The sequence below is a fragment of the Budorcas taxicolor genome, chromosome 1, assembly GCF_023091745.1.
Source record: "Budorcas taxicolor isolate Tak-1 chromosome 1, Takin1.1, whole genome shotgun sequence".
NCBI classification, from domain to species: domain Eukaryota; kingdom Metazoa; phylum Chordata; class Mammalia; order Artiodactyla; family Bovidae; genus Budorcas; species Budorcas taxicolor.
Genome location: NC_068910.1, coordinates 216,441,786 through 216,713,070, shown reverse-complemented (window position 1 = coordinate 216,713,070; position 271,285 = coordinate 216,441,786). Strand labels below are relative to the sequence as shown.

The window sequence follows — 271,285 nt, the reverse complement described above, 5'->3', positions numbered from 1 at the left end:
AGACGTACTCCTCCTTTGGCCTCATTCCACCAATAAACAAGGCAAAACAAACAAAATTTCAATAAAATATCCAACCAATAAAATTCGATGCCTACCACCAATTTAAATAATAAAGAACGTGGTTAATGCTTACAGTGTCTGCATAAAGGCCTTGGATAAGTTACTAAAGAATCCTGGAATCCACTCACTGCCATTGGATTGAAGGCAGTTGCTCCAAGTGCCTGCAAATCTTGGAGGGAGAATCTCAGTACTTCTGCTGAATCATCAGACCCAAGTTCACCATGGAATGTTACACGCTGTACTCAAGGTGTAAAGGTGAAACAAGTTTCAACAGTCTCATCGACTTCTCCCCCAGCTAAAGGGCAGAGTCTAGTCAGTTGAGAATTTATCCTTTTGCACAATGTTAATCTGAATTCAGGGGATTTGTTCCAAATCATAGCTCGGTTTTCACACCATATACTGAGTGATTCTGTCAGTGATTCTTTTGGGACACCAGTGAACCCAAGTGCCCATGAACTGACTAACCACCACCTACACATTCTGTGCTATTAATGTCAAACTAGCCTTGAACCCATAAATCCAAATTAAGCATCAATATTTGATAACAGGCAAGCACACATTTAATTATTAACTCGTGCGTCCAGCATGAGTATGGAGCTGGTGCTTCTCAAGTCAGGTTGCAAATCAAATTTAGATAGCAGCTTTTAAAAAAACACAGGTGCCTAATTTGTCCTAAGATGCTGATTCAGAAGATGTAGGGTAGGCCCAAGCAACTGTATATTTAAAAAACTTTCCAGGAACTTCCCTGGTGGTCCAGTGATTAAGACTACTTTCTGGTTGGTGAACTAAGATGCCACATGCTTGACTGTGTGCTATGTCACTTCAGTTGTGTCCGACTCTTTGTGACCCCGTGGACTATAGCCTGCCAGACTCCTCTGTCCATGGGATTCTCCAGTCATGAATACTGGAGTGAGTTGCCATGCCCTCCTCCAGGGGATCTTCCTGACCCAGGGAAGATCCGAACCCAGATCTCTTACATTCCCTTATTGGCAGTCAGGTTCTTTACCACTAGCCCCACCTGGGAAGCCCAAGATTCCACATGCTGCTGGGCAACTAAGCCCTCAAGCCACAATTACTGAGCCCTCCTGCTGTAACTAGAGAGAAGCCCACACGCCCAACAAGGAGACTTCATGGTGCAACTAAGACCCGACGCAGCCAAAAATAAATGTTGTTTTTTTTTTTAATAAAATTAAAAATAAAAGGCTGTCCACGCAATCCTGATGCTTGGGGGTAGAAACTGTCACATAGGTACTGACAGAAACAATCCCACATGATAGAGAGATGAAGGGTCTATGCCTCTCTAACAGGGCCAGGGGACACTGTGCCAAGGATTATTCAAAGACACACAAAGAACATTATGTGTTCAAAGTTGGCATCTTTCCGAATGCCAACTTTCATAGGTATTTTAAAACGCCATTTGTATTTTGGTGGCTACAAGTGTCAAAATTTACTTAAGATCTGTACATTTAAGTGTATGTTTACCTCAGTTTAAAAGATCACTTTTATATTAAAATATGGGCAGATTCTGGAATACAATGCAAGATCTGCTTTTATTTTTTAGATGAACTCTAAAACTTTGAAGAAATCTCCCTCTTAGATGGGCTACATTAGGCTGGGTCCCCATACCCAAAGAGGCAGCCATTCTCATTCCTTTGCTTAGAGTGGGAGTTAGGACTTGAAATGCGAGGGGAAACCTTTCTGGAAGGGCTCAATGAGTTTAGGAATTCTTTCATTTCCAAAGTTTCTCATTCATTTCACTACCCAGGACCCACTCTCCTTGCTTCTGGCTTCTTTGCCTGTTTTAAGTCGCTCAGTTGTGCCTGACTCTTTGCGACTCCACGGACTGTAGCCCACCAGGCTCCTCGGTCCACGGGGATTCTCCAGGTAAGAACACTGGAGTGTATTGTGCTGCCCTCCTCCAGGGGATCTTCCCCACCCAGGGATCAAACCCCTCTCTTGTCTCCTGCATGGGCAGGTGGTTCTTTACCACTAGTGCCACCTGGGAAGCTGCTCTGGTTTCGTTCCTTCCCACATATTATACTAGTTTTCTGCTTTAAAACACTTCAAATCCTCAAAAACTTCACTCTTCCTCATGATGTGAGAAGTTCTGTTTGCTACTAAGCAGGTAGTCTAATGCTCCTGAGGCCCTGGCATCATGAACCACACACTGTAAAGACATTTTCACTCAAAAATGCATTTTAAAAGGTTCTCTTCCTGTGATAAACCATGATAGAAAAGAGTATGAGAAAGTGTGTACATAGAGGCAGAACTGAATCACTTCGTTGTACAGCAGAAATTAACACTGTAAATCAATAAATACTTCAACACATTTTTTTTTTTTTACAGAAAGGTTCTCAGCTGCAGCAGCTGGTTATGATGAGAGGCTAACTCAAGACTCACAACTCTCCCCACCATTTCCTGACTTCACTGTAAAGGCAGGGTGAAGGGTTATTAGCAACGATTACAGAAAATAACCGTCAGAAGTAACTAGGCTCAAGGGGCCCTTCTTATCTCCTGTGGCCAAAGAGCGGAAGGGTGAAGGGCGCACAAGCCTTCCTCTGGGCAAGTTACTCCAGCTGTCACTGGGAGATTCGGTGTCCTCATCTAAGGTAAAGAGTACACATCCGCTTACGGATTTAATTAGTTGGCATTTATCTTCACGGATTGCAAAGTTACGAACGTATCCATCAAATAAGCGTGTACGTCAAAGCCTAGAATACAAGGCGACGCGGGGACATAACCACACAACGCAAGAAAAAAGAGCCTCCTCGACCAACTTCCGGCGCCATCCCACCCCTCGCGTCCCAGCAAAACCCGCGCTCAGCCCCCGGAGCCACGCCCCTTTCTGCCGCGGCCCCGCCCAGGCCCCCCTTCCGCCCAGCTCTGCGCAGGCGCCACCCGCCCTGCCGCTTTACGTAAAGGCTGTGGGGCGGGGCCGCGAGCGCGTGCCACGCCCCCTTCTGCCGCGGCCCCGCCCCTGCCCCCCCCTCCGCTCAGACTCTGCGCAGGCGCCACCCGCCCTTCCCCGTTTCGAAAAGGCTCTAGGTGGTGGGCTGAGGCCCCAGACCCCACTGCCCACCCACCTCTCACGCGCTCGGCGGAGGCCTCCGCCTCCTCCTGACGCTCCCCGGGTTCTGAGGGGCGGGCTGGGGAGAAGGGCCGGCCGTGACCGGAGAGAGTGTTTACCCGGCGCCTCAGCGCCAGTGGGCTGGCTGCAGCCCCGCCCCTCCCCCTCTTTAAAGGTGCCGATCGCTCCCCTCCTCCCTCAGAGGAGCGGCCTCACGGTTGGTGTCCTCAGGGGCTGGCTTGACAGGGTGCTTCCGCGCTAGCCTGCTGTCCGCTGCGGTGGGAGATGTCGGAAAGTAACCTGGCGGCGCGCAGTGACGGGCTCGAGGGGCAGGTGTCCGGGGCGCGAGTCATCGCCCAGGCCCTGAAAACCCAGGTGTGAGGCCTGCCCGCTGCAGAGAGCCCTACGGAAGCCGACGGGGCCGCCGCGTTGTCTTGGAAACGGGACAGCGGCGGGATGGGGAGGTGGGCAGAAGGGAGGTTTGCAGGAGGTTTTCTTTCTACCGCCTCGGAAGGGCGGGCTGGGGTCCCGGCCTCATTCCTCTGCTTTTGGCCACCCCCCAGGACGTGAATTACATGTTCGGCATCGTAGGCATCCCGGTGACCGAAATCGCCCTTGCTGCGCAGGAGGTGGGCATCAGATACATCGGGATGAGGAATGAGCAGGCAGTAAGTATGGAGTCAGAGCCCCGCGCGTTCTCGGGAATGAGTAACAGTGATGACAGATAGTTCACTGCAGACTGTAGCTGCTTACCGCTCACTCCTGTAATACCTTACGCTTATCAATCACAACGCTCCTAGGAGGCAAGACCGATTGTTAATCGTCACTGCAGATGAGAACAGTGAGGCTCCAGTTAAAAATAAATAAATGTAAAGTAAAATTATTAAAAGAGAGACCCACCCCCCCATCCCCCCCTCCCCACTACACAAACAGAGAAGTGAAGAAACTTGCTCAAGCAGACAGCTGGTATGGGCGGAACCAGGATTTGAACCCAGGTGTTCTCGCTCTGGAGTCCTTGCTCTTACAACTACCAAGTGTGGAACTCTGCCAAGTCTACAGAGTGTCAGAATCGGAAGGGACAGTTACCTGGTCTGAATCGTGGCCCCCTGTGCTTCATTCCTATAACTAGCTATTGTTATGTGTCTGTTTCTGTGTATTATTTGCCTCGTCTGACTTCCCTATCAGGCTGTACATATTTCTTCTTCGCACATCTGTATCCCCAGTTTATCCGTGGGGCCTGCCTATGATAGTACCTGCAACATGAATGGGGAAAGGTCACGTCTCAGGTTGTGTAGTAGGTGGCTCTGCAAGGTGACAGGCATCACAAATGATAAAGCCGCGACTGAACTCCAGAGATGTCCCAAGACCCAAGCCAGTGCTCATTCAACCTCATCACATTGCCACCCTTCTTAGAGGCTTATTTGGAAGCCCAAGAAAGGAAGTTAGGATGGTTTGTCAACCCGTCTCATTTCTTCCTAAAGGGCGTTTAGCATTTTCCCAGGTTATCTTGTGTTTAGCACCTTCCCCCTCTTTCTGTAATGAGCTGAAGTGCAGTTTAAAAATAAAAACATGCTGCTGCTGCTGCTGCTGCTAAGTCACTTCAGTCGTGTCCAACTCTGTGCGACCCCATAGATGGCAGCCCACTAGGCTCCTCTGTCCCTGGGATTCTCCAGGCAAGAGTACTGGAGTGGGTTGCCATTGCCTTCTCCAAGACTAACCATATGAAAGGCCATAAAGGAAATTTCAATCCATCTCCAAGCAAGGATTGAAAATATATAGTATGTGTGACGGGACCATGTGGAAATAAACTGGAATTTAACAACAGGAAGATGGAAAATCCCCAGACATTTGAAAATTCAATGCATTGTAAATATTTGAAAAGATTAATTAAAATCAATAAACTTCACAACAGATTGATTAAGAATAAAAGAGAAAAAAAAACAAATTACCAGTATCAGGGATGAAGAGGGAGATGTCACCATGAACCCTAACTAACCAGTGGAATGAAGAAGAAATCCCAATGGAAAATAGAAAACATTTTGAATTGAATGATGATGAGAAAATGAGATCTCAAACATGTGAACTACAGCTAAGCAGTTCTTAGAGAAAATAGTTTTAAATGAATCTCTTAGTAAAGAAGATAAAAAATCAGTGCTCTGAACATGCATTTTAAGAAGCTAGAAAAAGGATACCAAAGTAAATCCAGACTGAAAGTAGTAAAATGATAAACACGAGAGTGGAAATCAGTGGAGGAGAGAACAAAGGAACAGTAGAGAAAAAGCCGCAGATCCAAAAATTGTGTCTTTGAAAAGAACAATAAATTTGGTAAATCTCCAGCAAGACTGATAAAGAATAAAACATAAAAAGCACAAATTATCAATGTTAGGAATAAAAAAGAGGGCATTCTATTGATCCTGCAGATGTTTAAGCAATTATAAGATGATATTTATCTTTCACTTTTCACTTTCATGCATTGGAGAAGGAAATGGCAACCCCCTCCAGGATTCTTGCCTGGAGAATCCCAGGGACGGTAGAGCCTGGTGGGCTGCCGTCTCTGGGGTCGCACAGAGTCGGACACAACTGAAGCGACTTAGCAGCAGTAGCAGCAAGATGGCATTATGAATAAACTAGATATGGACAAATTCCTTGAAAAACTAAATATCAGATTTAGATTCTTAACTGATTATCTGAAATGTACAGATAGAAGATTACTTGTTAAAAGGAAAAATATTCCATTTTCCCCTTATTGAGAGTAAATTATTACATACATACTTTATACATATATAATACTTATTACTTAATATGATTTAATACTATAAAAGTTCCAAAATGCTCAAGTCCCAGTGTTTTTTGTTTGTAGGCTTGCTATGCTGCCTCTGCAGTTGGATATCTGACAGGCAGGTAAGCCCAAGTCTGTGTTTCATTTTAGCTTCTTTATTAAACTTGAGTTGTAATTAACATATAGTATTAAATGAGTTTTAGGTGTCCAACATAGTGATTTGATATTTTTATACATTATGAAATGGTAACCACAGTAAAACCAGCTCCCATCTGTTACCATACAAAGTTGTTACATACAGTGTTATTGACTGTGTTCCCTATGCTGTACATTTCATCCCAATGACTTACTTATTATATAGCTGGCAGTTTGTACCTCTAATCCCCTTCACCAATTTTATCCATTTCTCTACCCACCTGCCCTGTAGCAGCCACCAGTTTTTCCTCTGTGTCTATGAGTCTGTTTTGTTTGTTCATTGCTTTGTTTTTGAGAGTCCACATATAACTAAATTATATGGTCTTCGATTTTCTCTGACTTATTTCACTAAGCATAATATCCTCCAAGTTTATCCATGTTGCCACAAAGATTTCATTCATAAGATTTCATTCTTTTTTATTGCTAATATTTCATTTTGTGTGTGTGTGTATATACACACACACATCTTTATTCATTCATCCATGGATGGAAGTGATGTTGCTTCTGTATAATGGCTATTGTAAATAGTGCTGCATGAACCTAGGTACATGTATCTCTTGGAATTAGTGTTTGTGTTTTCTTTTGATAAATACCCAGGATGGAATTGCTGGATTGTTTGATAGTTATATTTTTAGTTTTTTGAGGAGCCTCCACGTTGTTTTTCATAGTGGCTGCACCAATTTAAAGGCTGTCTTAAATAGAGGTTCCTAAGAAGTTACTTTATAAGTTGAAACTGGTAAGCTGAATTGTATGGAGATACCATTTTCTTCAGTGCTTTAAGCTTAGAAAGTCATCTAGGGTGAAGCATTCAAGTTCAACTTAAAAAATTTGAGCAGAACACTGCATTTCAGAATTACTTTCTGTCAAAGACCAATTTATGTTATATATATACTAGTTAAGAAATTTTTTAAAACCACTTTTTTTTACATACAAAAGTACACTGAGTAGTCAAAAATTTGCTTCTCTATGCAATCACTTTGATTTAGCCCAAATATCAGTTCAGTTCAGTTCAGTCACTCAGTCGTGTCCGACTCTTTGCGACACCATGAATCGCAGCATGCCAGGCCTCCCTATCAATCACCAACTCCCGGACTTCACTCAGATTCACATCCATCAAGTCAGTGATGCCATCCAGCCATCTCATCCTCTGTCATCCCCTTCTCCTCCTGCCCCCAATCCCTCCCAGCATCAGAGTCTTTTCCAGTGAGTCAACTCTTCGCATGAGGTGGCCAAAGTACTGGAGTTTCAGCTTTAGCATCGTTCCTTCCAGAGAACACCCAGGGTTGATCTCCTTCAGAATGGACTGGTTGGATCTCCTTGCAGTCCAAGGGACTCTCAAGAGTCTTCTCCAACACCACACTTCAAAAGCATCGATTCTTTGGCGCTCAGCGTTCTTCACAGTCCAACTCTCACATCCATACATGACTACTGGAAAAGCCATAGCCTTGACTAGGCGGACCTTAGTCGGCAAAGTAATGGCTCTGCTTTTGAATATACTATCTAGGTTGGTCATAACTTTTCTTCCAAGGAGTAAGCGTCTTTTAATTTCTTGGCTGCAGTCACCATCTGCAGTGATTTTGGAGCCCAAAAAAATAAAGTCTGACACTGTTTCCACTGTCTCCCCATCTATTTCCCATGAAGTGATGGGACCGGATGCCATGATCTTCATTTTCTGAATGTTGAGCTTTAAGCCAACTTTTTCACTCTCCTCTTTCACTTTCATCAAGAGGCTTTTTAGTTCCTCTTCACTTTCTGCCATAAGGGTGGTGTCATCTGCATATCTGAGGTTATTGATATTTCTCCTAGCAATCTTGATTCCAGCTTGTGCTTCTTCCAGTCCAGTGTTTCTCATGATATACTCTGCACAGAAGTTAAATAAGCAGGGTGACAATATACAGCCTTGACATACTCCTTTTCCTATTTGGAACCAGTCTGTTGTTCCATGTCCAGTTCTAACTGTTGCTTCCTGACCTGCATACAGATTTCTCAAGAGGCAGGTTAGGTGGTCTGGTATTCCCATCTCTTTCAGAATTTTCCACAGTGTATTGTGATCCACACAGTCAAAGGCTTTGGCATAGTCAATAAAGCAGAAGTAGATGTTTTTCTGGAACTCTCTTGCTTTTTCCATGATCCAGCAGATGTTGGCAATTTGATCTCTGGTTCCTCTGCCTTTTCGAAAACCAGCTTGAACATCAGGAAGTTCACGGTTCATGTATTGCTGAAGCCTGGCTTGGAGAATTAAAAGTTGGCTTAAAGCTCAACATTCAGAAAACGAAGATCATGGCATCTGGTCCCATCACTTCATGGCAAATAGATGGGGAAACAGTAGAAACGGTGTCAGACTTTATTTTTTTTTGGGCTCCAAAATCACTGCAGATGGTGACTGCAGCCATGAAATTAAAAGACGCTTACTCCTTGGAAGAAAAGTTATGACCAACCTAGACAGCATATTCAAAAGCAGAGACATTACTTTGCCAACTAAGGTCCGTCTAGTCACGCCTATGGTTTATCCTGTGGTCATGTATGGATGTGAAAGTTGGACTGTGAGGAAGGCTGAGTGCCGAAGAATTGATGTGTTTGAAGTGTGGTGTTGGAGAAGACTCTTGAGAGTCCCTTGGACTGCAAGAAGATCAAACCAGTCCATTCTGAAGGAGATCAGCCCTGGGTGTTCTTTGGAAGGAATGATGCTAAAGCTGAAGCTCCAGTACTTTGGCCACCTCATGTGAAGAGTTGACTCATTGGAAAAGACTCTGATGCTGGGAGGGATTGGGGGCAGGAGGAGAAGGGGACGACCCAGGATGAGATGGCTGGATGGCATCACGGACTCGATGGACGTGAGTCTGAGTGAGCTCTGGGAGATGGTGATGGACAGGGAGGCCTGGCATGCTGCGATTCATGGTGTTGCAAAGAGTTGGACACGACTAAGCGACTGAACTGAACTGAACTTACTAGCATGTGAGATGAGTCCAGTTGTGCAGTAGTTTGAGCATTCCTTGGCATTGCCTTTCTTTGGAATTGGAATGAAAACTCACCTTTTCCAGTCCTGTGGCCACTGCTGAGTTTTCCAAATATGCTGGCATGTTGAGTGCAGCACTTTCACAGCATCATCTTTCAGGATTTGAAATAGCTCAACTGGAATGCCATCACCTCCACTAGCTTTGTTCATAGTGATGCTTTCTAAGGCCCACTTGACTTCACGTTCCAGGATGTCTGGCTCTAGGTGAGTGATCACACCATCGTGGTTATCCGGGTCGTGAAGATCTTTTTTGTACAGTTCTTCTGTGTATTCTTGGCATCTCTTCTTCTTATCTTCTGCTTCTGTTAGGTCCATACCATTTCTGTCCTTTATCAAGCCCATCTTTGCATGAAATGTTCCCTTGGTATCTCTAATTTTCTTGAAGAGATCTCTAGTCTTTCCCATTCTGTTGTTTTCCTCTATTTCTTTGCATTGATCGCTGAAGAAGGCTTTCTTGTCTCTTCTTGCTATTCTTTGGAACTCTGCATTCAGATGCTTATATGTTTCCTTGTCTCCTTTCCTTTTCACTTCTCTTCTTCTCACAGCTATTTGTAAGGCCTCCCCAGACAGCCATTTTGCTTTTTTGCATTTCTTTTCCGTGGGGATGGTCTTCATCCCTGTCTCCTGTACAATGTCACAAACCTCATTCCATAGTTCATCAGGCACTCTATCTATCAGATCTAGGCCCTTCAATCTATTTCTCACTTCTACTGTATAATCATAAGGGATTTGATTTAGGTCATACCTGAATGGTCTAGCAGTTTTCCCTACTTTCTTCAGTTTCAGTCTGAATTTGGCAATAAGGATTTCATGATCTGAGCCACAGTCAGCTCCCGGTCTTGTTTTTGTTGACTGTATAGAGCTTCTCCATCTTGGGTGCAAAGAATATAATCAGTCTGATTTTGGTGTTGACCATCTGGTGATGTCCATGTGTAGAGTCTTCTCTTGTGTTGTTGGAAGAGGGTGTTTGCTATGACCAGTGCATTTTCTTGGCAAAACTTGATTAGTCTTTGCCCTGCTTCATTCCGCATTCCAAGGCCAAATTTGCCTGTTACTCCAGGTGTTTCTTGACTTCCTACTTTTGCATTCCAGTCCCCTATAATGATAAGGACATCTTTTTTGGGTGTTAGTTCTAAAAGGTCTTGTAGGTCTTCATAGAACCGTTCAACTTCAGTTTCTTCAGTGTTACTGGTTGGGGCATAAGCTTGGATTACTGTGATATTGAATGGTTTGCGTTGGAGACAAACAGAGATCACTCTGTCATTTTTGAGATTGCATCCAAGTACTGCATTTCAGACTCTTTTGTTGACCATGATGGCTACTCCATTTCTTCTGAGGGATTCCTGCCCACAGTAGTAGATATAATGGTCATCTGAGTTAAATTCACCCATTCCAGTCTGTTTTAGTTCGCTGATTCCTAGAATGTCGACGTTCACTGTTGCCATCTCCTGTTTGACCACTTCCAATTTGCCTTGATTCATGGACCTGACATTCCAGGTTCCCGTGCGATATTGCTGTTTACAGCATCGGACCTTGCTTCCATCACCAGTCACATCCACAGCTGGGTATTGTTTTTGCTTTGGCTCCATCCCTTCATTCTTTCTGGAGTTATTTCTCCACTGATCTCCAATAGGATATTGGGCACCTACTGACCTGGGGAGCTCCTCTTTCAGTATCCTATCATTCTGCCTTTTCATACTGTTCATGGGGTTCTCAAGGCAAGAATACTGAAGTGGCTTGCCATTCCCTTCTCCAGTGGACCACATTCTGTCCAAATATATTAGGAGCAAAATATGAAAAGTTTAGTGAAATACAGTATGAGGATGGTAAATACCTTATATCTTGCAGGAAGGCTGATATAATTTTTTTAAAAAAACTGATTCAAAAAGTGAAGACCTTTGAAGCCCGGGAAGATTACATTGCACCCTAAAGCGGCATGAATCCAGTAGTGCACCTGACCTGCTTTTAACGTGGCCACTTCTGTTTTGCTTTCAGGCCAGGAGTGTGCCTTGTTGTTTCCGGCCCCGGCCTCATCCACGGTTTGGGCGGTATGGCAAATGCAAACATGAACTGTTGGTAATTAGCTTATGATTACTGAGAACATGTTCTTGAAAATATCAACACACGATTTTATCCAGTGGAGAACTGGTGCTCTGTGGTGGGAAGACGGGGGGTCATATGCTTGAGGAAATGACTTAGTGAAAAACTAAGAAGAGTGTTAGGAAGAAAATTAAAAGAACATCGATAATTCTTTTACCTAAAGAAAAACACTTAATATTTTGGGATGAATATGTGTATATTTGATATCTATATATGTACGTGAATGTGTATATAAGTCTCTTTAAGTGAAGAATTATTTATTAAAGATCCCAGCTCAGTATGCAAGAATGTATTTAATTTCACCTTGTCTTGCATAACCAGCAAGACAGTTGAAATCATATTTATTGAGTTGGTTTTATAAACAGATTAGTTGCTCTTGCCCTTAATCCTGGTTCTTAATCTCTGACTCTTTACCAGTACAGTCACGTTAAAGGGGGCTGTGTCTTTTTCCTTTTTGATAGTTTAATTTATATTGATTTGCTTTTGGCCGTGTTGGGTCTTTGTTTCTGAGTGGGCTTCTCTCTAGTGGTGGCGAGCAGGGGCTACTCTAGTTGCTGTGGGTGGGTTCTCATTGCGCTGGCTTCCCTTGTTGGGGAGTACAGGCTCTAGAGCACGTGGATTCAGTAGGTGCAGCACATCTGCTCAGTAGTTGGGGCTCCCGGGCTCTAGCGCACAGGCTCGGTGGTTGTGACACACAGGCTTAGCTGCTCCACGGCATGCAGGATCTCCCTAGATCAGGGGTCACACCTGCGTCTCCTGCATTGGCAGGAGGATTCTTTACCACTGAGCCGCCAGGGAAGCCCAAGGGGACTATATTCTGTTCAGTTCATACATGTTTAAATTTCCCATGGGAAGGGCATTATTTTCTTTCTTGCCATGTGTTTCTTTCAGGTCCTTCTGTGCTTTCTTCCTACACTTTCTTATCAACTTCAATGTCTCATAATTTTTAAGTAACTTTAGCTTTGCTATCTTTTATTTCTCCCCGAGAATTTTATTGCTGAGGAATTTTTCTCATCATTCTGCCATTTCCAAATAGACTTAGTTAGGAAAGTATGGGAAAAAAATGTTTCCTTCTCTTAATCTCAAGAATAATAGGAACAGCATAACAATTCATTACATTATCACCACCCAGAGGTTTTAGCATCAGTATCCAGAAGAGGCAGAGGAGAGAGGGGTATGGAGAAAAAATATTTACTATAAATTTCAGGTTTTTCTGAAGTTGAGGAAGTGTTTTCTCAGACCAAGACGTTTCCTAAATCTTTTTAAATGGACAGTTTTTTAAGAGAAAATGTAATTCTTTCCTTTTTTTAACATTCACTGAGTGTTTTCTATTCTCTGGGCACTTGTTGTAATTCTCTTTTAAAAAATTAATATTTCAGGCCCTTGATTGTGATTGGTGGTTCCTCTGAAAGAAGTCAGGAAACAATGGGAGCCTTCCAGGAGTTTCCTCAGGTACCTGTCTCTAAGATCTTCCCTCTGTCAGTCAGTTCAGTTCAGCCGCTCAGTGGTGTCTGACTCTTTGTGACCCCATGAATCGCAACACGCCAGGCCACCCTGTCCATCACTAACTCTTGGATTGTCCATCACCAACTCCCGGAGTTCACTCAGACTCACATCCATCGAGTCCGTGATGCCATCCAGCCATCTCATCCTCTGTCGTCCCCTTCTCCTCATGCCCCCAATCCCTCCCAGCATCAGAGTCTTTTCCAATGAGTCAACCCTTTGCATGAGGTGGCCGAAGGACTGGAGCTTCAGCTTTAGCATCATTCCTTCCAAAGAACACCCAGGGCTGATCTCCTTCAGAATGGATTGGTTGGATCTCCTTGCAGTCCAGGGGACTCTCAAGAGTCTTCTCCAACACCGCAGTTCAAAAGCATCAATTCTTCGGCACTCAGCCTTCTTCATAGTCCAACTCTCACATCCATACATGGCCACAGGAAAAACCATAGCCTTGACTAGATGGACCTTAGTCGGCAAAGTAATGTCTCTGCTTTTGAATATGCTATCAAGGTTGGTCATAACTTTTTTTCCAAGGAGTAAGCGTCTTTTAATTTCATGGCTGCAGTCACCATCTGCAGTGATTTTGGAGCCCAAAAAAATAAAGTCTGACACTGTTTCCACTGTTTCCCCATCTATTTCCCATGAAGTGATGGGACTGGATGCCATGATCTTCGTTTTCTGAATGTTGAGCTTTAAGCCAGCTTTTTCACTTAGTATAATTATACTCCATTAAGATTTATGGAGAAGAAATTAAAACTCCTATCTGCAAAATAAAAACATAAAATAAAACTACCTGAGATAACTTAAAGGTGATTTTCCTCAACTACAGGAAACTCTCCATGTGAGTGTTAAGAAAGCTTAGGCTCTACTTAGCAATCTTCCAAGAAAGATAACCTTTTTGACAGAAATTTAAACTCTGAAAATAAGTTCTTTAAAGAATCAAGAAAATGCAGAAATAAAAATGATTTGGGACTGTCAGACTTTGAGGAAGAGAAAAGTTGAAAGGAGAAATCCTGCTCACACCTGCAGGACTAAAACTACCAACAGTTCTATAGATTTATACCAAAAAGTACTAAGAGAGACAGTTTCTATACAGTGCTTCGAAGTACACTAAACAGTGAAAAATTAGCAACACTGAATCTATGACAAACAGCATAGCACAAAACATACAAATGGAAACTGGCAGAAATGTAAAAATAGATTATCATTATTATAATGAGATAGAACAGATAAAGTTGTGTATCCCTGGATGTAGAATTTCTGGGTCCAAGGATATTCTTACTTACATTTTTAGGAGATATTGTCAACTTCTCTCCCCATTTACTTTCTCACCACAGTTTATGACTGTTATTACCTAACTTTTTCATTTTTGCCAATCTGAGAAATGAAAATGGTGTCTTGTTTTGATTTTCTTCCTGAATTGTACCAAGGCAGATGTTTGGTTGTACTTTGCAGAGGCTTTTAAGAAACAATCCAGATAATGCATTTTTCTCCATCTTGCCTCTAAACATAATAGAATGTAGTGTCTTAACACGGAGAAGGCAATGGCACCCCACTCCAGTACTCTTGCCTGGAAACTCCCATTGACGGAGGAGCCTGGTAGGCTGCAGTCCATGGGGTCGCGAAGAGTCGGACCCGACTGAGCGACTTCCCTTTCACTTTCATGCGCTGGAGAAGGAAATGGCAACCCACTCCAGTATTCTTGCCTGGAGAATCCCAGGGACAGGGGAGCCTGGTAGGCTACCGTCTATGGGGTCGCACAGAGTCGGACACGACTGAAGTGACTTAGCAGCAGCAGCAGTGACTTAACATTTCGTCTTCTTTCAGAAGAGTAATATGATACATGCACTTATTTTAAGTGACTTTTTTTTCACGTATAGGTTGAAGCTTGTAGACTATATAGCAAGTTCTCTGCCCGGCCAAGTAGCATAGAAGCTATTCCCTCTATTATCGAAAAGGTAAAGTATTTAATTACAAGCTCTCCAGGTCCACTGGTTTTTCTCAGTTGCTTACACGTTGTGTTACTTTTATTCTCAATAGAGAGAGTAAAAATTTGGAATGTATCAGGCAGTTAACAATGATATTGATAAATAGCTACATACATTTTAATATTCACTGTCCTTAATTTAATTAAAGAACCAGATAAAAGAAATTTTTTGGAAGAATTTTTTCCTATACTTTAGTTTTTAATTTTTTTAAATTATGGAAAAGTAAAAAGAAAGATAAAATGAAACCCTGAGTGCCCTTTCTCTTATACTTCTGTAAGATTATTTTTGAAAATTAGTACTAATGCATGTAAGACCATTTCTTAGTTGATTAAGCAGTGTATTAATAAATTGTGTGATTTTACATTTAAGCTGTTTCAAAAGCCATGTGTTAACAGAAACCATTTGACACAGGTTACAGCATCATAGCTTCTGAAATCTTCGGCAAATCATTAAGATTAGAAAGCAGGTGAAAGTACATGTTACAAAACCTTGGCAGGCAGAACCTAGTGGGTGATTTCTAGGACTGAAGCGTAGTGAAAAATGAATTTTAAAGCCCTAAGTGAGTACTTTCTTATCTCTCCCCTTTGAACCAAAAAATGGACTCAATACAGTGCATTTCAATTTTAATTAAAATTGCTTATTTCTAAGGATGTTGCATCAACTAAGGATGTCGAGAAAAATTAAAATAGTCTTCATTTCACAATTTTAAATTATCTTTGAGTAGGATGTGATAATGAGGATTGAGATTTTTAAAGTGTTCTTCCATTTGTGATGAACTTAGGCAGTGAGAAGCAGTATTTATGGTCGTCCAGGTGCTTGCTATGTCGACATACCTGCAGATTTCGTGAACCTCCAGGTGAATGTGAATTCTATAAAGTGAGTAATAGTTAATTGGAGTTCTTTCTCAATTATGTTACCATAAGCTTACCTTTTTCGGAGAAGGCACTGGCACCCCACTCCAGTACTGTTGCCTGGAAAATCCCATGGACGGAGGAGCCTGGTAGGCTGCAGTCCGTGGGGTCGCTAAGAGTCAGACACGACTGAGTGACTTCCCTTTCACTTTCCAGTTTCATTCATTGGAGAAGGAAATGGCAACCCACTCCAGTACTCTTGCCTGGAGAATCCCAGGGACGGAGGAGCCTGATGGGCTGCCGTCTATGGGGTCGCAGAGTCGGACACGACTGAAGCGACTTAGCAGCAGCAGCAGCAGCAAGCTTACCTTTTTAAAAGAATTCACCTAGCAGCTTATAAATTACAATTTTCACTTGTCTTAACTTTTGCAGATTTGGTGATTAAAATGAATCCTGCCCAAAGGGCTTAATTCTCTTAATTAAAATTGTATTATTTAAGAATTACCTTGGAGTTTAAATACTAAGTCAGTTATTTGGAGCTTCCCAAACTCCTCATTTGAAATTATTCTTCCAGTAGCCATAAAAATTTAATCCTCATGTAGTATGGTTATTTAGAGTCTTATGGTTGGTGTAAATCAAGGGTTGAAGTGACTGTTGAAAAATTACTATAACTCAGCATGAAAAATTTTAATCTGTCTCTGTGATTTAAAAATAGTTCAGCCGCAGATGTTACTCTGATTTGCCAAGTCCCCTTATTCCATAAATAAACACTGAGTGAACAGTAAGTACAACAAACTGGTAAATAAGTCTCCCCTGGTAAGGTTGGCTGCTTGGGTTAATGCATCACCCTGAGTACCATTTAGCACATTTCTGCTGTCAAGGACTGGGTGGCCCTCCAGTGACTGCTGAGAGACAGCGGGCATTTCTGTTCACTCAGGATACCAAGTCTGGCTTCCATTTGGGAGAGTCAGACAGAAAGGGTGTTGATTTCTTGTAATTCCTGAACATGAAGAGCAAAATAAGATTATTGGGTTTGCAATTTTTGTAAAGACTTGAATGTCCTTTTTGGGTATTATATGCCCAAGTTTTGTACAGTATGATGTTTATTGATTAGGGTAAATGAAATAAAACACTGAGGATTTGGTGTCTAGAAATAACTATGACCATTTTAATATTTATTTTACTAATGCATATCGTGGTACTAAAATGTGGACTTAGTGAGTGGTTACCTTACCTATAGTGAGGTAGGTGAAGCATGGACTTTGGAAACAGAACAACTCACTTCAGCCTAGTTGCCATATGCCATCCAGGGACCCTGGGCAAGTTACTTACTTTCTGAGAAGTTGTTTTTTTCCCCCCACAGTAGTGAAATGGATGTAATGATAATACCTAATCTTATTATTTTGAAAATTAAATGAAAATACATGGCATATAGTATTAAATATTAAATTAGTATTTTTTTTTAATTATTTCAACCACAATAACTACCACTTCATTGTGAAGTCATTAGCTCTGTTTTCCTGTTAATGAATTGCTTATTTGGCTATTAGATGATCTTAGGGAATAAATTTTGACTTATCAGAATTTATAGATATAATGGTTATATAGGAAAAAGTGTTTATCTTTTAGTTTTTAAATCTTGCTGCTATAATCTACTTTAAAATGGCTTAGGAAGAAATGTATATGGGTGTTTATGTGTAAACATGTGAAACAAATGTAAAATATTAGTAGTGGCCTCTACAGGGTGGGTATATGCAGTTTATCACACTATTTTTTTCTACCTTTTTTTGTATTTTATATTTTCACAATAAAAAAAGTTTAAAAATTGGCATCCTTTAATTAACAGAGCTCTTTATTTCCAGGTATGTGGAGTGCTGTATGCCACCTCCTATCAGTATGGCAGAAACCTCTGCTGTATGCATGGCAGCATCTGTAATCAGGAATGCCAAGCAGCCCCTTGTCATCATTGGGAAAGGTAGCATTGAATGGAACTCTAAATCTTGCTAGGCTTTCCAAAGAATGCCGATTCTGTTTAGAACTTGTCTTCATTGTTTGCTTCCCTGACGTCTTCCTCGGACAATAATCTGCCTGCAATGCAGGTTTGATCCCTGGGTTGGGAAGGTTCCCTGGAGAAGGAAATGGCAACCCACTCCAGTATTCTTGCCTGGAGAATCTCATGACAGAGGAGCCTGGTGGGTTACAGTCCATGGGGTCACAAGAGTCAGACACAACTCAGTGACAACAGCTGGTAGACAGACCTGATCATCAGTAAGTGTGGTGTGTGTAGAGAACTGAAGTGGGTTCTCGGGAGATAGCAACAAGGTTCTTGTGTGGTGATGTGGAAAAACAATTCAGAAGAGATGATGCTGTAGCTGCCCAGTGGAAAAAGACATGGGTCACTGGTCACGGAGTGAACATGGAGAACCCAGGCAGTCCAGGAAGAGGGAACCAAATGGACCAAGATATTGAGGCAAGAAGGAGAATGCAAGGAAGTGTTCTGGATTTTAAAAAAAGGAAATATTTTTCCTCCTGCACGGGTGAGAAAAGATTGTAAGGTATTTTTATAGGGGTGAGGGTTACATTGAATCTGAATGTACTACACTATTTGCTTGGATTCAGCAGAGAATTATAAACACTGGATGTAGAGTAATATTTACTAACTCTGAGAAAGAGCATAAAGTTAAATAGCTAAAATGACAGCCTTGGTAACATGAGAAACGAAATCATTTCTGTATCCAAACAGTGAGTTGTTTCCGGTGCCATTGAGGGTGTAAGAGATGGTTATTACCACAGGCGCATAATTGTAAATAAACAAATGATGTGACCGCCTCGGGTCTAGTCCTGTCGCAGTCACTGGATTATGGAACCTACGAAGTGATCTACAGAGCTTTAGAAACTTAGGCTCCTTGTTAGAATTTCCATACATAGACTAGACAATGTGCAGTCCTGGTTGGCTGGTGGTGGGGAGCAAAGTCTTTGCTTTCCCACCTGCACCTCCCAGTCTGTGTGTGTTCAGGTAATTGGTAGTAGCAGTAATTCAGTAGGAACATAGCACAGAACCGACAATTAAGAACAAGAGTGGAAGGTGCAACTTTTATTTGTGGGTAGACATACTTCAGAATAATTGATACTATTACTTGGCCAGGGGGAGGGAGGAATTAGAACTATTGCCTTCTTAAACATTTTAAAATACCAAAGATAAAAATCCATAAGTCACCATTTGTTTTGAGTTTAAGCCCTGAGCGGGAGAATCTTTGAGAAGTTCTAAAAGCAGTCTCACATGAACTCTTGTAAGTGTCTGGAGCTTAGCTGCCTTGTCCAGCACATTTGCATTTGTTGCAGGTGCTGCTTATGCGCATGCAGAGGAGAGCATCGGGAAGTTGGTGGAGCAGTGTAAATTGCCGTTCCTGCCCACCCCCATGGGGAAAGGTGTCATCCGTGACAACCATCCAAACTGTGTAGCTGCTGCCAGGTCCAGGTATGGGACAACTCCAGATTTCAAATACAATAGCTTGGTGCCGGGGTCCAGCCCCCGCAGGATCCAGCGGAACCCGAAGGAGAAACAGCGTCAGCAAAGAAAATGATTTAGAGAGAGATAAGGAAAGAATGGTGTAGATAAGAGAATAGAGGAAAGAAAAAGGCTCATATTCCTTGGTTTACACAGAAAGCTAATAAAGTCTTAGAAGCCCAGGCAGGAAAGTGAACGCAGAGAGCCTCTGTGTTCCAAGGGATCAGCCTGAAAAAGAGAGGGAGGGAGAGGGAGAGAGAAAAAAAGAAAAACACAGGGTGACCAAGCTTCTTCGGTGAGCGAGGCCCATTACTTTATTTTCAAAAAGGACTTTTATACCTTAACTTGTGCATAGAGGGAAATGAAAGATGCAAAGTCATACAGAGTCAGCCCAAAGATTACATCTGTTTTGTCTATATTGAAACCCGGATTTTTTCTGCATACCTTTCCCATAAGCAATGTTGTGTACATTATCTTTTGGCCTTGGAGGCCTGTGAACATTTTATGACCCTCTTGATAAAGGCTGCTCAACCAGAAAACTTATTTTCCCTTGAAATGTTTTTTCTTTATATTTGTAATCTATGTCAGCCTCAGAAAATGCTAAACAGAGTTACATTTCTCACAGAGCAAAGGTGCAGTGAGTTACAACAAAGAAAGAACCAGTTAGCTCAAAGGTCCGATGTGGTTGATTTCAAGGCTACACTTGTTTTTCTTACATTCCAACTGTGTTAACTAATGCACTCCCAGGTGCACAGTGGATAAGAGATATGGGAACTTAGCAACAAGCATTGCCGCAATAATGAAATCCTACACCAGCACTACTCTAATAACTTTGAACTCTTTGAAAGGCTCTATGTTTCAGGCTTCCCGTGCCTCTCACAGCTGGGAGGCCGTGAACAACGATCATGTGCGTAGCTGCCTCTGGATAAACCTGCCAAGCAAGCTAGAATGCTAACAGAGGGGGTTTGAATTGAAATATTCCTCTGATGTCCAGGAGACTTATTAGCTAGAGCCCTAAGTTGATTTTCTCCAGAGAAAGGTGGTCGGGATAGCCCTCTGTTAATGTCAGAGGAGTTGGTGAAAGTCATGAAATAATAAAACAGACAGATTCTGGTTTTAGGGTAGATGCTTGAGAAGGGGGGGCCCCTCGAGGCCTGATCTCACCTTTGCCCATCAGGCCTCTTCCTCATGGCCTTTGCCGTGGGCGGGATTCCCCACGCTGGCTGCTGGCAGCTTGGCACATTTCAGGCTCATTTAAATTAGTTTGTGACTTGAATGAATCTAGTAGAAGTTCTGAAAGAATCATGTATTTTTAAGCGTACCCGTTTCTTTTTACTTTTCAGCACTTTTAACGCTGTTCTCTATCTTCTGACCCTCATGATTTCAGATGAGAAATCTGTAGTCATTTGAATCTCTGATCCCCTATATGTGACATTATCTTGTTTTTCTGTGGCTACATTCAGAATCTTTTTTTTTTTATCTTTGGTTCTCAGCAGTTTGATTATGATGTATTTGGACACTTTTTTTTTTTTAAATTTATCTTGTTTGAGATTTTCTAATCTTCTTAAATCTATACATTGATGTCTTCACCAAATTTGCAAAGTTTTGACCATTATTTCTTCAAATATGTTTTTCTGCACCAGTGTTTTTTCCTGGAGTAACACAAATATCGTTGATATTGTCCCAGAGGTCCCTGAATAAGTGCTTCATTCTTTTTAATCCTTTTATCTTTTTTATATTTCCTCTTTCTCTGCTGAGAACTTTAAAAAGTTATTTATTTATTTATTTATTCATTCATTCACTGGTTTGTTTTTGGCTGTTCTGGGTCTTTGTTGCTGCACATAGGCTTTTCTCTAGTTGCAAACCAGCCGGGGCTATGTGGAGCCCAGGCAGTGTGGCTTGCAGGCTCCAGGAGGTGAGGTGTTTGGGCTGAGCAGTTGTGGGCGTGGCTTAGTTCCATGGCCTGTGGGATCTTCCCAGACCAGGGATTGAACCCGTGTCTCCTGCATTGGCACATGGGTTCTTAACCACGGGACCTCCAGGAAAGTCCTCTTTGCAGAGAACATTTATCTTCCCACTTATTTGAAAAGTATTTTTGTTTACCTTATAAAATATAGTCATAATAGCTGATTCAAAATACATTTACTAATGGGTCATCAGTACAATTGGTATCTATTCCTTATATTTTCTTCTGAAATTGGTTATCTTCTGTGTGTGCGTGTTGAGTAATTTTTGATTGTATCCTAGAATTTTGAATACTATGTTGTGAGATTCTAGATCGTATAGAAATCCTCTGTAGAAGGCTGATATTGTTTGTTTGTTTAACAGGCAGTTTGCTCGGTTGGGTTCAGACTGCAGGTCCTGTCTCACTCACTGTGGGCATAGTCCCAGGGTCGGGTAATCTCCAGGCCTCTGCTGTTCTCCTTTGAGGCTGCCCATTCGTGCCCAGCCCAGGGGTGAGCTGCAGCCCCCATTCTGGATGTGAACGTGCTGGTTCCTATCCAGAACAAGGGATTTCCTTTCTCTCTTAGGACACAGCCCAAACCCTACTCCCATTTCCTAGAATCCCTGTTCCTTCCCCTTGCTGATACCTTATAGTACCATACAACAGGTGCTGCCTTTGAGGCAATGTAGCAGGAAAAAAAAAAGATGTAAAAAAAAGGGACATGCCCCCATACTTTCCACACCACAGGGGCCTCTTTTCCCAGTTCCTCTTGCCTGAAAAACGAAGTTTCTCTTGGGAATTTAGCTGCTTAGGACTGTGGTCCAGTGGTTAATAAGACTGGGTACTTCCAAGCAGGAGGCATGGGTTCGATCCCTGATGAGGGAAGGTTGCGCATGCTGTGCAGTGTGGCTGAAGAAAAAAAGCAAGAAGACTGACCACAGTGCTACTGTGCTGCCCGCAGAGCACAGCTGGGAGAGAGACACAGAGAAAAAGGAAATTACAGAGCTTTTCCTCCATGCTTTCAGGCATTGTGGGTCCCTTTTCCTGATTTTCTGGCCAAAACACACTTTCTGATAAACCACTTTTTTTTCTTTTAATTTCTTTATTTTGAAATATTATACAAATGAAAGAGTAATTTAGTGAATACGGTGTAACCACCACTCCACTTCATCTAATATTAAGTATGTTGTTGCTTAAGGTTGTTCTGAGAAACAAAATATGACAAAATATGACAGATTTGTTTGTAGTCCCTGCGTGTCTTACCTGATCCCATACATTTCTTCCTCCCTCTGCACAGTCCACCGTTGTGCTACACTTGGTAATTTTCATGTTGTCATGCACACACTCAGGTAGCTTTGAGGATTTTTAAAATGTAATGTTTGCTGTTCAGCCTTTAATTTTACTCATTTAATGCTATTTTAATAGGCTCATAACTGTCCTTTTTTTCATAATAGTATACATTGTGTGGGCTTCCCTGGTCGCTCAGACGGTAAAGAATCTGCCTGTAATGCAGGAGACCTGGGTTTGATCCCTGGGTTGGGAAGATCCGCTAGAGAAGGGAATGGCAATCCATTTCAGTATTCTTGACTGGAAAATTCCATGCACAGAGAGCCTGGTGGGCTACAGTCCATGAAGTCACAAAGAGTACAACATGACTGAGTGACTAACACTCAGTCAAATTAATTATTACACTGTTTTCTTAAAATATGCGTTAACTTGGGTTGAACTGAAGTTTATCTTCATTCTTGTTGAATTTTAAGAAGGTAATATTGATGATATTAATAATGTAAAAAAGATTGTAAGGGGCTATAAATAATTGTATCAACAATTTTAAGGGTTTTGGAGTATCTATAAGCAAATCTATCTCTCCATTTCCAGTTTTTATGTGTTTGTTAAATTGGACCACAGGACTAAAACAGTATATATAAGGATAGCTTTTTTGACCGTATAGTTAAAATGATAGCTGAATTTCTGTGAAAAATAGCATAAACCACTACAGAAGACAAAAGCAAAAGATTCTCTTTGGGCAAAAGATAAGAAAAAAGGGAAACAAACAGTCAAGAAGTAGAAAGAACAAAACCTATGGCAATTATGATAATAAAAATTATCCTGCAAAAAAACGGAGACTTTCAATTGGATCAATAATAATGATGGTTATATGTATCATTAGAGCCACATTTAAAAATGATACAATGTAAAAACAAGCAAAGATGGATGAGGTAAACAAAAGGGAAGCAAGAGTTGATAGCTATGTTATTAGAGTGGATATCAAAGTAAAAATAAAAAACAAGTTATATTGACAAAAATATTAAGATATTAATATGTAAAACTATTACAAATACACTTGGTGTAATATTTTTTGAAAGCAGTTTGGGAAAGTGAATCAATCATCATAAAAATACCTGCTTCTAGGAATCAATGTGAAGTGGTCAAATAAAGATATGCAACCCAGACTATTAATAACAAAGAAAATATTCAGCAGTTGAGAAGAGATGAAATAAATTTGTGTCCAACAAAATGTGTAGCTTTTAAAATTTGTGTTTAAGAATAACAATAACAAGGGAAAGCATACGGTAAGCAAAAGTGCATGGGACAGTATTTAGTATATAAGCTCAACTATATAAAAATATACATGCATAGGAAAAAAGTGAAAGTAAAAGTCGCTCAGTCGAGTCCTACTTTTTGTGACCCCAAAGACTGTACAGTCCACGGGATTCTCCAGGCCAGAACACTGGAGTGGGGAGCCTTTCCCTTCTCCAGGGGATCTTCCCAACCCAGGGGTGGAACCCAGGTCTCCCGCATTGCAGGCAGATTAATGAAAGTATGCCAGGATATTCATACTAGTTTATAAGTTGATAGTAATATTGGGTAATTTTGGCTTTTTCCTTATACTTTCCTGTTTTTTCTTGATTATCTACAGTAGACTTGTAAAATTTTTCTAATGATGAAAAAGTAATAAATGCTATATAGTATGGTAGTATTTTCTGCTTATGTCAACTTTTATATTACCATTTAAATAGGATGACTTCATAAATTATTTAAGTTTGAAAGATCAAATTTACCATTTAAACCCATTCTGAGGAGCAGGGCAAACTCTAAATTATTTCGACTTTTCCAGATACTTTAGAAATTAATTTTAGAATAATTCAAATAAGAATGTAAATATACTTTTTGTTATATCAGATTTTTCTTTTTAATAGGGCTTTGCAATTTGCTGATGTAATTGTATTACTTGGTGCCAGATTAAATTGGATTTTGCATTTTGGACTGCCTCCAAGGTATCAGCCAGATGTGAAGTTTATCCAGGTACTCAAAGAGGAGAGATTTAAAGTCAAAGCTATGTGTCCTTTATTGTTCTCTCAGCGTTACCAGCTCTGCTTTCTTCTTGACTTTCATAAAGAACTGTTTCTCTTTTTACTTAGGTAGAATTTTATAAATTGTCTAGCATAATTGCAGGTACCAAAGTGAGCTGCCTTTTCAAGCCTGTGGAATATAATGTTTCACTTTGTTTCTAACCAGAAAACCTTTGAAAATCAAGTTTTAAATAGTTTGAAAAGCACAATTTACCTCTTCTTCAGAGTTAAAGGTAGACAAAAGAGTTTCAAGTAGGAGGTAAATTAGAACAAAACATTCAGCACTATTAGGAATTGAGTTGTTTCTTTAGATTCCCAAACTTTCAAACACCCTTTGGTTAGAAACCTCTAAACAGTGGTGCAACTATGTCATTAAACAATGTTTGGAATAAGCTTTTGTATCTTTGACTTCCCTGGTGGCTCAGACGGTAGAGCCTCTGTCTACAATGTGGGAGACCTGGGTTCAAGCCCTGGGTCGGGAAGATCCCCTGGAGAAGGAAATGGCAATCCACTCCAGTACTATTGCCTGGAAAATCCCATGGACAGAGGAGCCTAGTCGGCTACAGTCTATGGGGTCGCAAAGAGTCGAACACGACTGAGTGACTTCACTTTCACTTTCTTTGTATCTTTATGACCTTTATAAACTGGTTTCCCTACTGGTAGAAAAACCAGTACTGGTGTGTGTACAAACCTGTTTGCCCTACATAGATTGTATAAAGACCTTGCTACAGTGCTGTCTTCTCCCTGTTTACCTTTTACTTCCTAAGTCAACTTCTAGCAGGAACCATTGAAAACTAAAGCCACAGACAAGCAAAACTCGGCTTGTACTGGAAGATGCTGCCACCTCTTGATTACAGAATAGAGTCCATCCTGAGTTACTTCTCAGGAAGCTGTCTTCACTGACCCATGGCCATCCAGAAATGGAGCAGAATTCTGAGTAAATAGGGCATAGTTGTGCTTTTCCTGGATTGTTGTTCAGCCACTCAGTCGTGTCTGACTCTTTGTGACTCCACTGGACTGCAGCACGCCAGGCTTCCCTGTCCTTCACTATCTCCTGGAATCTGCTCAAACTCGTGTGCATTGAGTTGGTAACGCCATCCAACCATCTCATCCTCTGTCACCCCTTCTCCTCCTGCGCTCAGCCTTTCCCAACCTTTTCCAATGAGTGGCTCTCAAAATGTGGTTCCCGGACCAGCAATTTCAGCACCACTGGGAAGTCTGTTAGGAATGCACATTTTGGGGCGCCACCCTAAACCTCTTGAGAAAAGAAACTCTGAGGTGGATTCTTGCAGTCTCTGGTTTAACAAGCCTACCAGGTGGTTCTGATACATATTCAAATTTGAGAACTCCTGCTCTGAATAGGAATTCTAGTGTAATTAAGTATTCAAAACTATTATTAAGTATTCAAAACTATAATTGATCAACTCAAATGTGTTCCTGTGAGTATAGTGGAATAATACTGAAGTTCTACAGAGTAGATTTTAAGATGAGGGAAGTTAGTGAGGTTTCTGTACTAGCCATGATACTCATATAGTTCATGGATTTTTACTTTTATTAAGGAACTTCTTGAAAATCAAATCTTAATCATATGCTTATGTGTCACATGCACAGTCCATTTATTCAGTCTTGATTCTTTAATTATTTTTAAGAACATGGCTTTTTCTTTAGCCTTGTCTCTTTTTTAGGTTGATATCTGTGCAGAAGAATTGGGGAATAATGTAAGGCCTGCTGTGACCTTGCTTGGAGACATAAATGCTGTCACTAAACAGGTGAGAGCTTTCGCCCAGGTTCTAGTTTATGTGGCTTGGTCTTAACTGAAGTCAGTTCTTGAAAATGTTTCACTTGGTAACAGGTCTTTTAATATCTTAAATAAAATTTATGATAGAAAGCTATTCTTAAATATAACTATAGAACTTGGTAAATCCAACTCCTTATATATAGATCATTTGTATGTGAGTAAGTTAAGCATTTTTTAAATGAGTGACAATTTAAAGGCATTTATTTGGCAAACTGATCCAGCTATCTGAAAGATTATTATACAGCTTCCAGAGGAACTGAACTTAGAGCCAAGAAATGGCTTTACCTACTGGAAAAAATTCTAGCTTAGTGTTTCTTTTGGCAATAAAGATATTTTTACTCTTCAAGCTGTTACTAGTGACTTATCCAGATTCTTATTATTTGTATATAATTTATACATTTCACTGTGACAGGAGATAAAATATAGCATATTTATCACTTGGCTTTGGATATAAATTAGTGTCATAGTCATCATTACACAAAATTAGGGTGTGATCCCCAACCACATATTAAAACACTGGAGAATTTGATCTGTATCATGGGAATCCCTAGGTATTAGGGCTCTGAACCTTCTTGCCCAGGTTCTTTGACTTTCCTTCTAGTGTCAAACATAGAGGAGGACTTATGAACGCCCCTGCCTGTGATGTGTGCTTGGGGTATCACTTCTGTTTTGTTATGGGATCCCAGCTTCTGGCAGAGATTGTCACTGAACTAAGCAGAGGCTTTCTGTGGTACCTGTCTATCTTCTATCAGTCGTTTACTGCCAAGAGGAAAAACAGAATGTGAGTGATGTGAAGGGTAGGCTAGTGTAGCTATGTTGTCTTCTTTAGAAGAGATTTTTATGCTAATATGATTTAAGCTTATTTTTGAAAAGGAAAGAAAACGTTTCTTTTTTTTTAGCTTTTAGAACAATTTGATAAAACACCATGGCAGTATCCTCCTGAGAGCGAGTGGTGGAAAGTTCTGAGAGAAAAAATGAAGAGCAATGAAGCTTTATCCAAGGTAATACGGGACCCACTGAAATTCAAGAACGCCGCAGGTCCAAGGTTGTTAGTTCTGTCATAGCATGCATACATACGCATCCCTAAAATCACCGTGCATAAGATACACACACACACACATTCATGTATGTATTATGATAAATACAGCACCTGAGTTTCTTGTGAAACTGCGCACTGGAAGGGTTACCGGTTGTGAGCTACCGCGAAGCGGTGGAAAGTGGGGATCTGACCCCGGACAGAGCTGTGAGAGTCAGTGTGGGTGGCTGTGGCTCCTTATCCTCAGTTTGACCTTGGTACCAAATCACAGGAAATCTTTTGGAACCTTAAATCCTGGGGCATGTTGGGGCATGTTTTTCTGCCTTTAAGGTGTAAGTTCTTTAAGGCATTCATTTAAATAAGTGTTTCATCAAAATTAAAAATTTGATCTAATGTATAGCCACCTTTTTCTTATTTTTAATTTCAATTTTATTAAGGTATAAAATTATAAAGTAAAGTATATCATGGTACTTTGGTATACATACACACTGTGAAAGAATTCTCCCTATCTAGTTAATTAACACATCCATCCCCTCACTTTTATGTTACCTTGCAGTATGTTATGCTGCTGTGTTCTGTTCTGTTATGTCATTGAGACCATTTGTAGCCTTCTTTTTCAATTGAAATTTTTGTATCACTGCTGGAAATTCTTTCGCAACTTCCTCATCTGTGCTCAAGGCTTTACCTGGTAGCTGAACGCTTTGGAAATTGTAGTAATGTATGAAATTACCAAATCATCCACTGTTAGCCCAAAAATGCACCACTTCTGCAGGATTCTTCAGTTTCTCTTTAAAGGCTTTACTTATGGATAGTGTTTTCCCTTTGACTGTGGGCAAAGTTGTTTCTGATTTTTTTCCCCCACTGTTCTGTGTATCCCTCTGCACCTTGGTTCAGCTGGGTGCAGTTCTCTATGTTTGTGTAGTGTTTCTAACTGATAGAATCATGCATAAGCAAGTATGAAATTCCAGCTATACTCATTGTTCCCTAATATATCAATTGTCTTGGAATAAATTTGCATTTTCCAAACAGAGTTGATTGTATATGATTCTTTCTTTCTTTGGAATTTTAATCAGTGTCTGTTTCTTCTATCAAGAGCCAGTCATACATCTTTTTCCCAAATGATATTGTGATTAATTCCTTCTTTTCTGTAGGAATCACCTTGGTTTAAGATGGAAGGATCTTCCCTGTCTTCTCTGGTGCAGGAGTATAGGAGGATCCCTCATCCGTCTTGGGTATAATCTCCAGCAGATGAAAGTGGTCCAGGTGAAGAAGCAGCACTGGGACCAGATGGGGCTCTGCTGCTGATACTCTTAAATGCGTTTGGCCAGACAAGGCCCTTGACCTTGCTGCCTCCTCCATTCAGAGACCCCCCAGAGTAGTGGGTGAAGCACAGCCCCTTCTTAGTGCTGCGTGTAGGGAAGGACTAGGCTTTCAGATTTTCCAAAACCCCAGCTTCATTTCTTAGTTTTAGTATAAGCCATATTTTATATGAAAATCTTCTAGAATAAAATTTTCACTTTTTTTCTAAGGCAGTGTTTTCCTGAAAGTGCTCAAATAAGACTGTTTAGTTTTGCTTAAGCTGGTGTTTTTAGCTGTCTTTACTACGGGACATCTTGGTCTTTAATATGCTACTGTGCATTGTGGATCTTCAGGACGAGAGGTATTTCCTGGCTTATTTGATTGTGTCCCAAATTGGAACTGGGACCTGTTTTGTGTGGCCTATTCTCTAGGACTGTATACAAGTCAGATAGCTTCTCAGAGTGGTCATCTGATGGCCATTTGGGAATTTCATAGCTTACATTAGGTTGGTGAAAAAGTAATTGCAATTTTGGACTGTTAAATTTTAAATTATTATCAGTTCAGTTCAGTTCAGTCGCTCAGTTGTGTCCGACTCTTTGCGACCCCATGAATCGCAGCACACCAGGCCTCCCTGTCCATCACCAACTCCCGGACTTCACTCAGACTCACGTCCATCGAGTCAGTGATGCCATCCAGCCATCTCATCCTCGGTCGTCCCCTTTTCCTCCTGCCCCCAATCCCTCCCAGCATCAGAGTCTTTTCCAATGAGTCAACTCTTTGCATGAGGTGGCCAAAGTACTGGAGTTTCAGCTTTAGCATCATTCCTTCCAAAGAAATCCCAGGGTTGATCTCCTTCAGAATGGACTGGTTGAATCTCCTTGCAGTCCAAGGGACTCTCAGGAGTCTTCTCCAACACCACAGTTCAAAAGCATCGATTCTTTGGCGCTCAGCCTTCTTCACAGTCCAACTCTCACATCCATACATGACCACAGGAAAAACCATATCCTTGACTAGACGGACCTTAGTCGGCAAAGTAACGTCTCTGCTTTTGAATATGCTATCTACGTTGGTCATAACTTTTCTTCCAAGGAGTAAGCGTCTTAATTTCATGGCTGCAATCACTATCTACAGTGATTCTGGAGCCCAAAAAAATAAAGTCTGACACTGTTTCTACTGTTTCCCCGTCTATTTCCCATGGAGTGCTGGGACCAGATGCCATGATCTTCGTTTTCTGAATGTTGAACTTTAAGCCAACTTTTTCACTCTCCTCTTTCACTTTCATCAAGAGGCTTTTTAGTTCCTCTTCACTTTCTGCCATAAAGGTGGTGTCATCTGCGTATCTGAGGTTATTGATATTTCTCCCGCCAATCTTGATTCTAGCTTGTGCTTCATCCAGTCCAGCGTTTCTCATGATGTACTCTGCATATAAGTTAAATAAGCAGGGTGACAATATACAGCCTTGACGTACTCCTTTTCCTATTTGGAGCCAGTCTGTTGTTTCATGTCCAGTTCTAACTGTTGCTTCCTGACCTGCATACAGATTTCTCAGGAGGCAGGTTAGGTGGTCTGGTATTCCCATCTCTTTCAGAATTTTCCAGTTTATTGTGATCCACACAGTCAAAGGCTTTGGCATAGTCAATAAAGCAGAAATAACTAGGCTCAAACACATCTTTATTAATCAAAATAAGACCTGTTACAATTAACACATTTTTGCCAACAAGAAATAAGTTTGTTGATGCCTGTAGCATAAAAATCCATGCTTTGGGATTCAGTGAACTCTTGGAAAGCATTTTCTACCTCCTGTTGGTTATGGAAGCATTTTCCCTGTGAAAAGTTGTCAAGATGCTTGAAGATGTGGTAGTCGGTTGGCAAGAAGTCAGATGAACATGGCGGGTGAAGCAAAACTTCATCGTCCAATTTGTTCAACTTTGGACATGTGGGTTGTGTGGCATGTGGTCGGGCGTTGTCGTGGAGAAGAATTAGGCCCATTCTGTTCATCAGTACCAGTTGCAGATGTTGCGATTTTCAGTGCATCTCATCGATTTGCTGAGCACTCCTCAGATGTGATGGCTTCACTGGGATTCAGAAAGCTGTAGTGGATCGGATGGGCAGCAGACCACCAGACAGTGACCATGGCCGTTTTTGTTGGAAGTTTGGCTTTGGGAAGAGTTTTGGAGCTTCTTCTCGGTCTAGCCACTGAGCTGGTCATCGCCAGTTGTCATGTAAAATCTACTTTTTGTCTTACGTCACAGTCCAATCAAAAAATGGTTCGTTGTTGCATAGAATAAGAAAGGACAACACTTCAAAATGACAATTTTTTTGATTTCTGGTCACCTCATGAGGTACTCACTCACTAAAGTTTTTCGCCTTTCCATTTTGCTTCAAATGCCAAACAACTGTAGAATGGTCAACACTGAGGTTTTGGACAACTTCTCAGGTAAGGGATCAGCTTACAGTCAGCTTCAATGATTGCTCTTCGTGGGTCATTGTCAACTTCTGATGGCTGGCTACTGTACTTCCCATCTTCAAGGCTTTTGTCTCCTTTGCAAAACTTCCTGTACCACCACTGCAGTGTACATTTGTTAGCAGCTCCTGGGCTTAACGCGTTGACGTTGTGAGTTTTCTCTGCTGCTTTATGACCCATTTTGAACTCAAATAAGAAAATTGCTCGGATTTGCTTTTTGTCTTAACATCATTTGCCTAGTCTAAAATAAATATAAAATAAACAGAAAATAATGTCATAAGCAAAAAAACACAAAGTGAGAAATGCAGGTGAAAATGATGTATAACATAACCACATTTATTTAAGAATGTATTCCAATATTGAACAACAAAGTTCAACAGTGCAAAACCGCAGTTATTTTTGCACCAACCTAAATAGTTGTTGCAAATCAGTTCAAAAGTAGCTTATTGATTATTTTTATTCTCATTGTATCCTAATCTAATTTGATTATATTTCCTTCTAATATTTTAGGAATTAGCTTCCAAAAAATCTCTGCCTATGAACTATTACACAGTATTCTACCATGTTCAAGAACAGCTACCCAGAGACTGTTTTGTGGTGAGTGAAGGAGCAAATACTATGGATATTGGACGCACTGTGATTCAAAACTACCTTCCTCGCCACAGGTAAGGCTTCCAAAAAAGGAATTATAATGAAATAATGTGTTCAATTAGAAACAACAAAAAGCAAACTAATAAAAACATTTGAAAATTCTATGTGGCCATAAGGACATACTTCATAAATGTATTTTTAGGAAAGGTTTTGGAGCACTTCTGTGCTTGGTATGAGACTGATGAGCTGCCTGTTACCCTAAAGAGGCAACTTAAAAAACACTTGCTCCTTAAAAGTAAAGCTATGACAAACCTATAGCATATTAAAAAGCAGAGACATCACTTTGTCAGCAAAGGTGTGTGTAGTCAAAGCTGTGGTTTTCCCAGCAGTTATGTATGGATGTGAGAGTTGGACCATAAAGAAGGCGGAGTGCCAAAAGATTGATGCTTTCAAATTGTGGTGCTGGAGAAGACTCTGAGAGTCCCTTGGACTACAAGGAGATAAAACCAGTCAATCTTAGGGGAATTCAACCCTGCATATTCATTGGAAGGACTGATGCTGAAGCTCTAATACTTTGGCCACCTGATGGAAGAACCAACACACTGGAAAAGACACTGCTGCTGGGAAAGATTGAAGGCAAAAGGAAAAGGGACTGGCAGAGGATAAGATGGTTAGATAGCATCACTGACTCGATGGACATGAATTTGAGCAAACTCTGGAAAATAGTAGAAAATAGAGGAGCCTGGCATTCTGCAGTCCATAGGGTCAAACACGACTTAGCAACTGAACAGCAATGCTTGGTGTGTCCTGAGGTCATGTGATAATTTGTGTACTCAGTGTTCTGAGGATATATTCACAGTCTTCCAAGCAATCATAGGTGATTTTTCCCATTCATTCTGCTTATCCGTAACAAATTAGTTTCTCACAGTCTTAAAACTTAATAATAAGGAGAATGTTTTTATTGTTCTTTATTGTTCCATGAGCCATGTGGATATGACTAGATCTGTGCCAACCCACCGTCTGTGATATGCCCAGAGAGTTTCATTTTAGCTCTGTTCCCCAACAGACTTGATGCTGGTACTTTTGGAACAATGGGAGTCGGTTTGGGATTTGCCATTGCAGCTGCTATAGTGGCTAAAGATAGAAACCCAGGGAAGCGTGTCATCTGTGTGGAAGGAGACAGTGCATTTGGATTTTCTGGCATGGAAGTAGAAACCATCTGCAGGTAAAAAAGCATCCTGAATCAGGGCATTTCTTTCTCTGAAATATGAAAAATTATACCCAAGACCCACTTGCCTAATGCAAAACAGGGGAGTAGATTTTAGGTCACTGAAAAAAAGTTCTGGTCTGAGAAACTCTTGATTTCTTTGGGGAGATAGCAGAGCTTGGTGGTTAAGAGCGCAGCCTCTGGGTCAGATGGCCTGGATTATTTAAATGCTGGCTGTTCCACCAAGACCCGAAATAAGTCTCTTAACCAAACTTCAGTCTCCTCCAAAGCAGGGATAGGAGTCACACTAGTTCCTGCCTTAAAGGACAGTTGTGAGGAACAGTTGAAGCAACCTAGGTGAGCGACTTCACTTTCGCTTTTCACTCTCACGCATTGGAGAAGGAAATGGCAACCCACTCCAGTGTCCTTGCCTGGAGAATCCCAAGGACGGGGGAGCCTGGTGGGCTGCCATCTATGGGGTCGCACAGGGTCGGACATGACTGAAGCGACTTAGCAGCAGCAGCAGGTGCTTCAGTGGGGGATTAAATATGGAAGGTGTCGTTCTAGTTAGCGTCCAGATCTGTGAAAACCAAGGTTCAGAAAAACTCAGTGATTTGCCCAAGGTACACAGCTGCACAGTGGTAGGATCAGTCTGCCAGCCACTAACCTTTCACTGTTTCTACCACTCCATGATATTTCTGTTAATAATTTGATAATCTTTATTAGGGTTTCCCTGATAGCTCAGAGGGTAAAGAGTCTGCCTGCAGTGCAGGAGACTGGGGTTTCACCCCCGAGTCGGAAAGATCCCCTGGAGAAGGGCATGGCAGCCCACTCCAGTCTTCTTGCCTGGAGAATCCCATGGACAGAGGAGCCTGGCATGCTACAGTCCATGGAGTCACAAAGAGTCAGACACAACTGAGCGACTTTCACTTTCACTAGGATATCAAATGCTCAATTTTTAGTCTTACCCTAATACTACAAAAGAGCCTGTGGAAAACTATCCATTTTCAAGTTAAAATTTTAATCCAATGAAAAGAAATTGCTTTCGAATGGAAAATGATTTCCTTTATATTTTGCTCTCAATTTTAGATACAACTTGCCAATTGTACTTTTGGTGGTGAATAATAATGGAATTTATCAAGGTTTTGATACAGATAGTTGGAAGGAAATGTTAAAATTTGGAGATGCTACTACAGTGTAAGTAACCCGGAATAACATATATTTACTTTTCTCGTCTAGTTTAATCTCTGTTTAAAAAGTGTGCTGTACCGGAGTGTGCCTGTGTGGTGTAAGTATTGCTTCTTTCCACGGCCGGCTGCTCTACAGGGCAGAAGCTCTGTCTGCATGGTTCCTTTTCACACAACCATCCTTGATTGGCACTTCAATGAGCACTTTATGATCAGGGAGCCACTGAAGTCTCAGGTGAATGAGTTTGATGTCTAAGCCTTATTAACAAAAAAGCTTATTGCAAAATGCTTCTAGTCCTACTATTCCTACTGCACAATATAGGAATATAGATGTTTAGATATTATTTATGATACGGAGGTCTTCCTTCCTTTTACCATGCTAAATTTTGGTCATCTGATGCCAGAGTCACACTGAGACAGTGCTGTGGCTGGCCGTGGGATGTGAGAGATGGAATCGGGCAGCAGGGCATGGTATGTTTCTTAAGCCTTGCTGACTTTGTTGTTTTGTTGTGACTTGCTGCTTTGTAGTAATCACTCCTTTTTTCTGCGTTTTTATGAGGAGAGGGATTCGTAATAGTTGATGGTATAGCTTACACTGTCCAGCAAGGTAGCTACTAGCCACATTTGGCTGTTTAAGTTTAAATTAAAAATTCAGTTCCTCTTTTTAACCAGTTACGTTTAAAGTGCTCAGAGCAGCAGGTCACTAGTAGCCACTGTATTGGGCGGAACAGATACAAAAATTTCCATCATCATGGAAAGTTCATTAGACATTGTCACATAGACAATAAAAAATGTATGGAAAGTTTAATGTAGAGGCATCTCAGTTTACATATGCCTTTCAATTTAGCTGAAATTTTCCCACAAGTTATTTCAGACAATCTTTTCTGTTGACTATGAATGACCTTCTTTTTTTAGGGCCCCTCCAATGTCTCTTCTGCCCCACTCACATTATGAGCACGTCATGACTGCATTTGGAGGCAAAGGGTATTTTGTACAAACACCAGAAGAACTCCAGAAATCCCTGAGGCAGAGCCTGGCAGACACAACTAATCCTTCCCTTATCAACATCATGATTGAGCCGCAAGCCACACGGAAAGCCCAGGTAAAGGCAATTGCTAAGCAGAAAGCAGAAATGCATCTCCAGCCCACCCGCAAAAGTATCTACCAAATAGGACACCCTCTTATGTGCAGAGTTCTGTGTAAACCATTTCTGAGTTGGTCACTGTCATCTGCTTGTTCAATGAGTATTTTGTTAAGATAGGTATTAGATGTGCTATGTCAGGTGCTAAGAATAGCTTAGTGAGCAAAACTAGGCTCAGTTCTCACCTCGTGGAGTTTATTGTCCAGTCAGAAAGTACAGTCCGTCGCCTCTCAACTAGAATGTATCACGGTAGGGTGAGGCAATTCCTCTGAAGGAAAGAAACTCAGTTCTGAATAAGCATAAAGGAATCCAAGAAGTTGTGGAGGAAAGGGAACCTTCCTACACTGTTGATGGGAGTGTAAAGTGGTGCAGCCACTGTGGAAAACTATGGAAGTTCCTCAAAAAAGTAAAAATAGAGTTGCCGTATGATCCGGCAATCCTGCTCCTGGACGTCTATCTGATGAAAACCATAATTTGAAAAGATACATGCACCCCAGTGTTCACTGCAGCGTTATTTGGAATAATGAAGACATGGAAGCAGCCTAAATGTCCGTCAGGAGATGAGCAGATAAAAATGCAGCACCTGCATGCAATGGAACATTGCTCAGCTGTAAGAGGGACAAAGCTATGCCATTTGCAGCAACACGGGTGGACCTGGAGATTATCGTATTGAGTGACGTGAGTCAGAAAGACAAATACTGTCTGGTATCATTTGTAGGTGGAATCTAAAATTTGACACAAATGAACTTGCCTGTGAAACAGAAGCTGACTGATACAGAGAGCAGATTTGGGGTTGCCGCGGGGGAGGGCGAGAGGGAAGGGATGGATTGGGAGTTTAGGATCAGCAGGTGCAAACTATGATCTATAAAATGGGTAGGCAACAGAGTCCTACTGTATAACACAGGGAACTATGTTCAAAAGTCTATTATAAGCCTTAATGGAAAAGAACATGAAAAAGGATATCTGTATACATGTATAATGGAATCACTTTGCTATTTAGCAGAAATTAACACAACATTGTAAATCAACTAAGTATACTTCAATAAAATAAATTTGGAAACAAACAAAAAAACCCACAAAGGAATTCAGTTTATACTGGAGTCACCAGGAAGTCTTCTCAGAAGTGATGCTTAAACTGAGAGCTGAAGGATAAGTAGGGAAGTAGGACATGCTCAGCAAAGAAGCAAGAAGAACGCCGTGCACAGGCTGTTTAGCAGGACAGAGCATGGCAAGTCCAGAAAACTGAGAGAAGGCCAAAGTGGCTGGAAGGCAGAGAGTGGATATAGTCTCAATAGGATATGAGATTATATAATAGGGTAATTTGGGCAATTATATTCAAAGGTACTTTGGCCTCTAAAGCAGAACTGCAGTATAGACTATAGCAGTACAATAAATGATAAATTTTATAGTCTCTTCCTCTTCCATTCCAGATGAAGTTGCTTTTCATACTTAACTTTGTACTTTGATCCTGGTCCAGCTACTTTTGCTTTCTCTTATATACCTGGCCTTCAAGCTTACACCTTGCATATCAGCTGTTGTTTTCAATGTTTTGTATATTTTTTCAAGGAGTTTTTGTCTTGGTTCTTTATACATCTGCTGTTAGATTTTTTTCTGTTTTGAACAAGGCAGTGGACAAATGGGCAAAACGGACACCTGATAGTAAATGAAATGTAAATTAACTTACTTAGAATCTATGAAATATATAGAATTGTACTAAAATTCTGTTTTTATAAAACAGATAACAAGGACTTTGGTAAAAGGAATAAAGGGGAACTACAAAACAGCCAGAAAAGAACAAAATGGCAATAAGTACATACTTATCAGTAATTACTTTAAATATTAATCTATTAAGTTCTTGAATCAAAATAAATAGAGTGGCTGAATGGATAAAAGATACATCTATATCTTATGCCTATAAGAGACTCACTTCAGTTATAAGAACACACACAGACTGAAAATAAAGAGATGGAAAAAAATAATTCATGCAAATAGAAACCAAATGAAAGCTAGAGTGGGTGTACTTATATCAGATAAAATAGACTTCAAAACAAAAGACTGTAATAAGAGAAAAAGAGGCGCTTTATTTAATGATAAAAGAGTCAATCCAACAAAAAGACGTAACATTTATAAGTATGCATGCAAGATAGGAAAATACACACATACACATGGATAGAAAGCAAATATTTACAGACCTAAAGAGAAGGAGACATCAATATAATAATATTCAGGAACTTTAACATCCACTTACATCAGTGATAGCTTATCCAGACACAAAATCAGTTAGGAAACATCAACCTTAGATGACGCATTTGAACAGATGGACTTAACTTACTGACTGAAAACATTTCAATATACACTTACATGACAAATCATTGGCCACAGGCGTTGCTGCTGCTGCTGCTGAGTCGCTTCAGTCGTGTCTGACTCTGTGCGACCACATAGACGGCAGCCCACCAGCCTCCCCCGTCCCTGGGATTCTCCAGGCAAGAACACTGAGTGGGTTGCCATTTCCTTCTCCAATGCAGGAAAGTGAAAAGTGAAAGTGAAGTCGCTCAGTCGTGTCTGACCCTCAGCGACCCCATGGACTGCAGCCTTCCAGGCTCCTCCGTCCATGGGATTTTCCAGGCCACAGGCATTAGTTTCTGCAAAAACTCCCCAGTCAATAATATATGTATTCAGAACATTCCTTTCAAAAACAGCAGTATACACATTTCTTTTCAAGTGCACATGAAACATTCTCCAGGATAGGTCATATGTTAGGACACAAAACAAATCTTCATAAATTTAAGAATAAAATCATACAAAGCATCTTTTTCAGCCACCATAGTGTGAAACTTGAAATCAATTACCAAAGAAAAGTAGAAAACGTGGAGCTGAAACAACATGTTACTGAGCAGGAAAGAGGTCGAAGAAGAAATTTAAAAAAAATTTTTTTATAATGTCTGAGACAAATGAAAATGGAAATAAAATGTATCAAAATTTATGGGATGCAGCAAAAGCAGGTCTCAGAAGTTCATAGCAATAAAAGCCTACCTCAAAAAACAAGAAAATTTTCAAACAACCTGACTTTATACTTGAAGGAACTAGGGGAGGAAAAAAGCCCAAAGTTGTTAGAAGGAAGGAAATAACAAAGATCAGAGAACATATAAATGAAATAGAGTCTAAAAACACAGTAGAAAAGATTGATGTAACTTAATGCTGGCTCTTTGAAGAGTTAAAATTGACACAACTTTAGCTAGAATTAGCAAGAATAAAGGGAGAGGACTCAAAATCAGAAATGAAAGATGAGCCATTACAACTGATACTGTGGAAATATAAAAATTCATAGAGACTGCTATGAACAAATATATACCAATAAATTTGACAACCTAAAATATATGGATAAATTCCTAGAAACATGTAAAGTACCAAGACTGGATCATGAAGAAATAAAAAATTTGAACAAACTGATTAGTAGTTAGAAGATTGAATTAGTAATCAAAACCTCTGAAACAAAAGTCCAGGACAAGGTGGCTTCATTGGTGAATTCTACCAGACATTCAAAGCAGAATTAATATCAGTTCTTCTCAAATTCTTTCAGAAAATAAAGGAGAAAGGAACACTTGTGAAGTCATTTTTATAAGGCCAAATTTACCTCGATAACCAAGACCAGGCAAGGATACCACAAGAAAAGAAAATTTTCCTTGATGAACATAGATATAAAAACCTTAATAAAATCTTAGCAAACCAAATTCAATAATACATTAAAAGGTTATATTGTATGATGAACTAGGGTTTATTCCAGGTATTTAAAAACAGTTGGTATCTACAAATCAGTCATTGTGGTACACTACATTAACAAAATGAAGGATAAAAATAATATGATCATCTTCATAGATGCTGTTGTAGTTTAGTCGCTCAGTCCTGTTCACCTCTTGCAACCCCATGGACTTCCCTGTCCTTCACCATCTCCTGGAGCTTGATCACACTCATGTCCATTAAGTCAGTGATGCCATCCATCCACTTCATCTTCTGTCACCCTCTTCTCCTCCTACCTTCAGTCTTTTCCAGCTTCATGATCTTTTCTAATAAGTCAGCTCTTTGCATCAGGTGGCCACAATATTGGAGCTTCAGCATCAGTCCTTCCAATGAATATTCAGGATTGATTTCCTTTAGGATTGACTGGTTTGATCTTGCAGTCCAAGGGACTTTCAAGAGTCTTCTGTAGCACCACAGTTCAAAAGCATCAATTCTCTGGTGCTCAGCTTTCTTTATGGTCCAATTCTCACATCCATACATGACTAGTGGAAAAACTGTAGCTTTGATGTAGATGAGCCTTTGTCAGCAAAGTAATGTCTCTGCTTTTTAATATGCTGGCTAGGTTTATCATAGCATTTCTTTCAAGGAGCAAGCCTCATTCAATTTCATGGCTGTAGTCACCATCTGCAGTGATTTTGGAGCCCAAGAAAATAAGGTCTGTCACTGTTTCTATTGTTTCCCCATCTATTTGCCATAAACTGCTGGGAAAGATTGAGGGCAGGAGGAGAAGGGGACGACAGAGGATGAGATGGTTGGATGACATCACCGACTCAATGGACATGGGTTTGGGTGGACTCCAGGAGTTTGTGATGGACAGGGAAGCCTGGCGTGCTGCGGTTCATGGGGTTCCAAAGAGTCAGACACGACTGAGAGACTGAATTGAACTGATGGGACTGGATGCCATGATCTTAGTTTTTTGAACGTTGAGTTTTAAGCCAGCTTTTTCTCTCTCCCCTTCACCTTCATCAAGAGGCTCTTTAATTCCTCTTCGCTTTCTACCATAAGGGTGGTGTCATCTACATATCTGAGGTTATTGATATTTCTCCTGGCAATCTTGATTCCAGCTTGCGCTTCATCCAGCCTGGTATTTCACATGATGTTCTCTGCATATAAGTTGAATAAGCAGGGTGACAGAATACAGCCTTGATATACTCCTTTCCCAATTTGGAACCAGTATTCCGTTGTTCCATGTCCAATTCTAACTGTTATTCATTGACCTGAATACAGATTTCTCAGGAGGTAGGTAAGCTGGTCTGGTATCTCATCTCCTTAAGGATGTTTAACAGTTTGTTGTGATCCACACAGTCAAAGCCTTTAGCATAGTCAATAAGACAGAAGTAGATGATTTTCTGAAATTCGCTTGCTTTTTCTATGATCCAGCAGATGTTGGCAATTCGATCTAGTTCCTCTGCCTTTTGTAAATCCAGCTTGAACATCTGGAAGTTCTCGATTCACATACTGTTGAAGCCTGGTTTGGAGAATTTTGAGCATGATTTTGCTAGCATATGAAATGAATGCAACTGTGTGATAGTTTGAACATTTCTTGGCATTTCCCTTCTTTGGTACTAGAATGAAAACTGACCTTTTCTACTCCTGTGGCTGCTGCTGAATTTTCCAAATTTGCTGGACTTTTGAGTGCAGCACTTTCACAGCATCATCTTTTAGGATTTGAAATAGCTCAACTGGAATTCCATCACCTCCACTAGCTTTGTTTGTAGTGATGTTTCCTAAGGCCTACTTGACTTCATACTCCAAGATGTCTGGCTCTAGGTGAGTGATCACACCTTCGTGGTTATCTGGATCATGAAAATCTTTTTTGTATAGTTCTGTGTAGTCTTGCCACCTCTTCTTAATATTTTCTGCTTCTGTTAAGTCCATACCGTTTCTGTCTTTTATTGTGCCTGTCTTTGCATGAAATGTTTCATCGGTATCTCTAATTTTCTTGAAGAGATCTCTAGTCTTTCTCATTCTGTTGTTTTCCTCTATTTCTTTGCACTGATCACTTAGGAAGCTTTTCTTATCTCTCCTTGCTATTCTTTGGAACTCTGCATTCAGATGATTTTATCTTTCCTTTTCTCCTTTGCCTTTCACTTTCCTTCTTTTCTCAGCTATTTGTAAGGCATCCTCAGACAACTATTTTGCCTTCTTGCATTTCTTTTTCTTGAGGATGATTTTGATCACCACCTCTTGTACAGTGTTATGAACCTCCATCCATAGTTCTTCAGGCACTCTATCAGATCTGATTCCTTGAATCTATTTGTCACTTCCACTGTATAATCATAATGGGTTTGATTTAGGTCATACCTGAATCGCCTAGTGGTTTTCCCTACTTCAATTTAAGTCTGAATTTTGCAATAAGGAATTCATGATCTGAGTCACAGCTCCTGGTCTTGTTTTTGCTGACTGTATAGAGCTTCTCCATCTTTGGCTGCAAAGAATGTAATCATCCTAATTTTGGTATTGACCATCTGGTGATGTCCATGTGTAGAGTCTTCTCTTGTGTTGTTGGAAGAGGGTGTTTGCTATGACCAGTGCATTCTCTTGGCAAAACTCTGTTAGCCTTTTCCCTGCTTCATTTCGTACTTGAGGCCAAACTTGCCTGTTACACCAGGTATCTCTTGACTTCCTACTTTTGCCTTCCAGTACCCTATAATGAAAAGGACATCTTTTGGGGGTGTTAGTTCTAGAAGGTCTTCTAGGGTCTTCATATCTCGGTTCAGACTTCAGCTTCTTTAGCATTAGTGGTTGGGGCATAGACTTGGATTATTATGATATTGCAGGTTTGCCTTGAAAACGAACAGAGATCATTCTGTCATTTTTGAGATTGCACGCAAGTACTGCATTTCAGACTCTTTTGTTGCCTATGAGGACTACTCCATTTCTTCTAAGGAATTCTTGCCCGCAGTAGTAGATATATTGATTATCTGAGTTAAGTTCACCCATTCCAGTCCATGTTAGCTCAGTGATTCCTCAAATGGTTTGTAAATACACACAGAATTGTGTGTGTATTTTTATGGCCTATTATTTAGCCATAAAAAGGATGGAGTCTTAGCACTGCAACAACGTGGGTCGGCCTTGAATGCGTTGTGCTGAGTGACTCAAGTCAGAGAGAGATGTGTCACATGGCTTCACATATGGAGCCCCAAACAAACAAAAACCCCAGCTCATCAGTGCAGAAAACCGGTGTTGGTCACCAGCGTTGGTGGGTGGGGAGTGGGCAAAATGGCCTATGGGGGTCAAAAGGTACAAATTTCCAGTTATAAGTCTTCAGAGATGTAATGAACAGCATGGTAACTGTGGTTAATAATGCTGTGTTGCATATTTGAAAGTTGCTAACCTAACAGTTATTAAAAGTTCTCTCATTACAGTAACATTTTTGTGACTATATATAGTGATGGGTGTTAGCTAGATTTGTTGTGATCATTTTTTGATGTGTACAAATATCCAGTCATTATGTTGTATACCTGAAATGAGTATAATGTGTGTGTGTGTGTGTGTTGCTCCGTTGTGTCACACTCTGCAATCCCATGGACGTAGCCTTCCAGGCTCCTCTGTCTATGGAATTCTCCAGACACAAATACTGGAGTGGGTTGCCATTTTCTCTTCCAGGGGATCTTCCTGATCCAGGGATCGAACCCACATCTCTTATGTCTCCTGCATTGGCAGGCAGGTTGTTTATTGCTGATGCCACCTGGGAGGCCCCTGAAATGAATGTAATGTTATAAGTCAATTATAGGGCCTTCCCAGTGGCTCAGCAGTAAAGAATCTGACTGCAGTTCAGGGGCCATGGGAGGTGCAGATTCAGTCCCTGCATCAGGAAGATCCCCTGGAGGAATGTATGGCATCCCACTCCAGTGTTTCTATCCAGAGAATTCCATGGACTGAGGAACCCGGTGGGCCACAGTCCATAGGGTCACAGAGAGTAGAGCATGACTGAAGCAACTTAGCATGCACGCGTGTCAATTATACTTCAATTAAAATTTAAAAACAGGGAGAGAAAGGCTTTGGCATAGCCTGTCATTGGCTGTTCTCATAGCAGAGAGAAGAGATACTTAAGAAGAAGCATGGTAATGGGGATGGTGAGCACAGAAAGACGATGAGGTAGGTGGGGTTAGCACAGTTTACACGGAGCAAGCAGCCAGACTGTTTTAAGGTAGGGTTTTCAACTTTAAGAATCTGCTCGGCACCTTTGTGGGTTTATTGATTGCCTTAGAAAGAAACTCTTTGTTCAAATAATTCCTACTAGCTAGAGACATTACTTTGCCAACAAAGGTCCATCTAGTCAAGGCTATGGTTTTTCCCGTGGTCATATATGGATGTGAGAGTTGGACTGTGAAGAAAGCTGAGCGCCGAAGAATTGATGCTTTTGAACTGTGGTGTTGGAGAAGACTCTTGAGGGTCCCTTGGACTGCAAGGAGATCCAACCAGTCCATTCTAAAGGAGATCAGTCCTGGGTGTTCTTTGGAAGGAATGATGCTGAAGCTGAAACTCCAGTACTTTGGCCACCTCATGCGAAGAGTTGACTCATTGGAAAAGACTCTGATGCTGGGAGGGATTGGGGGCAGGAAGAGAAGGGGACGACAGAGGATGAAGATGGCTGGATGGCATCACCAACTCATTGGACGTGAGTCTGAGTGAACTCCGGGAGTTGGTGATGGACAGGGAGGCCTGGCGTTCTGCGATTCATGGGGTCGCAAAGAGTCGGACACGACTGAGCAACTGAACTGAACTGAACCAAGACACCCAATAGATAGGTTTTAAAATCCCGTGTCCTTTTGTCTAGCTGAGCACCTACTTTCCAGTAGCTGGGGTGTTAGTGTTGCAGCCAAGAGCGCCTCCTCCTGGCATCAGAGCATCAGAGCACTAAGGGCTAAAGCCCTGGTAAGCGTGGTCAGAGCAGACAGACAAAGCGGGCTGGTGTTAGTCACAGGAGGGCCCTGACTGAGCGTCCTTTCTCTGCCACTGTGTTCACCTTTCTAAATGGTCTGCTCTAGTGGTCTCTTCTGGGTTCTCTATGAACTTGGAGGGTATTGCTGGAGAAATATAGCCTCCTACTTCCTCTTTTATAATTCCATGAGGATTATCCTTGTATTTTTTTCCATCTACTACTTCAACATATTTATCTTCATTCCAGTAGAATTCCACCTATATTACAGTTTCTAAGCTGTTTACTTTTCATTGATTAATTATGTGTCCATTGCCATTTGTCGTTTTTTAAAAGTAAAGTACAGTTTATTTGCAGTACCATGTTAGTTTTAGGTATACAACATAGTGATTTTTATAGACTGCACTCCATTTAAACTTATATAAAATATTGGCTATATTCCCTATGCTGTGCAATATATCCTTGTAGCTTAATTACTTTATACAGAGCAATTTGTGTCTCTGAATCTCATACCCCATCTCGTCCCTCCGCCTGTCCTTCTCCCCACTGGTGACCACTAGTTTTTTTCTATATGTTTAAGTCTGAAAAGATAACATGCACCCCAGTGTTCAGAGCAACATTATTTACAAAGCTAAGATATGGAAGTAACCTAGTGTTCCTCAACCAATGAATGGCTGAAGCAGATTGTGGTATGGGCTTCGCCAGTGATTCAGTGGTAAAGAACCTGCCTGCCAATGCAGGAGACATGGGTTCAGTCCCTGATCTGGGAAGATTGGACATGCCACGGAGCAACAGCCCAGGAGCCACAACCACTGAGTCTGTGCTCTAGAGCCTGGGAGCTGCAACTGCTGAGCCTGCAGGCTGTGACTAATGAAGCCCGTGCGCTGCAGAGCCTGTGCTCCACAGCGAGAGGAGCCACCGTAACGAGAAGCCCGCCCTCTGCAACCAGAGAGGAGCCCTCATTTGCTGCATCTAGAGAAAGGCTTGTGCAGCAGTGAAGACCCAGCACTGCCAGAAATAAATAAGTAAATAAATCTTTTTAAAGATGTGATATACATGAGCAATAGAATACTATTCAGCCATAAAAAAGGAGATCCCATGATCTGCAAGAAGGTGGATGGACCTAGAGGATGTCATTCTCGTGACATAAGTCAGATAGAGAAAGGAAAACACTGTATTGTCACTTGCTAATGTGGAATCTAAAATAAGACGAATGAACGTAACAGAAGAGAAGCAGACTCAGATACAGAGAACAGACTGGCGGCCACCGCTCATCACTGGTTAGCGGTGTAGCGGGCTGCTTGCTGTGCGGGGAGGACCTAACCTCTGCCGTTGCCAGTGTCCGGGCTCTGTGGGTAGGATAGTTTCTGTCCTGGAAAAGGCTTCCGTGCACTGCTCTTTCTACCGAAGTTCTGCTCAGATTGCTTAGACATGGAGCTTGGCCCTCTTTCCTCCTCCATCTCCTCTCCTTCTTTGAAAAACTTAATTTTTATTGGCATATAGTTGGTTTCCCTGGTGGCTCAGACGGTAAAGCGTCTGCCTGCAATGCGGGAGACCCAGGTTCGATTCCTGGGTCGGGAAGATCCCCTGGAGAAGGAAATGGCAGTCCACTCCAGCACTGTTGCCTGGAGAATCCCATGGACAGAGGAGCCTGATAGGCTATGGTCCATGGGGTCGCAAAGAGTCGGACACGACTAAGCGACTTCACTTCACTTCATGGTTGGTTTTCAGTGTTGTGTTGGTTTCTGCTGTTCAGCAAAACTAATCAATTATACATATGTCCATTCCTTTTTAGAGTCTCTTCCCATGTAGGTCACTGCATAATATGACTAGAGTCCCCTATGCGATACAATAGGTTCTCATTAGTTACCTGTTTTATATATAGTGGTATTTATATGTCAGTCCCTATCTCCCAGTTTCTCCCCTCCCCCTCCCCTCCTTTTTCCCCTTGGTAACCGTAAGTTGGCAAGAATACACAGAAGAACTATACAAAAAAAGGCCTTAATGACCTGGATAACCATGGTAGTGTGATCACTCTCCTAGAGCCAGACATCCTGGAGTGTGAAGTCAAGTGGGCCTTAGGAAGCATTACCATGAACAGAGCTAGTGGAGGTGATGGAATTCTGCCTGAGCTATTTCAGATCTTAAAAGGTGATGCTGTTAAAGTGCTGCACTCAGTATGCTAGCAAATTTGGAAAACTCAGCAGTGGCCACAGGACTGGAAAAGGTCAGTTTTCATTCTAAACCCAAAGAAGGGTAATGCTAAAGAATGTTCAAACTATAGCACAGTTGCACTCATTTCACAAGCTAGCGAGGTAATGCTCAAAATCCTTCCAGCTATGCTTAAACAGTATGTGAACTGGAAACGTCCACGTGTACTAGCTGGATTTGGAAAACGCAGATAATCAAATTGCCAACATCCATTGGGTGATAGAAAAAGCAAGGGAATTCCAAAAAAAAATCTACCCCTGCTTCATTGACTATGCTAAAGCCTTTGACTATGGATCACAACAAACTGTGGAAAATTCTTAAAGAGATGAGAATACCAGACCACCTAACCTACCTCCTGAGAAACATGTATGCAAGTCAAGAAGCAACAGTTAGAACCAGACATGGAATAAAAAACTGGTTCAAAATTGGGAAGGGAGTGTGTCAAGGCTTGTCACCCTGTTTATTTAACTTATATGCAGAGTACATCATGCGAAATGCTGGGCTGGATGAAGCACAAGCTGGAGTCAAGATTGCTAGGAGAAATATCAATAACCTCAGATATGCAGATAACACCACCTTCATGACAGAAAGGGAACAGGAGCTAAAGAACCTCTTGATTAAGTTGAAAGAGGAGAGTGAAAAAGCTGGCTTAAAACTCAGGATTCAAAAAACTAAGATCATGGCATCCAGTCCCATCACTTTATGGCAAATAGATGGGAAACAATGGAAACAGTGACAGACTATTTTCTTGGTCTCCAAAATCACTGTGGATGGTGACTGCAGCTTTTAAATTAAAAGATGCTTGCTCCTTGGAACAATAGCTATGACAAAGCATATTAAAAATCAGAGACATTACTTTGTTGACAAAGGTCCATCTAGTCAAAGCTATGGTTTTTCCAGTAATCATGTGCAGATGTGAGAGTTGAACCTTAAAGAAAGCTGAGCGCCAAAGAATTGATGCTTTCAAACTGTGGTGTTGGAGAAGACTCTTGAGAGTCCCTTAGACTGCAAGGAGATCCAACCAGTCCATCATAAAGGAAATCAGTCTTGAGTGTTCATTGGAAGGACTGATGCTGAAGCTCAAGCTCCAATACTTTGGCCACCTGATGCAAAGAGCTGATTCACTGGAAAAGACCCTGACGCTGGGAAAGGTTGAAGGTGGGAGGAGAAGGGGACGACAGGATGAGATGGTTGGATAGCGTCACCGACTCAATGGATGTGAGTGTGAGCAAGCTCCGGGAGATGGTGATGGACAGGGAAGCCTGGCGTGCTGCAGTCCATGGGGTCACAAAGTTGGACATAACTGAGCCACTGAACAACGACAAACCATAAGTTTGTTTTCCACATAGTTCTGTTCTGTAGTATTTCTGCTTCTTTCATACTCTATAGGTTTTTGTGTGTGTTCCCTGATTACTATTAATGGGGCAAGATTCAGAAAGTGATACTAGGTTGTTTTGTAGGAAGAGACAGAAGATTCACTAACAGATTTTTAGCTCCTTTTTAGGAAAAGCTGTAGATCAAAGACAAGCTTCATTTACCCCCACTGTGGCTAGTGTCGTTAAAATGGGACTTTCAGATTTTAGAGCAAGCGAAATAGGATATAGTTTGACGTAGTTATTTCTTTCGACTGAATATTTGTTTCTTTTCTTTTTCTAGGATTTTCACTGGCTGACCCAGTCTAATCTGTAAATAAAGATGCCAATGAGTGACTTGAAGAGTTTTCGCTTTCCTATAAGATTGAATTTTATTTTTCACAACAAAAGCACTATAATGTTAAAATTGTCATGCAAAAATTAAATAAAATACTTCTAAGTGACATTTTTTAGTGTAGGAATTGATTAAAAATATAAAAAGTTACCAGAATCCTACCACAGAAATAACCATTTACAGATGGAAGAAGGGGTTAGTTACATTGTATTGGGACTACCTAACTGTTGAACTACACGTCAGTATTCTTTTAAATAAATCCCTTCTTAACGTTACATATCTTTTAGAAACCTCTTCAGGCAAAAAAATCTTCAAGAACTGTGTACTGAGAGGCATGTTCAGTGAGTTGGAGTACCTGGACTATTTCTGCCTCGTGGTTTATCCACTGAGCACTTCGTACATTAGTCTGCCCAGTGTTTGATGGGGCTTGTTCTACACTAGAAGTTGTGTGTGTGTTTTCTTTTTCTGGAAAGAACTTACCAAGCTAGAGGAGAAGTCATGTCACACCAAACTAATAATTTCAGGGGATATTTGGATTATCAGCCTCAGTTTATGTGTACCACACTGAGAGCAACAATCAGCAGCCTTAATATATAAGAAAACTGTTAATGTACTAGTCAAAAAAATGGGCAAAGGGCATGAAAGTATAATTAATAGAAAAAAGCAAATGATCAATCAGAGTATGAGAATGAATACAAATGAGTATGTAAGTTAAACTTAAAAACCTCTTTTTATACCCCAGCTCCTTGGCAAAGCACTTTTTAAGTTATAGTTTTCAGCATTTGGTGAGGGTGAAATGAAGAGCAGAGTGCTGTGCTGAAATTGGTACAAATCTCACTGAGGGTTTCTAGCAGTGTTCATATTCACAATCATGAAATGTTCATACCCCATAACTTTTGACCCAGTGGGCATATTTCAAGAATGTGTTTTAAAGAAATAATAAAATATTTGGTCAAATATTTATTTGTAAGCCCATTCAGCATGATTTTATTTAGGAACAACCCCAGTGTTTAATGATAAGACATCGGTTATATAAGTTATGGTTTTTCAACATCATAAAATAAAAATTGTGTTGAAGAGAATGTTTATTAATGGAGAAATAAATGGCAACCCACTCCAGTATTCTTGCTTGGAAAATCCCATGGACAGAGGAGCCTGGTGGGGCCCATGGGGTCCCAAAGAGTCAGATGCAACTGAGCACAATCACAGCTACAAAAATGGATGGTTCAGGTCAGGATACACATCTTTACTCATTCACAGATAATCTACATAGAGAAAAAAGGTGGGCATGAAGTAAACCAAAATTTTGATATATCTTGGTGATGGTATTTAAGTAATTTTTATTTTTTATGTTTTTTCCTACTTGTTTAAGATTTTAAAATGAAAATAATTATATAATTGTATTCTCAGAAACATATTGTTTTAAAAAAATGCTAGAAATGGAAAGTATTTATTTTCAGAGTTGTGCTTGTTTATTATCTGCAGTCTTATATATGAATTGGGATGTAGGACTTTATATCTAAGTTCAGCTAGGTTGACTGCGTCATACACATCAGACTTGTATCTATCCATTGACTTGTTAGGGGCCTAAGTGACCTCCGCAAAGCGGTGGCCTCCAGCTTTGAGGTATGAGCCGAGGAGACGCTCGCAGGGAGATGTGGTTTCACCTGACAAGCCCCCGAGATCAGGCCCCCACCTTCCCCGGCAGGTCCCCTTATGGAGTTCTGCGATGCACACTGCAGAGCCTGGGCTGCAGGGGAGCAGTGGGGAGTGGGTGGCCCTATCATCTCACCAGGTGTCCCGTGCTCCCCGTGGACGCTGGCCTCTGGAGGCCACGTGCAATACAAGCTTTCCCTAAAAGGTGCAGGGCTTGAAGAATATTTGTGAGCCGAACTGTATAAATCAGGATACTCGATGTCATTTAGGGGTGCGTTTTCTAGTCATACTATCTCAAGAGAGAAAAAAGTTAGCAGGTTAATAGGCTGATCAGCGGAGGTCAGTCTGAACATATAAAGACCAGATTAGTCCAGGAGCACTGTTCACTGACTGCTTGTTGTATAAATGGGATCTTTCCTTAGAAGGATGAGGTACTCAACAAGCCCCTCTAAAATGAATCTGTTGGTCGATAGTCAAAGTTTACTTGGTAAAACGTTTTTGTATCCCCTAGTTTAATAAGGAACATTCTTCGGTGACCTTAGCATGTTGAATACTCCAGTGCCTCATAAAAACTGAACTTGGAAAGATTATGGTTGTTTCCTCAGAATTCGGGCTCAGAAATGAGTATCAGGTTAGTTCCTCTACTAATTTTGTTGTTTTAGCCACTAAGTCATGTCTGACTCTTTTGCTATTGATAGTATTCTTTCCCAAACCTTTCATATTTCATGGGGTTGTTTAGGGGTTCAAAGAATCATCCAGAAGCCCAGCGCCGGCATATCGAAGACACTCAATAAATGCCATTGTGTTTTAGGAAGATGCAACTTTAGAAAACAGGTGAACACTGGCTGGATTGTGTCCTATTTAGCAGTGTGGTTTCACTTTGCAAATAAGTGGTCTTATTTCCCAAACAGATGAGTCATTTTCTGGAAAACGGGCTGTGTGTTTTTACTTCCTTAAACAGCCACCTACTCATCGGATGATAGCTGACTGAGAATTCATCATGTTTGGAAACAGCTCAATGGATATTTTCTGTGGTTATCTCATGTGTGCACCTTGGGAGTAGCTCAGCTTGTTCTGTGACTGGCGTGTATGTCCCGTACAGAAAAAGGTATCAAATCTATTACAAAGAAATAACAGAATTTTGAACATCAAAGGAAAATAAAAATAATATTGCTTCCAGAAATATGTTTGTTCTTTTATTACTTCTAGTTTAATTATAAGTACCATGTAATATTGTATTAGTTTCAAATGCATAATAGAGTGATTCAGTATTTTTATACGGTATGAAATGGTCACCATGGTAACACTAATCACTATCTTTCACCTTGCAAAGCTGTTACAGTATTATGTTGCCTATGCGTATGTTATACACTCATGAGTTATTTATCTTACAGCTGGAAGCTCTTCCCTCTTAAACTTTGTCCCCTCTTTCATCTGTCCTTCACCCCACTTTCTTCTGGCAACTACCAGTTGGCTCTCTGTACCTAGGCATCTGTTGTGTTTTGTTTGTTTTTCGATTCCCTGTGTAAGTGAAATCATGTACTTGTCTTTCTCTGTTTGACTGACTTCACTTAGCAAACTACCCTCCAGGTCAATCCTTGGTGCCGCAAATGGCAAGACCTCGTTCTTTAAATGGCTGAGTAGTAGTATATTAATACCGCATCCTCTCTATCCCGTCATCTATGAACGGACACTGAGGTTGTTTCCATATCTTGGCTATTGTGAATAATGCTACAATGACCATGGGGCGCGTGTGTCTGTTGAACTAATGTTTTTATTTTCTTTGGACAAATACGCAGGAGTGGAATTGCTGGATTGTACTGTAGTTCCATGTTAAGTTTTCTGCGGAACCTCCATATTGGTTTCCATAGTGGCTGCGCCAATTTCCTTTACTGTTTTCAAGACATTTCTCTAGGCAACGGGGAAGTAGTACACTGCCATGAAGAAGTGGTACGTGGCTAATGTAAACGTAGATTTAAGAGTGACTGTGATGAAGTTCCATATCAATGTATGAAGAAAGTTGGAAACCAGTTAAATTCCAGGTGGGGATTACGACTGGGAAACCCTAATAAAACAGAGTGCGCTGACTGCTGTGGACAGTGAAAGGTATACAGGTGCAGTGTGAGTCATCTGGTGCTTCCTGGTTGCATTTGTTGGCTGCTAATCTGAATAACGGGGGCAACCCAGGTGGCTCAGTGAAGAATCTGCGTGCTAGTGCAGGAGATGCAAGAGATGCAGGTTTGATCCCTGGGTGGTGGGAAAGATCCCTTGTAGTAGGAGATGGCAACGCACTCCCGTACTCTTGACTGAAAAAATTCCGTGGACAGAGGCGCCTCGCAGGCTACCGTCCATGGAGTCTCCAAGAGTCAAACACGACCCAGTGACTAAGCACACACATACACTCTCGCAGTCTGCATAATGAAGTCATGTGGGTAAAGGAAATTGAAAATCCTATGCTATCCTCCCAAAGATAAGCTGCAGATTAAGAAACACCTTGGATTCAGACCTGACAGGCAGGGATGCCTATGCCTCTGGTTTTCATCGGATTATTTCGGATCATCCCTCTTCTCCAAGCCCTTTCCTTCTGGAAGAGGGGCTGGCTAGCTGGTCAGTGAACCCATGGTGGACCAGTTGTGTGGTTACCCCTGCAGTTAGGGAGCAGAGAAAAAAGGCCCAGCTAAAAACACTTGGATTTCCAGGTTTAAAATTTGAAGGGAACACTTTAAATTTTGACTCAGGCCTGGAAATACCCAGAGATGGCATCATCCACCGTCTCCTTCCCAGGTGTCACTGGAGCCGGCTCTGTGGTTACTCTATAGCTAGCCGGTTTGTCCTGAGCCTCACTCTCCAGTCCCAGCATATTCCCAGGAGCTGGCTCCTTGAGGCTCAGGGAGATTTGAGGAGGTCAGACCCAATGTCACCTCGGCCTGAGCCCTGCCATGTCATTTCCACTCCAGCATGCGTGCTGACCCCCATTTGCCGCGTGGTGTCAGCCATATCATCACCTCTTCCATGAAGCCGTCCATTTTCCCAGCCCTCCTACAGCACCTCTTTCGCTACTCACATTATGCATGGTGAAATGAATCCCCATCCCCTTCCCGCCTTGGCTGAGTCCCTGTGCACCCAGACGCTGCCCACCCTCCTCTTCCAGGGCCTGCATCCGCTTGCTCTCTTTGGCAAGCTCTTCTGAGGGCTCCCCATGAAGACTCTACCCCCACAAGTCATGTAATGATATATACATCACAGACTTCACGGATATTTTCTTGCAAGGGTGGAGACCCAGGAGGGATTTATGTCACAAAAGCTGCAGTAGACAACCCTGAGGGTGCAGTGTGGAGAGGGTGAGCCATCGGGGATCCAAGGCCAGCCCTGGGACCTGGGTTAGACACGCCCCACCATCCTTAGAAAGGAGAGAGAAGCAAGCCTTCCTCAGTGATCAGTGTAAACAAATAGAGGAAGACAACAAAATGGGAAAGACTAGAGATCTCTTCAAGAAAATTAGAGATAACCAAGGGAACGTTTCATGCAAAGATGGGCTCGATAAAGGACAGAAATGGTATGGACCTAACAGAAGCAGAAGATACTAGGAAGAGGTGGCAAGAATACAGAGAAGAACTGTACCAAAAAGATCTTCATGACCAAGATAACCATGATGGTGTGATCACTCACCTAGAGCCAGACATCCTGGAATGTGAAGTCAAGTGGGCCTTAGGAAGCATCACCACGAACAAAGCTAGTGGAGGTGATGGCATTCCAGTTGAGCTATTTCAAATCCTGAAAAATGATGCTGTGAAAGTGCTGCACTCAATATGCCAGCAAATTTGGAAAATTCAGCAGCGGCCACAGGACTGGAAAAGTCAGTTTTCATTCCAATCCCAAAGAAGGGCAATGCCAAAGAATGCTCAAACTACCACACAATTGCACTCATCTCACATGCTAGTAAAGGAATGCTCAAAATTCTCCAAGCCAGGCTTCAACGATACGTGAACCATGAACTTCCAGATGTTCAAGCTGGTTTTAGAAAAGGCAGAGGAACCAGAGATCAACATCCGTTGGATCATCGAAAAAGCAAGAGAGTTCCAGAAAAACATCTATTTCTGCTTAATTGACTATGCCAAACCTTTTGACTGTGTGGATCACATGAACTATGGAAAATTCTGAAAGAGATAAGAATACCAAACCACCTGACCTGCATCTTGACAAACCTGTAGGCAGGTCAGGAAGCAACAGTTAGAACTGGACATGGAACAACAGACTGGTTCCAAATAGGAAAAGGAGTATGTCAAGTCTGTATATTGTCACCCTGGTTATTTAACTGGTATGCAGAATACATCATGAGAAACGCTGGGCTGGAAGAAGCACAAGCTGGAATCAAGATTGCTAGGAGAAATCAATAACCTCAGATATGCAGATGACACCACCCTTATGGCAGAAAGTGAAGAAGAACTAAAGAGCCTCTTGATGAAAGTGAAAGAGGAGAGTGAAAAAGTTGGCATAAAGTTCAACATTCAGAAAACGAAGATCATGGCATCTGGTCCCATCACTTCATGGGAAATAGATGGAGAAACAGTGGAAACAGTGACAGACTTTATTTTTTGGGCTCCAAAATCACTGCAGATCGTGACTGCAGCCATGAAATTAAAAGATGCTTACTCCTTGGAAGGAAAGTTATGACCAACCTAGACAACATGCAGCACTTTCACAGCATCATCTTTCAGGATTTGAAACAGCTCCACTGGAATGCCATCACCTCCACTAGCTTTGTTCGTAGTGATGCTTTCTAAGGCCCACTTGACTTCACTTCCCAAGATGTCTGGCTCTAGATTAGTGATCACATCATCATGATTATCTGGGTCGTGAAGATCTTTTTTGTACAGTTCTTCTGTGTATTCTTGCCACCTCTTCTTAATATCTTCTGCTTCTGTTAGGTCCATACCATTTCTGTCCTTTATTGAGCCCATCTTTGCATGAAATGTTCCCTTGGTATCTCTAATTTTCTTGAAGAGATCTCTAGTCTTTCCCATTCTGTTGTTTTCCTCTCTTTCTTTGCATTGATTGCTGAGGAAGGCTTTCTTATCTCTCCTTGCTATTCTTTGGAACTCTGCATTCAGATGCTTATATCTTTCCTTTTCTCCTTTGCTTTTCACCTCTTCTTTTCACAGCTATTTGTAAGGCCTCCCCAGACAGCCATTTTGCTTTTTTGCATTTCTTTTCCATGGGGATGGTCTTCATCCCTGTCTCCTGCACAATGTCACGAACCTCCATCCATATTTCATCAGGCACTCTATCTATCAGATCTAGGTCCTTCAATCTATTTCTCACTTCCACTGTATAATCATAAGGGATTTGATTTAGGTCATACCTGAATGGTCTAGCGGTTTTCCCTACTTTCTTCAATTTCAGTCTGAATTTGGCAATAAGGAGTTCATGATCTGAGCCACAGTCAGCTCCTGGTCTTGTTTTTGTTGACTTTATACAGCTTCTCCATCTTTGGGTGCAAAGAATATAATCAGTCTGATTTTGGTGTTGACCATCTGGTGATGTCCATGTGTAGAGTCTTCTCTTGTGTTGTTGGAAGAAGGTGTTTGCTATGACCAGTGCATTTTCTTGGGAAAACTCGATTAGTCTTTGCCCTGCTTTCATTCCACATTCCAAGGCCAAATTTGCCTGTTACTCCAGGTGTTTCTTGATTTCCTACTTTAGCATTCCAGTCCCCTATAATGAAAAGGACATCTTTTTTGGGTATTAGTTCTAAAAGGTCTTGTAGGTCTTCATGAAACTGTTCAACTTCAGCTTCTTCAGCGTTACTGGTTGGGGCATAGTCCATTCTGAAGGAGATCAGCCCTGGGATTTCTTTGGAAGGAATGATGCTAAAGCTGAAACTCCAGTACTTTGGCCACCTCATGCGAAGAGTTGACTCATCGGAAAAGACTCTGATGCTGGGAAGGATTGGGGGCAGGAGGAGAAGGGGATGCTTGAGGATGAAGTGGCTGGATGGCATCACGGACTCGATGGACGTGAGTCTGAATGAACTCCGGGAGATGGTGATGGACAGGGAGGCCTGGCATGCTGCAATTCATGGGGTCGTAAGGAGTTGGACACGACTGAGCGACTGAACTGAACTGAACTGAGACAACATATTAAAAAGCAGAGATATTACTTTGACGACAAATGTCTGTCTAGTCAAAGCTATGGTTTTTCCAGTGGTCATGTATGGATGTGAGAGTTGGACTGTAAAGAAAGCTGAGTGCAGAAGAATTGATGCTTTGAACTGTGGTGTTGGAAAAGATTCTTGAGAGTCCGTTGGACTGCGAGGAGATCCAACCAATCCATCCTGAAGGAAAACAGTCCTGAATATTCATTGGAAGAACTGATGCTGAAGCTGAAGCTCCAATATTTTGGCCACCATTTTAAATGAGCTGACTCATTTGAAAAGACCCTGATGCTGGGAAAGATTGAGGGCAGGAGGAGAAAGGGATGACAGAGGATGAGATGGTTGGATGGCATCACCGACTCAATGGACATGAGTTTGGGTAGACTCCAAGAGTTGGTGATGGACAGGGAAGCCTGGGGTGCTGCGGTTCATGGGGTCGCAAAGAGTTGGACACGACTGAGGGACTGAACTGAACCATCCTTAGAGCCATGTAGGGGTGGGGATGGGCCACAAGAACCCCAACAGAACTGGGTCAAATTCCTACCTTGGCAAAATGGAGGTCCAAAGTCAAGTTGAATTCCTGGAAATACATGCCTCTTTCACATGTGAGTCCTGTGGGCTGGCCTATCACCGCACTCCTGACTCCACACCATGCCTGCCCCCTGCCCACTGCTCCAGCTATGTGCCCTCTCCCCACTACCCTGCCTACGTCATTCTTCAGAGTTTACAGGCTTTTCTCCATTTAATTATTCTGTGTTAAGTCTAGTAGCACAAAAAGCTAGTATTTCCATTGGAGTCTATTTTAAAATTCAGTGCATTAGTAGAACGGCCGATGACAGCAAGACCAAAAGGTAAAGGTGGTTTCTGCTCACAGTTCTGGAGAGGCTGCCGGGAGGTGGGGCGGGAGGTCTCTGAGAAAGACGGGACACATGGTGGAGGCCTTTCCTGTCCTTTCCTTGGGAAGAAAAGGTGAGGCAGAGTAAGCAGGTTTAGGCGTAGCCAGTTTGAACAATATCCATGGGCTCCAGGGTGCCCCGGGCATCTGGACCCCACGGTGATTAGGGCTGGGGAGAGAAGCCTGGAATGTGAGCGCCCAAAGCAGAGTGTGCCAGAGGGAGGTGCGGATGACGGGCTCAGGATGGATTTGCATGTGAAAAGAGTTGTTTGCTCACCAGGAACTCTTTACCCTGGGAGGGGCAGTCCCTGGGGCCAGCGAGATGCCAATGTCGAAGCATCAGAACTACAGAAAGTAAGCTGATGCAGTTAATACAGAGTGGCAGTAAATGGATACTTATTAAATATTCTTTTAAATATTAAATCTGAAGTGAACATTTGGATTAGTGAATCTTAAAATGTTATGTCTGTTCAAGAATAAGGCACCTTTGAATCTATTAAAGTATTTTTTCTGTCCCTCGGTGGAGGTTAAAATTCTCATAGTATTGGCACTACGCAACCTTTGTTAAGCTGGTTCCTAGACATCCTCGTAGTTCAGTCGGTGAAGAGCCTGCTTGCAATGCAGGAGACCCGGGTTCGATTCCTGCGTCAGGAAGATCCCCTGGAGGGGGAAGTGGCCACCCGCTCCAGTATTCTTGCCTGGGGAATCCCATGGACGAAGGAGCCTGGCGGGCTATAGTCTATGGGATCGCAAGAGTCAGACACAACTGAGCGACTAAGCACGCAGACGTTAATCTGTTTTGTCACTATTGTAAATAGTTCTTATCTTCCACTCTGTTTATACTTGGCTGCTGTTTGCATGGTGTATTATTTCCACAGCTTTGTGAATTCCCTCAAGCCTCTTCTTCCTTTCTGTCGTCTGGTGGCACTGGCAAGTACTTCCAGAACAACGCTAAATGGCCCTGGTGACTGTCGGCAGGGACCACTTTCCTCCCAGGTGCTTAGAATCAGGATGTCCTTTCTTCCTTTCTTCCTTCAGGAGGAGCAAAAGATGGCAAGAAATCTCCCCACCAGGAGTTACTGAGGCTGGAGGCCTTGAATATCTTCCCCAAGGGGTATAACAAGATGGAAAAAGAATCCCAGTTTTTTATGCCTGTGGTCGCCGGTGAGAAAAACGGACTTCTTGGCAATCGACTTAGACTCGTGGGAGTGCTGGTCAGTTACTCGCCACCTCGACTTCCCTCCTTCACGGCACGAAGACCGGGGATGCAGGCAACGTACTGCCTCGGTCATCTGAGCCTTCAAAATCTCAGGCCAAGGGCCCCAGGTGAATCAGCAGGAGGCGACCTCCTTTGCTGCCTCCTTCCTCCCGTGTGTGCACGGTCGGGGCCCCAGCGGGGAGAGACTTTGGTTTTTTCTCCCGGTGCTCTGAGAAGCAGATTACGAGATGGCATTAAGCATGCGAGAATCTGATTACGGGAAACGTCTGTGTGAGAGAAAACAGGAGGGGCCAGGAAGGCTGGGAGGGCTGTCAGACGCGATGCAGACCAGACCCCAGGGAAGGGGAGAGGCGGTGAGGCTGGGTAGGAGCGCCCTGGCCGCCGCGCGGTGCCAGGAAGCGTTGGGCGCAGACCTGGGAGGGGAGCAGCACAGATGCTGCGGACAGGTTTCGGAGAGCCTCACAGGGACTCTCCGTCGGTGCCGCCGCCACTGGCCGCCTCTGGTGGTCTCTCTACCGCAGACTGTTTGAGCTGAGTAATAAGGGGGCCAAAGTTCGTTCAGCAAGACCTAAAAATCTAAGGATCTGACCCAGGTCTCTCAGCAGCTCATTTTTCAGCTTTGGACCAAGACTGTCCTCTTGGGTGGAGCGTGAGTTTGCATCCTCTTCTGCGTTGGCGGTGATATCCCTCTGAGCCTCAGTTTCCACATCTCTGTAATGGGGGCAGGCAATGGACCGCCTAACTCAGAGCTGCCTGGAGCACGTGTGTTTACAGATAGGCTTCGCAGGAAGCCATGCTCAAGGGTGCTCTGATCTCCAGTACCCCTCTCCCTCACACCCTTGGGCCCCCAGACCCACGTGGAGCCCTACCCCCACTGCGGTAAGAAACATCCCCGTGTCCATTCAGTGACCCACGTGCCTCTGACAGCTTGTCTGTCCCCCTTGGGAAGCTGGGCCTCAGCCAGTGTTTGACTCGCCTGCTTCCTTCCACACCTCAGCACAGGCCTGGGCTGTCGGTGCAAAACCAGGAAAAGGCGCATTCATTTGAGCCAAACCAGATTAGCCAGGCCAGTCGGCGGCTGGGAAGTCACGTGCTGCTTTCCCAAACCAAACAGAAATTATTTTTAGATTATTCATTATCCCTGCCCCAGCTCCATCCTGTTAGAGTGCATCAGGGAAAATCGACTGCAGCCAATTAAGGCACATGTTGCAGCCGTTTGTTTGCACCGACCTCCGTGTACTCATCTGTGGAAAGTGGTTTGAACGGACCCCTCGTTCTCAACCTTGGTAGCATCCTGCCATCACCTGGGGAGCTTGTATTTTTTCTCCACTTTTTTTAAATTGAAGTATTTTACATCTTTGTGTTTCTTCCCTGTTGTTCAGTCACTCATTTGTGTCCAACTCTTTGTGACTCCATAGACGGCAGCACGCCAGGCCTCCCTGTCCTTCCCTAACTCCTGGAGCTCACTCACACTCATGCCTGTTGAAACAGTGATGCCATCCAACCATCTCATCCTCTGTTGCCCCCTTCTCCTCCTGCCTTATCTTTCCCAGGGTCAGAGTCTTTTCCAGTGAGTCTTGCTATTTTCATCGAGTGGCCAAAGTATTAGAGTTTCAGCCTCAGCATCAGTCCCTCCAATGAGTATTCAGGATTGATTTGCTTTAAGATTGACTGGTTTGATCTTCTTGCTGTTCAAGAGACTCTCAACAATCTTCTCCAACACCACAGTTCAAAAGCATCAATTCTTTGGCGCTCAGCTTTCTTCATAGTCCAACTCTCACATCCACACATGAACACTGGAAAACCCATAGCTTTGACTAGACAGACCTTTGTCGGCTAAGTAATGCCTCTGCTTTTTAATATGCTGTCTAGGTTGGTCATAACTTTTCTTGCAAGGAGCAAGCGTCTTTTAATTTCATGGCTGCGGTCACCATCTGCAGTGATTTTGGAGCCCAAAAAAATAGTCTGTCACTGTTTCCACTGTTTCCCCATCTATTTGCCATGAAATGATGGGACCAAATGCCATGATCTTAGTTTTTTGAATGTTGAGTTTTAAGCCAACTTTTTCACTTTCATCAAGAGGCTCTTTAGTTTCTCTTCGCTTTCTGCCATAAGTGTGGTGTCATCTGCTTGGCTGAGGTTATTGATATTTCTCCCATAAATCTTGAGTCCAGCTTGTGCTTCCTCCAGCCCAGCATTTCTCATGATGTACTCTGCATATAAGTTAAATAAGCAGGGTGACAATACACAGCCTTGACGTACTCTTTCCCCAGTTTGGAACCAGCCCGTTGTTCCATATCCAGTTCTAACTGTTGCTTCCTGACCTGCATACAGATTTCTCAGGAGGCAGGTAAGGTGGTCTGGTATTCCCATCTCTTTAAGAATGTTCCACAGTTTGTTGTGATCCACATAGTCAAAGCTTTAGCACAGTCAGTGAAGCAGAAGTAGATGTTTTTCTGGAACTCTCTTGCTTTTTTGATGACCCACTGGATGTTGGCAGTTTGATCTCTGGTTCCTCTGCTTTTTCTAAATCCAGCTTGAACATCTGGAAGTTCTTGGTTCACATACTATTGAAGCCTAGCTTGGAGAATTTTGAGCATGACCTTGCTAGCATGTGAGATGAGTTCAATTGTGTGGTAGTTTAAACATTCTTTGGCATTGCCCTTCTTTGGTATTGGAATGAAAACTGGCCTTTTCCAGTCCTGTGGCCACTGCTGAGTTTTCCAAATTTGCTGGCACATTGATTGAAGCACTTTGACAGCATCATCTTCTAAGATTTGAAATAGCTCAGATGGAATTCCATCACCTCCACTAGCTTTGTTTGTAGTGAAGCTTCCTAAGGTCCACTACACTTCATATTCTAGGATGTCTGGCTCTAGGTGAGTGATCACACCATAATGGTTATCCAGGTCATTAAGATCATTTTTTGTATATTTCCTCTGTGTGTTCTTGCGACCTCTTCTTAATATCTTCTGCTTCTGTTCGGTCCATACCATTTCTGTCCTTTATTATGCCTGTCTTTGCATGCTTTCTGATGTTCAGCAAAGTGATTTTTTCAATTTTTTATTATGGTTTATTACAGGATATTGAATATAATTCCCTGTGCTATGCAGTCAGACCTTGTTGTTTATTTCATATATGGTAGCTTGTATCTGCTAATCCCAAATCCCTAATTTATCTCACCCCCACTCCCTTTCCCCTTTGGTATCTGTATGTTTGTTTTCTATGTCTTTGAGTCTGTTTCTGTTTCATAAATAAGTTTATTTGTGTCATATTTTAGATTCCATATAAAAGTGATATATTCGTCTTTCTCTTTCTGACTTACTTCACTTAGTTGCACCCATGTTGCCACACATGGTGTGATCTCATTCCTTTTTATGGCTGAGTGGTATTCTATAGTATGGTTTTACATCTGCTTTATCCCTTCATTTGTCGACGGACATTTAGGTTGCTTCCATGTCTTGGCTGTTGTAAACAGTGTAAATGACTGAGTGGATCACAACAAACTGTGGAAAATTCCTCAAGTGATGGGAATATCAGACGACCTTATGTGCCTCCTGAGAAACCTGTGTGCAGAACAAGAGGCAACAGCTAGTACCAACCATGGAACAACAGACTGGTTCAAAATTGGGAAAGGAGTTCGTCAAGACTGTATATTGTCACCCTGCTTGTTTAACTTGTATGCCGAGTATATCATGCAAAATGCTGGGCTGGATGACTCATAAGCTGGAATCAAGATTGCTGGGAGAAATATCAATAACCTCAGATATACAGATGATACCACCCTCATGGCAGAAATCAAGGAGGAATAAAGAGCCTCTTGATGAAGGTTAAAAAGGAGAGTGTAAAAGCTGGCTTAAAACTCAGCATTCAAAAAACTAAGATCATGGCATCCATTCCCATCAGTTCATGGCAAATAGATGGGGAGACAGTGACAGACTTTATTTTCTTGGTCTCCCAAATCACTGTGGACGGTGACTGCATCATGAAATTAAAAGATGCTTGCTCCTTGGAAGAAAAGCTATGACAAACCTAGACAGCATATTAAAATCAGAAACATCACTTTGCCAACAAAGGTCCATGTAGTCAGAGCTATGGTCTTTCCAGCCATCCTGTATGGATGTGAGAGTTGGACCATAAGGAAGGCTGATCACTGAAGAATTGATGTTTTGAACTGTCATGTTGAAGAAGACTTTTGAGAGTTCCTTGGACAGCAGGGAGATCAAACCAGTCAATCCTAAAGGAATCAACCATGAATATTCATTGGAAGGACTGATGCTGCAGCTGAAGCTCCAATACTTTGACCACCTGATGCGAAGAACTGACTCATTAGAAAAGACCCTGAAAAAAAGAGAAAAGACCCTGATCCTGGGAAAGATTGAGGGCAGGAGAAGAAGGAGGAGACAGAAGATGAGTTGGTTGGGTGACGTCACTGTCTCAATGGACATGAGTCTGAGCAAACTCAGGGAGATAGTGAAGGACAGGGAATCCTGGAAAGCTGCAGTTCATGGGGTCGCAGAGAGTCAGACATGACTGTGACTGAACACCAACAGCAATGAGTATGGGGTGTATGTATCTTTCAGAATTAGAGTTTTCTCCAGATATATACCCAGGAGTGGGATTGCTGGATCATAGGGTGGCTCTGTGTTTAGTTTTTTGAGAAACCCATACTGTTCTCCACAGTGGCTGCAACAGTTTACATTCCCACCAATACTGTAGGAGGGTTCTCTTTCTTCCACACCCTCTTCAGCGTTTATTTGTTTATTTTTCTTTTTTGCAGACTTTGTAATAATGGCTGTTCTGACCAGTGTGAGGTGATACATCTTTGTTTTGTGTTGTATTTCTATGGTTATTAGCAGTGTTGAGCTTCTCTTGTGCCTGTTGGCCATCTGTATATCTTCTTTGAAGAAATGTCTGTTTAGGTCTTCTGTTTATTTTTGATTAGGTTGTTTGCTTTTCTGATATTAGCTGTGTGAACTGTTCATATATTATGGAAATTCAGCCCTTGTCAACTGCACCATTTGTAAATAGTCCCTTCCAGTCTGTAGGTTGTCTTTTCATTTTGTGTTTTCTTTTATGTGCAAAATCTTATAAAGTTTGATTATATTCCACTTGTTTTGGTTTTTGTTTGTCTGCTTTTATTTCTATTGCCTTGAGGGCCTGACCTAGGGAAACATTGGTATGGTTTACATCAGAGAATGTTTTGCCTACATTCTCATCTAGGAATCTAGGTGTAATGTCTTATATTTAAGTCTTTAAGCCATTCATTTTTATATGTGGTGTGAAGGTGTATTCTAACCTCAGTGATTTACGTGACACTGTCCAGCTCTCCTAACACCACTTACTGAAGACACTGTCTTTTCTGCGTTGCATGTTTTTGCCTCCTTTGTCAAGGATTAACTGGCTGCAGGTGTGTGGGTTATTTCTGGGCTCTTGACGCTGTACCATTGACCTATGTGTCTGTTTTTTGTGCTAAGACCACACTGTTTTGATTACTGTAGCTTTGTAGTATTCACTGAAGTCTGGGAGCATTCTATCTCCAACTTTGTTCTTTTTCCTCAGGATTGCTTTGGCAATTCTGGGTTATATTTCCATATAAATTTTAGGATTATTTGTTCTGGTTCTGTGTAAGATATCATGGGAATCTGTAGATTGCCTTGGGTAGTATGGCCATTTTAACAGTATTAATTCTTCCAACCCAAGAGCATGGGATATCTTTCCATTTCTTTGAATAATCCTCAATTTCCTTGATCAATGTTTTAAAGTTCCTAGCACATAAGTTTTCCACCTTCTTGGTCAGGTTTATTCCTGTTTGTCTTGTTGATACAATTTTAAGAGAGATTGCTTTTTTGTTTTTTTCACTTTACCTGAGGAGCTTTCGAAAATCCTGGTCCTTAGTTCACAGCCCAGCCCAATTGCATTAGAATCTCTAGGGTGGGACCCAGGCATCAATCAGTGTCTTTTAAAGCTCCCCTGGTGATGCCAGTCTGCAGATCAGTTTGAGAACAAGTAAAAGACAATTTCAAAGCTTTTTTCCCCTCTCTAATTCCAGGGACAGTGATACTGAAGAGGGTATAGCTTACTTCTAATTTAATTCATAAAATAAGGGTTGTATGAGTGAATATTCCAGCAACTCTGTAATTTTATATTCTTCTAAACTCCCTGCTCTCAATCATCCTCTTTGGCATCTGGTCACTCAGAGTTTAGACTCATAATTAATATCTTTTTTCTGCATAACTCTTTATTTACATCATGGTGGTGGTTTAGTTGCTAAGTCATGTCAGACTCTTGTGACCCTAGGGACTGTACTCCAAGGCCAAATTTGCCCGTTATTCCAGGTGTTTCTTGACTTCCTACTTTTGCATTCCAGTCTCCTATAATGAAAAAGACACCTTTTTTGGGTGTTAGTTCTATAAGGTCTTGCAGGTCTTCATAGAACCGTTCAACTTCAGCTTCTTTGGCTGGTTGGGGCATAGACATGGATTACCGTGATATTGAATGGTTTGCCTTGGAGATGAACAGAGATCATTCTGTCGTTTTTCAGATTGCATCCAAGTACTGCATTTCGGACTCTTTTGTTGACCATTATGGCCACTCCATTTCTTCTGAGGGATTCCTGCCCACAGTAGCAGATATAATGGTCATCTGAGTTAAATTCACCCATTCCAGTCCATTTTAGTTCATTGATTGCTAGAATGTTGACATTCACTCTTGCCATCTCTTGTTTGACCACTTCCAATTTGCTTTGATTCATGGACCTGACATTCCAGGTTCCTATGCAATATTGCTCCTTACAGCATCAGACCTTGCTTCTATCACCAGTCACATCCACAACTGAGTATCGTTTTTGCTTTGGCTCCATCCCTTCATTCTTTCTGGAGTTATTTCTCCACTGATCTCCAGTAGCATATTGGGCACCTACCGACCTGGAGAGTTCATCTTTCAGAGTCCTATCTTTTTTGCCTTTTCATACTGTTCATGGGGTTCTCAAGGCAAGAATGCTAAAGTGGTTTGCCATTCCCTTCTCCAAGTGGACCACATTCTGTCAGACCTCTCCACCATGACCATTCCATCTTGGGTGGCCCCTCATGGCATGGCTTAGTTTCACTGAGTTAGACAAGGCTGTGGTCCATGTGATCAGATTGGCTAGTTGTCTGTGATTGTGGTTTCAGTCTGTCTGCCCTCTGATGCCCTCTCTCAGCGCCTACCATCTTACTCAGGTTTCTCTTACCTTGGATGTGGGATATCTCCTCACGGCCATCACTCCTGACATTTACAAAAAAGATCTTCATGACCCAGATAATCATGATGGTGTGATCACTCACCTAGAGCCAGACATCCTGGAATGTGAGGTCAAGTAGGCCTTAGGAAGCATCATTACAAACAAAGCTAGTGGAGGTGATGGAATTCCAGTTGAGCTATTTCAGATCCTAAGAGATGATGCTGTGAAAGTGCTGCATTCAATGTGTCACCAAATTTGGAAAACTCAGCAGTGGCCACAGGACTGGAAAAAGGCAGTTTTCATTCCAACCCCAAAGAAAGGCAATGTCAAAGAATGCTCAGACTACTACCCAATTGAACTCATCTCACATGCTAGCAAGGTCATGCTCAAAATTCTCCAAGCCAGGCTTCAGCAATACATGAACCATGAACTTCCAGATGTTCAAGCTGGTTTTAGAAAAGGCAGAGAAACCAGAGATCAAATTGCCAATATCTGCTGGATCATGGAAAAAGCAAGAGAGTTCCAGAAAAACATCTATTTCTGCTTTATTGACTATGCCAAAGCCTTTAACTGTGTGGATCACAATAAACTGTGGATAATCACAATAAACTTTGGATAATTCTTTAAGAGATGGGAATATCAGACCACCTGACCTGCCTCTTGAGAAACCTGTATGCAGGTCAGGAAATAACAGTTAGAACTGGACATGGAACAACAGACTGGTTTCAAATAGGAAAAGGAGTCCGTCAAGGCTGTATATTGTCACCCTGCTTATTTAACTTCTATGCAGAGTACATCATGAGAAACACTGGACTGGAAGAAACACAAGCTGGAATCAAGATTGCTGGGAGAAATATCAATAACCTCAGATATGCAAATGATACCACCCTTATGGCAGAAAGTGAACAAGAACTAAAGAGCCTCTTGATGAAAGTGAAAGAGGAGAGTGAAGAAGTTGGCTTAAGGTTCAACATTCAGAAAACTAAGATCATGGCATCTGGTCCCATCACTTCATGGGAAATAGATGGGGAAACAATGGAAACTGTCAGACTTTTTTTGGGTTCAAAAATCACTGCATATGGTGACTGCAGCCAAGAAATTAAAAGACGCTTACTCCTTGGAAGAAAAGTTATGACCAACTAGACAGCATATTAAAAAGCAGAGATATTACTTTGCCAACAAAAGTCTGTCTAGTCAAGGCTATGGTTTTTCCAGTAGTCATGTATGGATGTGAGAGCTGGACTATAAAGAAAGCTGAGCGCTGAAGAATTGATGCTTTTGAACTGTGGTGTTGGAGAAGACTCTTGAGAGTCCCTTGGACAACAAGGAAATCCAACCAGTCCATCCTAAAGGAAACCAGTCCTGGGTGTTCATTGGAAGGAGTGATGTTGAGGCTGAAACTCCAATACTTTGGCCACCTGATGTGAAGAACTGACTCATTGGAAAAGACCCTGATGCTAGGAAAGATTGAGGGCAGGAGGAGAAGGGGACAACAGAGGATGAGATGGTTGGATGGCATCATCGACCCAATGGACATGGGTTTGGGTGGACTCTGGGAGTTGGTGATGGACAGGGAGGCCTGGTGTGCTACAGTTCATGGTGTCACAGAGAGTTGGACACGACTGAGTGACTGAACTGAACTGAACTGAAGAATGTCAACATATGCTCAGCTTTTCTTCAGGCTGGAGTACAAGACATGGATCAAACAATATGCAAAATGGACAGAAGGAAATAGTCCATCCAGGGACTCACTCAAGTGAAAATGCCTAAAAACAGTCTTTTTTTTTTTTTATTCCTGAGTAGCGTTGTTTTCTAAAATCATAGACTATCAGAAAGTTTCATCAGTAAGAGTGACACGCTGTGATTTTTCCCAGAGGAGCTAAATCACTTGGATGCAGAGAAACAGCCTTGGTTTGCTGCTGGGCAAATCTCAGATGCAACTCCTCAGGTACCAAGTTTCTGGACATGACATTTTCCGTCTGCTATAACCCTGTAGTGTCTGAGGAAACACAACCTCGGGGTCCATTTCAGTCATGAACAGTTGTGGAATCTACACAGAGCCCGCTTTGCTCTGAGCCTACCAAACCTTTGATTCAGTACTATAACCACTGGGGTGGGCGGGGCATTTGGGGGAGGATGGATGCATGTATGTGTGTGGCTGAGTCCCTTGCTATTCCCCTGAAAGCATCACAACATTGTTACATATTTACCTGGCTAAACCCCAATACCAAATAAAAAGTTTAAAAAAAAATTCTCTAATCACTGAATTGTATACTCTAACGTGGTGCATTTTACGGTATATGAATTTATGGCTTGTGAAATATGACATCTAGTTTTAAAAAATGATAGACAGGCACTTGGCATGGAAAGCTGTTGGCTCTTCACGTCACTTTGGGTTTTCCCAGGTGGCACTAGTGGTAAAGAACCCTCCCGCCAGTGCAGGAGACATAAGAGACACGTGTCTGATAACTGGATCAGGAAGACCCCCTGGAGGAGGCCATGGCAACCCCCTTCAGTATTCTTGCCGGGAGAATCCCATGGATGCAGGAGCCTGGCGGGCTATACCCCATAGGACTGCAGAGTCGAGCATGACTGAAGCGACTTAGCTCACAAACGATGTCACTTTGGCTTCCCTGGTAGCTCAGCGGCAAAGAATCCACCTGGGGATCAGGAAGATCCTCTGGAGAAGGAAATGACATCCCACTCCAGTGTTCTTGCCTGGGAAATCCCTTGGGCAGAGCAGCCTGGGGTCGCAAAGAGTTGGACACAACTTGGCATCTAAACAACAACAGCGTCACTGTACACTGAGTTGCTTTGATGACCTCAATTGAATAAACTTGTTTTCCAATTAAAAGCAAACAGAAAACTCAGCTTCGTTTGTATTCTGCCAGCCCCAGTCCTTCCCCCGAAACTTTTGCTAATTCTGCTCTACCCTTGTTTGGCGATTCCCCCACAAGGTTCCTCTGGGGTGCGGTCCTTCTCTGCAACGTCCCTGACAGTCGTAAGCTGGCTGGAGAGAACCCTGGTGCCGAGGCGTCCTGCACGTGGTCTCTCTCCACCAGGGGTGTCTGACCCTCAAGGGCCCCTCCAGACTACTCTCTCCAGCAGGGGACCTGGTCCCCTCACCCGGGGGGCTGACTCCCACAGAGACTGAAGCCTCTAGTCTTTCTGAAGACTTGGCCGTGGGGCAGTTACCATGGTATTTCTCTGGCCCTCTGTGGTGTGAATTGCAGGCCAAGCCAGATTCAGCCTGGGAGCGGATGGCAGAGGCGGGGGACTGTCAGGAGCCGTGGCTCTTGGGGGCATCTCTGGAGGCCAGCCACCGCTGCTGTCCTCTCTCCTCACAGCATTCCCCTCCTTAGGCCTTCTCTGCCTTAGGTGCCAACCTCAGGCCCTGTAACCTGCAGACAGCATCCCCTCTGCTAACAGCCACAGCCATTCTGGTGAGCCATCATCTGCCCAGTCCCTTTGGCTTTCCCCTGGGGACATGGGGAGTATCTGGCTGCGTTGCCCACACTGTGCTGAGATGCCCAGGCCTCTCTCAGGAGCCATTCTGGATATGGCTTCTCCCTGGGGTTTACACTCTGGGGGAGCGGGGGTTCAGGCCTCTTGTGCTGGGGACTCCCCAAACCTGGTAAACTTTCCCATCCTCTGAGGTAATGCATGTCACTGATGGGAGGAATGAGGGGCTTTGGGAAAACAAGAAAATGATGTGGAAGAGAAGATAGTTAAAATCTAAATATTTAGTACAACTTTTCTAGGCAATCTCCAGTAGTGGTGGATGTTCTGTTTTTAAGTTCAAGTTCAGTCGCTCAGTCGTGTCCGACACTTTGTGACCCCATGGACTGCAGCACGCCAGGCCTCCCTGTAAATCACCAACTCTTGGAGTTTACTCAGACTCATGTCCATCGAGTCAGTGATGCCATCCGATATCTCATCCTTTGCCGTCCCCTTTTCCTCCTGCCTTCAATCTTTCCCAGCATCAGGGTCTTTTTCAGTGAGTCAGCTCTTCCCATCAGGTGGCCAAAGTATTGGAATTTCAGCTTCAGCATCAGTCCTTCCAGTGAATATTCAGGACTGATCTCCTTTAGGATGGACTGGTTGGATCTCCTTGCAGTCCAAGGGACTCTCAAGAGTCTTCTCCAACACCACAGTTCAAAAGCATCAATTCTTTGGCACTCAGCTTTCCTTATGGTCCAACTCTCACATTCATATGGATGTTCTGTTTTAGACATGTATTAATTTTTTTTTAAATTTATTTTATTTTTTGGCTGGATCTTGAAGCTTACAGGATGGTAGTTCCCCGACAAGGAACTGGGCCCTGCAGTGGAAGCATGGAGTCCTAACCACTGGACCACCAGAGAAGTACCAGGCAGCTGTTAGTGTTGGTGATCAGTGTTGTTTTGATCTGAATTTGAGGTGATGATAATCAAGTTTACATAACTCAAGAACTTTCATACATATAATTTATTTCATCTTCACAGAAATCTTTTGAAAGGTATGTTTATCATTATTCCTATATTACAGATTATCTGTAATTCCCATATTACAGATGAGGAAGCAGGCCCAGGGAAATCAAGGGACTTTTCCAAGGTCACATATTGAATGGTTTTATCTTGAAGGGACCATTTTAAAAGAAAAAAAAAAAAAAGAGTTGAAAGAGAACAAATGGGCCTGTGATTTTAAATGAGGACTTTAAAAAAAATTATCCTGCAAAATACTGGGCTTTTGGGTTGGGGGGCGGGAACCTCAGGATTCCTAAAGAATGGCAATGGCAAAGTGTGGAGAACAACCATGATTAAGTGAAAAAGAAACAGGTCACACAGTTCCTATTTATTTCGACGTTTATCAAATCCCCACTGCTCACTTTGCTGACCCTGTGTGTGGAAGACGTGAGCCTCTGGATTCCTCTTCTGAGAAAAGACACACAACATGCCCCGTGCCCTGGACCAGCTAATGGGGCTGCCAGACTTTGGGCTGAGATTTGACTCGTGAGACTGAGAGCGAAGGGGCTGCAGGGGAGCAGGAGGGAGGGGGCTGTAAGGATGTAAAGGTTCCAGGCTCTGAGCAACAGCCACGTGAGCCTAGAGCCAGCTCCTCAGCAATAAGCGCTCCTGGCAGTGTGTCTGAGTGTCAGCACCTGAGGCTGCTCCTCAAGCTCCTGTCTGAAGGCGCACGCCAGAGCATGAGATGGTGTCCGTAAGACCTCAGACATGGGAGAGCTCGGGCTCTCCAGAGACCTTGGCTTCGGGCTCGTAACTTGGAAAATTGCTTCCCAATAGGTCTCTAAATGGTCTTCCCTGGTCGCATGGTAGAGAATCCACCTGCAATGCAGGAGACCCGGGTTCAATCCCTGGATCAGGAAGATCCCCGAGAGAAGGTAATGATGACCCATCCAGTATTCTTGCCTTGAGAATCCCATGGGCAGAGGAGCCTGGCGGGCTACAGTCCTCAGGGTCAGAAAGAGTGGAAAGGCTGAGCGACTATGACTTTTACTTTTCAGGTCTTTAAATATATAGTGACGCTGCCTGTCATTAATTTTTAAATGCCAGACTCCATTTTAAACAAAAAAAAGACTGGAGAGAGAGAGGTCACTGACAGAAAAATAGCATATATTGGTATTGCTTTCTTTTCTTTTTCTCTAAATGTGTATATAATTGCATACCAGGAAAAACAAGTTTTAGCTATTTGAATATAAACCATTTCAGCTTTCTTTGACAGTGTGACTCAGCTTGGGTAAATGGAGTTGAGAATGATCCATAGAAAAATAAAACAGAATGGCTATTTATGGAGCAGCTACTGATGGAAATGGAAATGCTTTTAGCACATGCTCTTTCCAGGAATCTCCCAGACTGACTGAAATAGGGCAGGAATAAAAGTGGAAAATTACTTTAGAAGGTCATTTGAATATTGGATGATACCACTTAACAGTTGCACTGAGTTTGTATAGTTCCTATTTCAAGAATTGGTTTTTTTTAAGCTACTTAAGTAGCATTTTTTCTTTTTTTAGAGTATTGAAGTTGTTACAATATTGCTTCTGTTTTCTGTTTTTTTGGTCCTGAGGCATGAGGGATCTAGCTCCCAGACCAGGAATTGAACCCACACTCCCTGCCTTGGAAGGCAAAGTCTTAACCACTGGAGCGCCAGGGAAGCCCCCACGTTCTGGGCATCTAAGGGAGAAAACTTGGCCCATTTCTGTCCTGTTGAGGTGTGTCTCATTTCCAAAGCACAGGATGTCAGGAGAGGGAAGACAGTGTTGGGTGTGAATTGCTTCTGGGCTATGGTGTCACACACTTGGAGAAAGAGTGCCGAGCTCAAGAGGAGGACCGGCTGTGTGCGCCCTGCAGATTCAGGATGGAGAGCTGGTGAGGATGCATGAGGAACCAAGACTCCTTCGGAGGAGGAAAGAGCAGGTTGGAAAGCACAGGCTGGACTCAGGAAGAGTGGACAGAATCTGTGAGAAGGGCCTCACATTCTCAGGCGCGCCTGCCTTCAAGGAGGGGAGCTTAACCCTCCTTCCTCGGAGTGTCGCCTGGACTCAGTGACTTGGCCCCAGTGACAGTGTGGCACTTCCAGGACTGGGTAACAGAAGGCTTGTGGCCTTTTCCTTCTTGGAACACTCGTTCTCGGGGCAGCCTGCTGATGCGTCATGAAGACATGAATCCCTGTGCAGAAGTCTGTGCGGCCAGCAGGCAAGGTCTCCAAAGAGCCTCCTCGTCCAGCCAGACCTTCAGATGACTGCCAAGACCAGACCCCCGCAACCCGCCTCCCCAGTGTGAGGACCCTGGCTCCCGCCCTCTACCCCTCCCATCACCCACACTCGCCGTCAGGCCCTCAGGACACGAGGATCTTCAATCACAGGGCTCTCTGTGTGCCTCCCCCTCTTTAGCCCACAGCCCACCCCACGGGGGCAGATGGAGGAGCAGGGGGAGTAGACTGATGGGTGAACAGGACAGGGGGGCTCAGGCTGGCACCACGGCACCGAAAAAGCCTGTGCCTGGAGCTGCAAGAGCCGTGGCAAGCAGGAGGGCCCCGCGTGAGGGTAGTCCCCATGGAAGGTTAGGGCTGACTGAACGCAGACCTGGATAGGAGTGCTTCCTGCAGGGGGAGTCGCCTGAACTCCCCACAGAAGGGCTGAACTCACTATGAGCACATGACACCCCAAGGCTGGGGAACCCCGTGCCGCAAAGGCACAGGCTGCAGTGCGTTGTGGCACCTTTAACATGCCTCCCCCCTCGCCTTATTCAGGCACAGCTGGCAAATAAAAATGGTGCATATGTAAGATCTACGATATGATGTTTTGATATATGTATACACGGTGAAGTGATAACCACAAATTACCTGACATATCCACCTCTTCATATAGTTACCATATGAGGGGAGTGAGAAAACTTAATATCTACTCTCCTGCTGCTGCTGCTGAGTCGCTTCAGTTGTGTCTCACTCTGTGCAACCCCGTAGATGGCAGCCCACCAGGCTCCTCTGTGCCTGGGATTCTCCAGGCGAGAACGCTGGAGCGGGTTGCCACGTCCTCCTCCATCTACTCTCCTAGCAAATTTCAAATGGTGTAAATATGGTATTATTCATATTAGTCATCATGCTGGACATTTGGTCTTCAGAACTTAGTCATCCTGTGTAACGCTAGCTAGCTTTGTTCCCTTTGACCAGTTCAGTTCAGTCGCTCAGTTGTGTCCGACTCTGCGATCCCATAAACCGCAGCACGCCAGGCCTCCCTGTCCATCATCAACTCCTGGAGTCCACCCAAACCCAGGTCCATTGAGTCGGTGATGCCATCCAGCCATCTCATCCTCTGTCGTGCCCCCCTCCTCCTGCCCTCAATCTTTCCTAGCATCAGGATCTTTTCAAATGAGTCAGCTCTTCACATCTGGTGGACAAAATATTGGAGTTTCAGCTTCAGCATCAGTCCTTCCAACGAATAGGTCAGTCTTTCCCTTTGACCAACGCCTCCCTATTTCCCTCACCCCCTCAGCCCCTGGCAACCACCATTCTACTCCTTCTTTCTGTGCATGTGACTTTTCTAGATCCCTTATGTAAGTGAGGTCCTGTAGTATTTGTCTTTCTGCACCTGGCTCACTTTATTTCATATAGTATAATGTCCTCCAGGTTCTTGTATAGATGTGATTTGAATATTTTTTCTTTTCCATAATGGCTGTACCAATTTATATTCCCACCAAGAGTGCACAACGTTCCTCTTTTCTGGACAATGCTCCTCTTATTATTTTGATAACAGCCATTCTGACAGGTGTGGTGTGGTATCTTGTTGCAGCTTGATTTTATTTCTCTGATGATTATGATGTTGAACGTCTTTTTCGTCATACTTGTTGACCATTTGGGTGTCTTTGGAAGAATGTCTTTTCAGGTTCTTACTCTTTTTATTTTTATTTTTAAAGCTTTTAAAAATTTTGGCTGCCCTGGCTCTTTGTTGTGGCGTGTGGGTTTCCCTTGTTGCAGGGCAAGGCTTTCTTGCCGTGGTCCAAGGACTTCTCTGGTTGTGCCATGCGGGCTCCAGAGTTGCACAGGTTGTGGCATGCAGGCTCTCCCCCAAGTTGCAGTGTGTGGGCTTCTGTCCCACGACATGTGAGATCTTAGTTCCCCAACCAGAGATTGAACCTATGTCACCTGCGTTGGAAAGTAGATTCTTAACCACTGGACCACTAGGGAAGTCCCTCTTGCCCTTTTAAAAATCAGGTCATTTGTATTCTTGCTTTGCCAAGGTCCAGCCTCAGCAGAGTCCAGGGATATCCTCAGGATGGACGACGTCGGCAAATGAAGAAAGATAGATAAACAGATAAAGAAAGAGACACGGGGTGACCAAGCTTCTTCGGTGAGCAAGGCTCATTTACTTTATTTTTTTCGGGGCTTTTATACCCTGAGTTATACATACAGCAAGGTGAAAAATTCAGAGTCAACTCAACATTCCATCAGTATTAACTTTTATCGATATCAGGTTCCTTCCTGCAAAAGCCGTATTTTCTGTACATCATCTTCTATTCCAGAGGCCTGTTGATATTCCATGACCTCCTTTTGATAAAGGTTGGTCAGCCAGAACACCAGAACAATGATTTTTCCTTAAAGTGTTTCTTCTTAAATTCTTAGCCTGCGTCACCCTTAAAGTACAGAGTCACATTTTTATGGAGCAAAGATTCAGCGGGTTACAGCAAAGAAAGAACTTATTAACTCAAAGTCTAATGTTGCTAATGCTAAGGCTATTACTTGTTTTTTTACATCTTGACTATATGCACTCCCAGGAACACAATGGATAAGGGATGTGAGAACTTGGCAGCAAGCACTGCATAGGCTCAACAATGTTGCAAGAGTCTGGATAAACCTGCCAAGTAAGGGAGAATGTTAACAGAGGGTTTGAAACACTCCTTTCATGCCCAGGAGATTTATCAACTAGAGGCCTTAGTTAACTCTTTTGGTCAAAGACAGCCCCTTGCTAATGTCAGAAGAGCTGGTGAAAGACATAAAATAATAAGACAGACAGATTCTGGTTCAGGGGTAGATGCTCAAGCAGGTCCAGGGGGTCCGTCGAGTCCTGAGGCCTTGCTTATCAGGACTCTTCCGCATGACCTTGTCATGGGTTGGATGGCCCAGAGATTCCCTCGAGTCCTGCATGACCTTGTCATGGGTGGGATCTCCCGTGCTGGCTCCCAACATCGCTTGAATGGTTTGTATTCCTTGTATCTTTTGGATATTAATCCCCTATGAGATGTATGGCTGGCAGATATTTCCCACATTCTGTAGACTGTTTCTCCACTGTTTCTTGTTTCCTTTGCTGTACCGAAGCTTCTTAGCCTAATTAAATATCGTTTGACTATTTTTGTTTCTATTGCCTGTGCTTTTTCCAGCCATATCTAAAAAAAGCATTGCACATAACAATGTCAAGAAGATTTCCCCTTATGTTTCTCCCAGTATTTTTCTGGTTTCAGATTCTATGTTTTAGACTTTAATGCATAAATTGAGTTGTGTATATAGTGTGCAGTAAGGATCCAATTTTATTTTTCTGCATGCGGTTATCCAGTTTTCCCAAAAACATTTATTGATGAGACAATCCTTTTCCCATTGTTGTTATTGGCACTTTTGTGGAAGATCAATTGACCATAAAAATGTGCATTTATTTCTGGGTTCTCTATTCTATTTTATTGGTGTACATGTCTGTTTTTATGCCAGTATCTTACTATTTTGATTAATATAACTTTGTGGTATATTTTGAAATCAAGAAATGAAATACCTCCAGCTTTGTTCTTTTTGCTCAAGATAGCTTTGGCTATTGATGTCTTTTGTGGTTTCATATAAATTTTAGGATTGTTTTTTCTCCTCTTAAAACTGCCATTGGAATCTTGATAGGGATTGCATTGAATCTTTAGATGGTCTTAGGTAGTATGGAAATTTTAATAATATTAATTCTTCTAATTAATGAACAGAGAATCTCTTTCCATTTTTATGTCTTCTTCAGTTTCTTTCATCAATGTTTTATAATTTTTAGTGTACAAATCTCTCATTTCCTTGGTTAAATTTATTCCTAAGCATTTTATTTTATTTCATGTTATTGAAAATTTAATTATTTTCTTAATTTCTTTTTTACATAGTTCACTGTTAGCATGTAAAAGGCAACTGATTTTTCTGTGTTGATATTATATCTTGCAACTTTACTGAATGTACTTATTAACTCTAATAGCTTGTTTGTGGAATCTTTAAGGTGTTCTCTTTGCAATATCATATCATCTGCAGAGACAATTTTATTTCTTCTTTTCCAGTTCAGATGTCTTTTCTTTTTCTTGCCTAATTGCTCTGGCTAGGACTTCTAGTACTATATTGAAAGTAAATGATAAGAGTGGGAACTCTTGTCTTGTTCCTGATAGCAGAGTGAAATTTTTAGCTTTTCACCATTTAGTATGATGTTAGCTGTGGGCTTGTCATATATGGTCTTTTTTTAAAAACATGCTTTTCAAAAACATGTGCTTTATGAAATGTTTGGAATTGTCTGTGGAAAATTGGTAAAATCAAGTGACATATAAGATTGTATTCAAAGGGGAAAACTCAACTAATGCTTTGAATTGACCCTTGTGTAGCAGGAAAAATTAAAAGATCTGAATTTGGGGTGATTTGGGGGGTATTAAGGACTATAAGACAACAGAGATACAAGAGACAATAAGTACTAATAGCCAGTTTATCGCAAGTTTCAGGCTCTTAAACGAGCTCTAACACGTTGCTTTTCCACAGATCTCAGGCACCAGTTCAAACAGGAATCAGCGTTTGCTGTCAGTCTCGACTATAAAGCAACTCTCGTTTCAGGCTTCGGGACACCCAGCTCAATCTTCCATACGCTTGACAGCGATCGACTGTCTGCGTCCTGCACCACACACTGGTCAGAGGAGCATCTCTCATGCAACTGCTCTGTAGCAGTCTTCTTTCTTCCTGGCTTAGGGCAGGGCTAAAAGAAGCCACGAGCAGTCATTTCCTCCTACCCCATCAGGTCCATAAGTAACGTGTTTTGTGTATATAAGAGTCTAGACATTCCCACATATAGGCTGAGAGGGAAACCAGCATTCCCTGAGCACCCACTGTGTGCCAGGCCCTCACCACATGGTAATTCCTTTCATTATCATAAAACCCAAGAGCCCAGTTTGCAAATGAGGAAGCAAAAGCTCAGACAGGCTTAGCAACTTGCCTAAGACCACACAGCCAGGAAACAGAAGTAAATCCAGTTCTGAATTGCATCCACTCCCAAATTTGTATTCGGAAGCTCTAACCCCGGTACTTCAAATTGTGACAGTATTTGAAGTTCAGTTCAGTTCAGTTCAGTTCAGTCACTCAGTCATGTCCAACTCTTTGCGACCCCATGAATCGCAGCACGCCAGGCCTCCCTGTCCATCACCAACTCCCGGAGTTCACTCAGACTCACGTCCATCGAGTCCGTGATGCCATCCAGCCATCTCATCCTCAGTCGTCCCCTTCTCCTCCTGCCCCCAATCCCTCCCAGCATCAGAGTCTTTTCCAATGAGTCAACTCTTCGCATGAGGTGGCCACAGTACTGGAGTTTCAGCTTTAGCATCGTTCCTTCCAAAGAAATCCCAGGGTTGATCTCCTTCAGAATGGACTGGTTGGATCTCCTTGCAGTCCAAGGGACTCTCAAGAGTCTTCTCCAACACCACAGTTCAAAAGCATCAATTCTTCGGCACTCAGCCTTCTTCACAGTCCAACTCTCACATCCATACATGACCACTGGAAAAACCATAGCCTTGACTAGAAGGACCTTAGTCGGCAAAATAATGGCTCTGCTTTTGAATATGCTCTCTAGGTTGGTCATAACTTTTCTTCCAAGGAGTAAGCGTCTTTTAATTTCATGGCTGCAGTCACCATCTGCAGTGATTTTGGAGCCCCCCAAAATAAAGTCTGACACTGTTTCCACTGTTTCCCCATCTATTTCCCATGAAGTGATGGGACCAGATGCCATGATCTTCATTTCCTGAATGTTGAGCTTTAAGCCAACTTTTTCACTCTCCTCTTTCACTTTCATCAAGAGGCTTTTTAGTTCCTCTTCACTTTCTGCCATAAGGGTGGTGTCATTTGCATATCTGAGGTTATTGATATTTCTCCCGGAAATCTTGATTCCGGCTTGTGTTTCTTCCAGCCCAGCGTTTCTCATGATCTACTCTGCATATAAGTTAAATAAGCAGGGTGACAATATACAGCCTTGACATACTCCTTTTCCTATTTGGAACCAGTCTGTTGTTCCATGTCCCGTTCTAACTGTTGCTTCCTGACTTGCATACAGATAAGAGTGGCTCTCATACAATCTTTTTTTTTTGTATAGTTCTTCTCTGTATTCTTGCTACCTCTTCTTAATATCTTCTGCTTCTGTTAGGTCCATACCATTTCTGTCCTTTATTGTGCCCATCTTTGCATGAAATGTTCCCATGGTATCTCTAATTTTCTTGAAGAGATCTCTAGTCTTTCCCATTCTATTGTTTTCCTCTATTTCTTTGCATTGATCACCGAGGAAGGCTTTCTTATCATCTCTCCTTGCAATTCTTTGGGACTCTGCATTCAGATGGGTATATCTTTCCTTTTCTCTTTTGCCTTTAGCTTCTCTTCTTTTCACAGCATTTGTAGGGCCTCCTCAGACAGCCATTGTGCTTTTTTGCATTTCTTTTTCTTGCGGATGGTCTTGATCCCTGCCTCCTGTACAATGTCACAAACTTCCTTCCACAGTTCTTCAGGCACTCTGTCTATCAGATCTAATCCTTTGAATCTATTTGTCACTTCCACTGTATAATTGTAAAGGATTTGATTTAGGTCATACCTGAATGCCGTAGTGGTTTTCCCTACTTTCTTCAATTTAAGTCAGAATTTGGCAATTAGAAATTAATAATCTGAGCCACAGCTTGCTCCCGGTCTTGTTTTTGCTGACTGTATAGAGCTTCTCCATCTTTGGCTGCAAAGAATATAATCAATCTGATTTCGGTGTCTACCATCTGGTGATGTCCATGTGTAGAGTCTTCTCTTGTGTTGTCGGAAGAGGGTGTTTGCTATGACCAGTGCACTCTCTTGGCAAAACTCTGTTAGCCTTTGCCCTGCTTCATTCTGTACTGCAAGTCAAATTTGCCTGTTACTCCAGGTATCTCTTGACTTCCTACTTTTGCATTCCAGTCCCCCATAATGAAAGGACATCTTTTTGGGTGTTAGTTCTAAAAGGTCTTGTAGGTCTTCATAGAACCGTTTAACTTCAGCTTCTTCAGCATTACTGGTTGGGGCATAGACATGGATTACTGTGATACTGAATGGTTTGCCTTGGAAACAGAGATCATTCTGTCCATTTTGAGACTGCACCCAAGTACTGCATTTTGGACTCTTGTTGACTAAGAGGGCTACTCCATTTCTTCTAAGGGATTCTTGCCCACAGTAGTAGATATAATGGTCCTCTGAGTTAAATTCACCCATTCTAGTACATTTTCGGAGAAGGCAATGGCACCCCACTCCAGTACTCTTGCTTGGAAAATCCCATGGACGGGGGAGCCTGGTGGGCTGCAGTCCATGGGGTTATGAAGAGTCGGACATGACTGAGCAACTTCACTTTCACTTTTCACTTTCATGCATTGGAGAAGGAAATGGCAACCCACTCCAGTGTTCTTGCCTGGAGAATCCCAGGGACGGCGGAGCCTGGTGGGCTGCCGTCTATGGGGTCACACAAGAGTCGGACACGACTGAAGCAACTTAGCAGCAGCAGCAGCAGCAGTCCATTTTAGTTTGCTGATTCCTAAACTGTCAGTGTTCACTCTTGCCATCTCCTGTTTGACCACTTCTAATTTACTTTGATTCATGGACCTAACATTCCATGTTCCTATGCAATATTGCTCTTTACAGCATTGGACTTTACTTCCATCACCAGTCACCACCACAACTGGGTGTTGTTTTCACTTTCGTTCAGCCTCTTCATTCTTTCTGGAGTTATTTCTCTACTGATCTCCAGTAGAATTTTGGGCACCTACCTACCTGGGGAGTTCATCTTTCAGTGTCCTATCTTTTTGCCTTTTCATACTGTTCATGGGGTTCTCAAGGCAAGAATAGTGAAGTGGTTTGCCATTCCCTTCTCCAGTAGACCACATTCTGTCAGACCTCTCCACCATGACCCGCCTGTCTTGGGTGGCCCCACAGGGCATGGCTTAGTTTCACTGAGTTAGACAAGGCTGTGGTTCATGTGATCAGATTGGTTAGTTTTCTGTGACTGTGGTTTTCATTCTGTCTGCCCTCTGATGGAGAAGGATAAGAGGCTTATGTAAGCTTCCATAAGCTTCATGGGATGGTTAATACCAAAATCGGATTGATTATATTCTTTGCAGCCAAAGATGGAGAAGCTCTATACAGTCAACAAAAACAAGACTGAGAGACTGACTGAGGGGGAAACAAAAAAGAGCTTCATGACCCAGATAATCACGATGGTGTGATTATTCATCTAAAGCCAGACATCCTGGAATGTGAAGTCAAGGGGACCTTAGGAAGCATCACTACAAACAAAGCTAGTGGAGGTGATGGCATTCCAGTTCAGCTATTTCAAATCCTAAAAGATGATGCTGTGAAAGTGCTGCACTCAATATGTCAGCATATTTGGAAAACTCAGCAGTGGTCACAGAACTGGAAGAGGTCAGTTTTCATTCCAATCCCAAAGAAAGATAATGACAAAGAATGCTCAAACTACCACACAATTGCACTTACTCACACACTAGTAAAGTAATGCTCAAAATTCTAAAAGCCAGGCTTCAACAGTATGTGAACCATGAACTTCCAGATGCTCAAGCTGGATTTAGAAAAGGCAGAGGAACCAGAGATCAAATTACCAACATCCATTGCATCATCAAAAAAGCAAGAAAGTTCCAGAAAAACATCTACTTCTGCTTTATTGACTATGCCAAAGCCTTTGACTGTGTATATCGCAGCAAACTGAAAAATTCTTCAAGAGATGGGAATCCCAGACCACCTGACCTGCGTCCTGAGAAATCTGTATGCAAGTCAGGAAGCAACAGTTAGAACTGGACATGGAACCACAGACTGGTTCCAAATAGGAAAAGGAGTACATCAAGGCTGTATATTGTCACCCTGCTTATTTAACTTATATGCAGAGTACATCATGAGAAACACCAGGCTGGATGAAGGACAAGCTGAAATCAAGATTCCTGGGAGAAATATCAATAACCTCGATATGCAGATGACACCACCCTTATGGTAGAAAGCAAAGAAAAACTAAGGAGCCTCTTGATGAAAGTGAAAGAGGAGAGTGAAAAAGTTGGCTTAAAACTCCATTCAGAAAACTAAGATCATGTCATCTGGTCCCATCACTTCATAGCAAATAGATGGGGAAACGGTGGAAACAGTGACAGACTTTATTTTGGGGGGATCCAAAATCACTGCAGATGGTGACTGCAGCCATGAAATTAAAGAACACTTGCTCCTTGGAAGAAAAATTATGATTAACCTAGACAGCATATTCAAAGGCAGAGACATTACTTTGCCAACAGAGGTCCATCTAGTCAAGGCTATGGTTTTTCCTGTGGTGACGTATGGATGTGGGAGTTGGACTGTGAAGAAGGCTGAGCGCTGAAGAATTGATGCTTTTGAACTGTGGTGTTGGAGAAGACTCTTGAGAGTCCCTTGGACTGCAAGGAGATCAAACCGCTCAATACTAAAGGAAATCAGCCCTGATTATTCATTGGAAGGACTGCTGCTGAAGCGGAAACTCCAATACTTTGGCCACCTGATGCGAACAGCTGACTCATTGGGAAAGACTGAGGGCAGGAGGAGAAGGGGTCGACAAAGGATGAGATGGTTGGATGGCATCACCTACTCAATGGACATGGATTTGAGTAAGCTCCGGCAGTTGGTGATGGACAGGGAGGCCTGGCGTGCTGCAGTCCATGGAGTTGAGAAGAGTCAGACATGACTGAGTGACTGAACTGACCTGACTGAATGCAATCTGACTGGTCTCCTTATAAGAAGAGGAAATTTGAACAGAGACCTCAGGGATGTCCATGTCACTCAGTCATGTCTGACTCTTTGTGACCCCGTGGACTGTAGCCTACCAAGCTCCTCTGTCCATGGGATTCTTCAGGCAAGAGTACTGGAGTGGGTTGCCATTTCTTTCTCCAGGGGATCTTCCCGACCCAGGGATCGAACCCGGGTTTCCCTGCATTGGAGGCAGACGTTTTAACCTCTGAGCCACCAGGGAAGCCCAAGGCCATGTTAGGACACAGCTAGAATGCAGCAATCCGCAAGCCAAGGAAAGAGGCCTCAGAGGGAACTAAACCTGCAGACACCTTGATTTTGGATTTTTTGCCTCCAGAACTGTGAGGAAATACATTTGTTGTTTAAGCTACCTAATCTGTGGTCTCTTGGTTATGGCTGCCCTAGCAAATGAATATATTGGGCTAATGCACTTTCCAGACACTTTGTGGAGAATCACAGACTGTAATTGAGGATACACGAGCATCTTCTCCTCTGAAGACTATTTTTCAGGAGTTGTTGACGTGGCATTAAGGCACAGAGGCCAGAGCGGGGCAGAACTGGTTGTTTTGTTTCAGGCCAGGTGCATGCCTGATGTGGGAGGTGTCTGGACATGGTGGAGAGAGCCTGGGGGAAGTAGGGGAAAGGACACACACCGACCCCCCACCTTACACAGGGAACCTGGAACCTCACATTTATAGGCCAGACTGTGTGAAAGGTACCTTACGTGTGTCGGTTCATTTACAGCTAAGGTCTCTGAGGCCTCTGCAGCTGCAAACATATGTTCTCTTGACAAGAGGCAAGTCTGCTCTGAGACGTTGCAAGGGGAATCTTGACCCAGGTTGAATTACTCTTAGGGATTTGGGTATATTGCAGTGTAATTTATCTATCTCACATAAACCATGGAAATCCGTTCATGAATTCATGTAACACTTGCGAAGGTCTAGTATCATATTTGACCCTTGGGAGGATGAAGAGATGAGCCAGTCAAGAGCCTTGTACTCCAGGAATTAATAACCTACTCAGAGAATAAGTCATGTACCTATACTGCAGGATCGAAAGCACAGACTAGAGCTCCGTTTACCTTAGCACACATAAACATACGCAAGCATTTTCTTTTTGAATAGTTTAAACGGCCTCCTACCACATGGCAAGGCCTTGTCTAACGCATTTAGAAGTAGGACATTGAATCCCTAGTGTGGAAGAGGAGACTCCTCCCCACACTTATACCCTGGGCTGCCCTGTCTAAGGCCATATGCCCATGCTCTCTCAAAACAATCAGTTATCAGTCTCATGGGTCAGAACCCAGGACCTTCACAGGGCCATGTAGCTCATGGATGGGCTTACTCTGCCTCAAAGGTCAGCTCTGTGGCCTCCTGAGAATCACAGGGGCGGCTCACCCAGGTCTGATCTCCAATCCCCTGTTCTCTGGAGGGGAGGTAAGCAGAAGCCGGGAGAAGGCCTGGTGATCTCAGTTCCTTGAGGAAGAAGCAGCAACCTTCTGTGGCTTCCAGGTCTGACCCGTATTCCCCAGCTCAGCCTTCACCAGAATCTGTCTTGCCTTTTTTTTTTTTTACCACAATTAATAGAGTGCTTCTGGTTCCCACGTGGGTGCTGAGACTTGCATGCAAGCCCCGGTCAGGTGTTCAGGGTGCGGAGAGGTGAGTCCAGAAGGCAGCTGTGCCTAGTGCAGGGAGTCTTCACGGAGGAGGGCACACCGCAACGCGGAGACCCGGGGGGACCTGGGCCTGAAGGGAGGGGAGGCTCTGCCAGGAGGAGAGAGCCGGGGTTCTGGGATCGGCGGAGACAGGAGGCAAAGGCAAGGCCACGGTCCCCTGCTGGTGGCTCGCAGTGGGAGTGCAGTGCCCTGCGCATGGCTGGGATCTTCCCCCGGGGCCTGTCTTTTGCACTGAGAAGACACCTTCTGTGTCCCAGGCCCCCGGGCCCTGCCTTCCTCTAGCACCTTGGCCTGTTCTCTCTCCTCTGAGGCCCCTCTGGCCATGAGGCCCTGCTGCTGGCCCCCAGTGGGCCATGTCCATGCCCATCCCGTGCTCAGGAGGGCCCCCTCCCCATTCCCTGTGGTGTCTGCACTGGGGCTGGAGGTGTGTGGAGAACACAGGCTCCAGGATATTTGCGTTCTGGTTCTGTGGCCCTGGTATGGTCGTCTCAGCTGCCTTACCTGGCCTTTGTTCCGGCATCTGTAACACAGAGAGAGTGACCATTCCCTCCCGCGGGTGAGACTGTCAAGAAATCACATGTGGGCAAGTGCAGGAGGTGTTGGATGACTGGGTTTTTATCCTCTGAAGTCAGAAAGACCTCAGAGTATCCCCAAAATCCCTCCCTGGGAACGACAGTTAAAGCAATCCCACTGCTGGGCATACACACTGAGGAAACCAGAATTGAAAGAGACACACGTGCCCCAATGTTCATTGCAGCACTGTTTATAATAGTCAGGACATGGAAGCAACCTAGATGTCCATCAGCAGATGAATGGATAAGAAAGCTGTGGTACATATACACAATGGAGTATTAGCCATTAAAAAGAATACATTTGAATCAGTTCTAATGAGGTGGATGAAACTGGAGCCGATTATACAGAGTGAAGTAAGCCAGAAAGAAAAACACCAATACAGCATACTAACACATATATATGGAATTTAGAAAGATGGTAACAATAACCCTGTACACAAGACAGCAAAAGAGACACAGATGTACAGAACAGACTTTTGGACTCTGTGGGAGAGGGAGAGGGTGGCATGATTTGGGAGAATGGCATTGAAACATGTAGAATGTTGTTAGGGACCAAACAACGGGCTCTAGGACCTGAGTCATGTTTACCAAAAAGAGACAGGACATGGGCTCATCCTGCCTGGCCAATCATGTAACACCAGCTACTCCTATAACTGAGACAAAGAACTGCCTGTATATAAGCCACCACACTCCTTTGTTCAGGGCTCTTGTCGGATTCCCTTGTGCGGGATGAGACTTGGGCCCTAGCGCGCTAGGAATAAACAAACTCCCTTCTTGCCTTTGCATTACTGTGGTGGACTTGCTCTCTCGGTCGGTTCAGAGATACGGGCTCGGTGCATAACAATATCATGTAAGAAACGAATCGCCAGTCTAGGTTCGATGCAGGATACAGGATGCTTGGGGCTTGTGCACTGGGATGACCCAGAGAGATGGTATGGGGAGGGAGGTGGGGGGCGGGTGGTTCAGGATGGGGAACACGTGTACACCCGTGGTGGATTCATGTTGATGTATGGCAAAACCAATACAGTATTGTATAGTAAAATAAAGTAAAAAAAAAAAAAGTCACCTCGTACCTTCCTCATTGGCTCCGGCCCGCCTCCTGCCAAATTCCAGGAGCCTGCGTGGCAGGGGCCTCTGACCCTGGCTCCACAGTCCTAGCCCCTCCAAGCCTTGCCCAGGACTTCCGCAGGGTCTGAGGAGAGACTTTCCCGTGCTGCCCAGTCTCCACTTTGTCAGAGACCTGCCCAGCCCGTGGGACGTCTGCCCTTCACCAGTTCTTTCTGTCGTGCAGTGACTCAATCATGTCCAACTCTGCGCGACCCCATAGACGGCAGCCCATTGGGCTCCCCCGTCCCTGGGATTCTCCAGGCAAGAACACTGGAGTGGGGTGCCATGTCCTTCTCCAATGCATGCATGCACGCTAAGTCGCTTCAGTCGTGTCCGACTCTGTGCGACCGCGTGGACAGCAGCCCACCAGGCTCCTCTGTCCACGGGGCTCTCCAGGCAAGAAGACTGGAGGGGCTGCCATGTCCTTCTCCTTTCTGCTGTGCAGTGGCTCAGCCGTGTCTGAGTCTTTGTGAGCCCGTGGACGGCAGCTCGCCGGGTCTGCTGACTTTATAAAGACCGCGAGGAAGAGGCCCCTGGGCGGGGCTGCCGCGCTCTGGCTGGCGGTGTCTGCACGCACGGTGCCCTGCTCTTCACAGGTGGCAGCCGTGCTTTCCAATCTCTGTCACCCTTTGGGGTCCAGAACTCACCCCAGGTACCGTGCACCCAGCTGGCTTAGTCCCATGTCGTTCCTTTGTGCTTTGTTGCTTGAGGAGACGTGTGTCCAGGTGTGAGCACCTCCGCAAATGGTCCCGGGGCCCAGGCCTGTCTCAGGGCCAGGGTTTCCTGAGAAAGACCCAGCGGTCCAGAGGGGCGAGGGGCGGGCTGGGCGAAGCGTGGCCAGAGCGCGCGGTGAGGAGGCGGCGGCCGGCGTCCATCGGCGCAGCCTGCTCCAGCTTAGAGACACGCCCAGCCTGGCCGTGATTTACCCCCTCTCTCATCTCCACCTTCCGGACCCTCCTCGGGGGCCCCCAGCACCCCCCACATCCATTTCCGAGTCCGTTTCTTACCGTTTCTAAGCCAGGGTGCGCTTATCTCTCCTGTCTTCAAACCCTCCACCGGCTTCCATCTGAAAGCCAGACTCTGATGACCTGACCCCCGTGCCTTCCGCCAAGCTTTCTCCCTCACCCACCCCTGCTGACTCTACTCCAGCCACAGGGGCCTCCTTTCTGCTCCTGAAACAAACACCATGTCCCCTCAGGTCTCTTTGCCAAGCTGCCACCTCTTCGGGGAGGCCCGCCCTGATTAGTTCTCTCTCTCCAATCTGTATTAGTCTGAATGTCTGGTTCATGCCTGGACTGTGCTTCTTGTCTGTCCTGACTTCACTAGAAAGCGATTTTCCAAGGGTGAAGAATTTTATAGATTCAGTTCACACTAAACCCCCAACTCTTAGATTTTCACATGGGACACAGCAGGAACTAGCTGAATGAATCTCTTTCTTGCCTTCCTTTTTTTTTTCCATTTCCATCTTCTCCAATTTAGCCTTGTCCATCCATTTCCTAAGGATACAAGTGTGTTTGCAAAACTCTGTATGTAAGGAAACCAGTTATCCCATAATCCACGGTAATCACAGGGAGCATTTTTTCTTTGCTCTCTCTAGTCCTTAAAAAAGAAAAATCACCTGTTCTCTTAACCCAGCTTCCGTAGGTATGTATTTGGGCCTTGTGGATATAGCCCTTTCGCTGTGGCTGTTTTTAAAGCAGTTTAATATTTTAAGGAGAGGATTAAATATCGCCCATCCTGAGTTTGTACAGTCTGTTCCCAGACAGCCGGCAGGATGGGGAACCTCCTGGTTGCAGGGACCACGGGTCTTGTTGAATACAGCATGGGGCTGCTGTGCCCATGTGTCTTCTCCCCTGAGGTTGAGAGTGAAGTTGCTCATTCATGTCCGACTTTTTGCAACCCCATGGACTGTAGCCCACCAGGATCCTCTGACCATGGGATTTCCCAGGCAAGAATACTGGAGTGGGTTGCCATTTCCTTCTCCAGGGGGTCTTCCCAGCCCAGGGATTGAGCCCAGGTCTCCCGCTTTGCAGGCAGACGCTTTTGCCTCTGAGCCACTGGAAGCCTGGTTCAAGGACGTCCCTCAGCAGCTGCGGCTATTCGCATTGGCCTGGATCCCCCTTCCCGTGGCTGGGGAGACGTGAGGCAATGACACAGAGCTGGGGCCCCGCCCCCACCCCCCTGCGGAGTCCTGGGCAGCCCTGGCCCAGCAGAGCGTTAGGAGGCATCCTGCTCCAGGTGGCCAGCGACCTCTGCCTCCAGCTGCACAGAGACTAGATCCAAGCTTCCAGACGGAGGCCTTGGCTTTACCCTGGGCCAGCTTGAACTGTGAGGCAGCGTCCTCCTCACCCCATGCAGTCTCCTGGCATCCAAGGTGGGATGGTGGGGGTGATGGGGCGGGGCGGTGGAGAGAGGTAGGCGGAGGCGATAGGGTGAGGGGGGGACATTCTCCCAACAAATACAGAATGAACTTGCTGCAAGTACAAACGGTAAATGGGGAGCATAGTTCGGCCTGGCTAGAAAAGAAGAAAGCGAAGGTCAGCTATGTTCTAGGGTTCCCCCTCTGGGAAACCTGGGGTACTCACACCACCCCACCTGTAAGAGTGGGGTTGAGTGTGCTGAGATACTTTGGTGGCTTAGCAATTGTTTTGTGCTCTTTATTTCTACCATTCTTGAAATAACTAAGGTTAGGAAGCTGGCTCAGAGAAGGCAATGGCACCCCACTCCAGTACTCTTGCCTAGAAAATCCCATGGACGGAGGAGCCTGGTGGGCTGCAGTCCACAGGGTCACTGAGTCGGACTCGACTGAGTGACTTCACTTTGACTTTTCACTTTCATGCATTGGAGAAGGAAATGGCACCCCACTCCAGCGTTCTTGCCTGGAGAATCCCAGGGACGGCGGAGCCTCATGGGCTGCCATCTACGGAGTCGCACAGAGTCGGACACGACTGAAGCGACTTAGCAGCAGCAGGAAGCTGGCTCTGCCCAGGAGTCAGGATGTTTTCCTGGCCTGTGGCCATCAGTTCAGAACCATGCACCCTCGGTTGTCACAGATTACCGGGGGGTCTCCTCCGGCATCTCCACCCGCTCCTGACTTCTTGTCTTGAAGTTGTGACTTTCCTGTTTCCCCACCAAGGATGAGGCGTCCCCTCTTCACAGCTGAACGGCTCTTGGACTCACAGCATGTCTGAGTCTGGCGTCAGGTAGAGATGAGGCTGGCTGATACTCCCTTGGCGAGCAGGCTGGCTTGAGGCCCCGGAGCACAGACTGGCTTCTGGCTCTCGAGGCGGCTCGAGGGGTCAGGTCCAGTCTCATCAGAGATGGCTCTGCCTGCCGGAACGTGGCCTGAACCTCTGCTGCTGTCCCTGGAGCCTCACATAACCCTCAATTTTCTCATCTGTAATATGGGAATTATTATAAACCCAGTCCTGCTGCCTCCCTTGTGCACTGCAAATGGGGAAAAAAAACACAACTGGTAAACATATTAGAAAGTAAAGCCCTACATAGTAATTATTTATTTAGCACATCAATGACGTGTTTATTGTATAAAACGTAAGAGAAGAAGGGGGTTGGGGCCTCCCAAGTGGTTCAGTAGCTAAGACGCCACTCTCTCAGTGCAGTGGGTCTGGGTTCAGTCCCTGGTTCGGGAATAAGATCCCTCATGCAGCAGCTAAGACCTGATGCAGCGAAATAAATCAATACTTTCAAAAAAGGAGCACGGGTTTGGGGGAGAGATGGATTCCCGTGCATGTATGGCTGAGTCTCTTCACTGCTCATCTCAGACTGCCACCACATTATTCGTCATCTATACTCCAAAACAAAACAGAAAGTTTAACGTTGGGGGCGGAGGGAAAAAGAAAAGGGGGGGATTAAATAATAGGAATTAAATTAAAAGAGATTTTATGCCAAATGCTTTTTAGGAGAACTTCCTAGGGGCTTTGGTATGCTACCAAGAGGGACCTACAAGAGGCCGCATGTCTCAACTTATGTAAACCCCTCTGCTTTTTAAAAAGTGGAGTTAGAATGGGTGCACCTCCCGCCCAGTGTTGGAAAAGCTGCGTTGAGTGAGACTATTGTCGCTGCTGTGACAGCACCCCAGGTGACCCAGGGCAAATCTCCCTGACAGTGAGGACAGCCCCCTCCTCCCCTGCAGGAGGGCCAGCAGGCTGGGGGCCTGCGCCCCTTAGACTGACAACCAGGAGCTTTCCAGCCCAGTGCACCACTGCCCCGATGGCTCCAGCAGAGCTGCGAGACGGCCTCTCTCTGGCCTCCCAGCTGCCCCATCTTGTGTGCCTCCTGCTGACGCAGCTGCCAGCGGCCATGGGGAAATAGACAGGGCTCAGTGTCCCTGAATCAGCCTCCATTCTGGGCCAGAAAGACCAGGCTCACAGCTCTCTTCTCTGCCAGGACCAAACAATAACAGTCTGTCTGCCCTGCTCCGCAGGTTAGCGGGGACTTGTTGGACCTCGGACCTGCAGGAAAGACCTCTTCCCTTTCTTGCTTCTGCTGTACTCCTAAGGCGGCTGAGAATTTGATTTCAGAAAAAAAGTTAAAAGTCCTCTTATTTTTAAATTACAGATGAAAGAATGCTCACTGTAAAAAAATATCCACTATTACAAATATCATTTGTGTAAGGTTTAAAAGGTATAACAGGTATAAGAAGATTAAGGTGTTATTTATATACAATTGTGGTGTTGGAGAAGACTCTTGAGAGTCCCTTGGACAACAAGGAGATCCAACCAGTCCATCCTAAAGGAGATCAGAGAATATTCATTGGAGGGACTGATGTTGAAGCTGAAACTCCAACACGTTGGCCACCTGATGTGCAGAACTGACTCATTGGAAAAGACCCTGATGCTGGGAAAAATTGAGGGCGGGAGGAGAAGGGGACAACAGAGGATGAGATGGTTGGATGGTATCACCGACTCGATGGACATGAGTTTGGGTAAACTCCGGGAGTTGATGTTGGGCAGGGAGGCCTGGTGTGCTTCGATTCATGGGGTTGCAAGGAGTCAGAGATGACTGAGCTACTGAACTGAACTGACTGAACTGAACTGAATCCCTAATGATGTATTTTCATGTATTTGTTTGCCATTCAGGTATCTTCTTTGGTAAGTATCCATTCATACTCACACCTTTTGCCCATTTATTTTGGTTGGGTTGTTTCATTATTATTGAGTTGTAAAAGTTACTTGTGTATTTTGAATATAAGTCCCTTGTATGTGTCTTGCAAGTATTTTTGTCTAGCTTTTGGCTTATCTTTTCAATTTAACATTGTCTTTCGATAAGCAGAAGTTTTACTGTTTTGATGAGTCCAGTGAAGATTTTTTTTCTTTGATTGTTTGTGCTTTTTCTGTCCTTAAGAAATATTTTTTTTTTTCATAGAAGCACAGATGGTTACTAGGGGTGAGGAGGTGAATGGAAAAATGTTGATCACAGGGTACAAAGTTTTAGTTATGTAGGATAAATAAATTCTAGAGGTCTAATGGTCAGCATAGTGACTGTAGTTAATAATACTGTTTTGTGTACTTCAAATTTTCTAAGAGAGTACTTCTTTTTTTTGGCCACACTGCATGACTTCAGGATCCTAGTTCCCCAGCCAAGGATCACTGAACCTGTGTCTCTGCAGTGAAGGGTGGGATCTCATCACTGGACCTCCAGGCAAGTCCCTAAGAGAGTGTTTCTTAGGTGTTCTCATTAGGAAAAAAAAGAGCAAACAAACATGTGAGGTAATGAATATGTTAATCAGCTTGACTAATTATTTCACAATATATATGTACATCCCCAAATCATGTTGTTAAACCTTAAATATACAGAATTTTATTAAATATTTTTTTAATTTAAAAAGAGAAGTTTTTGCCTAACCCAAGGTCACTAAGATTTTTTTTATTTTCTTCTAAAAGTTTAATGATTTTTATCTCTTACATTTAGGTCTATAGTTTACTTTGAGCTAACTTTTTTGTAGGGGCCAATGTAAGGGTTGGGCTTCCCAGGTGGCTCAGTGGGTAAAGAATCTGCCTGCAACGCAGGAGACCCGGGTTCAATCCCTGGGTCAGGAAGATTCCCCTGGAGGAACCCACTCCAGTATTCTTGCCTGGAGAATCCTGTGGACAGAGGAACCTTGGCAGACACAGTCCCTGGGGTCGCAAAGAGTTGGACACGACTGAAGCGACTCAGCATGCACGCACATAATGAAAGGGTTAGGGTTAATTTTTGTTTGTTTTGTATATTGAATACCAATTTTCCAGTATCATTTGCTGCAGAGACAATGCCAAAGAATGTTCCAACTACTGCACAATTGCCCTCATTTTACATGCTAGAAAGGTAAAGATCAAAATCCTTCAAACTAGGCGTCAGCAGTTTGTTAACTGAGAACTTCCAAATGTACAATCTGGATTTAGAAAAAGCAGAAGAACCAGAGATCAAATTGGCGACATTCGTTGGATCATAGAGAAAGCAAGAGGATTTCAGACAAACATTTACTTGTGCTTCATTGACAGCCTTTGACTGTGTGGATCACAACACACTGTGATAAATCTTCAAGAGATGGGAATACCAGACCATCTTACCAGTCTCCTGAGAAACCTGTATGCAGGCCAAGAAGCAACAGTTAGAACTGGACATGAAGCAATGGACTAGTACAAAACTGGGAAAGGAGTATGTCAAGGCTATATATTATCACTCTAATTATTTAACTTCTATGCAGCGTGCATCATGCAAAATGCTGGACTGGGTGACTCACAAACTGGAATCAAGGTTGCCAGGAGAAATATCAACTACCTCAGAAATGCAGATGATACCACTCCAACGGCAGAAAGTGAAGAGGAACGTAAAAAGCCTCTTGATGAGGGTGAAAGGGCAGAGTGAAAAAACTAGCTTAAAACTCAGCATTCAAAAAACAAAGATCATGGCATCTGGTCCCATCACGTCATGGCAAATAGAAGGGGGAAAAGTGGAAGCAGTGATAGATTTTCTTTTCTTGGGCTCCTAAACCACTGTGGAGGGTGACTGCAGTCATGAAATTAAAAGACACTTGTTCCTTGGAAGAAAAGCTATGACCAACCTAGATACATATTAAAAAGCAGAGACATCACATTTCTGACTAAGGTCCATCTAGTCAAAGCTATGGCTTTTCCAGTAGTCATGTATGGATGCGAGAGCTTGACCATGAAGGCTGAGTGCTGAATAAGTGATGCTTTCAAATTGTGGTGCTGGAGAAGACACTGAGAGTCCCTTGGACAACAGGGAGATCCAGCCAGTCCATTCTGAAGGAGATCAGCCCTGACTACTCATTGGAAGGACTGATGCTGAAGCTGAAGCCCCAGTACTTGGGCAACCTGATGCGAAGAGCTGACTCATTGGAAAAGCCCCTGATGCTGGGAAAGATTGAGGGCAAGAGGAGAAGGGGACGACAGAGGATGAGATGGTGGGATAGGATCACTGACTCAATGGACATGAGTTTGAGCAGATTCCAGGTGAAGGATAGGGAAGCATGGCCACCTGGGGTCTCTACACTCCTTGGGGTCACTAAGAGTCGGCAGAGTACCTAAACAACAGCAAACCTTATTCCTTGTAATGTCTGTATAATGCTTCACTGAATGGAGGGAAAGTCTGTTTCACATCTGATGCTGTGATGGATATCCTTGCATCTGAACCACCAGGCAGCAGCATGAGTATTTCTGGGGAATCTCTGAGTGAAATGGCATGTGTCTGTTCAGCGCTAAGCGATGGGTGCGCTCACATTCCTCCTCAGTGTGCACCTCTGCCTCCAGGGTCTGGGAAGGAAGGCTCTAACTTTGATTGGCTTTATTGGTGTCAGCCTTTCACAAATCTCAGATCATTTCCTTCTAGAGAAATGTAATAGCCTGTGTTATTAGATTCTGAAAGATTCAGAGCCCTTCCAGAAGAGTTTCAAGAGAGATGATAATTTCTTCCTCGGTCAGTTAAGGTAACCTCATATGAAACAGGCTCATAAAATACCTGGTCCAGGGGAAGTGGAAATTTACAAAACATGGTTTAATAAATATTGGGGGCCTCTAAATGCCTCTGTGCTTGGGTCTGCCCAGAGGGTGGAGGTCTCAGTTGCAGTGACTTCCCCCGTGTGGCCTGAGTGCACGCTCAGCCTCCTGCGTGCAGGCTGTGGTCCACACACCCCTCACTGGCCCCAGGTCTCCCTGGACCAGGCCCTGGCCCACAGCTGCATGTGTGTAGGCAAGGGCTGCTGGGAGGCTCCAGCCACTCAGCATGGCTAGAGTGTAAGGTTACATCCCGTTTCCTACTTCCTTTTCATCTTACAGTGGTGTGACTGGACCACATTAACTGACACGGGAACTGTTTCTGGGAGATGAGGGGGTTGCACAGAGCTCTGAAACAGTCCCCTATCTTTAGGGACAGTTGTGTGTGTGTGTGTGTGTGTGTGTGTGTGTGTGCGCGCACGCACTCACTCAGTCGTGTCCAACTCTCTGAGATCCCACAGACGGTAGCCCTCCAGGCATCACTGTCTGTGGGATTTTCCAGGCAAGAAAATGGGGCAGGTTGCCGTTTCCTACTCCAGGTGACCTTCCCAACCGAGGGATCAAACCCCCCTCTCCTGTGCCCCCTGCATTGGCCGGCAGATTCTTCACCTCTGCGCCACCAGGGAAGCCCTCAGGGAAATTCACACAGATTAAACAACAATGCATGGAAGCAGTTCAGACACTATACAGGCCGTTGTCACAGGGAGGATGTAGCAACAGAATCTGTGGCAACTACATGGGCAGTGGCGAGATCTGGGTGCTGAGAGGAGCAGTCCCTCTGGCTTCTCAGAGGAGGAATCAGCACTGGATGGTGAAGGTCCAGGTTCTGGCACCAAGTGACTGAAAAATTACCTTCCCCTCATGTAGCCCACACCTTCTGCAAGGCACCCAAAGCCCACTGCTGGGGCTGGAGGCTTCCAGAGTTATGCAAACGAGCATGAGAATTTCCTGGCTGGACTTGGCCAAAAATCATGATCCTTCTGTTAAACATTTTGGGAACAGCGACATGGGGTACCCCTTTCTTTAAGCTGTCCGGTTGTTAATTTTGAATGTAACTCGAGTATATTCTTCTTACTTTTCTCCTAAATTGTCTACTAGTTAGCTATTGCTGCCGTAACAAATCATCTGAAAACCTAGCGGCTTCGGGACCCTGCAGGCAAATCAGCAGGCAACTTGCTTGCCCTTGACCCTGTCGTCTGGGCTGGGTCCACTGTGTAGTTCTGTAGCTGGTTTCACCCAGTCCCTTCGGTGACTGCCATCATCTGGGGACCTGAATGAGGCTAGATGATCCAAAGTGACCTCGCCTTCCTGTCGAGGGCCTTGAGTGAGATGGCCAGAAGGCCAGACCCAGCAGCTTCCCTCTCCTTGTGGCCTAGCCAGTAGTCCAGACTTTTGAATGTGGCAGCTGTTTTCCAAGAAGAGGCAAAAGCCAAAGCTGCCAGGCCTGTTAAGGCCAGGCCCAGAAATGGCAATGTCACCTCAGCCACGTCCTGAGGGTCAGAGCTTGCCGCAAGGCCGGCCCAGACTCGACAGGAGGGGAACCAGGCCCCCACCTCCTGTGGGGGAGTGGGGCATGCCCCACAGGGATGGGGGGCTGCAGGTGGCCAGCTCAGCCGCCGGTCCACCGCGCCGCCTCAGGCTTCATATCTGTTGTCTCTATACGTAACCTTCAATCCGTGTATGACTCAGCCCGTGCTACCTCACGTAACCTTTCCAACAGGCCATTAAGGAGAAAACTGAGGCTCAGAGGGATCAGGCAGTTTGTCCCCGGTCACAGCAGAGCTCCAGCCCCTGGACCCGGAGCTGCGGGCATCGCCTCTCCCCGTCCTGCTCTTCCTGAGCTCAGCTCCCGCATCCCAGAGTCAGGAGTTTTATTTTTTCTTTTTCTATTGGAGTAAAGTCACTTTACAGTGTGGTGCTAGTTTCCGCTGTGCCTCAGTGTGAATCAGCTCTGTGCAAAGCTCGTCCCATCCCCACTGAGCCTCCCCCTCTGCATGCCCTCGAGGTCATCACAGCACCAGGCCGAGCCCCCTGTTGCACAGCGGCTTCCCATGTGGCAGCGTGTACATGTCAGCGCCCCCTCTCCATTTGTCCTGCCCCCTCCTTCCCCTTCCGTGTCCATGTGTGTGCTCCCTACGTCAGCGCCTCTGTTCCTGCCCTGCAGATAGGGTCATCCGTACCGTTTTTCTAGATCCCACATATATGCATTCATATACGGTATCTGCTCTTCTCTTTCTGACTTGCTTCACTCTGTATGACAAGCTCTAGGTCCCTCCACATCTGTACAAACGACCCAATTTTGTTCCTCTTTATGACTGAGTGATATTCCATTGTATATCTGTACCACAGCTTCTTTATACATGCATCTGTCAGTGGGCATTTAGTTTGCTTCCATGTCCTGGCTATTGTAAACAGTGCTGCAGAGAACACTGGGGTGCACGTGTCTTTTTGTATTATGGTTTTCTCAGGGTATGAATTAGTTCCCATGAGGGACTGGGAGTATGTTATGTAGATTAAAGCAAAATGAGCATCTCTGTAGATTATTGTTTAATTATTTATATAGAGAGACATAAGACCTCTTTAACAGTCTATAACAGTCTATAAGCTCATAAGAGGATTCACTGAAGGATGTGACATTTTATTTGAAGAAGTTTGTCTAGCCAAAAGTCAAGTCAGTCATGTTATTTCCCTAATGCAGTATGATCAATAATCATTTGCTTTATAATCCACTGATTTCATTTTTCACCCATTGCTTTGCATAGATAAAAGGTTACAAATTCTTTTTTTAAAAAAAAGGTTAGAAATAGTAGAGAGAAAATGAGAACTTTTTAATGGAGAAAGAAAGCTGTTTTGGAAAATATAAATTCACCACTACCACCGCCCCCCCCCCCCAACTTTTTATTGGATGATTAAAGAAAAAAATCCAGGGTCAACATAACATTTGTCCCCCAGTGAGTCAAAGTGTCACAGGCTGACAGCAGAAGGCTTGGTCTCCATGGAATTCAGTTTGAATCCTGAGAGTCTTGAGTTGGCTCTGGGATCTGCAGAGCACCTTGCTTGGGAGGGGCAGGTGCTAACGGATGATCAATCAAGAAGTCTGTCTGCCCTTGAGGACCACTTCTAGGGGAGATTTGAGATTTCACTGCCCCCACCTTTTTTTTAAGTCACTTCTTCAGTGGCATCTCTCCATAGTCCGCAGAAAAGAAAATTCAGATATCTTAATTTTAACATGGGCATTTGATCCCGGGTTAAGATAAATATAACCCTGTGTAGTACGGAGGAGGTTTAGTGGGAAATGGTTGGCATTCTTTCTTGGTAAAGGCATGGGGAAAGGAGAGAGGGGAGGGAGACGGTGGGGAGAGAGAGAGAGAGGCAGAGAGAGAGGCCAACCACGAGAGGAAGACAAAGCAGAGATAAGCCAGGCTGCCTGCAGCCCTGCCTTGAGAACTTGACACTTTCCAGACCGCAGCCAGCATGCTTGTCCTGCATCCAGTGACTCTGGGAATTTATCTTCAGCTTTTCTTCTGCTTCACCGTGTCTCAGCCCACTTTCCTCACCGGCGTGCTCCCGATTTCAGCAGGTAAAGCGGGACCACGACTGCCCTGTCTCCCCTCTGTCCCGTCTCCCTCCGTCGTCCCTGGGTTGTCCCTGGCGGAGGCCTGGCCGCAGCGCCTCGGGCTGGAGGGGGGCTGGCTGGGAGTGGCCTGGGGTCGCGGCTGGCTGTCCTTGTGGGACGCCCCTTCTGTGCCTGTCCCCAGCAGCTGCTCAGAGCCCGGGACCCCTGGACAGACTGCTTCACTTCCCGCAGGATGGCGTTTGGGTCAGGAATTGTGGGGAGCATGCAAGTGAGGGAAGTGAGTTCAGACGTAGCCATCAATGCACCCCTGACCCTGTCCCTGGGGCAGGGGGCACTCGGCCCACAGGGGCCCGCTGCCCTGCAGGCTGGCCTGCCGTGAGGGGCATCCCGCTGATTCTCTTGGGGGTCTCGGGGCCCCTGCAGCCTTGGGACCAGGTCTCCTGTCTCTCCAGCGCTGTCTCCTTTCCTGTCGAACTGTCTCCCTGAAGGGGGCTTCTCGGGGAGAGGGGGACGGGGCCGCAGAGTGGACACCTGAAGTGCTGGGTGGTCAAGGGGGCTCTCTGAGCCCCCAGCCTGGCAACCTCTCCAGAGGGCTCCAGGCTAGTGCCCTTGTCCTGCCCAACCCTGGACAGGGGAAGTATTGGGTTACTGGCTGGCCTGTGTCAACCTTTCTGAGGAAACTCAGATGTTTCCTGAGGGCTTGGGGGGGCGGGGGGCGCCGTGCAGACAGACCCCAGGCTTGGCAGCCTGGACCCTCACTGACTCCCTCAGCTCACCTCAGTCACCCTTGACCCTTCGCAGAGAAAGCTGTTTCTGTCAAGCCCTCCAACACGAGTCTCAGACATGCCCGAGCTGGGGCAGGAATCGCCCTGTCCCTCGCTTTGCTGGATGCAGGCCTCCCGGAGGCAGGACATGGCTCCCTCCCAGTGCCCAGCCCCGTCCATTCATAACAACGCTCCGCTGACATACTGAGCTGCCAACGTTTGTGGGCCCCTAGGGAAGAGCTCAGAGAAGGGTGTGGGGTGAATTATAAACACGCAGGGGAGCTAAAGGAGGGGACGGGAGCTGGTGGAGAATGTTGGGGGACAGGAAACGGCAGATGGCCAGGCTGCCACAGGTGTGTGCCTTCAGCCTCTCCCCCCATTCAAGTGGAAAGCGCCAGGCGTCTAGGAGTGAGAAGGTCTTTACTCCCCAGTCCAGGAGCGAGGTGCGATGGCCCTTCGGTCTGTTTGGTGGTTCTCAACCTAGCTTGACTCCTTTGAGAATCGGCTGAAGTCTCGGGATTCGAGGAAACTCAGTTCCAGCCCTGATCTGGGATGTGTGTGGGGGGCTCTCTGGCTTCTGGGAGGTGGTTGGCATTAGACTGTGAGTACCAGGTGGGCAGGCACTATGCAGTCTTGGCCACTATTCCCAGTTCCCCAGGAAAATAGCGGGGAGGTGTCCAATACATATTTGGTGACTGGAGGAGTCAGTGAGGGAGTGAAAACTCTTCTCATCTGCAGGCTGGAGTCTGCCTTCCTTTCGCACGACTTAATTTCGAGGCAGCCAAAGTGGCTAACAAGTTCTGAAAGCTGGAGAGAAGAGAACCTTGGGTTTTTTCTGAACTCCTGGCCCTCAAGAGAGGCTCAGCACGGCTTAGATGTCTCTTAGGTGAGACCTGGTATAGACTGTTCAGTTCAGGGTAACGGTGGAAGAGAAAGGAACGGAGGCTTGAATGAAGGGACCATATTCAGAGGTGTGGGTGGGCGTAAGGCAGCCCAGAAGGGAGGCTGAGAAATTAGCAGCCCTAGGAGCCTTTCTCACCCTGTGCTTGAGGGAGAAGCGGGAACTGGATCCCAGGAGAGTTGGGACTGACCCAAAGCAGATAGCATGCCCAGACCACTCCAACCCACTTCTCCAACCCAACCACCTACTGGCAATGCCTCCCCTGGGCCAAACCCAACTGGAAGCCAGGGCAAGGGAGCTCCCGATGCAGTTGTGGAGGTCAGCCCCTGGTTGAGTGAAGAACTGGGAACCAAGAAGGGTTAGCCCACCTGTCCAGAGACCCTACGTTGTGAGCTGCTAAATCCAGATCTTCTAGTGGTCTTTGGACATTTAGTAAAATAATGGGGGTTGCTCTAGGGGAAGTCACTGAGGTGTCAGCTCAAAGGAGCAAAAAAAACATCTTCTTCCTCCCATGGAGTCCCTCTGCCTTGTCCCTGTTGTCAGGTCACCAGATAGCACAGTTCAGAAATGGGAACTTGTTCCTTAAACACAGGAGAACTTTAACTTTTTGAAAACAATTTTCCAGCAATCTGATGTGAAACAGTCTGTATCCAGAAGCTCACTCTTCTGAAGAAGCCCGGCCCTGTGCACACAGTGAGAAGTGCCACCAGGAAGCCCTTTCACTCCACCCGCCATAGCTCAGAGGGTGCCTGCTGTGTGCCAGGCCCTGTGCTCAGTGCCACGCGGGGCACGAGACAAGCTGGACCGGGGAGAGGTGGGCCGAGATGGAGGAAGCCTGGTCCTTTCCTTCACGCTCTTCAGGAAAGACTGGCCTCCAGCACCCCCAGACACAGCCCGGTGCTCTGAAGCAGATAGTCAGGGCCTGGCAGCCCCATTGCCGGGTCCCCAAGAGGCCCAGGAAGGGAGCAAACGGCATCCAAGAGGCTGCAACCAATGATAGCAGTTCCAGTATTGCAGCACCCACGGTGGATACCCGGAAACGAGCTCAGGCCCCCACTGCAAGCCTGGGAGCGCTTAGAAGGGCGTCATCCCCGCAGGCTGGGAGAGCAGGCTTCTTGGGGGTGGTGAGTTAGCTGAGCACCATAGACTAGGGTCTAACAGGGGCTGCTACTTTAAACAGACACAGTGACAACACAAACAACAGAGACAGCTGACACAACTGATCACTAGAGAAAGGGTAAAGAACCAAGGGATCAGAAAGGATAGCAGGTTGGAATTATTTCTAGAGCCTCTGTTCTGCATGTTGTCTGCAAAGGCACCATCGACTTGCAGCTCGTTTACTGGTTGCCACTGTGATGAACGTGAATGACCCAGTGAAGATTGTGAAAATTGTGTTCACTTTTATTTTGCTTAAGAAGGCAGAGACATGTCAGGTATATTAATTTCCATTGAACATAGCCCTAAAATAGAAAGTGTCAGAAGCCCTAACTTTTGGTGTATTATTTCAATCCTTGCTGGGTGATAAACCACCATAACACTCAGTGGCTGAGCAACAGTTGTTTATTGTTGAAGCTCATGTGTTTGTGGGTCAGCTAAGGGTCAGCTGATCTGGCTTGGGTCTGGTGGGCCCAGCTGGAATCACGGTGGTCTGTGCACTCACTCAGCTCAAGGGTCCATCCACAGACGTGGCGCCATCATTTTAGAGTTTCTAGAATGTGGTGGCACAGACTCAAGGATGGTGATATTTATAGGACAGGCCTGTCGCACACTTCAATCTCTGAAACTTTCGCAGCCCCTGGGATGGGTGTGGTCTCATTTCTGCTTTTCAGCAGGAGCAATGAAGGCTCAGAGAGGTTAAGTGACCACCCAAGATGGCACAGCTGGTGTTGGGAGAGCTGGAGACTGGAACCTACCCACTGACTCTAATCCCAGGGCTCTTACCAACATAGACCAAATCTGCTATGGCCAGGGATAAACAGCGATACTAGCTTTTAAAGTCCTATCTATACCCCAGCCTCCAAAAATCCAGTTCCAGGTCTGTGTTCTCCATACTTTCCCATCTTCTCCTCAGGATGTCAGTGCATTTAGCAAAAGATTGACATGATGAATTCATACTAAAGTGTGAATGACTTGCCAGGGAACGGGTTTATCTTTCTTCAGAGGTATCTCTGTCATTTGTGTGTGTGTATACTAAGTCACTACAGTCACGTCCATCTCTTTTTGACCTATGGACTGTAGCCCACCTGGCTTCTCTGTCCATGGGATTCTCCAGGCAAGAACACTGGAGTGGGTTGCCATGCCCTCCTCCAGGGGATTTCCCTGACTCAGGGATCAAACTCGTGTCTCTTATATCTTCTGCATTGGCAGGAGGGTTCTTTATCACTAGCATCCTCTGGGAAGCCCATTTGTTCTATAAGAGGAGTTAAAGCTCTAAGCCAAAGTGTGCTTTGGTCAGGTGGGCATCAACCAGGGCATGTGGGGGACGAGGCTTTCTGGAGTCAGAGCACCAGCATTTCACAGACATTCTCTCCAGGGTGTGAACCAGGCGGCTCTGCCCAGAGACACGCGTGGCTTCCCTTCTGCATCACAGGATTTCCCAGGCAGGCAGGAGCTCACCAGGTGATGCTTGGGTCCAGGGTTCAGGACAAGATGGAGAGAAGGCCCACATCCAATACTGAAAAGTGAGGCCACGGGGACACTCGTGAGGTATGTCTGGCTGCCTCAGTCTTCTCCTGTGGGTGCTGGGACAGGACCAGGGCAGGCGTTCGTAGCCTATAGGACTGGTGTCCAGCCCTGCACTCCCCTGCCTGGAAGCCAGCCAGGCCACCGCTCGGGACCGATTGTGTTCTTGGCAGTAGATTATGGGCCATTTATTTGTGTCTGAAGCTGGTCGACTGTTGTTTAATGTTCTGTAATGTACTTCCCAGCCATCTCCTCCGATTTAGCTCCCCATATTTCCTCTGGATAATATAATCAGAGAGGGCTCTTAAATTAGAGGGCCTTCCAGGGGTCCCAGCTTGCCCACTTCGCCCCACCCTAAGCCTCCTAATGAAGCAGTAGATGCCTCTCAGCTCAGAGAGAAGTGGGAGTGAAAGATGACGACTTCCTCTCCAGGTTAGCTGGGTCAAGCCTGACACTGTCATTCACCCTACCCAAGCCTGCTTTCCACAGACCCACGCACATGCATGCACGAAGTCACTTCAGTCCCGTCCAGCTCTTTGTGACCCCATGGACTGTAGCCCACCAGGCTCCTCTGTCCGTGGGATTCTCCAGGCAGGAATATCTGAGTGGGTTGCCATTCCCTTCTCCAGGAGAATCTTCCCGACCCAGGGATGGAACCCAGGTCTCCTGCATCTCCTGCACTGGCAGGCGGGTCCTTTACCAATAGCACCACCTGGGAAGTCCCCTCAGACCCACAACCATACAAAAGCAGCTCCAGGAGGAACAGAAATCCCTGTGACGTCCATGCGTCACGATGTGGGCAGGTGACCGGTCTTCCTGAAATGCGGTTCACATGGTAACTGCTGCTTGCTCTCGTTGCTCTCATAACTGGTACCAAGCGCCCCAGACCCTTCTTTTGCCCGACTTTCTCACAGCTGCAGTGGATTTGCTCCTCACAGTTGTCCCTCCTGAGGGGGTCTTGAGTTTGAATCCTGTGTGATTGTTGGATGTTCACATAATAATTGTGGTGAGCCCCGTTTTCCTCATCTGTAAAGTGGGTACAATAATCTCACAGGATTGCTACAAGACAAAAATTTAAATGTATTCATTCAATAAATACTAAATAAGCCCCAACTCGTACCTGGAGCTGGGATGCAGCAGTGAGCAGAAAAATACTTTCTGCCCGTGGAGTTCCTGCTGTCATCCTGAGAAGACTAGTCTCCTGGGCCCAAGGGGGTGAATGAAAGACCGCTGCAGCAAACCAGCTGCCCAAGGACCACATCCAGTCTTCATGTGGCGCTGTACCCAGCCTTTGTGTTGCAGTACCAATAAAAAAAAAAAGAGATAAAAAAATTTTTAGTTGCCTTGTTCGCTAACATTTAAAAATCAAGTTATTTAACAATTTTTTAAAATTATTTCTTTTTTAAAAGTAATTTTACTCTTGGCTGTGCTGGGTCTTCATTGCTGCATGCGGGCTTTCCTCTGGTTGTGGAGAGAAGGGGCTTCTCTCCAGTTTGGTGCGAGGGTTTTTCATCGCGGTGGCTTCTCTGGTTGCTGAGCACAGGCTCTAGGGCGCGAGAGCTTCAGCGGTTGCAGCACGCGGGCTCCATAGTGGTGGCACACAGGCTTAGCTGCTCCATGGCGTGTGGCATCTTCCCGGATCAGGGATCGAACCCATGTCTCCTGCACTGACAGGCAGGAGATTCTTTACCGCTGAAGCCACCTGTTCAGTTCAGTCACTCAGTCGTGTCCGACTCTTGGACTGCAGCACCCCAGGCTTCCCTGTCCATCACCGACTCCGGAGGCCCCTAAAACTGTATTTCTGATGTTTCTTAAAAACCAAAACACCTCTTGGAAACCAGGGCATCCTGGCCATCCTGACCCACATCCTGATACCAAAACAACTGTCAGCTCTTGAGTCCCCACCACATGCTCCCATCTCACAACTGGGCTGACTTCCTCCTCACCGACCCCTGTCTGGCCCCATCCCGCTGTTTTGAACTTTGCTTGTTCCTTCTTTATCCGTCTTGGAATTTTCCCAGAAGTCCCAACTCTGCAAAGCTCAGTCTGAAACTTAACGTCCGAGATCAGTGGTTCTCAGACTGCAGCACTGGTTCTCCTCAGAGAGACATGAGACTCCCCTGGGATGTATTACAGGTACCCAGTGTCCTGGCCAAACAGATCAATTGCATCAGACTCTCTGGGGTATGAGATGTATAAGATCGGGCATGGAGAGTGAGTGGTGAGTGATCCCCAGGTGATGCTAATGTCTGGCCATGGTTAACCATTACAGCCAGCGCCAGAGTCACTGGGAAGGTTTGTTAAGCCAGGCTGCTGGGCCCACCCCGGACTTTTTGCAGTGGGGCCTGGGGGTTTGCAGATGCCAGGTGCTGCTAATCCTGCTGGCCCCTGGGCCGTGCTTTGAGGACCACTGCCCGTTTGCCTCTGAGTTCCTGCATTCGTTTCCTATGGCCACTCCCAGGTCACACGGCCTCCCTCCTCTGTGCCGCTCTTCCTCGACCTCTCTCTTATCAGGACACTTGTGATTACATCTATGGCCCGCTCAGGTTATCTCCCTCTCCTACATTTCCTAGTTTAACCCCACCTGCAAAGTTCCTTTTGTCATATAAGGTAAACTTCACAGGTTCTGGGAATTAGAGTCTGGACCTCTTTGGGGGCCAGTAATCGTTTTTTCTCCCACAATTTCCTTTTCCACTGGGTAAAGGGTCTTCTGAGGACTTTCTTTAAGGACATCAGGATCAGAGGCATGTGGATACTATCGTCATTTGGATCCCTCTCAAGGGATCCAAAGTGTCTGCCTGCAGTGCAGACCTGGGTTCAATCCCTGGGTCGGGAAGATACCCTGGAGAAGGAAATGGCAACCCACGCCAGTACTCTTGCCTGGAAAATTTCATGGACGGAGAAGCCTGGCAGGCTACAGTCCATGGGGTCGCAAAGAGTCAGACATGACTTGAGCGACTTCACTTTCCCTTCTAGAGCTGACCCTGAGACAAGGATCTGGATGCAAGGGGTATGTTTTGGGGGAGGGGGTGATCCCAGCAGGGCACTGGGAATCCAGGCAGGGAAGGGAAGGCAGTCGATGCTGGGGGAGGTCATGAGCAGACTCCGGCTGGGGGCAGCCAGGGCTCAGACCTCCTGGGACCTCAGGGAGACAGGGGACTGGATGCTCACCCACCAGCTCCTGGGGACGTGCTTCGCAGGTGACATCCACGGCTGGAGAAGCCCTCCGGCATAGGTCCAGGGGCTTGTGGCAGGAGCTGGAAGCCCTCAGGCCTGGTGATTGCCGAGGGCTATGGCAGTGGACTCGTTAACACAGCAGCCATGGTCCTGCTGGCCCTCGTGCAGCTGCCTGCCCGCCACCCCTCTGGACAGCAGCAGTTATGGCTCAGCACCCACTGCTGCGATACCAGCGCTGGGGTCCAGCCAAGGGAGCCCCACAACACCAATAAAGCTACCTTGCATAGAGCACTACTTATCTGCTAGACTCTTTACATACCTGACTTCTGATGACAAGTTCACAAGACATTAGTAACCTGTATTACCAAAAGGGGAACTACCACTCAGAGAGGTGCAGACGCTTCCCTGAGGTTGCACAGGGCCAGGGCCAGATTTCCAAATCAGGACTGTCTGGGCACAATGTTGCAGAGGCAGAAGGGCCCATCGATTAGGAGTGGGGCATCTGGTGTCATGCTGCTTAGGTTCAAATCTTGTGCCTCCCTTAGCTTCATGGTGTTGGGCAGACCAATCACCCTCTATGTGCCTCAGTGTCCCTAACTGTAAAATGGGGCTCAGAGTAGGATTTCACTCACAAAGCAGCTGTGAAGACTAAGTGGGCTAATTACGAACAGAAAGAGCTTTAAGAAGCGCCTGGTGTGTGATGTGTCAGTCTTTCTCTCATTATTTCCAGAATCTCACAGTGTCTACACTCGCCAGGAGATGACTGTGTCAAAAGACACAAGTCCGAAATACAATGGAGACGATAACTTTCTGCTTAAACTATCCAGTAGGTTAAAGCCCAGCAAGAGGCTCATTAGCCGTTTTGCATTTGTGAACCAGTCCCTAAAGCAGGGACCCAGTGACCAGGGAAGGAGGCTCTTCTCGTGATGACCAGCTTTAAAAATACACCTGGCCCTATTCCATCTCCCCGCTGGGTGTGTTAGGCTCCATTCAAGCCCGCACTTAGGTCTCCAGGGCAACTAGCACACGCACAAGTGGGAGGCGTGTGCTGGGAGGTGAGACAGCTGAAGGTTGTGGGGTCGGGGGGGCTGGTGGCTGCTGGGGGGTTTGCACCAGGAACCAGATCTGAAAACAGAGAGGAAAGAAAAGAAGGGACTGTGAATGGGACTGGGACAGGCTCTTCCCCTTCTGGGCCTCCCCAGGCATCCTGCTGCCGCTCGCCTGGCCTTCTTGGTGTCTTTCTGAGGAGCCTGGAAAAAGCCCTGGAGCTTTCCTGCTGCAGCTGGTAGTTCTGTCTGGGGCTACATGCTCCAGGAAGGACGTTCGGGGTCTCAGATCTGGCATGGGGGTCTCGGCCAACCGAGAGGGTAGGGGATGTGGCGATGATGGCCGTCCTACCTGGAGAGGCCTACCTGCCAGACTGGGGCTTTCTTACCTCACTGTGACTCTGGGCTGAACTCGTCTCCTCTGTGAGGGGCCTGTGGGCGCGTCCTTACTGTTGACAGTTGAAACCAGGCTGCCTTCTGTACCCAAACAGAACTGGCTGGTTTTCCGAGATCCTCTGTGTTGGGGTGGAATATACAGGGCGACCCCACCACCAAAAGGCCTCCAGATTCTCTGTGGTCGTCCGGGAACCAGGTTCTCGGCGGTCGAGTTTAATACGCCGGATGTGTGTGTGTGTCGTGGGGGCGGTTCCGGGGGAAGACAACACTCCTGAGAGCTGAGCGGGGCCTGAGGGAAGGCCGTGGGCCTGGGTGGCGCTCCCCCACGCCTCCCTCCGCCTGTGACAGGAGCTCCGGAGGCCGTAGGGAAGACGTAGGTCCTGGAGGCGCTTTCCTCAGAGCATCTGAGTAACGGGTTTCCCTTCCTTTTTTTAATTATGGGAGTTGACTGCCTAGCCCTCACCTCCTCTGTCGCACAGGTCACCTGCCCGACCAGCTTGGGGCCTGAACAGCTCAGCTTCTCTTGTCCAGGCCCAGCTAGAAGGTGGCGGCTGGGGGAGAGTTAGCCATCAGCCCGTTTACACTCAGGTTCCCCTGAGAGGTGCTGCAGCGTCATGCCAAGGGCCCTGAGGTCGAACTGGGGGAACCCAGGTTCTCTCTCTGACCTGCCGCCGCCTCTGGGACATGTGTCCTGTGGGACCAGCCATCTGCTCTGCGTGAGACTCAGTGTCCTCAACTGCAAAACAAAAGAATGGACCCGATTCCAGGGCTCCTTCTTGCCGTAGACTTACTCTGACTCGGTGGCTCACAAGTCACTTGCTGATTTACAGAATTAGCTCCTCCACCAAGAAGGGGTTTCAGCCCACATTTCTCTTCAGAGCTTTGGCACCTGAGAGCTCACTCTTGGCAGGAAAAGCCTTGGGGTCCATGTACAGACAGCTCTGGTCTTGAGTGACAGCTTCATGACCCCAGTAGCTAAATGATCTTGGCCTAGTGGTCTTGGTTTTGGGAACATCTCAGTTTCCACCTCTGTAAAATGGGATTAATAAGAGTAACTGCCTCTGGTCCCTGGACTTGAAGCTGCTCTGAGACCCTTTTTGTGATTGGCAGAGACAATTCTCCTTATTTGCCAGAGAAGAAATGCCTCTCTCTGAAGCAGCATTTCCCAACCTCAGCGCTGTGATATTTTGAAATAAATATGTGGTGTGGGAGGTTGTCCTTGAAGGGTGCTTAACAGTGTGGCAGCTGAAAAGCATCCCTGAACATTCATATCCATCTGGAGCCTCAGAAAGTGACTGTTTGAAACACAGATCTTTGCAGATGCAATTAGTTACAGATCTTGAGATGAAGTCATCTGGGATTTAGGGTTGACCTTGAATCAAACAACTGGTGTCCTTGTACAAAGAGGAGAAGCCACACCAGACCCAGGGAAGAAGGCCATGTGACGAGGAAGAGACTGGAATGGTAAAGCTAAGGGCAGGGAATGCCAAGGATTGCTGGGAGCCATGAAACGCTAGGAAAGCGTCTTCCCTAGAACCTTCAGAAGGTGTATGGCCTTGGCAACACCTTGATTTTGGACTTCTAGCTTTCAAAATTTAGAGACAACAAATTTCTGTTGTCTTAAGCCATTTTTTTGTGGCCATTTGTCTTGGCAGCCTTGGGAAACTAATCAAGCACTGTCTCTGGCTTCTGCCCTCTAGAAGTCAAGAGTACCTTTCTCAGTTATAACAAAACTGGCTCCAGATGTTGCAGAAGGTCGCCTGGGAGAGGGGCCAAATAGCTCCCCCCACCCTTTGCCCTTCATTGAGAAGCACAGCTCTACTGCGAAAAAAGGATGAGAGGAACTGAGCAGAATGGGAGGAACCTGTGTTTCCATTTCAACCCACTCAGAACAGCTCTGTGACCTTGGGAAAGCTGCTAAACATCTCTGAGCCTCGGTGTTCGCATGAGGAAAGCAGGGGTTTAAAAGGTACTTGGGGGACTTCCCTGGTGGTCCAGGGGCCAGTTTTCATTTTGTTCATTTTTCAAAGCATGCTCTTCCTGCTTTATCATTGTGATCTCTGCTTTATTTGATTTCCCTTCTCTTGGGAATTCCCTGGAGATTCGGTGGGTAGGGCTCCACATTTCTACTGCAGGGGGCACGGGTTTGATCCCTGGTCAGAGAACCAACATCCCACATGCTGTGCGTGCTGCAACAACAGAAAAGGAACTTGGATCTCTTGGAGCCATCGCAATGAAGCAATGACCGAGTATGCTGAGTGTGCATAGCACGGTATCCAGCCCGTAGCACACACACAATAAACAGTAACTGAAAAGTGGGGGTGGGGAAGAGTACCTGCCTCATCAGATGGCAGTGTAGTAGGTACAGAGCTTTGCACAGCACCTGGAACACAGTTATGTGTGTGTGTATGTATGTATGTGAAAGTCGCTCAGTCATGTCCGACTCTGCAGCCCCATCAGCGGTAGTCTGCCAGGCTCCTCCATCCATGGGATTTTCCAGGCAAGAATGCGGAAGTGGATTGTCATTTCCTTCTCCAGGGGGAACATAGTTAAGCTCTCAGTTACTGTTTGCAACCATTATTCCAGATGGCAGCGAGAGTTGGAATCCAGGCCACTAGCCTCCTCCTGAGTTGCTTCATTTCTGCCCTATTCCCACCTGCTCTTATTTGGTGGCAAGATGGATTTGCTCCTGGCACTGGAGTCCAGTCTCAGCCTTCAGTCTCCATCAGACCCTGGGTGGAGCAGGGACCGTCACAAAAGTGTGGGCTATTGGAACCGGAGGTCTGGGCTCAGACACTCAACTCCCTAGGACCTTGGCTGTCAGAGCCTCAGTTTCCCTCACCTGGAAATAGGGGGCACAGCAGAGGATAATTCACAGGGTTGCAATGAGCATCAAAGGAAGAAACATGGGAGGGCATGACCTCAGCGGGCCCACAGCGAGGGTAGGCCTTAGCTTCCGAGTCCTGAGCTGATGGGCAGAGTCCACCTAGAGGCAACCCCCTGAGCTGTGAGTAAGAAAGCTCTCAGTTCCCTAGACTGGGTGAGCACTCTAGGGGCCCCCAGGAAACTGCAGGCTCGAGGGGACCCCCCACTTTGGGAAGTTGTGTGACCCCCATGTAGTCCCTAGCTGGTAGACAAGTCACTTCCCATATTCAGTTCATCTAAGTCGGGAGAACTGGGCCCTCTGTCCACACAGCATCTGGAATGATGGTCTTGCCCCCTTCCAAATGGACAGCGATGCCAAGTCACCAACCAGGCCTGCCAGCGTGGGACCTCTGGGGAAATCAGAGACAAGTTATTAAACATGAAAATTTCAAATGGAATGCCAGTAAATGTGGGCTGACTTGCCAAAGATGCTCGGTTTGGGGGCCACATACCCATCTGCTGCCACTTACTGTTTTTTTCCTATATGAGACAAGAAAATCCATTTGAATGGATTCGGATCATTGTCATCATTATTATAGCATCTGTCTCTAAATTAAGTTATGACTGTTACTCGAGATATACAGATTTTGATACACTTCCCATCAATCAAATGACCAATTTTTATTGTACCTCCTGCTATTTGTGGGCTTCCCTAATAGCCTAGTTGGTAGAGCTGCCTGCAATAAAGGAGACCCCGGTTCGATTCCTGGGTCAGGAAGATCTGCTTGAGACGGGATAGGCTACTCACTCCAGTATTCTTAGGCTTCCCTTGTGGCTCAGTTGGTAAAGAATCTGCCTGCTATGTGGGAGACCTGGGTTCAATCCCTGGTTTGGGAAGATCCACTGGAGAAGGGCTAGGCTACCCACTGCAGTATTCTGGCCTGGTGAATTCCCTGGACTGTATAGTCCATGGGCTTGCAAAGAGTCAGACACGACTGCAGTGCATCACGTATAATTAACAGTATACTTAACTGTTATACTGAACAAGAAGATTCACAAGACAGACTAACACGAGAAGCCCATAGTCTGTCTGTGACATTAAAGTAACCCAAGTGAAATAACCAATGAGAAGTGAAGCGGGTCACCGTGCTAGGATCCAGGGTGCACACAGGAGGCTGGCATTTGAGTGAACAGAGCAGTGAAGGGAAGCACGCAGCTGATCTGGGTCCCAGTCCTGGGCCAGCCGTGCGTGTTCCCACGTGGTGTGACAGCTGACGTCTGTGGGCTACCTTCAGTAAGGAAGGGTTTTGTTTCCTGCATTAGGTCACAGATAAAATGTCTCCAGGAAAGCAAGCAAACAAGCTTACATCTTACACCAGAATAAATCACAAATGAATTAAGATTGATAACATAAGATATGAAATCATAAAATTATTAGGCAAAAACTTGGGAGATTTGGGGGAAGACCTATACTGAGGACCCAGAAGCCATAAAATAGGCTTCTGCAATCAATTATACTACATTTTAAAAAGAGTTATGTATGAGAAAAACAATTCAAAAAGCAGTGTCAAAAGACCAAAACAAACTGGAGGAAATATTCGCAAGTCATACCATAAAGTGCTGCTGCTGCTGCTGCTAAGTTGCTTCAGTTGTGTCTGACTCTGTGCCACCCCATAGACAGCAGCGCACCAGGCTCCCCCGTGCCTGGGATTTTCCAGGCAAGAGTATTGCAGTGGGGTGCCATTGCCTTCTCCAATCATAAAGTGCTATTTTTTTATATATTCAAAAAATTTATAACAGAAGGCCACCAAACTAATGGAAAAATGGAATAAACACATATGGCTCTAAAACATGTGAACATATCCCCAGCCCCACTCAGTTTAAGAGATATGCTAATTATAATCACACCAAAGTGTCATTTTTCACTGGTCAGATGGATGACGTTCAAAGGTCTGACATCACGTGTGTTGGTGAGCGTGTGTGGAAACAGATATCCTCATTCTCTGCTTGTGGGATGGAATGTGGCTTGACGAGGACTCTGTGGCGGTGAATTAGGCATTGTGTGTAAGAACCACAAATGCACACGCTCTTTGACTCAGCAATTCTATTCTAGAAATTCATCAAATGGACATGCATACCAGTGATACAAAGATGCATGCAGAAGGTTTATTTTATTTATTTTGGCTGCGCTGGGTCTTCGTTGTTGCACGAGGGCTTTCTCTTACGTAAAGCAGAGGCTACTCTAGGTTCAGAGCACGGGCTTCTCATTGCAACGGCTTCTCTTGCTGCGGAGGACAGGCCCGAGGCACACCGGCTTCAGTAGCTGCAGCTCTAGAGCTTGGGGTCAGTCATTGTGACACAACGGCTTAGCTGCTCCAGGGCCTGTGGAATCTTCCCTGACCAGGGATCAAACCGATGTCGCTTGCATTGGCAGGCAGTCTCATCCATTGTACCACCAGGGAAATCCAGAAGGTTATTTCATTGTATCATTGTTTGTATTTGTATGCGCAAATGTTTGCAAATTACCCAAATGCACGCTAGTATGGGGCAGGGTGAACAAACTATGGTTCCTCCAAATGAAGGACTATTCCAAAGCCATAGAAAGGAATGTGGATGCATTTTGTATGGCCCAGTAGTATGGAATATACTATTAGAAATACTGTGAAGAAACTGAGAAAGTCGAAAAAAGAAAAGAAACTGAGATAGTATCAGAAATATAGCATTATATTACAAGTAACCCTTTGAGTAAGAGAGGGAAACACTACACCTATTTCCTCACTGTGCATAAAATATTCATGGAAAAGTACACAGGAGACTAATTGCAAGTAAGCAATTGGAACTGAGACAGGGTAGGAGAGTTTTCAAGTACAGCCGTTTATACTTTCTGAATTTTGAATCACATGAATGTATTACCTATTCTAAACGATTCAAGAAAATCCCACATACGCATACAAAAGCGAACCTCTCACCTGGAGCACAGGATAGGATTTTTCTGTCTTTAAAACTCTGCTAGAGGGACTTCTTGGCAGTGCAGCGGTCAAGAATCCACCATCCAAGGCAGGGTTTGATCCCTGGTCAGGGAACTAGATCCTACATGCCTTAAGGCCAATAAAAGAAAAAGAAAACATGAAACAGAAACAATATGTAACAAACTCAATAAAGACTTTCAAAAATAGTGCGCATTAAAAGGAAAAAACTTTAATTAAAAAATATCTGTTAAAAACAAATTAAAGAAGGGAATTGAGATCTCAGGAATTTCCAGGATGATAGAAGCACGTAACTATAGTGCTGCTTATAAGATTCTTTCTGCCAGCTTGTTCAGTTGAGAAGCTCTAACGTTCAACTGAGTTCAAGCAGGTCAAGCCGAGGTCCCCCACGTTCTGGAATCCAGGGATTTCAGTGACTCACGAGACCAAAGGGTAGAAACGTTCCCTGTGCCAGTGGGTAAACGGCAGGCAGCCAGGGGCTCCCACCCACCTGCTGTGGACCCTCAGGTAACAATTCCTGGAAGCGGTGGAAGGGGGAGGGGGGTTCTAGGGAAAGGGCTGTGTGAGCCACATGATTTTGAATCATAAATGTCCATAGAGCTAAAATGTCTCCGTGGACGAATGAAGGCATGGAAGCGTAGCCGGTGGAAACATAGGGTCTTTCCACTGAGCCCCAGTTGCTGGTGCAAATTGGAAACAACCCAGCCTTCAGGCCCGATGTGACTGGAAGGTTTCGCCTGTGACCTGTGGCCAGATCTGCTGAATCACTCTAGAAACGTGGCCTCCCTGTCAAGCCAACGCGGGAGATTGGATAGGACTTGCTGATCTATCCCGGCCTCTCTAATCGAATTCAGAGCCAAGGCACAGCCCGCCTTGGGGAGGCTTCTGGATGTTCCCTTGCCTCCTGAGAGCGTTGCCTCCTCCTTCCTCTCTGTTTACCACGTGCCATTTGGCCAAATTAGAACTGGAACTCAGAAAAAGCAGATGCCTCCCTTTAGGTAAGATCCAGAGAAGTCCCCTTGTGGGGGATGGGAAGAGAGATAGGGGTGTCTCCTCAAACCTCTGCACAACCACAGACGTGGCTTCTGATGTAAGACTTATGACAGAACAGTGACCACCATGAGGTGACTTTCCTTCGTCCTTGGAAGCTGGGCAGCCTTATGCGGGTGGGGCGCAGAAGAGGATGGTCATCTCATGTCCTTCCTGAGGACCAGTTACTTGCTCAAGTTCTCCTGGTGAATGACTCGGGGCTCCTAGCCAGCTCCACGTGCAGCTCCTGAGCGCCCAGATGTTTGCCATCGAGGGCATTGGATGGCCCGCTCTGCTCCTAGCCCTGTAGAGGTGTCCTTGGTTCTCTGTTGTCTCCTTGTCTTTTAAAAATTTTATTGTAGAAAATCCCCAACATTCAAAAAAAAAAAAAAAGTGGAAAGAACTATCCAGAGAACACCAGGATGCCTGCTCCCATGGGCTGACTTGTATCTCGCCCATCCCTAAGATGAATCTGTTGGAGTCCCAACCCCCCTTACCTCAGCATGTGACTGTATTTGGAGTGATTAAGGTTACTTTTCAATTCTCTGAGTGACTCAGAAGAGTGATTAAGGTTGCTGCTGCTGCTGCTGCTGCTAAGTCGCTTGAGTCTGTGCGACCCCATAGACAGCAGCCCACCAGGCTCCGCCGTCCCTGGGATTCTCCAGGCAAGAACACTGGCGTGGGTTGCCATTTCCTTCTCTAATGCATGAAAGTGAAAAGTGAAAGGGAAGCCGCTCAGTCGTGTCCAACTCTCAGCGACCCCGTGGACTGCAGCCCACCAGGCTCCTCCATCCATGGGATTTTCCAGGCAAGAGTACTGGAGTGGGGTGCCATTGCCTTCTCCGGTGATTAAGGTTGAGCGAGGCCATATGCATGCTCTGGTCCACTCTGACTGGTGTCCTTTTAGGAAGAGGAGATCTGGGCACACACAGAGACACCAGGGATGTTTGAAAAGGGGGAGAAGGCCCCAGGAGGACACAGGGCAAGGTAGCTGTCTACAAGCCAAAGAGAGAAACCTCAGGAGAAACCAAACCTGACACCTTCGTCTTGGCTGTCTAGATTCCCACAGTGTGAAAAGTGATTACCTGTTATTTCAGCCACTCAGGTGCTCTGCTAAGGCCGTCCTAGCAAACAAATAATGCCCACTACGTCGATTCTGTGACTGTTATCATTTACTTGCCCTCTATTTATCCATCTTATTGTTTTTTTGGTGAATTTCAAAATGAGCTGCAGATCCCTTGCCCACTTTGAAGAGTAAACTCTTCCACAGAGAAGGTAGATGCGTGCGTGACTGTGCCCTCTCTGCGGTTGGGATAGTCAGGGAGGCAGCTGACTAGTAAATTGCCTGCTCGTGTGCACTTACCAACCAGAAAACCAGAACCTGAAGATGAGTGATCGTGAGGTTTGGTTAGAGAGACCGGGGACTGGGTGTGCGTGCCCCCAAGCCCGCCTGGCTAGGACACACTGCACTTCTCTGAGGCTCCCTGCTGGTTCTCCCCTGCACGTGGGGGTGTGGAGCGGGGTCGGCACTTGATGCTGGTCTCCAGACGTCCAGAAGTCTCCAGGGTCAGGCACCTGGATTCAACCGACGTCTTCAAGATCAGGCTGTGTGTGTCTTCAGGTGCCTCCTCAGGTCTTGCGGCTCGTCTGGAGACGAGTCTGGTGATGCGGGCAGACACAGCGCTCCTCCTTTGTAAATCGGAGATGATTGTCCCCTGGGGACTCAGTGTCATAAAGTGTGGGACGTGCTGACTCTGGTGTTGTCACTGTTCCGTGAGGAGAGCTTTTGCTGAAGGAGGCCCAGCCGGCCTCAGCCGAGATGCTCCCTCTTCCCATCTCAGGGAAGCCCTCTTTCCTCAGAGTCCTTCTTAACACAGCGTCCCAGGAAATTGGTACCAGCCGTTGGAGCTAGCAGAGGAGATGAAAGCCCTCTGCCCTCCAGAGGCCAGGCTGTGGGCATGTCTGTCCCTCCATCCTAGTGGCACAGCAAAGGCTTGGCACACAGTAGTGTGTTAGTCACTCAGTCGTGTCCAACTCTTTGCGACCTCCAGGATCCTCTGTCCATGGGATTCTCCAGGCAAGAATACTGGAGTGGGCTGCCATCCCCTTCTCCAGGGGATCTTTCCGACCCAGCGATCAAACCCAGGTCTCCCATATTGCAGGTGGATTCTTTATCAGCTGAGCCCCCAGGGAATCCCAAGAATACTGTGGTGGGTTGCCATTCCCTTCCCCAGGGGATCTTTGCACCCCAAGGATCAAACCCAGGTCTCCTGTATTGCAGGCAGAGTCTTTATCAGCTGAGCCCCCAGGGAAGCCCAAGAGAAGAGAGAGTGGGTTCAATTCCGAATTAAACAGGAATTGTTTAATGTGATGATTTGTAGTCGAAGAGCAGGTTGGGAGGTTGGTATGTGGAAAATTACCAAGAGATCCCAAGGGTAGGGGATCCATCTAAAGCCACTTAAGAACATTCTTGCCAAAGGCAGGCCACGTGATGAGATATCAAGGGTATGGGGGTGGAGATGAGGAATTTGATCAGATGTTAAGGGTGAGAAAATGTCAAGGGTGGGGAGTCTCTCAAAACTGACTTAGACAATTCTTGCAAAAACAGGACTCAGCAGGCTGACAAGGAAGCCCAGGGTGGGGGGCCCGGTTCAGAGCCTGACCAAAGTTTGGTCAAGGTGAGCATGTCAGGCGGTGAGAAGGGAGAACCCAGGCCCTCCGGCCTCTTTTGGGCGCCTGGGTCCTTGGGAAGGGTGCCAAGTTAGCCAGGCTGCACAGTCTCTCTGGGCAGCAAGGGTGGGAGTCATGCAGGGGTGGGGGGTGGGGAGACGCATGGCAGACCCCGCTCTGGTGGGCTCAGCAGGAAGCAGGCCTGTGCGTGCCACAGTGGGGACAGGCGCACTGGGCTGGTGCCCGAGGCGGCAGTATTCCAGAAGGGTCTTCTGGCCCGGCTGATAAATCCCAGAGCTGAAATTAAGACAAACGACTGTGAAGATGGCACCTGCTGACACCAGCTGCAGGAAGGCCCTGGAAACTTTTATTATGAATTAGATTTTGCAGGCAACTCTGCTGAGTGGGCTGGTGCTTGGGCCGGTGAAAGGCTGAGGCAAAGGCTGGCTGCCTTGAGGGCAAGAACTGCTTTCCAGGGGAGAGGAGAGGAACGTGGCCCTCCGCCCTGGCCCTGGGCCCTCATGGAGGGCCGTTTGTGTCTTGGGATTTGCCTCCCCTGGGAGAAGCTGGGGCTGGAACAGGCTTAGACCACCTCTGGTCCAATGCTCCTGAAACCATTAAACAGACTGTGACTCGAACCCATGGGCCAGGACTCAAACCCGGCCAGAACCCACACTGTCTTCCAGCTGAGATTGCATACCTGGTTTCAGCATGTAATGGAGCTCAGGTTCTTTCTCATCGAAGAAAGAATTCAATGAGAGACAAAGTGATAGGTAAGAAGTAGATCTATTTAGAGAGAAACACACTCCACAGCGTGGGCCAACCCAGAGAAAAAGAGTGGCTCAAAATATGACAGTTTTCATGAGCTGGGTAATTCATAGGCTACTGAGTGGGAGGATTATTCCACCTATTTCAGGGGAAGGGTGAGGATTTCCAGGAACTGGGCCACCACCCACTCGTTGGTCTTTGGTGGTTGGCCTCAGAAATGTCTTGGTGCCTCTAGGTGAGTCACTTAGCTTTCAGATACGTTACAGTGAGTGTGTACTGAGGGTCAAGGTCTACTGGAAGTCAAATCTTCTGCCATCTTGGACCCATGTGGATCTAATCAAATGGAATGTCGTGTCCTCGGGCTATGCCATTCTTTTAAAGGTGTGCTCTGCCCCCTTCCCTCCTGTTTCACTCCATTTTACACTTTTTTGGGCTCCAAAATCACTGCAGATGGTGACTGCAGCCATGAAATTAAAAGACGCTTACTCCTTGGAAGAAAAGTTATGACCAACCTAGATAGTATATTCAAAAGCAGAAACATTACTTTGCCGACTAAGGTTCATCTAGTCAAGGCTTTGGTTTTTCCTGTGGTCATGTATGGATGTGAGAGTTGGACTGTGAAGAAGGCTGAGTGCCGAAGAATTGATGCTTTTGAACTGTGGTGTTGGAGAAGACTCTTGAGAGTTCCTTGGACTGCAAGGAGATCCAACCAGTCCATTCTGAAGGAGATCAGCCCTGGGATTTCTTTGGAGGGAATGATGCTAAAGCTGAAGCTCCAGTACTTTGGCTACCTCATGCGAAGAGCTGACTCATTGGAAAAGACTCTGATGCAGGGAGGGATTAGGGGCAGGAGGAGAAGGGGACGACCGAGGATGAGATGGCTGGATGGCATCACGGACTCGATGGACGTGAGTCTGAGTGAACTCCGGGAGATGGTGATGGACAGGGAGGCCTGGCGTGCTGTGCTTCATGGGGTCGCAAAGAGTCAGACATGACTGAGCGACTGAACTGAACTGAACTTACACGTGGGAAGACCAACCCTGAGCACAGAAGGGAGTTGTCCAAAGCCACGCCCCACGTTACTGTCACACCAGGGCTGGAGACCAGGACCCTCCTCCCAGGATGGCACACCTGACTGAGGGGCAGCCAGGTAATGAGCACACCTCCAGGCCATTTGATTCAAGGAAATTCAACTGTTAGTGCCTGGAGAGACAGAGAGAGTGAGACAAAGTCTGAGAGATAGGAGACAGAGGGTGTGGGGCTGAGGCAGCAAAGAGACAGAAAGAGACCCTGGGGAGCCTGAGACATTAGGTCCAGAGCAGAGATGTGGACACCAGCAGGGCTGGACAGGACCTCGGTGATCCTCGGGGCAGTCACCTTTGTTTTGACAATAATAAAACAGTATAGCTGAGCGGTTTCCTTGTATAAAATTCTGGACAAGTTTGACGTGGAATGGTAAAAACTAAATGCTTCGGATACTTAAATTGGCAAAACTTCTGTCTCTGAGGGTGTTTGAAATGAGGTTTGAAAAACTGAAGAGCTGCAGTAACATAACCCAGCTCCAGGAAATCTGGATAAAGGGGGCGTAGATGACCTTTCTGCCACAGCCCTCTGTACAGAATATCCTGATGTTTCTGCCAACAGAGAGAAATGCACCAGAGACGAAGAGAGCCCTCTCCTCCCTAGCTCTTCCCATCATGGTACCAGCAGATCTTCTCCAATTTCAAAGCTCAGCTCAAATGCCACCTCTTCCAGGAAGCTTTCCTTGATTTCTCTCTTGCATCCCTTGACCCAGCTGGCATGCATCACTTCCTCCTAGGATGGAAGGAGCCCCATGTCAACTGCTTTTAATTTTCCACCTCATATTTTCATAGTTAACTATGAAAATATCGACGAAAGAGTCCCTATTCCACAGGAACTCCATAAGCCTTGCTCTTATCCTCACAACAAATGAACTAGGTTCACTTCCTACCCTCTCAACAGAGAAGTAAGCTAAGGCTCTGAGAGAGTGAATAAAAACTTCCTGAAGTTCAGACAGAGGCAAAAGCAGGGCCCCAGCCCAGGTTTGCCTGGCTCCAGGGCTTGACTCTTTCCACAAAGGCTCATGACATGTACTGAAGGCACGGACTGTGTCCCGTCAGTGTGTCTGGCAGGCATTTGGCACTCATCCTCTGTGTGTTCCTGAATGAATGAAACAGTCGATGAATGAATGGACAAACACAAGAAGTATCCTTTCTTTTGATGGGTGTAGCTCAGTGGTCGGCAAACTACAGCCTCGGAGCCAAGGCCAGCTTGCCTCCTACTTTTGTGAATAACGTTCCAGGGCAGCGTGGCCACATGCCCGCTGCCTGTGATGTCTGTGCTGTTTTCACGCATGATGGCGGGGGTGCAGTGCAGCAGAGGCTGCCCATGGAGCCTAAAACACTTCCTCTCCGGCCCTTTCCAGACAAACTGTGCCGACTCCTGCTATAGCTCATGGAGAAGGCAACGGCACCCCACTCCAGTCCTCTTGCCTGGAAAATCCCGTGGACGGAGGAGCCTGGTGGGCTGCAATCCATGGGGTCACTAAGAGTCAGACACGACTTCACTTTCACTTTTCCCTTTCATGCATTAGAGAAGGAAGTGGCAACCCAATCCAGTGTTCTTGCCTGGAGAATCCCAGGGATGGGGGAGCCTGGTGGGCTGCCGTCTATGGGGTCGCACAGAGTCAGACACGACTGAAGCGACTTAGCAGCAGCAGCAGCAGCAGCAGCAGCAGCTGTAGCTCATGGTCTTCACTAAGTTGATTTAAACCGTGCTTACTGCTTCTGTGATCTAGAATATCGTGTGTGCGTGTGTGTGTGCACATGTTTGTGCACTGGGTGCCTATCAAGTGTCAGATTTCCACACGTATCTGGTATATATCACTTAATCATCTTACAGGAAAGCTTCACCAAGAAACAGTTTGCTCTGTCGGCTCTTCGAAAAAATATACATATTTTAAAATTACGATTAGCTCTGTTGGCAGCACTTTGGCACAGACATGGTGGAGCAACAAAGACCAAAGAGCTTCCCTGGAGTGGAGGCGGGCAGACTGCCCCACCCCGTCCCCTCATGGAGGGGGTGGCAGTGAGCCCAGCCCTGTCAGGCTTGCCAGAATCAAGAGCAGCCTGTTCGACGGCTGACCCTCTGCCTCCTGTCTGCTGCAGGGGCGTCAGTATCCCGGGCTCCCAACTCCACTTCCTCCCCTGGTGCTCTCAGGATGCTCTTTCTCTCCCAAGCCACCACCCCACCCCCCAACTGCCCAGTGCATGCTCCTGAGAGGCGAGAACCCTGCCTCCCTCTTCCTGTTCCCGGGAGCTCAGGACTGGCCTCCAGACCCCTGGCCTCCGGGGCAGAGGCAGGGATTGGCCAGCTCCCCCCCACCAGATGCCCAGCAGGGCAGGTGCTGGCAGAGCTGGGGGCGTGACGACTCTCAGCCGGCCTCCAGAGGGTGCCCGCTGCCAGTGCGCCTGGGCCCTGCCCGCGATGACCGGCCCACCCCTCAGCCTCGCTCATCTGCTCACTGTTTCAGGACTGCTCTGTTACTCGGCTTGCTGTTTGGGTGAGTTGTGTGTGTGTGTGTGTGTGTGTGTTGCGTGTTGCTTTGGAAAAAAAAAAAAAAGAGACTCTTGGAAAGCCAAGTAGTTCTGGGGAACTTCCAGCAGCCTTTAAATCTCCAAGTCCTCCACTGGTGTCGGAATTGCTGTGTAAAGGAGTTTGATGTTGGAGTTCATGCGATCTTGGCTCCCACGATTGTGTGTGCCCCTCCAGTGACCCTGGGTGGCAGGCTGGCAGCTGCCCCCTTGGCTCTGAAGCAGCATGGTACCCTGTGGTCCGGGGCCACCCGGGCATGGGTGGCAGAGAGGTTCTCCAGCCCTCTCCAGGCCAGGTCCTGTGGCTCGCTGCCATCCCATGACTTTAACGTGGTCTTTCAGAGAAGTGCAAATGTCTTCAAAACCTAGGGTCAGAATTGGTGTCTCAAGGCGCATGTGATGTGAGTGGGGTTGAAGCCAAGCTGCGGGGTGCAGTCTGGTCTGGAATCCGTGCATCAGGGGAAAGCAGGCAGCTGGCAGGCAGGCAGGCTGGGAGAACGGGGCTGCCACTGAGCCTTCCGACTCAAGGGCAGAAGCCCTAGGGGTGCTGTGAATGTGTGCCTTCCGCTCTCCATGCCTCGGCTCCTGTGAGTGCACGTTCCACCAGGCAGATGAGCCGCAGAGGGGCAGGAGGAGCAGGCTGAGCACCAGCAGCTGCAGGTAGCATGTGGCTGCACCTACAATTTCCCCAACCTGCAAAGGGAGAAAGTTTGGTCACTTCTTTCCCGTGCCACTTGATGCAAAACAAGGAGGCGGAAACAGAGGAAGCCATCTCTAGTGCCCTGCGGATGGGCTGGTCTAGTGAGTGAGACCCAGATGGCCCAGATGGTGGTGATGCTGGGGTTCACCATGGGTGAGAAAGCACTCTGGAGGGGGTTTGGGCCAAATCCCATGTGGTGCAGTTGGGGAAACTGAGTCTCAGGTGGCAGTGGGGAGTCGCACCAGGCCCCATGGCCCCTTGTGCCTGGATTCACACTGTGATCCAAGTCCCTGAGTTTCCAAGCGTAGGTCTGAGTGGATTACTTTCCAAGACTCAAGGAAGTATTTTGTTCAAAGGGCAAAGATGGCATCAACAACAGCAAAGGGAAACACCCCTCAAAGTTTGCAAAAGCCTGTGTCACACCCAGGACTGTCCCCACCCAGGATTTGGCACAGCTGAGCCACACACAGTGGAACTCCGGTGTCTACGCGTCAAGGTGGGCACTCCCGAGATTCCCTGGAGGTTGGCATTCCTGGAGCTAAGCCTGGTTGAGCACACAGGTTTCTGCAAGCCCCATGCACACACACACACACACACACACACACACAGGGCTAAGCCTTGTGGAGCACCAAGGTTTCTGTAGGCCCCATGCACACACACACAGACACAGACACACACATACACACAGGGCTAAGCCTTGTGGAGCACCAAGGTTTCTGCAGGCCCCATGCGCGCGCACACACACACACACATGCACACACACACACACGCGCGCGCGATGTTTTCCATTACAACAGAGCCTCTGGGGCTTTCCAGGCTGGACCTGAGCTCAGACACGATTCCATGGAGGCAGCCTTGTCCAAAGAGACCCGCAGGCCACTCACATGACCCCAAAATAGACGTGTGAAGTCCTGTCTTAGTGACTGGGAGGGGAGGGTGGCGGGGGGGAGTGGGAAGCTGTTCCCAAACACGTCCACCTGATGGAAATATTCTGAGCTGGAATGAGCTGGAAATAAACTAGATGGTGCTAAAAACAAACTTCTCCAGGGAGCTGGGGGTGGGGTGCGGGGGGCAGGCAGAAATAGATGGTCCTCACCTGCTGAAAATGAAGGGGGTCTAGGGGTAGGGCCGGGGGCAGCCCCTGCAGAAGTGTTAACAGGAGGAGCAGCAGCCACAGTGTGTTTGCTAGGGGAGTGCCCGCGTCCAGGGGGAGGCCTGGGGTGGGGCTCTGACGGAGCCAGGGTCTTCCACTGGGGTGGGGGCCACGCAGGGTGCGGGCTGCAGAGGCCCCGGGGCCTGGACGATCTGGAGACAGGAGTGATGAGCAATGCTCCTTCGTGAGCTGCCTGCAGGTGCCCCTGGCTGGGAGAGGCCACGCGGACAACCAGAGCTCAGCCCTGGCCGTCCACCGAGGCCGGGCGAGGGCAAAGGAGAGGCTGCGGCTGTCAGTCCAGAGCCACGGCAGACTGGGCTTCCCCATAGGCGGCCCCCCAGCATCATGTAGCAAAGCCCCACTCCTAGAATAAATCCTTCCTCGCCCCCTCTTGCGAGATGCCTGTGGGACTCTCAGGAGTCTTCTCCAACACCACAGTTCAAAAGTGTCAGTTCTTCAGTGCTCAGCTGTCTTTTAGTCCAACTCTCACATCCATACATGACTACTGTAAAAACCAGAGCTTTGACTACACAGATCTTTGCTGGAAAAGTAATCTTTCTGCTTTTAAATATGCTCTGTAGGTTTGTCATAGCTTTTCTTCCAAGGAGCAAGCGTCTTGAATTTCATGGCTGCAGTCACCATAGTGATTTTGGAGCCCAAGAAAATAAAGTCTGTCACTGTTTCTGTTTTTTACCCATCTATTTGCCATGAAGTGATGGGACTGGATGCCATTATCTTAACTTTTTGAATGTCGAGTCTTAAGCCAGCTTTTCACTCTCCTTTCACTTTCATCAAGAGGCTCTATATCCTCTTCACTTTCTGCCATAAGCGTGGTGTCATCTGCATATCTGAGGTTATTGATATTTCTCCCGGCAATCTTGATTCCAGCTTGTGCTTCTTCCAGCCCAGAGTTTCTCATGATGTACTCTGCATAGAAGGTAAATAAGCAGGGTGACAATATACAGCCTTGACATACTCCTTTCCCAGTTTTGATCTAGTCCATTTTTCCATGTCTGGTTCTAACTGTCGTTTCTTGACCTACATACAGGTTTCTCAGGAGGTAGGTAAGGTGGTCTGATATTCCTATCTTTTGAAGAATTTTCCACAGTTTATTGTGAGCCACATAGTCAAAGGCTTTGGAATAGTCAATAAAGCAGAAATAGATGTTTTTCTGGAATTCACTTGCTTTTTCTATGATCTAGTGGATATTGGCAATTTGATCTCTGGTTCCTCTGCTTTTTCTAAATCCATCTTGTACATCTGGAGGTTCCGGGTTCACGTGCTATTGAAGCCTCGCTTGAAGGATTTTGAGCATTGCCTTGTTAGCATGTGAAATGAGTGTGATTGTGTGGTAGTTCAAGCATTCTTTGGCATTACCCTTCTTTGATATCAGAATGAAAACTGGCCATTTTCAGTCCTGTGGCCACTGCTGAGTTTTCCAAATTTGCTGGCATATTGAGTGCAGCACTTTCACAGCATCATCTTTCAGAATTTGAAACAACTCAACTGGAATTCCATCACCTCCACTAGCTTTGTTCATAGTGATACTTCCTAAGGCCCTCTTGACTTCACACTCCAGGATGTCTGACTCTAGGTGAGTGACCACACCATCGTGGTTATCTGGGTCATTAAGACATTTCTGTACAGTTTTTCTAATTCTAGACTCCTAATTTATCCTTCTCCCTTTCTTGTTTGGTAACCATAAATTTGTTTTCTCTGAGTCTGTTTTGTATTAATAAATAAGTTCATTTGTTTCATTTTTTAGATTCCACATATAATATTATAAGTAATATTGGGCTTCCCTTGTGGCTAAGCTGGTAAAGAACCTGCCTGCAATGTGGGAGACCTGGGTTTGATGTCTGTGTTGGGAATATCCCTGGAGAAGAGAAAGGCTACCCCCTCCAGTATTCTGGCCTGGAGAATTCCATGGACTGTATAGTCCATGGGGTCGCAAAGAGTCTGACACAAGCAAGTGACTCTCACTTTCACTTCATAAATAGTATTATATGATATTTGTCTTTCTCTGACTTAATTCACTTAATATGACATTCTCTAGGGCCATTTGTGCTGCTGCAAATGGCGTCATTTCATTCTCTTTTAGGGCTAATATTCCATTGTATAAATACACCACAGGACCTCCATTTGCACCCACAGTCAGTCCAGATTAGCAGAAAGGACTCTGGGACCAGAGTTCAAATCCTGTCTTTATCCACTCCTCAGTCGATGGACGTTTAGGTCACTTCCATGTCTTGGCCATTGTAAACACTATGCCACTAAACACATTGGCCACTACGAACACTGCTGCTGCTGCTGCTGCTGTGTCGCTTCAGTCGTGTCCGACTCTGTGCAACTCCACAGACGGAAGCCCACCAAGGCTCTGCCATCCCTGGGACTCTCCAGGCAAGAACACTGGAGTAGGTTGCCATTTCCTTCTCCAATGCGTGAAAGTGACACTGGGGTACATGTATCTCTTTGAATCAGAGTTTTCTCTGGATATATGCCCAAGAGTAGGATTGCCAGGTCACATAGTAGTTCTATTTTCACTTCTTTAAGGAGCCTCCGTACTGTTCTCCATGACTGCACTCATTTACCCCACTAACAGGGTAGTAGTGTTCCCTTTTCCCCACACCCCCTCCGGCATTTATTACTTGTATACGTTTTTATGGTGGTCATTCTGACTGGTGTGAAGTGATACCTCACTGCAGTTTTGATTTGCATTCTCTAGCAACTAGTGATGTTCAGCATCTTTTCCCGTGCCTATTGGCCATCTGGATGTCTTCTTTGGAGAAATGTCTGTTTAGGTCTTCCGTCCATTTTTTGATTGGGTTGTTTGTTTTTTGTTATTGAGTTGTATGAGCTGCTTGTATATTTTGGAGATTAATCCCTGTTGGTCGCATCATTTGCAAATATTTTCTCCCATTCTGCAGGTTGTCTTTGTTTTGTGTATGGTGTCCTTCGCTGCGCCAAAGCTTATTAGTTTGGTTAAGTCTCATTTGTTCATTTTTGCTTTTATTTCTATTGCCTTGGGAGACTGACCAAAGAAATCACTGGCACAATTTATTTCAGGGAACGTTTCATGGGGCCTTGTTAGGAATTTTCATTTTCAGTTGTCACAACAGCTGAGCTGAGGGGTTTCCTGCAGTGGGACAGCATCATGCGTGTCCCACGCCCCACATGACTGTGAAATGTCAAATGGAAGATGCATACCTTTCATAATTATCTCATCCTAGGAGCTAATGCTCTTTCACATCAATATTTGTTGAACTGCTATAGTATGAAACTGAGTTTTCTCAGATAAGTGCTGAGTAGCGACTGCGCTTTGTTTGGTTGGGATTTTACGCAGTATTTTTCCTCATTTGAGAAAAATCACATCTCACAGTGGGCACCTCACTTGAAGCATTTGCGGTGCAGATACCGCACCTTATGTTAGTAGACTTTGCGCTCAGTGTGGTTTCACACGCAGGCACGAGCATCTAACTAGGTCATCGAGTTTTCTGACATGCTAGTGCTCAACAAAATATGCATATCAAAACATGCATTGTTATATCACAAACCACTTTTCTGAGAGCTCTCTTTTATGTTACATTCAGAGCGTTACATTGATTTTTAAATGGCACAGGTATGTTGCCTTATTTTTGAATTTTATTTTTGGATAACAAAGGGGTCTTTAAAGATACTTCTTACCAATGGGCCCTTGCGTCTGAGGGGACTGAGGACCACTGGTCCAGACAGCGGGCTGCTCCTCCGCCGGGTTCAAGGGTGTAGGTGTGAGCAGTGATTCCCGGGGTGCTGGAGCTGAGACAGGCAGCCCACACTGCGTGCCTTCTGGGAAGCTCCCGCTGCCGGCCTGAGGTCGGGTCAGGCCTCAGATCACAGGGTGGACAGGAAAGACAAGCACTCTCCCTGGGAGACAAGTCTGAAAACTGGTTTCAGGGCAGAGAGGGGTGTGACAAGCAACCCACCCATGTTCTGTGAGGTCAGAGATTCGGAGAAGGGGTGGACGAAGAGATACCGTCACGAGACCAGGACGGGGCGCTGGAAAATCAACAGCTCTGGGCAATGTTCGAGTAGGGCGTGTGTTTGGGTGAACACACGTCTTTTCCATGGGTGAACACACAGGCATAAGAGTTGCCGAGCCATCGGACGTGGCTGCATTCGGCTTTAGGAGACGATGCGGCGAGTTTTCCAGTTGAGGGCATTTTCTCTCCCACCAGCCAATGAGAGAATTCTGGTTGTCCCACACCCTTGCCGACAAATGTTACGTTCTGGCCTTCTCAGTTTAGCCGGTCTGGCAGGCATGTAGCCGTGTTGACCCAGTGTTCAGGGGTAGCAGGATGGATAAGAGGGTTGTGGTCGTGTCCCACAGGGGGACTCTGTTCAGCAGCGTGACGATGACAAGCAGCGATCAGGATACCCGTCACAGACGCGATGTCGAGCCAAAGCAGCACACAAGAGCTGACGTTCATTTGAGGCTCAAATACAGCCACAAGGACTCCCCCAGGCTGGGAGCCAGGGCGGTGGGCAGGGAGCAGGGTAGAGACTGCACAGGAGCTGAAGGGGCTCCTGGAGGCTGGGGAGTTCGGGATCTCCACCCGGGTGCTGCAGGAATCCCCGGGGATCTGTGTCCTTTCTGCCAGGACTACCTCAGCACTGAACGTGTGCTAACGTTGCATGCCTGACCGTGAAGCTGCAAGGATCCAGGGCCCCCTCGTCATCTCACTCCTGTGTCTGAAGACTTTAGCCGGTAGCTCTCCTGTGAGCTCGGGTGACCTGAATGTCTGTGTAGAGTCTGGAGTCAAACGGATGCTTGACATCTTGGCCCCGGGGCACTGCCTCCCCCACGAAAATGTTCCTTGCAGGCACGTGTCAAGGGTGTGAGCAGAGCCTACCTTCTCCCCAGCTGAGAGAAGGGGCCCCTGGCGGGTCTGTTTGAACCGTCTGTTCTCTGTCCCATCTACAAAGTGACCGTCAGCGTCTGGAGAAGGAGCCTGGCCTCCTGGTGGTCCCAGCGGCTGCAGTGCCCACTTGCCTACCTGGCGAGGCGGGGAGGGCCCTGGCAGGGATAGGCAGGGGTGGCGCTCCCGCCCAGTGGGCAGCAAGTGAGAGCGGCCCCTCTCCCCGGGCACAGTGGGCACCCAGAGGCCCTGACGCAGGCCGCACACTAACGAGCCGGGGGGTTTCCTCCTAGCAGCCCTGCCTGGCCTGGATCAGAAGAGGCGCGGCGGCCCCCGAGCATGCTGCCTGCTGACGCCCCCGCCGCCCCCGCTGTTCCCGCCACCCTTCTTCCGAGGGGGCCGGGGCCCGGTGAGTACCGCTGACTGTTGGTCCGGGGCGCCCCTCCGCCGCCGGGCGGGGGCTCCTCCTGCGGCTGTCCTCAGGGGCCGGCTGTCTGCACGCCCCCCACCTCAAGCAGGAGCGGGGCTGGGCCGTTCAGCTGGCCAGCAGGAAGACGGGCAAGGGTCCTGTCTCCTCAGAGACGCTGAGGTGAACTGCTAACTTTCTGGGCTCCTGTCCTCGGCTCAGACGTGGCGTTTCCCCCTCTTGTTCTGTCTTCTCCCTGATCGTGTCAAATTTCCTTTTTTCACCCTTATCCACAAGGAACAGTCCTGAGAGGGGGAACGGAACTGGGGAAAGGGAGGGGAAGGCAGGGAAAGAGCAGGATGGGGGAAGCTGAGCTGGAAGGCATTCCAGGGGCTCATCATGCTCGGATCTTTCCAGGACCTCTTAGACCCATACTGTCCAAAACACTAGCCTCTGGCCCCACGTGGCCAGCTCCAACTGAGATGTGCTGAGTATAAAACACACGCTGAATGCCTTTTATAATGACTCAAAATATCTCAGTTTTTTTTTTTTTTACATTGAGATAATATTGGGGATATACTGGGTAAGATAAAATCCTCATCAAGATTAATTTCACTTATTCCCTTTTACCCTCTTTATGTGGTTACCAGAACATTTAAGACGACACACTAGTGACTCATTTTGCTTCTATTGGATGGTGCTCTCCTGGATGCTGGGTAAAGGCCCCCGAGTGAGTTCCTAACTCCATTCAGAGTGGTTGCTTTTTTTCTGTAATCCATTGAAGCCAGGCTTGTCTCAGAGCCGATGAGAGGAAGGAGACTGGGAGTCAGAGGTCACCTTCGTGAGACGCCCACTGGGGAGTCAGGGAATGGCTGGCCTCGGGGCAGGGCTGTGGAACAGGTCTGTGTCCGGGGCTGACCCTTCTTCTGCACCCCTGGTCAGACCTAAAACCTGTATCACCTTGTCTTGAAGCTTCTCTCCCCAGACATGAGGAATCTCGTCCTGGAACTGGAGACGGCGCAGTCCCCGTGTGCGCAGGGATCACTCAGCTCATCTGGGCCTCCGGGCCCCCAGGTCAGTCCCCTCCGGGGCCCTTCACCTGAAGTCCAGGCCCCCAGGTCAGTGCACCCCGGGCCCTTCACCTGAAGTCCAGGCCCCCAGGTCAGTGCACCCTCAGCCCCTTCCCCTGAGGTCCAGGCCCCCAGGTCAGTGCACCCTGGGCCCTTCCCCAGAGGTCTGGGCCCCCAGGCCAGTGCACCCCGGGCCTTTCCCCTGAAGTCCTCTGCTCAGGGCGGGGACCCTCCCCCGCCCACTACCCCTGGTGAAGAGTTGCCTCTCTTCAGGTGCCCTGGGGTTGTTTTCCTGCCCTGGAGGAACCACATGGTTCTTCTCTGGCCAGTTCTGCTTCCCAGCCTCAGTGTGCCCATCTGCACAATGGGGGTATAACTTCCCTTGCAGTACCAGATGTGGGAGGTGACCAGGCGAGCTACTGCCTAGATGGGGGTGGTTATTGTTATAGTTGTCAGAAGAAAAAGTGCGCTCAGAAGTGCAACTGTTAACCCCACCCAGAGGGGCCTGCATGCAGGGCAGAAAAATGGGGCAACAGGGAACATGATTCTCTGAACTCATTTTAGCCCTAGACATGGGCCCCAACCAGCCCACCCCTCCCCACCAGAGCTCAGGTCAGAGTAAGGAGCAGGCCAAACGCTGGTGGAAGGGTTTTCTAGGCAGGCAAAGGGTCCCTCCAGAGACTGTCTCAGACTCGTGGGCCCTCTGGCTGGCCTGGTGGAGGGGGTCCGTCGAGGAGGACGTGGGGTCTGGGCCTGCCGTGGGGACGGGAGAGAGGAATTCTGTCACCTCTCTGTGGCTTCCCATCACAGGAAGACCAAGACACACTCCTCACCCTGGGAGCAAAGCCCCGCATGGGGACCCGTATCTCCTGCAAAGTGTCTCCCACGAGGTCATGGCCCGCTCAGGGCAGCCGCGGTGTGTGTCCTGGGTCCTCATCCACCCGAAGTCTGTGGCGGCCTTTGGGCCTTGCCTGTGGCTCCAGCTGTTTGGAACGCCCTTCCCTCTGACTGTCCCCGTGACCTGCTCCTCTGTCCCTCAGAACCCAGGCGACCCCTCCTCAGACATGCCCCTCCGCCCTCCATCGCAGAAGCCGCCCCATCGCTCTCCACCCAGGGGCCAGGTTTCCTTCTCTGCTGAGTTTTCTCAGGTTGTTACAGTTTTATTCTTGTTCCTAGACTCTTGGGTCTCCCTGCCTCCATAAAATACAAGCTCTGTGCCTGAGGTTGGCAAGCTATGGCCAGGGGTGTAGTCTGGCATGTTTTGTAATTAAAGCTTATTGTTCTCCGGCGACTTCTTGTGCTGAAGGGCAGAGTTGAGTTGTGACAGAATTGCTGTATCAGAGGCAAAGCCCAAGTATTCCCTGTCTGGCTCCTTGCAGACCAGCTCTTCCGAGCAGGGGCATTGCCCACCTTGCTTTGTGCCCACCCACGCCAGTACCTGGGGTGTAGTCCTGGCCCATGTTCCTGGGGAAGTTTAAAAGGTCCCAAGAGCTTGTAATGTGCAGAGAGGCTTGGAATCCCTTGGCTGGGAAGTAGAAAGTGAAAGAAAGCTCAGCCGTGTCTGACTCTTTGCCACCCCATGGACTGTAACCTACAGGCTCCTCCATCCATAGGATTCTCCAGGCAAGAATACTGAAGTGGGTTGCCATTTCCTTCTCCAGAGGATCTTCCCAACCCAGGGACTGAACCCGGGTCTCCCACCTTACACGCAAACGCTTTAACCTCTGAGCCACCAGGGCTTCCCCGTAAATGTTTATTAAATGCACTGGAGAAAGCAGGACTTGGGACCCACAGTTGGCCAGAACTGCCACAGAGGCTCTGGGAAGCCTGCAGAGATGCATGGTGGGTGCCCAAGGCTCAGCTCCCAGGCGGATTTCCATCTTCTCAGCTCCTGTGGTCTGCACCTGCAGAGAACCCAGGGGATGGGAAGGGGGTCCCGGCTGCCCTGAGGCCGCGGTCTCCGGCCCCACAGGAGCCTCTCTGACCTGGTGCAAGCCCACATGGGTCCCTGGGAGGCTGTGTGGCTGGCTCCAGGGATCCCACAGCCACCTCTGCGCTCCAGGAATACGGCGACCCTGTACCCTCGCAGAGGGGGAGCCTCGGACCCACAGCTGCCAGCACCTGGGAACTTGCTGGAAGCACAGAATCTCAGCCTCCCCTCCCCCCACGCCACCCCCTCTCATCAGAACCTGCATCTTAACAAGACTCCCCAGGGGAATCACCCTCATGTCAAAGTTTGGGAAGCCCTGAGCTAGGGACAGCATCATGGCCTGATAAATAGTTCCAGCCCATTTGAAGAAAACAGAGAAATTACTGAGGCTTGGAAAAGAAGAAAGAATGGAAGTGAAACTCTCCCTTACCCCCGCCAAACAGAAGAATAAACCAAAAGCGGTGGTTCCCCAACTTTTCTGCCCATTAGAATCCCCTGGGATGCCTGTGTCCCTGGGGAATTTTAAAAGGTCCCCCAGGGGTTTCTGATGTGCAGAGAGGATTGGAATCCCTTGGCTGGGGTGGGTCATTTGAACAAACTTCACAGAAATCCTATTTCAGACACGGTTCACATAAGGCATGCTCACCTGCAGATCTTGCGGATGAAGAGGTGGCCTGGGGGTTTTGGTGGATTTCCTCTCTGCTATCCTGGGGAGTTTGGCAGACAGCTGGCCAACTGAGGGTTTCACAGGCACGTGCACCAAGAGGAAGCTACATCCTGCTGTGCGTGTGCCAAGCTTCAGAGCGACAGGCGCAGGCATCCCCGAGCTGGACTCAGCCCCACCCCCTGGGCGGGCAGTGGGACAAAAATGCACTCTTCACCTGCCCACACTCTTAGCATCTTAAAACAGAAGGCTTTTGCTCTTCCTGGTGCCCAGAGATCCACCACAGGAATTTCTGTGTTAGCTGCTCCTGCGAGCAAACCCTAATTCTGTCTGGTCGGGGTCCCAGGGAAACTTGGTAAGAGCAGTGGAAAAGTGAGAGGTGGTGAAGCATCTTGTGTTCAGCAAATAGCCCTTCTTAAGTCTCTTGAGTTGCCTTCGCCAAGTGCTCAGGATGTTTGGGCCATCTGAGAATTCCAGAGAGAAAAGGAAAATCACAGAAAGCAGGTATGTGAGCACCACAGTAACAGTGATGCTGAAAATAGCCCAGAGAAAGCAAGAAGAGGGGTCCCAGGGAGAGGGATGGGCCTGGCCTGGATGGGGCGTAGGATCCTTCCCGCCATGCCAGGACCCCTGAGTCTGCAGCGAGAACTGCCTACTGAGGAGCGAAGGCACCCAGGGCCCCCCGCACCCGTCTTGCCTCTGGCTGATGCGGGCTTTGTTCTTTTCTTATCTTGATCATGTAGGGCCCGCCCGGGCTTCCTGGCAAGACTGGACCAAAGGGAGAGAAGGTATGAAGCACCTCTGTCTTCACCCCCACCTCCCCTGGGTAATGCTGGCCTGGTTTCTGGGGACGCCACTGAGGATTTTCTGGTTGAGATTTCGAAGCATGCGCTAATCCTGCCTTAGAGGGTGACGATGGGCTCCGTGGTGACTGTGGGCGTGGGACCCCATCCGTCCGTCTCAGTGGGGCCCGGAGACGTGGCGGGGACGCTGTGAGCCTCCAGGGCACCTAGCCTCGTGGGCATGCTGGCTCATTAGACCTTGCCAAGCCCTCAGGTTCCAGAACTTTTCCTCCAAAGCAGTCTCTGCTTACCTGTCTTCTCCATCCACAGGGGGAGCTTGGTCGACCAGGAAGGAAGGTATGGTCCACGTTACCCTGTCAGAATTACACGGCAGCTGTGCCCTCGGGGATGGGGACCAGCTGCACACCCCCGCAGCCCCGATCCCCAGGAGTCATCCTGATGACGGAAGCAACCGCTTCACTCTGCCCGCTTCTTAGTCAGGGTCTGCAGCCTGCTCCTGGTGGCATTCGGACTTCGGAAGCTGCCAAGCCTGGCCAGGTTTCCCCTCAGCCTCATCCTGCCATCCATCAGAGAAACCCTCCAAGGCCCCAGCCCGTGGCACCAAATGACTCTCACTGTCAATTTGATTAAACTGGAATTAAGTGTCAGACAAGAACGAACGGTTTTGCCTAAGGGCCCAGCTGAAATAAACGGGAGTTACCTAAGGTCGCAGGGACTCTGAATAAACCAAACACATGTTATTAAGACTGTCATTAGCATCAGGAAAGAGTCAACCAACCATTACCTACTGCAGTCAGAGGATGCTGGCACTGAAATTGTTGGTCTTGGGGATACAGAAGAGGGTTTAAGACCAAGAAAAGATGCCCATGGTTCTAAGTATAAATTACTATTTTATTAGTTATTTTATCCAAATACTTTTACTATCAATAAAAGCCTCAAACAAACCTTTGTATGACAAAGTCCCAGCCCTTTAGGACACAGCTGACCACTCTGGCCAAGGCCTAGTGGTTGCCTGAAGTGCCAGGCTTGGGAGGATTCTGCCATCCTCTCTGCGCTCAGAACAAGGCCTGTGATTGCTTAGTGATGTCTGCGTGGGTGAAGCAGGCAGGAGCGGGAGCTAGTGTGCCCGCCAGCGCCGTGATCTCCAGGTCAGGGATGGGCCTTCCATATCCCCAGCTAGGCTAACCAAAATTAGCCAGTGGGTGCAGAGGTCAATGCAGACCCCACCTCACTGCCCCCACACTGCCTTGCAGGGCTCACTCTTCCACAGCCCCTTGGCCTCTGTTGGGTTTCCTACACAGAGATCGAGGTGGTCCATGCTATGTGCAAGTGAATTAATGATTAAAGCAGCTCTCCCCAGAGGAGCCCAGGAGAGGGGAGACCCAGCTGGGGCAGGGGAGGAAACCCAACGCGGGGAGGGGGGTGGTACCAGGTGACATCCAGCTTCAGCCTGAGCTGCGGAGGAGCTCTGGAGTGGGAATGGCAACAGAGAATTTGTCCTGCCTCACCTTGATGTAAGGGGGCTGGGCTATTGGCTTCAGCAAGGGTGGTGCCTCAGTTGGTGGGCAGCCCCCAGCAAACCCACATGTGCAGGTTGCAGGAAGGAGTGAGTTCTTACGGCAAGGAAGGCATCCTCTGGGAGGTGGGCACGCTGAGCAGGGGAAAGACCTCAAGGGAAAGGGACCAACCTCTGACGCTGCTCCCCTAAACCTCATCCTCCCCTTCTACGTTGCCTCCTTGGAATGCAGGGGATGTGTGGGTGGGTGATAATGGTCAAAGGACTGAGACGTTTAGAGCTCCTTCCCACCACCTTCCATTTCTTAAATGGAACAATCTCGTTGACGTCATGTGATACTGAGGGCTTGAACTCCCATCCGAGAGGCACAGCTTTCCAGGCCATGAGTCTTTGGAGGTTGGGATGAGCATCCCGGGGCCATACTTGGGCCCATACTCCCTACCAGGCCACAGAGACAAATCTGTTTTCAGAGGGAGGGGAACAAGCCCAATAGTCCTAACTTTGATTCTCTGTCTTTGAAGGGCAGACCCGGACCCCCAGGAGTTCCTGGCATGCCTGGGCCTGTTGGCTGGCCTGGCCCTGAAGGCCCCAGGGTAAGTGTGGCAGCTCTCAGGGCATCAAAACTCGAGGGGAGGAGGTGGCAGCTCCCCTGTCTTCTGGCACAGTCAGTGAAACTCAACCTCTTCAAGACAGGGAGAAAGGAGAGAGCCCAAGGACCGCCCAGAGGGCCCCAAAACTTCCTCCCTTCCACAAGACCACAGTCAGTCCCACAGCTGCTCCTGCAGGAGGAGAAACAAGGGCCTGCTGCCTCCTTCCTGGAGCCCTGCCCTGCTCTGTCCTGAGAGTTAGTTCACAATTCTTTGGCTCCCTGAGATGACCCCAAAGGAGCTCGTGTCTGGAAGGCTGTTGGCCCGTCATACTTATTGGGCAGGGGCTGGAGGGTGAGGGCAAGGGAGTTGGAGCCTGGAACCACGGAAATCCTGCATTCCCAGGTGGATCGCTAAATGCTGGGGAAATCCCCTTCCTCAGACAGGTGAGGAGCAGCTGACATACCCACACACATGTCTTTCTACACATTTTGGTTGTAGACTATTGTGTTCAGAGGCCATGACTTACAACTAACCTGCAGAAGTCAGGGGTGGGTAGGGAAATGTCACCATCTGCTCTGACGCGTTGGCTGCATTTATTATGAGACTAGAAAATTGTTCCCAATCATCTTAGGAAAAGTTCCAAGGATATTTTCTTAAAAACCCACTGTATAGAAGGCTGAACCATCCAATATGGCAGCCACTAGCCACATGTGACTATTGAGCCCTTGAAATGTGTCAAGTGCAACTGAGGAACTGAAATTTTAATTAATTTAAGTTTGAGTTTTAAAATCTTTACTCAATTCAGTTATTTGAAAACATTTAAGTATTTTTGAGCAACTTGAGTTGAAATCTGCTTTTTTAACTATAAATTTTATGAAATCTAATACAGATCAAGTATTGTAGATGAAAATTTAACACCTGAATTGAGGTATGATTTAAATGTTAAATACACAACAGATTTCAAATATTTATTGTGAAAAATCAAATATAAAACTCTCGTGGATAGTTTTTACATTGATGATGTGTTTAAAATAATTGGATTATTAAATAGTGATTAATAATTAGATTAATTAGAGTAAATTTAGTGTTTAAATTTAAAGTTAATCTCATCCGTTTAGTTCTACTTTTAAGGTGACTTCTAAAAAATTTTAAATTAAGTATGTGGCTCACTTTATATTTCTATTGTTTAGTGCTGGCTAAAGTTTTTTAGCATGGCAGGTACTAAAAGTTCCAACTGTAAACCATTCTGAAGGGTAACAGATCCCGTCCATGAATCCCATCCCCCGCTTCCACTCAGAGGTTAACGGTCACTCCGCTTGGCCGCAAACCTAGGGTAAGAGTATACGGAAACATCTGAAAGGCCCTCCCTATACAGACAGCAGAGCAGATGTAGCTTTTTGGAGCACATTTACCTTGTCCTTTGAGTACCCAAGTGCCTGCATGCTCTCTTCCCCGCCCTTTCCCAACCCTCTCTGGGAGAAGATCAAATGTCAGTTCATTTATAACACATGAGTAAGCATTTGGTTTGGAGAGCTGCTCTACCTTGGACAGTTTCCTTCTACATTTCATGACAAATACCAGAATGAAGCCTGGAGTCTGTAGTCTTGGACCCCTGGGAGTGAACAAGGGAGCATTTGGGGTCCTCAGATTCACAGGCCAGCCTCAATGTCCCCAGCTCCATCCTGATCTTGCCTATGGCTCTCCTGATTCAGTTTCTCTAGGAAATGTCACTGGAGGTCTTTTTTTCCCCCTCTTCTTGTGATTCCCACAGGGTGAAAAAGGTGACCTGGGTCTGATGGGCTTGCCAGGGTCAAGAGGACCAATGGGCTCCAAGGTCAGTGTGTTGGTCCAGATAGATGGTTCCAGGTCTTCTGATTAAGGCTCTGGAGCAGCTGGTGTCTATAAAGTGGGGACTGGGTGACTGCCGTCCTGGGCTGGGGATTATCACAGATGTAGGAGAGGCTGGTGTCAGGCTGTGCTTATCTTTACTAGCCCTGGCGGGGGCAAGGGCGGGATGCTCTGGGACACGGGGCAGAGGGAGGCCATTCCTGCTGTTCTCTTGGACAATGAGGTCAAGCCTCTGGGCAACAAAGCAGATGGAAGCCTTTTGTTTGGGCCTTTGGGGATGGGGGTTAAGGAAAGCAATGCTCTTTTTAGGCCTGGTATACACACAACCCTCAGGGTCATCTTTATACTCGCTGCTGCAACCCTCCCCTGACCCTTGCCCTAGAATGTGCAACCCAGTGTGGAGACATATCCCACCACCCCATCCAGGGGTTCCTTCCACTCTTACACCAGACCTGGAGGTCCTACAGGGCTGACTGTCAATGCGCCTTTTGCTTTCTTTTAGGGCTACCCTGGATCCAGAGGGGAAAAGGTTCGTGCTTGTCTCTATGGTTCCTCGAAGCCAAGTCTGGGGTCTGTGATGTGCAGAGCAGGGGCCCAGGGGTCTCTTTAGTCAGTGGCTGCAGCTGCCACCTCTCGATGTTACCCTGTCCTTTGTCAGTGGGCCTTGAGACAGAAGTGAGGGCCCCCGAGCCAGGACGGGTGGGTTAGGGAGGTGCTCCCAGTGGAGGTGGAAGCTCCCCATGTGGAGCAGGTAGGGGCTGGAGGTTGTGCCAGCCGCAGCATGAACACACCTGGCAGGGGGAGCTGGGCGAAGATGGTAGATGCGTGACTTAGGCCACGCTTCTACCACACAGCCTCAGTGTCTGTCAAACATGGAGTGAAAAATCCAGCCACACCCTGAGGACAAATTTCCTAGAAGATAGGAGAAAATCTAGGACCCAGAATTTTCTGTGGAGTATCTTTTATTAATGTAAGCAGTTTTGGGGGGTCCAAATAGGAGGTATCTCATAAAGAAAGCCTTTCCTGGGCATACCCAGTCTTCTAAGGGAAGTAAGGGTGCTGACCTATGGCATTTTCAGTTAAAAATGCTCCAGTTTTTCCCCTAGGAGTCAACTCATTGACTCTCTCCTATGGTTTCCTCTTAGGGATCCAGAGGTGAAAGGGGTGACTTGGGTCCCAAAGGAGAAAAGGTAATGGGCATTTCATAGAAATGATAAACTACCACAGAAGTGACATCCCCTACTTATCCCCATCTTGTGGGCTGACTGACTGACTGCCTGGCTGCTGACTGACTGAACGACTGACTGGCTGGCTCACTAACTGGCTGCTGGCTAACAGAATGACTGACTGACTAGCTGACTGCCTGGCTGCTTACTAATTGCATGACTGACTGGCTGGCTGACTAACTGGCTGCTGACTGACTGACTGACTGATTGGCTGCTTATTCACTGACTGACTGACTGACTGGCTGCTTATTGACTGACTGACTGACTGACTGGCTGCTGACTGAATGACTGACTGGCTGCTGACTGACTGAATGACTGACTAACTGGCTGCTGACTGACTGACTGACTGGCTGCTGACTGACTGAATGACTGACTGACTGGCTGGCTGACTGGCTGCTGACTGACTGAATGACTGACTGACTGGCTGCTGGCTAACAGAATGACTGACTGACCGGCTGACTAACTGGCTCCTGACTGACTGGCTGCTTACTGACTGAATGATTGACTGACCGGCTGGCTGACTGGCTGCTGACTGACTGAATGACTGACTGGCTGGCTGACTCACTGGCTACTGACTGACAGAATGACTGACTGACTGGCTGCTGGCTAACAGAATGACTGACTGACTAGCTGACTGCCTGGCTGCTTACTAACTGAATGACTGACTGGCTGGCTGACTAACTGGCTGCTGACTGACTGACTGATTGGCTGCTTATTGACTGACTGACTGACTGACTTGGTGCTTATTGACTGAATGACTGACTGACTGGCTGCTGGCTGACTGAATGGCTGACTGACTGGCTGACTCACTGGCTCCTGACTGACTGACTGACTGGCTGCTTACTGACTGAATGATTGACTGACTGGCTGGCTGGCTGACTGGCTGCTGACTGACTGAATGACTGACTGGCTGGCTGACTGGCTGAGTGAATGAATGGCAGACTGGCTGAAAGAATGAAGGAATGGCAGACTGATGACTGGCTAGCTGACTGGCTGAATGAATGAATTCTTGTCTGACTGATTGAATGGCTGGCTGACTGGCTGGCTGGCTGAATGACTGAGTGACTGGATGCCTGACTAGCTGGATGACTGACTGGTTGGTTGGCTGACTGCTGGGGCCTTATCTTGAAAATGGCTGACCGAGTTCTTCCTCGGCCTTTTCAAGCATCATTTCAGAAGCAGTCATTATGTTTGTTTTTCTCTTCACAGGGTTTCCCAGGATTTCCTGGAATGTTGGGGCAGAAAGTAAGTACTCAGAAGTAGTAAAAATAGCCTTCAGTAACAAGTTAGATCCTCCAAGCACAGCAAAAAGAGGTCTGTCTTTCATCCATCAGGCCCAATAAGTGGGTTTCTTTGTGGAAGTTCCTGTTTGAAAGGGGAGCAAGTTGCCAAATGTATTGGTGAGACCTCCCTCTGACTCAGAGGAGGAAGGGACTCCCCACCTGAGAAGAGAGAAGGCTTCTCTGTGTCTCCTGTCTGTCAGGGGGCTATCAGACGGTTCAAAAGCAGAAAGCTTTGGGCCCCGGGACTCAGACTGGAGCTGCAGCGGCCAGGGCCCTGATGAGGGTTCAAGGCCACTTCTGATGGCACCCAGCTCAGCACTCCTTCAGAAGGGGACAGGCACTGCCAGAGGAATGCAGAGTTGTTTAGCAGGAGACAGCAAACATGTTTTTTATTTGACAGTTAAATGTAATATTTATTTAAGTACTTAGTAGGATTTCATGGATATCTTGCTAGGACAAGGCTTATTAAAAAGGAGTTTGTTTGGTTGACTTAAAGAAAAAGTATTCATTGAATAACAGAGTGGTGTCAGATATACTAAAAACTGTGAAAGTGGCAACTGACTGACAGATTTTTTTTTAACTTATATTTAAGGTTAGGGTCTGGGGAAAAGAACTCAGGCGTGAAGGCGAAGGGAGTGTCAGACAATAAAGAGAAAGGGTGCTTAGACGACCACTTAGGACAATCACCGTTGCAATGGTGGGTCCTCGGCATGTTGTTAAGGCATTAACATTGGAAACTTATTTTTGTCTAAGCCTCAGGGCACGATATTCTTCCAACAGGCAAGTGGGATGCTTTCTTAGAATTCTAAATTGTTCTCAAGTTCAGCTTAAAATTTTATTTTCCTTGCTTGAAAGAACAAATTATATCTTTCTCCCACTGGTAGATTATATTCAAATTATTTCAATCATCTGAAGTTATTATCATTTATCACTGCCCAAAGCTGTCAAAAGCTCTGTTTCTGCTACCTACATAGAGTGTTGGGTTGAAAAGAGATTAATTATATAAGCAAATGAAAGGGAATGTTACAGAGAAAAACAATTTTATTTTAAAATACTTAGTCTAGGTTTTCATTCTGTGTATCAGAGAGCAATACACTCCTGTAAAATTAAATATGACAGCTTCTCTGTTTTCTGTTTCATTTGCTAGACTTTCCATAGCGAGTTCTCCCTGCCTCCCATGCAGCCTGTTTAAGACAGAGGTAATGTGATGACCATAATTAGGTCTTCAGAGAGAAATTAAATCAAGAGATTACTGGCTGCTTCCAACTGGTGAGGAGAAGGACCACACTTCCTTCAGACAATCTTTTCCAAAAAATTATGCTGTTTATGCTACTGTTTTCTCCCAGACAAGCAAGGCATCTCTCAGCCTCCTCTAAACAGCCAAAGAAAATTGTGCAAACATCTCCATAGTCGCAGAGAATCCACCCTATCCATGCAGGCTGAAGAGCATGACAGATGGGAAAGAAATCATAGGTTCAAGGACAGTTCTTGGTGAAGCAGGATGTTGGTAGCTTGACAAATTCATTACACTGGCTGAACCAGCAGGTAATTTCAGAGCTCTATGCTTGATCCTCACTGTGAATTGGTGTTCCCTGGAATTTTCCATTGTGTTGTACCTCCTCTGGCGTTCCTGGGAGAAGTTGTCTGGGTGTTTATTATCGTCTAAGGGTTAGGGAAGCTCTTCACAGGCACTGGCTGCTGCCGAGCAGAAATTTTCATGGCTGCTGATGCAAAACTTAGTTTGTGTGGTACCTTCTGGGGTATGCAGGGGTTCCTGGAGGTAAGAAGGCTGCCCTGTGGGTTCATGAGCCAAAAAAGCCACAGGTGGGCCTGGAATCCTAGAAGAACACAGGGAAGGAGGGGATGGCCTGAGATGCAGAGACCAGTTTTACAAAAGGCTGACCTTAAACTCTCGAATTCTGCAGTTGGTGCATTTGCTTTTTAATTGGGAATATGGCTTACATTCAGGAGAAGGGAACAGCTACCCATTCCACTATTCTTGCCTGGAGAACCATGGACAGGGGAGCCTGGTGGGCTACAGTCCATGGGGTCACACAGAGTTGGACATGACTGATGCGACCTGGCACACACACATGGCTTAGGTTGCTTTCCATGCCATTTATAATAATTGTATTAAGAATCTGAACACGTGTCTGGAACATCTGTCCCACAAAGTGTTTCTCTCTGAATCAAATGGAAGTGAGGTGGAATGCCAACCAGATTTTTGCTGAAGAATAGGAATGTCTATTGGAAAAGGCAATGGCTCAGTTCAGTTCAGTTCAGTCTCTCAATCATGTCCAATTCTGTGACCCCATGGACTGCAGCACGCCAGGCCTCCCTGTCCATTACCAACTACCAGAGTGTACCCAAACTCATATCCATTGAGTTGGTGAGGCCATCCAACCAGCTCATCCTCTGTCGTCCCCTTCTCTTCTCGCCTTCAATCTTTCCCGGCATCAGGGTCTTCTCCAGTGAGTCAGTTCTTAGTATCAGGTGGCCAAAGTATTGGAGTAGGATTAGGGTTAGGGTTAGGGGCTACCCATTCCAGTATTCTTGGCTGGAGAATCCCATGTAGAGAGGAGCCTGGTGGGCTATAGTCCATGTGGTCACAAAGAGTCGGACATGACTGAGCCACTAAGCACGCATAGCAAGGGGATGTAGCTAACATGGCAGAAGCTTCCCAAAGACGACAGCTCAAAACTGTGTCTGATTATGCAAAAACCTCAGAGATTTGAATTTATGCTAAAAACACAACATAAAAATTCAACTAAGAAAGAGCAGTTTCCCCGATCGTGTCCCAGGCACAGACACAGGGGACTCAAACGCAGGTACCTCCCACTCTGGCCGCTTGGGGGCTGGGGACTTGAGAACCAAACAGTGTGCTGCCCAGCCTCTGAATCTCTCAGATGATAACCTCACGTGGGTACCCTGCTCCTTCCCTTCCTCTTCCTCAAAGAACCTCTTTCCCTCTCACACGACCCTATCCCCTATCGACCCTATCCCCTATCGCTCCCCCAACCTCCTGCAGCAGCCTGCCTAGAATAGAGTGACGGAGGAGATGGCCCGTGCAGGGGGTGGATTGACCTGGAGCTCTGCCAGAGCCTTGAGCCCCACCCCTCTCTTGCTTCTCTTTCTTCTTTCCAGGGAGAAATGGGGCCGAAAGGCGAGCCTGGGCTCACCGGCCACCGGGGGCCCACAGGCAGACCAGGGAAACGAGGCAAGCAGGTATGGATCCCAGGGCTAACCGGATCTGGGGTGGGGGTGTGGGGGGCAGAGTGGGTTAGGGACCTCCTGGGCACACAGTCTGGTCTCCAGCACCCTCTGGGCTGGGGGGCAGGGCACCTGGGCTCCCTAGGTGAGCTGAGTTTGAGGGGGATGGGGTGGAATGCTCAAAATTAGCTGTGTCCAGTGCTGAAGCTAGGAGTGGGCCTTCAGTTCACAAGAACAGGTCTGTCTCCACCAAGACCACTGACCCCACAAAAACCTGCTTTTTGCCTCAGTGTCCCAGACACAGATGGATTTCTGGAACCAGCCCAGATATTTCCGGCTGTTCAAGGGTCTTCTAGGTCTCAACAACAGGGCATTTCTCCTCCCTCAGGACCCCCATTTGTAAATGACTCTCTTTATTGCCACTATCCAGGGCTTAGGGAAAGCTTTCCTTCCCCTGGTCAGCAGGCTCTTGGGTCAAAACCATGTGATGGTGAGCCGTCCCCAGGGCCTCGGAGAACCTCACCCCTTTGAATGAGACATGTGTCCCTTACTCTTTTGGTTCCACTCTGTTGGCTTTTTACCTCCTTTCCCATTATACATGTAATATATGAGCATCGTGGAAAACGGGAAGTTCAGAACACTAGGAAGGAGAGCATCTAAGCACCTAACGTCCAGGCATAACCCTGTTACCACGTTGGTAGTCTTCCTTCCCGTGGAATCTCTAGCCATTTGTTCCTTTTATGACCAATATACCTTTATATTTATCCTAAATTTTAATTAAAAATCACAACATATGCATTTTCACTTGTTATTTCATTCATTAAGTATTTTAAAACATTTCTTTTAAAATCTCTGCATCAGATTTTAGTAAATGAGGGACCAGAAGATTGCTCGGACAAGAGAAGCCTAACAGGATTATGGATAATGCTGAGGAGTGAACACGTGGGGGCACGTTCCCATTCTTTCCTTAGGCTAGATCCACGGTTCTCAGACTCTAGCTTACATCGGAATCGCCTGGGGGCTGATTCAATATAGATGCCCTCCCCCGGGTGCAGTGGTGGTCTTCCACGTGTGTCTCTCCTCCTCCCCACCAAGCCCTTACCTCCCAAAGACTCTGATATACAACCGAGGCTTCAGGGTGGGTTGTTGCTTCTAAAGGTCCACATGAGTCTCGTGTGCATCAGAACTCAGAACCACGGTCTTTTCAAAGTGACCTTAGGAATGACATAGGGTCCGACCTGCTGAATCAGCTTCCACGATGACTTTCGTTTGTTTCGGTTGCGCTGGGTCTTTGTGGCTGTGTGCAGGCTGTCTCCAGCTGTGGTGAGAGCTGTCTGTTACGGTGTGTGCGGGCTTCTCGTGGCAGTGCTTTATCCTGTTGCAGAGCTTTAGGTGCGCAGGCTTCAGTAGTTTTGGTGCACGGGCTCAGAAGCTGTGGCACATGGGCTTGCTTGTCTGGCGGCATAGGGGATCTTCCTGGACCAGACGTCACACGTGTGCCCCCTGAGTGCCTCCGAGCCACCAGGGAAGCGCCTCCATGGTGCCTCTTGAAGTCACACGGTTCCAGGTCAGTTTCTAAAGCTTTACCACGGGTAGCATGGCGTGGCTTTGCCATGAGGCCACAGATAACAGTTTCCTAAAACCTAGGCTCAGAAAAAGAAAGACAAGGGAAAAATCCTTTTTAAAAAGAAAGCATTTTCTCCCCTATGGCCGTGTTCCATCCAGAATGTGCTATGCTTGGGATTCAAGAAGCCGCTTGGCTTCCGTCATCTGCGTCTTTCCTTGGATAGTGTTTGTCTGGTCCGGGTCAGAGCAGAAGCCAAGAAGTCTATTTCTTGACCCTGTTGAGAATGATTATGTTGGAGCCATCTTAAAGACGACACCAGAACCACATCTGGGAGCTCAGTTAGGAATATGAACTCATCTTCCTTCAAGACTTTATAGACACCTGAGTGCCACTTCAACCCCAGCCTGCCTGGTTGGCCTTGGGAGATGGATGTGATGGTTTCTTTTTGTCATGAATTATTTGCCTAATAGAGTCTTATACACAGGGTGTTTGTTGAGCCGTGGTGCTAAGAGTCTCTGGAGGTTAAACAACCCAGATCCTGGAATCAGAAATCCAGAAGTGGCTCCAGGAGTACGAAATTCAGATCCAGAAGGACTGAAGAGCCCACCAACCCAATTCTCTTGCATGTAGTCACCTGGAAACCAGGGACCAGGGAAGCGGCATGACCACCCGGGACCCCCTAGCCAAGCCAGCTCCCTAGCAGGGACAGGAGCTGGCAACTTGAGACCAGTCTCCCCACACCACACCTTCCCCTCAGCCTCCTGCTTCCAGGCTGAACTTGGGCAGGCCCAGGAAAACCACACGAGTGTATCACACACAGCTTCTATCCCAGAGACACGGTGGCCTCCTGGATGGGAATCCCCAGACTTTGTGCACCAACGGAACAAGGAGCATTTTCCTGGAAAGCACTGCTCAGTGTGTCCTGCTCACAGAGGCGAGGCTGATCCAAGCAGATGACCGATAAGCAGAACATTCTGTTACCGCTGAGGTCAGGATGAGGAGGGTTTCCAGCTTCTTTGAGCTGTGTCACTTCCTGTGCTCAGAGCCAGCCGATGTGGCTGTTAGATAAACGAGTCTTCGCTGCGGCTATATTAAGACAGTATGACTTCCTGTGTCATCTGCGAGGGGAACCGTCTTAGTGGCCTTGCAGATTGCTAAGGCTCGGGCAAGGCTTAAGACTCCCTCCCTTGGGATGGAGTTGGAGACAAACTCTGACCTTGCCATCCCACATGAAAGATTTAAGAACTCCTTGCACACTGCTGAGAGAGCCCCCAGGGCCACGTGGGCAACGTGGCAGGTCACATGTCACATGGTGGTTGAAAGGCGTGCTCGGCCGGCCTGCCCTCCAGGCTTGGAAAGATTTACATTTCAGGCAGCCCCAGCACACCTGTGTGAAGAGGACCCGTCCAAACCTGTTTGGCTCTAGTCAGCGCTGTGGTTGGGGCCCAGGCAGGGACAGTCAGCCAATGGCTCGGGGGCAGCTCTGCAGGTGTGCCAGCCTTGGTTTCTGGGGTCTTTCCTAAGGGAACCCCCGGGGGAGATGTGTGCTCTTAACCCTCCAAGAGCAGACAGCAGGGTGCATCCGACATGGAAAGATACAGGTACATGTCTCTTTACGAGTCAGGACTTTTCTCACTGTGGGGCAAAGATGAAACCAAGCCAGCTGCTATGATAATCAGCTTGGCCCATGAAGCCCTTGGTTCTATGCAAACCACGTTTTCACCTCTGAGATCTTTGCCAGCCTCGTGACAAGCCTATGCAGGTGTATATTGCCTGGCCACCTTTCACAGACGAGAAAATGGGCACAGAGCAATGCCCTGAGTTACCCAGGGTCTCATGGACCAATGACAAGCCAGATTTCCCGACCTAGAGCCAACAAACCACATCCACTCTGTGTTCAGCTTCTCCTCCTCCCCCACTTGATCTGGGGAAGGGAGGTGAGCAAGACAGATTCCAGCCTGCGGGGAGCTTGTCTCCTGGAGGGACATGGATGAAATGACCACAGACCAACTGTAGCTCTGATCAGGGGTGAAGGCCGTGAAGAACTGCCTGGGTCAGGAGGGGTCGGGGAAGCCTCAGTGGTGTTTTCGCTGGGAGTGGAAGGATAGGAGGGAGTTATCTAGGCAGAAGGGAGGGGAGAGCAGTTTGGGGCAGAGAGAAGAGTCTTGAGAAGCCAAATAAAAGGCGTGTGCTCTTGAAGACCAACAACGTCAAAAGGCTGGGACGAGCCTGGAAAGTCCAGCCGTGCATGGCTCTGGAAGCTAAAGGAAGGGGCTGTGTCTTTATCCTGAAAGCACAAGGGACCACAGGGTGGGAAGAGCTCTTGTGATAAAACAGAAATGGTCTGATGAGTGGCAGAAGGAGCACCTGCCAGAGAGGGGGTGGGTTGGATCGTTCCCATGTGCAGTCACATGCCATGTGTGATGCCTGTAGAAAGCAAATTTAGGGTTACCAGGGGGAGATGGATGGGAGAGGGGCAGATTAACACACCCACACTGTTATACATTAACCAGATAAGCAACAAGGATGTAGCGTATAACACAGGGAACTCTACTCAATATTCTATGATGGCCTATAATGGAACATAATCTTTTTTAAAAAACCAATTGAATCGCTACGATGTACCATGGAAATGAACACAATATTGTAAATCAGCTATACCCCAATATAAAAAAAATGGGTATCTATAAACTTGCACCCAGCACTGTCTCAAATGTTGCTTGCCCTGAGCTTTTTATGAGCTTGGTGACCTCCAGGAGTGCATTCTTCCTCCAGCGCTTGCTCCAAAGTACAAGCTGGTTGCCAATGGAGAGCTGACTGGGGAAGAAGGTCTGCAATGTCCTGCTCTTATAACGGGCTCTGCCTTTTTCTCCGTCAGGGGCAGAAAGGAGATAGCGGCGTGACAGGCCCCCCAGGCAAACCTGGGCCTTCTGGTCCACCTGGCCGTCCGGGTCTCCCAGGCCCCCCAGGTCCCCCCTCCGCAGGTAAGAACTTCACTGCTTCACCTGGTCCACAGTGTCGCCCTCTGTCCAGCCTCCCAGAGGGAGTCCCGCAGAGGCCGGACTTGAAATGCCTACGGCAATTCAATACACTTCTAATTTATCCACCATTTGGCTTATTCGAGTTTTACACAAGGGAGATAAACACTGTTATGGTTTTGATTTAGCATTTTGGAGAACAAATAGAGGAGAGAAAAAGAAAAAAAAATCACATTGGTGATGTCATTTATACATGAAGTGAAAAATAACCAGCTAGTTACTTCAACAGCGAACACCTCTTTATAAAAAAAACATCTCATGGCTCCAAGCAATTCAGAGGAAAGATGACATGGCAAATTTTCCTATCTTACACAGCATTATGACAGAGTCCTTACACATCTGCACTGAATATGGGAAGAAATTATTACAAAGAAATGAAAGTCTCCGTTGAATAGGCCATAGCTACACCGCTGCCTGGTTTTGCTTTGTTTGATTTGAGGAGCTAAGCCTTTTATTTGGTGTCTACACAGCATATCCTCTGTATTAACATCGCATCTCTAGGTGCTGTGTTTATGTAGATAAATACTGTTTACTGACCGTGCAAGATCCATTGTTTTCAGTTATGCAAAAGGAACCAAAAATTTCATTCTAATTCTTAAGAAAATGAAGGTATTTAAAAATTCCAAAGTGCGCTTTTCCCCACTGTGTTTGTGGGAAAATATTTACAACCACACCATGGGATGGTCAAGAAATGTCATTCTGTTAGATCCTTGAAACCAAATGAAAACTGGCCCTGAGACGGCAACCAGCTAGGATGCTGGGGAAAGCCAGTCTTGCACGTTAATGGGTTTCTCTCCACTTCTTCAGCTGTCACAGAGCAGCGGGGCAGAGATCCTGGGGGGTTAGGGTGAAAGGATATCACAGGAGGTCCTTCCGGCCCTTGACCAGCCCCATTCACCTCTGAAACCAGTTGCCCGAGGCCACGTGATCAGAGGGGGGACCACTATCTTCATGCCAGGCACGGGTGTCAGACCATCCCCAAACCTGGGAATCCTGGTTTTCAAAGGTGAGTTTTCCCAGGAGCTCCCCACAGCCGTTCCTCCTGAGATTAGGGGTCTCCTTATTTCCAGGCTTTGGGGTCCCTGTCCTCCCATGTCTCGGGTGATCTCTCCTCTTCTGACCTCCAGCCCCTTCCTCCTCTTGGTCCTCATACAACGCTGCCCTCTTTTGAGAACAGAATACAAACGTCTTCTAATATGACCTGTTTCTCAGCAAGGGCTAGAAAGCACAGTCTTGCCGCCCCCTTGAAATCGGGAAGGAAAAAATCGGGAAGGTCAAGCATCAGTCACTACGACATCCCATTTCTGTCTGTTAGGGGATCTGGCCAAGCAGCAGCTCGGCCCGTGTCCCTGCCCAGACTGTCTCCCTGAGATGACTGGATGATCCAGAGGAAAGTTCTTCCCGTCAGTCCTCTCCCTCCTCGGTTCTGACACCCTCCTCGGTTCTGAGGCAGGACGCCTCCCTCGAGCCCATGCCCCTGGGCTGCCAACCCCAGAGACTGACAGCATGGTCTGAGCCCAGGTTTTGCCTTTGGAAGGGATGCTTTGACTCCTGGGGTATTTCAGTTCAGTTCAGTTCAGTCACTCAGTCGTGTCCAACTCTTTGCAACTCCATGAACTGCAGCACACCAGGCCTCCCTGTCCATCACCAACACCTGGAGTCCGCCCAAACCCATGTCCATTGAGTCAGTGACGATGCCATCCAACCGTCGCATCCTCTGTCGTCCCCTTCTCCTCCTGCCCTCAGTCTTTCCCGGCATCAGGGTCTTTTCCAGTGAGTCAGTTCTTTGCATCAAGTAGCCAAAGTATTGGAGTTTGAGCTTCAGCATCAGTCCTTCCAATGTACACCCAGGACTGATTTCCTTTAGGATGGACTGGTTGGATCTCCTTGCAGTCCAAGGGACTCTCAAGAGTCTTCTCCAACACCACAGTTCAAAAGCATCAATTCTTCAGCGCTCAGCTTTCTTTATAGTCCAACTCTCACATCCATACATGACCACTGGAAAAACCATAGCTTTGACTAGACGGACCTTTGTCAGCAAAGTAATGTCTCTGCTTTTTAATATTCTGTCTAGGTTGGTCATAACTTTCCTTTCAAGGAGAAAGTGTTCTCTAATTTCAGGGCTGCAGTCACCATCTACAACGATTTTGGAGCCCCCCAAAATAAAGTCTGTCACTGTTTCCCCATCTATTTGCCATGAGTAATGGGACCAGATGCCATGATCTTAGTTTCCTGAATGTTGAGCTTTAAGCCAACTGTTTCACTCTCCTCTTTCCCTTTCATCAAGAGGCTCTTTAGTTCTTTTTCACTTTCTGCCATAAGGTTGGTGTCATCTGCATATCTGAGGTTATTGATATTTCTCCCAGTAATCTTGATTCCAGCTTATGCTTCCTCCAGCCCAGTGTACTCTGCATATAAGTTAAATAAGCAGGACGACATAAGCAGGATGACAATATATCACCTTGTCGTACTCCTTTCCCTATTTGGAACCAGTCTGTTTTTCCATGTCCAGTTCTAACTGTTGCTTCCTGACCTGCATACAGATCTCTCAAGGGGCAGGTCAGATGGTCTGGTATTCCCATCTTTTCCAGAATTTTCCAGAGTTTGTTGTGGTCTACATAGTCAAAGGCTTTGGCATAGTCAATGAAGCAGAAATAGATGTTTTTCTGGAACTCTCTTGCTTTTTCCATGATCCAGCGGATGTTGGCAATTTGATCTCTGGTTCCTCTGCCTCTTCTAAAATCAGCTTGAACATCTGGAAGTTCATTGTTCATGTACTGTTGAAGCCTGGCTTGGAGAATTTTGAGCATTACTTTATCAGCGTGTGAGATGAGTGCAATTGTGTGGTAGTTTGAACATTCTTGGGCATTGCCTTTCTTTGGGATTGGAATAGTCCTGTGGCCACTGATGAGTTTTCCAAATTTGCTGGCATATTAAGTGTGGCACTTTCACAGCATCATCTTTCAGGATTTGAAATAGCTCAACTGGAATTCCATCACCTCCACTAGCTTTGTCCGTAGTGATGCTTTCTAAGGCCCACTTGACTTCACATTCCAGGATGTCTGGCTCTAGGTGAGTGATCAGACCATTGTGGTTATCTGGGTCATGAAGATCCTTGTTGTATAGTTCTTCTGTGTAATCTTGCCACCTCTTCTTCCTGGGGTATTTAAGAGCTCACAGAACTAAGGAATAGCCAGGGGGCCTGTGGTTGGGTGGCATCCCTGCAAATGAAGACCTCGGGGGTCTCACAGTGTATCCGACTTGAATCCCGGTTCCCCCGTCAAGCCTGGGGTGGGGTGGGAAGGGCAGGGCTTGGAGACCCTCAGCAGCTGCCTTGGTGGCAGCCGGATTGTCAGCCTCCGGCTGGAGTGCAGCCCCTCCCTGTCGCAGGGCCAGTGTAGCCCTGTATTCTCCCCTTGGCTCTCCAGCACCTTCTCTGTCCGCCCGCTGTGGCGTTGCCCCGTTCCCTGCCCGCCCCCCCACACACCATTCTCTGTCCTCCAGAGGACCCCGCTCCTCATTGAGTGGGAGCATATTCTTACAGTCCCTCTGGGCACACCTGGCCTGAAGCAGCATTCCTGTCAGCCCCGGGTCCACCCCACCACCTCCTCCCCTCCTTCCAAGCTCTCTCTTCTGCACCCTCCCTGGACCCTGATGGGCCGTCTCCTTCCCTTGGGCAGCAGTCCCCACTGCGACTGCACCGGCCCCTCACTGGTGACTGCTTCCTGCAGGTGTGTCTCCTTGTCCTCCTGCTGGCAGGTCCTCAAGGCAGGGCCCTGGCTGAGTCAGCTTGGCATCCCCACCTGCACCCGCCCGTCGGTGCTTACACACCTGGGCCCCTTTAGCTGTCAGGCTGGCCCCTGGATCATTGCACAGCAGCCAAGCAGGATGCGGGCGGGCTGTTTGACTGATGTCCTTCCCTGTGCCTTCCTTTGAGTCACGTTCCCTCTGTGGAACCTCCCAGAGTGAGGGGACTGAAGAAAATGGGGCAAGAATCCTGCTCTTTGGAAACGTGTCTTTTGGGGGTTGGGGACAGTAGGAGAGGGGGGCATTTAGAAGAGAGCTTCCCTGTGCACGGGACCAGTTGGATCATCATCAGGAGTTGGGACCGGCCTCCAAACTGATTTCTGAGACTACCTTTGAGAGCCTGATAAAGTTCCACTCTCGGGAAAAAAACATGTGTCTACCTACAACCAGAGCTCCAGACACCTTGTCCCAAATCCATCTTGGGATATTCTCACGCTCTGAGGGCCCCAGGTTAACCTCCCCTGGTCTGATCCCACCCTCCCTTTGTAGATGAGAACTTCAAGCCTCAGAGATCCCCCAAAGTCACCGAGCGGACTGGTGGCCACTTCTGGTCTGAAGTCCGCCTGTGACCCCCGGTCCCGAGACCCTCCCGCACAGCTGTGCAGCCTCTTCAGGGACAGAGCGGGGTAGGGGTGATGGGACGGCCCGGGCCTCCTCTGCCTTCTCCCAGACGCCCCTCTGGGACTTGCTCCCACCGCAGCAGCAGCCAGTGGGGATGGGAGGCCCCTTAGGCAGAGAGACAGAGCTGGTCCTCTGGCTGCCAGGAGACGGAGAGGCTGCTCGCTAAACAAGTTCCAAGAGGCTGAGGCTGGGGAGCTCAGGCGGCTGTGCCCTTCAGGGCAGCCTGGCAGGAATCGGGCAGATGTAATGGATGCCCTTGGACAGCTGGGAGGAAGTGGCGGGGAGGGGGCAGGAAGCAGGCTTCCCGCCACATCCTGTTGACCTGTCTCGAGGCCACCTCTGTTGGTGGTGCCCAGTGCCAGGGGGGCAGGATGGTGCTGGGGAGTGGGAGGAGGCGGGAGCTCGTCACGACCCAAGGTAACCAAGAAAGAGGGGCTGGGGGCCGGAGGAGGGAACAGCCCCAAAAGGCCTTGAAGATGTAATTTGCAATAACCAGATTACGGATTTGGCGGAGTCCTTCCTGCCCCAGACAGGGCATAAGGGAATCAGCGTGGTACCTGGGAATTGCCAGCTTCCTGCACGCATCGGTAATTCTTGGACATGTGTCTCCTAGTGTTAAGTGGACATGAATTAAATCTCACCCTGGATTAATGGGACAGACTCCACGGTTCTGGAGGAAAAGTTGGGATCGCACAGGCAGCTGGAAGGTGGCCCCCATGACGCTCTCCCATCCTTGGTTACAGGGCACTCCCATCTCAGCTGCCCCAGGTGCACTCCCCAGGACACTCCTGAGCTGGTGGAGTCTCTCTCCGAACATGAGACCGGCATTCCTCCCGGACTGTGTCTGTATTTCTTGTTAGGACGAATGACCATAACTTGGTGTAAGATGCTGGCAGGCCTCCTTTCCCTGAAGGCTGACAGCATTCCGACCTACCCACTGGCTCAGGAAGTCTCAGGGTGTGGGCGGCCCCGCGGGGCTCTCCTCCTGCCGCTGCAGCTGCCTCTGCGGGCTTCTGACCCAGCCCTCTCCCCCGGGGTCATGTTCTCCGCACCCTCCTGGGATCTGCAGACTGTGTCCCCAGTTGCTGACTGCCCTGGGCACAGCTGTCCAACCTGAAACCAACAGCTGGCTCGTCTCCAAGCCCCTGCTTAACTTCCCAGAAGGAGGGGTATCTACTCATTTCTGTTTTCAGTGCCCATCTTTTCCTGTTGGATGGCCCTGGCTCTGGCATTTTTCCACCAACTAGAGTGGGACCTCTAGTCTTTTCTGAAGTGCTTAGTTCGTCTGGGTTCGCTCATCCGAATCATCAGACATGCACTGTGTCCCCTGCTGGGTGCCACGCCCTGGTGAGTGAAAACAGGCGTCTGCCTGCCCTCGTGGAGGTGAGCGTCCCCTCCTCCAGGAGACGCAGCCGGCCTGATGATCTCACGGGGAACAGAATCACAGACACGTGCCAGTAAGACAGAGCGTGGGGAACCACAGAACTGTCCTCAGTGTGAGCAGGACAGAGCAGGAGGGTTCAGGAAGGCTTCCTGAACCCGGGTCAGGAGAGAGCAAGGAGGTGCCTGGTGAAGGGGGGATGGAGGCTGGAGAGGAGGACAGTCTGTAGGAGGTTTGTGCGAAGACCATCTCCCAAGCCCGGCGGCGCGTTGAAAAGCACAGCTGCCTGAGTCCCCTTCTCAGCAGTCCTGATGGAATTGGTCTGGAGTGTGGTCTGGGCATCAGGGCCTTTACAAGTCAAGGTGAGAATTACCAGCCCTAGCAGGTCTCCCACCTTGCAGAGAGTGAATTTTCCCATCGTATCTTTTTTCAGACACTCTTCTCAGAATCAGGGAAGAAAAAAATAGGCTGAGCATTTTCAAACATCCCATTTTCTTCTAGAAGAAATCAAAGAAACCCACATTCAGAGTTTCCTTTGTAAAGTCCCTATATATAATAACAAAATAAAATGAATTAAAAAAAAATGAAAGTTATCAGCCAGTAACATGCTCATCAGTAAGACGTTCTTAGGTGGTGCTAGTGGTAAAGAACCCGCTGGTCAATGCAGGAGACATAAGAGACGCAGGTTCCATCCGTGCGTGGGGAAAGTCCCCTGGAGGAGGACATGGCAACCCACTTCAGTAATCTTGCCTGGAGAATCTCATGGACAGAGGAGCCTGGGGGGCTACAGACCAAAGGGTTGCAAAGAGTTGGACATGACAGAAGAAACGCAGCACGCAAACATAAAGGAGGATTGTTTTGCTCCTACAGCAAAGAAGTCCAGGGGCAGACAGTGGCTGGCTTTGGTCCAGTCTCTGGGTGTCCCTCTCAGGGCCCCAGGTCCCACAGGCCCTTGCTTTCCCTGTATGCTGGCTTATTTTACTTCAGGGTTGCAGCACAGCTGCTGCAGCACCAGCCATCATGTCTGTCTTCCAGGCAAGAAGAAGGAGGAAGCTATGTCCCCGTCCAGCCCTGCTTCTCCCTTAGCAGGAGAGACTTTCCCAGAAGCCCACCCTTCTCCCGCCACAGACCTTGCATTGGCCATCACTGAGGCACAGGGTCACCTCCAGGGGCAAGGGGGCCTGGGGAGAAGAATGTCCAGTCTCTGAACTGTAGAGAGAGGGAAGGGAGGAGCAGGATTGGCAAAGGTGGTGCCGCACTCAGCGTGTCTAGGGGACCCACAGCTTGGGCCAGAGTGCCAGGCTGTCTCCTCTAGACCTCTCTGAAACACTGGACATCAGGCTTCTTTCTGTCGTGAAACTTGCTGACGCCTCCCTGGGCTGTTTTCTTTTCCTTTGCTCTGTTAACAGCGGTTTGTTGCTTTCTAGGACAACTTGTGATGGGACCCAAGGGGGAAAGAGGATTTCCTGGGCCCCCAGGAAGATGTCTTTGTGGACCCCCCATGAATGTGAATAACCCTTCCTACGGGGAGTCTGTGTACGGGCCCAGCTCCCCACGAGTTCCTGTGGTAAGGCTCTTCTGGGAGGAATCTGGGGGTGCTCACCCCTCAGGACGTGATTGATGACCCCCTGGGGTTTGTAAAGACCTTTTAGCAAAATTTATTTCCCCGTTACGCTGGGCACAAACTTGTTATAGGAAACTGGAAACTAAGGGGGAAATCCGAAGAAGAAAACCAAGATAACGTTGTGGGCCCACAGTGGAGCATTTTCTGTGTCTTTTTTGTTCGGCCATGCCATTCGGCTTGCTGGATTTTAGTTCCCTGACCAGGGATTGAACCTGGGCTCTGACAGTGAAAGCACTGAGTGCTAACCATTAGACTGTCTCTTTTGAAGAAAAACACTATGGAACATTGCAAGTAAACACAAACGCGGAACAGATAGTTTAAGGAACCCCCACGTCCTCTTTACCCAAGTTCAACAATGATCAAGTCCCAGCTCATCTCCTTTCTTCTTTACACTTGATGTAGACAGCCCCCCCTCCTTTGGATTACTTTGAAGTAAACCCTGGACATAAATTCATCGTTCGAATGGATACATAATAATCCATGCATCACGTGGCTGTGCTATGATTTATTTAACCAGAGCCCTATTTTCAGAAACAGATCAAGTGCTCCAAGCTTTTCCCTCATATAATAGCATTGTCATAAATGTCTTTGAGTGTAAGAATTTTAAGAATCATTTCCAGATATTAAAATACTTGATTAGATGACATCACCTTTTTATTGAAGTCTTTGTAACACTTTGAAGATTTAAAAATCTTAAACCTTGGTGGATATTTTTATTCCAAACTCAAACATTCTGAACCAGGTTGGGAGGATGTGGGAATCGTTAGCCCTCACTTCAGGAGGGACACAATAGCGCAAACGCCAACCCTCTCCCCACTGACCACCAGCCCCCCACAGGGCTTGTTTTTCCTCCTCTGGCTCTTTAAGCCCTGCTCCTTGGGGAAGTGTTTTCCGGGACCCTCACCAGTGTGTTCTCCCGCAGATCTTTGTGGTCAACAACCAGGAGGAACTGGAGAGGCTGAACACCCAGAACGCCATCGCCTTCCGCAGAGACCAGAGGTCCCTGTACTTCAAGGACAGCTTTGGCTGGCTCCCCGTCCAGGTACCCAAGGTGGCGCTCCGCAGAGGGACGCACCTCCGAAGGAAGGGGAGGCCGGGCGCAGGGCTTTCCGTGGAGGGTTGAGCACCCCCCTCACCCAGCCTCTGAGAGCCCTCTGGGCCCAGGGCCCCCGCCTGCAGCCTCCGCTCTGAGTCCAGGCTCCAGACGGGGCTCCCCGCGGCCCAGCCTCCCCACCAAGCACAGAGTTCTGGCCCTGGGACAGGAGCCCCCACCGCCCTGTGCCCACCCAGAGCCTCTGTCCCCAGCTGCCTGGCACACTGTCCCTGGTAACTGCGCTGTTTCTCTGGCCAGCTGACACCTGTCCACCCTCGGGACTACCCTGGAGACCACCGCAGCTCCTGCGGGGACGGGGTCCTGCAGTCGGGGGAGGAGTGTGACGACGGGAACACAGACGCGGGCGACGGCTGCATCCGTGAGTGGGGCCCGGCCCCGGGGGAGCCAGCATGCACCACCGCGGGGCTGGCACCAGGCCAGGCCCTGGACACCGGCCACGCTGGTTTCGGATGGTTCTAGAGCCAGCAACGGCAACCCACTCCAGTACTCTTGCCTGGAAAATCCCATGGGCGGAGGAGCCTGGTAGGCTACAGTTCATGGGGTCACTAAGAGTCAGACACAACTGAGCGACTTCATTTTCACTTTTCACTTTCATGCATTGGAGAAGGAAGTGGCAACTCACTCCAGTGTTCTTGCCTGGAGAATCCCAGGGACAGAGGAGCCTCGTGGGCTGCCGTCTATGGGGTCGCACAGAGTCAGACACGACTGAAGCAACTTAGCGGCAGCATAGCCAGCGCTAGGCTGCTAGAGGGGATGACCGTCCTCGCTCAGGCCAGATGTGAACCCTCCGAACCATTCAAGGATGGTGATGGAGCTGCTGTCAAGGGTTTGGACCCCAGAGAAGCCCCAGAGTCCTCCCTTTTTTCCTGAATCCTACTTCTTGGCAAAACCCACATTCTCATCGAGAGAGAAAGGTGGTGCAAGAGGTCTGAGAGGCCGATGGGAGAAGCCGAGACTCTGAATCGGGCTCCCTCTCAGCAGACGGAGTCCTCGGAGCTGAGCGCGAGGGGACTGGGCGGCCGAGCAGCCCTCAGGCTCACGGATGTGACCGGGACAGGCAGGCAGCCTAGCACCGGAGCGTCCCTGTTCCCTCTTTTTTTAAAAGTCAAGGGATGAAAGCAGGAGGTGAGGTGGAAAGCATGAGCTTCAGAGTCCAGGCAGAGTTTGGAGGCGGCTCTGAAAGCCACCAAGTCACCCCGTCTCAGAGGGGCGGCTACGCGGTGAGTGGGGTGACCGAGGGCTTCCCTGAAAACTAGGTGTGACGGGCATGGACGGCTGAAGCCTTGAGATCCCGTGAGCCGACGTCACGGGGATGGTCTGGGTGTCGTCGGGGCCGGACGCTCCTTCCCTGCACGGCTTCTTGGGCCCTGCAGTGAGGACCTGGGCTCCGGTTCCGGGCCAGGAACGCGCAGGTGCCCAGCGCGGGTCCCTCGCCAGCCAAGAGCTCAGCGGGAGGAGCAGGGCACATAGGGCCGGTGGGTAAAGCAGCTGCTTCTCCCAGGAAGCTGCTCTTCCCCTGACGGTTCCGGGCTCCTAGGGTTCCACGGCTCTGCCCGCAGGCCCCTGGGCGCTCCTGGAGGTGACACGGCACGAAGGACTGCCTAAGGGTCTCAAGCCCTATTGGCTCAGACACCCTTGTAAAGACGAGGGTTCATACTCCCGGCACCTCCCCTCGGACGAGAACAGAGCTGGCAGAAGATGTGGTCTGGTTTGCAGGGGGACACAGGGTCGCCTGGAGGCTCCCTGCAGACAGACCAGAGCTGCTCCCCTCTCCACCCCCACCCCAAGGCCATCACTGAGCCCGGGGCCCGCGGTCTCCCGACCCTGGCCGTGCGGGATCCGGCAGTGGTCCCGCGACGGGGGACAGTGTTCACGCCCCAGGCTGGGACAAGGACACGAGGCTGGGGTGGGCTCTCGGCTGATGCGCGGCAGGCCTGGACCAGGGCCAGCGCCCCCTTCCGTGGGGCTGGGGTCTGGACCCTTGTGGAAGGCCGCATGCGAGAGGAGGGCCCTTGCAGCCACGTGGTCCTCCCGGGCCGTCCCCTCCTCGGCCCCTCAGGGTTGTGTCCCCCTTGTGTCCCCGCAGGCTGCCGCCGGGCCTACTGCGGAGATGGCCACCGACACCGGGGCGTGGAGGACTGCGACGGCACTGACTTCGGCCACCTGACCTGCGAGACCTATCTCCCCGGGTAGGGACCGCCTCGTGGGCTTGACCGCTCCCGGGCTCCCCACTTTCCTTCACAAATATGTTCCTGAGCAGCTCTGGTTGCCTGGGGCTTTGTGGACACTGCGGAATGGTGACGCCGCCCTGGCTCACGTCACACACAGTCCCGGCTCATGTCACACGCAGTCCCGGATCACGTCACACACAGTCCCAGCTCACGTTCAGTTCAGTTCAGTCGCTCAGTCATGTCCAACTCTTTGCGACCCCATGAATCGCAGCACGCCAGGCCTCCCTGTCCATCACCAGCTCCTGGAGTTCACTCAGACTCATGTCCATTGAGTCGGTGATGCCATCCAGCCATCTCATGCTCTGTCGTCCCCTTCTCCTCCTGCCCCCAATCCCTCCCAGCATCAGAGTCTTTTCCAATGAGTCAGCTCTTCTCATGAGGTGGCCAAAGTACTGGACTTTCAGCTTTAGCATCATTCCTTCCAAAGAAATCCCAGGACTAATCTCCTTTAGGCTGGACTGGTTGGATCTCCTTGCAGTCCAAGGGACTCTCAACAGTCTTCAACAACACAGTTCAAAAGCATCAATTCTTTGGTGCTTAGCTTTCTTCACAGTCCAACTCTCACATCCGTACATGACCACTGGAATAACCATAGCCTCGACTAGACGGACCTTTGTTGGCAAAGTAATATCTCTGCTTTTTAATATGCTAACCCCAACTCACGTCACAGCAGCCCCGGCTCACGTCATGCTGCCCCGCCTCACAACACATGCAGCCCTGGATCACGTCACACGCAGTCCCAGCTCACGTCACGCTGCCCTGGCTCACATCATGGGGCTGTGTCAGCGCAGCCGTGTGACCCAGCCCCTCCTGGAGTCGGGGGGCCACCACCTCTAAGCCCCCCGTGGCTCGGGCTCAGCAGCTCTGTCTCCCCTTCTCCCGGGACCGGCCTGGTCTCCCGAGGAGCGGGCCCACCCTTGGAGTGGGGCCCAGGGCACCGGGCAGGCATCTGTACCCTGAACGCTCCGGAACTGCCCGGCGGGCCTGTGGGTGCCGCAGAGACCCTGCCAGCATTTGTACCTCACTTTGCTGACCTCGGCTCCTCCAAAAGAACCCCAGGAACGCAGTGTTCCTGCCGGCACCCCAGCAGTTGTTTCTGAGGCCCCCTCAGTGGGCATCCATGTGGGTCAGGATAAGCATGCCGGTGTCCTGGCCTCCACGAGGACATTTCCCACACCCAGGGAGCCTCTGCCCTGCGAGGGGGGTCTCCTGAGTTCTGTTCAAGCAGAATGGCGCCCCCCACCCCAGACCTCACCAGACCAGGGCTGCGGGGCTTCTGGGAGAGCTGGGGAGGCCGCTGCTCCCCCAGGCCCTGGCCTGTGTCTCTCGTGGCCTCAAAGTGGACAGCTGGGCCCTCAGGGATCCACCTCTCCAGCCCTTATTCCCTCCAGCTGTCCTCCTCTGTGGGATTGGACCCAAGCCCTGGGGAGGACTGGGGGACAGACCCCAGGCCCGCCCCTCTCCTCCAAGGAGGAGGGTCTCCTGATGCCTACCCCCAAATGCACAGCAACAAATCCAACTGGGGGGAAGAGCTCAGACTTGTTGTCACCCCTATTCCAAGCACCGCAGGCTGGGCCAAGACCCTGCCGCCTCTGCGTGTGTCTGCATGCACCGCCCTTCTCTAAAAGTAGGGAGGCTCCTGCCAGGCCCCACCAGAGAGTTGGCGAAGGGTCTGAACTGGCTGAAGGCCTGTGGAGCCCACTGGGCGTGGGTAATCAGACCTGGGGTACAGAGTGGCACGGAACCCAGGACTTACCCTGGCTCCCTGCTGTTACTCTCTTAATCCCAAGAAGCCTCGGGGCATGCTTGGGAAAGTAGGTGTAAGATAAGACAGAAACTCAGAATTAGCACTGGGGCATGTGTAGGCGTAGGCCGTGCTCTGCAGCTTGGTAGCTGTAGTCTTTAAATAGCTGCACAGTTCAGTTCAGTTCAGTCGCTCAGTCGTGTCTGACTCTTTGCGACCCCATGAATCGCAGCACGCCAGGCCTCCCTGTCCATCACCAACTCCCAGAGTTCACTCAGACTCACGTCCATCGAGTCCGTGATGCCATCCAGCCATCTCATCCTCGGTTGTCCCCTTCTCCTCCTGCCCCCAATCCCTCCCAGCATCAGAGTCTTTTCCAGTGAGTCAACTCTTCTCATGAGGTGGCCAAAGTACTGGAGCTTCAGCTTTAGCATCATTCCTTCCAAAGAAATCCCAGGGTTGATCTCCTTCAGAATGGACTGGTTGGATCTCCTTGCAGTCCAAGGGACTCTCAAGAGTCTTCTCCAACACCACAGTTCAAACACATCAATTCTTTGGTGCTCAGCCTTCTTCACAGTCGAACTCTCACATCCATACATGACCACAGGAAAAACCATAGCCTTGACTAGACGGACCTTAGTCGGCAAAGTAATGTCTCTGCTTTTGAATATGCTATCTAGGTTGGTCATAACTTTTCTTCCAAGGAGTAAGCGTCTTTTAATCTCATGGCTGCAGTCACCATCTGCAGTGATTTTGGAGCCCAAAAAAATAAAGTCTGAGACTGTTTCTATTTCCCATGAAGTGATGGGACTGGATGCCATGATCTTCATTTTCTGAATATTGAGCTTTAAGCCAAATTTTTCACTCTCCTCTTTCACTTTCATCAAGAGGCTCATTAGTTCTTCTTCACTTTCTGCCAGAAGGGTGGTGTCATCTGCATATCTGAGGTTATTGATATTTCTCCAGGCAATTTTGATTCCAGCTTGTGTTTCTTGCAATCCAGCGTTTCTCATGATGTACTCTGCATATAAGTTAAATAAGCAGGGTGACAATATACAGCCTTGACGTACTCCTTTTCCTATTTGGAACCAGTCTGTTGTTCCATGTCCAGTTACAGGTAAGCTGTTTAAATAAAGTTAAGAATCCAATTCTTCTGTCCCACTAACTTTGTTTCAAGATCTGTGGCCAGTGGCTGCCAAACTAGACTGCTCAGAAATAGTGCGGAGCCGTCTAAGGACGGAGCTGGAGGAGGGGGCGGTTGTCTCCAAGAGGCTGCGTTCAGGGCAAGGCTACCCACCAAGCCCATGCCCCCACACCCCTCGGCTGTGCTCAAGGGGGAAAGCCCCGGAAGCCTGGACCCGGCTGCCCCAGGCCCTTAGGCAGCTGGCAGGGGGAGCAGCCGTTTGCCGAGTTGCAGCGGAGTCCCAGGACGTGGCTGCGTCCCGGGCTCCTCCTGCCCACTGCCCCGTGTCCTCCCCCAGGTCGTACGGAGACCTGCGCTGCACGCCGTACTGCTTCATCGACTCCACGCCCTGCCGCTACTTCACCTGAGGGCCCCCAGGAGGAGGCGGCGCCCTGCAGCGCCGCCAGCAGCTTTTCTGCTCTCAGCAGACTGACTGACCTCGCCCCGACCTGGTCCAGTGTCCACCGCCTTCGTGCCACAGAAACAAGGGCAAACTCTCGCTGCTAAGACAAGCTTGTAACGCAGGCCGAATGCAGGAACCGAGGACCCCCGCGCCCTGTCTTCACCGCCAAACCCCGGCCTCCACCCCGCGCCCAGCGTGACCTTGCGGCGGGACGAATATACATGTCCGCAGGGCGCTTTGCCTTCCCGACGTGGCAGACTTGGCTCCGCACTGTTAGGCTCACACAGACTGTTTGCTCCCGTCCGCGGGGGGTGGTCCGGGGGCGCAGCCTCTCGGCCCCCGTGACCTCTGGAAACGCAGGCATCTCCCCGGCCGCTGGCGGGGGGGCTCCCCGGGCCTGGGAACCACCGGGTAGGGAGACGGGTTCTCTGGAGGTGGCCCCAGACCTTGGCCCGCTGAGACATTCCCCGCGCCCCCCCGCCCCGCCCCTGAGCTGGCCACAGCCTCAGGCGGAGGCCTTCGCTAGGCAAGCGCCCCAAATGTGAATAAGTACTGGCACGGCGGCCCACCCCGCGCTCTGCAGCCGCGCGGACGAGCGCAGAGCATCGGCCTTCTTCTGGACATTTCCAGAAGGGGCCGCTCTCAGGGCTCCCGGCCCGGGCGCCGTCCTGACCTCCCCTGGCTCTGCGCGCGCGGCCTCCGTCCTGTGAACGTCCCAGTGTCCATCCATCTCTCCTTCGGGACGTGCGCCGGCAGCCGCGCCGTCGGGCTTTCCCGTCCGGGCCGCGCCGGCGTCTGTCCGGGGCGCCCCTCCGGGAGCCCTGGGACCTCCCTCCCGGTCTGCGCGGCGCGTGGCTTTGTCCTCGTGTGCGCGCGCCTGAGCCCCGTTTCTACAGGATCGCTAGTCCTGCGCGTCCCTGAGCTGCCTTCCACCGTCGTATCCCCTGAGTGGGGCTTAGCTGTTGTTGGGAGACACGTCTTCCCCACTGCAACCTCACGGACCTGTTTGCTCCCAGATGGCCGGACCCTCCCGCCCGTGTGTACAGACTGTTCAGCGTGCCGTATCCTGGGCGCTTGGCAGTTGTGCTGCTGGCCTGTCGTGGGCGGGGTGGGCCCTGGGGTGGTGTCCCCAGAGGTGGTCAGTCTGGGTCCTTCTGCCTCTATTCCAAGTCCTGGGCTGATTGATATTCCACGGCCCACGTCTTTCCCATGTGAAACCACCGCCTTCATCCCAGCATCTCCGGATGGGAAATGAAGAAATAAAAGGCCGTGTACTTCCCAGCTGTGGCTCTCTCTTCCCTGGGGGTTTGGGCTGCTGTCCTAGGACTCCTGGATGGGATGAGGGCTCTGAAATCAAGTCTGGTTCCCAGACTCCACAGAGGGTTCTAGAATGGGAAGGAGTCCTGCTCCCCTAGGGACAACTAACGTCCAAGGAAGGACACTCATGTCCCAGGTCACCAAGCCCAACGCAGCCCAGTTTGCTCAGCCAGCCCTGCCCCAACCTTGTTCTGCCATCCCCTGTAGGAAATAATGCAGGTGAGCACTGCCCTCGGAGCTGGCCAGCAGGGCCCACGTCCTGGGTCCCAGTGCTTGGGGGCGCTGTTCTGGCCTTCCTCTGGCTGTGAGCCTCCCCACAAGGCTGCAGGTACCAGGACACCCCACTCCCTACCTGAGTGGTCCTGAGCCTGTTTGCAGGGCCGCATGGCCCTCTCTGCACGCCTGTCCTCCTGAGTGTGGCTCGCACATACCTGTCAGCGTGAGGGAGGCGGTGGCCGGGGACAGGCTGTCTGCAGGGGTCATCGATGGAGCTTGGGCACACAGGCTAGGCCTCCACGTGCACACACATCCTGGTGTGAGGTGGGCTGGGGCGGGGCTGGGGACTGCTCTCCCTGCGGGGCCGTGGGAGACTGAGGAATCTAAGAGGGCCAGGTCTTTATGAAGTTGTATTGTCAGGTAAGCAGAGCCTACTTAATGCATAAGTTTGTCAGCCTGATCCTCATGTAGGTACTCCTGTTGTGTGGGAGTCCCCATCTACGCTCCGGTCCCGGGACCCCACAGCATGAGAGGGGGGCCTGCCTCCAGCTCTGATATTTCTAGGGAGAGTTTTGAAAGACTCCGGAGAGGATTCAAGGTCACAGGTGTTAAGACCATCTGTGGAGTCGTTCTGCCCCTTCAGGGTTCTGAAATGGGAAGATGAAAGCTCGGGGAAGGTGGGCCCTGGGCCCCCATGAATGCCAGCTCCGCAGTGTTAGGGGGCAGCTTCCCCAGGGGCGGTGGCCCCTGGCCATCACAGGAACACCTCCCGGGGTCGTCTGCTGGTCATGCAAGGAGCTGAATTGGGCCAGAGGGGCTGGGAGGGTGCTGAGCTGCGAGACCCCCATGCCTGGTTCACGCCTGGTCCATCACTTCCCACAGCCTCGGTTTCCTACCCTGAGAGACGTGAGACAGAGGCTGACTTTCCCTCCACCTCCAACTGCTGATTTCTGCTGGTGGACGCTGCCCTCGGGCTGTGACTGGGCCAGTCCTCGGACGGGTCATGGATTCCCTCAGCTACTCTCCAGCTATCAGGCAGAGTGGCTGAGAACGGCAAGGCCTTCAGAATACAGTCGCCAAAGGAGGCTGTGTCTGTCCAGATGCTCTTGCTGGCAAGTAGCAGAAAATCCAACTTTGATTTAAACTGTAGGGTAGAATTTATTGGCTCAGATCACCAATGCGAGTTCTAGGAGTGGATTGGAAGTCGGGCAAGGTTCAATCAAGGCTCTTGCTCCGTCTCTTTGCTTGATCTGTCCTCTCAGCTCTCTGCACCTCTCCTGTTCATGCGAGCCTTAGGGTGGCCACAAGCTGACTGCTCCAGTTTCAGGCTGACATCTGCAGTTTGCAATGTCCACAGGAAGACAGAACATCTATTCCAGTGGCTCTCAAGAACTTTGATTTTTTTTCCCGAGGAGTCCCCAGAAAATCTTGTCTTGAGTCTTCTTGACCTGAGTCTTGTTGACACGCCCATTCTTGAACCAGTTCCTATTATCAGAAAAAAAGCTGCCTGCTGATCAGATCATAGTTGGGTTCCTGAATGCAGGATGGCACAAGTTTTAAGATTACCCTTAGCCCACACCTTGGGAATTTTCCAGAAGCACATAGGCTGTGTGGGGAGGGGGTGGCTGCTGGACTGGGTGTCAGGGAGCAGGAATGGAGCCACTGGCGGCTGAGTACACAGGTCTATTACAGGACCCGTCTCTCCGGTTTTGCTTTTCCGTTCAGCAGGAATGGGTGCTGAGACACTTAGGGTGAACCCTTGGCAGCCCTCCCCTCCAGAAGGCTCCGGGTTGGTTCTCATGGGTCTACTTGGAGAGGCTGGCTCTCTGAGGGTGAGGCCGGTCATGAAAGATGTGGTGTAGCTTGTGAAAAAAACCAGAGGACTTAGATGCACAAATCTGGACTTGAACCCTGGCTCTGTCCCCAGGGGGACTATCCTACTTAATTTGCCTAATGTCTCTGAGTCTCTACTTTCTCATGTGAGTCTCAGTTCTCATCTGGGAATTGTTGTTGCTAAGTTGTGTTAACTCTCTGTGACCCCGTGGGACTGTAGCCCACCAGGCTCCTCTGTCTATGGGATTTCCCAGCAAAAACACCGGAGTGGGTTGCCATTTCCTCCTCCAGGCGATCATCCTGACTCAGGTATTGAACCTGCATCCACTGAATTTTAGGCAGATTCTTTACCACTGAGTTACCTGGGAAGGCCATGCACTGGGAATAATTGTACCTTATTCAGCATTGTGCTGAATTTCAGAGATTTCAGAGACTGGTGGAAAACTATAAAGTTATGAAAAACTCGGGATGTTGTTCCTGAAAACCTCTCTCGGAAGCTCTGCATCTAGGGTAGAAACTGAAACTGCTTCTCTGGTGAAGGGGTGCACACGGCTCAGGTCTTCCAGGCAAGAATGGAACATTCCTTTTTTTTTTTTCATTTTATTTTAAAATCAATTTCGTATAATTGGAGAATAATTCCTTTACAATATGGTGATGGTTTTTGCCATACATCAGCATGAATCTGCCACGGGTATACATGTGTCCCCCATCCTGAACCTCCCCCCCCACCTCCCTCCCCACCCCCTCCCTCTGGGTTGTCCCAGAGCACCGGCTTTGGGTGCCCGGCTTCATGCATCAGACTTGCCCTGGTCATTCATCTATTTCACATGTGGTAATGCCCGTGTTTCAGTGCCATCCTCTCGAATCATCCCCCCCTCACCTTCTCCCACAGAGTCCAAAAGTCTGTTCTTCACATCTGTGTCTCCTTTGCTGCCTTGCATGCAGGATCAACAGTACCGTCTTTCTAAATTCCGTATATATGCATTGATAAGACAGTATTGGTCTTTCTCTTTCTGTCTTACTTCACTCTAAATTCCGTATATATGCATTGATAAGACAGTATTGGTCTTTCTCTTTCTGTCTTACTTCACTCTAAATTCCGTATATATGCATTGATAAGACAGTATTGGTCTTTCTCTTTCTGTCTTACTTCATAATAAGCTTCCTGACTTACGACAGGCTTACAGACTGCAAAGTTTTGACAGCCCATGATTTTAGTCTCAAAGTTTCGCAGTGATTTCTGCGCGGGTGGCAAGAGTGACAAGGCGAGGCTGGGGATGTCACTGGAAAGAAGGCGTGATGATGACCCTTCAGAGCTGCAGTGACCGGGGGACAGATTGCTTCCTGCTAACTCTCAGTTACCAATGGCTGGGCCTGCAGTCTGTGAACAGGGCATGGGGGCTGACTTGCGCTCTCCCAGTCTGAACTGCCTTTTTACTCTTTCACCAGTAATGGGAGCCCAAGCTCTATTAAACTGATCCCCAAGGATCCACCCCTGCCTGGGATACCCTACACCAGCCCAGGCGCTCCCATCATCACTAAGGAAGTGTGGGGATGGGGTTTGACCCCAGGCAAAGTTGTTTGAGTAACAACTTGGTAAGCAGTCTCTGCAGGAAAGTTGGTAATGAGGACAGAAGAGCCAAGGCTTGGGAAGACGGCAGGATGAAATTTCTGCACATCTTGGGGCAGACACACTTGTCATCCATCACCCTGAGAGCAGGGCACACATGGGTCAAACTGCTTAACCCTCCACATTTCGTTACAATTAACGGGCCAACCCCAGTGACTGCTTTACTTGGGTTATCCACCCGAGCCCTCCCCTAGAGTGGACGGAACAGATTTAAAGTTTCAAGGAAACTCAGATCTTCCTTTTGTGTGATAACAATGAGTGCACAGCTCGAGGACCTCGGCGACTCACCAAGGAAGCTGTTACCCTGGAGCAGCCCAGTTACCACCACGGACGCAGAGGCTCCAGGGTGTGGGCTAGGCCCCCACGCGCACCTGTGTGTAACCATCCTGGCGGGGCAGGGCCGGGGCGGGGCCGGGGCGGGGCCGGGGCAGGGAGGGGGGGCACACACCATGCAGGAGTGACGGAGTGATGAGTTGGGCCTCCCTGGTGGCTCAGACAGCAAAGAACCTCCCTGCAGTGTGCAAGACCTGGGTTCGACCCCTGGGTTGGGAAGATCCCCTGGAGGAGGGAGGGCATGGCAACCCACTCCAGTATTCTTGCCTGGAGGATTCCATGCACAGAGGAGCCTGGCGGGCTACAGTCCACGGGGTCGCAAAGTCAGACAGGACTGAGCGATTAAGCACACATACACACCCATCAGGTCATCCAGCACCCAACCCCCTGAGAAACAGAGGGAAAGGACGCCCACTGCCTTTATCAAAGCGGCTTTCTCTCTGGGGGCTCACCTGCGCTCCTTTCAGCCTCAGGCAGCTGACTTTTAGACAAGCCTCTAAGAAACAACCTTACCAAACCAGCCATTTCCCCTGCCTCTCTTCCCCGCCTGCCCCAGTCCCTTCACAGAAAGGGAAAGGAGCCCACATCACAGTGAAATTCTGCCCCTAGTCAATTCAAGGGCAATGATGAATTTTGTCTTCGATGTTCCAACTTATAAACAGTACATACCACACTCCACGGGTGTCCCACCCCAGTCACCTTCATCCAACAACTAGATGGGAAGTTCCCGGCAGTCATTGTGGTCACAGGTCATCACTGAGGCTTATCAAGGGAATTATATCCTGGGGCGGTGGTTCTCAAGATTTAGGGTTCATCAGAATGAGCTGAAGGGCTGGTCATTCTGACCCAGCAGGTCTGGGGTGTGAGAATTCGGGTCTCTAACAAGGTCCCAGGGATGCTGATGCTGCTGGACAGGGGACCTAGGAGCCTGCTCTGGGTAGATGTCTCACCTGAGAACCACCACAGTTCAGTCCAGTTCAGTTGCTCAGTCGTGTCTGACTCTTTGCAACCCCATGGACTGCCGCCAGGCCTCCCTGTCCATCACTAACTCCCGGAGTTTACTCATACTCATGTCCATTGAGTCGGTAATGCCAGCCAACCATCTCATCCTCTGTCATCCCCTTCTCCTCCTGCCCTCAATCTGTGCCAGCATCAGGGTCTTTTCAAATGAGTCAGCTCTTCACATCAGGTGGCCAAAGTACTGGAGTTTCAGCTTCAGCATCAGTCCTTCCAAAGAATATTTAGGACTGATTTCCTTTAGGATGGACTGGTTGGATCTCCTTGCAGTGCAAGGGACTCTCAAGAGTCTTCTCCAACACCACAGTTCAAAAGCATCAATTCTTCGGCGCTCAGCTTTCTTTATAGTCCAACTCACACCCACACATGACCACACATGACTACTGGAAAAGCTATAGCCTTGATGAGATGGACCTTTGTTGGTAATGTCTCTGCTTTTTAATATGCTGTCTGCTGCTGCTGCTGCTAAGTCACTTTAGTCATGTCTGACTCTGCATGACCCCATAGACGGCAGCCCACAGGCTCCTCTGTCCCTGGGATTCTCCAGGCAAGAATACTGGAGTGGGTTGCCATTTCCTTCTCCAATGCATGCATGCGTGCTAAATTGCTTCAGTCATGTTTGATCCTGTGCAACCTCATTTCGTTCTCCATAATATGCTGTCTAGGTTGGTCATAACTTTCCTTCCAAGGAGTAAGCATCTTTTAACTTCATGGCTGCAGTCACCATCTGCAGTGATTTTGGAGCCCAAAGCAGACAAGGCCACAAACGCAGGGGAGACAGCTGGGGACCCCGAGTGAGTAGCTCTTTCATTCATTGAAGGAGGATGGGTCTGTGTCCCTTCCTCTTGAATCTCGGTGAGCCTTTGACGGCTCTGACCGATAGAACACTGTGGAGGTGTGACTTCGGGGCCAGGTCATAAAAGGCCATGCAGCTTCTCAGAACACATGTCCTACAGGAAGCAACCAGTGTTAGGATGACACACTCCCTCAGCCGGCCTTGCTAGAGAGGCCAGGTGTGGCCCCAAACAAGCCTGCTTCCAGCCAACCCCGCCGCGGGCCAGACACAGGAGAGAAGGCGGGCCTGTCCATCTGCTGACTAACATCAGTTGAAGCCACAGGAAGCAGAATTGCCCAGCCCAGCTCTGTTCTAGTTCTAAAAGATTCCATCATATGAAATGGCTATCTTTTTAAGCCACAAAGTTTTGGGTCAATTTGATACTTAGCAATAGGTAATCAGAGCGGCGCACCGGGTTGGAAAGGGTAGGTTAGCAAACCACACGCAGTGAATGGACGGGGCCCTACGGGAGCCCGTGGCCTGGGCTTGGCGCCCTCTGCAGGGATCAGTTCAGGTCTGCCTGAGCTCCTCTGGCCTTCCATCCACCCATCTGGCCAGGAGAAAAGCCAGAGGCCGGAGCAGCCTTACCGATCCTGTGGCCCAAGGTTCCCAGGCAAGCTGGGGACACGCCACCCACTGGCGGGGCGGGGCGGGGTGGGGCGGGTGGAGAATGACTGCAGTAATCACCCATTAATTGCCACAGCTCCCGAGATCCAGTGAAGTTTGTCTTTCCTCCATGGGTTCCTGCCACCCTTGATCCTGAACTCAGCCCAGTGACCTCCTTTGGTCAATGAGGTGTCAGCAGTCTTGGCGTCCAGAGCCCCTGCCCCTGCGATGGCCAGGTGCCCAGGCCCAGCCACTGGAGGACGGGACATGGAGTTGACCTGAGCGGCCCGCGCTGTGTGGGCTGAGGTCACCCCAGACCGATCTGTCAGACCCCAGGCACAGGAAGGGAACAAGACCAGAACCGTCCAGCCAGATCCAGTCTAAATTGCAAAATGAATACTTCCTATCTTAAGTGTCCAGCTTTGGGATGGTTTGTTACCTACTGCTGTAACGCGCAACAGTTCACTGAGGATCAGACTCCCTTAGGTGATGGACACGCACCGCCACTCCCGAGAGTCTGGGCTGTCTCCCGTGTCTGGCATGGGAGACACTTGCAGGGTACGTGGCCGAGGATTCCTAGCCTTGTTCTCTGAGTGTGTAACTGTGTTCAGCCCAAATCCACCGAGCACCCAACAGGTCAAAGACACCAGCAAATTCAAAAGGAACGTGGTCACTTTCAGCCTGGGAGTTGTCAGGGGTGCCAAGACCACCAGACAGGAGTGGGTGCTGCTGCAGCCCAGGTGTGGAGCGTGAGGAGGCGGGGGGGGTCGCTTCCAGACTGTGTCAACTGGGGGTCAGGGGTGTGCGTGAGCCCTCTGTTGCAGCATGGCGGTCCAGGTGAGCTAAAGTGACTAGGAGACACATCTAGGGAGTCAGTTTAATGCCCCCAGGGTTCTCAGACCAGTACAGCCTCAGACTCCATGCGGCTTGCTACAGCCGTCCTTTAGTTCTGATCTTCACGCCTCTTAAAACAGAAGTATAAATCCTAACAATCAGAAACACCAAATTAAAAAGGGAATCAATTTAGATAATTAGCCTTAAGCACAAAGGATTCTTAAAAGAACCCCGCCGGAAGCCAGTGTGAGGAATCCCGCCCGTGACAAGGTCACGAGGAAGGAAGCTGACATACGCAAGGCGTGATCAGACTTCAGGGGTCCCCCTGGAAATTCCTAAGCATGTACCCCAACAAAAAAACAAAAATCTGCCGGCTTTTGTGCTCTGCTTGTCCACTTTTCTGATATTCTCTGGAAAAAAGTCAACTCAGGGCTTTAGTCTTCTGCATTTGAAAGGGATGTTTCAGTTAAACCCCCTCTGATTGCTCTCTAGCTTGCCTAACAGGTTCCCTGGACCTCTCACAGCTTGTGAATTGCTTACAGCCCCCATCCGAGAGAGGCATAAAGCTTAAAAGCATCTTAAAGATACAGAGCCTTTTCTAAAGAGTTAAAAACCATATTGGTGATGGGTTTTCACTGTTGAGTCAATGACTGTTGCCAGGCCTCCATATTTTTTATCTTTTAACACCTGAAGGATATTAATCAATGTAATTGGGATATAGAAAAAGGAGTATAGTAGTTTTGATGTTAGCAACACTAGACTTTTGAGTTACTTTTCTTTTGTTATAAATCACTGTACTCCTTTCACTTGTTATAAACTGCTGTATCTTTGCTATGTAAGAATGTAATTTTATTTAGTGCTTTCTGAGAATGGCACCAGACTTTGGGAAGATCAACACAAATAAGTCTTCTGGTTGATAAACCCTTATCAGAAAAAAGGCTGTAAAATGTTAATTTGCCCCTGTTAGCCAGAATATGATGTAAATCACCTAAGACTTGTGTATGCAATTAGGTATGCAGAGAAAAGCCTGGTTTTGATGAGTCTGGACTGCTAACGCTGCATAACTTTGTGTTACCCACTGATCTCCATGTTTTATCAAAAGTATAAAAGGCCTTCTGAATGATAGAGGACGGAGCCAGTCACTGGACTGGTTTCCCCCTTGTCTCTCTCTCTCTTTCTCCTTTTCTCCCTTTCCCTCCCTCTGCTCTTTACTTTAATTTCAGGCTGAATTCCCATCTGGGGCGCGGAGGCTCGCCAAGTCTACTTACTTGCCCTGGCTGTTAAGACCCGCGCGAAAGGGAGCCTAAGGCGAGGCACCCTTAGATATTCAAAGCGAGCGCCGGTGGCCCAATGTAGATGGTGCAAATTCCTTGTCTGGAATTTTATTGGTCTTCCGCGTAACAAGTTATTCAGCCCTCTTTCTCCACTTAATTTTCCTACTACACTATTTCTTCCTAATCTAATCTTATATTAATAAATAAATAAGTTTTTTCCTCGCCGACTCCATCCACCCTTCGAATTCCCTGGATCCACCGGGGCTGGACCCTGGCAGAACCCTACATTTTTCAGACTCCTAGATCAATTTCTAGTAAAAAAAGAAAACTCGAGAAATGTATATTGCTGACCTTCATTTTTTACTTAAATATAGTGATTTTTTTTAAAAAGAGTAAACCAAAAAAAAAAACCTTTACAGCAAATATTTTGCATAAATATAAACATGCATGTCTACTTCATAATTAAGCAAAATAAAACTTTCAGGCACAAGATTTTAATAATCATTAAAGAACGAGACAATGAATTCAAGACAGAAATAACAGGAGCAACAAAGACATTTCATGACATTTCAATTGGTCTTGTCGTCCAACCTACTGGTTAAGGCCTGAGTTTTACGGATCCTACCTTCCTCACCAAATGGAAACATACACTGTGGCTGTACCTAGTGCATATCCACATGAGACACAATTATCCTTTCAGATAGTGTAATAAATACATCACATGCACACCCCCCCACACACCCTACTTAACCAGCCTCTCAAATACGGAAGTAATAAGGATCTTGGAATTTTCAAGTTTTCCCACCACTGAAACACATACACATTAAAACTACACTTTAAAAATATGATTCTGCTACAGAAATAAAAGAGTTGATGAGTGGCATCCTGACACAGTTCTAGTCTGTTTCCCCGAATCACACCCGTACGCCGGCTCGCTTGCCATGGCTCCTCAGATGCTTCGGACTTAAGTCTTCACACTTCACTGCACCCAGTGACAGATGGTACACAGAACAAAGGAAAGGCCGTTTTAACGCTTCAGTCGGACAGTCTCCAGCTGTCCCCGGAGGCCGGGAGTGTCCCCGCGGTTCTGTGCCCTCTTCCCACCAGGCTGTGAGCCTCTCCAGTCTGCTCCCGCGAGCTCCAGGGAAGAGAGAGGAGAACCACAGGGCCCGCCTGGGGCCTGCGCCAACCAGCACTTGAGCAAGGGGAAGGTCCGTGTGGGCTGGTGGCACCCACAGAGCCCCGTGAGCGGGGCCAGGGCAGGTGGCTGACAAGGCACAGAGGCAGGAAGAACAGGTCCAGCTTGGCTGGCAGGAGGGCACTCGTGAGGGGGAGTCTGTGAGGCTGGAGGCTTCATTTCCAAAAAGAAAGGATTCCTTACTCTGCGGGGCAAAGCTGGAGGGCGTGCAGAGGCAACCGGCAGAGACTTGTGTGGAGAACAGAACCGGGGCTGGGCCAGCTGCTGTGACAGGCCTGCAGGGCTGGCACGCGGGGATGGGGCGGGGGCTGCATGCAGAGCCCACCCCCCTGGCAGGCCACCGGCAGGCACTGCCGACACACCAGCAGACCCCAGACAGGCCCAGACCCCAGGCTGGCCACGCGTATCAAGCCCCTGAGGGGAGGAAAAGAGGGAAAGAGACTTAAATAGATCTATCTTTAGTCCAAGTTCCTGGTGCCTGTCCCAGCCTGAGCAAGTGAAGAGCGGTGAAACAATTCCCACATCCAGAAACAATTCATGTCTCCTAACCATCACCTGCGGGCTTCCCTGGCAGCTCAAACAGGAAGGCATGCCCCTGCAGTGCAGGAGACCTGCCTTAAGGCATCCCCCTGCAGTGAAGGAGACCTGGCTTGAATTCCTCACTCAGGAAGATCCCCTGGAGAAGGAAATGGCAACCCACTCCAGTGTTCTTGCTGGAGAATCCTATGGACAGAGGAGCCTGGCGGGTCCTGGTCCATGGGGTCGCAAAGAGTTGGACACGAGTGAGTGACTAACACACAACCACGACCTTCAGCTTCCCTGAGCTGTCATTATCAAGAAATTAAAAACAACCAATTCATTGTAAGTAAGTTCCTACCTGCCATGAACTCCACAAAGCCGCATGACGGGCGGAGGACCCAGCACAGGCGCTGGCGTGAGCCCTTAGCGCAGCTGGCGGCTGCCCGGCCCCCGCTCCAGCTTACTGGGGCCACCGTGCAGGGGACACAGGTGACTTCGTGAGGCTCAACTCAAAGCCCCTGCCACCAATCACCTAGCTTCTTCCTGGGTCCAGACTGCTTCCCTCCACTAGCCAAGGAGGGAGAGGTCACCAGCGGGAGAAAGGTCTTCACGTTCTCAATACGGCTGAATCAAAGCCAACAGACATTTCTCAGGACGTAATCATTCAAGTGACAGAAGTGGGCGACTCCACACTAACGCACTGACTGTGGGAAGACTTATCACACACCCACTGCGTACGGAATGCTTCCTAGTGACCGGTTCCCCCCCATAACGGATTCATCTGGAAATGGCATACCGCAGAAGGCAATCCCGCGACCTTCTTCTGGTTGTGTATAAAAAACGAGCCAGCTTGGGACTCAAGCACAAACAGCGGTGCAAAAGCAAGAACTGGGGAGCCCTGCCAACACCTGCGCGTTGCACACTGCATGCCTCCCACCCAGACCGCAGTCTGGAGAGCAGCTGCCGGCCCATCTGCCCAGAGGCCTCCTCACCTCAGCCCTCCCGTTCGTCCCCGCTGGCAGCCTCCGAAAGAAGCCCTCGTTACGGACCCATGCGGAGCTGAAAGCCCCAGTTTAAGCGAGGCGTGGGCATCAGCACCATGGCTGCTGGCTCCCTCTGCTCCCCACCCCACTCACGAGGGACTGGTGTATTCAGGGACTGCGTGGATCTAAACTGGAGAGAAGGAGCCCACACTTCTATCTTTGGGAATCCAGGAAAAGCTCTGATGCACAACACAGCTCTTACACAGGCCCACGGACAAGACTCTCTGGTTCCAGTAAGAGATTTAGGGGCAGCAGTGGGAAGGCCTGGCCTGGGGCAAGACACTGGCCCCCCGCCAGCCACGCATGTCCCTTCCTCATCTGCAGGCATGGGGCTGAGCCACGACTCCAGGCCCCCCACGGACGCTCTCATACCCCTTCCTGAAGTCCGTTTCCACACAGGCCTGCCAGGCTGGGTCAGGCAGAACCTCCTCACCCCCGCAGGTCCATAGCTGGAAGTGGCTGGAACATGCATCTGTGCTGGGGTTTGAGGCTGCCCTCTCCCCCTACCCCTCCTTTCACTGGGGCAAACCATTTGGCCACGTTGGTGGCTGCTAAGGTTTGACACTGAAGCACTGGCCAGAAGTGGCCTTTGAGGAACCTAGACCAGGGCACGTTCGTCTGGTTTCCATTAACAGTGTTAACCAAATAGAGATACAATTCTGTTAGTTCTGCTATAGATCTACTTAAAACTTTGAAACGTTGAGATTGTTCAAAAATTACGTGAGAAAATCACCCATCACCACTAAGTTAAAGACATGCACATCTGAGTGCTTCAGAGCCTCCAATTCCTCCTGGAGTCACGATCCCCACATTTTCCTCTCAGCGTGGACTGCACGCTAAAGCAGCCTGTTCTTGCGGCAGAGCTGTGCACCAAAAAGTTGATTTCAAAAGATCCGGCTCTAGTCATCACTGTCACTGCCAGACTCACTCAACTGCAAGTCATTTCCTATAAAGAGAAAACAGAATCAGACCAAAAGGACACAAGTTTAAAAACAACGCCCCCATGGTTCTTTGGTGCCTGTCTGGGCTCTCACGCTCCAGTAACACCAGGCTGGTTCAGTTTAACTATGGAGGAAAACTGATTTGGCTCGGCCACAAAACTGGTACCGTCAACGTTTTAAAAGAATTGCTATTTTTGCATCTGCAAAGGACAGCAATACTGCGCACTGAGGCAGAGCGGGGAAGGACTGGCTACACAGTTTTTACATGTCTCAATAAACAGTAAAAACAAGTCATAAATTGACTACTTAGTGGAATTGTTCATATCAGGTTTCTTCATAAGAGTGAAAATAATAATGCCCAGTTGGGTTTCCTGGTCAGGCAGCTAAATTCTGTTCATGCCAATAACCTGCTAACACAGCATACACAGACCCCCCAGCCCCTCTGGCCGGAACAGTCACGTTACTTTACACCTCAGATCTGAACTGCTGAGCTCTGTAAAACCTTACATTTTGCTCAGCGTGCAACATCTAGGTTTAGGAGTGAAGAATGTAAAGATTTTCCACCTGAAAGAATAAGAGGACTCACAGGACGCCAGCTGATACCACTTAGAATAGAACAAAAGTGAACTTCTACATTTCTGGGATCACTGATCTCTGGGCCACCTCCGCTCAGGGTGTTCTCAGGACCCCAGGGTCCCCGAGGCCCTTTCAGAACACCCCCAAGCTCCTCCCTTTTCTAACTATAAACCTTTGTGACGCCAGATCTTCTTCATCGACTTCAACCCACACAACTGATGGCAAGGCTGAATGCAGAAGCAGATGTAAGACTCCCTACGTTGTCAAAGAGATTTGCAAAATTTTAAAGCAATGTTACTCTTCACACTGAGTATTTTATTTAGAAAACTTTTCATAAAAGTGTTATTTTTATTATCATATGGCTGATTGTCATTTTTTCAGATGAATTACTGAGTATTTTAAGCATGTCTCAGTTTTAATTTCTAATGTGGTAAAACACGGACACAAGCTACTAAAAACTCCTTGGAGTCCTCAATAATTTTTATGACATAAAGAGGTCTGAGACCAATAAAGGTGACCCCTACTGTTCCAGACGTGGGAAGGAGGGCACAGCACAAGCGAGTAATTCCAATCAGAAAAGCCAAGCACCATCGCTTACGAAGAAGGTGACGTGCATGTGAACAGCTCAGCATAACGGAGCTGAAGACTCAGTTCTGAGATTTCTTATTTGACGCAGGTTCAAACTGATCGATTTGTTTTTTGGAGGAAAAAATATAATGCATGTTACCATTTAGGAAAATAATACCATCATCACTCTATATGGTTTCACATTAGGGTTTAGGAGATTTGTGCTATTTACTGTGACTTTAGGGTCTGTAAGTTGGTTCTGGTTGACGATCCTGGTTTAGGTAACTTCCGTACTTTATTGTATATGTGGTATGTAAAGATTAAGGTCTTGCCATTGGAAAAGCTACAAGCCGGGAGAGCTAATAAAGAGCCGTAAAGAGCTAAAAAGGAGCTTAAGGCACTTAAACATGCACTGGGTGAGTAACATGCACTGAGCCATTTTCGGCTCTTACTTTCTGGGAGGAAACGAAGGTTAGCGCTGACTCGGTAAAACCAAGAGCTGAGTTACAGTCACAGGAGCTGTGGTCATTCTCCAGTATGAATACCAGAGGTCCAGTGTAAAACTTAGTTCCCTGAGCCAACGGGGAAGAGCGCCAAGTATACCCGAAATCCAGAAGCTCAGCCTGTATCGTGAGATGGCAGAAGACAGCCTTCGCTGGCGTCACAACAGTGCTGAACCCACTCAGGTAGGGCAGTAGGGCCCGGCACACACGGGAGTGTGTGTGTGTGTTGGAGGAGGCGGGGAGTGCTCTCGCCCCCAGCGGACAGAGGCCTACAAGGCCGGCCCCACACAAGGGGGCTGTTAGACGGCTACAGTGTGGAGCTGAGAGGGACTCTGCCTACCCCACAGGAGCAGGGTTATGTATGACACATCCCGAAGTCAGCCCAGGACACCCAGCTCCAGGGACTCTGGTGAGAGGACAGCGCACAGACCGGCATCTCCCCGCGTCCAAGATGAAGACGGCTGTTCTTGTTCCCCTCTGCCACCAGCTATGCTGAAGGTCACAGACACTACAGTGTCCCTTTCTTCCCTTCTGCCCAAGGTTGGCTGGTTCCAAACTCACATATCAGCACTTCCCGGAATCCACAAAACTTAATTTGTGCCAATACAGAAAAGCGAAGAGAAGAAACAGATTTTTAGTTTTGTGCTTCCTGTGTTTACTGCTTGGGGACTTTACTTGCTCCTTTCTGCTTCAAACTGTCTTTGCAGGACCCTTTCTTATGCTGTAAATATCTTCAGGTTTATAGACTCCAGCGTAAGACAGACAGAAGCCACCGCTCCGGCCGGCCCTCCCAGCTCCGCCCCGGCTGGAAGCAGGAAGGCACACTTACTGAGGGTGCTCATGAGCTGCGTGCTTCCTGGCGGCCGCGCGGCTCCGGTCCCGTTGGCCACGGCCGGCCGGCCGCCGTAGGGCTGCGGGGGCGACGCGGGGCCGCTGCCCTCGCCGCCGCTGCTGGAGCTGTCGTCGTCACTCCCCGACGAGCTCTCCGAGTCCGAGGAGCTGCTCCCGCTGCTGCTGCTCATCTGCTCAATGATGTCCACCTCGGCCCTCAGTTCTGGAACAGATGACAGGGCAGGGTCAGCGTGTCGAGCTTTCCGTACACAGGGCACGGGCAAAACCCAGAGCAACCAGGGATACCTGAAGATGAGCTCCTGCCTCTCGAGCCCTTAAAAACAAACAAAATGACCAAAACCCACAAACAAAAACCCCTAACATGTCTCCGGAGAGACAATGGAAACATTTAATTCACCCAAAGCACCCCAAACGCACACTGGTTCAAGATAATGATTCTTTTAAGAAATGGAGCTAAGTCTGTTTGGCCTCATCTGCCTAAAAAAGAAAGACGGTGACTAACAGGATTAAACACCAAACAGGAGAAGAGCAATATTCTGCTCAGGGGCTGAGCAAAATCTGACCAGGAACTGGAAGGTCTGAGCACTTGCTTTGGATCCACCTCTAACCAGCTGGCAGACCCAGGGGGAAGGCAATGAATTTTCCAGGACGCTCTGGAAAAAGGAAGGGCCAGAGCAGACAGCCTCTGGGGTCCTTTCCAGCTTGCACGTCCCACAAGGTTCTTAAGAGGGGCCAAGGCTGCTCAAGAACGTCTTTTTCTTCCTCCTCTGTCCTCTTTACACATCTGATGGACAGCCATGCCTTCAGGTGCTGCGTTTGTATCAAACGTAAAGCAGGGAAAGAACACGTTCTACCCGACCACCTCAGTGTCCGTGAATGTATTAAGGACCCACCACAGAACACATCGGGGAAGATGCCAGATTCCCCTGTCCAAACACACCACGAGACCTTAAATGACTATGGTTCCTTTAAGCGTAACTGGCAACAACCAACCACTCATGGCCCAATTCCTATTCAGCTAAAGTGAAAACTTCCACAGACAGCATTCCAATGTCCAGGAGGAAAAACAAAATCCAGAGGCTTAACAACTGTGCCCCACACACAGAGTGATCTCATTTGCAAAGAGACAGTATTTCCACAAGGTGGAAAAGGCAAATTTCCCAAGGGCAACTTTTTATCTTTCCCTGTTTACCGCTCTTATGGGTTTAATTTTATTTCATAAAACTTCAAAAATATGAAATACAACACTTATCTTCATAACTTCCTAAGAGCCTGGACAACTAAAACCATCCACTGTGTTGGGGAGAAAACCACAGTGAGCTCTGTCTCAGGCTTGCACTGGAGAGAGCCTGACCAGACAGCTAAGTCCTTCGAGGCCACTGGTCCTCATGGAGCTTTCCTACTTCACACTTTTTGTCACTACCAAGCACTGGCTGAGGAATTTAGCCTAGACACTGTATTAACATTGGCCTGCTTGGTTTTCATCCCCAGCACCTGGAAATTCTCTTCTTCCAAAGCCTTAAGGTGTGCCATATGGACCTTCAGATGGTAGACAGGCTTGTTTAAACCCCGGGCCTCTAAGCAGACTGCTGCAAAGACAGCCACAGCCCAAGTCTCTGAACTCCCCCTTATCAAACGAGGTGAGTGGTAACCCCGCACACCCATCACGTCTGGAAAGGTGACCCCTGCATAAACTGCTACAGTGGCAGAGAACGCCCATGCCACCAGCCCTGCGACCTCCGTAGAAACATCAGTGCCCTCCTCCAAGTTGCTACCGGGGCTCCAGAAACCGCCCTCTACCTCTTTTGATGTCATCTAGCTGAGGTTCAGGTGAGGGGTTATCTTTTAAGGGAGAGGTTTTAGGTCCAGCTGGAGGCTTGGTTGGCGCTCTGAACGGCACAGGTGGAGGCGGAGGCGGCGGTGGCAGCTGGGACGGCTGTGGGGGTCGAGGGGGCTGCTGCTCCATTCGGGCTTGGATTTTACTGCTCCCCTCAGCTCTGAAATGAGAAACGGCCTGTGAATTGGAGGGGCAGAAACAGTGGTTCTCAGATCTGCCCCAGTTACCAAGGACCTGGAAGCAGCTGCAGAACCGCAGGCTCCAGAAGACTGCGCCTGTAATGCCGCCACGCCAACGACGCATTCTGCTGCGCCCGTTCTGCACTGCGCACCGGAGACACATGGGCACGAGACTCGCTGCCCTCACGCTCACGCTCTTTACCGAGCAGCAGCTAAGGCACTGAGGTAGGGTATACTGTGTTTATGAGAACCCGTCTGAGTAACAGAAAATGTAACTACTCAACTTCTGCACACTATAAAGTTATAACCACAGGCAAATGAGTTATTAAAGATAACTAGCTCTGGAAATACGGGCCTGTTTGCAGTTTTCTCCCCATTATCTAGTTACCACTTGCTCATTTTCTCACAGGCCAGCTCTTGCTGGCACACAGGCAGAGCATTCCACCTCAGACCTAGGAAGTACCATTCATCCATAATTTCTTTTGTAAATGCACTAGCTCAGCATTTTTCAAGCTTTGCTGCTGCTGCTGCTGCTGCTGCTAAGTCGCTTCAGTCGTGTCCGACTCTGTGCGACCCCACTTTGGGGAATCTCTATTAAAGTGCAGACTCTGACTTAATAGGTCCTGAAATCTCGTATTTTTAACAAACACTTAAGTGGTAAAACACGGCTGGTTCCCAGATGACACTGAGTAGTAACAGAAACCCCCACAACCATCAGGCTTCCGGCAGGCTAACCGCAGCCCCTGGCTGGAGGAGGTAACCTACCAACACACACTGAGCAGCAGGAGGGGGCTCCGCGGCGTCCGCCCGGCAGAGCTCCCCGTGGCCCCAAGCTCAGGCAGGCATCAGCGCACCGACCCCATCTCTTCATCTGTAAGCGTGTGTGCGGAAGGTAACACCACCTTTCCAAAAGTTACTTGTAAAAGTTAGACAATGCGTGTGAAACATCTACCACAGTGCCCGGCCTGTGATTAGACCTCAGTAAATGGCGGGTACCTTTTCTTTTTGTGGAATGAGCAAAGAAAACCAGCTTGAGGAGGCATACACAGAAAAACATCAGACCGTAACCCTCTCTTTAAAAGTTACTCTAGTACAGTAATTACTGTATCACTAATAGAACCACTAGGTTACTTCTACTTAGAGAATAAAATCTGACTTTAAAATAAAATCTAATTGGCCTCATATGACACATGTAATGCCTGTCAAGTTAAAAATTAAAAGAGAGCTCACTATTCAAAGAAATTAGGGACAGCTTTGATATTATAATAATCTCAAACGCATCGTATGAAAACTTAATGTTGTCACTCTAAAAAAGAATATATATTACTCAATTACTCTTTCATAATTTTAAGTCTGTAAACTTCAATCTCATCCCTTTGGTGGAACTGCATCAACAACCATGAGATTAATACAACTGGCTCAATCATAAAGCATACCCCTCTCCCCAGTGACTTCTACGTTTCAGGTCTTAAAAACATTATTTATTTTCATTGCCTTTGAGGAAAAGACATTTTCCGACTTGTCTGAGAAGACACAGGTGGGAGTTGCTGAGCCTGCCAACAGGACACTAAGTTCCCAGACGGGCACACTCTCATAAAATAAAATAACTGAACAGACAAGGCAAGTCTGCAGATACAGCACAGCAGGCTCGATCTGCTCTCTCACATACCGCGTCTTCTTGACCTGGATGCTGCTGCTGAGCTTTTCCAGCACATACTCTCCAGTGTCGTGATTGATGATCAGCACACAGTCCTTCTGGTAAGGCCGCTTGTTCCCCTTGAACACAGTCATCGGTGGTGTGGATCCCTTTTCCGCCACAAAAGAACAATTCGGACAATCAAACCACATACCCCAGTTATGAATATCAAGACTGAACTTAGAGCTGGCTTTATCTCAGCAAATCTCTTACCAGAACTACCCAAACAGGAAGAGAAAGGGGGCTTCCTTGGTGGTCCAGTGGCTAAGACTCTGTGCTTGCAATGCAGGGGGCCTGGGTTCAGTTCCTGGTCAAGGAACTAGATCCCACATGCTACAACTAAGACTCAGCACAGTCAAGTAAATAAAACAAATTTTTTAAAGAAATAGAATAAGCTGATTTGCATTTTATTTTTGCTTGGGAAGCCAGGAGTTAAAGAGGAAATAATATAGCAAGAATCTATAACCGTGCAACCAGCTCTAAGTAATCAAGAAATAAATATAAAATTTTTAAGTTACTGTACATTTTCCAGAGATTTGGGAAATGTTACAAATAATAGTAAAGTGTGAACTGAGAAACACAAATGATGTGTTCCTATCTGACACTGAGTAGAGCTCTCACTATGAGCAGTAGAGCGATCTCTGCATTTCCTTGTAATTGGAGAGTTAGGGCTTCCCCTTCATGCTTGGAGAGTTCGGGCTTCCCCTTCATGCTAAGTAACTACACACCTTCTCCAAGCTCACCGTTCTGGCTGGTTCAAGTACCTCAAGCCACTAACCTGCCTAAGGCCTTCCATGACTGCCCAGTGCGTAAGGCCCAAGCAGAAACCCTTCAAACCAGCCACCTGGCCCCTCCACTGCACCTGGCTTCTCTTACCCCGAGCTCTGCAGGTTCCAGAGAAGAAGGCACCAGTCCTCTCTCAGAACCGCAAGTTCTATCTTGCAGGGATTTAACAAGGACTCTGTCCGCAACATCCCAACCCCTCCCTCCCTCTCAATTAGTCAACCTTCAAATCTGCTCAAAGATCACTTCCTCACGCAAGTCTCCCTAGGCTTTCTAAAGTAAGTGCTACGTTTTCCTACAGTTATTTAAACTCCCTAAGGACGAGAAACACGCTTGTTTTCTTCAAGACTATATTCTCAGTACCTCGTAATGAGCCAGCACCACTGTGGGCAGATGTTAGTATTTGCCGAATGTATCGTTTAATCCCCTGGATGGAATCAGAAATTGGTTGGCTCCTTGACTCCTGGTTCATACAGTAAAAATTAAGAGCTGGAAGGGACCCTAGGGATCATTTATCTAACCTCTTTATTTTACATTTGGGAGACTAAGGTCCAAAGGGAGATGATGTAACCTGCCAAAGGCAACAACTAATGAGAGCTGTTTGAACTGGCAGACAGTTTTTTGTCAGCACAACACTTCCCAAGGCTCTCTGTCCAGAGCCTTTTCATTCTCTCACTGGTTACCAAGAACTTAACATGTTCCAGGACAGGCCTGGGACATGCATGTGTTCATTAAGACTATTCTGTCTGATCCTTGCAATCAGAGTGGTGCCTTGGTAAGACTTCAGCAGTGTCTCTCTGCGAGGGTTCTCCACTCAGCTTTTAACCTGTGGCTCCAAACCTAGGTCCTGCCTGAAACCACCAGCCTGCACATCACCCCCTGCCAGATTCATGAACCATGCTGATCCCGCCCCTGCCTCTCCAAGCCCCTAAGCTGTTGCTGTTTTATACCCATAGAGCACTTGGGCCTCTTTCTCTGCAGCTGTTGGGAGAGGCTACATATGTCTAAAGGAGGAGCCAGGTTCCACCTTGCCTTCTTAGGAACAAATGGGGAAAGGGAGTTTGGGAAAAACGACAAAGAATTTTTTTTACTCAGGAGCCTGGGAAGCATGAATTCCATCCCATCTGACCCCCATAGTTCCTTTTCTCATGTTGGCACTTCAGAAATCTAGAAGTTTTTAAAAAGGAGGAAATCAAATTGCAATAACAGTATGAGGATTCACTGTGATTCCACATTAAACAACAACAACAACGATGTAATAAAACCTACAGGGATATGTGGCAGCGTAATTGTGACTTCATCTCCTTTGCCGACCTGAAGCTCTCCTTCACAGGAAGTGTCTATAGACGCCGGCTTAAAGTCATCTAAAGGGAAAGGAAAAAAAGCATTTATCCACCAGGTTACTTGTATTAAGTGCTTGCACGGCATTCGCATGTAAGAATGGAAAATTTTTATAACTCACATAAAAGAAAATACAAACCACTTAGAATTTCTTAAAATGTTATCTCACTGTGGAAAATTTCTCATATACAACAGCAAAGAGAATAATATAATGAGTCCTGCATACCATCACCCAGCTTCATTACCAGTTCTGGGGCAATATAGTTTCATCTATACCTCCATATACTTTCCCTCTTATCCCCACTGGATAATTCCGAAGGAAAAGGGCTAGAATTTATGTAACTTTTCATTAAGCAGATACTCCCTTCCCCTAAGTGACAGATGAAAATTCATGCCTTATTACCTACAATGAGGTGTTTTATTAGGGTTATTATAAGGATGAAAAGCAACAGAGTATGTTTTTAAAACCCTGTGATTGTAAAACACAATATGAAACATGAAAGGTCACAGCATTTTTTTTTTCTTCATTAGCACTGAATTTCAATTAAAATCGATAGTTTAGATGAAGAACAGGACTAGGATAGTGTTTACAATCAACTTCTGAAAAAAACACATTTACATAAAGGAAATAAAAGAGCTGTCAAAGTTAGGATTTGCCACACTCAAGTTCCACAGCTTTAACAAGAATATTCCTACAGATATCTGGAGCAGAAGGTTGCACTGTATTTCCAAAGGTTAATCTTGCCCATGTTTCTGAATTGCAGTTAAGGCACAGCGTGAACAGCCATCTTACTGCCTTTTAACACAAACCTGCCTCAGACTGCAGGCCAGGTACTTCTGTCAAGTGTCTTATTTAAACTGCACAATGCCCTTCATTCTGCTACAACATCAACTTAGTAAACTGCTCAGGAAATGATGCTGCTCTTCTCAGATTCCCCAAACCCAGCCCCTCAGAGGGCTGATCTGCTGTCAGCAGGAAGCAGAGTAATGGCCTGGCAAGTGACCACAGGAAGACAGAAGTTCACCATCTACTATGCCCGTTTCAAGGTGTTGAGTCACATCTAAGAACTCCTCCGACAAAAACAAGCCTTAACCAGTACTGGGGCTACCGGGACGCGAAACCAGGAGTCTGTGAATCATAGTGGGATGCTCTGGCGGCCAATTCTTCACCCAGGATACACAGTGGAAAGGCCCTCCCTCAACAGAGTCTGTAATCATGGAGAAAAAAAGAGGTCCAGCATAATGACTATCTGCACATTCCTTATGCCTGCTGGCTTTTGCTTCCAAACATAGATCAAGCTCTAACTTATTCCTGGCTCTCCAATCCTAATTTTACTTTCCACCCACAAGGGACTGGGTCTTGAGAAAAAGTGAGGGGTAGTCTGGTGACCTCAAAAAGACATCAAAGCGCGAGACAAGCTGGCACAGATATATGGAGGAAAAGAAGGCGGACGGGGCGCAGAGCTGCGGGTTCTGGGGCTGCAGCCGGGCGTCGCGGAGGCCAGAACCCAAGGGGGCAAGGAGAGAAAAGGAAAGAAGGCCGGAAGGGAATGGAACGGGAGGGAGTGGAGGCCAACGCCGAGGAAAACGAGAAGAGCTCCTGAAGCGTGGAGATGCCCAGCGGGGATCGGGGTGTGGGTCGAGGGGGAGGGGGAGGCTGGAATACAAAGAAGCTGGAAACTGATGTGGGGTCGCAGCCCTTCGGTAATAAGAGGGGAAGGTGGAGGATGCCAACCCCGAGGAAACGAGAAGAGCTCCTGAAGCGCGGGGATCTGGGTGTGCGGGGGGCGGTGGGGGTGAAGAGAGGCTGGAATACAAGGAAGCTGGAAACTGATGTGGGGTCGCAGCCCTTCGGTAGTAACAGGGGGACGTGGAGGTTCGGGGCGCAAGAGGGTCCAATGACCTTCGGGAGAAGCATTTGGTAGCGCAAGGCGGAGAAATCCTGGGAGCTGAGGGAAGCGTCTGGTCTGAGAAGAGGGAGCTGGGGAAAAACCAAAGGAAAAACCCGAGGTCCCCCGAGGGAGGGGACGCCGGCAAGGCCCCCTGGCCTTCTCCGGGGCAGAGGGCGACCGGGGGGCGGACTCACAGCGGATGGTGTGGAAGGAGGCCCGCGGCCGCTTCTCGAAGCTCTCCCCGAGCCGCAGGCAGTGCTCCTCGCGGTCCAGCAGCGGGTTGGCCGTCCCGTTCATGGCCCCGCACGGGCCTCGCGCCCGCCCGGGCGCCCTCCCGGCGCGGCCCCGGGCCCGAGCCGCCGGCGCCGGCGTCCGGGGGCGCCGCGCTCCCGGGACAGCGCTCGCGGGCGCGCGGGCAGCCGGGCCGGCGCCCACCCGCGCAGGCCGGAAACGAGCGCGGGCCTGCGCGTCGGGGCGGGGCACGACTGCGAGGAGACGCGCCGGCGGAACTTCCGGCGCCGAGGAGGGGCGCCCGCGCCCGCAGCGGAAGTGGGGGGGCGGCGCCGGGGCCGAAGGTCCTGGCCGCCCGGGGAGTCCGGGTTCGAGGTCTCTCTGCGGCGCGGGCGTGGGTGTTGGCCCGACGAAGCGTTTTGGTTTGTTTTTGTTGTTTTTTTTCCCGCGGTGGCTCCCAAGTTCTGCTTCTGAGGCTGCGCCCGGCTGGGGGCTCAGCGCGCCCGGCCCCACCCTTCAGGGGAACCTAGGAACTGCTGACTGGGGCGCCCGGCGCGCGGTGGACCAGGCTCACGCGGGTCGCCGCCGCCCCTCGCGGCTGGGCGGCCCGGCTCATCCGCAGGGTCCTGGCGGCCCCACTCTCCGCGTCCCTGAGCCTCTTTTTCGTCCCTTTCGCGCGCCCACGGCGGCGCGAGGGCCTCAGTTCCCGAAAGGGACTCCCCCTGGGGTTCATGAGACAGACTCAGGCCACCCGGGCGTAGTAGCTCCGTTTTCCCCGAAAAACGCCGTCTCTCGCGTCCTTGGCGACGGTGACCGACCGCCTCCGGCTTGGACAGCCGTCGTGGTTGTTTTTAAAGACACCCCCGTTTCACGGACACCGAACCCTGAGGAACCGTAAGCTTTCTCAGTCAGTTCCTGAGAGTGACTTTTTTCCCTGACTAAAGCGGCTTACTGACTGTTGGGGTTGGAATTAAGCCTTTCTGTGCGTGAGAGCCCTGGCCACTGGATGTCAGCCCCCTGCAGGCGGGGGTCTGTGTCTTGCTCTTTGTGACCTCTTCTGTCCTGGGGTAGGGCTTTGTGTAGGGTCAGCATCTAGTAAATGTTTGCGGAATTGAAATGTTAAGTGAAAGAACTAATCAAGAACCGCTAACTGAGCATCTTAAAAAAAAAAAACCTGTTCTAGAACCCCCCACCGGAATGTCTTTTTTTTTTTTTTTCTTTCCTGCGAAGTATCCGATGCTGCTTCAGGCTTGAACCCAGCCTGAGGGACCACATCTGAGAGGACCCTGCCTGTGTCTGTGGTATCCGCTTGAAGTCCTCAGGTTGTTGAGGAATGGGCCATCTCCAGCAGTGTTAAATGTTCAACATATGACCATCCACGTAGGAGATGGCTGCTTTGCAAAGGAGAGGGCTGCAGACAAGGATTCTCAGCTCTGAAGAAGAGGAGAAACTGAAGAGAGACCAAGCTTTAGTGTCTGATTTTAAACAGCAGAAACTGGAAAAAGAGGCTCAGAAGAACTGGGACCTTTTTTACAAAAGAAACAGCACTAATTTCTTCAAAGATAGACACTGGACCACCAGAGAGTTTGAGGAGCTCAGATCATGTAGAGAGGTAAACTAATACTGCACCTTGTTCGAGCGATTCTCCATTTAAAATGTGTAGAAGAGGGGTGTTTTATTGCATTCCCAGGGCGAGTGTGAGGTAGAAAATTTATGAAACCTGTCAAAGGCTTCATGAATTTTTGTAGCTTAGATATACACTGTCTCAAATACTGTTTTAGCAGTTGCTGAGTTGTACAATACAGAGGAGAGAGGACTTGAGTGGGCATTTTCTGTTTCTTTAAAGCGAATCTGAAAGATGTAAATATTGAGTTCATACTGAATGATTTCAGTGACAGGTTCATAATGATAATGGTGATGAAATGCTTCACCACACCCCTTTACATGAACTTAACAGTAGTGTTCTGTAATTTAAACCTTAAAGTAACATGTTGAAGCTTAGCGTTAGTGTCTTTCCCACTTGCTGATGAAACTGAGGGACAAAGCTGTATAAGTGACTTGTTCAGGGACGGAACGCAGGGTGAGGGGAAGAGTTCAGATTTGCGTGCAGGCAGTTTAACCTCAGAGCCTGTTGTGTTAGCCGTTACGCGGTTGTTTGCTCCACACCAGATGACCCAGTGTTGGACCACAGACGAGGCATCGGTTGCTTAGGGTTATCCGTTCCCTGGTTAATTGTCGACTCCATGGGGGCAGAGACCCTGTTTCATGTTCTGGACCTTTTAGTTTGCTTCTTCATTAGGTGGGATGTTGTGTACTGTAACTTTGGGTTCTCTTTCCTCAGGTTGAAGATCAGAAATTGACTATTCTTGAAGCTGGCTGTGGGGTTGGGAACTGTTTATTCCCACTTTTAGAAGAAGATCCAGATATCTTTGCCTATGCCTGTGATTTTTCTCCAAGAGCTGTGGAATACGTCAAGGTTGGTGCACCATCCGTGTGTTGTTACGTTTCTGTTTTCCTAGACTTGTTGGACCTGACTTCTACACCCGTTTTCCCAGTTCCGGTCCTCTTCCTGAAGGACCGGCTGTGATCACTGTAAATGTGGTTTTCCTGTGTATGTGCATGTATAATACATAGAGAAACAGAGCATTATTTAGAAAAGTAGAAAGAAATACCAGACAATGTCCATAAACTTGTGTCCAGATTTAATGATTGGCAGCATTTTGCTGCTTTTGCTTCATAAACTTTTATAGTGTTATTTATAGTTGTATTTAGTTAAGGACTGCAGCTTACACTTTATTATGTACCTTAAATCTTCTTAGCCTAAAACATTCCTGCCCTTCCCTTTGACTTTTTCCCCAGTGACATCGAGTTTTGGGAGAGCAAGCAATTTTATGTAACGAGGTCGCACGTTCCAGTATGGCTGATTATTTCTGTCTATCATTGTTTAACTTGTTGCTTTATGCCTTGTGTTTTCTGTAAACCAGAAGTTAAATCAGGTAAAATATTTTGAGCAGAAATACTTCAGCGGGTGATGATGTAGCTTCCATACTGCACCCTGTCAGGAGGCAGTGATCTGATCTCACTGTAGGTGATGCTAGTTGGGCACTGGGTCTAAGGAGACTCCCTAATTGCTCTGTTGCACAGGTGTCTCCTTTTGTCATTGACAGGTGTGTGAGGGGTGCTTTGGCAACGTGCACATATCTGTTTCCCATCAACCTTTCACAGTTTTAGCACCTAGACTTTATTAATAGTGATAGCACATTGTACTATAACCTACCTTCTTCGCTCTGCGTTATGTCTTGCCGAGTATTTTCATCCCAGTATATGTATGTCTACCACATTACATTTACCTCTTGTAGTATTTCACAGACAGGATGTGCCATATAGTAATAATTGCCTTGTTGATGATTGTTCAAATTGCTTCTAATTTTTTGCTCCGACAAGTCAGATTGATGTAATCAGAATTATGCGCATGCCTCAAACACGTGTACAAGTCTCTGTGGTGACTAATAGAAGAAATGGAATTCCTTGGAGGAAGCATACACATTAAAATTTAAATAGATAATGCCAGCTGTCCATCCAGAATTGTATCAATTTATAATTTCACCAATAATATAAAGATATTATTTTCCTCTATGCCATCAACATTTAACATCAGTCCTTTTTTTGCAAGCACTGTATAGCGAGTGGGATCTTAGTTCCTCAATCAGGGATCAAACCCACGCCCCCATGCATTGAAAGCACAGAATCTTACCTCCTGGGCCACCTGGGAAGTCCCACCGTCAGTCTTTTCTGTATCTCCCAATCTTATAGGCCATGAGGTGGCCAAAGTACTGGAGTTTCAGCTTTAGCATCATTCCCTCCAAAGAAATCCCAGGGCTGATCTCCTTCAGAATGGACTGGTTGGATCTCCTTGCAGTCCAAGGGACTCTCAGGAGTCTTCTCCAACACCACAGTTCAAAAGCATCAATTCTTCGGCATTCAGCTTTCTTCACAGTCCAACTCTCACATCCATACATGACCACAGGAAAAACCATAACCTTGACTAGATGGACCTTTGTTGGCAAAGTAATGTCTCTGCCTTTGAATTTGCTATCTAGGTTGGTCATAACTTTTCTTCCAAGGAGCAAGTGTCTTTTAATTTCATGGCTGCAGTCACCATCTGCAGTGATTTTGGAGCCCAAAAAGATAAAGTCTGACACTGTTTCCACTGTTTCCCCATCTATTTCCCATGAAGCGATGGGACCCAGATGCCATGATCTTCGTTTTCTGAATGTTGAGCTTTAAGCCAACGTTTTCACTCTCCTCTTTACTTTCATCAAGAGGCTCTTTAGTTCCTCTTCATTTTCTGCCATAAGGGTGGTGTCATCTGCATGTCTGAGGTTATTGATATTTCTCCCGGCAATAATCCCAGCTTGTGCTTCTTCCAGCCCAGCGTTTCATGATGTACTCTGCATAGAAGTTAAATAAGCAGGGTGACAATATACAGCCTTGATGTACTTCTTTTCCTATTTGGAACCAGTCTGTTGTTCCATGTCCAGTTCTAACTGTTGCTTCCTGACCTGCATACAGGTTTCTCAAGAGGCAGGTCAGGTGGTCTGGTATTCCCATCTCTTTCAGAATTTTCCACAGTTTATTGTGATCCACACAGTCAGAGGCTTTGGCATAGTCAATAAAGCAGAAATAGATGTTTTTATGGAACTCTCTTGCCTTTTCCATGACCTAGTGGATGTTGGCAGTTTGATCTCTGGTTCCTCTGCCTCTTCTAAAACTAGCTTGAACATCTGGAAGTTTCATGGTTCATGTATTGCTGAAGCCTGGCTTGGAGAATTTTGAGCATCACTTTACTAGCGTGTGAGATGAGTGCAATTGTGCAGTAGTTTGAGCATTCTTTGGCATTGCCTTTCTTTGGGATTGGAATGAAAACTTACCTTTTCCAGTCCTGTGGCCACTGCTGAGTTTTCCAAATTTTCTGGCAGGAGCGTAGTGTAGGCCAATCACTGTTCTAAGCACTGGGATGGAGTAGTAAACAAAACCCTCACCCACATTGGGCTTTTACGGTAGTATGAATTGTCTGTTCATACCTTTGTCTATTTTTCTGTCATTTTGTTTCTTATTTTGCGGATATATTCCGTTATATCTGTTGCAAACATTTCTTCCAGCTTATTAGGCATTGTTTTATGGTATTGTTTTATTATAGAATTTAAGTGATCACATCAAATGAATAATCATTTCCTTTTGAGGTACTAAGGTTTTATGTCTTTGGAGTTCTGTAATCACAGAGATATGCTTTTTATAATTTTGGTTAGAGGATTTTTAATTTGGAAAAGTTTGACCATTATTTCTCGAGTATTTCTCGAGCTCTTGTTTTCTCCGAGGATTCCGGTTATCTCTCTGTTATACCCTTTGCTGTTGTTTCACAGCTCTTGGATGCTGGCTTTTTGTTTGTTTGTTTTTAACTTTTTTGCCCTTTGCATTTTCAGTTTGTGTACTTTCTGTTGTCTTATCATCAAGTGCACTGATTCCTTTTAGGCAGTAAGCGTTCCTACTGATGAGCCTGTCAGAAGCAATTTTCATTTCTGTTACTATGTTTTTGATTTTTAGCATCTCCCATTGATTTGCAGTTTCTGTATCTCTGAAATTACCTATCTGATCTTGAATATTGTCCGCCTTTTTCATTAAAGCCCATCACACGTTAGTCGTAATTTTTTTGGTTTTTAACGTCCAAACCTGTAGTTCCAGGTCTGTGTCGTATTCGAGTCTGGGTTCATGGCTGTCTCTTCGCGCCGTGCTTTTTCTTGCCTTATGGTGTGCCTTCTTCTTCTGTTGAGAGCTATACGGGGCAGTGGGTAGGTAATAAGGGTTTGTGATAATCTAGACGGGAGCTGTGCGCTGTGTTAAAGTCTGTTGTTGCTATAGTTGCCTGTGAGGTTTGTTGTTGCTATGGGCCCGTAAGACTTCAAACCCTGGGGACTTGGTTGCTCCTGTTGGCTTTGGGTCTTTCCTTTGTGCTGCTCCCCATGAAGAGTCTGTCTCTCGTAGCTTTCCCACAAGTGTTTCTGTTTCTCCAGGAGTGGAGCTTTTCTTTCTCATCCCCTCCCCTCCTCTGTCATACTCCGTGGTCATGAGGCCATTCTCTGCAGATGAAGACAAAGTTTGGGCAGAGCAGTGCCCTCCCCAGGGGCAGTGATATTCCACCAGTGCCCCAAGGACCCAAGGCCCAGATGACTTTTCCCCTGCATGTGAAACCTTTTCTCCCTTAAAGGAGCTGAGAAGGTCCAGCCCCAGAAAGAGCCCCGTTCTTTTTGTGAGAGCCTAAGTGATGTCCTTGGTGGAAATACCTGCTAGGGTGTGGACATCCCTATGGCTTCAGCCCTGGGAGCTTCATGCTGCTTGTCACGTTTCTAGTTTTCTAGAGGCCTCAGGTAAGCAAATGCGTGGGTCCTGCATCTCCCTGAAGGCGCCTCTCCCTCTCCACATCTGGGGGTGGCTGGTGGTTCTTTGACCTCTGCTCTCTTGTGGGTTCACATGAAGTTGCTGTCTGTCCCGCTCATGGCCGTGGTAGGATAGACTCTCCGTCTCTCCACCTCTGCACTGGAGCTGGCATTCTTTGATTTCTCCTAGTGGTCTGCTGTCCTTTAACACAAGTGGATAGAGCTAACTGTTCAAACAGTGAATTGAGGGAGAAGTTCATTTTCCATTCCTGATAATCGTAACCTTTGTTCTCTATCTTTTTAAAAAATTTAATGTCATTTTGGTCACCTGTCTTCTATCATATACACTACTGATCCCTCTAAATACATGGGTCTGTGTGGGGACACTCTTTTGTCTCACCCATCCGTTGGTCCCCATTCTCAAACCACACTGTTTAGCGCTACATTTTGTAATGTGTTTTAATGTCCTGTAGTATGCCTCCTCCTCCATTGTTTTTCATCTAAAAATTGTCTTGGCTGTTCCTAAAGGTTTTCACTTCCAGATGAATAAAATTCACCTTACCAAATTTCTAGAAATCTGAGAATTCGGTTGAGATTGTAATAAACTCCAGTATATAAGCAGAGTTGTAGGTAGAACTGACCCATCCTATAACTTTATGTATCTGCTTATTAAAGTCCTTACATTAAAGAAAAGTTTATTATTTTTCTCCATAATGCTGTTATATATGTGTTGAAACCTATTACCAGAATGTACCAGGGACACACTTGTAGTTTAAAAAAAGTTTTCTTAGCTTGCTGCATCAAGCAACCACCATACCCAGAAGAAGGGTGGGAGCATCTCAGTAAAGGGAGCCAGAAGGACCTCTCATAGGATTCGGGGTTATAGTGGATGAGTCAGAGGAGGGTTAAGGGAGCAGAGGCAGGGTTTGATTTATCATCCCTCTGGAGTTACATGCTTCTAAATGCTCAGTTTGGAATATGTGATAGACTGTATACGCAGTTAAAAATAATTTGTTGATGTGTTTAAAAGAGGTCATCAATAAGGACCTACTGTATCGCACAGGGAACTCAGCTCAGTACTCTAGTAACATAAATGGGAAAAGAATTTGAAAGAGAAGATGCATGTATATGTGTGACTGAATCACGCTACACCTGAAACTAAGGCAGTGCTGTTAATCAACTGCACTCCAATATAAAGTGAAAAAATTTTAAAGAAAAAAAGGAACAGAATTATTTGTTAAAATGAGACCTTGCCCCTTGTGGCAGTATTGAATATCACATGCTTTAATGTCAAAATGACCTGTTAGTCTGTCTGCCCAGCAGCAGTGGTGGCTGAGTTGTGTGCAGCAGTGCACACATGGAAGTGGCGTCTCCACCTGTGCTGTGGTTTTCTGTGTGCATCAGCAGGGACGTTGCATTGAAGGTATTTTGTGTTTTTCTCTCTAGCAAAATCCTCTTTATGACACAGAAAGATGCAAGGTGTTCCAGTGTGATCTGACCAGAGATGACCTTCTGGAGCACGTGCCCCCAGAGTCTGTGGATGCTGCCACACTGATATTTGTGCTCTCTGCAGTTCACCCTGATAAGATGCACCTTGTCTTACAAAACATTTACAAGGTTAGTGATTGCGAGCCTGCATTTGAGGGTTCGACATCCTGACTTTTCACTTACCTTCCTTCTGAGGCTCACGTGCCGTCTTAATGCACAGTTTCCCTGTTCTTACAAGGTGGGCTGTGTAGTCAGTGTATGAAAAGAAGTTCTGCTGCGTGAAACATCCACCTTAAATTCTGATTGGCTTAGTGGCCATGGCTGCCCTTCAGAGCTTGGCCAGCCTTGGAGCAGCTGCCTGGGATCTGTGGAGCCCTGCCTGGGATCTGTGGAGCCCTGCGGTAAAGCGAGAGGAGCAGTGGCCCCCACACAGGAGCACACAGCGTGCTCGAGTTAAACCTTACTTCCCGATGTAGGCCGCTTCCTTTACCTCTCTGAGCCTCCGTTTCATTCCCTGTGGAGTGTTGAGATAATGGTTCCTAGATGTTGGGATTTGGAATAGGCTATCTGAGGTGTGTTCTCAGTGCCCGGGGCAGTGCCTAGTAGTGGCGAGTGCTCTTAAAAGGCAGCGTGGTCATTGCTGTCTCTCCCATCGTTGCCGTTAGGACCCAAGCTGCTGCAGCCACCAGCAGGCTGCTGCGGCACTCGGGGAGTGGAGTCGCACTTCCAAGTCAGGGGACTCGAGACAGGCCACCTTATCATCTTCCCTTTGATGGTTCAGGTGAAAGTGAAGGATTGAGAAAGCTGGGGAGTTAGACAGCTGGAAAAATATGGGAGTGGTCAGAGGGTGACTTGTGTGACATTGAAAGTATTGCCTTCACAGGTTGGGCAAGACTTTAGAACATTACTGTGGCAGTGAGTGATTAAGGTAAGGTGAAGGACAAAGTCTTTGAAAGAGAGAAGCTCAAACCATTGAATCCAGCATGTTTGGAAGGGTAATTCCTGTGTATGTTGAAATTAATTGGAGTTAATTGGAGTAGTGTATGGATAGGAGCATAAACCAGAAGACACATTCATCATGAAATCGAGGGAAATGACCCTGGAACTAATAGATGCCCTCGTGGCTCAGTGGTAAAGAATCCATCTGCCAGTGCAGGAGACATGGGTTCGATCCCACATCTGGGTTGGGAACATCTCCTGGAGCAGGAATTAGGCAAACAACTCCAGTACTCTCACCTGGGAAATCCCATGGGCAGAGGAGCCTGGCAGGCCATAGTGTCACAAAGAGTCGGATACGACTTAGTGACTCACAACAGCAGTTAATACGGGGTAGTGGGTGGTGGTATGATCTGATGACAGGAGGTTCAGAGCTGAAACTTGAGGGGAGAAGGGGGGATGCACAGAAAGGAGCAGTGGGGGCAAGGAGGACCCTGCCCCATGCCTGCACTTGGTGGTACTAGGGCCATGGGAGAAAACACTGCCTGCTTGAGAGGTGGCAGGGAAAACCGTGTCCTCAGGGGCCAGTCAGGTTGTTAGCACTGGAATGTGAAGGGAGCATTCAGGATACCAGTGATTTCACTGATGAAGGTTCTAGGGACTAGGAAGGAGCGGAAGACAGGAGTCAGGAATGTCTGGGACTTCGTGGGGATGACAGTGGCCACTGTCAGTACTGTTCATCCTTGTGCTGGAGGTCCCAGTCAGCTGGAAAGCAGCAGAGAAAAGAATGAGAAAGAAAGAAAACATTGTCTTCAAGTAGTGTGATTGTCTAAAGAGAAAATATTAAAGAATATTAATATTAAAGAATTACACAGATATAAGATGAATGTACTCAGTGCCACAGAATTGTATGCTCTATTTTAAAAAGTACCCTGCACTGTGTAATCTGTTCCACTTCATACTATATTTTACCCTTTTGTTTAAGTTCGAGGTTTTTGGTAGACTTTATTTTTGGGGGGGAAATTGACAAGTTGGTTCTAAATTTACATGAAGGAATAAAGAGTCAAAACATTCCTGAAGAAGGAGATGGGGAGGTTTATACCTTACCAGGTATAAAGGTTTATCACAGCTACAGTTATTAAGACAGACGGTATTTGCAGAGGAACAGAAAAGTTGACAAATGGAATATGGTAGCTTAGAAGTAGATCCATGTATGTATGGAAATTTGATAGTTGATAGAGGTGACATTGGAAGATCACTGGGGAAAGGACTGCTCAGGAAGTGATTCTGGGACCGTTGGTGGTCCGTGTGGGAAAAATCCAAAATTGTTTTCTGCTTCACATCCTTACACAAAAGTTATTATGTATGGATTTAAAGGTAGATTTAAAGACTTAACTGGAAAAGACAAAAGTGTAAGCCTTTCAAAAGAAACTATAGGAAAACATCTTTGACTTCAGAGTGGGGAAAATTTTCTCAAAGACTGAAAAGCATTCTGTGCGTGAAGATGATATAATAAAATTAGGAGTTTGTTTTCTTCAAACGATTAAGATGATACAAAGAAATTAGAGAGACCAGGTGGGAAAAGTAACTTAAAATCTACTCAACTGAGAGCCTTCCCTGGTAGTCCAGTGATTAAGACTCACTTCCACTGCAGAGGGGCATGGGTTTGATCCCTGGTCCTCTGTTTGGGGAACTAAGATCCCACATGCCACTCGCTGTGGCAAAAAAAAAAAAAACAAACAAACACAAAACTCTTCAACTGACAAAGATTAGTATTTCAGAATTTATAAAGAATTTTTGGGTAACAGTAAGAATGACAATGGAAAACCGCTCTTTTTATAGAAGAGAATATACAGATAGGAAGTTAACATATGATAACCCAGGAAATGGAAAATAAAACCTTAATGAGACACTATTAGATTATAATAAAGTCCAACGGAGCCGAGTATTAATGAGGATATCCCTCTTCTTGATTTAAATGAAAAGATATAGCATATTGTGTGTATTTTAGTAATAATGAAATGTTATGTTAAAACTAAAACAGAACACTGACCTGAGCTGTCTCAGTCCACACCTGGCCTCTGTTGTAACCTTTCTTATGCTAGTAAGTTCCATTTCAGCCTCCTTCTGTTTTAGCCCCCAGTAGAATTCCTTTTCCAGCTGACCTGGAATGAGTGCACAGCAGCAGTGTGAGGCCACCAGGTGACTGGTTCGTTAATTGGATATCATGTGCTTCACCAGGAAGTTAGCGGAAGCAGCAGTCTCTCAGCCTCTGACAGTCAGACACCCTTTGGGCAGCTCTCCAGTTTGAACAGCCACAGAAACATGCTGTTCATGGTAGAGCTAATTACTGTAGGATGCTAACACTGGGGAAAATTTAAAACCACTTAATTTTAAACTGAAAGGGAACCTTAAAGTTGGGTTCCCTCATTTTTGGAATGAAACGGTAAAGTAAAAATCAACTAAATTTGTTATTGGAAGACAGGATTTTGGTCTTCCCTGTGCCACTGACTTGCCTTGAAAGCCCAGGCAGATCACTTGTGCCCTGCGCCTCACTCACCAAGAGAGGGGCTGACTGATCTCACCCGCCATCTTTCTGGAGCTGCTGGGAGGATGAGAAAGCCCAGCAAAGGCACAGTCCTGCCTCAAAGGAGGTGTTGGTACCGTAATTTCTGTCTTACGGATGAGAAAGCACATTCAGAAGGATGACATAACTTGCCTAGGGTCATTCAGCCAGTGAACAGAAGAGCTGGCCCATGGATCAGGAGTTCCCAGATTCCTGAGCGAGAGTCCCATGCGGCCTTCCCTTCCTTCTGAAAAAAAGTGAGTCTCATACAAGTTAAAGTTTTCAGATTGTTTAGTTAGTCATATTTTAAAATTTAGCATTTCTGACCGAAGTAAGAGTGTTTTTATCCAAGAGGCTCTTTATTGACAGTATTTTAAATGCATGCTAGTGTTGATAAGAATTTGCTAAGTGAGAAAATCTGCGGCACACTTGGAAGTATTATGGACAGTCTTTCATATTCTATTCAGGAAGAGGAAATATCAAATTACCTCAGATATCAGCTATCTACTGTAATAGGTAATATCTGTCACATGTTTTCAAGATTATCTTGCTAATGTGAAGAGTCAGAATATACATAGTAAAATCAATGCCCCCTTTTGAAGACCACTCTCACTTGGTAATGTTACACAGTTTGAAAGAATACGCACTCAAAAAGCAAGTGTCACAGCGAGTACCTTGTTCTTTTCATTCTGAAAAGCATATGGCTGTTTGCCTTGTAGGAGAGGAGCGGTTACACCATGCTCTGCAGATTTTACCTTCCAGTTTTTGAAACGTCTGCTCTGTGACAGCTGTTTCTAAAGGCTGTGGTAAGGGGCTCCCACCGGGGCCTGGCACTTGCCCCTTCTCTACACACCGCACTGGCCTGAGGGTGCTCCGCCTGAAAGCAAGGAGTGCAGCGGCAGGGGGGAAGGGGTGGTGTTACCCCTCCCTCCCAGCCTCTCTGGTCTTGTCAGGAGTGAGGACAGAACTGAACTGACACTCCCGCTTCCCATCGCTGCCCGGGACTAACAGACATCCCCGATCCTCTCGTCATGCCTCTGACCCAAGTATGAGCTCGGACTTTGCTGTTTAGCAGCTGCTGTATGATGGTGGCCACATCACTTCCTTTTTCTGCTACCAGTCTCTTGGTCTCGGGATAATCACACTTTTCCTCCAGAGTTGTATGAAGACCTAGTGAGAAAATGTCTGGTCAGCTGTAGAGGGCTTAGTGTGGTGTTAGCATAGTGAGCAAGCCATACAGAATTGCAGTGCAGGAGCCCAGAACTGACACTCAGGCTGAGGAACGCCAGAACATCAGTAAAAAGCCAAAATGTATTGATTACGTAGATATTTAAAGAAACAGTTTGACTTACAGGGTCATGGATTAGGAGATGGCTAATAAAATGATGGGAGAACGTGCTAATACTTTAGTGAGGGTACTTTTTTCCCTCTGATGTCTTCAGCGTTTTAATTGGGACACTGGACTTCCAAGGGTGCTCTCCTCAGTGCTCAGGAGGTACCCCCCCAGCGCAAGGGACTCAGCCAGGCCTTACCACACCTTTGCTTGGCAGGCCCTTTGCCTTTGTAGTACGGGCATTTCAGTATGGCGCTTTTCATCACTGTCACAAATGTAAGCTATACTCATCCGTAAAATAATCAGGTTTTATTTTATAGTAAGTTCTGTCTGACAGGATCCCTGAGTTATGTGCAGCTTGTTTTGTTTCGTAGGTATTAAAACCAGGCAAAAGTGTCCTGTTTCGTGACTATGGGCTGTATGATCACGCCATGCTTAGGTTTAAAGCCGGGAGCAAACTTGCAGAAAACTTCTATGTTAGACAAGATGGGACCAGATCATATTTTTTCACTGATGGTAAGATTGCTGGAATCTGTCATGATTTCTGCTTCCTTGATTGCACTGTCCCTGTGGTCCTGCGTGGGTGGGGGCGACTGGACTCCACACACAGCCGCACGGCCCTGAGCCAAACCCTCACACACACCACTCACCACATCAGCTGTGAGCTCACAGGCTCTCTAGTGAGGGTGTCCAGTTAGTGAACCGAGTCAGTGGAAACGCTCTGCTGTGCCATGTGGATGAGGCCAGGAGCTGTGTTGGGAAGGCTGGGAGGGCAAACCAGAATCTTCACTTCGTTTCCTCAGAAAGCAAGCAAATAGGACAGGATAGTGCCTTGACATCACTTGAGTTTCACAAAGGTAAGAGACCTTCTTTTCTATAAAAGTGATTGAGACTTCTTAAGTACACAAACTTGCTAATAGAGGGGTCCTGAAAAGGTCATTTTTGATAAAACAAATGTTGACTATGATTTTAGTATTCTGAACATCAGTTCTAAGCCTGTTTTATACGGGAGTACCGTGTGTTACTGTGCTTTGCAAATACTCCGTTTTTCACAGATGGGAGGTTTGTGCAACCCTGTGTTGAGCAAGTCTATTGGCACCATTTTTCCAATAGCATTTTCTCACTTCATGTCTTGCAGTATTTCAGACTTTTTCATTAGTATTCTATTTGCTATGGTGATCTGTGATCACCTTTAATGTTACTGCTAAGACTCACTGAAGACTCAAATGATGGTTAATGATAAAGTATTTTTTAATTAAGGTATGTACATGGTGTTTTTAGACACAACGCTATTGCACACTTAAAAGACCACAGCATAGTGTAAACATAACTTGTATACACTAGAGAACCAGAAAATTTGTGAGGCTCACTTTATTGCTTTTTTCGCCTTTATTGCGGTGAACTGAACCCACAGTATCTCTGAGGTATGTCTGTAATGTGAACCGTAATATAATTACCTTCTTAAGCTCTAATTTTTACATTTGTTACTTCTTGAAATATTCTCTTAAACTCAAAAATTAAAGCTAAAAATTAGTGATTACCATTAAGACTACAAAAGCATGAAAACATACAGTGAAAATTAAAAATCTGTTTTAATGTTTTGGATTCATGAAGTCTGATTAAATCAACTATAAATAATTGAGAAGATGTAGTAACATCTGCAAAGTGCTTCAAAGTACGTCCTTTGGAGTCAGGCCCCTGACAAGAGTCCCATAGCCATCCTTTCTGTTTCACTTCACGTGGAGTGATCGTTGCTTGGGTCCACTGTCCCTTAGGCTGTCACAGCAGGTGTTTTTTTCTCTGCACCCTGTTACCTGACTGTCCCTGGTCGTGTCAGGGTAGATGAGGTGCTTGATGTAAACAGATGGAGCACGCACGCACGCACGCACGCACACACACACACACACACACACACACACACACTCACACTGTATGAGTGCATGCACACACGCTGAGTGAGCGCACAGAGTGAACAGACACTGTATGAGTGAGCGCGCGCACTGTGTGAACACAGCGCACACTGAGTGAGTGACCACACACACTATGAACACACTGGGTGAACACACTATGAGTGGGCACACTATGAGTGAGCACACTGAGCACACACCAAACACACTATGAGCACATAACACACGCACACTGAGTGGGCACACACACTATGAGCACACAGCACACTGTACAAGTGAACACACTACGAACACACTGTATTAGCACATGCTGTATGAACACACACTGTGTGAACACACACTATGAACACTGGATGAACACACACTGAGTGAGTGAACACACACACTGAACACACTGGGTGAACACACTATGAGTGAGCACACTGAGTGAGCACACACCAAACACACTATGAGCACACACTGAACACACGCACACTGAGTGGGCACACACTGAGCACACACTGAACCCACACTGTGTGCACACAGTGAGCACACACACTGTGAACACACAGCACACTGTACAAGTGAACACACTACGAACACACTGTATTAGCACATGCTGGATGAACACACACTGTGTGAACACACACACTGACCACACTGTATGAGTGAGTGCACACACTATGAACGCACGTATATGCTGTATGAGCGCACACACTTTGAACACACACACTGAGCATACACTGTATGAGTGAGCATACACACTGTATGGACTTTGTATGAACGCACACACAGTGAGCTCACACACACTGTATGAGCACACAGTATGAGCACACACACACCGAACACACTGGGTGAGCACACACTCACTATGAACACTGAGCACACACTGAGTGACCACACACACACTGCATGAACACACATATCGTATAAGCATACGTACACTGTGAGTGCAGGGTCTGGGCCTGTGCTGCTCATGGGGAGTCCTGATGGGTCGAGGAGCGTGTGACAGGTTGGTGAACCTCTTGGTGATGATTTGGAAGTTTCTGTTGACAGGCAGATGTAGGAGTGTGTCAGCTCCCAGAGCAGAGCCTTCTTACCCGCTTGCATTGAGGTTCTCTCAGCCCCGCGCTACACTGACTCTTGCTCAGGGTACAGTGGCATCCAGACTGCGAGCACTGGTGATCTTGTCTTCCAGAATTCCTGGCGCGGCTCTTTCTGGACGCAGGTTATGAAGAAGAGGTGAATGAATATGTGTTTCGTGAGACGGTGAATAAAAAAGAAGGACTGTGTGTGCCGAGGGTTTTCCTTCAGAGCAAGTTTCGAAAGTCTCAGAAGACCCCAGTTCCTGTTACCCTTGACCTGGGCCATGAATCCTGACCTTCCGCAATGTTGACCTCTGTGCCTGTCCTTGACGGGCAAAATTTAAAGTCACTCTTTATTTTGTGTATTTTTGTATTTTAACTTTTTTAAAAGAATATGTATACAAATAAAAATACAAATATATTAGTAGTTCCTGGAAAGGAAAGCTCTGTGGTGTAGCATAATGAGGTTCCACGGAGAAAAGCGCGAGGGCCCTGAGCACTCGGCGAGACCCACGCCATGCATCGCTCCTGCAAGCCTGGTGGTGCCTCCACGCAGCGCCTCAGACAGTCCCGTGGGAAAGGAGGCCAGGCAGACCAGCATAGCACCTCCAAGTGCGTGTTTAGCTTGAAGGAGTGCTCTCTTTTTCCACTGTCTCATGTTTGCCCATTTTCCTCTGCTTTGGTTCATTTGTGTGCCACCTCAACACCAGTGTCTACAAATTCCATTTCTGCTGCGTCTCAAGAACACCCCATGCCCCCCTGCCTTGTTCTTGGGACCCTGCACACGTCACCTGTCCCCGCACCCCTCTGGGACATGGGGTGGGGGCCGCCAGGAGGTCAGGACCGCCATGCCCAGTGCTGAGGTGGCCCTTGGGACCGTCCATAACCTGTTTCCCAAGGACTCCTGTGTGACAACTTTTACTTCATATAATCAGACTTCTTTGGACCTGCCAACAGAGGTTGATCCTGGAAGCCTTTATGTTTCTGTTTTTGCAGAAAGCTCCTGATAAGAACATGTGTCTGGAGTGTATTGTCTGGGCTGCCCACGCAGCCAGCCGATGCCCTAAAACCCGAGTCACCTCTGAGAGGGCGTGGCCCCCGCGGGGAGGGGCTGGACACAGTCATAAGTATTCTGTGCAGTGAGCTCCTGGAGAGAGGGACACACAGTGGGCTCAGACAGCGTGCTCGCCAGGCATCAGCCGTCTGCCGTCTGTCCCTGACTGGAGGGGTCTGACGGGCAGGAAGCAAGAGGAACTGCTGACTGTACCTGGTGTGTGGCTCTGCGTATTCTCTCCCCTTCTTTTGAAGGCTGGAAAGTGGCTAGCCCGGCTGAGAGCAAAACTGAGGAGGGCTTAGTACAGTTGTCCTTTGAAATCAACCTGTGAAGAAACCAAGGGGAGAGCGCTCACAGGCCTTCTCGTTAAGCAAGGGGCAGGCCCAGCCCCAGAGCAGCTGGTTAGCAGCGCGCCTCCACCAGCCCCAGGCTCCCCCGCCCCAGTCCAGGCTCTTCCCTTTTTATCCCACACCCTGCTCAGCCCTGGCACGCCGCTCAATGCCCCCTCCTCAGAGCCCCTTTCACGCTTTTCCTCCACCGCTTCTGACCAGCGTCACTTGGCTTTTAATGGCTGAGCTGGATAAAGACAGCATATTTGAAGTAGGACGTGGAGAGCAGTGGTGGTAGGGTAAGGGTGGGCTTTTGTCATCGGAAATCATTGTGGCCTTACTCTGTTAGAACCTCAGGTTCCTTCCTTGTAAGGCCTGGGTAACTGTCTTGAGACCTGCTGGAGGTTGCTGACCCGGCCCGCCGTGCGCCCTGGAGCCAGGGGTGGACCTGAAGCATGCTGAGCAGGCTGACAAGGACCTAGCTCTAAGAACAGTCCCCTGTGCCAGCGGTCGGCCTGTGAGCAAGGCACACGGTTTCCTCTGAGCACAGCTTGGAGCTGTCTCCATCCTCAGGAGCACTGATGGGCCCGGACTCCTGACCCTGCACGTTGTGCACTGGGAATATTTAAAGCTGGCCTAAGGACACGTGCAGCTCTGACTCTGAGCCAGCTCACCTCAGTGACCCCACCTGAAAATAAATGGGTTGTAAAATATACTTAGTTAACTGAATGAGGTGCCATTAACTGGGAATGAGTGTCATGGTTTGGGCCGGTAGACTGGGGTTAGAGATGATGAAAGCTGGCCTCAGTTCTCTTGCCTCAGTGTTCCCATGTCCCTTCTCCCTGGGACCCCTCCATTACTGCACCCCAGACTGACAGAGAAGCACGGTCTTCTGCAGGTTGGGTGCCCAGAGGACCCAGGAAAAAAGGCCACGGTTGGTTTAGTAAGTAGCAAAACTCTGTAACAGCATTTGCTAAATCATAGACTGCCAAGTGAGTGAATGAGTGAGTGAAGTCGCTCAGTTGTGTCCGACTCTTTGCGACCCCGTGGACTGTAGCCTACTAGGTTCCTCTGTCCATGGGATTGTCCAGGCAAGAGTACTGGAGTGGGTTGACATTTCCTTCTCCAGGAGTCAACCAATTTTGCCTTGTCTTCACAGGCAGGAAGTGGCCCCTGAAAGGTAGTGAATACTGGTTTATAATGCTATAGAAAAGAGCACAAGTACTATCTCCCTCTAGAGAAGGCGTATACTATATATAGTATGGGATATTTATTACACTACACGTGCGTGCTAAGTTGCTTCAGTTGTGTTTGACTCTGCGATCCTATGGACCATAGCTCACCAGTCTCTCATGTCCATGTGATTCTCCAGGCAAGCTTGAGAGGGTTGTCATCTCCTCCAGGGGGTCTTCCCAAACCAAGGATCAAACCCACGTCTTTGATGTCTCCTGAATTGGCAGGGGGGTTCTTTACCACTAGTCCTACCTGGGCAGCCCATTATACTACGTACATACATACATTATACTACGTACATACATACCAGTGTATACACCGGGGGCGGACTGTGGCTCAGATCATGAACTCCTTATTGCCAAATTCAGACTTAAATTGAAGAAAGTAGGGAAAACCACCAGTCCATTCAGGTATGACCTAAATCAAATCCCTTGTGATTATTCAGGGGAAGTGACAAATAGATTCAAGGGATTAGATCTGATAGACAGAGTGCCTGAAGAACTATGGATGGAGGTGTGTGACATTGTAAAGGAGACGGTGATCAAAACCATCCCCCAGATAAAAGAAATGCAGGAAGGCAAAATAGTTATCTGAGAAGGCCTTGCAAATAGATTAAAAAAGAAGCAAAAGGCAAAGGAGAAAAGGAAAGACATACCCATCTGAATGCAGAGTTCCAAAGAATAGCAAGGAGAGATAAGAAAGGCTTCCTAAGCAATCAATGCAAAGAAAAAGAGAAAAACAGCAGAATGGGTGAGACTAGAGATCTCTTCAAAAAAAAATTAGAGATACCAAGGGAACATTTCATGCAAAGATGGACACAGTAAAGGACAGAAATGGTATGAACCTAACAGAAGCAGAAGGTATTAAGAAGAGGTAGAAGAACACACGAAGAACTGTACAAAAAAGATCTTCACGACCCAGATAACCACGACTCTGTGGTCACTCACCTAGAGCCAGACATCCTGGAGCGCAAACTCAAGTGGGCCTTAGAAAGCATCACTATGAACGAAGCTCGTGGAGGTGCTGGAATTCCAGCTGAGCTGTTTCAAATCCTGAAAGATGATGCTGTGAAAGTGCTGCACTCAATATGCCAGCAAATTGGGAAAACTCAGCAGTGGCCACAGGACTGGAAAAGGTCAGTTTTCATTCCAATCCCAAAGAAAGGCAATGGTAAAGAATGTTCACACTACCGCACAATTGCACTCATTTCACATGGTAGCAAAGTAATGCTAAAAATTCTCCAAGCCAGGCTTCAGCAATACATGAACCGAGAACTCCCAGATATACAGGCTGGATTTAGAAAAGGCAAAGAACCAAAGAACAAATTGCCGACATCAGTTGGATCATAGAGAAAGGAAGAGAATTCCAGAAAAGCATTGACTTCTGCTGCATTGACTATGCTAAAGCTTTTGACTGTGTGGATCACAACAAACTGCAGAAAATTCTTAAAGACATGGGAATGCCAGACCGCCTGACCTGCCTTCTGAGAAATCTGTATGCAGGTCAAGAAACAACAATTAGAACTGGACATGGAACAACAGAGAGGAGTTCCCAGAGGGAAAGGGGTACGTCAAGGCTGTATATTGTCACCCTGCTTATTTAACTTATATGCGGAGCACATCATGGAAAATGCCAGACTGGATGAAGCACAAGCTGGAATCAAGATTGCAGGGAGAAATATCAATAACCTCAGATATGCAGATGATAGTACCCTTCTGGCAGAAAGCGAAAAGGAACTAAAGAGCCTCTTCAAAGTGAAAGAGGAGAGTGAAAAAGCTGGCTTAAAACTCAACATTCAGAAAACTATGATGTCATCTGGTCCCATCACTTCATGGCAAATAGATGCGGAAACAATGGAAACAGTGACAGACTTTATTTTCTTGGACTCCAAAATCACTGCAGATGGTGACTGCAGCCATGAAATTAAAAGTTGCTTGCTTCTTGAAAGAAAAGCTGTGACCAACCTAGACAGACATATGAGGAAGCAGAGACATCACTTTACCAACAAAGGTCCGTCTAGTCAAAGCTATTGTTTTACCAGTAGTCAGGTATGGATGTGAGAGTTGGACCATAAAGAGAGCTGAGCGCTGAGGAATTGATGCTTTTGAACTGTGGTGTTGGAGAAGACTCTTGAGAGTCCCTTGGACTGCAAGGAGATCCAACCAGTCCATCCTAAAGGAAATCAGTCCTGAATATTCATTGGAAGGACTGATGCTGAAGCTTAAGCGCTAATACTTTGGCCACCTGATGCGAAGAGTCAACTCATTAGAAAAGGCCCTGATGCTGGGAAAGAGTGAAGGCAGAAGGAGAAGGGTAAGACAGATGACGGGATGGTTAGATGGCATCACTGACTCGATGGACATGAGTGAGCAAAACTGGACATGGAACAACAGACTGGTTCCAAATAGGAAAAGAAGTACATCAAAGCTGTATATTGTCACCCTGCTTATTTAACTTCTATGCAGAGTACATCATGAGAAACGCTGGGCTGGATAAAGCACAAACTTGAATCAAGATTGCCGGCAGAAATATCAATAACCTCAGATATGCAGATGACACCACCCTTATGGCAGAAAGTAAAGAGGAACTAAAAAGTGAAGAGGAACTAAAAAGCCTCTGGATGAAAGTGAAAGAAGAGAGTGAAAAAGTTGGCTTAAACCTCAATATTCAGAAAACTAAGATCATGGCATCCGGTCCCATCACTTCATGGCAAATAGATGGGGAAACAGTGGAAACAGTGTCAGACTTTATTTTTTTGGGCTCCAAAATCAACACAGATGGTGACTACAGCCATGAAATTAAAAGATGCTTACTCCTTGGAAGGAAAGTTATGACCAACCTAGATAGCATGTTGAAAAGCAGAGACATTGCTTTGTCAACCAATGTCTGTCTAGTCAAGGCTATGGTTTTTCCAGTGGTCTGTATGGATGTGAGAGTGGACTATAAAGAAAGCTGAGCGCCGAAGAATTGATGCTTTTGAACTGTGGTGTTGGAGAAGACTTGAGAGTCCCTTGGACTGCAAGGAGATCCAACCAGTCCATCCTAAAGGAAATCAGTGCTGAGTGTTCATTGGAAGGACTGATGCTGAAGCCAAAACTCCAATACTTTGGCCACCTGACGCAAGGAACTGACTGATTCATTTGAAAAAAAACCCTGATGCTGGGCAAGATTGTGGGCAGGAGGAGAAGTGGATGACAGTGGATGAGATGGTTGGATGGCATCACCAACCAATGGGCATGAGTTTGGGCAAACTCCGGGAGTTGGTGATGCACAGGGAGGCCTGGCGTGCTGCGGTTCATGAGGTCGCAAATAGTCAGACATGACTGAGTGACTGAACTGAACTGAACTGAGCAAACTCCAGGAGATGGTGAAGGACAGGGAGGCCTGGCGTGCTGCAGAGGGTGCAGGGTTGGACACAGCTGAGCGACTGGGAAACATCACAGCATATGCAGTACTATATGGCACTATTCATTTCTCTTGAGTTTCTATGTCTACTGCATGCCACAGTTCTAACTGTGTGACGCTATTTAGAATATGAACATCTGGGTTTAAGTCCAGGACGCTGCATACACGTAGCCTGCCTCTTCAAGCCTGGGCCTTCATGCTTCTAGGACTGAGATCCTGCTACTTGCAGCATGGGACTGCTACCAGGACTCAGTGAGTGCTTTGTTTACTGTAGAGTTACAGTTAAGTTCTCGTTATTTCTGTTAGTTTTTATCGCCTAAGAAAATGACTTAATCTACACTCTTCAAGAAGGCTGTCAGTATTCGGTCCTACGGGACCCTTTGAAAGGGCCTGGGATTTGAATGAGCCACCACAAGGTGGCGCTAGACGCCAAATAGTCCCACTGGCCTTCCCCGGCCCCAGTCTTAATTGCGTTTCAAGTGTGTCCATTTTTGTTGTCTTTGAAGAGGAAGGGCAAATCTTACAAATATGTTTTCTAGGTCAACTTTAGCTCATAAGATCAATTTTTGCCTCACTGTGGGGATGAGAAAGGAAGGTGCTTCTATCCAGCGTTCATTCTCCTTTGCCTACTTATGACAACATTGCTAGGCAGTGGACTCTGAAGCAGTCTGCAAGGCCTCTTCCTCATTCTCAGATGGTTCTGTGGACGTGCTTTTGTGCTTGTCTGGGTTTAAAGCAAGAGAGGGAACCGCAGCGTGGACCCTTGTTTCTCTCCCATGTTATTCAGTTAAACTTTGACAGCCTTTGGCTCCATATTTCACAGTTGTCCATCAAGGGAGGGGAAATCGTGAAATAAATTATGTCCACCAAGAGAGAAAAACACTCCAGGAGCAAGTTTGCTGTTGAGGAACAAATATTTAACAGAAACTTAAATAGGCTCCACTACCAAAAGCAAAAATAAAATCAGCTGTTCTTTTTTCTTCTTCTTCATTTTTGCTTTCTGCCTCTCTCCGATGTGTGACATTTCACTGGATGGTGTTCAGTAGGTGCCAGCTGGACAGAGAGCCCCATGGGGTCCCTGTGGCTGAATCACAGGGTTGGAAGGGAGGAGAGTGCGGGCACGTGCTGAGGGGCAGCCCCAGCCAGGTCTTCACTAAGCCAGAGCAACAGAGAGGAACCCAAACCCGCAAGACACCAGAGGAAAGAGGAACAGGAAGAAAGATTACCGGAAACCTGAGTGCAGCAAGTGGCATCGCTTAGAAAGAGCATTTCCACACGTCCACAGCAGAAGCATCGTCTGCTGCGGTCTGGGATGGCCGCAGAGATGAGAACGTGGCCCACATCTCCTCCAGGATATCTTACCAAGCACATTGGGAAGAATATCAAAACTAGACGATTCCCAGAGGAATTATAACTGCTAAAAATACAGTCAACTCTATTGAATCACAGCAAGATCCTCTGTGACTCACCTCCCACCGTAATGGAAATAAAAAGAAAAATAAACAAGTGGGACCTAATTAGCTTTTGCACAGCCTAGGAAACTACAAACAGGGTGAAAAGATAACCCTCAGAGTGGGAGAAAATGAATAATGAATGAAACAACTGAAGAAGGATTAATCTCTAAAATATGCGAGCAGCTCATAAAACTGAATACCAGAAAAACAGCCCAACAGAAAGTGGGCAAAAAGACCTAAACAGACTTTTCTCCAAAGAAGACATACAAATGGCTAATAAACACATGAGAAGATGCTCAACATGGCCCACTAGAGAAATGCAAATCAAAACTATAAAGAGATATCACCTCACACTGGTCACAATGGCCAAAAAGAAGCACAAATAATAAATGCTGGAGAGGGTGTGGAGAAAAACGAACCCTCTTGGACTGTTGGTTGGAATATAAACTGATACAGCCACTATGGAAGATGATATGGAGATTCCTGAACAAACTCAGAGTAGGACTTCACTTTCCCTTTTCACTTTCAAGTATTGGAGAAGGAAATGGCAGCCCACTCCAGCGTTCTTGCCTGGAGCGTCCCAGGGCCAGGGGAGCCTGGTAGGCTGCTGTCTATGGGGTCGCACAGAGTTGGGCATGACTGAAGCGACTTAGCAGCAGCAGCAGCAGAACTACCATATAACCCAGCAGTCCCACTACTTGGCATATACTCTGAGGAAACCGAAACTGAAAAAGGCGCGTGTGCCCCAGTGTCCATTGCAGCACTACTTACAATAGCTAGGACATGGAAGCGACCTAGATGTCCATCAACAGGTGACTGGATAAAGAAGTGTGGTGTATACACAACGGAATATTACTCAGCCACAAAAAGGAACACATTTGAGTCAGTTCCAATGGGGTGGATGAACCTAGAGGCTCTTATACAGAGTGAAGTAAGTCAGAAAGAGGAAAACTGCCATCCTATATAAATGCATGTGTATGGGATCTGGGAAGATGGTACTGATGAACCTATTTACAGGGCAACAGTGGAGACTCAAGACAGAACTTATGGACACGGGTGGGGGGAAGGGGGAGGGATGAATGGAGAGACTGACGTGGAAGCACACACACCACGTGTGAAACAGATAACCAATGGGGGCTTGCTGTGTGACCCAGGGAACTCAAGCCGGGGCTCTGTGACAACCTAGAGGGGTGGGAAGGGGTGGGAGGGGGGAGGGGGGTCCAGAGGGAGGGGACGCGTGCACCTATGGCTGACTCACGCTGTTGTGTGGCAGAGACCAACACAATTCACTGAAGCAGTTTTCCTTCAATTAAAAATGAATAAGTTTGGAAACAAAAAAAATACATAGTCAACTCTAATTAGAAATAATCGTAAGTAAATTAAGGCTCCTTTTTCCTATGAAAGGAATAAAGCTTGAGAAAGAAAGCTCCATGCTGGTAAATAAATAAACGTTCAGACTTTTTTTCAATTATAGATGATGCTTTTCCTTCTCCATACTTTTCTGAAATGTCCATGTTTTCTGTAATGAGCATATATTCTTTCTACAGTAAGGGAAAAAGTGATCTAGCCCTCAGGACTCCTTTCAAAACCTCTTGGGTTCAATTCAGTTCAGTCACTCAGTTGTGTCTGACTCTTTGCGACCCCATGAATTACAGCACGCCAGGCCTCCCTGTCCATCACCTACTCCCGGAGTTCACTCAGACTCATGTGCATTGAGTTGGTGATGCCATCTCATCCTCTGTCATCCCCTTCTCCTCCTGCCCACAATCCCTCCCAGCATCAGAGTCTTTTCCAATGAGTCAACTCTTTGCATGAGGTGGCCAAAGTACTGGAATTTCAGCTTTAACATCAGTCCTTCCAATGAACACCCAGGACTGATCTCCTTTAGAATGGACTGGTTGGATCTCCTTGCAATCCACGGGACTCTCAAGAGTCTTCTCCAACACCACAGTTCAAAGGCATCAATTCTTCGGCACTCAGCCTTCTTCACAGTCCAACTCTCACATCCATACATGACTACTGGGAAAACCATAGCCTTGACTAGGTGGATCTTTGTTGACAAAGTAACGGCTCTGCTTTTGAATATGCTATCTAGCTTGGTCATAACATTCCTTCCAAGGAGTAAGCGTCTTTTAATTTCATGGCTGCAGTCACCATCTGCAGTGATTTTGGAGCCCCCAAAAATAAAGTCTGACACTGTTTCCACTGTTTCCCCATCTATTTCCCATGAAATGGTGGGACCAGATGCCATGATCTTTGTTTTCTGAACGTTGAGCTTTAAGCCAACTTTTTCAGTTTCATCAAAAGGCTTTTTAGTTCCTCTTCACTTTCTGCCATAAGGGTGGTGTTACCTGCATATCTGAGGTTATTGATATTTCTGCCAGCAATCTTGATTCCAGCTTGTGCTTCTTCCAGCCCAGCGTTTCTCATGATGTACTCTGCATAGGAGTTAAATAAGCAGAGTGACAATATACAGCCTTGACGTACTCCTTTTCCTATTTGGAACCAGTCTGTTGTTCCATGTCCAGTTCTAACTGTTGCTTCCTGACCTGCATCTAAGTTTCTCAAGAGGCAGGTCAGGTGGTCTGGTATTCCCATCTCTCTCAGAATTTTCCACAGTTTCTTGTTATCCACATAGTCAAGGCTTTGGCATAGTCAATAAAGCAGAAATAGATGTTTTTCTGGAACTCTCTTGCTTTTTCCATGATCCAGCAGATGTTGGCAATTTGATCTCTGGTTCTTCTGCCTTTTCTAAAACCAGGTTGAACATCTGGACGTTCACGGTTCACATATTGCTAAAGCCTGGCTTGAAGAATTTTGAGCATTACTTTACTAGCGTGTGAGATGAGTGCAATTGTGCGGTAGTTTGAGCATTCTTTGGCATTGCCTTTCTTTGGGATTGGAATGAAAACTGACCTTTTCCAGTCCTGTGGCCACTGCTGAGTTTTCCCAATTTGCTGGCATATTGAGTGCAGCACTTTCACAGCATCATCTTTCAGGATTTGAAATAGCTCAACTGGAATTCCATCACCTCCACTAGCTTTGTTCGTATTGAGGCTTTCTAAGACCCACTTGACTTCACATTCCAGGATGCCTGGCTCTAGATGAGTGATCACACCATTGTGATTATCTTGGTCGTGAAGATCTTTTTTGTATGGTTCTTCTGTGTATTCTTGCCACCTCTTCTTAATATCTTCTGCTTCTGTTAGGTCCATGCCATTTCTGTCCTTTATCGAGCCCATCTTTGCATGAAATGTTCCCTTGATATCTCTAATTTTCTTGAAGAGATCTCTAGTCTTTCCCATTCTGTTGTTTTCCTCTATTTCTTTGCACTGATCACTGAAGAAGGCTTTCTTATCTCTTCTTGCTATTCTTTGGAACTCTGCATTCATATGCTTGTATCTTTCCTTTTCTTCTTTGCTTTTCACTTCTCTTCTTTTCACAGCTATATGTAAGGCCTCCCCAGACACCCATTTTGCTTTTTTGCATTCCTTTTCCATGGAGATGGTCTTGATCCCTGTCTCCTGTACAATGTCACGAACCTCATTCCATAGTTCATCAGGCACTCTATCTATCAGATATAGGCCCTTCAATCTATTTCTCACTTCTACTGTATCATCACAAGGAATTTGATTTAGGTCATACCTGAATGGTCTAGTGGTTTTCCCTACTTTCTTTAAGTCTGAATTTGGCAATAAGGAGTTCATGATCTGAGCCACAGTCCGGTTAAATGAGCTGAAATCCTCGTGACAAATCTGCTAGAAAAGCCTTGTCCACCCTTGAGATTCTTACCGACCAGGAGCTGGAAGACACCTCCTGGGAGTAAGAGGATGGATGTCTCAGGACAGTCTTTTTGCTCCCAGTGCTCTGGAATCTTGGGGAGGTGCCTTGGAAGGGGGTTTCATCTGCTGCTTTCGGCTCTCCCTGGCTGCTTTGAGTTTGGAAATGCATATTCTTCAGTCCCTTGGGGAAATTTACTCGAATTATTCCTCACCACTAAAACAAACACACACGTACCCCACCTATGTTTTCTCTTTCTGGAACTTTCATTAGGAAAACGTTGAGCTTCCTGAACTGATGCCATCATTTTGCAATCCATCCTCTCCTTCTCTGCCATCTTCTTTCTTAGCATTTTGCTTTCTGGGAGATCTTGCTCGCCATCCTTTCAGTGAGTTTTTAAATTTCTGCTTTTATAATTTTAATTTCCAAGAACCCTTTTTTATTCTTTCAATGTCCATTTTAAAAATAGCAACTGAGTCTTATTTCACAGAAGTAATGTCCTATCTGATCTAAGGCATACACTCTGCACAGGGGCAGTATTGTCTCCCAAAGGAGCAAAAATCAGTTCTTTGAAGTTTGGTCAAAAATGTTAGATATTGCAATAATTTGTGACTCTCCAAAACTCAGTCCTTTTAATACTGTTCATGGGGTTCTCAAGGCAAGAATACTGAAGTGGTTTGCCATTCCCTTCTCCAGTAGACCATTTTCTGTCAGACCTCTCCACCATGACCCATCTATCTTGGGTGGCCCTGCACGGCATGGCTCATAGTTTCATTGAATTAGACAAGGCTGTGGTCCATGTGATCAGACTGGTTAGTTTTCTGTGATTATTGTTTTCTCAACCCTATTTGACAAAATCATATTCTTCAATATTTAATTTTTCATTGGGGAAAAAATAAGTTTTGATTCTAATTTTTCTCCTTAGAGGTGAGGTTTAGGTTTTCATCTCCCTGTATAGTTTCTGTATTAGTCTGGATTCTCTGGAGAAAGCAGAGCAATATATATAATTATATATAATATATATTGTATATATAATAATATATATTTATAGTTATATAAATATATAATATTTATTTGGTCAGTGTTTTATTATAATTTTGTTATTTGATTTTATCCACACAGTTAGATGTTTTTTATCTTCTCAAACAAGTGAAGACATTTAACAGACAGACAAATGGATGGATTTGGGGGGTTTATTAAGGATAATATAAACTTAGCAAAACAAATAAATGTCTGACATTGAAGATGAAAAAACAGGAGGGGAATAGAGAAATTCACAACAAAGCAAAGAGATGGGTAATTTAAAGATAAATGAGAGAGAGAGGTTGGTTTACTATAAGGAGTTGGCTCACACAGTTATGGAGGCTGGGAAGTCCAGGATATACAGTTTTCAAGCTGGGGGCCTCGGGGAGCAGACAGGATAATTTCAGCCTGCGTCTGACAGCCTGAGAAGCAAGACTGTTGTTGTTTAAGTTCAAGTCTGAGTCTGAAAGCGGAAGACCAACGACCCAGATACAGACAGGCAGGGAGAATTCTTTCTCACTCAGGCTTTCATTCTGTGCAGGTCCTCAGCAGATTGGGTGAGGCCCACTGACACGGGGAGGGCAATCTGCTCGACAGCCTACTGATGCAAACGTTGGCCTCATCCAGAAACACCCTCACAGACACACTTAGAAATAATATCTAACCTATCCGGATGTTCAGAGGTCCAGTTATCACCCTCCATTTACTTTTTTTTTTTTTTTTCCTTTCCTGTTTTGGTTTCTACCTTTCTTGTTAGAGGCTATCCTCAGATTTGTGGGGAACCTTGGTTTTCCATTCATAGTTTTAAACGGGGAGGGAGCTAAAAGCTGCTGAGAACTTTGCGTATCAGGGGGAGTTGATAACGTGGGCTTCTCTGTATGGCAATCCACCTATTGCCTCATGTAACCCACATTTTTATATCTTTAGGTCTCTCCAGAAAGTATCTTCCAGTATGTGCCTGGAAGATACCGTCCTAGCTACCCGTGGTCTGGGAGCCAAGCCAGCGAAGAGTGGGGTGGATCTCAGCCCTTGGCACGTAAGCTTTCTCTCCGTTCACTGTGAGAATCTCTAGGATTGTGCTGTCTTCAGTCCGGTGCCCCGTCCTCACGGCTGCCTGCTGTGCCTTTATCCAGAGACTTGTGTTTTCAGCCGTTTAGTCTTGTTGCGGGCTTGGGGCCATGCAGTGGTCTGGCTGTGTGAATATGGGGAAGAGACACTCTCTAATGACTTTCACCCAGTCCTTCTGTTTTCAGTCCCATCTGCACCCACACTTCTGGAAACAGCTGGTACCACCAAGTACTGGGCCACAGAGCCTGTGGGAGTTCTCAGCGCAGGCTGAGTTGCTCCTTGCCTTTCCTCACCCTAGGCCTCAGATTCAGCTTGTCATCTACAAGTCAGCGGCTACTCATCCTTCTGTGTTCAAGCCCCACCACATTTTATTGTCTCTGTGTGGTTTTGTGCAGTACAGGATCCTTTTGCTGTCATATTCTAGGGTTTCCAGAAAGAGGTGGAGGAAGTCCCTGCGTGTAGTCTGCACGTGAGGACTGAGTGACTCGTGGGCTGGGAAGGAAAAGGTAGCACACGGGTTGGTGGACAGGTTGAGCAGGAGGCAGATGGCATGCTGGCTGAGGGTAAAGGGGCTGGCAGACCTGCAGGGGCAGAGACAAGGAGGGGGAGCTGAACTGAGTGGTGCAGCCTTAGTACTTAGGAGAGCTCCATTCCAGGTACTGCCTCAGCAGTGTCCAAAGGTGTTGCTGAATCAGGATCAGAAAGCAGCTTCAAGCCGTATCCAACAGTGTGCATCAAGGACCTTAGAAATAGCCGTAATTTTACTCCATTAACTTCATTTGTAGAATTCTTTCCTAAGAAGAGAAAGTATATAATATACTTATAATATATATACTTTCCCAAGAAAAGTTACTGTATATACATAGTATTACTGTATATATGGTATGTATAATATATAGGCTATTATATATAGGCTTATTTCACTTAGTATAATGTCCTCAAGCTGCATCCATGTGGTAGCATGTGACAGAATTTCCTTCCTACTTAAGGAAGGAAATAAAATTCCATTTTATGTATATACCACACTTTGCTCATCTATATATCTATCTATCTATTGTTATTGTCATTCAGTCACTAAGTCACGTCCGACTCTTTGTGACCCCATAGACTGCAGCATGCCAGGCTTCTCTGTCCTTCACTATCTCCCTGAGCTTGCTCAAACTCATGTTCATTGAGTCGGTGATGCCATCCAAGCATCTCATCCTCCGTCACCCCCTTCTCCTCTTGCCCTCAATGTTTCATAGTATCAGGGTCTTTTCAAATGAGTCAGCTCTTCACATCAGGTGGCCAAAGTATTGGAGCTTCAGCTTCAGCATCAGTCCTTCCAATGAATATTCAGGGTTGATTTCCTTTAGGATTGACTGGTTTGATCTCTTGCAGTCCAAGGGACTCTCAAGAGTCTTCTCAAGCACCACAGATCAAAAGCCTTCATTTCTTTGGTGCTCAGCTTTATGGTCCAATTCTCACATCCATATATAACTACTGGAAAAACCATAGCTTTGACTATATGGACTTTTGTTGGAAAAGTGATGTCTCTGCTTTTTAATTCACTATCTAAGTTTGTCATAGCTATTCTTCCAAGGAGTAAGCGTCTTCTAATTTCGTGGCTGCAGTCACTGTCCACAGTGATTTTGGAGCCCAAGAAAACGAAATCTGATACTGTTTCCATATTTTCCCCATCTATTTGCCATGATCTTCATTTTTTGAATGTTGAATTTTAAGCCAACTTTTTCACTCTCTTCTTTCATCTCCATTAAGAGGCTCTTTAGTTCTTCTTCGCTTTCTGCCATTAAAGTGATATCATCTGCATATCTGATGTTGTTGATATTTCTCCCAGCAATCTTGATTTCAGCTTGTGCTTCATCCAGCCCTGCATTTCGCATGATGTACTCTGCATATAAGTTAAATAAGCAGGGTGAGAATATATAGCCTTGATGTACTTGCCCAATTTGGAACCTGTCTGTTGTTCCATGTCTAGTTCTAACTGTTGCTTCTTGACCTGCAAACAGGTTTTTCAGGAGGCAGGTAAGGTGGTGTGGTATTCCCATCTCACTAAGAATATTCCACAGTTTGTTGTGATCCACACAGTCAAAGGCTTTAGCATAGTCAATGAAGCAGAAGTCGATTTAAAAAAAAAAAAAACTTAGGAAAGTATATGTGTTATATAAATAATATATATAGACTTTTTCCACAAAGACATTCATTAGCAGCATTTTTATAATACTAGAAATTAGAAATTTTAGAAACAGTCTAAACCCAGGCTCAACGCATGATGGCCTTCCTCTTACTTTTGCAGATGCATTTGTACTGAAGCACAGCCACCCTCAAGGACATATTGTTTACATCTTCTTTCCTGCTGTAACAGCAGAGACTATGGCCAACAAAGCCTAAAATATTTACTATCTGGTCCTTCAAGAAACAGTTTGCTGACTTCTGATCTGAATAACTAGTAGAAGAATGGTTAAGCCAGTTAAGGGGCATCACACCAGTTTACCAGCTATTTTTTAACTGGTAAAGAAAAAACCCCCAAATTTACTATTTTAACCATTTTTAAGTGTACAGTCCAATAGTGTTAACTATACTCACATTGTTGTGAAATAGAACTTCATCTTGCAAAACTGAAACTCTCTACCCATTAAATAACATTTCCCTCTCCCCAGCCTTGTATTCTGCTTTCTGTTTCTATGAATTTGAATACTTTAGATACCTCAGATGAGTGGAATCATACAAGTTTTATCTTTTTGTGCCTGACTTATTTCACTTAGCATAATACCCTCAAGCTTCATCCATGTTGTAGCATGTGACAGAACTTCCTTCCTGCTTAAGGAAGGAAATAAAGTTAGAATTCCATTTTATGTATATACCACACTTTGTTCATCAATCAACAAATATTTGGGATGCTCCTACCTTTGGTTGTTGTGAGTAATGCTGTTGTGAACATGGTGTACAAATATTTCCATGAGACCCTGCTTTTAATTCTTTGGCTATAAACTCTGAAGTAGAATGGCTGGACCATATGGTAGTTCTATTTCTAAGTTTCTGAGGAACCTCAGTGCTATTTTCCATAGCAGCTGTACTATCTCCCCTTTTTACTGAAGTATTATAGTTGACGTACAGCATCTTGTTAGTTTCAGGTGGGCAGCACAGTGATTTGACATTTATATGCAACACAAATTGATCACCATGATAAATCTAGTCACTATGCATGCATGCCATCGCTTCAATTGCGTCCGCCTCTGTGAGACCCCAGGGACTGTAGCCTGCCAGGCTCCTCTGTCCATGGGATTCTCCAGGCAAGAATACTGGAGTGGGTTGCCATGCCCTCCTCCAGGAATCTTCCCAACCCAGGGGTCAAACTTGCATCACTAACATCTCTTGCATTGGCAGGCAGGTTTTTCCTCACTGCTAACACTGCCTGGGAAGGCCCCTGGTAACCATCTGCCACCATAAAAAGTTATTACGACTGACTATGCCCGCTATGCTGTTACATACACTACAGCCCCATAAGTTATTTGTCTTATAAGTAGCAGTCTGTACCTCTTAATCCCCTTCACTTCTTTCGCCCAGCTCCCCGCCTGCTCCCCTCTGGCCGCCAGCAGTTTGTTCTCTGTATCTAAGACTTTCCGTTTTGTTGTGCATGTTTATTTCTTTTGTTTTTTAGATTACACATATAAGTGAAACCATACAGTATTTGCCTTTCTCTGTATGACTTACTTCACTTATAATAATACTAAGTGAATCCATATTGTGACAAATGGCAAGTTTTCCTTTTTTTTTCTTAATGGCTGAGTAATATACCCTTGTGTATACAGTTAAGCCTTGAATAACCCCAGGAGTTATAGGCACCAGCCCTCTGTGTGGTTGTAAATCCATGGTGGGCCAGTGGTTAAGAATCCACCTGAAAATGCAGGGAACACAGGTTTAGTTCCTAAACCGGGAAGACGCCACATGCCGAGGAGCAGCTAAGCCCGTACTCCACAGCTGTCCTGTGCTCTGGAGCCTGCGGCCGCAGCCACTGAAGCTGCATGCCTAGAGCCTGTGCCCACGAGGAGAGAAACCTCCAGAATGAGAATCCCGCACCTCATAGCTAGAGAGGAGCCCGCGCTCGCCAGAACGAGAGAAGCGCTCCAGCAGCAAAGACCCAGCACAGCCAAAAGTAAATTTTAAAAATCCGTGTATAACTTTTGATTTGGCCCTGTATATCCACAATTCAATCTACAGGTAACTCTACAGACTCCACCAACTGTATACTGTGTAGTAATAGCAGTTATTTATTGATAAACAATGTGTAAATGGACCCGCGCAGTTCATCCTCACGGTTCTCAAGGGCCAACTGCATGCATCGCCCTCCATCTGCTCCTGTATGGATGGACACAGGGGGTTTCCATTTCTTGGCTGTTGTAAATAGTGCTCCAGTGAATGTAGAAGTGCATATATCTGTTTGAATTAGTGTTTTCATGTTTTTCAAATAAGTACCCAGAAGTAGAATTGCTGGATCATATGATAGTTCTATTTTTAATTTTTTGAGGAACCTCCATACTGTTTTCCATAGTGGCTGCACTAATTTATGTTCCCACAAACCATGCATGCAGGTTCTGTTTTCTCTACAATCTTGCCAATGCTTTGTTGTCTTTTTGATAATGAAATAATAGATAATAACTTTCTGACAGGTGTGAGGTGATATCTCCTTGTGGTTTTGACTTGCATTTCCTTCATGATTAGTGATGTCTATTCATATGTCTATTGATCATCTGTATATCTTCTTTGGAAAAATGTCTATTCAGGTTCTCTGCCATTTTTTAATTATTGTTTTTCTCAATGTTGAGTTGTGTGAGTTCTGGTCATAGTTTAGCCATTAAACCTTTATTCGACATATTGTTTACAGTATGTCTCCCATTCAGTTGGTTGCCTTTTTAATTTGTTGATGGCTTCCTTTGTTGTGCAAAAGCTTCTTAGTTTGATGTAGTCCCATTTACTTATCTTTGTTTTTGTTTCCCTTGCCTGAGGAGACAAATCCAAAATAATGCTAAAATCAATGTCAAAGATATACTGGCTATGTCCTATGGTTTCAAGTCTTACATTTAAGTCTTTAATCCGTTTTGAGTTTATTTTTGTAAATGGTGTATAATAGTAGTACAGTTTCTTTTTTCTTTTCCTTTTTTAAAAATCTTTTGCATGTAGCTGTCTAATTTTTCAGCACCATTTAATGAAGAGACCATTTCTTCCCCTCCTTCCTTTGTTGTAAATTAACTGATCATGTCCATGTGGGTTTAGTTCTGAGCTGTCTATTCTGTTCCACAGATCTATGTGTTTTTTAATATAAATTTATTTATTTTAATTGGAGGTTAATTACTTTACAATATTGTATTGGTTTTGCCATACATCAACATGAATTCGCCACAGGTATACACGTGTTCCCCATCCTGGAACCTCCTCCCTTCTCCCTCCCCGTACCATCCCTCTGGGTCATCTCAGTGCACCAGCCCCAAGCATCCAGTATCATGCATCAAACCTGGACTAGTTATTTGTTTCATATATGATATTATACATGTTTCAATGCTGTTCTCCCAAATCATCCCACCCTTGCCCTCTCCCACAGAGTCCAAAAGACTGTTCTATACATCTGTTTTTCTTTTGCTGTCTCACATACAGGGTTATCGTTACCATCTTTCTAAATCCCATATATATGTGTTAGTATACTGTATTGGTGTTTTTCTTTCTGGCTTACTTCACTCTGTATAATAGGCTCCAGTTTCATCCACCTCATTAGAATTGATTCAAATGTATTCTTTTTAGTGGCTGAGTAATACTCCATTGTGTATATGTACCACAGCTTTCTTATCCATTCATCTGCTGATGGACATCTAGGTTGCTTCCATGTCCTGGTGATTATAAACACTGCTGTGGTGAACATTGGAGTACACGTGTCTCTTTCAATTCTGGTTTCCTCAGTGTGTATGCCCAGCAGTGGGATTGCTGGGTCATAAAGCAGTTCTATTTGTAGTTTTTTAAGGAATCTCCACACTGTTCTCCATAGTGACTGTAATAGTTTGCATTCCCACCAACAGTGTAAGAGGGTTCCCTTTTCTCCACACCCTCTCCAACATTTATTGCTTGTAGACTTTTGGATCGCAGCCATTCTGACTGGCATGAAATGGTACCTCATTGTGGTTTTGATTTGCATTTCTCTGATAATGAGTGATGTTGAGCATCTTTTCATGTGTTTGTTAGCCATCTGTATGTCTTCTTTGGAGAAATGTCTATTTAGTTCTTTGGCCCATTTTTTTATTGGGTCATTTATTTCTCTGGAATTGAGCTGCAGGAGTTGCTTATATATTTTTGAGATTAGTTGTTTGTCAGTTGCTTCATTTGCTATTATTTCTCCCATTCCGAAGGCTGTCTTTTCACCTTGCTTATAGTTTCCTTTGTTGTGCAGAAGCTTTTAAGTTTAATTAGGTCCCATTTGTTTATTTTTGCTTTGATTTCCAATATTCTGGGAGGCGGGTCATAGAGGATCCTGCTGTGATTTATGTCGGAGAGTGTTTTGCCTATGTTCTCCTCTAGGAGTTTTATAGTTTCTGGTCTTACGTTTAGATCTTTAATCCATTTTGAGTTTATTTTTGTGTATGGTGTTAGAAAGTATTCTAGTTTCATTCTTTTACAAGTGGTTGACCAGTTTTCCCAGCACCACTTGTTAAAGAGATTGCCTTTAATCCATTGTATATTCTTGCCTCCTTTGTCAAAGATAAGGTGTCCATATCTCTGGGCTTTCTATTTTGTTCCATTGATCTATATTTCTGCCTTTGTGCCAGTACCATACTGTCTTGATAACTGTGGCTTTATAGTAGAGCCTGAAGTCAGGCAGGTTGATTCCTCCAGTTCCATTCTTCTTTCTCAAGATTGCTTTGGCTATTCGAGGTTTTTTGTATTTCCATACATATTGTGAAATTATTTGTTCTAGCTCTGAAAAATACCATTGGTAGCTTGAGAGGGATTGCATTGAATCTATAGATTGCTTTGGGTAGTATACTCATTTTCACTATATTGATTCTTCCCATCCATGAACATGGTGTATTTCTCCATCTATTAGGGTCCTCTTTGATTTCTTTCACCAGTGTTTTATAGTTTTCTATGTATAGGTCTTTAGTTTCTTTAGGTAGATATATTCCTAAGTATTTTATTCTTTTCGTTGCAATGGTGTATGGAATTGTTTCCTTAATTTCTCTTTCTATTTTCTCATTATTAGTGTATAGGAATGCAAGGGATTTCTGTGTATTGATTTTATATCCTGCAACTTTACTATATTCATTGATTAGCTCTAGTAATTTTCTGGTGGAGTCTTTAGGGTTTTCTGTGTAGAGGATCCTGTCATCTGCAAACAGTGAGAGTTTTACTTCTTCTTTTCCAATTTGGATTCCTTTTATTTCTTTTTCTTTTCTGATTTCTGTGGCCAAAACTTCCAAAACTATGTTGAATAGTAGTGGTGAAAGTGGGCACCCTTGTCTTGTTCCTGACTTGAGGGGAAATGCTTTGAAGTTTTCACCATTGAGGATAATGTTTGCTGTGAGTTTGTCACATATAGCGTTTATTATGTTGAGGTATGTTCCTTCTATTCCTGCTTTCTGGAGAGGTTTTATTATAAATGGATGTTGAATTTTGTCAAAGGCTTTCTCTGCTTCTATTGAGATAATCATATGGCTTTTATTTTTCAATTTGTTAATGTGGTGTATTATACTGATTGATTTGCAGATATTGAAGAATCCTTGCATCCCTAGGATAAAGCCCACTTGGTCATGGTGTATGATCTTTTTAATGTGTTGTTGGATTCTGATTGCTAGAATTTTGTTAAGGATTTTTGCATCTATGTTCATCAGTGACATTGGCCTGTAGTTTTCTTTTTTTGTGGCGTCTTTGTCAGGTTTTGGTATTAGGGTGATGGTGGCCTCATAGAATGAGTTTGGAAGTTTACCTTCCTCTGCAATTTTCTGGAAGAGTTTGAGTAGGATAGGTGTTAGCTCTTCTCGAAATTTTTGGTAGAATTCAGCTGTGAAGCCGTCTGGACCTGGGCTTTTGTTTGCTGGAAGATTTCTGATTACAGTTTCAATTTCCGTGCTTGTGATGGGTCTGTTAAGATTTTCTATTTCTTCCTGGTTCAGTTTTGGAAAATTGTACTTTTCTAAGAATTTGTCCATTTCTTCCACGTTGTCCATTTTATTGGCATACAACTGCTGATAGTAGTCTCTTATGATCCTTTGTATTTCTGTGTTGTCTGTTGTGATCTCTCCATTTTCATTTCTAATTTTATTGATTTGATTTTTCTCCCTTTGTTTCTTGATGAGTCTGGCCAATGGTTTGTCAATTTTATGTATCCTTTCAAAGAACCAGCTTTTGGCTTTGTTGATTTTTGCTGTGGTCTCTTTTGTTTCTTTTGCATTTATTTCTGCCCTAATTTTTAAGATTTCTTTCCTTCTACTAACCCTGGGGTTCTTCATTTCTTCCTTTTCTAGTTGCTTTAGGTGTAGAGTTAGGTTATTTATTTGACTTTTTCCTTGTTTCTTGAGGTATGCCTGTATTGCTATGAACTTTCTCCTTAGCACTGCTTTTACAGTGTCCCACAGGTTTTGGGTTGTTGTGTTTTCATTTTCATTCATTTCTATGCATATTTTGATTTCTTTTTTGATTTCTTCTGTGATTTGTTGGTTATTCAGCAGCGTGTTGTTCAGCCTCCATATGTTGGAATTTTTAATAGTTTTCCTCCTGTAATTGAGATCTAATCTTACTGCATTGTGGTCAGAAAAGGTGCTTGGAATGATTTCAATTTTTTTGAATTTACCAAGGCTAGATTTATGGCCCAGGATGTGATCTATCCTGGAGAAGGTTCCGTGTGTGCTTGTGAAAAAGGTGAAATTCATTGTTTTGGGGTGAAATGTCCTATAGATAACAATTAGGTCTAACTGGTCTATTGTATCATTTAAAGTTTGTGTTTCCTTGTTAATTTTCTGTTTAGTTGATCTGTCCATAGGTGTGAGTGGGGTATTAAAGTCTCCCACTATTATTGTGTTATTGTTGATTTCCCCTTTCATACTTGTTAGCATTTGTCTTACATATTGCGGTGCTCCTATATTTGGTGCATATATATTTATAATTGTTATATCTTCTTCTTGGATTGATCCTTTGATCATTATGTAGTGTCCTTCTTTGTCTGTTTTCATAGCCTTTGTTTTAAAGTCTATTTTATCTGATATGATTATTGCTATTCCTGCTTTCTTTTGGTCTCTCTTTGCATGGAAAATCTTTTTCCAGCCCTTCACTTTCAGTCTGTATGTGTCCCCTGTTTTGAGGTGGGTCTCTTGTAGGCAGCATATATAGGGGTCTTGTTTTTGTATCCATTCAGCCAGTCTTTGCCTTTTGGTTGGGGCATTCAACCCATTTACATTTAAGGTAATTATTGATAAGTATGATCCCCTTGCCATTTACTTTATTGTTTTGGGTTCGAGTTTATACACCCTTTTTGTGTTTCCTGTCTAGAGAATATCTTTTAGCATTTGTTGGAGAGCTGGTTTGGTGGTGCTGAATTCTCTCAGCTTTTGCTTGTCTGTAAAGCTTTTGATTTCTCCTTCGTATTTGAATGAGATCCTTGCTGGGTACAGTAATCTGGGCTGTAGGTTATTTTCTTTCATCACTTTAAGTATGTCTTGCCATTCCCTCCTGGCCTGAAGAGTTTCTATTGAAAGATCAGCTGTTATCCTTATGGGAATCCCCTGGGGTGTTGTTTGTTGTTTTTCCCTTGCTGCTTTTAATATTTGTTCTTTGTGTTTGATCTTTGTTAATTTGATTAATATGTGTCTTGGGGTGTTTCGCCTTGGGTTTATCCTGTTTGGGACTCTCTGGGTTTCTTGGAGTTGGGTGATTATTTCCTTCCCCATTTTAGGGAAGTTTTCAACTATTATCTCCTCAAGTATTTTCTCATGGTCTTACTTTTTGCCTTCTTCTTCTGGGACTCCTATGATTCGAATGTTGGGGCATTTAACACTGTCCTGGAGGTCTCTGAGACTGTCCTCATTTCTTTTCATTTGTTTTTCTTTTTTCCTCTCTGATTCATTTATTTCTACCATTCTATCTTCTAATTCATTAATCCTATCTTCTGCCTCTGTTATTCTACTGTTGGTTCCCTCCAGAGTGTTTTTGTTCTCATTTATTGCATTATTCATTATATATTGCCTCTTTTTTATTTCTTCTAGGTCCTTGTTAAACCTTTCTTGCATCTTCTCAATCCTTGTCTCCAGGCTATTTATCTGTGATTCCATTTTGATTTCAAGATTTTGGATCATTTTCACTATCATTATTTGGAATTCTTTATCAGGTAGATTCCCTATCTCTTCCTCTTTTGTTTGGTTTGGTGGGCATTTATCCTGTTCCTTTACCTGCTGGGTATTCCTCTGTCTCTTCATCTTGTTTATATTGCTGAGTTTGGGGTGTCCTTTCTGTATTCTGGCAGTTTGTGGAGTTCTCTTTATTGTGGAGTTTCCTCGCTGTGGGTGGGGTTGTATGGGTGGCTTGTCAAGGTTTCCTGGTTAGGGAAGCTTGTGTCAGTGTTTTGGTTGGTGGAGCTGGATTTCTTCTCTTTGGAGTGCAATGAAATGTCCAGTAATGAGTTATGAGATGTCAATAGTTTGGGAATAACTTTGGGCAGCCTGTATATTGGAGCTCAGGGCTGTGTTCTGTGTTGCTGGAGAATTTGCATGTTATGTCTTGCTCTGGAACTTGTTGGCCCTTGTGTGGTGCTTGGTTTCAGTGTAGGTATGGAGGCGTTTGATGAGCTCCTGTCAATTAATGTTCCCTGGAGTCAGGAGTTCTCTGGTGTTCTCAGGGTTTGGACTTAAGCCTCCTGCTTCTGGTTTTCAGTCTTATTTTTATAGTAGTCTCAAGACTTCTCCTTCTATACAACACCATTGATAAAGCATCTAGGTTAAAGATGAAAAGTTTCTCCACAGTGAGGGACACCCAGAGAGATTCACAGTGTTACATGGAGAAGAGAAGAGGGAGGAGGGAGTTAGAGGTGACCCGAATGAGATGAGGTGGTATCAATAGAGGAGAGAGCAAGCTAGCCAGTAATCACTGCCTTATGTGCGCTCCAGTCTGGACTGGTCAGAGATGTTCACAGAGTTATAGAGAGAAGAGAAGAGAGAGAAAGGAGACAGAGGTGGCCAGGAGGATAAAAGGGGGGAATCAAAAGCAGAGAGACAGATCGAGCCAGTAATCAGTTCCCTAAGTGTTCTCCACTGTCTGGAACACACAGAAACTCACAGAGTTGGGTGGAGAAAAGAAGGGGTAGGGAGGAGACACAGGTGACCTGGTGGAGAAAAAGGAGAGTCCAAAGAGGGAGAGAGCAATCAAGCCAGTAATCTCGCCCCCAAGTAAAAATGGGTACTGAAGATTGGCTTCTTAAAGGTACAAAATTGAAAACAAATACCAAAAAGCAAAGATTAAAAATCTAGAGTAGAGTTTGGAATTTCAAGAATACAATATTAAAGAAAAGAAGAAAAAAAAAAGAAAAAAAAGTCACAAAAATTATAAAATATATATATATGAAGTTTGCTTTTAAAAAATAGGGTCTTTTTTTTGCGAAGTAATAGTAGATTATAAAAGTGAAAATTAAAGGAGTAATAGAGGACTTAAAATTTTTTTTAATTAAAAAAAAAGAATGATCGTAAAAGTAGTAAAAATATATCTAGGACTTTCTCTGGTGGTATTGTGGGTATTATGGGGTCAGTTCATTTTTGGATAGTTCCTTGGTCCAGCTTATATTTCTCAAGATCTATAGGCCCCTTCCTATGTAGTCAGTACTAACTACAGGGTTTTTATCTATTGCACCTGTCACTTCCAAAGCGGTTCCCTCTGTTTTAGCTTCTGTTTGCTGGTCTCTTCAGTGTCTGATTTCCTCTGTGACACAAGGGGGGCAGTTGTGGACACTTTTTTAGGCTCACTTGTTCAGTCGCGCTGTGGAGAGGGAGGGACACTGCAAACAAATAACACTGGCGTGTGCTCGCAGTACCTCAGCCACACTGGGCCTGCCCCTGCTCACGGCGCGTGTACCCTCCCTGCCCACATTGCTCAGGCTCTAGGTTGCTCCACTGGGAACCATCCGAGGCCAGCCCTGGGCTGTATGCACCTCCCAGGTCTAAGCCGCTCAGGTTCAGGCACTCAGGTAGTTCTTAGAGGTGCAGACTAGGTTGGGCCTGTGTTTTGTGCCCTTCCCAGGTCAGAGCAGCTCAGGTGATGAGGTGTTTAGTGAGCGTGGTGGCTGCGACTTATTGCCTCCCCCGTCCCTGCCGCTGGGTTTTCTGGGTGTACAACCGGTGCACCTTCTCAGGAGGATGTTGACTGTCCAGAACCCCAAGAAGTCTTAGTTAGCAAAGAAGCCTGCTTGCAGTTTGGTAGATAATGTCTCTCTGGGGCTGCGATTGCCCCCTTCCGGCTCTGGCTGCCTGTCACTGGAGGGGGATGGTCTGCAGCCAGCTAGTTCTGTTCAGTCCTTTGTTCTGTGCACGAGCCTGGCGGTGTCTTTGGGCTTTCTACGCGGTAGCTATCCCACAGTCTAGTTTGCTAGCCCAAGTTAGTTCGCTCAGATTGCCCTCGGGGCATTCAGGCCAGATCCTTACTCTAAGCACTGCAGCCCGCGCCTCCCTGCCCAGCCCCCACTTGCTAGTGGCGGGTGCAGGTGTCTGCGCTGCTTCTCCACTGGGGGAGTTACCGTTGGCTCGTAATCTGTGGGTTTTAATTATTTATTTATTTTTCCTCCCGGTTATGTTGCCCTCTGTGCGTCCAAGGCTCGCCACAGACTCGGCAGTGAGAGTGTTTCCTGGTGTTTGGAAACTTCTCTCTTTTTAAGTCTCCCTTCCTGGGATGGAGCTCCGTTTCTACCTCTTTTGTCTCTTTTTTTGTCCTTTATATTTTTTCCTACCTCCTTTCGAAGACAATGGGCTGCTTTTCTGGGTGCCTGATGTCCTCTCCCGGCATTCAGAAGTTGTTTTGCGGCATTTACTCAGAGTTTAAATGTTCTTTTGATGAATTTGTGGGGGGAAAAGTGGTCTCCCCGTCCTATTCCTCTGCCATCTTCAGATCTCTGTGTTTTTGTGCCAGTGCTATAATTTTGATTATAGCTTTGTGGTATAGTTTGAAATCAGGGAGTATGATATGCTCAATATTGTTCTTCTTTATGATTGCTTTGACTATTTTGGGGTCTTTCATAGCTCCATACATATATTTATAGGAGTTGCATTGAAGCTGTAGATTGGTTTAGGTAGTTTGGATGTTTTAACAGTATTAACTCTTCTAGTCCATGAATCCGGGTCTCCCACATTGTAGACAGACGCTTTACCATCTGAGCCTATCTTTCCACTTATTTGTGTCATCTTCAATTTTATTCATCAATGTCCTATAGTTTTCCAAGTGTCGGCCCTGTACCTTACTGATTAAATTTGTTCCTAGGTATTTTATTCTTTTTTGAAAATATTTATTTATTTATACTGCACTAGGTCTTTGGTGCTGTGGATGGGCTTTCTCTAGTTGCAGTGAGAAAGGGCTACCCCTGAGTTTTGGTGTGTGGGTTTCTCACTGCTGTGGCTTCTCCTGTTGTGAGCTCTAGGTGCTGAGCTCCTGAGCACAGGCTCAGGAGTTGTGGCACACAGCCTGAGTTGCTCCTTGGCATGTGGGATCTTCCTGGAGGAGGGATCAAACCCATGTCTCCTGCATTGGCAGGCAGATTCTTAACTACTGGACCATCAGGAAGGCCTGGTGTTTTATTTTTTGATGCAATTGTAAATGGGACTGATTTTTAAATTTCTCTTTCTGACAGTTCATTATGAGTATATAGAAATGCAACAGATTACTGTATATTGGTTTTATATCTCACAGCTTTACTGAATTCATTTATTAGTTGTAATAGTTTTTTTGTGTATGGAGTCTTTGGGATTTTCTGTATATAGTATCATGTCATCTGTATAATGACAGTTGTATTTTTTCTTTTCCAATTTGGATGGTTTTTTTTTGTTGTTGTTGTTGTTGTCTGATTACCTTTGTTAAGTCTTCCAGTGCTATGTTGAATAAAAGTGGAAAGAATTGGTATTCTTGTCTTGTTCATGATCTTAGAAAAAAAGATTTTAGCTTTTCACCATTGATTGGCTATAGATTTGTATATATGGCCTTTTTTATGCTGAGGTATGGTCTCTCTATACCGACTTTATTGAGAATTTTTATCGTAAATGGGTGTTGAATTTTGTCAAATGCTTTTTCTGCCTCTAGGGAGATGATCATGCGGGTTTTATGGGCTTCTCTGGTGGCTCAGATGGTAAAGAATCCACCTACAGTGTGGGTTTTATCCTTTTTTGTTAATATGGCTATCACAATGATTGTTTTGTGAATATTGAACCATTCTTGCATCTTTGGAATAAATCTTACTTATTGAAAGTGTATAATTCTTTTACTGGACTGTTGAATTTGATTGACTAATATTTTATGGAGGATTTTTGCCTATATGTTCATCAGGAATTTTGGATTGTAATTTTTTTTGGTAGTATCTATCTTTGGTATGAGGGTGATATTGGCCTCATAGAATGAATTTGGAAGCATTCCTTCATCTTCAGTTTTTTTAAATACAGTTGACATTAATTCACGTATGACTTAGAATCAGCCCTCCATATCCAGGCTCTTCATGTTTGTGGATTCAATCAACCAGCAGTCCATATAGTACTGTAGTGTTTACTATTGGAAAATACCTTCATATAAGTGGACCCATGCAGTTGAAGCTGCATTGTTCAAGGGTCAACTGTAGTTTGAAAAGAATAGGTATTAATTCTTCTTTACAAGTTTGGTAGAATTCACGTGTAAAGCCATCTTGTCCTTGGCCTTTGGTTTTTTGGAATTTTTTACTTACTGATTCAGTTTCATTACTAGGGGTCACTCTGTTCAGATTTTCTAAATCTTCCTGATTCAGTCTTGGAACAGTGCATGTTTCTAAGAATTTATCCATTTCTTCTAGATTTTCCAATTCATTGGGGTATAATTGTTTGTATTCAGTTCAGTTCACTTCAGTCGCTCAGTCGTGTCCAACTCTTTGCGACCCCATGAATCACAGCACGCCGGGACTCCCTGTCCATCACCAACTCCTGGAGTTTACTCAGACTCACGTCCATCGAATCAGTGATGCCATCCAGCCATCTCATATTCTGTCGTCCCCTTCTCCTCCTGCCCACAATCCCTCCAAGCATCAGAGTCTTTTCCAATGAGTCAACTCTTCGAATGAGGTGGCCAAAGTACTTAAAAGAGTTTCAGCCTTAACATCATTCCTTCCAAAGAAATCCCAGGGCTGATTTCCTTGCAATCCAAGGGACTCTCAAGAGTCTTCTCCAACACCACAGTTCAAAAGCATCAATTCTTTGGTGCTCAGGTTTCTTCACAGTCCAACTCTCACATCCATACATGACTACTGGAAAAACCATAGCCTTGACTAGAGGGACTTTTGTTGGCAAAGTAATGTCTCTCCTTTTGAATGTGCTATCTAGGTTGGTCATAACTTTTCTTCCAAGGAGTAAGCATCTTTTAATTTCATGGCTGCAGTCACCATCTGCAGTGATTTGGGAGCCCCCAAAAATAAAGTCTGGCACTGTTTCCGCTGTTTCCCCATCTATTTCCCATGAAGTGATGGGACCAGATGCCACGATCTTTGTTTTCTGAATGTTGAGCTTTAAGCCAACTTTTTCACTCTCCACTTTCACTTTCATCAAGAGGCTCGTTAGTTCCTCTTCACTTTCTGCCAGAAGGGTGGTGTCATCTGCATATCTGAGGTTGTTGATATTTCTCCCAGCAATCTTGATTCCAGCTTGTGTTTCTTCCAGCCCAGCGTTTCTCATGATGTACTCTGCATAGAAGTTAAATAAGCAGGGTGACAATATACAGCCTTGACGTACTCCTTTTCCTATTTGGAACCAGTCTGTTGTTCCATGTCCAGTTCTAACTGCATATAGTTTTCTCAAGAGGCAGGTCAGGTGGTCTGGTATTCCCATCTCTTTCAGAATTTTCCACAGTTTATTGTGATCCACACAGTCAAAGGCTTTGGCATAGTCAATAAAGCAGAATTAGATGTTTTTCTGGAACTCTCTTGCTTTTTCCATGATCCAGCAGATGTTGGCAATTTGATCTCTGGTTCCTCTGCCTTTTCTAAAACCAGCTTGAACATCAGGAAGTTCATGGTTCACATATTGCTGAAGTCTGGCTTGGAGAATTTTGAGCATTACTTTACTAGCGTGTGAGAAGAGTGCAATTGTGTGGTAGTTTGAGTATTCTTTGGCATTGCCTTTCTTTGGGATTGGAATGAAAACTGACCTTTTCCAGTCCTGTGGCCACTGCTGAGTTTTCCAAATTTGCTGGTATATTGAGTGCAGCACTTTGACAGCATCATCTTTCAGGATTTGAAACAGCTCAACTGGAATCCCATCACCTCCACTAGCTTTGCTCGTAGTGATGCTTTCTGAGCCCCACTTGACTTCACATTCCAGGATATCTGGCTCTAGCACCATCGTGATTATCTTGGTCGTGAACAGTTCTTCTGTGTATTCTTGCTACCTCTTCTTAATATCTTCTGCTTCTGTTAGGTCCATACCATATCTGTCCTTTATCGAGCCCATCTTTGCATGAAATGTTCCCTTGGTATTAATTCTTAGTATTGACTCTCTTATAATCCTCAGATTTCTTGGTGTCAGTTGTAATTTCCCTTTCATTGCGGATTTTATTTATTTGAGCACTTTCTCTTTTCTCTTGATGAGTCTAGCTGAAAGGTTTATCAATTCTGTTTATCTGGTGATCTTTTATTTTCTTTTTAGTCTCTATTTCATTTATTTCCATTCTGATCTTTATTATTTCCTTTTGTCTGTTAACTTCGGGCTTTGTTTATTCTATTTTCTACTTCTTTTAGGTGTAAGGTTAGATCATTTATTTGAAAATTTTCTTGTTTCCTGTTGGAGATCTGTATCACTATAAACCCAACTCCCTCTTGGAATTGCTTTTTCTGTGTCCCATAAATTTTGGAACATTGTGTTTCCATTTTCATGAGTCTCAAGGCATTTTTTAATTTCCTTTTGATTTTTGTTGATCCACTGGTTGTTCAGAAGTATGTTCTTTAGCCTACATGTACTGGGGCGGGAGGGTGCGTTGCAGTTTTTTCCTTGTAGTTGACTTCTAGCCTCATAACACTGTGGTCACAAAAGATTCTTGATGTGATTTCAATCTTAAATTCATCAGAACTTGTTTTGTAGCCTGTCATGTGACCTGTCCTGGAGAATGTTCCCTGTGCACTTGAAAAGAACGTGTGTTTTATTGTTTTCTGGTGGAGTGTTCTATAGGTATCTGTCAAAGTCATCTGGTATAATATGCCACTGAAGGCCAATGTTTCCTTACTGATACTCCGTCCGGGTGATCTGTCCTTTGATCTAAGTAGAGTGTTAAGTTCTCTACTGTTATTGTACTGCTGTCTGTTTCGCCCTTTATGTCTGTTAATATTTGTATTCAGGTATTCTCATGTTGGGTGCATCGATGCTTGCCAGTGGTATAGCCTGTTGTTGGAGTGATCCTTTTACCACTTAGTAATGCCCTCCCTTTTGATGAGTTTTTTTCTTTTATAATTTTGTTTCTAGTTTTGACCTTTCTTTTCTGTTTAAAGATGTCCCTTTAACATTTTTTTTTAATAAGACCAGTTTAGTTGTGATGAACTCCTTTAGCTTTTGTTCATCTTAGTTCGTTTCAGTTCAGTTGCTCAGTCGTGTCTGGCAACTCCCGGAGTTTACCCAAACCCATGTCCATTGAGTCGGTGATGCCATCCAACCATCTCATCCTCTGTTGTCCCCTTCTCCTCCTGCCCTCAATCTTTCCCAGCATAAGGGTCTTTTCAAATGAGTCAGGTCTTCCCATCAGGTGGCCAAAGTATTGGAGTTTCAGCTTCAGCATCAGTCCTTCCAGTGAATATTCAGGACTGATTTCCTTTAGGATGGGCTGGTTGGATCTCCTTGCAGTCCAAGGGACTCTCAAGAGTCTTCAACACCACAGTTCAAAAGCATCAATTCTTTGGCACTCAGCTTTTTTTATAGTCCAACTCTCACATCCATACATGACTACTGGAAAAACCATAGCCTTGACTAGATGGGCCTTTGTTGACAAAGTAATGTCTCTGCTATTTAATATGCTGTCTAGGTTGGTCACAACTTTTCTTCCAAGGAATAAGCGTGTTTTAACTTCATGGCTGCAGTCACCATCTGTAGTGACTTTGGAGCCCAGAAAAATAAAGTCAGCCACTGTTTCCACTGTTTCCCCATCTATTTGCCATGAAGTGATGGGACCGGATGCCATGATCTTAGTTTTCTGAATGTTTAGCTTTAAGCCAACTTTTTCACTCTCCACTTACATCTTCCTCAAGAGGCTCTTTAGTTCTTCTTCACTTTCTGCCATAAGAGTGGTGTCATCTGCATATCTGAGGTTATTGATATTTCTCCCATCAATCTTGATTCCAGCCTGTGCTTCTTCCAGCCCTGCATTTCTCATGATGTACTCTGCATATAAGTTAAATAAGCAGGGTGACAATATACAGCCTTGACGTACCCCTTTTCCTATTTGGAACCAGTCTGTTGTTCCATGTCCAGTTCTAACTGTTGCTTCCTGACCTGCATACAGGTTTCTCAGGAGGCAGGTCAGGTGGAACTCTAAATCTCTCTTTCAAATCTGAATCATAACTTTGGTAGATAGAGTACTCTTGATTGTAGGTTTTGCCTTTCAGCACTTTGAATATATCATTCCAGTCCTTTGTGACCTATCAAGTCTCTGCTGAAAAATTAGCTGATCGTCTTTTGGATGTTCCCTAATATGTAACTAGTTGTTTTTCTCTTACTGCTTTTAAGATTCCCTCCTTATCTTTAACTTTTGACTTTTCAATTATAATATGTCTTTATGTGGGTCTTTTGGTTCTTTTCATTTGGGATTCTGTGATTCCTGGACTTGGATGTGTTTCCTTCTGCAGTTTAAAGAAATCTTCAGCCATTATTTCTTCAAATAGGTTTTCTGTCCCTTTCTGTCTCTCTCTTCTCCTTGTGGGGCCCCTATAATGTGAGCATTAGTATGCTTGATGTTTTCCCAGAGATCCCTTAAACTATCATTTTTTAAAAGTCTTTTTTCTTTTCCAGTTGGATGATTCTCACTATTCTGTCTTCCAGACTGATGACTCATTCTTCTGTATCCTCTAAACTGCAGTTGATTCCTCTGGTGCGTTTCTCACTTCGATTGTTGTAATTCTTCATTTCTGACTACTTCTTTTTAATATTTTTGCCTCTTTGCTGAAGTTCTCACTGAGTTCATCCTTTCCTCTCCCAGTCTGGTGAGCATATTTATTACTTTGAGCTCCTTTATCTGGTAAGTTGTTTGCAGGTATTTTTCATCTCATTTTGCCTGACTTTCTATGTTTGTTTCTATGGATAAGCTATGTCAGCTTTATCTCCTGGCCATGAAAGAGTGGAAAGCCTTTCTTTATGTAGAAAGCCCTGTGGAGCTTGGTGGCACACTCCTCCCCCGTCACCTGAGCTGGGTGCTCCAGTGGTGATCCCTGAGTGGACACCTGCGTGTGTCCTCCTGTTGTTGGTGGGCCACAACAGATATGGGTGTGCTGGTGTGTGGGGCTGGTCCCCAGAGCAGAAGCCACTTTGGAGGGGCTTGATTTCAGCCAGGACCACCTGCCAGGTGGGGTGGGGTGGGAGCTGCTTTAGGTGGGACAGGTTCTTGGGGGATCACTGAAGTGGGGTGCATGGTTTTAGCTAGGTTGATGGAGAGTGATAGATATGGTGCCTGCCAGCACCAGGCCAGCTGGGTGATAGTGTTTTCCATAACTATTTTTAAAAAATGGTGTTTTCAAGCACTTCCATCCCCTGAGAAAATTCCACCAGGTACAGGATTGCATCTCTGCCCCACTTTCCATCTCTGTGTGGCCTTTTCTTTATAACCTTAGTCACAGGAAATCTGTTCAGTTCGCCTTTGGGTCAGTCTCGGAGATACTTGTTCTGTGTGTAGCTGTAGTTTTGCTGTGTCCATGGGAGGAGGTGAGTCCATGGCCTTCCTACCCTGCCATGCTGGTCTGGAACTCGGCAGTGGAACCATCTTACGACCCCATCATTTGGAACGAGGGTTCCAATTTCTCCACCTCCTTGGTGACACTTGTCATCTGTGTATTTTTGATAGCAGCTGTCCTAATGAGTGTGAAGTGATATCTCATTGTGATTTGATTTATACTTCTCTGATGTTTAGCGAAGCTGAATATTTTTCCAATACTTACTGACCATTTATACATCACTTTTGGAAAAATGACACTTCCAGTCTTTTTCCCATTTTTAATTGAGTTGTTTGATTTTGTTGCTGCTGAGTTATAGGAGTTACAATGGACATGAGTTTGAGCAAGCTTCAGGAGATGGTGAATGACAGGGAAGTCTGGTGTGCTGCAGTCCACGGGGTCGCAAAGAGTTGGACATGACCGAGCGACTAAACAACAACGTAATTGTAGCATCCCCTTTTGCTGGAACCCCTTCTTTGTTTTACAGTGGATTGGGTGTTTCAGCTTCTCAGCTGGGTGCTAGAGTTCTCATGGAGGGGTTCTGGTCTATATATTGTGGTTAATTAGGTGTCTCTGTGAGGGAAGGACGGTCTACAGCTTGCTCCTTGGAAGAAAAACTATGACCAACCTAGACAGCATATTAAAAAGCAGAGATGTTACTTTGCTGACAAAGGTGCATATAATCAAAGCTATAGTTTTTCCAGTGGTCATGTATGGATTTGAGAGTTGGACCATAAAGAAGACTGAGAGCTGAAGAATTGATGCTTTCGAACTGTGGTGTTGGGGAAGACTCTTGAGAGTCCCCTGGACTGCAAGGAGATCCAACCAGTCAATCCTAAAGGAAATCAACCCTGACTATTCATTGGAAGCAGTGATGCTGAAGCTGAGACTCCAATACTTTGGCCACCTGATGTGAAGAGCTGACTCATTGCAAAAGATCCTGATGCTGGGAAAGATTGAAGGCAGGAGAAGAAGGGGATGACAGAGGATGAGATGGTTGGCTGGCCTCACCAACTCAATGGACATGAGTTTGAGCAAACTCAGGGAGATAGTGAAGGACCGGGAAGCCTGGCGTGCTGCCATCCACGGGGTTGCAAAGAGGCAGACACAACTGAGGCAGAGCAACTGCACAACAACACAATTGTAGCATCCCCTTTTTCTGGAATCCCTTCTTGGTTTTACAGTGTTATGGGTGTTACAGCCTCTCAGTTGGGCTCTAGAGTTCTCATGGAGGGGTTCTGGTCTATATACATTGTGGTTAATTAGGTGTCTCTGTGGGGGAAGCAGGGTCTATAACTTCCTGGCCTGCTATCTTGCTGATATGACTGTCATAGGAAAATGTTTTTAGGATTTCAATACCGTGTTCATGTTGTTAAGTTAAAAAAAGAAAGTCCAAATATAAAACTATGCAGTCTGTTCTGAACTGTGTAAAAATATTCATAGAAAAATTACTGGTAAGAAATTCAGTCGCATAAAATGTTACTACATTTCTGTACTCTAAATATTTTGCAACAAATAAACATTCTTTTTTAGTCAGGGAGGGGAGGAAGGCAACTAAATAAAGCAACCAGGACTCAGAGGTGTGCCTGGGGGTCAGATTAGGAAGGGAGCCTTTTGTATTCAGCCATCGAAAGAGCAGAGAAGTAGTGCTCTGAGGGCGTGCAGGGCAGAGGTAGGAAGAAAGAACAGAGTTTGCGCAAAGAGGAAATGCATAGAAGTTAAGCCAGCACCTTTGGGACAGAGGGATGGGAGGAAAAAGAGTGAACTTCTAAGTCAATCAGGAGGTCTGAGGCGCTGACGCCAGAACGTCCCCAGTAGAGGCACGCTTTGCAGGATCGGGCTTCTTCCCTCTGTGATGTCTATGCCCTTTAAACACAAGGGTCACCCCAAGGCAAGGAAACCACAGGGGATGAGACAGGGGAAACACTAGGAACTTCCCTCTGTCATGAAATGACAATCCCAAGGTGCCCAGCTAGAGGAAATTCCCCAGAGAGGGGTGACCGGCCCTGCCAGTTTGCCAGGGCGGGCCTGGTTTCAGCATCACAGTCCTGCAACACAGGGCCCTCAGACTAGGTGAAGCTAGGCAATGAGTTAGCCGACAAGCCATGCCCTTACACACACACACACACAGGGCTACCCAGCTTTGGCAGGCCTTTGAGGCAACTGAGAAGGAATTTTTCTTTTATTAGACACTTCTCCGGTGGACAGATTGGTGGAACCCCATTAAGGAATGAGCACTTTCGTGCAAAATAAATAAGAGTCCTGCTTAGGGCAAACGCAGCCGCAGTGTAGTGTGGTGTAGCGATTTGTGTGGAAGGCGCCCTCTGACTGATAAAGTGTCTTGCCAGGGCGCACAGCTTGGCAAGCAGAATGGTAGCTGCTTTCTAACCCCTCCATCATCTTAGCAGGTGTTTTCATGGGGTGTACAAACCACACAGTCACCGGGGGTGGGCCTGCTGCTCAGCCTCCACAAAGGATTTGGTTTCTGTCCTAGATGTCTCTAGCATCAGCAATGCCAGAAAAAAGGAAGACACTTTCATATTCACTGAACTATATATACATTATTTTTTTGCCTAGGAACTATGTCTGTGTGTAAAATCCAAAATAAACACTGGATTTAAAAAAAAATTTTCACACATACGATAAGGACCTACTGGAAATAGATGAAAGAGAAATAAAAAGACGCCCAGAGGGAAAATGCTGTAGCCGACAATGAGGCTGGAGGGGGACTCAGTCCTCTGATCTGCCTCTCTGATCCCGAGGAGAAGGAACCCTCCTGAAAGCACGGGCGTGGAGACTGTCCTTGTTTTTTTCAGAACACCTTGGATCCCACCTCTCGCGGCCACCAAAGAAAGCTCACAGGCAGCAGTGACGTCCAGTCCTGTTCAGTTCAGCCGCTCAGTCATGACTGACTGTTTGCGACGCCATGGACTGCCACACACCAGGCTTTCCTGTACATCACCAACTCCCAGAGCTTACTCAAACTCATGTCCATTGAGTCAGTGATGCCATCCAACCATCTCGTCCTCTGTAATCCCCTTCTCCTCCCGCTTTCAATCTTTCCCAGCATCAGGGTCTTTTCCAATAAGTCAGTTCTTCCCATCAGGTGGCCAAAGTATTGGAGTTTCAGCTTCAGCATCAGTCCTTCCAATGAACACCCAGGACTGATCTCCTTTAGAATGGACTGATTGGATCTCCTTGCAGTCCAAGGGACTCTCAAGAGTCTTCTCCAACACCACAGTTCAAAAGCATCAATTCTTTGGCATGTAGCTTTCTTTATAGCCCAACTCTCACATCCATACCTGACTACTGAAAAAAACCATAGCTTTGACTAGATAGAGCTTTGTCAGCCAAGTAATGTCTCTGCTTTTTAATATGCTCTCTAGGTTCATCATAGCTTTTCTTCCAAGGAGCGAGCCTCTTTTAATTTCATGGCTGCAGTTACTTTCTACAGTGATGTTGATTCCAGCTTGTGCTTCATCCAGCCCAGCATTTCACATGATGTACTCTGCATGTAAGTTAAATAAGCAGGGTGACAACATACAGCCTTGACATACTCCTTTCCCAATTTGGAACCAGTCTGTTGCTCCATGTCTGGTTCTAACTGTTGCTTCTTGACCTGCATGCATGTGTTGACCTTTATTTATTTATTTAATTTATTTGAATTATTTATTTATTTAAAATTTTTATTTATTTTTGGCTATATAAATAATTTAAAATACAGATAATTACACTGTTATTCAAGTCCTTGCTACTCAAAGTGTGATCCATGGGCCAGCAGCAGCAGCATCCCTGGGAGTTTGTTGGCCCCCATCCTCGCTGCTAAATTAAATTCTGTGTTTTAACAGGAGTTAAATCCCCTAGAAAGGTGATACATGTATATTAGTGATCAAGAAACACTGGGCTGAGGCACTGGTTCTCAACTTTGGCTGAATATTGGAATTATGTGAAGATTTAAAAAAAAATACTGACATTTGAGTCCCACCCTCAGAGATTCTGATTTAATTAATCAGCTGCATGCCCTGGGCCCCTGCATTTAAAAATATTCCCTAGATGACTGAAAATCAGAGATAAAAACTGGCCTTAAAAAAATATGGAAAACTTGAAGAAATAAAGTTGACAAAGAATGTATCCCCAAAGCAAAAAACAGAACAAAACTACAGACAAATCTCACTTACAATTAAAAATAAAATCCAGTAATGATAAAAATAGAGTAAGACCAGGCACAGTTGCTTTCAGGAATACAAGCAATACTTTGCTGGTTTAATAACCAGCTCTGGCAAAGATTTTTTAAAAGGCCTGATTTGCAGCCTTTGTCAATTCTTGTGGTGTAAATACTCCAACCTGGACTAATTTTAAGCATAGTTCATTTTAAGCTAATTTTGCTTCTCGCAAAGAATGGTGCTAATTTTAAGCTAGCAACACGATCTTAAGTGGCTTGAAAATTTCTGAAAATGAAAGAACTGGCTCTCACGATCTGCTCGATGCCTCACACCCCTAGAGGTTGATTCAAAATTAGGACATCCTCCCATGAGCCCGCTCCGTCAGCACTTTGGAGAGGAGAGTCGCGAGATGTCAGAGAGCATCCCATCACAGGTGTGTTCAGGGGGGCTGCCTGGGGGAGGCGCCACCTCCACGCAAGCATATGCCTCATCCCTCCGTGCTGACTCTCATCCAGCAGGCTTCACTCAGGTCCTGACCTGCTGCTCCTGGAAGACATGGGACTCTGACATCTGCTTGGCTGCCAGAACAAGCCTGTCCCAGACTTGCTGGGAGCACTTTGCCCCTGTGGTCCTGACAAGGCCCAGGTCTGACCAGGTCCTTCCGAGGTGGGAGTGAGCATCACCTCTGTTTCTCAGCAGGAGACTTTGCAGGGCACAGCGTGCTGCTTTGTTAATCCACAGACACCTTTTCAGGTCAGGTTGCCCTTTCCCGACCCTGAAGGGAGCGGACGAGAGAGGGCCGGGCCCGCCTAACGTCCTTGGGAAGTGTGGTGCGTTTCCTGCCCCAGTGGCGTCCTTGGCTGCGAGGTTCAGCTGCTCAGCTTTGCGCTTCCTTGGTTCCCTGGCTTAATTGTGCCAGTTCCATTTCTCTTTCTGGAATTGTGAGCCTTGACATCGTTCCAGGAAGCTCCCATTTTATTGAGATACCCAGAGTCCATTTTCGTTGCTACTGAACTCTTCGTGAACAGCACTGTCACTCTTGACTTAGGCAGCTGCCTAGTGTGGGAGTCCACCTCGGTGTGCACGTCAGCTGTGGTGACAGTCACTGAGCGGTCACTCTCCTGGCCTGGTAGGAGGGCTCCGTGGCAGGGGGTCGTCAGCAGCTTCGCGGGTTACCCTGTGGTGTCAGGGGCCCCTAAACAGCTCCTGGGAGCCCTGCGCTGTGCGGAGTCAGACACTGCCGTCTCCACCCTGCAGGGACGGTGGCAAGGGGTTGGCAGAGATTCTGCTGCACGAGCTTGTCTGTTCCCCGTGGGACAGGTTTTATCTATTATTCACCAAACCAAATGATGACTGAGCACCTCGGAGGGGCCCTTTGGCCGGAAACAGAGCAATGAAGCAAACGGACGTGAACCCTTGAGACCTGCATGTCCTCAGGGGAAGAGAAAATGAAGAAAGCCGACCAGAAACAGATAAGGTGATCACAGGGATGTGGAGAAAATAAGAGGGTGGAGGCTGAGAGGGAGGGAGGGAGCTCGCTAGCTCAGAGTCAGGGAGGGACGCTGCAGGAAACGAACTGTCCGAGCGTGCAGGAAGGGTCAGCCCTGGGAGGAAGGAACCGGGAGCCATGCAGGCCGCGAGGAGGGCGTGGGCTTGGCGTGTCTGTGCGTGCCGGTCTTGTGGGCAGGCAGGGGCTGGGTGCTGAGTGCCAAGGGCGGGCTTTGGGCTCTCACTAGGACAGGGTTGAGGGTGGTCACAGGTGGGAGGTCAATAAGACCACATTGTGGCGGAGGGAGAGGGCCCCATGGCCGAGGTGTGGAGAAGGGAGGGGCAGGGGTGGTCACAAGGCAGGACCCAGGCTGGGGGGACAGGGTCACCGGCCCTTCAGACCGTGGTAATGCCACACCGAGCTCAGTCATCTGAGCTCACTCATCACAGACACCTCCACGGTCAGAGCCTGTCACCATGGCCCAGAAACACAGCAATTACCTGTCAGAGCTAAAACACAACAACATGTATTTATGCTGAAACAACAGTAATCACAGCGCAACGCCTCTCCGGGCTGTTCCCGCTGACCCCGCTTGCCCTGACTGCTGATCCCTGCAGCCTTACACTCCACTCAGCCCACCCACTCTGAGCTTACGGCTGCCTGACCCTCCCAGGTCTCCGCCACCTCCGCCCGCTCCCCCAGCGTGGTTGCTGCTGAGTTACTGGCAGGCAGGGTCAGAGATGCAGGTGGCAGACAGGTTTTTGGAAATGTGTTTGTCACATGGTACACATCATTAATATTTGATTGCTTTGACATAACTTATTCATCTACAGATGGTCAACACCGAAATCAGATTGATTATATTCTTTGCAGCCAAAGATGGAGAAGCTCTATACAGTTAGCAAAAACAAGACCAGGAGCTGACTGTGGCTCAGATCATGAACTCCTTATTGCCAAATTCAGACTGAAATTGAAGAAAGTAGGGAAAACCACTAGACCATTCAGGTATGACCTAAATCAAATCCCTTATGATTATACAATGGAAGTGAGAAATAGATTTAAGGGCCTAGATTTGATATAGAGTGCCTGATGAACTATGGAATGAGGTTCGTGACATTGTACAGGAGACAGGGATCAAGACCATCCCCATGGAAAAGAAATGCAAAAAAGCAAAATGGCTGTCTGAGGAGGCCTTACAAATAGCTGTGAAAAGAAGAGAAGTGAAAAGCAAAGGAGAAAAGGAAAGATACAAGCATCTGAATGCAGAGTTCCAAAGAATAGCAAGGAGAGATAAGAAAGCCTTCCTTAAGGATCAATTCAAAGAAAACAACAGAATGGGAAAGACTAGAGATCTTTCCAAGAAAATTAGAGACACCAAGGGAACATTTCATGCAAAGATGGGCTCGATAAAGGACAGAAATGGCATGGACCTAACAGAAGCAGAAGATATTAAGAAGAGGTGGCAAGAATACACAGAAGAACCATACAAAAAAGATCTTCACAACCAAGATAATCACAATGGTGTGATCACTCATCTAGAGCCAGACATCCTGGAATGTGAAGTCAAGTGGGCCTTAGAAAGCATTACTATGAACAAAGCTAGTGGAGGTGATGGGATTCCAGTTGAGCTATTTCAAATCCTGAAAGATGATGCTGTGAAAGTGCTGCACTCACTATGCCAGCAAACTTGGAAAACTCAGCAGTGGCCACAGGACTGGAAAAGGTCAGTTTTCATTCCAATCCCAAAGAAAGGCAATGCCAAAGAATGCTCAAACTACTGCACAATTGCACTCATCTCACACACTAGTAAAGCAATGCTCAAAATTCTCTGTGAACCGTGAACCTCCAGATGTTCAAGCTGGTTTTAGAAAAGGCAGAAGAACCAGAGATCAAATTGCCAACATCTGCTGGATCATCGAAAAAGCAAGAGAGTTCCAGAAAAGCATCTATTTCTGCTTTATTGACTATGCCAAAGCCTTTGACTGTGTGGATCACAATCAACTGTGGAAAATTCTGAGAGAGATGGGAATACCAGACCACCTGACCTGCCTCTTGAGAAACCTGTATGCAGGTCAGGAAGCAACAGTTAGAACTGCACATGGAACAACAGACTGGTTCCAAATAGGAAAAGGAGTACGTCAAGGCTGTATATTGTCACTCTGCTTATTTAACTTCTATGCAGAGTACATCATGAGAAACGCTGGGCTGGAGGAAGCACAGGCTGGAATCAAGATTGCTGGGAGAAATATCAACAACCTCAGATATGCAGATGACACCACCCTTCTGGCAGAAAGTGAAGAGGAACTAACGAGCCTCTTGATGAAAGTGAAAGTGGAGAGTGAAAAAGTTGGCTTAAAGCTCAACATTCAGAAAACAAAGATCATGGCATTTGGTCCCATCACTTCATGGGAAAGAGATGGGGAAACAGTGGAAACAGTGTCAGACTTTATTTTGGGGGGGCTCCAAAATCACTGCAGATGGTGACTGCAGCCATGAAATTAAAAGACGCTTACTCCTTGGAAGAAAAGTTATGACCAGCCTAGATAGCATATTCAAAAGCAGAGACATTACTTTGCCGACTAAGGTCTGTCTAGTCAAGGCTGTGGTTTTTCCAGTGGTCATGTATGGATGTGAGAGTTGGACTGTGAAGAAAGCTGAGCACTGAAGAATTGATGCTTTTGAACTGTGGTGTTGGGAGAAGACTCTTGAGAGTCCCTTGGACTGCAAGGAGATCCAACCAGTCCATTCTGAAGATCAGCCCTGGGATTTCTTTGGAAGGAATGATGCTGAAGCTGAAACTCCAGTACTTTGGCCATCTCATGCGAGGAGTTGACTCATTGGAAAAGACTCTGATGCTGGGAGGGATTGTGGGCAGGAGGTGAAGGGGACGACCGAGGATGAGATGGCTGGATGGCATCACTGACTCGATGGACGTGAGTCTGAGTGAACTCCGGGAGTTGGTGATGGACAGGGAGGCCTGGCGTGCTGCGATTCATGGGGTCGCAAAGAGTCGGACACGACTGAGCAACTGAACTGAACTGAACTGAACTGATTCATCTACAGTCCTTTATTGTTCTGGAAGGAAGTAATCTCTTGTCTCTGTATCCATTTTTTCAGTTTACAGATATTTGTTGAGTCGTAGCTGTAAGCCCCCTGGGTGGGAGCTGGAGATACTAAGGCAAGGCACCCTAACCCTGCGCCGGGGTGTGGCTGCCTGTGGGTGTCACTGCCTCTGGCTCGTCACTGGGCACCAACACCAACCAGAGTTTCAGACTACAGAGCTAGACTCTCTCTCCAGCAGAAGGAAAGAGATGAGAATCACATTTCTCGTTTACTCTGTGCCAGATACTAAATAAGGTAAGTGCATCTACAGCCCTAACCTTTAGTCCTCACAACATTCTGGAAAATGGATGTGACCGTTCCCATGTGCCCTGATGAGCATATTGTGGCCAGGAGCCGTGACACCGTTTCCACACTGTTACACAGCCAGTTAACAGCAGAGCCAGAGAGGCAACCAGCTCTGCTTGGCTCAAAACCCCACGGTCTTTCCACTCCACTGTAGTTAAAACATCAGAAAGCAGATCAGAGATTAAAGGAAGGACTTGGGCATGTGCTCAGGCCCACCTCAGTCAAAGAAAAGCGTGAGGCCAAGAAGGAAGTCACGTGTCAGGGGTGATAAAGCCTCAAGAGCCACCAAAGAATCATGGAAACAAGAGCAGCAAAGACAAAGCGACCTCGTGGAAAAACCCGCCAGCTGTTTCATGTCCCAGAGTGAGTCACCCCAGACAGACCCTGGAGGAAGATGAGAAAATGGATGGGTTTGGGGATAATTATCTAAGCTTGCTGGGAGGCAGAGTCCTGCCAGATGCCGCGTGTTTAGCATCCAGCTGCCTGGAGGTGGGGGGCGGAGGGCTCTCCTGGGACTTCTAGTAAAAGTCAGCCAAATGGTGCCCTCATCTCTGGGTCTAGAGGAGGAGCCCTGGGTCCCTGCTTCTCAGCTTGGGTCCCTGCACCCACAGGATTATCAGCAGCAGCAGAAGGCACAGGAGAAAGAGGACAGATTTTTTTTTAAGAAAATGTCCATTTTACTTAAACAGTTGAGCAAAACCAGTGACATTGCTTTGATAACAAATGTTAATATATTATGCAAGAGATAGCCAATTTCACATGGAATTTAAAAATAACCCGTTTTTAAGGAAGTTTCATGATTTCGGTGGATCACTTGAAGCTTCGTTCCTAGACGTCTCAGTTCAGTTCAGTCGCTCAGTCGTGTCTGACTCTTTGCGAACCCATGAATCGCAGCACGCCAGGCCTCCCTGTCCATCACCAACTCCCGGAGTTCACTCAGACTCACGTCCATCAAGTCAGTGATGCCATCCAGCCATCTCATCCTCGGTCGTCCCCTTCACCTCCTGCCCACAATCCCTCCCAGCATCAGGGTTTTTTCCAATGAGTCAACTCTTCGCATGAGGTGGCCAAAGGACTGGAGTTTCAGCTTCAGCATCAGTCCTTCCAATGAATACCCAGGACTGATCTCTTTTAGGATGGACTGGTTGGATCTCCTTGCAGTCCAAGGGACTCTCAAGAGTCTTCTCCAACATCACAGTTCAAAAGCATCAATTCTTCAGCGCTCAGCTTACTTCACAGTCCAACTCTCACATCCATACATGACCACTGGAAAAACCGTAGCCTTGACTAGACAGACCTTTGTTGGCAAAGGAATGTCTCTGCTTTTGAATACGCTATCTAGGTTGGTCACAACTTTTCTTCCAAGGAGTAAGCGTCTTTTAATTTCATGGCTGCAATCACCATCTGCAGTGATTTTAATGATCCATAATTGTTGGCTGGGATATACTGAGACAGTCCACATGGTTATCTCAAATTTGTGACGAATCAGCTGCTCGCATCCCACCCTCGGATTGGTTTTAACCAATGATAACTGAACTCTCATCCTGGGCTGGAGGTTCTGCTGGGTCCTGTCTGAGATTAAGAAGGTACTGCTAACGTAGTAATCCCGAACATATGCCCACAGTAACTGTAACATCGTCTGTTACTTAGGGTATGGTAGAGGCCTGTGGAAAGTTATGTGCACTCAGAGGAGTGATTAATTTTACCTAGGAGGGGGGCCGTGGGTGAAGACTTTGAAGAGAAGTTTCACCTGAAGGGAAAGGATTCTGCCGTGGCGCTCTCCCTCACTCTAGGCACAGGAAGCAGGGAACTTACTGCAGCTGGAGTATAAGGAACACAGGAGACACGGGCCAGAGGTTGGTAAGGTAAATCCCTGGGTTCAGATGATGCAAACCTTGACCGTCACCCTGGGCATCCTAGACTTTATTCTGGAGACAACGGAAGGCCAGCATTGAAAGGTTTAAGATGGGTAAGAAATACAACCAAACCTGTATTTTAGGAAGCTCAGGAAGGTTGGAGGGTGACTCGGAAGGAAGAGGTCATTCTGAGGTCTTTCCTAAAGGCATCCAGCCCCTTGGGCAGCTCAGTCCATTCCCATCACATGCAGATCTGAGACATTTATGGAGCCCATCGCAGGATGTAATCACCCCTATAGGATGGATGTATGTATTGCTCTGTCACAATTGTTGGTAGTATTTTGATAGATGCATTTTAATACAGTTGGTTTCCTCTGTAATCTTATGTGTTTTCTTTTATGCCCTTGAAAATATTGATTTGGGGACTTCCTTGGTGGTCCAGTAGTTAAGACGTCACGATTCCACTGCAGGGGAAGCAGGTTTGATCCCTGGTTGGGGAATTAGAATCCCACATGTCTCACAACGTGGCCATATATATATTTTATATATATATATATATATATACACACACACACACACACACACATACATGGCCAAATATATATATGTGTGTGTGTGTGTGTGTGTGTGTGTGTGTGTGTGTGTGTATTGTTTTGGGAAAGACTCTATGGACTTCACAGACTGCCCAAGGGTTCATGGTCAAACATTTGAAGATATTACATAGACCATCTTCTTTCCTTTCTCCACATGCAGTAATTCCTCAGTCAAGTGAGAATTTATCAAACACCTCTTGCAGGCTCAGGCCTGTGTCAGAGGCTATGCTCTGAGGATCTGAAACCAGGCTGCCTGGGTTGGAATCCTGCTGGTGCTTTTTTGAACCGTGTGATTTTGGCCAAATTAACTTTCACCTCCCAATTTCCTCCTTGGTAAATGAGGACAATAGTAATCCTCACTTCAGGGGGCTGTTTTAAGAATGAAATCAGCTAATGCATGCGCAGCTTTGGGCAGTGTCCAGCCCCCTGGTCCCAGACCACAGAGTGTTTACTGTAGAATCAGGGAGACGTTGTTACAGGGAAGAGCCCATTTTGACTCCAAGCTGGATCTGTTTCTTTGACTTTAACCTTTGATTTTCTTTGCTTTTGTTATTATAATCATACGTAATGGCCTATCTCAGGGAACTCTTCCCCTCTGCCTGAAGGTTAAGCCAAAGTTGCCTTTGTTCAGGGAGATACCCTGACTCTCTAGACCTGTGGATGGCTACAGTACAGTTCAGTTCAGTTCAGTTGCTCAGGTGTGTCCAACTCTTTGCGACCCCATGGACTGCAGCACTTCAGGCTTCGCTGTCCATCACCAACTCCCGGAGCTTGCTTAAACTCATGGCCATCGAGTCGGTAATGCCATCCAACCATGTCATCCTCTATCGTCGCCTTCTCCTCCTGCCTTCAATCTTTCCCAACAGGGTCTTTTCAAATGAGTCAGCTCTTCACATCAAGTGGTCAAAGTAGTGGAATTTCAGCTTCAGTATCAGTCCTTCCAATGAATATTCAGGGTTGATTTCCTTTAGGATGAACTGGTTGGATCTCCTTGCAGTCCAGGGTACTCTCAACAGTCTTCTCCAACACCACAGTTCAAAAGCATCAATTCTTCTGCGCTCAGCTTTCTTTATAGTCCAACTCTCACATCCATACATGACTACTGGAAAAACCATAGCTTTGACTAAATGGACCTTTGTTGGCAAAGCAATGTGTCTGCTTTTTAATATGCTGGATGACTACAGGAAGGAAGAAATTAACATATCCCGTCCTGAGGCTGGCCATTCCAGGGGATATTTGCAAGGTTGATGGCCTTTTACTTTGCCTCCTCACCTCCTCCCATCAGTTCTATAAAAGAATCTGGCATCCAGACCCTGACGAGATGGTTATTTTGAGATATTAGTCTGCTGTCTTCTCGGTCTGCCAGCTTGCCTCATAACGTCACATTCCTTGCCTCAACACCTTGTCTCTCAGATTTCTTGGCCTGTTGTGTGGTGAGCAGAGTGAATTTGGACGTGGGAACATGGTAACCTCAGGTGACACCGCTCCAGAATAGAGCTGCTGTTTGATAAGACTCTCTTTGCTTTGGTTTGCCTTCTTCAGGTCTTCCTAAGAATGACCTGAAATTTTCAGCTGAAAAAGAAGTAGTCTTCTTTTGAAGAATCCCTTCAAAGTCTACGTTCATTTGAAAATGTGGTAACCGTCTTAGTTGATGTCCCCAAAAGCAGAACCCAAGGTAAGGATTTGTGGCAGGTTGCATTTGGGAAGTGATTCCAGGCCACACTAGGGGAAGGAGGATGTGGTGGACGGGAGGGAGCAAAGCTACAAAGGGCAACCAGCAGGCTGCCTCCGAGGGCAGCAGGCCCCCTCTGAGAGGTCGTGCAGAACACAGCCAGCTGTCCTGCCACAGTGAGGGGGTGGTGGGCTCATCCACCAGCAACTCTCCCTTGTCTCTGAGGGCTGGCCTGGGGGTCTCACGTGTGAGCCCAGAGAGCTGCGGTTGCAGAAGCTGCCCACAGACGGGCCCCACGGGTGCCTGGGGAAAGGCCCGTGTGTGGGGAAGAGAGCTGCCTTAGAACGCCACCAGCCCCCACACGGCGTTGCTTCAGCGGGGATGGCAGGGGAGACGTGTCATCATGGGCAAAAGAGACAGTAAACAGATGGGCCTCTCCTTCATTTGATTTTAAAATGTTACTGAAAGAGGTTTAACTCCACCCTGCATCTTTCAGTGGCTCCCCGCCCTCCCCTTCTTGCCATAGCCTGTGATTTTCACCCCAATATTGTTTCAGCAACTTATGTGTGATTTGGTCTTTACGAGTGTGTTTATCAAAAATCCCAGCCACCCACACACTTCAGAGCCATTATTATGGTTACACTTGTCAGTGATTTGAAGCCAGGGGGTGGCGGGGGGGAGAGGGGAGGGGTGGTTGTGTCAGAATATATTCATTATTTTGGTACCTGCTTATTAGCAAAGAAAACTGAGTCCCTGGAGTGTTTCTTCATCTCTGTTGTTGTCTGTTAATCAAACAAACACCATGCCTTGCAGTGTAAAATCTCAGGACCGTGGGATGTCAGATTCATGTGGCTAGATCCCAATATAAGTGGAGTCGTAAGAACTCAGACTTCTTTGAACAAATGAGTGTCTGTCATGCTGTTAAATTCCATAAAAAGCAGTTACATCTGCTCGGTTTCCAGGTGAGAGAGCATGGATACTGGGGAGCAAATTTATCATCATTATTTTAAAAAGCACTCCGTAAAGGAGAACTGTTGGATATCACAGTTTTATCTACACTACGAGTACAATAATGTACGAATCATGTCACTTTATGACTAAGAACAGGAAGATAAAATGGGAAATGAATATTGTTTTCCAATGCAGTCCATTTTATTTTTAAAACAGGAGGAAAGACAGACCGTCAGTAACTTATCATCACATCCCAGTGTGACATGAAATTCTCAATGTGCTTTTATTTCCCTCAGCAACTTTTCTAAGCTCATACAAATTCATTGAGGAATGTCCCAAAATTTCCTTCCACCCCTTTCTCTCTCCTCTAGGCTAAAACGCTGGAGCTGGCCACAGCGGCCCTGCAAACGCGGATAGACCTGGAAACCAATGCGCTAATAGAGAGGAGCCAGACACAAAAGACCACCCATTGTTTGATCCCATTTACATGAAATTTCTGCAAAGAGGAGATACTATGGCTATGGAAAGCAAATCAGTGGTTTCCCAGAGGCTGCTGGGAACAGGGATTGAGTACAAAAGAGCGTGAGGAAAAGCTTCAGGGTGCTGGAACTGTCCTAAAACTGGATTGTGGTGGTGGCTGCATAGTTGTGAAAACGTATGATAAGCCAATTACACAATCACGCTTTCTGAGGGAGAAAGAAAAGGAAAAACAGGAGGGGGGAGGGAGAAAAGCCCTGGGAACTGTAGGAAGCAACTTCTAGTTGCTGTGGGGTAGACGAGCTCCCTGATGAAAGAGTTACAGCACCTTCACTCGCAAGTGACATCCAGCAGCCCCTGAAAGCAAACCTTGGCCCCCAACACACCCTCGAGGGGAAAACAGGACCTGTTTTGCACAGGAACTTCAAGATGAGCCTTCTCCCCTCCCCTCCAACAGGGTGGCCCTCAGCTGCTTCAGGACAAGCAGGTCAGCATAGCACCAAATGGGGAACCGTGCAGTTGGGCTTCTGAATTTTCTAGCAGATACATAAAAAATGGAAGCAGAAATAGACTGCATTAACTTTCACAATATGTTTCCTTTAACCCAGTATGTCCAAAGTGTGATCCTTTCAGTGTATCATCAATATAAAAACTATTGCAATAGTTTACTTTCTTTCTTTCATACGAAGCCTTCAAAGTCTGTTATGAGTCGAATGGCATTTTTCAAATTTGACCAGCTTCATTTTCAAGTGTTGGAAGGCCACAGGTGGCTACGGCCTTGGACAGCACAGGCCTAGAGGCATCTTGTCAATACTCCAGAGACTTCAGATTGTTCGAGGAGAGAATCGTTTTCCTGCAGACGCCCACTGCCAACTAAACAAACAATGAAAGGTATATATTGGATCCTGTAAAACCACACTCATCTGTGTATGATCCTCACTTTTTCAAAATTTAATTTTTCAGGGCTTCCCTGGTGGCTCAGTGGTAAAGAATCCACCTGCCAATGCAGGAGACACGGGTTCAATCCTTGGTCTGGGAAGATCCCACATGCTGTGCAGCAACTAAGCCCTTTGCCACAACAACTGAGCCTGTGCTCTGGAGCCCAGGAGCTGCGACTCCTGAGCCCACAAGCCCCAGCTAATGGAGCCTGAGTTCTGCAGGCCTGCGCTCCTCCACGAGAGGCCCCACCCCAGTGAGAAGCCCGCACACCGCAAGGCGAGAGGAGCCCCTGCTCACCACAACTAGAGAAGACCCCGAGCAGCAAGGAAGACCCCGCACGGCCAAAAGTTAATAAATAAAATTGTATTAAAAAGTAAAGTCTAAAAAAGTTAATTTTTCACATAGTCCTGAAGAATTTTTTTAACGTACGCAGTGAGTTTCCTATTCAGGCCTTGGCAGTTTAAATCCCTATGGTTAGCACACATAGCTGCATTTAAAATTAACATTAAGTGGAGGCATTTTGAGACTAGGAATTATGAAGCAAGAATTTTAGTTAAGATCAAAGGAAACTGCTCTCTGTCCTCACAAGAGAACAACCGTGATGACCTACAGTAATAAATCTGATTATTGTCATTATGGAACTCAAACTATTTGTCTAGAGATGACAGCATCGCAAAGACCAACCGGTTGAGAAGGTCTCGGGTGGACTGTTTTGGTTTGGCTTGATTGGGTGTGGGATAGAGGTTGTACAGTATTGGAAAATTCAATCATTTAAAGTACTGCCAAAATTCTCACACCCTAGATACACTGATGGGTTCTGTGGTGCTGTCTTGTTGCAGGAGAATCTGAGTGATTCTACAACACTCGCTGTCCCTACTTTGACAACTGCACTTGTAGCTGATTACCCAGTTTTCTTGCAAAAACAAAAATTACTCTGAGTACCTGAAAAAAATATTTCTTTTCCCAGTAACACTAGAACTGTGTTTTCTCTGTCGGCTCCAAGAGCCGAAGAAGAATAAAGCGACCTCATAGAGTCAGCCGGAAGGAAGGCAGGTGATTATTTGTTTTCTGGGTCGTTGTTGACGGTTCTCGGAAACCCCCCTTTGCTAATAGTCACCTTTTGTTCTGCTTTTCCTTTCTGGGGGTGGAAACTGTGCTCTTGGGCTGCAGGTGTCTCTCTTGGGCCCTGCTGGACTTTTTTATTCCTGTCCCCTTCTCCTCACTTCCTGCCGTACAAACAGCCCCGAGGCCAGAGAGTCTCATCATCAGAGCCGGGAGGGCTGACCGGCTTCTCGGTTCAGGGCCGGGCCCTCAGCAGATGGGGGGATAGATGCTCTCACCCTGGCCTGCAGCCCTGGTCCCTGCAGGTAACCAGACCACCTCCTCTCCACGCGTCCGCCCTGCCCACTTGCTTTCCGACCCTGGGACCTCCATTCAGGCCTCCCAGGCCTCCACGGTCCGCTCGAACACTTGTCTCTCTCCCAACCCACAGCCTTTCCCTTCGCACCTTCTGCACTAGAGCTGTTAGGGGAAGCACCCTGACCGAGACCACCCACCCTGGCCAGGCACCATAGTAACCATTCGCATGAGCTGTTTTATGACAGGAGATCCTGGTAAGGAATACGGAACTAATCAGCCACCACCAACCGGAAGAGTTTGGGAAAGGTCGAAAGGAGACACCGCGTGTCTGTCCACTTCCCAGAATCCCTCTCGCTAGCATCCATCTTGGCTGAGTGATGCATGAGCCACCAGGAAAGACTCTGAATTAGAGTGACTGGCCAAAGACCACCCGGAAACTACTCCCATCCCCATAAACCCGAGACCGCGAGCCACGCGGCAGAGCAGCTCTCCTGGGTCCCCTCACCCTGCTGCTCTCCACCCGGGCGCCCTTTCCCAGTAAAATCTCTTGCTTTGTCAGCACATGTGTCTCGTTGGACAGTTCATTTCCGAGTGTTAGACAAGAGCCCAGTTTCGGGCCCTGGAAGGGGTCCTTCTTCCTGCAACAGAACCAGGGTGGAGAAATGTGACCCCCAGGCCCAGGATGGGCCAGACTCTTTCCCCTCACCGGCCACAGACCCTGGCCTCTGTCGACAGTCTGCCCAACGGCCTCCCCGTGTTAGTGGCGGGCCCAGCTGAGCCCATGCTGGTGCAGCCTCTGGGATTCTCTACTTGCCAACGGCTGGGGTCCCTCTGTGCTCTGGTTCAGAGGAGCAACTTTGTTTCTGACTCTTCAAGGAAAACAAACTTCCATTGGGTTCACTGAGGCGTGTTTTAGCTTAGGTTCTCACCAAGACCTGGATCTTGGGTTCAAGGAAACTTCTGGGGCAGGGACCTGGGGCCAGGAGTGAAGGGATGGGAGAGGAGGGGGAGGAAAGGCCAGCAGAGGCTGCGTGCATCACTGGCTCTCCTTGTGAGCCGTGGGGGCCCGCTCTTGCTGGGGACCCTCCAAGGGATGCTGTAGAATGTCTCCCAGGATTGCTCCCCTGAAGAACCAGAGACCGAGGCCTTTTGTCCCCGACTTTCCATTCCCCCGGGGTTGAGGGTTGCCCTGGGAATGTTAACAGCCCCCTGTACTTTGGGCTGCCGGTGTAAGGGTGAAGTGAACCACCAAAACTGCAAAACACCCTGAGGAGGGGACTTGAGGTTCCCTGGCGGTATGCACAGAGTGTGCCCTCCTCCTGAAGCCCCAGACGGGTGGAGGGAAGGTGATCGGCAGCAGAAAACCCCTGGCTTCTGTTCACAATCCTCACCCTCTCAAAAAACAAAGCCTGACTGTTTAGATGGAAATGTCCCTAGGACCTGGAGTAACTTCTGCAGCTGTTTCTTTGTGTCAAGAGTCTGGAAAGGGCGAAGGTGGCTGGCTCACATACGGTCAGGTCAGGGCCAAGACAAGCGCCTTTCCCCCGGAGGGCCTGGCCTTCCAACTCCTGTCTGTTCTCAGGACAGACGCATTTCACAGCCATAGTCAGGCCCAAGCGAGGGTCCTCCCTAGCCCGGTTGTCACCCTTCATCCATCTTTAAGAGGCTGACCCAGAGTCCCACATGGTTTGGGGACAGAACCTTCCCTCCTGAGCAAGCTGTGGCTTTGGGAACCTTTAAAGCCAAGCTGCAAACTGGCCCAAACTGGGCTTCCCTTATTTCCACCACCCGGCAGTCCCCATGGTGCTGTCTTCAGAGCTAGAGAAAACAAGGGAGAAGGTCCTCTTCATCGGGGCAACGGAAGCAAGGCCAGGGGCTGCCTGGAACTTCGGGTCTGGGAAGAGGAGAGCTTGCGGCGCTTGGCAAGGAGCCCTTGGGGGCCACTTATGGGAGACACTTCTGCCAACAGGTGACCTTTGAGAGCAAGATGCTTGCTTAAAACTACACTGCTAATCACAGGACTTCCCTGGTGGCTCAGATGGTAAAGCGTCTGCCTACACCGTGGGAGACCTGGGTTCAATCCCTGGGTCAGGAAGACCCCCTGGAGGAGGAAATGGCACCCCACTCCAGTATTCTTGTCTGGAAAATCCCATGGACGGAGGAGCCTGGTAGGCTACAGTCCATGGGGTTGCCAAGAGTCGGACACGACTGAGTGAGCAGTGCTTTTATTTATATTAGCTTATTTAATACATGACAGCAAGGTAGATCTGTTATCACCAGTTGACAGATAAGGCCACTGTGACTCACGGAGGTTGAGTGCCCACTCAGGTCACATGGCCTTCTAAGGAGCAGATCTGGGATTCTAAATCAGGTCATGGGGGAAGGTGGAAGCGCGGAATGTGTGTGACTGTAAATGCACATTTTCTATGACATAGGAAGACAGTCAGCCTAAAGCGTCGGTCTGCACCTCTATAAAATAGGATGGCAAATGGTTCATAGCTCAGACTTTGGGGCCACATCATCTTTTGGAAGACCTGGGGAACAGAATTAATTAGATACAAAATCATGTCCTCTACAGCCTGTGATTATCTAGTTTTAAAAATAACAATAGGTTCTGTGCCTGAGTGTTTCGTCCTGGATGTTCCTCATAAGAAACTAAATGTTTCCCAGAAGAAAAAAAAAAAAGAAGAATCGAAACAAAAAGGATCTTTTGTCTCCTCCTGGGATACGTTTGTGTCCAGTTCCAGAAATCTGCTTATCCTTTGGGGGGCACGTTTATATTTGTCAGCAGGTTTCAGAAGTCTGCATGAAGGAGCTTCCTTGGAAAAGTGAAGACGGAAGAGCTGTGTGTCCACCCAGCAGAAATGAAACTGCTGGCCTTCTGGGTCTGCAGCCTTCTGACGGCAGGGAGAAACCCATCTGAAAATCTACACTCATCTCTCCGTGGCGGCAAGCTTTCCTTTTTCTTGAATCTCCCTGCGTGGGTTTCTGATGTCTCCCGTCCATCTTCCCAACAAACCATCAGGAAAAGAATGCCTCATCAGGGTCACAGACAAGTAATAAGCCGGCCCATAGTAGGTGCTTTGTGGAGTCAAAGCTCCGCAGCAGTGAAAGGGACTGGCCGTGAGCCTATAGCCGACATGCGTGGTTTTGAGTCGTTAGTCAGCAAAACTCGTCAAAAGCGGCTTCTGTGTATTTGCTGTCTCTACCAGCCACATCCACGTTTCCGTCAATCCCGTCCAGCCAGTGCGCACGACCTACTCACTGAAACTGCTCTGGTCACGGTTTCAGACAGACCTCCTGTCACCAGATTTGGTGGTCACCTCTTTATCTACCTGTCTCTCCACCAATCAGGAGCATTCAGGCCAGTGGATCGCCCCTTCCCGTCACCTCCCAGCTCTCTCCTGCCTTCCCAGATACTCTGTCTTAATCTCTCCATTGATTTCCCTGCCTCAGGGCCTCTGGTCTCACTCAGCCTAGGGGTCTCTCCTTACCACCTCCTGGGAGATCTTTCTCCCCAGCTTCTGGCTTTTACCAATATCTATTTTCCAGCTATTCTCTATCTAAGACTCCAAGCTGCAGGCTCAAGTGTTTAACTGCTTACAAGACTTTGCCTCTTGGACGCATCACAAACGTCGCAAACTTGGTACGTGCAAGACAGAACTGTCAACAGCTCTTTTTCACCCAACCTGTTCCTCCTGGGGCCTTTTCTCTTTGTCGTTAATGGGACCACTGGCCCAGCTGTTTAAGCCCAAACTTGGAAGTCATGTTTGATTCCTCTTTCCCCTCATCTCTGAAGCCAATGGCTCACAAGTCCTGTGGGCCTCCTCTTCCCCACACGTGTGCCAGACCCACCTCCTCTTGGTTTTTCACTCTGTCCTCTCTTTTCTGGATGACCGCATAGCCTGCAAGTGGTTCTCCACGTTCACGTGTATCCTCCTGCGATTCATTCCCAGAGCAGGTCTTTTCAAAATGGAGGTTAGGTCGTCTGAATCACTGGTTTAAAATCCCCCAGTGACTTCCCATGATTTAGAAGAAAATCCAAATCTCTCATCATGATGTATAAGGCACCCCCTGACTTACCCAGGGGTCAGTCAGTAAACTTTCTTGTAAAGGGCGGGGTAGTATCTGTTTGGGGCTACGTGAACCACATGGTCTGTGTTACTGGTTCTCAGCTCTGCTGTTGGACCACGATCGCAGCCGCAGGAATATAAGTGTGGCTCATTCCAAGAAAACCTCATCTACAAAACAGGCTATGGGTTGGATCCGGCTTGTGGGTCACAGTTTGCTGACCCCTGTCTAGCCTCTGTCTGCCTTTCCAACCCTGCTGCACGCTCTGTGCCTTGCTGGGACCGGACAGGCTGGCTGGGGTAGGAAGCCTCCCGAGACGCTCCTTCGGTCTCTGGACTCCAAAGTCACACTCCCGGATATACTGGCCTCATGACGACTGGGGCCAGTGGAATGTGGTGGGAGGGATGTTCCAGGACTTACTTCTCGAACTGAAGATTTAAGAGATTTGGCAACTTCTGCCTCCTCTCTTGGAGTCCAGCCACCAAGCTGTGAAAAAACAAAAGCCACATGGAGAGGCCATGTGCAGGAGAACGTTGCTCTAGGCTGTCATCCCAGGGGGCCCCCCAGCCATGTGAGTGAGCCCCCCAGAAGATCCCAGCCTCCACAGGACTACGGTCAGCTGGGATCACTCGGAGCTGCCTGGTGGGACTGGACATTTCACAGACAGTGAGAAGGAAATGGTTATCCCCTTAAGCCATTAGATTCTGATGTTCTGTCTTAGCCAGAGATCCTGGATGCACTGGCCTGCTTTCTGTCCTTCACACCCACCTGCTCATCCCTCCAACCAGCTCCAGCTGGTCTCTGCCTGGAACACACCTCCCCTGGACCTTCACGGGGCTGGTCCTTTTCATCACTCAGCTCGACCCATAGCTCCTCACGCTTTGTCACTCTTCGTTCTGCAAGGCTGCCCTTCCTTTGCTCAGGCTGTGTGGCAAGTCCCATTCTTCTCATCCCACCCTGTCTGGACTCCAGGATCAACTTGCAGTGAAGGCCAAGCCAGCTGCTCATTCCTCTTCCCATCCCCACCCCTCAGCCTCAGTGATGGATTCAGGGATGGCCCGGGTCAGTTCAATGAGAGTCGGTGCAGGAATTGTGGCTGAGAGTCGTCAGGCTGGTTCAGCCCAAGCCTGGAGCTGCTGGGGCCCAGCTGTCCATGCCAGGGGCAGGCGTGTTTGGAAACAAGGCCAACAAGGGGTGGGCACAGACAAGAGGTGGACACGGTGAGGAAGACGCCTGGACTGAACCGTACTTAATGCTAGAATTTCCTTGGATTTTTTTATTCCATGTTATTTTCTTATAAAGAAAAACCTTTTTTTTTCTTTTTTCTAGCTTACTTTTCCCCCAAAACATTTTTTTTAATTTTTTTAATTGAAGGATAATTGCTTTGCAGAGTTTTGTGGGTTTTTGTCAAACATCAACAAGAATCAGCCACAGATACACCCATGTCCCCTCCCTTTTGAACCTCCTTCCTGTCTCCCTCCCATCCCACTCTTCTAGGTGGTCACGGAACCCCTGTTTGAGTTCGCTGAGTCAAATTCCCGTTGGCTATCTATTTACATACGGTAATGGAAGTTTCCCTGTTACTCTCTCCAGACCTCTCCTCCTCTCCCCTCCCCCTGTGTCCATAGGTCCGTTCTCTACGTCTGCTTCTCCACTGCCACCCAGAAAATGAATCCATCAGTGCCATCTTTCTAGATTCCATATATGTATGCATCAGTATAGAATATTTATCTTTCTCTTTCTGGTTTACTTCATTCCGTATAATAGGCTCTAGGTTCGTCCACCTCATTAGAACTGACTCAAAAGCGTTGCTTTTTATGGCTGAGTAATATTCCATTGCATATACGTGCCACAGCTTCTTTATCCATTCACCTGTCGATGCACATCCAGGTTGCTTCCATGTGGTAGCCATTGTAAATGGTGCTGCAGTGAACACTGGGGCACGTGTGTCTTTTTCGCCTTTTCAATTCTGGTTTCTTCAGGGCTTACGCCTAGGAGTGGGATTGCTGGGTCCTTTGGTGGTTTTATCCTCAGCTTTTTGAGGAATCTCCATACCATCTTCCATAGTGGCTTCATCAGTTCGCGTTCCCTCCATCGATGTTCCCTTTGAAAAGAGCGTCCCCTTTCCTCCACACCCTTTCCAGCATTTATTGTTTGTAGACTTTTCGATGATGCCCATTCTGACTGGTGTGAGGGGGTATCTCGCTATAGTTTTGATTTGCATTTCTCTAATAATGAGCAATGTGGAGCATCTATTCACATGCTTGTTAGCTGCCTGTATGTCTTTGCAGAAATGTCTCTTTGGGTCCCTTTCCCACTTTTTGATTGGGTTGTTTGCTTTTTTGGTATTTAGTTGCATGAACTGCTTGTATGCTTTGGAAATTAATTTTTTGTCAGTTGCTTCCTTTGTTATTATTTCCTCCCATTCTAAGGGTTGTCTGTTCACCTTGTTTGTAGTTTCCTTTGCTGTGCAAAAGCTTTTAAGTTTAACTAGCTCCCACTTGTTTATTTTTGTTTTTATTTCCATTTCTCTAGGAGGTGGGTCATAGAGAATCTTACTTTGATTTATGTCATCAAGTGTCCTGCCTATGTTTTCCTCTAAGAGTTTTATAGTTTCTCATCTTACATTTAGGTCTTTAATCCATTCTGAGCTTATCTTTGTGTATGGCATTAGGCAGTATTCTAATTTCATTCTTTTACATGTAGCTGTCCAGTTTTCCCACACCATTTATTGAAGGGGCTGCCTTTGCCTCATTGTATATTCTTGCCTCCTTTGTCAAAACTAAGGTACCCATAGGTGCATGGGTTTATCGCTGGGTTTTCTATCTTGTTCCATTGGTCTATATTTCTGTTTTTGTGCCAGCACCATACTGCCTTGATGACTGCAGTTTTGTAGGATAGTCTGAAGTCAGGAAGGTTGATTCCTCAAGCTCCATTCTTCTTTCTCAAGCCTGCTTTGGCTACTCGGGGTCTTTTGTGTTTCCACATGAATTGTGAAAGGTTTTGTTCTAGTTCTGTGAAAAAGGCCATTGGTACTTTGATAGGGATTGCACTGAATCTGTAGATTGCATTTGGTAGTATAGTCATTTTCACAGTATTGATTCTTCCTACCCAGGAACATGGAATATCTCTCCATGTGTTTATGTCGTCTTTGATTTCTCTCATCAGTGTCTTAATTTTCTGTTCCTTTGTCTCCTTAGGTACCTTGGATTTTTAAGTTATGTGAACCCTACTATTCCACGGTCACCCCTCCTTTCCTTTCTTAAGCCTATTTGAGTAGCATTTCTGTCACTTGCTCAATTGTTTGACTCACCCTCCACCATCTCCATCAAGGGTTAGGTTAAGCCATATGAAATCGCTGTCTTTATAGGTAAAAAATGACTGAACATCAATAATTTCATCTGGCTAAGTTGTTTAAACATTCTAAAGACAGGGAGCTCACTACCTATTATGACAGCTCAACTGACAATTAGATAAACTTACCCAACAGGAACTTCCCTGGTCCATGGTTAAGTGTGTGCTCAGTCGAGTGCAACTCTCTGCTAACCCATGCACTATAGCCCACCAGGCTCCTCTGTCCATGGGATTCTCCAGGCAAGAACACTGGAGTGGGTTGCCATGCCCTCCTCCAGGGGACCCTTTCCAACCCAGGAATCAAACCCATGCGTCCTGTGGCTTCTACATTGCAGGCAGATTCTTTACCACTGAGCCACCTGGGAAGCCTAGTGGTTAAGATACCTTGCTTCTAATGCAGGGGGTATGGGTTCAAACCCTGGTTAGGGAACTAAGATACCACATGTCACACAGCCAAAAAAGAAAAGAAAAAACATGCTAACCAACAGAAAATTATTTTTCTAAAGTGAAAATCTATACCCTGGTCACTTCACCCTGAACAAACCTCATGTCCAGGCTGGTCCTTGACTGCAAACTCCAGGAAGGGGTCTCCCTCTGGGGTCTTCATTCTAGACGCAATATCTTCTGTAATGCAGCCTAAACATCCAAATTATTTTTTAAATGTTCTATCTTAAGCCATGTTTCTCCATCTTGTTCTAGAGTATCTTAGACTAAGTTCAGGACCTTGTATTTAGCCCCAGTGAATTTCACTGTTCTCTATAGCCCACTTTCCCTGAAGGCTGTAAGGAATGACCATCATTGCCCGTTAGGTCAGAGTCTTTGTCAATCACTTTCTCTACAGCACGCCAGTATGATGGAAATCCAATTCCAAGATCTGTATGAACCTCCTCCAGCATTGTGGACCTTGCATGTTTGAGAAGCATGTCTTCTCTATACTCAGTTGAGCCACTGCAAATGTTGAAAGGGACAGAGCTGAGAGTCCAGCCCAAAGGAGAGTGTGTGGTTGGACAGTGATTCATTAGCTGTTGGTTTTGGTTAAGTTAGTCACGACATCTGTGTCCTGGGTTAGCAAATGCATTTCTAAGCAGATGTGTAGGAAGTCACATGACACCTCCTAAGTGTCTTACTGAAACCTGTAAAGCACTCCTCGTTACTGGGAATGCTGTATCCCATTCCCGAAGGGAAGTGGGGCAGTGTGTTATCTGGGATAAATGAAGTCACGGTAATAAACAGACCCAAATATTCAATAGCTAAAGGCAATGGAATTCCATCTGTAGCTTAGGTAGCCACTCAGGGCACTCAGGTTGGGACTCTCATCTGGGCAGCCCTTGGGACCTGGGGGCCGTTCTCCAGGGCTTCGCTGTCATTGGCATTCAGCCTGGAGGAGCCCAGCGCATAGGCGAGCACACGCGGGAAGATCATGTGGGTCAGGTGTGAAAACGGCTATCACTGGCGCTCACTCAGCAAAGCCGGCAGCAGGAAGATGCTGTTCAACTAAGAGCTTAAAGACAGCGAGAATGGATTTGGTGAAGAGCTGGTAGAATGTGCTGTAGACAACTAATGGCACCATGCCACAAGATTAATCACTGAAAACTGACCTCACCCACTCAGATCCCTTCCTGAAAAACCAAGCTTCTGTGCCTGTCTGCTGGGTTGAAATCCTTGTCCAGTACCCTGTCTCTAGAGTAGTCAGGCTACAAGAAAACAACGTACATACAAGGGAAATAACATCAGCCTTGATGGCAACAGGAACGTCCGTCTTGCAAAAGAAACAAGATTTCAAGATCGGGAAAGCCATTTTGGGAAACTGCCCTTGTCATTGGCAAAGTCATTGACAAATGTGGAAATGGCAGTGTTAGATCAGGGTGGGGACCATAAAGACGCTTTGAGTGAGAAGATACTACTGTCCAAAGGGTAAGAGGCACCCGGGGGAAAAATCAACAAACTCCTCAAATACTTTTGCTGAAGTTATACTGTTTATTTTTAAAAGCTTATTTGTTTTTGGCTGCACTGCGCCTTCGTTGCTGTATGTTGCAGCCAGAAGGGGCTTCTCTTCGCTGTGGAGAATGGGCACTAGGTGCCCAGCTTCAGCAGTTGCAGCTCACAGGCTCCAGAGTTCAGGCTCAGTTGCTGAGGCACACAGGCTTAGCTGCCCACCCCTAGAGGGTGGGATCTTCCCGGCCCAGGGGTTGGAACCCTGTCCTCTCCATTGGCAGGCAGATTCTTAATCAGTGGACCGCCAGGGAAGTCCAGAGTTACACAGATTATGACTGTGCTGTAAACATCAAATCTTATTTGAAGAATTTCATATTGTATGATATTAAAGGTTTATCAGAAAAAATACATCAGAAGAAAATTCTTCAATAGTTGATCATTTTCACAGTGGTGGGTGTTGCTATTCTAATGAGCCAGTGGCAAAACTCTTCTCCAACGCCCTGCCTCCAAGCATCGGGGAGCCCCCAGCTTTGTCCTGGTCCTCTCCCCATCCGTGTTTTCCACGTCCTAAGTGATCCCACCCAGCCCCCTGGCTTTAAATATTACCCAGATGCTGCTGACTCTCGAATTCGTAAATGTGGACTTGGCCTTCAGATGTGGATCCTCCTGTCCACTTGACACCTCGACTTGTGTGTTCAATAGCCTCGCGGACTTAGATGTCCAAAAGCACACTTCATTTTAAAAAATGTACTCTACTGAAGTATGGTTACAATGTTGTGCCAGTTTCTGCCGTACAGCAAAGGGCTTCAGTTACACACACGTGCATTCTTTTCCGTATCCTTTTCCTTTATGGGAACTGAATTTCGCTTGATATGCTGTACAGGAGGACCTTATTTATTCACTCTACATGTAATAGTCTGCGTCTGCTAATCCCAAACTCCCGCTCCATCCATCCCTCACCCCATCCTTGGCAAACACAGGTATGTTCCCTGTGTCTGTGAGCCTATTTCTGTTTCGTAGATAAGTGCATTTGCGTCATAGTTTAGATTCTGCATATGCGTGATATCATATTTATCTTTCTCTGTCTGACTTCACTACGTATGCTAATCTCTAGGTCCATCTACGTTGCTGCAAATAACATTATTTCATCTTTCTTGTGACCAAGTAATATTCCATTGTATAAATGTACCAGCTCTTCTTTATCCATTCATCTGTTTATGGACGTGTAGGCTACAAAAACACACCTCTGAATTGCAAATCTTTTCCTCAAGTCTTCCCTGCCCCACCCAGCAAATGACACCACCTTTAGCCACTTTTCAAGTCAAAATCTCCACAGTCTTTCTTAGTGCCTCTGCCTCTGCCCATTCCCACGTCTAATAAAGAGTAAGTGTCGTCAGATTTGTCTTCAAAATATGCTCTCAGGCAACTCACTCCATCTCCCCGCCGCCACTTGGCCTAGGGGCCCCGTCCCTTGCCTGGGCCCTTGTGACAGCTTCCTAATTTGCGTTCCTGCCCCCAGTCTTGCCTTCATGGCCGTCCCATTTCCGCAGAGCAGCCACGGTCACCTTTCAAACGTATGATGGATCTTGCTCTTCCTCAACTTCAATCCCTCCCATGGCTTCTCATCTCACACAGATAATAAAATCCAAGCGCTTGCCGGCGGCCCTCCAAGCCCCACGCCATCTGATGTGTCAATGTGTTCATTTCAACACCGAATCCCCCTGATCACTCCCTGGCCATACCGAGGGCGGTCCAGCCGGCCCCCTTCTAGGGGGCTCCGCCGTCTTGATCACTCCTTCCTGCGGATCCGCCTTGACCGCTCTTTCCTGCAGAGCGTGACTACCTCACTTCTCCTCCTCAAATCTCAGCTCACACACCACATTCACAGAGAGCCTTCTCCAGTTCCTGCCTGAGGCTGCCCCCACCCTCACGCCTCTTGATTATCCTATTTCTGTTGTTCATCATAACAACGCATCGTTATCACTCACTGTAAGTATTTTGTTTACTTTTGTTTTTAATTTTTTCCCCCTGTCTTCCCCTTAGACTCTCAGCCGCAATGAAGGCAGGGATTTTTGTCTAATTTGTTCACCGATGCGTCTTCATTGCCGGAGGCCGTCGCATAACTGATGCTCAGTAAATAACTGTCAACAGTACTTCAAAGAGAAGAAAAAAAAACTTATTTTCATAATTTTAAGCTTATTTTGCCAGGTAAAGCCCCAATAAAACCTCCCTTTTCATTATTTAATGTAAAATTTTGCTTTCCTTTATAAGTGGGTTAATTTACGTGGCCCTTTCCTGTACCGATTGTCTTGGAACAATGAAGATCTCCTGTCCTGCGTGTTTCCTTCCTTGGCTGAACTAATAAACCAGTGGAATAAGGATGGGAGGGCAAGGCTGACGTGATTTGTTCTTGGCTAACTCAAGCCAGGCCACGGTGATCGATCATTTTTCTTCTGTGGCACAGAAACGCCCTTTCCCCTTAAAGTCCACCCTAGAAGTGTGTCTGCAGTCTGACGTGCTCACCGATTTGCAGTGTATGGAACCTCTTTTTTTTTTTTCTTTTCTTTTTTGATTTATTTATTTTTAATTGAAGGGTAATTCCTTTACAGCATTGGTTTGATTTCTGCCGTACACCAACACGAATTAACCTTAGGCGCACATCTGTCCCCTCCCTCTTGAACCTCTCTCCTGCCTCCCACCCTTTCCCACCCCTCCAGGTTCTTACAGGGCCCCAGGCTGAGTCCCCCGATTCATGTAGCCAATTCCCACCGTCTGTCTGTTTCATGTATGATCACGTGTGTGCTTCTGTGCTGCTCTCTCCAGTCATCTTGCCCTCTCCCTCCTCTCCCCAACCCTGCCATAAGTCTGTTCTCTGCCTGCATCTCCAATGCACATAGGGAACCTTTGTCTTTTGAATGGAACACTTTTTTCCTGTCTCCATGATTCCAGCACCATTCAAAATATCTGCAGGCCCTTTAATATCAGAGATAAACAATGGAAGTTCTTTCCTGGGTCCTCTAAGTACTCTAGCCTTCAATTTATCTGGGTCAAGAGACTTGAGCTTAATTCCATTTAGGACACAAATAAAGGTTCTCATTGGAGGGGAGCAGCCACAGCACAAGACAGTTTGGCAAAATACCAATGTCACTGAGTCACAGAGTTAAACAGATGCTTTGTGATCTGGAGGCTCTGATCCCTTTCAAAGAACAGGCTTCTGCTGCTCCTTGAGTTCTAAAAACCAGTCATCTAGGGGGTGGAAAGCATCGCTGAAGGGTTTGAGGTCTGCTTTGAAGCTCTCTTCCCTCTTGCCCTGTGCCACAGTCCTTGGAAGTCAGTAGGGGGGAAGGCAGAGGGCACCTGCGTCTCTTCCTCACCTTTCAGCACCACCTTATGCCAGGCTGCGGCCTGTGAGAGTGTGGGGGCTGGCCTGCCAGGCTCTGAAGCTAACATATACTTTCCAAGCGGTCAGCCACTCCTCACATCTCTAGACTCTTGCGAAACAGAGAGTGCGAATTTCCTTGTTGTATTGCCTGCATTTAAATTGCTGGATTTTAACTCCAATCTATAGAGCTCTGTGCCAGTTGGACCACACGTGCCGTCGCTCTGATCCAGCCAGGAGCCCCCAGGTTGCCACCTCTGACAGGTAAGGGTGCAGGATGGCACGTGGACGCTGCCACCAGGATGAGTGCGGATACAACCCGTTCTTTAGTCTGGAAGAGCACTTTCCATTTTAAAGGGGCTAACAAGGACGGGGGAGCCTAATGGGCTGCCATCTATGGGGTCGCACAGAGTTGGACATGACTGAAGCGACTTAGCAGCAGCAGCAGTAACAAGCAGATGCGAATAATTTTTAAAAAGATCTGTGTTGCAGGAAATCTTCATTTAAATGATGTTAACATTTGGCAGAAAGAGCCTTAATTTCACAGTAAGGAAATCTGTGGCTACTTCCTTGGGGCCCAAGTCTAGTGGTGGTGTATCTTGCCAAGTAGAAAGACCCTATGACTTTATCATCTGCACGTTTGGGGTGCTCGTACTGGGACCTGGAATAGCGCATACATGTCAGTTGAGTCACTCAGTCGTGTCTGACTCTTTGCGACCCCACGGACTGTAGCACGTCAAGCCTCCCTATCCATTGCCAACTCCTGGAGTTTACCCAAACTCACGTCCATCGAGTCGGTGATGCCATCCAGCCATCTCATCCTCTGTTGTCCCCTTCTCCTCCTGCCCTCAGTCTTTCCCAGCATCAGGGTGTTTTCCAACGAGTCAGTTCTTCTCATCAGGTGGCCAAAGTATTGGGGTTTCAGCTTCAGCATCAGTCCTTCCAATGAACACTCAGGACTGATTTCCTTTAGGATGGACTGGTTGGATCTCCTTGAGTCCAAGGGACTCTCAAGAGTCTTCTCCAACACCACAGTTCAAAAGCATCAATTCTTTAGCATACACGTCAGAGGTGCTCAAAAATGTATTGAATTCGTATTGCTGATTGCTTTCAGCGAATTTCACTTTTAAACACTTTTAAAAGATCTCTTCCATAACATACCTGGTTCCCTCAGGTTTAAGCCATGGGGTAGAGGAAGAGAAAACACAGAATGCACCATGAAGTGAAGCTTTGTCATGTGCCAGTAATTCTGTAAATATTTTATTTAACGTCCACGTCTCTGAGCGGTGCCCTTAGCACACAGGTGAGGACACTCAGATTCAGAAAGAATAGCCAGCCTGTCCAAAGTCAGCTCACAAAGGGTTCAGCTGGGATCTGAACCCCGTTCGGATATGATTCTTGTTACTATAACTCTCCAAGAGCCCCACCAAAACCAACCTCACTGTACCTCTGTTTCCTGGAGACCCCCAGGTCAGGGGTCAGACCAGCGTGCTCCTCGAGGACCAGGTGAGCTGCGCCCACTTGCTGCGGCAGGGAAGGGTATCTAAGCCTTCCGGAGAGTTTGGGTCAACCCTTGGGTAACTCAGATCCCTATTTCCAAATACAACAGACAGTCAAATTGCCCGGGTCGTCCCTTTAAAATCAGTATGCTCTAATAAAAAACCATAATTTCTTACCTTCCCAGCCCAAACTCCCATAGAATAGGTCCCAATTAATGGTGTCATCCAGTCACTCAACCTAGAAATCACCCTTTTCCCCCTTTTGGCCGCACCGTGAGACAAGCAAGATCTTAGTTCCCTGAACAGGAACAGAACCCGCTCCCCCTGCAGGGGAAGCACAGACTCTTAACCCCTGGACCACCAGGGAGGTCCCTGGAACCACATGTGACTCCCCCCCACCACACTGCCTCCCTCCTCCAGCTCTTTTCAGTCACTGGATTCTGCACAGTCGCGAATCTGCTTCCATGCTCCCTTTAACTATTTCAGCAGCTGCTCCTTCACCTCACCTTAATGCAAGCCCTTCCCATTTGATCCAGCTTAGATCCCACGCCTGACCCTTTGCTACCCTACGGACTGTAGCCCTCCAGGCTCCTCTGTGCCTGGAATTCTCCAGGCAAGATTACTGGAGGGGGTTGCCATTCCCTTCTCCATAGATCCCACGAGCCACAATCAAATCCTTACACCTGCCATTGCCTGTAACCCCCTCACCTCTTCCCTCTACCCCTGTGGGAACCCAGCGAAATCCTACGGCTGCTGCTGCTGCTGCTAAGTCGCTTCAGTCGTGTCCGACTCTGTGCGACCCCATAGACGGCAGCCCAACAGGCTCCTCTGTCCCTGGAATTCTCCAGGCAAGAACACTGGAGTGGGTTGCCATTTCCTTCTCTAATGCGTGAAAGTGAAAAGTGAAAGTGATGTTGCTCAGTCATGTCCGACCCTCAGCGACCCCATGGACTGCAGCCTACCAGGCTCCTCCGTCCATGGGATTTTCCAGGCAAGAGTACTGGAGTGGGGTGCCATTGCCTTCTCCTCAGCATAATCCTAACCCTGGTGAACTCCCGCGTTCTTACAAACTTCCTCCTGTACCCAGAGGCTGAAGCTGGGTTGGCAAAACCACTCATCCTTGCTGACTGGTCTCCAGAGTTTCCAGCCACAGGAGGGGCCTGTGCGACCTGGCTTCTAGAACACACTCCCCTGGCACCCACCTCCCCGCTCCACCGACAGCCACTCCTGCATCTCTCCCCCGCCTCCAGGGCTGGGCCTGCGCCTCCCACGGCCTCCTTATTCACGGCTGACAACCTTGCTCAGTTTCACTGAGAAAAGGGCGGCGTCCTCATCCCCTGCCGAACTACCTTGCTTTCTTTCGTCAAGTCCCTGGGACCCCGCACATCCTCAGGTGCTGGAGTGCTTTCCCCAAGGGGGTGCAGGATTTGCACTCTCACTTCTTTGGGGTCTTGGCTTCAAATGCCCTCCTGAGAGAGCCTTAGAACCACAATAGCACCCCCATTTCCCTTCCCCCATCCATCCTCTGCTTGGACCCTTGGTCCTGGTCACACTGACCTGCCTCTTGTATCCTTGTCTGTTATCCCCATGACAGCAGGGAGGTTGCGTCTTTTGTTCATAGTGAGACTCTGACCTCTGGCCTATTAAGTTCTCAGTAAATACTCGTTGGATGAATAAATCCACAAATGAGTGAATGGCCTCTTGTGGCCCATGGTCTAGAGTCCAGAGGTTGAGCCTGGCACCCACGGCCCTTGAGGACCTGCCTGAGACTCTGCTTTAGGCTTTTTTCCTGCTCCAGCCACCCCCCACTGTCTTCCCCGGGTCCCAGGTCTACACAGGCTCTCTCGCTACTGTTCCTGACCGGCCCAGCCCCTCTGTGATTTCCCCATGTTATTCCCTATCTGGAAAGCCCTTTCTTTCTCTCACAAAACCCTCCTCTCTTGTTGGGCTTCCCTGTGGCTCAGCTGGTAAAGAATCCACCTGCAATGCGGGAGACCTGGGTTCAATCCCTGGGTTGGGAAGATCCCCAGGAGAAGGGCAAGGCTACCCACTCCAGTATTCTGGTCTGGAGAGTTCCATGGACTATACAGTGTCCATGGGGTCACAAAGAGCTGGACACGACTGAGCTACTTTCACTTCACTTCCTCTCTTGTTTGTGAAAATTCTTTTTGTCATTTAAGGCCAAGTGTCGTCTTCTCCGTAAAACCACCCTGGCCTTTGCAGGCAGGAGATGGGTGACCTCCGTGTTTCCACAGTGGGACATGCACAGCCCTTTGCAGCAGCCAGGAGGGAAAGGCTGCTCCTTCAGTGGCATGAACAGCCAACACCATCGCTCTTTCTGCCCTTAAGTCCACCGAAGCTGCCTTCCCCTGAAGACAGGAGAGTGAGGCCCCCTGAACACGGCAGGATTTTCCTTGAGTGTTTATTACATAAGCTGGAGTTTCTCTCCACACCTATGGGGATAGAAACATCCCCATGCACTCATTCCAGCAGGAGACGAGATGGGGAGACAGTCTTTCTGTTGGACACCTGCTTCCTTTATCATTCAGGAAGGAAGAGGCTGGGACGGTAAACATGCGACCCCACTGAGGAGGTGGGGTTATAAAAGGAGCGGTTGGTATTAACGCCATGAAAGAAACCAGATCCTGACAAGTAAGAACCTGTTCTGGAGGAATCTGTAAACCCAGGCTCATCCAGCCCGCTACCCTTCTCCCCCTTTTTTCCAAAGGTCAGCCCACTGTCCTCAGGGGCAAATGGGACGACCCGGAGGCTGCGATCATCACCCAGGACGGCTTTCAGCTTGAGGAAGTGGAGGAACAGGGAACAAACACACACGGCCTACTTCCCCCTAGTTTAACCAAACTGCAAGGAGGTCGTGAAAGTAAACTGAACCGGGGGCGAAAAAATGTCGCCTGGCTTCCAGTGGACAAAGAATGTTGCGGCCATCATCCATGCAGCCGCCCCCCAGGCAGCCCCGAGGGGATTCAGGTGGGAAAACCCAGGATGCTGGCCCTAGGCAGTGAAGGCGCTTATCTAAGGAATAATTTCAATGAACCCAGACTCTGCATCTAAGCACCAAAGTCTTACCTTGAGAGTTCCCCTTTTGCGCTTAGCAGTCATCTTTTGATGTTTGACCACATTGGCCACCCCGCCCCACCCTAACGCCAGCACAAACTTTTTAATGTCCTGGCTGCACCCTTACCTCTTTGCAGCAGTTCCTATCCGAGAAGCTGCCTCTCCGCCTACAGTCCTCAGTGAGCTCCCTGAAGAAAACATGACTTGCAACTTTTAGGCTGTGCATTTTTCTTCTAAGGACAGCAGGGAGTATGTCTCCAAGTGAAGGAGTCCCTGGGGTTCTGTTCCATTGTCAGCCATCCACACATTTGCCCATACCATGAGCGATATGATCAAGCTGCCCCAAATCACAGCTCTGGCACTGTTAGGGGAATGACTGACTGAAACCGCTCACCTCAGCCTGATAGCAACCGTGTGCATGAGTCAGCTTAAACAGGAGATACTGGTAAGGAACGTGCAACTAATGGATCACCAATGGAAAGAATTTAAAGAAAGAAAAGAAAGTGAAGTCGCTCAGTCCTGTCCCACTCTTAGCGACCCCCTGGACTGTAGCCTATGAGGCGCCTCCATCCGTGGAATTTTCCAGGCAAGAGGACTGGGGTGGGCTGCCATTTCTTGGGAAAGGTCAAAAAGAGAGAGGCGATGGCAGCGCCTGTGTCCTGCCGGCCTCCCAGGATCCTGGAGTCCACGTGGGCTGAACTCCAGCTCCACTCCTTCCATCTTACCTCAGGAAGGACCCTGAGTCAGGGCTGGCCAGAGACAGCCTGGACACTAAGCGCGTTGCGGTGAGACCCGACTGCGAGCCGCGAGGCAGGGCAGCCCCTGGGGCCCTTCTCCGCCTACTCTCCACCCAGTGCCCCTTCCCAACAGTCTCCTGCTTTGTCAGAACATGTGCCTCCTCGGATAATTCATGCCCCAGGGTCAGACCAGAGCCCACTCTGGGGTCTCCCTCCCTGCAGCGGTGCGGTGCAGGCGTCCTCCCCACCACTCCGACCCCTCCAAGCCTGGCAAGGCACAGCTGTGCCCTTGGAAATCAAGGTCACACACGCAGCACTAAAAATCTGTTTTCTCCAAAGGGGGCAATGCTATAATTGGGCAATGGATTCTTCAGAGGAACTGAAAAATCCAGGAACTGTAGATCCCAGGAGCTAATCCCTTATGAGCAGCACCTTATCTAATGATCACAATCATTTCAATTGTTAAATTGTATTTAAAGGCTCTTGAAATGGGCGGAAATGTACTGTGCCCCAAATACTCCACCAGCGGCCAAATTGGAGGTCTTCGGGGTGGTGACGAGTCTTTTGAGTGACCGAGGCAGTGGGACACTTAAATAGAAATAAAAAAGCATAGCTCCAACCAGAGGGTACGTTTCCTCTCGCTCCATGTTTCTCAAACTTTTTATTGCCGGTACATCCTTATATTTTTTTTAAGTGATTGAAGACCTCAAAGAGCTGTTGTTTATGTGGTACTTCTACAGGTGGTTGCTGCTGTGTCAAAATGAAAACCACTTAAAAAACTTTCATGAATTCATCTGAAAATAACAACACACTTATTACATGTTAATGCGAATATAATAATTTTATGAAATATAACTCTAGCTTTCAAAATGAAAAATAAACGTTTCCAAAAGAAAATAAAATACTGACAAGGTCATTGTTTTCCATTTATGTGTGGCTTAACAGATAGCTGGATTCTCATACCTTCTGCATTCAATCTGTTGCAGTACCATGTGTCATGTAACTTTTAGGAAACCCCAGTGAATATTCATAAGAGAATGAGTGAGGAAGGCAAGTCTTGTCTTGTATTTCTCTGCAAGTTTTGATTGCATGTGTATCCTGAAAGTTCTCAGAGAAGTCCAGGGATCTCCAGCCCATCCTTTAGAGTCATTCACCCAGATCAAATATGGCAGCCAAATAAACATTAGGCATTTATTTGGGTTCCAAGCCCCTTATAAGGCTTGCCTCCTTGATACGTGAGGTAGGCAGCAGTACACCTTAGCTCCATTCTTGTACATATTCCTGTAAAATGCTGGGAGCTTGTGACTATGATGGGACAGCCACCTCCACGATTATGCTGTGAAGATGGCACAGTCGACTTTATCCTGTGTGGACCTGACCTACCCACACGAATCCTTAGAAGGGACTGGGCTCCCCTGGAAAGGGAGACAGCACAAGGGAGGTCCTCTGCTGCTGGCTTTGAAGATGCTGGGGGTCACATCGCAAGGAATGTAGACGGCCTCCAGCAGCCAGGAATGGCCCTTGGCTGACAATAAGGAAACGGGCGTCTCAGTCCTACAACCGCAAGGAGCCGAATCCAACCAACAGCCTGAATGAGCTTGGAGGGACTTTTTTCTTAGAGCCATCAGAATGGTCTGGAGCCTGGTCGACACCCTGGTCTGGTCTGGGAGACCCTGAGCAGAGAAGCTAGTCACACTGTGCCTGAATGTCAGGCCTACAGTTGTTCGGTTGCTAAGTTGTGTCCAGCTCTTTGCGACTCCATGGACTGTAACCCACTAGGCAACGCTGTCCACTGGGTTCTCCGGGCAAGAACACTGGAGTTAGGTTGCCATTTCCTCCTCTAGGGGATATTCCTGACCCAGGGATCCAATCTGTGTTTCCTGCTTTTTCAGGTGGATTCTTTCCCACTGAGCCTACAAGGGACGCCCCCTTTCCCGACGCCCCCCTCCCCGTTATAAAACTGTGAGTTAATAAACAAGCCCTGTTTTAAGCTACTAAACTTGCGGTACTTTGTTACACAGCAACAGAAAACGAATACAATATGCATTATCTTAAATTTATCTTAGAAGTACACAGATAATCATAAATATATCCTCCTGATAAAAATGAAAGTATTATCGAGAAATGAAGAGTTCCCTCTGACATCTCCAACCCCCGATCCTAGCCAGTCTCGGGCCCTTCCCTACCCTCCTTCGCAGGGCTAGCCACTCTTGTGAGGGTACAGAGTCTCCCTTGCAGCTCTCTTCCTATGCATGGATGTGCATATGTGTGTGTCCATAGAAATATATAATAGTGCTGTGCTTTATTTTTCTTTTTTAAACTTCAGAACACTTATTGGGATCCTTTCTATAGCTGGCCCAGGTCTTCTAAAAATAAAGCAACGAAAGTCTACATTGATGTTCAGAAGCCGTTTCCCTGTGTCCCATAGAGGCACTGAACCACCTATTGCTCTTAAATCTAAACTTAAACAGAAATGTCCTCTGGAGGCTGTTGTTCGAATGGTGATGATGAGGTTCCACCACTAGGAAGCGTTCAGAATCAGGGCTGACCTCACTTTTCTTGTTTTTAATCTCTGTCTCAGTTTGTTCACAGCTGGGGTCAGTCTGTTCAGGTACAGGCTCAGTTCCAAGCCAACAAGGAGACACTGGTGGCTCTTGTGTCCCAAAGTGACTCTTAATGGCCATCTTGACCCTGCCTTCATCCCTCACTGGGAAATGAAAAGCAACTATGTCGGCAGCAAGGAATTTGAGAACCTCTCACGAAGAATTGCTGACTCTCTCTTGATTTAAAGAACAATGAACAGGTGTGACCTGTTCAGAAACAAACCCATGACATACACCTGTAGTGCCTCCAGGAGACAGTGGAACTCCTTTGATGGGGAGGACCACGGTGCCAGAGTGTGTAGGGCGGAACCTTGCCCAAGGGGTAAGCCCCCAACTTGGCTTCTGATAAAACCAACCATAAACAGGTTTCCCAAGGCTGGCTTTAATGACAAGCTCTCAGAAAGAAGCTCCTTTCCCAAGGAAGTCTGCCCTCCAAACTCAACAGAGCCCACAGGCCACAAGCCTTTGTGTAGAAAGAGCACACACTCGGCGTTTTTGTAGTGAAAGAGATGTTAGCAACGGCCAGTGGCAATGTCCTTGCCTGCTTTGCTAGGGTCATCTGACCTTCTGCTCCCCTGACATCACAGTGGCCCTGACATTTCATAAAAGTGCAGACATGACCTTTATTTGGATTTTTTTGAGTTTGCGGGGCAAGTTCTGGCGCCGCATTCTGTTCAGGGTGGGCAGGAAACCTCCTCAGTCAGTAACCCCTTGGACGGAGTGTGTCCATTAACAGAGGTTAACGCTCACATCTCCTGGAGAAGGCTGCATGCACACACGCAACCACCCACAACCCTGATCAATGGATTTTCCATGCTTCCCAGCTATTCAGGTAGGGCCATCCCACAACTCTGAAGGCAGAGCTTCTTGGGTGTGGAGCTCTGCTCAGTGGGGACACAGCCTTTGGACAAGGAATCCACCCCTGGAGCTGGAGCCGGGGGCTCCCCTCTGGGTCGTTTCGTGTCTGCTATGTGAGCGCGCGTTTCCGTTCCCTTTTCTGGGGATACATTTCAGCTTCACCCAAGAGAACAGAAATGCTTGGAGTGTACACAGGGGTTTGAGTCTTGCAACTGGTCCAAGGTCACGGAGGACAAGCTTCTAAACGGGACTTCAGATGGTGGAAATACCCCCAGACTTTCCTTCCACGTACTTCCCTGGTGGCTCAGACCGTGAAGAAGCCGCCCGCAATGCAGGAGACCCGGTTTCCAGCACTGGGTCAGGAAGCTCCCCTGGAGGAGGGCAAGGCAACA

At 46.8% G+C, this 271,285-nt stretch overlaps 5 protein-coding genes across 17 annotated transcripts in view; 3 read left to right on the top strand and 2 right to left on the bottom strand.

Annotated features, from left to right (window-relative positions):
* Positions 1 to 3,509, bottom strand: part of BTD (biotinidase) — a 67,587-nt gene extending 64,078 nt beyond the window's left edge. Inside the window, exon 1 of one of the 4 annotated variants that reach the window (XM_052638325.1) lies at positions 3,144 to 3,509. Coding sequence is in view for 1 of the 4 variants with exons in the window: in XM_052638324.1 (XP_052494284.1) it covers positions 134 to 144 (11 nt within the window). In the remaining 3 variants the exon portion in view is untranslated. Of the gene's footprint in view, positions 1 to 133; positions 201 to 3,143 lie in introns of those variants that run through there. The other 3 variants (XM_052638327.1, XM_052638326.1, XM_052638324.1) reach the window with 3 other exon arrangements.
* On the top strand, positions 3,077 to 47,782 carry HACL1 (2-hydroxyacyl-CoA lyase 1). Of its 2 annotated transcripts, XM_052638321.1 has the most exons (17): positions 3,077 to 3,502; positions 3,691 to 3,795; positions 5,988 to 6,028; positions 11,113 to 11,193; positions 12,597 to 12,669; positions 14,598 to 14,675; positions 15,487 to 15,581; positions 17,419 to 17,531; positions 18,899 to 19,034; positions 24,210 to 24,315; positions 26,048 to 26,131; positions 27,060 to 27,161; positions 31,470 to 31,624; positions 32,617 to 32,775; positions 33,847 to 33,954; positions 34,860 to 35,046; positions 47,636 to 47,782. In XM_052638321.1, the coding sequence occupies exons 1-17, from the start codon at positions 3,413 to 3,415 to the stop codon at positions 47,666 to 47,668; spliced, it is 1,746 nt and encodes a 581-aa protein (XP_052494281.1). In that variant the 5' UTR covers positions 3,077 to 3,412; the 3' UTR covers positions 47,669 to 47,782. The 2 variants fall into 2 exon arrangements, with proteins under 2 accessions (XP_052494281.1, XP_052494282.1); XM_052638322.1 differs by lacking the exon at positions 11,113 to 11,193.
* Positions 47,783 to 96,197: 48,415 nt separating this feature from the next.
* COLQ (collagen like tail subunit of asymmetric acetylcholinesterase) lies at positions 96,198 to 159,753 on the top strand. 4 transcript variants are annotated; one of them, XM_052635474.1, is made up of 17 exons: positions 96,198 to 96,305; positions 126,243 to 126,358; positions 127,328 to 127,429; positions 130,763 to 130,807; positions 131,132 to 131,158; positions 132,860 to 132,931; positions 134,700 to 134,762; positions 135,279 to 135,305; positions 135,922 to 135,966; positions 137,212 to 137,247; positions 140,430 to 140,510; positions 144,941 to 145,046; positions 152,337 to 152,476; positions 153,456 to 153,575; positions 153,885 to 154,005; positions 155,734 to 155,836; positions 159,104 to 159,753. In XM_052635474.1, the coding sequence occupies exons 1-17, from the start codon at positions 96,200 to 96,202 to the stop codon at positions 159,171 to 159,173; spliced, it is 1,380 nt and encodes a 459-aa protein (XP_052491434.1). In that variant the 5' UTR covers positions 96,198 to 96,199; the 3' UTR covers positions 159,174 to 159,753. The 4 variants fall into 4 exon arrangements, with proteins under 4 accessions (XP_052491434.1, XP_052491425.1, XP_052491441.1 ...); XM_052635465.1 differs by having other exon boundaries at positions 153,456 to 153,584; XM_052635481.1 differs by lacking the exon at positions 96,198 to 96,305 and adding an exon at positions 119,095 to 119,170 and having other exon boundaries at positions 126,246 to 126,358.
* A 9,828-nt stretch (positions 159,754 to 169,581) lies between these two features.
* On the bottom strand, positions 169,582 to 183,994 carry EAF1 (ELL associated factor 1). The gene is given in 8 exon segments (XM_052645883.1): positions 169,582 to 172,809; positions 175,280 to 175,504; positions 177,103 to 177,299; positions 178,988 to 179,124; positions 181,067 to 181,161; positions 183,225 to 183,378; positions 183,380 to 183,642; positions 183,820 to 183,994. Coding segments are annotated over 8 exon segments (1,293 nt in total). The 3' UTR covers positions 169,582 to 172,762.
* On the top strand, positions 183,612 to 248,361 carry METTL6 (methyltransferase 6, methylcytidine). Of its 6 annotated transcripts, XR_008200184.1 has the most exons (8): positions 183,612 to 184,873; positions 185,603 to 185,737; positions 191,142 to 191,312; positions 196,393 to 196,534; positions 212,195 to 212,303; positions 245,527 to 245,659; positions 246,979 to 247,975; positions 248,094 to 248,361. XR_008200184.1 is itself a non-coding variant. In XM_052649694.1 (5 exons), exons 1-5 carry the CDS (start codon positions 184,649 to 184,651, stop codon positions 199,282 to 199,284), a joined length of 855 nt encoding a protein of 284 aa, XP_052505654.1. In that variant the 5' UTR covers positions 183,612 to 184,648; the 3' UTR covers positions 199,285 to 199,301. The 6 variants fall into 6 exon arrangements, 1 of the variants encoding a protein (XP_052505654.1); XR_008200186.1 differs by lacking the exon at positions 196,393 to 196,534; XR_008200182.1 differs by lacking the exon at positions 246,979 to 247,975 and having other exon boundaries at positions 248,048 to 248,361.
* Positions 248,362 to 271,285: the final 22,924 nt, after the last annotated feature.

Excerpts from the sequence above, each read along its gene's own strand:
- HACL1 (XM_052638321.1), top strand. The coding sequence starts at position 3,413 with ATGTCGGAAAGTAACCTGGCGGCGCGCAGTGACGGGCTCGAGGGGCAG. Across the intron at positions 3,796-5,987 it reads GGATGAGGAATGAGCAGGCA|GCTTGCTATGCTGCCTCTGC; the intron begins GTAAGTATGGAG and ends TTTTGTTTGTAG. Across the intron at positions 35,047-47,635 it reads AAGCCACACGGAAAGCCCAG|GATTTTCACTGGCTGACCCA; the intron begins GTAAAGGCAATT and ends TTCTTTTTCTAG.
- COLQ (XM_052635465.1), top strand. The coding sequence starts at position 96,200 with ATGCTTGTCCTGCATCCAGTGACTCTGGGAATTTATCTTCAGCTTTTC. Across the intron at positions 96,306-126,242 it reads CGTGCTCCCGATTTCAGCAG|CAGCCCTGCCTGGCCTGGAT; the intron begins GTAAAGCGGGAC and ends GTTTCCTCCTAG. Across the intron at positions 132,932-134,699 it reads CTGGCCCTGAAGGCCCCAGG|GGTGAAAAAGGTGACCTGGG; the intron begins GTAAGTGTGGCA and ends TGATTCCCACAG.
- METTL6 (XM_052649694.1), top strand. The coding sequence starts at position 184,649 with ATGGCTGCTTTGCAAAGGAGAGGGCTGCAGACAAGGATTCTCAGCTCT. Across the intron at positions 191,313-196,392 it reads TCTTACAAAACATTTACAAG|GTATTAAAACCAGGCAAAAG; the intron begins GTTAGTGATTGC and ends TTTGTTTCGTAG. Across the intron at positions 196,535-199,102 it reads ATCATATTTTTTCACTGATG|AATTCCTGGCGCGGCTCTTT; the intron begins GTAAGATTGCTG and ends CTTGTCTTCCAG.